This window comes from Macaca nemestrina, chromosome 10, assembly GCF_043159975.1.
Source record: "Macaca nemestrina isolate mMacNem1 chromosome 10, mMacNem.hap1, whole genome shotgun sequence".
NCBI lineage: Eukaryota > Metazoa > Chordata > Mammalia > Primates > Cercopithecidae > Macaca > Macaca nemestrina.
In genome coordinates, this window is record NC_092134.1 from 61,812,425 (window position 1) to 62,100,782 (window position 288,358).

A 288,358-nucleotide genomic window follows, 5' to 3' on the forward strand; every position below is an offset into this window, starting at 1 on the left:
AAGATGGATACTGTTGTGAGGACAGTGAACAGAGAGGTTTGCACTACCATTAAATTCCTTGTTCTCAAATTCACAGTGTTTAGAAGGTGCCTCCCAACTGTAGTTTGAATGATTTGCCTAGTGACATGCCATCTTCTGTTGAATATCAGTGTGTTTGAATGCAAAGGAGACCTTGCTTTTTATTTTGTTTTCAGTTTATATTTGGTTGTTTTAACCTTGGCAAGAAAAATGTTAATGACACACACACACCACCACAAGTCTGGTCTTAACAACTTGCACTTGAACTGTTAGAGGCAGAGCAGCAACCCCATGAAATACCAGGCAAACTTGTACATGTTTACATTTGTATAATGCTCACTAAAAATAGAACCATATTTTACCAGACAGGGCGATTTGGCTAGTAAGTGCTGTTAGATGGGGTCAAGAATGGAATCCATTTGTCTAGTGTCTTTCATTTAATCAAAAAGAAAGCTGGAGGCTTACTGGTTTTTCCCTAAAACCAAAAAAATGTGGGTGGAAGATAGTAATCCTGGAGGAATAGATATCTATCTACTCACTGTATGCATTTAACTTTATACAACTTTGAAAGCTTTTCGTGCTCTGATTTTTTGAAAACAGTTGTTAGGTGCTTAGTAAAATATTTCCAGTGTGTGCCTCCATAGTGTAACAGTTTTTAATGTTAACTGAAATGTCTCAGTAGTTTTTAGGAGACAGTCCTAAGCTTGAACTTTTGTTGCATTAACAGTTCCATCAGCAGTAACTGTTTTATCTGTCTCTTTTTTTTTTTAATGAGTTCTTTGCATTGGTGTATGTAGAATTCCACTCAGTGCATGCAGTCACAGGGTCCATCCATGGAGGCTGTACACTGACAACTCTAGGGATGGCCATTCACATGTTCTGCACAGTCATGTAGGAATAGGCCCTGTTTCCTCTTTGATCCATTGTCATATTGCTATTTAAAGGTATCTTATACAAATGATACTGCCTTAAAGATAAATTCTCATATCATCTTTTCTTCCTGTCAGTTTATAAACTCACTTTAACCTTCACATTAAAAAAAAAAAATCACACACACTGCTTAAGGGTGAGGTATATGTTCCTGTCATCCTTCCGTTATCAGTTTTACTTTTTTTTTTTTAAATGAAGTGCTTTCAGTACATGATAATTAAAGTATTAAGCAAATTTGGGTTAAAGTTTTTATGGTTATTGCAGAAACATGAGTATAAAAATATTTAACATACTGTGTGACTAAAGTCTTTCTTTTGGACAGAGAAAAGACTAGTCATTGAGAACTGCAGTCCCTTGTATCTGCCACCCCTGCTGGGGGACAAAACATGCTAACAAAAGAGGCCTTTTTAGGCTGTGGGATTTTATCTCTGATAAAGGAAATGGAGTGGTAGATTGTGATGTATTTTTATGTGTTTTTGTTCATTTTAGAGAACAGCCTAATATTTCTATTTGCCTTTTAACGGAAAGTGGACCTTGTAACGTTGTTTTTCACTCGATTATCTAAGGCGGTTTGCTTTCAATTAAAGGGTGTATAAACCTACATCATAAAGTAAGCAAGAATCTCCAGGTGCAACATCTAAGAGCTAAAGGCACTAAGCAGACAAGAAAAAAGTGATTAAGACTGACAACAAATGTAGAGGGACTTTATTGAAGATTGTAGTTCAAATATTTATTTTTCAAGGTTGTTGAAAAGGTAGGAACATGTGGCTAGAATACAAAGCAGGGCCAATATTCTTGGTTAAAGCTGTCATGTGTTCACAGATAAGTCCTAATTTCCTCAAGTCTGCTTTCATGTCTGTATGTTAACATTAATGTGAGGGAAGAATGGGGAAATACAATTTTAGTGACCTTTCAGGTTTCAGGATTATGCCTGCAGGTGTGTCATTGCCCTTCAGTGCATATTAACAGTAATTATACAGAACATTTTGAACAAGAGCTGGTCAAGAAAAGGCAAGCTTCTGATGAACATTTCTGATATTGTTTCTTTTTTGTTTAAAATTAGGACTATATCTTTCCAAGCTGTGATGCTTCTTAGTGTAGGTGGTAGAGTCAAACTGAAAAAGAGCTTTTTCTTTCTTTCGTCTTTTTTGGGGGTAGAGGAGTTTATTCCATATGCCACCAGAATGCCCCCTTTCTACAGGTGTTCCTCAGTTGCATGTTTCACTATTGGGGAGAGGGGCAGTGAACAGCTACCTCAGGACATGCTGTTCCATCCTGTCCTCATTCCCGTCTTCCACCATCATTCACATAACCTTCCTCACTACTTTTTCAGTACTACCTGATTTAGATTATGATACATGTGAAAAGATTTTTCAATTTTTTCTGACATCTTTGAGGTAGATAATGGAAACTTGCCTCTGTCTTCCACAAATGGTAAGATAGATATAGAGATTGTCTCCACTTCTCATTTGGTGACCTTCAAAAGAGGGACCCCACAATATGTTTTTCAGAAGCCTCATGAAGAGAATCAGGCATTTTTTCATTTCAGAATCCATTTGAGCTCTGTGCTAGGCATTCTCAATACAGAGAAGAGTAAAGGGATCCCCTTTTACGTTCTAACAGAAGAGGAACGTATGCCAAGGAAGCATCTCCAAAGGGTATCTATCCTAACTTGAGTTAGAAGTTGGGAAAGGCTTCCTGAATGGAAGTTAATCACTGAGCTAAGGGAAAAAATGGAGGAAAAGTTGAGACCAATAATAATTTCAAAAATCGTGTCACTTCTATCTGCACATTTGGAAACCTGTGCATTTTTAAAAAAACTTTCTGAAAAGCTTTAACTTTCCAAATTCATTCACAACTGAAAATTCATTAAACATGGTAACAGATGTGTAAAACTCCATAGCAGCCTAACTGTTCAGAAGAGAGTGCCTTTGGGGCACCCTGTGCTTCAAAACCCACATGAGCATGAGTGACTAGGAGTAATCCTATTAGAAGACCCAGTTTAAACAGCATTGATTTCCAAAGTCTGATTGTAATTGCAGCTGCTGCTACTAGCTTTTACTTTTTTCCCCTCTCTCTAACTTCTTGGGTAATGCATGAATAAAATGTCACTTGCAACATTTATTATCTACAACTTGCAGAGCACTATTTCAATTCCAGTCTACATGGTTTTCCATTACTTTTTTTTAAACCTTTCCTATTTGAGCCATTACGTTTTAAGAGTCATGGTTATTTTTCTGTTTATATAGAACTACCCAAAGTGGGCCGGGGGTGGTGGCTTACTTCTGTAATCCCAGCACTTTGGGAGTCCGAGGCGGGCAGATCACGAGGTTGATGGATCACGGGGTCAGGAGATAGAGACCATAGAGACCATCCTGGCTAACATGGTGAAACCCCGTCACCCCGTCTCTACTAAAAAATGTAAATTAGCTGGGCGTGGTGGCGGGCACCTGTAGTCTCAGCTACTCGGTAGGCTGAGGCGGGAGAATGGTGTGAACCTGGGAGGGGGAGCTTGCAGTGAGCTGAGATTGTGCCGCTGCACTCCAGCCTGGGCGACAGAGTGAGACTCCATCTCAAAAAAAAAAAAAAAGTGGCCCAAAGTGTCTTCACTGCTTTAAACTGGTTTTTCCATATGACCCAATACCAGAAATGTTTTCAACCAATGTAAAGCTAATTAAAGCCAGGAATAAAATGATTCAGTTGAGGAACAACAATAACCAAAAAAAAAAGTTTAAACTTAGAGGAATGTGTGCTTCCTAGTTTGATGGAACGCAGAAGTTCCAGAATATCTGAAGCCATTACTGCTCTTAAGTGGTGGGTGCTGTGATTGATCTGAATTTTCCCTCCAGTGTAAGAACAAAACAATACAAAACAGTGAATAGAACATTAAGAGTATGTGAGTTAATTGTATTTCAATTACCATAGAGTAACATGAATATTTTACTTTTACGCAAGACTATATAATAAATTTTCAAACTATAAACAAATACGACTTTTCAAGGGCTGTCTTCTATGAATTAAGTAAAATTTTAAATTTAAACATGAAAACTATTTGCATAGCCTTTCTTAAAAAGTATATACATTTGCCTTTTGGGAATCTGAAAATCTCAAGACTGATTATCAAGTCTGTTGAAATCAAAGGTAGGTTTACAATATTGTTTGGTCAATCAAGCAGCTTGATTGCAAAAGTTCTTACCTAGCGAAAGTAAGCCATATGAAAGAGAATGATAGCCAACAGTCTAAAGGAGCTGAATCAATTAGGAAGAGTGACAGACTGGTGAGCTGTTTGCATTAGTGGACATAATCAGGGCATATGCTGCCAAGGCCAAAACAAACACTCAACTTGGCACATCATACAGTGAAATTTATGAGATTGCCAGGAGATAGATTTGACATTTCATACTGTTTGAAATGGAGCTACAAAGAAATAGTTTCAGGAAATGGAGAAGTGTGAACCAATGTGAGTGATGAAAAAGTGTGTATCTAAAAGATCTGGGTATTAGATTCAGCTCTACCATAAACTAGCTATGTAATTGTGACAGGCCATTTCACTGCCCCCTGTCTCTTTTTCTGCATTAAAATGGGGAATGATGTGTACTTACCTCAGGGGTGTTGAGATCAAATAATAGGAATTACCCTTAAAAAAAAAATGAGAAGTATTTTGAGTTTAGAATCATGTTCCAAAATTTTGAAGCAGAGATGCTACAAAATAATAGTTTGCTTCCTCTGGACCTAATTTCATTTCTTCTTTTTTTTTTTTAATTTTTTTTTTGAGACAGGGTCTCTTACCCAGGTTGGAGTGCAATGGTGCAGTCATGGCTCACTGCAGCCCCGACCTCCTGGGCTCAAGTGATCCTCCCACCTCAGCCTCATGAGTAGCTGGGATCACAGGCACACACTACCATGCTTGGCTTTTTTCTTTCTTTTTTTTTTTTTTTTGTATTTTTTGTAGAGACAGGGTTTCACTGTATTGGCTAGGCTGGTCTTGAACTCCTGAGCTCAAGCAGTCTAACTGCCTAGGCCTCCCAAAGTATTGGGATTACAGGTGTGAGGCACCATGCCCAGCCCTGGACAGAATTTCCTTGCTGTCACTTGATGAAGAGCATATAACTCTACCAATGCTCAAGCATGAATTAGTTGCTGTTTGCAAGAGAGACAGCAGAAAATTGTAGTGTAGGCCAGGTACCATGGCTCAGGCCTGTAATACCTGCACTTCGGGAGGCCAAGACAGGAGGATTGCTTGAGAGCAGCCTGGGAAACAGCGAGACCATGTCTCAAAAAAAAAAAAGCTGCTGTCTAAATTCAGTGGCTCATTCCTGGCATTACCAAAATCAGTTAAGAGATGGTCTTGACTGGACATGGTGGCTCACGCCTGTAATCCCAGCACTTTGGGAGGGACTTAGCAGCTGCCCAGCACCTGCTAAGGCAGGCGGATCACGAGGTCCGGAGATCGAGACCATCCTGGCTAACGTGGTGAAACCCCGTCTCTACTAAAAATACAAAAAAGTTAGCCAACTTGGTGGCGGACGCCTGTAGTCCCAGCTACTCGGGAGGCTGAGGCAGGAGAATGGCGTGAACCCAGGAGGTGGAGCTTGCAGTGAGCCAAGATCGGGCCACTGCACTTCAGCCTGGACGACAGAGCAAGACTCTGTCTCAAAAAAAGAAAGAGATGGTCTTGAGACAGGCGTGGTGGCTCATGCCTGTAATCCTAGGACTTTGGGAAGCCAAGTTAAGACGATCTCAAGTTTAGGAGTTTGAGACCATCCTGGGCAATATAAAGAAACCCCATCTCTTTAAAAACAAGGTCTTTAGGTTTTAAAGTCAAAAGGAATCAAAATTTAGTCTGCTCCTGTTTTCCGTTCTCAGGATTCTCAGCATGTTGGCTGTATTCCCTTTGTGGTGAAATAGAGGATAAAAACTACCCCTTAATTCAGTACTCAGAATTTAAGTGTAGAGAGTATCTTAATAATCGAAGCCACTTTCCACACTTTTTTGTAGTTGCCTATAAAAGAACATGAGAGTGTTGACCAATTAAGTTTACTTATTTTGTAGGCAGCAGTCATAAAATGACCTAACCAGGCAAGAGGACTTGCATAGAGTTTGCATATAAGATAATCCTCCAGGAACATACTTTTAAGAGAAAAGAATTGCTGGGTTTTTTAAACCATAATTAGACCAAATTTGGCTGAAGCTCTGGCCCAGTGATGAAAAGAAAAATGAGAGAATGCAGAACAAGGGGTAATTGGTAGTGTTCACTTGGTGATTAGTACTGTTCTAAATAAAAGTAATATCTAATTTGGGGGTGGGGAGGAAAGGATGTGAGTCAAAATAGCCAGTAGTAAAATCCAAGGCTTACAATTCAATGTGAATGACGCTTTCTATATTAGGATTGACAGATGAAAATAGCAGTGGTTTAAAAGTTTAAGTAGGGTGGACCAAGGCTGACTGTATGATACTCCACTGTAACAGAGACCTAGGCACCTGTTTGTCCTGTGTGACCTCCTTTCCCAAAAGGGGTGCTACATATGGTTGTGTTAGTCATGTCCTGTGCAAGGACACATGGCCAAAGGCTGAACTAGCAGGGGATGAAATTAATTCCATGATCAACTCATCAAGCACCCTAAGGCACCGGTTGAGTCAGCATGGAGGAATGGTGGCCTTTTAAAAATCCACACAAAGGGATCATTAAGAACCCAAGCTCTATGGGGAGGGTTGGCGTTTTTCTAAATTGCACAACAGCACCACGTGGGCTGGTGGTCCTGATGATTCTAGATGGTTGCTCCACACCCAAGCTCTTTTGTTCACATTCATATTTAGCAGGAAGGAAAAATGAAGGGAAGCAAGACCCACCTCCTTTCTTAAGAGGACTCAGAAGCTGAACGTGCCACATTTGCTTTTGTCCAATTGTTCAGAACGTAGACACATGGCCACTGCAGGGAGGCTGGGCAATGTAGTCGTTATTTTGAGTAGCTCCGTGGACTGCATAAATTCAAGTATGAAAGGGAATACGTATCTGAGGAACAACTAAACGTGCCACACTACCATCAAGTGGAGTAAACAAACTATAGAGTGGAGTTAGTGGCTTCAACCCAGCTTGTTTGGAGGTCTAAAAAAGTTTTAAATAGTGAACCTGTAAAATCTCTTCTAGCTCTCTAATTCTACTCTGTAATCTTGAGTTTGGAAGAGGGAAGCTAAAAGCACATTTCCCAGACCTAGCTGGTCTGGAAATTTAATAAACGGTCATTTAATAACAACTAACACTTTGTTGAGATTTTAGTCTGTCACACCATTGTAAGTGCTCAAGGAATATTTATTTACATTTTCACAACAACCCTATGAGATATTGCTGTAATCTCCATTTTACAAATGTAAACTGAGTCATGAGAAATTAATTAACTCAGCCAGGTCACAAAGATAGTAAATGACAAACCCAGGAAGTTGACTTCCGAGTGCGTGCCCTTAATTTGCAACCTAAAAATCCCCTAGAGTAAAACTGGTCCACTGAGAAGCAATCCTGAGAACTTTGAGGGAATTATTGAGAAAGAGGCACTTTCTTTTTGTTACTAAGCTACACTAAGTTAGGAGAATGTAAGCCTGGAACAGTGGGTAGTTGCCTTGACACAGCACTGTTAGAGCCCACTGGAAGTCAGGCCCAAGAGGAAAGCAGAGCCAAGAGCTGAGGAAAGACATTCTTGGTAATAGCAGAATTTGTTGTGTCTGAAATCAGATAACGCTGAATTCTTCAGGCATTTAAATGTTTTCATTCTCATTGACTACCTCTTCTCCCCATTTGAAAAATTGACCTGGCTCTGCACAGTGTTTCACACCTATAGTTCCAGCTACTCAGGAGGCTAAGGTGGGAGGATCATTTGAGCCCAGTTCAAGGAGGCAGTGTGCCACGATCACATCTGTAAATAGCCACTGCACTCTAGCCTGGGTAACATAATGAGACTTTGTCTCTAAGAAAAATTTAAAAACTAAAAATTGAGCTTCTAAGACTCAGTATAGGTTCTTGTCCTCTGAAAACACTAAATTTAAACATTTGTGGGTGTATGCCTGCAGAATGTAACATCACTGATTAAGTCATTGGACAATCAGGACAAAAGATGGTGTAAGTTCTTAGAATTGTATGAATTGTGATCTAAGTTGAGAGGTATGGAAGTGAGAGAATTGCATATTTAGATATGTAGGGGGTAGGGCTGAGAAGTTTCAGGAGGGAAATAAATATAGCCATAGTACTTAAATTCTTTTTGGATTTTCCTTGGATTGAAAACTTGGCTGTATGATTAGGAGAAAGTTCACTTAACAATTCTTAAGTCAACATTTCTTCATTTTTAAGATGGGATTAGTACTAGTGCTTATTTCACCTGAAGTTGTCAGGATAAAATAAGAGCATACTAGTAAAGGGCTTAGCCATAAGAGATGTGTGATAGTAGAAGCTATTTGAGGATAGAAGGCTTGGAAATGTGGGTTAGGGCAGTGTTTCATAATAATAAGAAAAGGGTGGGCAGGTGCAGTGACTCATGCCTGTAATCTCAGCACTTTGGGAGGCTGAGGTGGGTGGACCACTTGAGATCAAGAGTTCGAGGCCAGCCTGACCAACGTGGTGAAACCTTGTCTCTACTAAAAATACAAAAATTGGCCGGGCATGGCGGCTTGCGCCTGTAGTCCCACCTACTCAGGAGGCTGAGGTGGGAGAATCGCTTGAACTCAAGAGGCAGAAATTGAAGTGAGCCGAGATTGTGCCACTATAGTCCAGCCTGAGTGACAGAGCAAGACTCTGTCAAAAAAAAAAAAAAAAAAAAAAGGAATAAAACGACTTATTAGTGGTGGTGGGGTCTCATTGCTTGATAAAACTTTTCACTAGAGGAAGAAGAACAAGTAGAGACCAAAAGTGGAATAATTGAGTTTGAACCGTTATTTGGTGAAAGAAAGTTCTAGTAAAGGTTTGGAAACTAGTATTGATGGATGGGATGGCACTTGCAAAGAGATGAAAAGAGAATATGGCTTTCTCAGTTGGAGATTCCCTGGTGTAGGGAATGTGCTAAAAAGATGACAGTGATCTAGGCCTTTGCTGCTCAGTGTAGTTCTGGATCTACAGCATCAGGGTCATCTGGAAGCTCGTTAGAAATGCAGAATCTCAGGCCCTACCCAGACCCACTGAATCAGAATCTGCATTTTAATAAGATCCCAAGGTGATCTCATGCGCATTAAAATTTGAGAAGCACTGCTCCAGGCTAGAGAGCAATGCATGGATTTCCATTGTTTAAAATGCAAAAGAATGAAGAAATGTGGTCCCAAATCACTGGGACATCTGTTTTAATATCTGTGATACAGTAGCAACAAGTTGCATAGTTTTCTTTAGGCTTACTGTTTCATTATGCAGTGTGTGCCTGCTAGGTTTCAGAAACACAAAACTAACCACTAATTTTCATCCTTATCAATGCTCTTTCCTCCAAAACTGATGCTAAGGAATACTTCTGGCTTCCCAAGTTTTAAATATTGAAGCGCTCTTGAAATTTAAGTGAACTATAACTCCTTGCTTACCCACAGTATTAGTTATCTATTGCTGCATAACTATCCCAAAACTTACCAACCTAAAATAACAAACATGTGTCACAGTATCTGTGCTTAGCTGAGTGATTTGGCTAAGGGTCACTTGTGAAGTTGAATCAAGCTATAGGCTGGGGCTTCAGTCAGTCATCTGAGGTTCCACTGGGGCTGAAGGATCTATTTCCAAGATTGCTCATACAGTTGTTTGCAGGCCTCAGTTTGTCACCATATAGATGTCTCCCTAGGCTGCTCGAGTGGTTTCATGGCAGGACAACTAGTTTTGCTCAAATTTAGTGTGCTGAGAGAGGAAAAAAACAGCAGCTTTGGTCTGATAACCTAATCCTGGAAATGACAAGTATTAATCCATTTTCACACTGCTATAAAGAACTGCCTGAGACAGGGTGATGTATAAAGGAAAGAGGTTTAATTGACTCACAGTTCAGCATGGTTGGGGAAGTGTCAGGAAACTTACAATCATGGCAGATGGAGAAGGGGAAGCAAGGCACCTTCTTCACAAGGCAACAGGAAGGAGAAGTGCTGAGCAAAGGAGAAAGAGCCCCTTATAAAAACATCAGATCTTGTGAAAACTCACTCTCATGAGAACAGCGTGGAGGAAATGGCCCCCGTGATTCAATTACCTCTACCTGGTCTCCTCCTTGACATGGAATTATGGGGATTACGATTCAAGATGAGATTTGGGTGGGGACACAAAACCTAACCATATCAACATACTATCACTTCTGCCTATGCTGTTAGTCACACAGATCAAACCTACCTAATACAGTATGGGAGGGGATTACACAATGGTGTGAACACCAGTGAATGAAGATCACTGGGAGGTTGTCTTGGAGCCTGGCTACTACAGTGATGGGAAAAGCACTTTGCTTTGTGCAACCAGACTCATCAATAGCTCCAGGTGCAGCTTATACAGCTGGGAGCCTCTTTAGTCTCTATGGAGAGGACGGAGTGAAACAATGAGTGACTTGCAGATCTCACACCCATATTCACATTACTTCTAGGGCTGCTGATCCAATCAGAAATGGATTTTAATCTTGCTTGGATGGGGGAAATAGGGGAGTATGAAAGCAAAGAACACCTATTTGGTTGAGACTGCCTTTACATTTCAAAAAAATTTAATGCAGAGTAGTCTCATCAGTTCTTTAATTCATAATTGTATCAACATTGGGGAAGGATGTTTTGCTGGAGAGTGGTCAGACTAACTCTTTGAAACAGGTCATATCTACTAGGCATACTGACTTTCCCATGTCAAAACTTGGATTTTTGTTTTTGTTTTTGTTTTTTTTGGTCTAGAGCCAAAGAAGCAATGAGTGATGTGTATAACCAAATGTTGGGATAACTCCTTTTATCAATAGGCTTGCATCCATTTCTCTTTACCTGATGCTTCTTAATCAGCTCTGTGCAGCTTTACTCTCTGCAATTCTCCATACTTAACCATGCACATAACCAGCCCAACACACTGTACATCCTACGGTCCATAAACTCTTAAAATTAGAAAAATAAATTGTATAGAAGAGTTGTCAATCTCCACTGAAATTTGGCTGGGATAGATCGCTCCAGTCATACATTAAAAATATTTAAAATTTCCTTCTATTACAAAGGTATTCAGAGAAAAATCTCTGAATATTCCAGAGATTGCAGAGTGTAAAATCAGCTAAACAATCTTTATCTAATTATTGTAACAAAACAACATACCAGGAATTCTTATTTTGCCATTGGGAAATAAAGTTATGTTGGCAAATAATATTATGTTAATCTGAGGCAATGACATTTGGTCCACTTTAGATCAAAGGCCCCTCTGTACCCCAGAGGGCCAATTCTGCTCTTGTTAGGACAAAAGGCTTGGGTAAAAAGTACAAGTATTTCTTTTTCTTTTTTGTGGGTCACCTTCTTGTTGTTGCTTCCAATAAACCTCTCAGTGGTTAGCAAGTTTTAACCAGAATATCAAGCAAGATCATTTTCTTACTATGAAATGGAGATTTAAAATTTGATAAGTTAGGTAAGTATCAGGTATACAGGAACAGCATATTACTCCAATGAAAATACAACCTTTTGCATAATTAATATATCTCCATGACACATATTACTGTTTTTTAATTTTTACAGTTAATTGGTGTCTTAGTTCATTCAAGATGCTATACCAAAAATACCATAAACTAGGTGACTTATAAACAACATTTATTTCTCACAGTTCTGGAGGTTGGGAATTCCAAGATCTATGAGCTGGCAGAGTTGGTGTCTGCTGAGGGCCCATTCTTCATAGATGGTACCTTCTATCTGTGTTCTCATATGGTGGAAAGGCTATTTGGGGCCTCTTTTCTTCTATCTGTGTTCTCATATGGTGGAAAGGCTATTTGGGGCCTCTTTTCTTCTATCTGTGTTCTCATATGGTGGAAGGGCTGTCTATCTGGGGTCTCTTTTACTAGAGGACTCATCCCATTGATGAGGGTTCTGCCGTCATGACCTAATCATGTCCCTAAAGGCCTTACCTCCTAATTCCATGACCTCAGGGATAAGGATATAACACATGAATTTTGGAGGGACACAAACATGCAGACAATAGCAATTGGAAAGTGAACTTTGCTGACAGACACAGTATAATATGATTGTATCAACTCCATTTTACTGATGAGCACTTTGAAGAAAGGGAACTAAAGAAAATTGCCAGGATCACACAACTTTTGAAAGTTGGAGTTGGGATTGGAATCCAGGTGTATTGGTTCATTTTATGTTGCTATAACAGAACACCATAGGCTGGGTAATTTATAAACAATGTAAGTTTATTGGGCTTATGGTTCTGGAGGCTGGGAAGTTCAAGATTGAGGGGCCGCATCTAGTAAGGACTTTCTTTCTGTGTCATCCCATGGCAGAAGGCAGAAGGGCAAGAAAGCACAAGAGTGTGAGAGAGAGCCCAGAAGAGGGCCAAAGTCATCCTTGTATTAGGAATCCACTCCCTTGATGGACAGCATTTATCTCTTCATGAGGGAAGAGCCCTCATGATTTAATCACCACTTAAAGATCCTACCTCTTGGGAGGGGAACAAGGGTTAAAAAACTAACTATTGGGTATTCTCCTCAGTACCTGGGTGATGGGATCAATTATCCCCCAAACCTCAGCATCACACAATATAACACAGGTCACAAACCTGCACATGTCCCCCCTAAATCCAAAAAGAAAGTTGACATTATTTTTAAAAATACATATATTTATGAGGAAAAATGTAATGTTTTGCTACATGTTTACAATGTAGAATGACCAAATCAGGCTAATTAATAAAATAGCCTTATCACAGTCTATCTTTTTTCCTTTTTTTTTTGAGACAGAGTCTCGCTTTGTTGCCCAGGCTGGAGTGCAGTGGCACGGTCTCGGCTCACTGCAAGCTCCGCCTCCTGGGCTCACGCCATTCTCCTGCCTCAGCCTCCTGAGTAGCTGGGACTACAGGCGTCCGCCACCATGCCCAGAGAATTTTTTGTATTTTTAGTGGAGACGGGGTTTCACCATGTTAGCCAGGATGGTCTCGATCTCCTGACCTCGTGATCTGCCGGCCTTAGCCTCCCAAAGTGCTGGGATTACAAGCGTGAGCCACCGCGCCCGGCCCACAGTCTATCTTTAAATAATACACTGCAACACCCATATTATAAGAACCCTATAGCAGCATATTTGCATTTTTTCTTTGTCATCATTTGCACTATTATTATTAAATATTTTACTTTTACATCTATTCTAAACCTCAAAATACACTCTTAATATTTTTGCTTTAAATAATTATCTCTTTGCCAGATTTGTTGAATTATAATTGGTATACAGAAAACTGCACATAATTAATATATACAATTAGGCGAGTTAGTAGACATTACCATCACTGCAATCCAGATAATAAACAAATCTGTCATCTCATAAAAGAAAAAAAAATCTTGACTCTTAACATTTGCATTGGGGATTAAATTTCCAAAACATAAACCTTGGAGGACATTCAAACCATAGCACCAGGCTACTTGGATTCAAAGTCTGAATGCTCAGTCACTGTATTATATTACCCCTGAAGGTACCCACTCAATGAATGTTTACAGAATAGTTACATTTTTCTAAATGTGTGCTACATAAATTTTTTATAGACAAATTTTTTAAAAATACAAAAGGATATTTATCCAATTCTATAAATATTTCCCCTAGTCAATGCTTTAGCCAACATTTTTACTCATTTTTTAAAAATATGAAATGAAATGTCATGCCTCCACTACTCCCCTTTACCCTGGACTCAGGATAACCACTTTTTCTTTTCATTTCCTATTCTCCCATGCCCTAGGAATGATAGCTCAATTCTCTCTTAAGGTCTACTCCTGTAGTCAGTACAGTGGTTCTTCAACTTAAACCTGCATCAGAATCACCTGGAGGCCATATGAAAACAGATTGCTGGACTCTACTTCCAGAATTTCTGATGCAGTAAGACTGGAGTGATGCCTGTCATTTCTAACAAGTGTGCATTTCTAACAAGTTCCCAGGGACCATACTTTGAAAATCACTGGTGTAGCTGTTAAAAGAAATGTCTTTGAGACCTGTCTCCCCTATTTACTACGTAAATGATCTTAGGCAAGTTAACAAATCTTTGTGCTATTGCTTAATCTACAAAATGGCAGTGATAACAAGACACATCTCATAGGCTTGTATCCTAATTAAGTGACATATTGTGCATAAAGCACCCCACATACCACCTGACATGGATCAAGTCCTTATAATAACTATTATGACAGGCTGGCTTTTCTAGATAAGCATCCACTTAAAATATATTTAATAATAAAATAATAGTTATTAGCAGTAAAAAGGTATTCCTCATTCTTTTTGTTTGTTTTTGAGACAGCCTTGCTCTGTCACCAGGCTGAAATGCAGTGGCATGATCGTGGCTTACTGCACCCTCAACTTCTTGGGCTCAAGAGATCCTCCTACCTCAGCCTTCTGAGTAGCTGGGACTATAGGCGTGTACCACCACGCCCAGCTAATTTTTACGAATTTTTGGTAGAGATGTGGGTCTCATGTTGCCCAGGCTGGTCTTGATCTCCTCCTGCCTTCGCCTCTCAAAGTGCTGGGATTACAGCATGAGCCACCACGCCGAGTTTATATGCCTCATTCTTGATACTTCCTTCTCTGTAGAGGGAGCTCCATTAATGTCACTATCCCGGCCTTTTGGTATATTCATTCACTGTCTTCTCCCAGGGGAGCAGGAATGATAGATTTTATTGGAGCATTTGGGAAAGGAATCTGGCCTGCTTGGGTAAGCCCCTTCCTCTTTTTTTAAAAAATTTTGGAACGAGGTTGTCCACTTGGATCTAAGTTCTGCAGCTCCAGAATTATAGGGCGTCTTGCCTCCCAGTGGGGAGGCTATGGCCATCCAATGCTGCCAGCGACTGGGAAAAGAATATGACTAGCTCTGGAGAGCGCATTGCTGAGATATTTAAGGCACACTCTAAATATTAAGCTTATGATTAAGAAATGTGGCAGATTGATACGTATCTGCCTTATTATTTTTTCTTGTTTCTCACTGTTTAGAACTCAGGCCAAGGGAAAGGATGCTATTTGTCAGAACCTTTCAAATCCAGTACGAGGTCTGAATCTTCAGCTATGTGGTATTTTTGTCTTGATAGATTATTGAGGTTTACAGAGGCTGTGTCCACAGATGAGTGTATGTTTTCATATAGACTACCCTGGTCTTTAGCAAGTCTAAGATATTCGAAAGCTGAGAAAAAACAGGGTCTTTTGGGAACATGACATTGCAGAGCCTTCTAGAGACCAAATCTCCTGCTCCTCCTGGTCCCGGGAAGATATCTCCAGAAGCTGGGAAACAGCTTTGTGAAGGTGGAATAAAACTGCCCTGTCTGCAGTTGAGATCCTCCTCTGAGAGGACAGCCACATTTCTGGCTTATCACAGTCCCACAGGGTAAGCCTCATAGATTACACTGAAAGAACAAAATGTAATGAAATCTAGGGGAGAAATCACACTCACTCCCTGATGTTTCCTTCCATAGGAGGGAGCACTATTAGAGTAACACCCCGGCAGCATGCCAGCCTCTTACTGATTTTTCCATAGGGAGGATAAGTGACATATCTTATTAGAATTTAGAACTCTATTTTTTCTTCCTTCTGTTACTGTCCCCAACAAGGTTACATTTGGCTCTGTTCTCCCATGGTGTTATTTTATAGAAGCACACTTCTGTGTGGGAAGGTGTGTGGTGGTCTGATGTTCTCTGTGTCTCAGTGGACAGATCTGCCGAATTCTCACATTAAGTATTAGGAAACCTAGATGCCGGTGGATAAAAACCCTGCTGTCTTTGTCCCATTTTTAATAGGTTTGGGGCAAAGGCGGTTCTGTTTATTTTGCCATTCCAAACTCTAGACAATGGCTACACCTGTATTGAGCATGTATGATATACTAAACACTTTGATATTAATAATTCCTCAGTAGGGAGTAAATGAGCTGTGAGGAAATAAGCCATTATTATTATTCCCATTTTATAAACAAAGAAATGACCACTTGGAGGAATTAAGTAACATGCCTAAGGTTACCCAGGTGGTAAATGCTGGTGCTGGCACTCAAGCCTAGGGGTGTCTGATCCCAGAACCCTTGCAGTTATTTCTACCACTCTCTTTGTCCAAATTTCTTACTTGAAAACAGAAAGGAAGTTTTTAAAAATAGAGTTTTAGGTTGTGAACCCCGAAAATCTGAGACAGATCTCAGTTAATTTAGAAAGTTTATTTTGCCAAGGTTGAGGACATATGCCCATGGCACAGCCTCAGGAGGTCCTGATGACATGTGCCCAAGGTGGTCAGGGCACAGTTTGGTTTTATGCATTTTAGGGAGACATGAGACATCTCAATCAACATATGTAAGATGTACATTGGTTCCATCCCGAAATGTGGGACAACTCAAGCAGGGAGGGGGCTTCCAGGTCACAGGTAAGTGAGAGACAAATGGTTGCACTCTTTCAAGTTTCTGATTATCCTTTCCAGAGGAGGCAATTAGATATGCATTTCTCTCAGTGAGCAGAGGGATGACTTTGAGTAGAATGGGATGCAGGTTTGCCCTAAGCAGTTCCCAAATTGACTTTTCCCTTTAGCTTAGTGATTTTGGGGTACCAAGATTTCCAAGATGTATTTATTTATGTATTTATTATTTACTTATTTTCCTTTCACAACGTAAAACAAAAATTCCATCTGTATGTACTGTATGTATTATATGTAAATGCCTACTTTGTTTTGGATGTTGCATAAATATATCTAATGTAATGAACAGAGCAAGTGACCATAGCAAATGAGGGATAGAATGATGATTCACGGAAGGGTCAGTGATGTCCTGCTGTATGTCCCCTGTGGCAATGGAAACTGTAACTAAGCTGGGGAAGAAAGGCTTAAAAGATTTTGCCCAGACGTTTAGGAAAGACAATACAGCTATACTAACAAACGTTTTGGACAGTTGGGGGTGGGCATTTTAGTTGGAGAGTGGTTTTTTTGTGAGGGATAATAACAACTACAAAAAGTTCTTCAAACTGGTTCAAATATAAAAGGGGTTCATTGAAAGAATACAACAGGCATATTCCCAGACACCTAAAATTAGGACCAAAAACCATGACCAAGCCACCCAGGGAATGGAACTGTCTAGACACTTTATCATTCCTAGAGCTGCTTGGCATCTTCTACTCCTTTTTGCTTGCTACCCCAGTCTTTTGTTTTTCTCACCATAGTGGCCATTTCTACTTCTCAAAACTTAAATTTACACATAATTTTGGCTTCTCATGGTGTCATTGCCAGCCAAAATTCTGTTTGATCTTTCAGTTCAAGCATCTTCCCTTCATGATCTGACTGAGTGTAGCAGTGAGGACGACCAGACGTCACTCTTGTCGCCATCTTGGTCTTGGTGGGTTTTAGCCGGCTTCTTTACTGCAAGCTCTTTTAGCAGCAAGGTCTTTATGACCTGTATTTTGTGCCAACCTCCCATCTCCTCTGTGACTTAGAATGCCTTAACCATCAGGGAATGCAACCCAGTAGATTTCAGCCTCATTTTACCCAGCTCCTTATTCGAGACGGAATTGCTCTGGTTCAAACATCTTCGACAGTTGCAGTGAGTCGAGATCACACCACTGCACTCCATCCTGGGTGAGGGAGTAAGACCCTGTCTCAAAATAAATAAATAAATAAGAAGTGGAAGGCTTTAACCCAGCCCTGGGATAGAGTGTTTCTATTGTCCCCTTCACCTTATGGATTTCTCACCAGTGTGGTGACCCAGTTTTTCTTTGTCTTTGCTTCAAACACTTCTGTTGCTTCCAGTTGATCATCTCTATTCTGTATTTTTTTTCTTGTAGAGATAGAGTTTTGCCATGTTGCCCAGTGCCCATGCTGGTCTCGAGCTCCTGGGCTCAAACTCCTGGGCTCAAGTGCTTCTCCAGCCTTGGCCTCCCAAAGTGCTGAGACTACAGGTGTGAGCCACCCCACCCAGCCTAATCATCTAAATTCTGTAACTTTTCTCTATGGCATAACTTTATTTGCTGGTACTTGTTACCTCAGCCCATTTCCCCAACACTTCCCCTACAAGGTTTTCCCTGAGGGCATGCACTTACTACTAATCATCTTGCCTCAATTTGAATCTTCTGCTTCTCTAAAAGGGAAAGAATCTGGTTGTTCATTGTCCTTGTGGGACAGAGCCCTGGGGGCTGGGCCATCCGGAGGTTCAAGGACCAAGACAGATTTTCCTCACTAAGGGAGGCAGATTGGGGATACTAATCCAGCCCATGCTCTCATATTTGCCGTTGTTTTCCAGCCACAAACCCTAACACATCCTCTGTGGATGCAGCATCATGACAGTTTACAAATACCATGGCAACGCCAGGGTTACCCTATATGGTCTAAAAAGGGGAGGCATTAATAATACACCCCTTGTTTAGCATATCATCAAGCAATAACCATAAAAATGGGCAACTAGCAGCCATTAGGGCTGCTCTGTCCATGGAGTAGCCATTCTTTTATTTCTTTTTTTCTTTTTGAAATGGAGTCTCGCTCTGTCGCCCAACCTGGAGTGCAGTGGCCCCATCTCGGCTCACTGCAACTCCACCTCCCGTGTTCAAGCTATTCTCCTGCCTCAGCCTCCTGAGTAGCTGGAATTACAGGCACATGCCACAACACCCGGCTAGTTTTTTGTATTTTTAGTAGAGACGAGGTTTCACCATGTTGACCAGGCTGGTCTCGAACTCCCGACGTCAGGTGATCCTCCTGCCTTGGCCTCCCAAAGTGCTGGAATTACAGGCGTGAGCCACCGCGCCCGGCCAGATTCCTGTTTTTCTTGTTTCCACGTGTGTCCTACCAGTAACTCTCTACTCTCCATCATGACTTATGATCAAAAGAGGCTAACTAACCACAGTCATTGAATATTTCATCTCAGTAATCTAATACTTACAGGCTTGGATCAAAAATGATACGAAGAAAGAAGGAAGGCAGGCAGCAAATAGAGTGACGGGTAGACATCTGAGGACTGTCAGCAGCTAAAGAGACAATCTGATGTGTGATGTCTTAACTTTGCCATCTATTGCTGTTTGGTGATGGTATTTCTGTGATTTGGGGCTGTGGCTCTGGCTTACTAGACTTTTATCTGTACTTCTCACTACCTGGAGAGAGAGAGAGCAGTAGAAAGAACAGACATCAAACCTGCTAGAACCTTAAAGAGTTGATATTGTTTCATCAGTAGTTTGAGGGCAAAGATCAGACTCACTCAGGAACCAAAACAATGAAGGGACTTTTCTAGTGCTGCACAGCAGGTCTGTAACAAGTGGGCTTAAATCTCACGTCTTTATCCTTCACCATGCTGAGTGGACTGACGAACGCCCACCCACTTGTGACAACTATACCCTCTGGTTTCAGGATGTTGATATAAGGTCTCACTGCCTTCCTCAGCAATCTTCTGAATCTGGCATTCCTTCTGAGAAGACTAACAAGCACTCATCCAAAACGTTGGTCATCGGAAAGTGAGCTGTAATTTGATCTAACTTCTCACTCAGTATGGTAGTTTTTTTTGGTATACAAGAGACCTGATGGAATCTTTCTTAGGTAAGCCAAATCTGTCTCTCTGAATCGTTCACCAGTTGGTTCTTGTTCTCTTAAAGAGTAAGTCAGCTTACTCTATGACTGTTTTTCAGTTCTATTAAGTGAAACTTGGGTTTTAGTCCTAGTTCCTCATCTGTGACCTTCGAAAGTCACTTATTCTTCTGACTCTATATTTTCATTGGCAAAATGACAAGTCCTGCTTTGCTCATTCCATAAGGCTGTCAAAAAAGGGAGAAAAGACAGGATCCATTTATTAAATACGTACTATTCAATACTTTTCAGGTAGTGTGATGATAACTTTATATACACTGAGTTATTAGTATTTCCAATGCTATGAGACTGGTGGTATGATGCCCATTTTTTTTTTTTTTGAGGCGGAGTCTTCACTCTGTCGCCCAGGCTGGAGTGCAGTGGCACCATCTCGGCTCACTGCAAGCTCCGCCTCCTGGGTTCGTGCCATTCTCCTGCCTCAGCCTCCCGAGTAGCTGGGACTACAGGCGCCCGCCACCGCGCCCGGCTAATTTTTTGTATTTTAGTAGAGACGGGGTTTCACCGTGTTAGCCAGGATGGTCTCGATCTCCTGACCTCGTGATCCGCCCGCCTCGGCCTCCCAAAGTGCAGGGATTACAGGCGTGAGCCACCGCGCCCGGCCGATGCCCATATTTTTGAGGAGAAATTTGAGGCTGAAAAAAAATTAAATACCTTGTCCAAGGATTACACAGATGGTAACAGAAGTAGGATTTGAACCCAGGCCTGTCTGGCAGTTGAGTTTAATCATTTTACTATTTGGCCTACTATAGGCTGGTACTTAGAAAAGCACTTAGTAAATTTCAATTATTCAAAGATTTTAAATATTTTCCTTTAGCCTGCTTTTCTCCAGGTGATACATTCTCCATTTTTTAGGCTATTATTTGATAGGATATCATTTCCCTATTCCACTCACTGTTTCATTCACTGTTCTCATGGAGTAGCATGTTTTCAACATTCCTGTAAAGTACAATCTCTAGAGTGGAAAGTCATGTCCACAATGGGTATGAAACTGTATTCCATGATGCTTCTCCAGCCTATCACATGCATTTTCTGCCTGTTTCTGAAGTTTTATCATCCTACCCGATAGGCTTCAGGAACTTGTGTGAGATGAATGAGTCAGTGTAGAATCTGAGTTCAACATCTTTAGAAATGTTCATAAGGACATTGAAATGGGGATATGGCTACACAGCCCCTCCTCACTTCACTTGCAAGGAAAAGCAACCATAACCTAATCGTAGTTAAGGGTCTCTGTGGCCTGAGACAGAAAATGGTTAGTGTTTAGTGGCCTGTAGGAAGACAGTCTCTTTTATCTGCATAGTGGAACTATAAAATCAAATCTCCAGTACTGAAGAGCATGAATGGAACTAGTAGGGTCACAGCAATCCCGTCTATTTGTCTAGGACTTCTTTCTCATCAGATGGGCCCCTGAACTAAATGTGGTAAGATTAACAAAGAAGTAGGACAATGTTATTTTTTCATATGTTAAAGTTTTTCTGGTTCTAAATGAACAGGGTGTGGCTACTTTTGTTTCCTTTTACTACTTCATTTTTCTATTTTTAGCCAAAACTAAATGAGTAGATGTTTTTTATTTCATATAAGAATGATTTTCTCTTCAGTAAGAGTTGAACAAAAATTTGTGTGATAACAGCCACCTAATATTTTTTTTATTAAAATGTCCTTCAAAATAGTTTGTCATGGGTGACATATGAAGAGAGGGACTACAGATGATGAGTTTTTTGATGTAACTGGTTAAACTCAAAAGCAAAGGTAGCTCCATCGTGAGCATAAGGTCTTAGCTTAAAAGGTGGCTTTCCAGAGAGGCCTTTCTAAAGCAGCACACTAATCATTCCCAACAGACTATTTAAAATAGCTTCATTTCCTTCATTTGTGTTACTATCAGATATTTCCATGGTTATATTTGTTTATTGTCTATCTCCCCTCCACTGGAATGCGAATTCCAGACCTTGTTTTTTGTTATCCCCAATGCACAGAATACTGCACATAATGGTGCACAGTATTTGTTGAATAAATGAACCTGTTTTTGGAAACAAAATTGTTACTCCCTTACTTTAAGCTAGTTCACAGTTTATGGTTTTTACAAATTTGCTCCATGGTTTGTTCTTTACTGTTGTTCAATCTGTCCCCTTCTCACTGTAGATTTATTTATTTGTGGATGTAATTCAAGTTCTTTCTGATTATGCTATATTAGAGTGAAGAATATTTATCAGATGTCAGTGTTTTGTGTAAGGTGTATTATGAATAGTGTTTTGTCAATAAAATAATAAAGCCTGTGGATTTATCTAAAGAAATAAGTTGCAGTGAATTTAAGTATCTGTTTTTTTTTTTTTTTTTTTAATTAATTACTGTCTTGTGTTTTCTTGAGTGGGAGACAAAGGGGCTGCCAGGACTTGTTCCTGACTTTGGGCAAGTATATTAAAAATATTAAAAAGAAAGAATGAGATGCATTGCTCTAGAGGCAACTTTTATATCTGCTGCCTGGGCTAAGAGGTGTGAGAGTAGCGGGAGTGAGCTCTTGTTTCTGCTGAAGATAAGCCAAGCCAAGCCAAGCCAAGCATGGACTGCACAAGAGAGGATCCCATTGGATACCTCTTAACTAGGTTTGGGCATGTGGTTAAGTCTGATGGGTAGGTGGAAAACTCAGTGCCAGGTGCCCTGTGGGTGCTCCGTAAACATGTTAATTTTAGCAATAATACTGTGCCTCTTACCAGTACTTGATGGTTTCATTTTGCAATCCATGCAAGGAGGGTGGGAATCACCACTGGAGTTGGTAAGGTCTGGCACAGATGTCTAGAAAAATAATTTCATTTCTCATGTTTTTGGGGATGGGGACTGAAGGGGAACAGTGCGTTTCTTTGTGCCCTGGGAATTGCATGTCCTCATGTTTTGGCCTTGACATAATCATCAAATGAATTATTTAAGGTTGATTTGTTATTCATATATTTCTTTCTAATTGTGAGGTTTTTTTCTTACATTGCAAAAGAGGTTTGAGACCAAAAAAAGTTCTAGCTTATAAAATCCAAACTATCATAAGCTTCACAACAGTCAGGACAAAATGGCATTATCAATCATAAACAATTCAGGAGTTGGTAATGATATTTTGATTTGTTTTGTGAAATATTGATTTTTTAAGATAAGTCCCATATATTTAGAGTATTAAGAACAAATATTAATACTTAAATAGCAAAGGTACTTATACTCCAAAACTTAAAAACATTTAGGAGACTATATATCTGCCTGTGGGCTCAATAAATAGACTTGAAAATATTTTGTTTTATAGTCACATTTTATTACAAATTTATTTTTTACCCAATAGAAAAGCAAATTTAGAATCTATTTACAAGTACTATATATTTACATATATACAGTTCATGAATTTAAAGAAAATGGACAGAGAAATGCAATATATATGGAAGAATATGCCACTGTACAAGGTTTATTATCATTATCATGGTCCTTAATGTTACTGAACCTTTACTATAGTAATAAATACAGTTCTATATTTACACATCTTATAAAACATCTCATAAATGTATTTTTTCAAATCCAAGTTAAAACATCTGATCAAAATAAACATGCTTATATAAAAATAAATCTACCTAACAACCATTTGGTTTGGATGTATTGAAGCTAATATAGGATAATAGAAGGTAAGAATTAATACTTTGACTTTTCTTATTTAATAACTTGCTTCTTAAAATACCTAACACAGTATTAATATTGAATAAGCAGAGAAGTAATGTTCCTGACACAAGTGGGTTATCCAGAGAGAAAACAGCTAAAACCAAGCTAAATAAACAGGATAATATGTTACTGAGTCTCTTGAGTCCAAAGTGGTGTCAGATATTGGGTTTGCCAGAGCTGCTAGAGAGGCATGTGTGAGAAGCTGTATCAGTGGACTTAATTTACGTCATGTGCACATTTGATCATTAAGATACACATCGGTTTGAATCAACTGATAAAACCTCTTGCAAAAATTATTTACTAACCCAGGAAAAAAAAAAAAACAACAAATTGCTTACTGTCTTTTCCAGGTATGTTCATTGCTGGCAGTGGAATTCCCTTCTGAGCTTGGGGCACCAAGGAGTTAAAAGCAAATCAGATAAGACATACATCACCTGTGCATGATTGCCTTAGTAACAATTTAAGAATTTCGGTCAATTTTCCTTTCAAAATATTTGTAAGCAGTTTTATTCCATGAGGGTGGAACCATCTAGTGCTGATATATAAAACCTGGTATCTCTAAAAATGATCTCAATATGAGTGAGTTAACAATACCTTACATTATCCATCCAAGGGATTGGTGCCTTGGAAGGATCCTTTCTGAGGAAAGGCAAAGGAGGGCTCAGACATCTTCACATGGTCATTAGAATGAAATCCTATGGATCACAGCCTCTACCTAGTAATGCAGTTCATTGAAAACCCTTATTTTCCTAGTTCCCCCAACAACCTCTTGAGTTTGTGGGTTTAAATAAACCCATTTTTGGAAAGTAAGTGGGTTCTCCCTCCTCCCAAAATGATTACATTGGTGAGTTTAAAGAGAATGCAATTCAAATCATGGAGAATCTTTTCTAAAGGAAATTTCAATCCGCTTTTTTGATCTGGGCTCACTTAAATAGTGTGACCAATCTATCCCTTAGCTGAACAAATTATAGAAGCAGCATTTAGACTTATATTCACTCTCAAGTATCAATAGGTTTTCAGCCTTTTCTCACTAACTGAGAGATGCTTTTTTGGTTTTTAAACCGAGTTTCACCTCAGCTCTTATTAGTTACTGCTCTGATATACTCAATCTCACATTTTCAGGTTCTCAACTTTTGAAAACATTTTCTTTCACATATTAATTAGAGACATGGGACAAATGCCACAGAGGAAAGATGGCAGCTCTCAGTCACTGGATAAGCTGGTGATGGCACGGAACTGGGAGGCAGGTCATAAGCAATGCTGGAGCTGGTAAAGGTTACCAAGGCTTGGGTCGAGTCACAGGACTGTTTTTCGACATCATCAGAGTTAATTGACATCAGGCTTGGGTGTTTTGATCTTGTCCAGAAGTAGGTTTGCTTTCCCAGGCTCACCAGATCCTCCTTAAAGTGAGGATTGAAGAGGATGTAGAGAAGGGGATTGAGACATGCAGGAAGTGGGACTATCACCAGAAGGATAAACTTAATTACTTCAGGACTGATAAATGTGAGGTTTAGTAAAGAGGAGAAGGACAAGAAAGCCACGGGGCAGTATAGGATGCAGTTGGTGAAGAGCAACAGGGCAATGTGCTTCACCATAGAGCAGTCCCAAATATTCTCCAGGTCTCCCTTGTCCAAATTGCAGTAGAGCTTGGTGTAGGCAATGGTCATCATGAGGAAGCAAAGGGAATTGAGCAAGATGAGAGCGACCATGTAGCCCGTGGTGCTGGGCTCCCCAAAGGGCAAAGGCAGGCAGAGAGGGGAGGCGCCATACTCGCTGCCACCCAGCAGGGGAACTGCGGCCATGGTCAAGGCCAGCAGGGCGCAGAGCAAAATGATTACTTTCAGGCTAGAAAAGGGAGCTTTCGTTTCAAATTTTGCAGAACATTTCACAGAGAACCCACGCTCCAGGGCTGCCAGAGTAAGCAGGAAAACAGATGATTCCGAAGCAAAAATGGACAAAAAACCAATGACTTGGCAACCGACCCCATTCTCCCACCAGGCACCATGTCGTGCAAAGCTGCCAAAAGTGAATGCATCCACACCAGCCAGCACAGCACTGGAGACTCCCGTGAGCATGTTCACCACTGCGATGACCCCAATTAACAGTTTAATGGGGGAAATGTACAGAGGAGATCTGAAAACTGTTGAAGTCACCAAAGCATTACAAGTAAGTGCCAGAACTGCTATGGTCCACACTCCAATTCTGATCAGCCAGCCATCAAGCAGGTGTTCACAGGGTTTGAAGGGGCCTAGAAGTCCAAGGAAGGAAAAGATTGAGTATCAAATTAGGGTTTACAACTTTTGCTGAATTACCCTTTTGTCTCTTTATTTAGGAGGCCAAGAGATAGTGGTCAAAAACAGCCTGATAACACACAGTGCCCATGTGCATGCTCCACTATCTCAAGCCACTGTCACCCTGGATCTTCTGCAGCACTAGCTGGGTGAGTACACCAGGTGCTCCTGTTCCAGGGTATTGATGGAGAAATGAGAATGGAGAATTTTGATCACTTGATTGAAGTCCCTAAGATACAGCTGTGTTGGCGCCAGGTAAAAAGCCAGATCTCCTGGACTTTTCATTACATAACTTTTCAGAATATTTCCACAAGTTTCCATAGGCAGACAAGGAGAATCCCAGGGGAATACTCCATAATATTATGAACGTGCGTTTCATGAAAATATCATCTTAGTTTTAGATTAAAATTTGAGGTTAGGGAGCAAGGAACAATCTATTCATTAAAAATAAAATATCAACTCTTCCTAGTTGTCTTTTTTCAACTGGCTCATCCTGTTTTTTGGAATGGGACAAACTATTAAGTGAATTCAACTTCACTTTCCTCCCCTCCCTTCCCATCTCTTCCCCTCCCCTTCCTCTTTCCTTTCCTTTCTTCCCTTCCCCCCTCCTCCTCCTCCTCCTCCTCCTTCCTTCCTTCCTTCCTTCCTTCCTATCTGTACAAACTATTATTTGCTTTTACCAAATAGTTATTTATAAGAAGAACCTAAGTCACTTTCAAAAGTCGGTGATTACACAAAACAAGATTATAGCATACTATTTCAGGGTAAATTGCTAATATCATTTTAAAAATTACATATACCTCTAACAGCATACTTGATTCTTTAGTTTACATTAAGTTAAATCAAAAGTCCTCCCACCTCAATCCTATTGGCAAGTGAAAACTCCAGGGAATGAACATTTGTATTTGACAGGCCACTATGGGGAGGGTTACTGATGAGCTGCATAGCTGGCACAGATTTGGCTTTTAAAGTATAGCTGCATTGTTTTTCATGGACTCAGAATCACTGGTGCATACTGCTGTTAAGGAAGTTTTGATGCCTTTCTCACCTGGGGAAGGTGAACACTGCACTGAATGAAGGGCTTTCAGGTCTTCCTCAAAGTCAAGCAGGAAATCTTCAAGGTCACGTTCATCTGCAGGCACAAGAAGTCCTGGAATGATTAGTTCTGCCTCTCTTTTCTTTTCTTTTTTTTTTTTTTTTTTTTTTTGAGACGGAGTCTGGCTCTGTCGCCCGGGCTGGAGTGCAGTGGCCGGTTCTCAGCTCACTGCAAGCTCCGCCCCCCGGGTTTATGCCATTCTCCTGCCTCAGCCTCCCGAGTAGCTGGGACTACAGGCCTCGCCCGGCTAGTTTTTTTTTTTTTTTTTTGTATTTTTTAGTAGAGACGGGGTTTCACCGTGTTCGCCAGGATGGTCTCGATCTCCTGACCTCGTGATCCGCCCGTCTCGGCCTCCCAAAGTGCTGGGATTACAGGCTTGAGCCACCGCGCCCGGCCTCTGCCTCTCTTTTCAAGGGACCAAATCCCAGAGTGGAGAGTCCTGGGTTATTCTGGAGACATGAACTGTCACAAATTCCTTGTGCTCTAGCTTTCTTGCAAGTCCCTTATAAAGTTGCCTTTGGATGTTCGACTCAAGCTGCTGTGACATACTATTCTAGTACAACTGAGGATGAGGGAGAGTGACCCAAGACTCCGGGTATAACATCTAAACTTTCCCATTCTGCTCTTGTTCCCTGCAGCTCATGATGTTCCCACATTGAAGAGCTAAATTAGAGGAGGCTATGGGCCTCTTCATTCAGAGCAGAAACCACTTTATCCAAATTTCTAACACTACAATAGCTATAGTGCAAATGTTCTAGGCTATGTTCTCTGAACACCAGAGGGAGAATCAGATACAGTAAGTTTCAATCTTCCCTGGGGAATTCTGCATAACGGAGGACAAATCAAGTAACTACTTGGTGCTTGGTTTAGCTATCCATGAAATAGGAGTTTTGTGATCTAACATATTTCCCCAAAGACACAGATTTAATTGGTCTCATGTGGGAATTGGGGACCAATATTTTTTAAAAGTTGCTATGTGATTCTAATATGTGGTCCAGGGTTGAGAATCACTGCTTTTGAAAATAAACTCCATGAATGACCGTCTCTCTCTGTTGTTCATTGTGTGCTTTCAAGGCCTAGAACAGTGCCTGGCACAAAGTAGGCTCTCTAATAACTTTTTGCTTGTGTTTTTATTTTTTGAGTGAACATTTTTGAGAGACATTAGAGTGGGTGAGGCAGGAGGAGCAAAAACTGAAGCAAGAACAAGAACAAGACGCATGCTGTGGCCTAAAACAAAAAAGGCAAGGACCAAGATATCAGTTCCTTAAACAGATACGCAGACAGGAAAACCTGGTAAGGTTATCTGCCGACAGACTGAATCATACTTGCTTTGGAATCAACAAACCATTAAGGCCCAAAGGGTGAGAAGCCATCCTTCTGTTTAGTCTGTTTAGACTTTGTGCAAACTCGCAGGGTTGGCAGGGAAGGCAGGGGGTGGTGCCCAAAGCGCCTCCTCATTACCACAGGTGTGGTTTGAGAGGCATTGTTGTCTGTTTAGGTAACGTCTTAATTCAAGGAAAGCCAAGCTTTACAGACATTATCTCATTTCACCTTCCGGACAGATACCCCGGGGTGGGGTAGGGGAGGAGAATGATTTAGAATCAGTTGGACAAAAAGTAGGATTCTTAAGCCCTTCTGCTGAAATACGAAGGAATCTAAAATGTTTATATCTTTCACTCCTTCCAGGCCATAAGAATGAAAATGGATTTTGTCTTCTGGAGAAAAAGGTTCTGAAGTGTGTATGAAAAAGGCATCCTCCGAAATAGCACCCTTTAAAAAGCTGATGGAAACACCATGTCAGTAATCACCCCTGAGGACAGTATATGCTAAGCGGGAATCTAATTATAAATATAAATATAAGAATTCACCTACAGAACAGATGAAATTTTAGAATGAATCCTGAGCGAGTTTTCTCTTTCTCAGGTAGTCTTTAAAAAGTGGGATTTATTCATAATTTGCTGAGGTACAAGGACTTGTCTGAAGTTCAGATAATCTGTTTGATAATTATTTTTTTCTTTTTTTTTTGAGATAGTCTTGTTCTGTTGCCCAGGCTGGAGTGCAGTGGCGCAATCTCAGCTCAGCTTGCTTTGGAATCAACCTGCCTCCCGGGTTGAAGCGATTCTCATGCCTCAGCCTCCCAAGTACCTGGGATTACTGGTATGCGCCACCATGCCTGGCTAATTTTTTTGTGTTTTTGGTAGAGATAGGGTTTCGCCATGTTGGCCAGGCTGGTCTCAAGCTCCTGACCTCAAGTGATCCATCTGCCTTGGCCTCCCAAAGTGTTGAGGATTACAGGTGTGAGCCACCACGCCCGGCCTGTTTGATGACTTTTCATCGAATGTAATTCATTTTCATGTGTTCCATCAAACACAACACAATTTCATTACCATGGCATAGCAAGTCCTACCTTGAACCTGAAACATTCCAGCATCTTTCTTATGAAGGTCGTCCATACTGCTGTTGTCACCTTTATTCCATTGATTAGAAATCTTATAGGCATTCTCACACACTCCAAATGCACAGCACTGGTATGCATAAGGCATTTCTATAATCCTTTAAATGAACAAAACCCAAACAAAAAACACTTAAAGAAACGGATAATTAAATATAGTATTCATCTTCTTTCACCCAATTATTCTACCTTTGGATTTTAGCCTAAATAAACAATCAAAAATATAAGTTATGGGCATAAAGGTGTTCATTACAGTGCTATTTATAAAAACAATGAAGTTATTAAAAATGATCACTATGAAATCTTAATTGCTGAAGCTGAGGGATGCAACTTCCATTACTCAAATGATGGAAAATTTCCAAAATAAAAAGGTTAAAAAAATGACTGCTAGGAAAAATTGTAGCAACATGAAAAACTGCTTATGGCAGAATAAGTGACTAAAATATGACATCTATTTCTATGCACATTTTGAGTCTAACAATTAAAAATGCACTGGAAACAAAGCTTGGAAGGAAGTAACTTAAAAATGTTATTTGGGGGGCATTTTCAAGATTTTTGTTCTTGGATGCTTAACAGAGACTTGGAAGGGTAGACTTTTGGGGAAGTGGGGCTGGTTAATGAGTACAAAAATAGGAAGAATAAATAACACCTACTATTCAATAGCACAACAGGGTGACTGTAGTCAATAATAATTTAATTGGGCATTTTAAAATAGTGTAATTGGATTGTTTGTACCTCAAAGGATAAATGCTTGAGGGGATGGATACCCCATTTTCCATGATGTGCTTATTACATATTGCATGCCTGTATCAAAACATTTCATATGCCCCATAAATATATACACCAACTATGTAACCATAAAAAATAAAAACATTAAAAATTTTAAAAAGATTTTTGTTCTCTCTTATAATTTCCCAACTCTCTTTTGGGGTTTTATTATTTTCGTAATTTTAAAAGTATGTAAAAACTACCGTGGGTTAAAAAATACACAATCTTTCAAGATACCTCTTTGTCAATAATAAGCATAACCAATTTTAAGCAGCATTACGTCCTCAAACAAATATTAATTTAGTACATTTTATTAGATACATACAAGCTAAATTAAAAATCGTAAACAAGAGTAGAATAATGTTATAATGTTATTTAATGACATGCCCTAGTTTATATATATCCCACGGATCAATGGTTTTCAAACTCCTCCAATGAACTCTGATTCTGGGAGGCATCTTTGAGAAGGAAAGGAAATATGGTCAGGAGGACACATTTTCCCACTGCAGGGCTTGTCCTAACAATGCTCCAGGGTTAGGAGACTTGAGGGCATGAAATGCAATTCAAAAGGGTCTCACGACCTCGTAAATTTAGAACACCACTATAATACATCTATTATTTCACATGACCACAAATGCATCTTATTAGTTTTAATGACAAACTCACTTGAGTTCTGGAAAGTTTTCAGATGATATCAAGCTCTGTAAGGCATGATTTCCTGTTAATTTTAAGTGAGTTAAACCATGTAACCCAGTTACAGGAAAAGACGACAGGAGGTTGGACGATAGGTCCCTGCAAAACATCAAATAACAATTGGCTTTTAGTCTATGTTAGCATAAAACATTTATGTTAAAAAAAACAACAACCTAAAGATCGTTAAACTACTCAATAAAAACTTCTAAGCAGCGTCCTTACTCTTAACGGTAAAAGTAACCATTTTGGTTTAGCTAGGGATAACTTTTCTATTCACAGTCAGGATTGCAGGGGAGAAAAGGTTTTAATTGTATTCAAATTGTTCTATATTCAGCTTCATTTTGTCAGGTGGGGACGTCTAAAATCAAGGGGAAGGTGTTATATTTAATTTGAAAAGTGATGCTGACTAGATTAGAAGTGAGAAGTAAAAAGTGTAGGGGGTGTATTTACTCCCGTTCCTCTTCTAACTTCTGTCTAACCAATTTCTTCTTTCTTTATTAGATAACAGATGGGGAGAGGAAGGAGCAAGAGATGGGAAGTTGGAGCAGGGAAGGGACGGGAAGGTTCTCTATCAGTCAAAATGGCATAAAATAAAATGGAAGCCCTTCAGACCTGAACTGACATCTTATTCCATTCCACCTGATTACTCAGCAAGAATAAAAAACTTTGGCTGAATAATGAGAACCAGGTGTCACCCAGATCAATTATCCACTTAAGGGCCCATGTGGCCCTGGAGGAGCAGAACTCCTCCTTGGCTCTGACAAGCTCTAGGCACGGAGAACACAGAGGGCAGGTCATCTGCGCATTTCCAGCTTCTTCAACAAAACCAACTTTTAAAATTAACTAGATGGTCCCCAATTATTAAGAGACATGGCATAAACAAGTTATGGAATACTCACAGCTTTATTAGGGATGGCAAAGTGGAAAATGCATTGGGGTGAATAATAGCAATTTTGTTCCAAGCCAAATTCCTATTTTGAAAAAAGGCAAATGAGAGAATTAAATAGAATCAAGAACATGTGAAGTTTTATCATAGGCATTCAGTCTTCTACCAAAATTAATTTAATTTCCCTTCAGATCAGAAACAATTAACTTATCAAACTGCCCTTCAGATTAAGATGTTAGTGGTATAAAATGACTAATGAGAGAACTTTAAATCAAGCTTGTTAAAACCAATTAAGGAAACATCATTCAGGTGGATATTTTGGTTTTTACTCTTGCTAAAAGGTTAACTTTAATATGGTTGTAAAATTTTATTAGGGCCTTTCTAAAATGAGTGGTTGTAGCAGTGTGGGAAGGGACAGAAACTTCTGAGTCTCTTCTTCTGACAAGTAAGTTTTAAATTACAAAATGTCCTTGGATGGGTAATGAAACTCAAAAAAATGTGGGCACATCACTCATATATGTTAGGCCTTGAGAGAAACACAAAGATGCTTTCAAGAAAATTTCCAGGAAGGATACTGACAAGTAAATTATTAGCCAGGATATGAATAAAATAGGGGCCAACATATGTTAGAAATAAAATTCTTTGATAGTAAAGAAAAAGTACAGTTTATGGGGAAATAAAATTCACTTCCCATGTACACGTAATGAACTGCAGATAATTAAGTAGGAATAAAATCTTTTACAAAAACTTCTGTAGATAATTTATCAGGAATAAGAACTACATTTTTAAAAAGGAAGGATGAATTTAAGATTTTTAATTTTTGTAAATGACTAACAATGGTAACTAAGATGTAAGCATTTGAGAGAACTGAAAGTAAACAAAGTCAACTTTTCTCAAGTGTAGAAAAGTTGATGATATTGGGCTCCAGGGTTACCTTAATAAATGGTATGCACAAAATATTTACATTCTCATTTGAAAGGTTCCTTAGGGACCTGTCCTCCTTTCCTGGAGGAAACTGGAAGTCTTTTCCTTGATCCCAGAACAGAAGAAAATTGCAGCTAACAAGGGGAGGAAATGTATGGAAGGCAGAAAAGCTACAAATGGCGGCTGGGCTTTGGGTAATTGAGTGAGAAGACTGTCTTCTGTTGAGCTGCTCAAGAAATACGTGTCACTGAGGTGAGCAAGTAATACCATCTGTCAGAGTCTTTTTGGCAGCTTTAAGTAGATCACGGTGCCCTGGGAGAGCTTCACAGAGCAGAATATCTGGAATGTAGGCCAAGTCCTGCCATGGTGCTTAGAGTGATTTGACTGGGGTTTAAGTAAATATGTGAGAATTTATATGTTCAAAGGCCTGTAATTCCTTTTCAATTCATGAGCCTGTGTGCTGGAATCCTCCCAGCAGCCCCAGAGGAGTCATTTTCTGCTTTCCTGCCCTGCTCTGTGCCTGGGGCTGATTCTGCAGGCTGCATCCCCAGAGCTCCCTAATGGCCTCAGTTGTATTCTCAGGAGAAGCCCCAGGAGGAAAGGGAGGTCAGGGCCCTCATGGTCTTCTCTTCCCTGTTTTGGAACCATCTCTCTCACGGCAGCTACAGACTTCTCAAGGGCTGCAACACTTCTCCATGCTTAAGCTCTTTCTGTGTCCTGGAAACATCATTTCCTCCCTGTGACTCTAGCCCCAGATGTTACTGGTTGCTGCACACCTATCCTTTGCTTGTTCCCTGCCAGCACCTATGTAAGTGTCTTTTCATTTGAACTGTCTTTTTAAAAAATTTAATTTAATTTTAAGTTCCAGGATACACATGCAGGACATGCAGGTTTGTTACATAGGTAAACATATGCCATGCTAGGTTTGCTGCACCTATTAACCCATCACCTAGGTATTAAGCCCTGCATGCATTAGCTATTTATCCGGATGCTTTCCCTCCCCCTGCCACCCTGATAGGCCCTGGTGTGTGGTATCCCACTCCCTGTGCCCATGTGCTCTTATTGTTCAGCTCTCACTTATAAGTGAGAACATGCAGTGTCTGGTTTTCTGTTCCTGTGTTAGTTTGCTGAGAATAACGGCTTCTAGCTCCACCCGTGTCCCTGCAAAGGACATGATCTTATCCCTTTTTATTGCTGCATAGTATTCTGTGATGTATATGTACCACATTTTCTTTATCCAGTCTATCATTGGTGGGCATTTGGGTTGATTCTATGTTTTTGCTATTGTGAATAGTGCTGCAATGAACATATGTGTGCATGTATCTTTATAACAGAATGACACATACACACACACACACACACACACACACACACACATATATTTTCTGAGACGGAGTCTCACTCTGTCACCCAGGTTGCAGGGCAGTGGTGCGATTTCAGCTCACTGCAACCCCTGCCTCCCAGGTTCAAGCGTTTCTACTGCCTCAGCCTCCTGAGTAGCTGGGATTACAGGCACCCATCACTATGCCCAGCTAATTTTTTTGTATTTTTAGTAGAGACAGGGTTTCACCACGTTGGCCACACTGATCTCGAACTCCTGACCTCAAGTGTTCCGCCCACTTCAGGCTCCCAAAGTGCCGGGAATACAAGTGTGAACCATTGCACCCAGCATTATGATTTATATTTTTGGGGGTATATACCCAGTAATGGGATTGCTGGGTCAAATGGTATTTCTGCATTTCAACCATCTTAAATGATTTCTATTTCGTGCTAGAACCCTCAAAGGCTATATACTTATTTCATAATAATAATGTTGCATAGTTACAATGTGCCAGGTACATTTATGAGTTTTTTTTTTTTTTAACAGGTTTTAATCTCATAACCCTCACCACAACCCTAAGAGGTAGGTATTATCATTTACCTTCATTATACTCATGAGGAAACAAAGACACTGTGTGATAAGTCACTTGAGTAATAAATTACAGAGTAATCTCAGGAGCTGTGATTCAAACCCAGGCACACTGACTTCACAGTCCCTGATCTTGTGCTCAGAACATGTTTAAATGCTTAATAATGAAAAAGCCACTGCACTAGACCCTGGGCTAGAAGTTTTACTGAAATTTGAATTTATGGGAACATAAAAAAGTTCTTATTGTTTTCAGGTATGGCATAGTCTACCTGATGACAGTGCTAAGTCTTAAGTTCTATAGTAGAGAATGTGCAAAGTGCATCAGAGTGAAGTGGGCCCAAAGATAGAAGATCTTGTTCTTGTGAAATGGGCAGGCGGAAAGTCACAGGTGGCGAGGGATCCTATAGGCAATGGGAATAGGAGAAACAGTGGCTCATATTTCAGGGACCTGGAGTGTGTTGAGGAGCGATCACACTGTACCAGGAGGCTGGAATCAGATTTTGAAGAGTGTTGCTGGGAAGTTTGGTCTGATCTTGAAGACAACAGGGAAAATAATTAGAAAGTTTTTGAAGCAAGAAAATAACATGATTAGATATTTATTTAAGAAAGAATAAGATGAATGGGTAGAGAGATGATAGAAGGACTGGTTGGGAGGACGACGGTGATCCAAATGAATCATTAAGGGCCTGTGGTAGAGGAGTGGAGAGGATGAATTGATGAATGATTGAATGTGAGGTCACAGGGGAAGGAGGAATTCAGGGGGATTCAGATATTTATTCTTCAGAGTCTGTGTCACATTCTTTTGGTATCTTTAGAGATCGCCTTTTTTTTTTTTTTGACAGAGTCTCGCTCCGTCACAGGCTGGAGTGCAATGGCGTGATCTCGGCTCACTGCAACCTCCACCGGCTGGGTTCAAGCAATTCTCCTGCCTCAGCCTCCTGAGTAGCTGGGACTACAGGCGCATGCCACCATGCCCGGCTAATTTTTTGTATTTTTAGTACAGATGGGGTTTCACCATGTTGGCCAGGCTGGTCTCGAGCTCTTGACTTCGTGATCCACCTGACTTTTAATATAGAACTGACTTTTGGGGCAGCCAGAAATCAAACTGGGTGAATAAGACAGATCATAAAAGTATTTTCCTTTTGCACCTCTTTGTTTTTTAAAAGTAAAACATTACATAAGTAAATTTCAACCAAAAGTAAGAGAAGGGCAACACAACGAAATTCAGAACAAGATGTTATTCTGGTAAACTTTTGGGAGAAAGTGACTCTTAAAAGTAAATTTAAAGTCTTTTGAGGAATAGTATTATTTTACCAAACGTATAGTCTCTTAAGGACAAAAAACAACTTTAGAAGTCAACAAAAGAGAAAGGTTTTTAACAAACATACTATAGTTTAAACATTACCTATCATCACCATTCATCAAAATCATGTTGAAATCCAGTTTCAGTATTGAAAGTTTTAACTGTTATTTCACAAAATAATCTGCTAGTAAGTTAAAAAAACTTAATATATAACATTTCAATCATAAAATGGAATTAAATACAAGTATTTACAAATCTTAGTTGCCTGAGCAACAGAAGTGTTTCCTAGAACAGCTGTGTTCAAACCTTAGTGTACTTGTTAAAATGCAGATTCCCAGTTCCCACTCCAGAGATTCTAACTCATGAGGCAGATAAGGGTCTGGAGTCTGTATTTTTTAGTCTCCTCCAGGTGATTATTAAGCACTTTGAGACACACGTTGAAAAACTGCTTAACCAGGAAAAAAAAGCAGGCAGATAGAATTATGTGATTATCCCATTTTTGCATGTAAAATGTTTCCTGTTGATTCCAGGTTGTGGACAGAAAACAGAGTAGGCTAGTCAACAGCTTAGCCTCCTTCTTCTTCATTAAAACTTCCTGCCTGCTGACTGGTAGAGAGCATAATTGCAAACTTACTAGTTTTAGATTTATTCTTGGAAATTACTAGAAGCAAAATACTTGCTGTTTCATAGCAAATATACGCACAAAAGTCCAACCAGAATAGCACACAATGAAAATAAAGCATTAGGGGAAGGCCATGCTCTGTGCTGGGGAACGCACTGGGAGGTGATACTCACAGAGATCGGAGGCTAAGCAATTGCTGGAAAGTGTCAACTTTAATTTCGTAGATTTCATTATGTCTTAGGTCACTGAAATGACAGGGTTCCAAAGATTGATTTCAAAGTTACTGGTTTCAAAGATTACAGACTTCAGATAACTTTTATAGAGGGACTACCTGCCCTCAATCAAAGGAACACATGAAGTGTATCTATCAAGTGACTGATTTTTGTTTGTTTAAAAAAGAACATTACCATTTACACACTCAAGTATTGTCTGTTTCAAAGGAGCTAGTTTGCTTGGAAGGACGTAAAACCATATTCCAAACATGCAATCATCATTCAAAACACTGGAGGACTCTTCTCGTGCTGCCTTCTGAGTCTTTCTTGGATTCTTTGAGGGTCTTCAGGAGGGTAGATTCTTTGCCTTTTACAGATAGATTTGCTTTGTTTTTTTTCCCTTAAGCACCCAAAGGCATTGAGAGAAAAACTAAGTGTGAAGGGATAGATGGTTAATATTGTTCTGATCAAAACTGAAGTGTGACTATAAAACAAGGCTGTCCGCATGCGGTGGCTCACGCCTGTAATCCCAGCACTTTGGGAGGCCGAGGTGGGCAGGTCACGAGGTCAGGAGTTTGAGACCAGCCTGGCCAACATGTGAAACCTCGTCTCTACTAAAAATGCAAAAAATTAGCCGGGCATGGTGGCGGGTGCCTGTAATCACAGCTACTCGGGAGGCTGAGGCAGGAGAATCACTTGAACCCACGAGGTGGAGGTGGCAGTGAGCCGAGGTCACGCCATTGCACTCCAGCCTGGGTGACAGAGCAAGACTCTGTCTCAAGAAAAATCGAAATCAAAAACAAAACAACAAGGCTGATGTTTTGTAGCAGAGTCAATATTAAGAGAGGAATTCTAAAGGGTTTCATGCATAAGTAGCATCTGTAGCACCTTAAATATGACAAATATGGCCTTCCCCTAAAGTTGACTATTGTGAAACAAACACACCAACAAACCCAAGTCCCCACATATTAAAAAATAACACCACTCGGCCGGGCGCGGTGGCTCAAGCCTGTAATCCCAGCACTTTGGGAGGTCGAGGCAGGTGGATCACGAGGTCAGGAGATCGAGACTATCCTGGCTAACATGGTGAAACCCCGTCTCTACTAAAAATACAAAAAACTAGCCGGGCGTGGTGGCGGGCGCCTGTAGTCTCAGCTACTTGGGAGGCTGAGGCCAGAGAATGGCGTGAACCCGGGAGGCGGAGCTTGCAGTGAGCCGAGATCACGCCACGGCACTCCAGCCTGGGAGACACAGCGAGACTCCGTCTCAAAAAAAAAAAAAACAAAAAACAAAAAACAAAAAAAAACACCACTCATTAGATATGTAAGTTTGATTGTACTTCTAAAATAAGAAAAATTTCAAAGCCCAAACATACCCAATTCACTAGTACCCTGAGTTAGGGGGAGAAAAAAGCAGATATATAATAAATGTTTTACTGATATTATGCTACAGTTCATGAAAAAAATAATATTATCTATGTTTCCCAACTTTCTAACCACCCTGCACAGTCACACCTTGTGTGTGTAAGAAGGAAAAGGATCACATGTCTCCCCGGTGAACTACAGGGTAAATGAACCAATGACCCTGAGAAATGCAAGTTTTGATTCTTGAGTTTTGCTAGATGACTTAGAGACTTCTAGACTTACATTTTCTGAAGCTTTTGGCAGACTGAAAAACTGGGTAAATCTTCTAATAGGTTGTAAGACAGATCTCTGAAAAACAGAAGGTGCAAAAAGGGGAAATCTGTTACAAATAAATCATAAAGAAACATGCTTTGCTCTCTTTTTCCCTCCAAGATGTTCTATTTCCCAAAGGCAGACTCTGATCATTTTCACAGCACTGACATGGAGCAGGTAGTCACAGGCATTATTGGATTAACCAGTAGATTCAAATGTTGACTGAAACGTAACTGTTAGACTTCTTTAATTGCTTTAAATAATTTACTTAATGAATTCATTTATATTCTATTAGTACTTCTCTATAATGCTCTAGCTATTATCTTACTGCAATGAGTACAAATTAAATTAAATAATTGTTCCTCTGTCTCTAAGAGCTGCTACGTTTTCTACAGCTAAGATAAATCATTGTTGTTTCTTTTCTAATCAACTCTTTAAAAAAAACCTAACAATTCAAAACAGCAGGAGCTTTGAAATCAATCACTACAAGAAGGAGGCGGGGGAATGGAATCTAAGAAAATCTTCAGCCAAAATTCAACAAATTACAGAATAACAAAAACATCTGGACATATTTATAGTATAATATAACTAATCTAAAGCAAGCCATCATAATTTGCAGAAAGTTTGAAAGAAAAGAAAGTTGGTAGATAACGTAACATAGATATACAAGAATAATTTTGTTTCATGTTTTAAAAGTTATCAGCTAATCAACTAACACATTTTCATGCCTGATTCTAATTCTTAAAACCAAATCACCACTATGCAATGGGAAAATCATGCTTTTTCTAAGAGGCTTTAAATTATTCTTATAATTGATCACTTTATCCTACACTTATTGAATAAATGGGATTTATAAAGGAATGAAGTCCATTTACTCCGCATAAATAGTACAAATGAAGCTGCCTGTAAACCCAAATTTGTAACTTTCTGAAGGTTTGAAAGATACGCCCCCACCCAATACCTCCAAAACCTCACACCTATGCACAAATATACCTGATTATTAATATGGTATGTATTTTTGAAAAGTAGTGAATATAATAAAATGGGCACACATATTATCAAAGCTGATAATTGGTTTACTCATCTCTGCAGGCTGCGAAGGGGATAATCCTTCATCATCTACCTCTTAATAGAGGGAACATAAGACCTTCTACATAAAGGCATAGTGTTGCCTTCTACCTAATGATTTTCATGGCTAACACTGACCAAGCACTTTAAAAAAATTATTACTTTTTAAAATTCTGGGGTACATGTGCAGGATGTACAGGTTTGTTACATGAGTAAACGTGTGCCATAGTGGTCTGCTGCACCTATCAGCCCATCACCTAGGTATTAAGCCCAGGATGCATTAGCTTTTTTCCTTAATGCTTTCCCCCTTCCACCCTCCCCCAGCAAGGCCCAGTAAGTGTGGTTTCCCTCCCTGTGTCCATCTGTTCTCATTGTTTAGCTCCCACTTACAAGTGAGAACTTGCCATGTTTGGTTTTCTGTTCCTGCATTAGTTTGCTGAGAATAATGGCTTTCAGTTTCATCCATGTCCCCGCAAAGGCCATGATCTGATTCTTTCTTATGGCCGCATAGTATTCCATGGTGTATATGTAGCACATTTTCTTTATCCAGGCTATCATTGGTGGGCATTTGGGTTGATTCCACATCTTTGCTACTGATGAATAGTGCTTCAATGAACATACATGTGCATGTATCTTTATAATATAATGATTTCTATTCCTTTGGGTATATACCCAGTCATGGGATTGCTGGGTCAAATGGTATTTCCAGTTCTAAATATTTAAGGAATTGCCACACTGTTTTCCACAATGGTTGGAAATTATATTCCTACCAACAATGTAAAAGCATTCCTATGTCTCTGCAACCTCACCAGCATTTGTTGTTTCTTGACTTTTTAATAATTGCCATTCTGACTGGTGTGAGATGGTATCTCATTGTGGTTTTGATTTGCATTTCTCTAATGATCAGTGATGTTGAACTATTTTTCATATGTTTGTTGGCTGCACGTATGTCTTTTTTTGAGAAGTATCTGTTCATATCCTTGGCCCACTTTTTAATGGGGTTGTTTTTTTCTTGTAAATTTGCTTAAGTTCTTTGTAGATTCTGGATATCAGCCCCTTGTCAGATGGATAAATGGCAAAAATTTTCTCCCATTCTGTCAGTTGTCTGTTCGCTCTGATGACAGTTTCATTTGCTGTGCAGAAGCTCTTCCGATTAATTAGACCCCATTCGTCAATTTTTGCTTTTGTTGCAATTGCTTTAGGCGATTTCATCATAAAGACTTGGCTCATGCCTATGTCCTGAATGGTATTGACTAGATTTTCTTCTAGGGTTTTTATAGTTTTGAGTTTTACATTTAAGTCTTAATCCACCTTGAGTTAATTTTTGTATAAAGTGTAAGGAAGGGATCCAGTTTCAATTTTCTGCATATGGCTAGCCAGTTCTCTCAGCACCATTTATTAAACAGAGAATGCTTTGTCCATTGCCAAGCACTTCTTATATAAAGGTACCATGTTTATAGCTTTATTTGTATTATCTGGTTTAATCCCTGTGGCCACGTTATGAGGGAGGCACTATGATTCTAATCATACGATATGAAATGACTTGCCTAAGTTGACCCAGCTAATAAGTGGGGAATGTTTCACATAGCCTATAGAATGGGCTAAATAATTCCCATGCACCTGATGCAAAACTAGGCATGTACAGTGAAATTTCCTCAAGTAACAAGTACTCACTGGATGACTTAGCCGAAGCGGGAGAGCTCTCAGATCTGTATCTCCAGGAGAACATACAGCACCTTGTACTAGGGGTGAGGCTCCTGGGTTCTAGTCTCAACTTCAGCTAATTCTACTTGGTTTATACACTGGCTAAGCATTGGCATCTTTCTCAGGTCTCCTAAATGAGAAGACACCATTTTGCAGGGTCATTGGGAAGAAGAAATGATTATTATAGGTGGAAGTGCTTTGAAAATGACAAGATCTACCATGAATGTTATGTGTATTCCTGACGGCTTTTCAAGTTCCAACTTGAGGAAAGAATAATGGTTCCAAGGAAGTGAGAAATATAATAAAAGCTAACACTGACTGAGAGTTACGGTGTCCCAGGTACTGCTGTAACTGTTTGACATGTAGTAATTTAATCAGTCCTCATGAGAACCCTCTGAAGGAAGTGGCTACATCTCCTTTTTATAAACTGGGAAACTGAGCTGCAGGAGGAATAATAATGTGCTCAAGATCCCATGCTGGCATATAGAGTCTGGATTTGAACCAGAAAAGCTGGCTCCATAGCCTTTGCTTTTAAAGTCATTTTGCCAGTGAGCCTCCATTCATGCAATTCTAGACCTGAGTGGTTACCACTCTTGGTGTGACATAGCAGAGACAGATGCAGTTTAAACACTGGCTCCTTACTTACTAGCTCTAGTGTGTAAAATCCTAATCATATAACTGAGACAGTTTTCTGGAGAAATGGGGATGATTATACCTGCTCTGGGTGTGGTAGGCAGAATTCTAACATGGTCCCCCAAATTTCTACCACCTGATATATACACACTTCCTCTCAGTTATTCAATCAAACTGGTTGTATTTGAATTCAAACTCACTTCTTTCTTGCCTTGTGACTTTAACATTTAACTTCTCTAATTCTGTTTTCTTATCTGTAGCTGCACTTCATGGGGTGGGGTGGGGAAGAAAGATTTGCTCTATACTCCCCTCCTTCAGATGTGAATCACTGACTCTAAGGCTACCAAGTGGTGTCACTGCACCCATTGAGCAACTGGAGTCTGAAGTGACAGACTGGGGCTGGGGAAAGGCAGAATCACAGCAGCAGCCATTCCCGTTCATCTACTTAACATTCCGAGTGCTGCTAAGTAAAGCTTATGGTGAATTTACAGGCGCTCAACTGCCACAGGTGCCTTCTATGTGAGTGCAGTGCCATGGCAAAAGATTAAGAGTCCTTTTATTAAGTCCCTACAATGCTTGAGGGGACAATAATTGTGTCGAGTGGAAGTTGAGGGAGAAGGCTGAAAACGGAAGGTCAAAACAAGGCTCCTTGAAGCCATGTAAACTACTTGTTTTCATAACACATGGGAAAGGCAGAGGAAAAAAGTCCCAAGTCAATAGAAATAACATATGCAAGCTGTTTAACCATTACAGGAAACATTAGAACATGGCACTGACAACTATATTGGAAGAATGTTTGATCACCTTTATCAAGGATTGTGTGGATCTGATATCTCAATGTTTGATTTTGGCATCCATACTGGGTGGTTGATCCATTATGTTATTTTGTTCTGCTCTGCAAAGCCTTTAGAGGGGGAAATAAAGTGATTTGGCCTGTTCTTGTCTTTTCTGAAAGAAAACATGTGCCAACTGAAAGTCTAGTGGGAGCTTGTTTGGGACTTAGAAAACAAAGGTACATTACCATTGTTACCAGGATCATGTCAGAGAGCCTGGACCAAAGAGGGCAAAGGAGGCCTGACCTCCTGCAGACCTGCAAGGAAAGAATTTTCTCCTCTCTTAAAGAGATTATTGAAATCATGTCTGCCATTTCACCCCTAAATGGAAGTTGCCTGTTTACACAACATTATTGCCTTACTGATACGCACAGCACTTGGAGATTAGGTAACTGATTGCAGACGGTTTGAGGAAGAGATGAGATCTGTGCTCCAGTTAAAGTCCTGTTAAAACACAAACCAGACATAATTCTTTCATTCGGGCATCACACAGTGACATATTTTGACTCACTGATGTTAAGACTGATCAAGCTCTAGCGGCAGTGTATGTATGTTCTGGGCGAAGTCAAGAGTCTACTCAGTACTTACAGACTCTCCAGGTTTGCAGTTCCAGTTAAATCAGGAAATTCAGTTATTTGTGAGGCACCATTCAGAGTCCTAGAAGGAGGAGTATATGAGTATTACTGGCAGAAGATTCTAGACAGGGGTAATTTTTATTGCCATTTTCAAAGGACTTCAACCTATAATACTCATCTGGCTTTTCACAGCAACCCTGTAAAGGGTAAGTGATCCGTAAGAGACATAGAAACTTACAGTGTTCTTAGTTCAGGTAAATGTTGAAAAGCAGATCTCCCAACAAACTGGATGGGATTGTCATAGAAATGTCTAAAAGAAAGCCAAACAGCAATTAATATCTTAGTATAACATTTGAAAGATGAATATCTGTTCAAAATTTGAACAAATACATTAAATGTACTTATGTAATTTTTGATTATACTGTATTACATAACATTCCCAATTCCTTGGTTTCAGGCAAACCTCAAAAGTGTTTTGACTCACAGTATGAGACTTCTGGTAGGGAATCTGTACTATATAAAATTGAAGATTTCTGACAGCAAAGGAGATATGAATGATAGTTACTAAGGGGAAAAGCAAGTAAACTGAACACTTAACAGTTTCCCTCCAACATCTGTAGAATATCCACTGAGTGGCAAAAAGGTAATTCAAAGTACTGGCCATGAGATCATTAATTAATGAAAGATGAAGTCTATCTATCAGTATCTACTGAAGGTTATTATATCTGCTGGTCACCATAACATACACAAGAGACTCATTAAATTATTGGAGAGGAAATGAGCTATTCTGGCATATGTCTATTAGAATTTTCTTGAATTAATTATTGTTTTAAAAGGTAAGATATTATTAGAGCTTAAAAAATATTTTGTTTTACAGATGTTTTCACTGTAGTGGTATTTGAACTGCCTTGTCAATGGAGTGCCATATACTCTTTAGCTGAGTCTTTCTTCTAGTCCAACTAAACTCTACAAATATTCATTGTCTACCATGTTTAAAGTATGAGGGTAGGTATGTGAGGATTTAAATATTGATTTATTAAAAAGCTGTCACTGGGTAACTACTTTGGGCCTGGCATTACACTAGATGCTGGGGGTTTGCAGAAGAATGATAAGATGTTCCTGCGGTAAAGGAGCCTGGATTCAGCTGGGATAAAGCAAATGAATAACAGCATATCACTTTCTATTTAACAAAGCTCTTGCATATATATATATATAAGCTCTTGCATATATATATACACACACATATGTGTGTATATATATATTTAACAAAGTCCTTGCATGTATGCACATACGTGTGTGTGTGTATATATATGCAAAAGCTTATATATATATGCAAGAGCTTTGTTAAATAGAAAGTGTATATATATATGCAAAAGCATATATATATATATGCTCAATTGATCCATGCAACAACTTTATAAGAGTCATAGTGTAGATACTATTTTCTTCACTTTTGGAGGAGAAAATTGAGGCTCAGATACCTTGGCAAGCTCATTACCTCCCAGAGCCTCAATTTTCTAATTTGTTAAGCTGAGATAATAATGCTTAGTGGTACGGTTTGCATAAGAATTAAAAGAGCTAATGCATGTGTAACATTTGAAACAGAACCTGGGATACAGTTGTTACCCAACAAACCTAAATCCTCTTCTGTCCTCCTACCCACTGAGCTCTTCTTTTCTCTTGGGATGAATCAGTAAGAGAAAGAGCTAGAGTTGGAATTTGGACCTTATGATGAAAAAATGGAGCTTTCCTCTTACTATCTTATTAGCTCTTAGCTATACCATGTACTTGTATGCATATAATTGTGTTCACATACATGTACATATATATATACACACACGCACTATATATGTGTGTGTATATATACACACACACACACACTATATATATGTGTATATATATACACACACACACTGGGCAGGTATGAATATACATGTTTGTGTGCATAAGGCAGAAGTATCATAAACACACAGAAGGAGTTTTAGGGTTCTCAGGAGGGAACTCTCTCATATGTTCGGGAGAGATTATAAAAAACTTCAAGAAATGGCATTTGAAATGGGCCCTGAAAGACAGAATTTCAAGACGCATAGTGAGGGAATGGGATTGTAGGAGCAAAGGCAATAAGAAAAGAGCTTTGTTCCATGAACGTAACTTAGTCAGTCTGGTTTATGATTTAGGGTGATTGAGAAGAGCTTTGGGGAACTGGTTGAGAAGGTTGGCTTAGGCAATGTGTAGCCTTAGGCTGTGAATGTTAGGGTGAGGAGTTTGAATTAGTGTAAATAGGCATCCTGAACACACGTTTCACAGCAGGAGCAACAAGATGGTTGCTGTGCTTCAAGGAAGATGACCCCGCCAACAGTGAAGGGAGGGAGGCCAGCCTCATGCAGACTGGTGAAAATCTAGATGTCATGGCTGGCAGAGAGGCTGGTGCAGTGGAGGTCTGGAGGTATGGATAGGACGGGGACTACAGAGGTGGAAATGAGGAGTGGGTAGCCAACTGGACCTGGAAAGCATTCACAGAAATGCAGGCTTTGAAGAGATGGAAACAGATGCAGAAGCAAAGAGAGGACAGTTTCAGGGAGAAAGTGGCTACTACTGTCAAATAGTGGATAGGAGCTCTAATACTTATGGTAGGGGGCTGGGGGGTGCTCTGCTAGTTCCTCGGGGAGTATTAGCATATCAAAAGAGTGATGAAAAACCAGTACTGTGGCTGCAGAAGGAGGAGCAAAGGCAATGTCATTTGCCAACCTCTTAATATGCAAATACTCTCTAATGAGGGCTAATGTTTATTGTCAATACACTTTAAAACTCTTAGTTTGGCAAAATATTGCCAGAACATTTCAGAAACAATGAATAGTTTTTTTCTTCCAGTTGTCAGGGCTAATTGGGACTCCTGCTCATTTGTGACAAATAACACATGGTTCCAGAAAGCCCGTCAATCCAGTTGGCACAGGACCAACATCTGCCGAGAAGTGCCCCTAGAGTCATGTTTAACAGTTGTCCTTACTCTCCTCCTCTATATTCAGGCTTCTCATTCACAGCCTCAGGTTTGATGGTGTCCCAAACCTGCCTTGGAGAGGAGCCTTTTGTCTAAGAGCCAGCCTCATACTCATAACTATATATCATCATTCTTCTGTATTAAATGTGAAACATAACGTTAGTTATACTTTGTAGTTGTAACTCTATTTTATTATTTTGTTTGAGACAGGGCTCTGTTGCCCATGGTGGACTTCAGAGGCGTGATCATAGCTCACTGTAACCTCCAACTCTTGGGCTCAAGTGATCCTCCTGCACTGGCCTCCCAAAGTGTTAGAATTACAGGCATGAGTCACAGTACCTGGCCTATTTTATTCTTTTATGGCATATAAATCCTCATATACACCTTTCTAAAACATTATTTATCTTTCTAGATTTACATCCCAGTTTGTATAAATGTGATGTTTGGGCATAATAATGAATGAAGATAGAGGCTTAGCACAAAACAGTATAAACCTCCTACCATCAATTTAGGCTGGAGTCTATTGCTGTAAAAGACATCTATTTGTATATAATAATTTATATTTCTAGTATACTCGGGTTTAAGTTCAGAATGACTATGCAGACTTGACATTAATGCTTTAAAAATCGGTTTTATTCCTTGGAAAATAGAGGTAATAAAAAGCGTTATACAAGATTATTTTAAAGATACCTAGCACATCTGGAGATACAAATCATAATGTGATCTTTAAAAAAATCTTTTATATTATTTCAATGTTCAGCTAGAACCTGGCAAAATGCATGCGTATATACCTTTCTGTATGAGCTCTTAGATTGACTGAGACGAAACTCAAGCAAATATAGAATATTCATTGTATTTAAAAGTATAATATATGCTATATTTCAGGATGGAGAAACCAAAAAACATTATAGTCACTTACATTGTAATAAGAGAAGGGTTGCCTACAAATGCTTTCTCAGGTATTGACCTGATATTGTTGCTATGAAATCCTCTAGAAAGAGAAAAAAACATTATAAAAAATCATGTGTGGAGTAAAATTATTTAATAGAATCCCCCACCCTGACCACAGTGGCAATAATCAGAACCTTTAGTAACCAGAGGACAACGTTAAATTCCTCTATGCATCTTGAAACTTAGGTGCCGTTATTTACTCTCTAGGGGATAAAAAAAGTCATGTGCTGTCATCTTAAAGGAGAAATAAAGAATCTGAAAATAATAACTGCACTTCATGAAAACTCACAATCTAATGTTATAAGAAGAAAACCTGTTAATATCCAACAGAGCATCATTGTATAAAAGCAGGAGAGAGTGGAAACCATTTTTGGAGAGATTATGATCACTCCTCCTGACCCCATTTGAAGCTAGAAGAGAAAATTGACTTAAGCTGCAGTGAAGTAAAGATTTAAGTAGTCTCCTTATAAGGACAAAATTTTCTGACTTGAAGAAAGGTGCCCTGGCTCAGTGAGTCTGTAGTTATAAGCTGATTGTCATCTGTTGTTGATGTTGTCTGAATGGCAGAGAAGCAGATTCAAGGATCTTTGGAGCTTATTTGGGCCTGTGGCTGTATGAGGTGACCCTATGCCACGAAGCCCAGCTAAGCCACACATGGGGTTTCCTGAGTCAGAACACCCTAAGGGTTTTTCTTATAAACAAGCTCCTCTGTGTCTCCTTTAGCTGTAGGTCTTATTTCTCACTGCTAGGGAAATGAGGTTCTATGTTTATTTTCCTTTCCAAGTGTTAGAACATTACTCACATAGGTTATTTATCTTTTTAGATACAAAAAAGCTAATTAAATTTTATCATCTAAAAGGCAGTATATGCAACCCAGTGGCTGAAAGTCAGCTTTTCTTTAGTAAAATTATGGGGCTTTAGAATTCATTAAACATTTACAAATGAAATACAGTTGACCCTTGCACAAAATGGGTTTAAACTGCATGGATCCACTTTTTGTTGTTGTTGTTGAGACAGAATCTTGCTCTGTCTCCCAGGCTGGAGTGCAGCCGCGCAATCTTGACTCACTGCAATCCCCGCCCCTCTGGTTCAGAGCAATTCTCGTGCCTCAGCCTCCCAAGAAGCTGGGATTACAGGCATGTGCCACCAGGCCCGGCAAATTTTTGTATTTTTAGTAGAGACGGGGTTTCACCATGTTGGCCAGGCTGGTCTCGAACACCTGGCCTCAAGTAACCTGCCTGCCTTGGCCTCCCAAAGTGCTGGGATTACAGGCATGACCACTGCCTGCGTGGCTCCACTTATACGTGGGTTTTCTTCAGCCTCTGCCACCCCTGAGATAACAAGACAAACATCTCCTCTTCCTCCTCAGCCTCCTCAATGTGAAGATGACAGGGATGAAGACCTTTATGATGATACACTTCCACGTAATAAATAGTAAATACATTTTCTCTTCCTTAGGATTTTTTAAATAACATTTTCTTTTCTCTAGCTTACTTTTATAAGAATACAGTACAGAATACATATACAAAATATGTGTTAATGGACTGTTTATGTTATTGGTAAGGCGTCTGGCCAACATTAGGCTATTAGTAGTCAAGTTTTTAAGGAGTCAAAAGTTTTACGTGGGTTTTCTACTGTGCAAGGGTTGGTGTCCCTAACCCCGAGTTGTTCAAGGGTCAGCTGCAATGTATGTGAATGCATCTCATACTTTACTAGGCACAGACAGTTTGATTCATCTATTTCTAGACTTATGCAACCCAGAAATGTTCAAGTTCTCAGAAATGCTCAGCAACTAAATTCCATTTTAGTTCTATACTAAAAATCTACAAATATATAAAGTATATAAATGTTGGGAGAGTATGTATGGCTTAGAAAAAGAGAAAAGAATATGACTTACAGAAATATATGTATTTCTTTTATATATATGTTAGAGAAACCCAGCATAAATAAAAAATATTACCTGGTATTTGCTAGAGATAGAATCAATTAAAATATATTTCAAGAGTACTTTATCATTATTTATATAAAGTTAAAATTTTCTAGCAAATCATATTATGTAAAACAATCACATGTATTTTTAAATAAATTCACAAAAGGATAAAGTTCTCCCATTAAAATTGTCCTAAATACTTACAGTTCTTTAAGGTTGGAGAGTGTTCTAATTGCAGTGGGGAATTCATCAAGGTTATTGTAATTTAAATCTCTGAAAATGAGTAAACAGTATTTTCAGTTTTTTATTTAAAACTTCATATATACTCTACAAGGAAAGTTAACATGCTATTCCAATGAGCCCATATGACTAATGGAAGTTCTCGTTGCTTTTGTTGATGGAAAGAGATTTTCTTGGCTTGTTGACTACCAACATTCTGTAAGTATCTGCATTAAAATGGTCGTTTGACTAATCATAAGAAATTTGAGAGTCAAGGCTCAATGGTACTGGGGCGTCTCAAAAAGAAAGAGAGTGTGCCGGAGCATTAGCTTCTAAGTAGGAAAGATTCGTCTTTGACCAGGTGTTGATGGCTGCCTGATGGAGCTCTTCAACTGAACCCGGCTCACTAATTGGCCAGGGTGAATTTGCACTCCTCAGGGCTCCTGGATCACATCCCTTTTCTTGGTCCCTCCTTCACTCCCTTGTGACATGACATCTTGCAGGGCTGCTTTGTCTTTGACTTTCACAGGGTTCCCACATCCCTCCCAGCCTGAAGTCCGGGATGCATCTTACTTCTGGAGAAGTTTCTGTGAGACAGGGTACTCTCAGAAAGGAATTTTGTCTAGAATTTCTTCAGTGTCGTAAATGATTCAGAAATAGGATGTTTTCTTTGATCTGTGCAGCAAAGTTCTATGTTATTCCTCATGACCAGAGATGAAGTGGTCAAATTATCTCAAATCATTAGTTTCTGTATCTGTTATAGCACAATTGGCTTTTCAATTTCATTACTCACAAGTGCTTTACAGACTTACTCTACCTTCTATCTAGATCTTTGTATGAAAAAGTAATTGCCTCCTGGTCTCTGGGAATGGCAGATTTCCCAGATGACGCAGAAAAACCTTTTGGTCAGGCAATCACATGTGGTTAGATTCTCCTCTGTGGAGAATTGCTATTTAATTTTAAGAGAGAGATAATCTGACTGAGTTAAACATGAATCAAGGTTCCTACTTGTCTGGCACAAACCATCCTTAAGCTATACTGCAGGCAGGAAACGCGTGTCTTTTGTAGACATAAATTTTCTTCCTGTTTGTAAATCTCTCCAGATGCTCTGTTTTGATTAAACAAGGATTGGGCCCTTATAAATTACTTGGATTTCTAGTGAGGGAAAGGAAGAGGCTGGAAATAACCAAATTGCTTATCCTCTGTAGCCCTGGGCGTGGTAGGGGAAGGAGAGACAATAAGACTCACATGAACTTTTCCCTGACATGTTTTGCTCTATGTTATTTACATGCAATCCTGGGTCCTTACCCCAAAGATTGAGGGAGGGGAAAAAAAAGACTATTTATGGAAATACCCATCAAAGCCCATCTTGTTTTTCATTCCTGTTATTGTTCAAAAGGGCTGGAAGGTGATTTCCATTGGTGAGATTTCTGAGCCCAGCCCTGTGTAGATAAGAGTTCTAATTTTTCCTAGCAGCTGATGGGAACTGCTTGTCTATGCCATTAAGTTGATGTAAAGGTCCTGCCTGGACGAGTTCATCTTTGCCACCTAAGAGGAAACACAGGGTGACTTAACCCTGGAAAGAGCTGTTAGCGCTCATAGGCTAGAAGAAGAATACCATCAACACAGGGTCCCTCAGGAAATTAGTAACCCAGATCTGGTTAGAAGCTAAATTGATCATGAACAAATTGCTAAGCTCTGTATGCAGATGAACAGTGGGCCCCAAGGGCACAGGAGAAGTGGTCTTTGGTCTTTGCATTTTGCGGTTCTGGTCAGAGCCAGCATTGCAGATTCAGTGACCTGTGTGGTTTATTGCATTTGAGTATTAAAAATGTGAGGGTAGGGATGGTGACATGGCTGCAACCACCCTCCTCTCCCAGCACACTCAGGACCCTCCCTGCCTGTCACCTCACTCTCAATCCACCTTTCTCAACAGGGCAATGAAGAGCGTCTCCTCCCCCGGGAAAAGCCTGGGTCCCTGCTGTGGCCCACAAGAACCTCTACCTTGGCTCTGTGAGAGTGTCTAGGATATGGTCAGCTGACTGGACTCTATTTTTACTATAGGTACCAATTAAGAACTGAACTTTTGACTTATTCTTTGGAAGTAGTACATAGTAGTAAACATGGATTTCAGAATCAGACTAGAGGAGGAAGCAAATCTCAGTTCTGCTACTGACTAGATATGTAATAACTTTACCTCGCTAGAGCCTAAAATGGGATACTGTAAGAAGTAATTAAAACAATGTATGCCAAATGCTAAGTGCAATATTTGATTATAGATATACTCAATAAATAGTAGCTATTATTACTTTTCACCTTTTTTTCTTTTTTTTTGAGACAAGGTCTTGCTCTGTCACCCAGGTTGGAGTACAGTGGCATGATCACAGCTCACTGCAGCCTCAAATTCCTGGGCTCAAGCGATCCTCCCGCATTGGCCTCCCAAGTGTTAGGATTACAGGCACGAGCCACCATGCCCCGTCCCTTTTTCATCTTTTGAATTGCTTTAGCATGAGCTGTCACTGTTTCCTAATGAGATGCCTGTTCATCTGAGATGGAAGACGCAGGCATTGGCCTGGCCTGCATCCTCTCATTCAGCAGGGAGTACCAGACTCATGAACAGTGAGCCTGAGTGATCCTTGACAGAGACTACACGTTTCTAAGCAAATAGTCACTGCGCAGTAGAGAACATCTCATTTAATCTATAATGATTCTAACTAATTTATCACTCTCATTAGATTAAAATAAAATCCCAGTTTTATTGTTCAGCCCTGTGAGGGTTGTGTGTGTAAGATAATGCCACTGTAAATATCTGTTGAAAGCTTAGGCAATTAACCAAACCAAACAAAGTCTGGCTTTAAGGCTATTTTGATTCTTTCAGAATATTCATGAAAATACTGAAAAAAGGGAAACAAATAAAAGGTCAACTCACAAAGTCTCCAGGCTGTGGAGCCCATCAAAGCATTTCTTTCCCAGGGAGTGGATTCTATTGTTATGGAGATGTCTGCAGTAGAACATTACAGATAGTTAGGAAGACACATTGCACAGAGCACACTTACCATTTTGATAGCTTAAATCCAAAGAAATGTACACTGAAGAATGCACTAATTATAAGAAGCTAACTTAAAAAATGGCTATATGCTGCATTCACTCATACCACAGATGATTCTATACCACAGAATTTAAAAAACAGTCACAGTTTTTTACCTTTTAGCTTTGGGACATCAGGGTATGTATAATAATATGAGCAACACAATTGGTATAAGTAAGTTTGGGTTTCAAGGCTTTCAAAAAAATTTTTTAAGTTCAGGGGTGCATGTGCAGGTTTGTTATGCAGGTAAACTTGTGTAATGGGGGTCTATTGTAAAGATTATTTCATCATCCAGGTATTAAGCCTAGTACCCACTAGTTATTTTCCTGATCTTCTCCCTCCTCCCACCTTCCACCCTCTGATAGGTCCCAGTGTGTGTTGTTCTGCTCTGTGTCCATGTGTGCTCCCATCATTTAACTCCCACTTCTAAGTGAGAACATTCAGTATTTGGTTTTCTGTTCCTGCGTTAGTTTGCTAAGGGTAACGGCCTCCATCCATGTTCCTGCAAAGGACATGATCTTGTTCTTTTTTATGGCTGCATAGTATTCCATGGTGTATATGTACCACATTTTCTCTTATCCAGTCTATCACTGATGGGCATTTAGGTTGATTCCATGTCTTTGCTATTGTGAAGAGTGCTGCAGTGAACATACACATGCATGTGTCTTTATAATAGAATGATTTCTATTCCTTTGGGTATATACCCAGTAATGGGATTGCTGGGTCAAATGGTATTTCTGTCTTTAGGTCTTTGAGGAGTTGCCACACTGTCTTCCACAATGGTTGAACTAATTTACATTCTCAAGGTATATTTCTAAGCATAGTTTGTTCAGCATGGCTTTGGGATATAGGATGTTAAGCAGTGATACTGACCATCATTGACACCTGGAGGATAGATGTAGCAAGCACATTTTCCAATAAAGCTGAAAGCATATAATGGCTACCTTCCCAGGGCAGGGGCACAGGTTAACAGGAAACAACAATTTCAGTCACAGGCAATGGTGATCAGATTTTTCTGCTACCCAAGGAGATTAGTTATCTTGACACAGTATTAGTGTATATAATTGTCATCTTTGGCTCAAATGGTAAGTCAGTTAGGTCAGAGCCAGTGAGAACAGCTGTGCACAACTGAAAACTGGACCAACTCTCAAAAGGCTTTTAGAAAATGGGCTTAAGGAGGACAAGGTTTAAAAGTGTAGCTGGATCTGTATAAATCCATTTCCTCTAGTGGAGGAAAAGAAATTAAAGCATATATCCAGCTTCTGGTGGGTCAGTAGCATCATCTTTATATGTGAAATTCAGTGTAGAAATTTCTAATATCACAAAATTTCTTTTCCTTCTATGCTAAGATTTTTGTTCTAATAAATAAATTTTCATTTTAGGTGAGATTTATGTAACATTCATTGAGGATCTTCTACATGCAGCATATGAGGAAGGAGATTGAGGGGAACCTAAAAAGATAAATAAGATATTGTCCAGCCCTCAAAGGAGTATATACTACAGTGCAAGGGACAGACATGTCATCAGGTGGAATGATTGAAGGAAGCGGTGGGTCAGTGGGTGGGCATGAAACAAAGAGAGAAATAGTGAGACAAAGCCTTCCTCGATGATTGGTAATTATATTATACATGTGAGGGTCATATTGCTACATTTTTAAAGAAGACTGATTATTTTTCAAACTATTACTTCTTTGAGAATCATTTTTTGATTCACTAAAATAATGAAATCTAGACATACGGGGGGAAAAGCTGTGCAAATGCATAACATGCTGTCAATTAAACCACCTTTGCAAAAATACAACGGTGAGAAAAATATGACAATGAAAGAGATCTAACCTAACCGACTCCATCTTGCCTTTAACCTCCAAGCTGCCCTTGTCTATTCCTGGGCGTAGGCTGAACTAACTTTGGGAGGAATTTAGTTTATAGTTTAACTTTGAAACAAAATGATAACAGCCTGTTTCCAAAACAAACTCTCTCCTTGCCTGGGGACCAGACTGCCTTTGTAAAAGTAACAAATTAGCCACAGATTAGAAATTATGGTTTAGGAGTCATGTAGCCAGAGGCCACAAGACTCCTAACCTCTGAGTTGTTCCTATGGATAACATCGCTATTGTTTAAAACTTAAGATTGGTGTTCAAGATATTTTTCAGACCGTGCATTCTGATAGATCAGATGGAACCACCCAGATGGGTAAACTGGCCCATCTGGTCTTAAGGCCCTCACCCAGGACTGACTCAGAGCAAGAGGACAACTTCAACCCCCTATGATTTCATCCCTGACCCAACAAATCAGCATTCCCCATTCCCTAGCTCCCTGCTAGCCAAACTATCTTTGAAAAAATTCTTGCCTCTGAATTTTCAGGGAGGTTGATTTGAGTAATAATAAAACTCTAGTCTTCCATTGAGCTGGCTGTATGTGTGTTAAACTTTTATTTTTATTTTTATTTTTTTTTGAGACAGAGTCTCACTCTCTTCTCCAGGCTGGAGTGCAGTGGCACAATCTTGGCTCACTGCAACCTCGGCCTCTTGGGTTCAAGTGATCCTCCTGCCTCAGCCTCCCTAATAGCTGGGATTACAAGCGTGTGCCACCATGCCCAGCTAATTTTTGTATTTTTAGTAGAGGTGGGGTTTCACCATGTTGGCCAGGCTGGCCTTGAGCTCCTGACCTCAAGTGATCCACCCATCTTGGCCTGGCAAAGTGCTGGGATTACTGGCGTGAGCCACCATGCCGGCCTTGTGTGTTACTCTTTATTGCAATTCTCTTGCCTTAATAAATCGCCTCTATTTGGGCAGTGGGCAAAATGAACTCATTGAGCAGTTACATCATTTGTTCTCATTTCTCTTTCCTTGGTAAGGGTTCAGAAAGTTCTTATTAGAGAATAAGAAGAGCATCTTTCCATTTGACCTGAATTATCAATCATTTTTAAAAATAAGGAATTTTTATTAACTTAGGTTACTGTACTAACTGTACAGTGCGGTGACTCCTTGTGCAATATGTAATGGGCTCCTCTAAGGCAGAGGTCATATTTCATTATCTTTGTATGCCCTGCGGTGCTTGGCACCTAGCAGGTGCTTGATAAGTATTGTTTAAGTCATTTACACAATTGGAGCATTTATAAGTCATTTTGGGGAGGGGCTCAGGAGGTTTTCCTCCCTTAAAATGTCCCCATTTAAGCTTTGAAGAGCCAGCATTTTAAGGCCAAGGTCTTCCAGTGACATTAGAAACTGTTAAAAGAGAGAGCAAAATCAATAAAACTTACAGAACTACCAAGCTGGAGAGGTTTCCAAAGGCATAGTCTGGTATGTGGTGTATTTTGTTCAGGGCCAAGGTCATGGCTTGCAATGCTGATAAACTTCTAAAAGCCTGGACGGGGATTTCTGTTAAAGCGTTGTCATCCAACCACAGGTGCCTCAGGGAATGCAGGCCACTGAAACAGCTTGGGGGCACATAGCTGATGTGGTTAGCATCCAGACGCCTGTGGAAGAAAGAAAGCAAGAGTGGAAAAAAGAGCAAAGCCCAAGCCGAAGGTCAACTTTGCAGGAAAACCCTCCCCATGCATGACGAACAAGAGTGGAACAGGGCCTGGGGTCCCCGGGAGCCCTGACATCCGGAGCGTTTTCTTCTCCAGATGAGCTCTCCTTCTCATTCATGTGTAGACTGTTGCTTCCTAGGTCCTCCGGCTCTAAAATTCCATGGTGCTATGATTCTCTTCCAGGCTTGTAGGTAATGTTCTTTCATGGATGGAAGCGGCCTCCCCTGAGGTATGGAGTTTCAGTGTGATGATCTTTTAGTTTCTTTCTGACACTAGCATAGAGATACCCTTCTCTTCCTCCCACCCTAAGCCAAAAGAATGTCTTTGCTTTCCCTGGCCGTTTTGAACACACTAAATATACTAGTCTAATAGGTTGTTCAGTAAGCTCTGGGAAAAGATTATTTCATTTCAGTATTTGAAGGAACTGAGTTTTTTTGTTTTTGTTTTTGTTTTTGAGAAGAAGTCTCTCGCTCTTGTTGCCCAGCGTGGAGTACAATGGCGCGATCTCGGCTCACTGCAACCTCCATCTCCCGGGTTCAAGCGATTCTCCTGCCTTAGCCTTTCGAGTAGCTGGGACTACAGGCGCCTGCCACCACGCCCAGCTAATTTTTGCATTTTTCGTAGAGACAGGGTTTCACCATGATGACCAGGCTGGTCTCGAACTCCTGACCTCATGCGATTCACCCACCTTGGCCTCCCAAAGTGCTGGGATTACAGGTGTGAGCCACCGCACCCTGCCGAGTAATTTTTTTTAATTTTTAATTTTTTATTTTACTTTAAGTTCTGGGATACATGTGCAGAACGTGCAGGTTTGTTACATGGTTATACATGTGCCGTGGTGGTTTGTTGCACCTATCAACACATCATCTAGGTTTTAAGCCCCGCATGCATTAGGTATTTGTCCTAATGCTCTCCCTCCCCTTGACCCCCACCTGCCGACAGGCCCCGGTTTGTGACGTTCCCCTCTCTGTGTGCATGTGTTCTCACTGGAACTGAGTAAGTTTTCATAGGCTGCTAGAGACACGCCTCAGGGAAAACAGAGAGGGGGCCCCTCCCTTTTTCTTAGGACAGCACCGAAAAGCCTGAAAACTGCTGGCTTTCTTGCTTATCCTAACCATTTGTGTGAAGAAGATGTTTGTTTTTCTGGCATTCTAAAGGAATAATAAAATTAACAACTTTTCAGCTTTTGCTTCCTTTTCCTACACTCCATTTTCATCTGTTTTAAAATGGGGAAATACATCTAAAAATAAGTCTGGTTAATGAGCTGTTGCCACCTCAAAGCCAGCAGAGGGAGTGCAATACATTTATTTTGCCCCAATCCAACATAAACAGTGGCTATAATGTAAAGGTCCTAACTTTTCGTATGGAAGTGACAAAACTCACATCATTTGCAATTTTCTGTAAGATGTACGAATACTAAAACCACCATCACTCAAACTATGCTTCCAATAGCCCTCACTTGTTTTTTTTCCCAATCTGCTTTTAAGACCCACACATTTGCATTTTCAAAGATAGGATTAAAAAAAGAAGAGCTGTATTTTAGTGGCCCATGTATTAGGTAGGATTAGAAAATCACAAGTGGATTCTGAAAAATGTTTTCGGAAGCATTTAAGACTAAACAGATGCAGGAAGCACACCAGGATCACAAAATAATCTCCAGCAAACCAAAATTAAACAATTTAGAAATGAAATTCTTTGTTGGGAGGAAGCTCATTTCTATGGAAAGCAGCTTCCTCACTTTTGGTTCACTATGCCACTTCAATCATCTTCTGATTCCTACTTCTACGGACTGAATGGGAAGGAACAAGCAATGCCTCAAAGGCCCTCCCTGAGCCACATTTTGGTAATAGCTGAGATAAGGTCACTTGGAGCAAATTTTAAGAGTTGGGTGTCATAGTCCATTTACAACTAAATTTCCAATAGAACAACTATCATTGTAGGCAACAGAAACGCAGCTTTCAAACATCTTAAGGTTTTGTCAACAAATGGAGCCAGAAATGTTTAGAAAACTCAACACCATCTCTCCTTCCTTTCTCTAGCAACAACGTGCTTGGCTTATGCTCACATAAGGTATAATTTCATCAGGAGATAAAGAGGTGATTGCTTTTGTTTGACTAGAAGTAAAGCACACATGTAAGCTCTCCTTAACTATTGCACTGATTAAAGGATAGAGACTTAATAATTTCAGCTTCTACGTTCATGCTGATATGTTGACTGATCATTGCCAGTCGTTTATGCATTGAAAGTATGAGTGGTGGCTGGGCCCGGTGGCTCACACCTGTAATCCCAGCACTTTGAAAAGCTGAGGCGGGCAGATCACCTGAGGTCAGGAGTTCCAGACCAGCCTGGCCAACATGGCGAAACCCCATCTCTATCGAAAATACAAAAAATAGCTGGGCGTGGCAACGCACACCTGTAGTTCCAGCTACTTGGGAGGCTGAGGCAGGAGAATCACTTGAATCCAGGAGGCAGAGGCTGCAGTGAGCCGAGATCATGCCTGGCCAACAGAGTGAGACTCTGTCTTAAAAAAAAAAAAAAAAAAGAGTGGTTTCTAAAAGTCTTGGACTGGGCATAGTGGTTCATGCCTGTAATCCCAGAACTTTGGGAGGCCAAGGTCAGGGGTTCAAGACCAGCCTAGCCAACATGGTGAAACCCCATCTCTACTAAAAATACAAAAATTAGGCTGGTGTGGTGGTGCATGCTTGTAATCCCAGCTACTTGGGAGGCTGAAGCACAAGAATTGCTTGAACTCAGGAGGCAGAGGTTGCAGTGAGCCAAGATCTCGCCACTGTATTCCAACCTGGGCAACAGAAAACAAAATAAAAATAAAAAAGTCTTGAAAATGACAAACCTTAAAGTTCATTGCAAACGTTGGGATGCATTTATGGAAAAGGCTCTTTCAGCATGAAGTCATAGGATTGTCTTCTTCAGTATTTTCTGTTGCTACCAAAGTTTCTGCTGTATCTTGAAGTGACCCAGGTATTAGTTCCCAATGTTAATATAGCCGTTTCTCTGGACAGATATTTTTTATGAATCACGTTTCTTTTCCCCCCAGAAAAAAGGATGTAATCTGGCCTCCACACTATCATCTTATACCAATTTGCTATCTGAAATGAAATGAGTAAGACAGGAGAATTCTTCAGAGATCAAACACTCTAAATACTAATATTCCCAGATGTAATGCTCAACAGCGTAGACCTTCAGATGTTCCGAGTGAAGCATCAACACATCTCTCTACTAAACAGTTTCTTCATATAAGTAGCTCTTGATAAATGATACTCCTTCTAAATGCAGTGTTGTAGAGTTCATATCCACCTGACCTCAGTGGTCTAAATCTAGTTCAGGTATATTGTTCACACTCAAAGGCATTATCTGATTTGATTTCCTCCTCCAGCTTTGTTAAGGAATAATTGACAAATAAAAATTGCATATATTTATGGTGTACAATGTGATGTTTTGATATATGTATATATTGTAAAATGATTAAATCAAGCTAATTAACATATCCATCACCTCACATACTTAACATTTTTTTGTGGTGAGAACATTTAAGATCTAATCTATTAGCAATTTTCAAGTATAAAATACATTATTATTAACTGTAGTCATCATGCCATACAATGGATCTTCAGAAGTTATTCATCCTGTCTAACTGAAGCTTTGTACCCTTTCTCCAACATCTCCCCACTCAACCACTCCCACTCCCAGCCCCTGGCAACCACTATTCTACACTCTGCTTCTATATCTGATTTACTCTTAAGAGAAGATCCCAAGGGTAAACAGGAGCAGAGAATTAATTATCCAGTCACTCATACAGGTGGTTCTTTCACAACAAGGTTAAGACTGTGGACAAAGCAGCTGACAGGGCAGAAGCTGTGTCCATTCAGTAAGTAAACAAAGAGTTCATATTATGTCAATCTGGTCTTTTCAGGCAACTGAACATTCTCTATTCATATATTTGAAAAATGCAATATTTTAGCAGTTGGGTATAAGATAACATCACTATCCAGTACAAGAAGACATATACATACAAAATATGGTTCCATAATAGACTTACTGTCAGTAGCAACAAAAATAACTACATTATATAGTTCTGCTTTTAAGTATTTCTTTGTTATTTCCATTTTATGCAAGTCACAGAGGGTGTGTGTGTAGGCACCTTAGAATCCATAAATTAGTGCAGAGATTTGGAATGGGAAGTTCCAGGTTCCAGCCAATTCTAGAAGCTGTATGACCTTGGCCAAATCAACAGACGTCAGCTTTCACATCTGTAAAACGGGGATAACTCCTCTCTGTCTTATAGGGTTGCTTTATGATTAAGGAAATAACACAACAGGACTTTGTAAATATAAAGTACCTTAATGATTTTAAATATTATTATATGAAGCTGGTTAGCACTTTGTATTGTTGTCTTTTGACCATTGACACCATTCAGAAAAATAAAGGTAAATTCAAATTTTGTTTAAGCAAAAGTGGCTAAAATGAGTGCTGGATTGTCACTGAATTTCAGTTCTGTGAAATGCAGGCTATTTCTTTCAACCCTCATAATAGAAATAATTTAGAGGTGCTTGCATTTAGACTTATAGAAGTCACCCTTATTTTTTCAGCTTTTACTATTATTGCTACGCGTGTGTATACAGACACACACACACACACACAATGCAACAAGGCAAATAGTTTTGTTTCTGACACATCATCAATTACAGTATCTGCATTCTGAAGGTCAAAGAAGTGGTGACATTTTCAGAGAAAGTTTCTAGCAACGATCTTGGCATCTTGGCCATTTAAGCATCCACTGAAATTGTGACAGAAGCAGCCCCAAACCTGTCTGCAGTTATGCGCAGCAAAGTAAAACACTTTCAATAACGAGTGGCCTTGTCTTCATTCAAATAAAAGCTCTTAATTATGATCTTGAAATGCCATCTGAAAAGTGATCACTATATGGGAAATATAGTGATTTTATGTTCCTTTTGGGGGAGGTCTGTTACATATAGTTTATAGTATATAGTATGTATAATTTATAGGTAAAACAAAAATTTTCCCTACATCTTATGCCATCTACAACCACCTACATAATGGGCATGTGGTAAACTGGAAAGTGCACTGAATTAGGAGACTTGAGACACAGATTTAGGTCAAGACACTGTCATTTAATTCCAAGATTTGAGGGCATATTGATGTCTCTCTCTGTGGGCCAATGTTCACATGTATAAGGCAGAATCACATGTCACAGAATTGCTTTGGGAATTAAATGAGAAAATATAAATGTGTTTTGTCAACAGTAAGCATTCTACTGTTTAATGACAGGCTTTATTATTTGAGGAAAACCTTCAAATTTAGGAAGTGGTATCATTTTTTTCCCTCTAAAAGTTTATTTTATTCTTCCTGAAGTTTCTTAACCCTTTATCATTTCACATCTGTCTATGGGAGATTGCCATTTTCTTGCCATATGGGCTGGTGATTCTCTATTTACCATACATTCTTTAATCAGTACGCTACACTGCATGTTTTAATCAGTATTATAGTAAAGTTTCCATTACAGAGAAAAGAGGATGCACATCTTCTGTGTTAGGCCAGCAATAGAATAGCTGGTGTCCAAAAGGCTAAAATGGCTGAGAAAAAATATTACAACACCTGGTGCAAGAACAGAGTTTTATTAAGTATGAGTCTTTGCAATGTTACTTAGAGGGCTACAACTGATGAGGAGGGGTCATGGCATGACTTTTGGGTGTGTGTTGAAATCACTCCTTCTCCGGAGGGAGGGCTTGAGGTTGAAGACTCCACAACTACTGACAAGGCTCTGCTGCTCAAGCTGCTTGGCCAAGGGGACTGTCTCTTATGGACCCAGTTGTTGCCTCCCCACCACTGAACCTGGTCAAGAGGCCTCAATAACTGTGAGTATCCAAAGTTAAGTGGAGTCTCGATGACATCACTCCCAGATTTCTGGGCTACCTGTTTGTGAGAAATGACTCATCCTCTCCCAGCAGTCTTCAAGGTTTGCATAAAAGTGTTTCTCTGAAATGAGGGTGTTGTAGGCTTTCTGACTGGAGGCGCTAATAATACATGTGCTGTAGAAAGGTCACTCTAATAGCCGTGTGTAGGAGGGCCTGGTGGGAAAGTACATGAACAAGACAGTGGCAGTCATCAGGGTGAGAAAGATGAGTACCTGAAGGAAGTGTGGAAATGGCGAGGAAGGGCCTACTATGAGGGATGTTAAATATGTGGGCCTGGTAGAACTTGGTGACTCCCCAGATGTGGCCAGTGAGGAAGGTGAGGAATCTATGGTGAATCAGCATTCTGGCCTGGGCAACTGGATAGATGGAGGCCATGCAAGAACAGAGATGAATGTTACCCAGTATTAGGTAAAATAAAAATAAAACATAACTCCATGCTCACTGTGAATGTGGTTCTGTCATATCAATGTGTTCTACGTGGCAAAGAGCTGGAAGGTAACAGGCAAACTGTTAATATATATATATTTTTTGAGACTGAGTCTCACTCTGTCACCCAGGCTAGAGTGCAGTGGCCCAATCTTGGCTCACTGCAACCTCCACCTTCTGGGTTCAAGCAATTCTCCTGCCTCAGCCTCCTGAGTAGCTGGTATTACAGGTGCATGCCACCACACACAGCTATTTTTTTTTTGTATTTTTAGTAGAGACGGGGTTTCCCCCTGTTTGCCAGGCTGGTCTTGAACTCCTGACCTCTGGTGATCTGCCTACCTCAGCCTCCCAAAGTGCTAGGCCTCAAACAATTAATCTTTTATGTTCAGGCAACCCCACCTGCCCCCGCCACCAAATAAAATAAGCTCATTTTCTTTGTGTTTGAAGTTTTCTTCCTAATATTTCTATGTAAAAATGGTTAATTATGTAAATTTTCTCTTTTACAAGGAACATTTTGCCAAGCTACTCCATACTCCCTGATGAAACTTTCCATTTATAAATGGTGTTATTGTGAAGATTAGAGAATGAGATCATTATTGCTATTGTTGTTCCAGAAAATGGCCCTTTATACATATCTCATATATGACACCTTGTCAATGTATCACACAAACTTATGTATTTGTTTAAGAATGTCTTTGATGAGCCATTAACTACAATAAGTAAAGTGTTAGTCAAAAGATAAGCCATTGATCTTGGTTAATTCCATATCTGAGATGACTGTAAAAATGTCAATTATTAACATGGATGACTTGGAGGAAAAAAAAAGCCAAAAGTGTGAAGAATGTTGCAGCTGCATAATACAGTTTATAGGGATTCTTGTAATAAACAGAGTTATGAAGCAATGCATTTTTATGACTGATATTGCTATTTTATATTTGGATGAGCATTGACTTATTTTTTGAGACAGGGTCTCACTCTGTCACTCACGCTGGAGTGCAGTGGCAGGATCTCAGCTCACTGAAACCTCTGCCTCCTGGGTTCAAGTGATTCTTCCACCTCAGCCTCCCGAGCAGAGCAGCTGGGACCACAGGTGTGCACCACCATGCCCAGCTAATTTTTTGTATTTTTTGGTAGAGATGGGATTTCACCATGTTGGCCAGGTTGGTCTCAAACTCCTGATCTCAAGTGATCCTCCCGCCTCAGCCTCCGAAAGTGCTAGGACTACAGGTGTGAGCCACTGTGCCCGGCTGGATGAGCATTATAAAATTATTTATTTTTATTTTTTTACTTTTGTAGAGATGGAGTCTTGCCATGTTGCCTAGGCTGGTCTTGAACTACTGGGCTTAAGCAATCCTCCTGCCTCGGCTTCCCAAAGTTCTGGGTTTACAAGTGTGAGTCACGGCTCTCAGCCTGGATGAGCATTTTTAAAAAATAAGTTTTAAAGAAGTGACCAACCCTCTTAAACAGTATATTGTACATTTTGTGAGACCACTTTGAACAAGTCATGATAGCCAAAAAACCACAGCAATTTAGTTCATTTATAAATTTTAAGAAATGAAAGCATTCTTGATTATTATTTTACTTTTTCAATAAAGTAAAAATCGTGTAGTTCTGTATCTGCATATATTACAGTTTAACAAAGTACATACATTTTTTGTTGTGAGAAAATTTACTGCATTGAAATTTTATTGCCCTGGAATCAGTGGATCATTGGAGCTAAATTTGTCACAGAATTATTATGATACTATCGGGCTATTATTTAATCTATATGTACTCTTACATCTTGAATCCATAATGATTTATATTAATTCTTCACAATAACACCAGAGTCACTTTTGTTGTGGTGGTGGTTGTTTTTTTTTTAATATTTATGGAGACCATAATGTGTGATTCCAAATTAATATCTAGGGAGATATTAAGCCTATCTAGGAAGATATTAAATAACATGATAGCTTATATGGGAAATTTGTGCTTTTGTCTTTCTAATCACCATCTTATGTACTGGTAAACTTAAGGTGGACAGTAGGAAGAAAAATTATTGCTTTAGACTTACCTCTGAAATGGTTAACAAAAACAAAACAAAACAATTTCCCCCTCTCCAGCTTGGGGAGAGATAAAAGTCTACAGGTTCATTGAAATGCAGTAATTTAGAGACTAATCAGCTGTCTTGACTAGGAGCCAGATGAAGTGTCTAAAGGAACCAAACCTCTGTCTCTCTGGCATCTTTGAGGAGTGCAAGACTCCAATAAGGAATATATTTTAAAGTCAAATTACATTAAAAGTTGCTTGGTGAGCTCAGAGATCACCACTGCTGTGAATACTGTAGCAAGGAGATGATCTACAGCCAATGTAATGTGAGCAATAACTTCTTCAGTTTTATTTTTCTTCGTAGAAAACGAAGGCCCTTTTTCTATCAGGGGCACCATTAGTCTTCCAGGTATCACCAGGGTTGAAATCTAGGGGTCATTTTTGAATCTTCCATTGCCTTCCAAACAATCATTCACCAAGTTCTTTCCATTTATCTTCATCTCCGAGACTTTCCATTTCCACTGTCTAGTTAATTCTCTTATCTCTTCACACCTGCATTACTGCAACAGCCTCTGAGCTGGTCCTTTTGCCTTTGATCTCTTATCTCTTCAATTAATCCTGTAGGCTGCTGCCAGATTAATCTCCCTAAAGTTACACTCTAAATAATCCCCCTGTTAGAAATCTACAGTTCTTCCACATTATCATTCCTTTTAAACCCTAACTTTCTGTTCTGATATTCAAAGCTCTCGTCTTACCTTATCTGGCCAAACTTTTATCTCATTTCTCTGTCCCAGTCAAGTCTCTTTCCTGGCTCTTTCCCACAGTACTTCTGGGCCTTGTGTTCATGAGCATCCCCTACTCACTGCCTATCTGAATCTCATTAACCTTCCAAGACTTAATATCATGGTTCTTTCCTGCGTCTTACTCTTGGAATGGGGAATCCTCAGCTGAGACAATGGGAAAACTAATTCTGGCAGATAGATCAACTCTAAAATCTCTGCAGGAACCACTGGGTCCAACTCCCAGCCCAAGAAAGGCATGTGGGAAAGCCAGGGTATAGAGGTAAGAGTTTGGACCCAGGGAGATGAATGAATGCAGGTTACAGTTAAACTAGGGGAGATGAACTGACTTTGAGTGGCTGTCTAGCCTCTGGCCATATCACCCTGAATGTGCCCAGTCTCGTCTGAGTAGCCATCTAGATCAACACTTAGAGTTTGAGGTTTCAGTTCAGTTCGATAAGTACATCCTAGTGCTTTCTTTGTCATAGGTACTCGACCAGGTGCTGAAGATCTAGCAGTAAACCAGGGAGGCATGGTCCCAATCATTACGGAGCATGTTTTCTAAAGGGTAGTCAGACAAATCAATCATTATAATAAAGTGTTAGGTGAAGAGAAATGCATGGTTGGGGGGCCTAAACTAGATTTTACTTGTTTTTTCTTTCAGTCCAGATCTGGATTTCAAACTATGTGGCATCTCTACTTAGTTGTTCCTCCTTAAACACAAGCGCTCAAGACCAAACTCATTATCCCAGAACCACATACTCCCCAAATATGTATAGCCATCTCCCAGTGTGTCTTGTCCAGTGACTGGCTTCAGTAAGCACATGGCTGTATAAACCAGAAACTTAGAAATTATTCTCCACACCTCTTTCTGCTTCATTCTTCATAGCCAATTCATTATCAAACACTGGTAATTTCATCTCCTAGATATTTCTCAAATCCATCTCCCTTTCTTCATCTCCACTGTCCCTACCCTGATGAAGTTCTCCTTTCTCTCCTAGACTATTGCAGTGACACAAGTCTGAGTACCCCCACCTGCCAGCCTTAAAACTCTCCAAAGGATTCCCATTGCTTTTACAATAAAGACTGAGATCCTTGACATGTCCCAAATGTCTTTCAAAGGGTCTGGCCTCCACCTGCCTCACTAGATATGCTCTTCTTGCAAGTCTCTCCACCTCACGCTGCCTCAGCTGCACTGACCTTCTGTTTCTTGATATACCAGGTTTCCCCCACCACTGTAAGGAGTTACACACATAGTTCCTTCTGTCTGGAATGCTCTTCTTTCTTGTCTTTGTCTAATCAGACCTTACCTTTGCATTAGTGGCAGGATGCCTTTCACTTTCTCACCTACGGTTTCCTCTTCAGAAAAGTGGAGACAGTTTCTACCTCACAGGTAGTGAGGGACCAGACAACTAAATGCACAGAGAAACAGTCGAAAAGGCTGACTGGCTCACGCTTTGATACTGTTGCCTTCCCTTCTTTTATTTTTTTCTTTCCGTTTTGCAACATTCCAACTTCCCTTTCTTTTTATAAACATTCACAATTATATGTCTACAGGTAATGTGTTTCTGTCAAGCCTTTCCTTCTTCTCATCAGTGCCCATTTTCTGCAGAGGATTCTCTGAGAGAGGGAAGATAATGTGGTGGTGAAATGGGCAGATTCTGGAATCTGGTGGCAAAACAGGGCTCTTATCCCAGACTCACCTCTAGCCTGACTCCGTTAGAAACCATGTGACCTTGGGAAGATCAGCTGACCTCTCTGCTCTCTTTGCTTCCTCAGTACTAAGGAAGGAATAATCTCAGCACCTACTTCATGAGGTTTCTGTGAGGACAAAATGTGATGATGCAAGTAAAACTGTTTAATAAATATGGGAGGCTGCTGCTTTGATAACTATGGATGTGTATTCAATTCCACATTCTGATTTTTGTCTTTGCAATATTCCCATTCTCTGCTGCTTTCCTTATGTGCTTTCCTCTCCTCACAACTGATCACAGACCCTGTTTATCCTGAAAAGGCAGAAAGACTCTGCCTCATTTATATGGCTGTCATCTCTGTAGCCAAGAGTCCAATCTACTTTCCAAAGTTAACCTTCATTTTACATCACAAGCTTTAAACAAATTTATTTTACTTTTCATTCCATAACACCCATGTTCTCTTTATTTCTCTGATAGGACGGCCATGTATGCAATTTATCACGGGACTGGCAGGTAACCTGATATAAGAATCTTTCATGCATGGCTATTGCATAAGTATTCGCTTTTCCCTCCTTATATGATTCTGTGGACAATGCTCCAATTTTAGCTCTCTCTTCTTGTAAACATTATGTAGAAAGAGCTTTTCCTGTTAAAATAATTCTCCCCTAATGTTTAAATTGGAGAAGAATCAGGGCAAAACTTTGCCTCCTCCCAAGAATTCACTGGGTGCTGATCTGCATATGGTTCTGTGAAGTGAACGCTTCACTGTGCAATAGACAAATGCTTTGGCCTCTAGAACTTCTAAGTCCACCTCCATCCCAATACGTACCTAACATCCTGGCACTTTTGTGAAGAAAGCAAAACAAACTAAAATCATGGTTCATTTTTATTGTGTAGGTTTGTGATTTCTGTTTCTGGAGACTATTTTAGTGGAAGGAATGTCACCAATACTAAAACCACTTTTTTTTTTTTTTTTTTTTAACCCCTTTGATCCTTTAATCTTACTCTTTTGGCTACCTCATCTTCCTTTGTTTTGGTCTGCTTACACTTCCTTGTCTTCTGTTTCTTCCTTCCCATTCTACATCCCATGTCTGAAAGCAATTAGGCTCCTGGATGCTAATGGGAGAAAACTGCTCCTGGTCCTAGGCTTGTCTTACTTTCTGCTCAGCACTGTGAGCCCCATCTCTTCCTCCTACCTATTCCTCTCACTTAGTTTCTCTCTCTTTTTTGACTACTGTAAGGAAAAGACTACCATGCAGAGTCTGATGAAGTTATTGACATTTTATAGAGTCCTGGGGTGGGTTCTATAGCCCTGAAGATGATATCATAATAAGATGTGCCAGGCAGGAATTATACATTGTTCTTGGGTTTTAAAATACAGTCATATTCTGAAGATGAATATTAGTTAATTGGAGAATAGAGACAATAATAAAGATATGTTTAATTCTTCTTTCACTTCCTATTTACCAACCTATTACCTTTGCGATTATGCACATTCCACAGTTAGCTTCACTTGTGCACACTTGGAATAAAAACCAACATGCATTAAATAATACTCTGGTTATCTGGACAAACATGAATACGCAACTCTCTCTGATCATCCTGAACTTCACTAGTGACAGTGAGTTGCTTAAAATTCATTAATGATGATCACAAATGAAGCAATGATTTTTCTTTATAGATTGATTTCTTAACTATTAACATAAAAGTGTGAGGGTACGGGAGGGTTAAGTTTTGAGTTTCCATCAAATCACTGTAATCTGATGCTAGTCCTCAAATGTCTATACTGCCAAAAGTTTTTTGGTAAAATACAGCTTACTGTGAATTCTGATTACATTTCCTATTCCCTTCCAAAAAACAGAAAGGAAATTAGGTTATATTTGATTACATTACAAAAAATCTAATTGGTGTCTGGGCAGTCATTGCCATGTCAGAAGCCAAATGTACATGCTGTACAGGGGCAGGCTCTGGGCTTCTGGGCTCTGGCTTGTGGGCCTGTACTCTTATTCCTTAGCCCAGCAGTTTGTTAGCATCAGAAGAGTTAAAAGAACACAAGTGTCCTGGGCACTGTGACTCACTCCCAGCACTTTGGGAGGCCAAGACAGGCGGATTACTTGAGGTCAGGTGTTCGAGACCAGCCTGGCCAACATAGTGAAACCCTGTCTCTACAAAAATACAAAAAATTAGCCAGCCGTGGTGGCAGGTGCCTCCAATCCCAGCTACTTAGGAGACTGAGGCAGGAGAATCGCTTGAACCTGGGAGGTGGAGGTTGCAGTGAGCTGAGATCGCACCACTGTACTCCAGCCTGGGTGACAGAGTGAGACTCCATCTCAAAAAACAAAACAAAACAAAAAAACCACAAGTGTACCTATGTGTTTCCATTATGAACAAAACAAAGCATCTTTTGTATATGTGTAATAAATGGAAAATTAACATTCCTTGAAACATGAGCACAATTGGTTTCTTCCTCACAGCAATGTTACCAATTTCAATATATCAAATTTCCTAAACTTTATTCAAGGAAACCAAGTGTATATGGGTGGAGCAAAGAATGCAAATGATCTATGTCAGTCGTTTTCAACCATTTTTGATTTGTGGACCACTTTGTTAGTGTTCTAGAACACCAACAATTTTAATTTCTCAAATGCATTTTGCATACGAATCACCTAGGATTTTGTTAAAATGAAGATTTTTATTAAGTAAGACAGAGCTGAGACCCAATGTTCTGCATTTCTCAGGTGGTGTGATGCTGCTGGCCCACAGAACAAATCTGAATAGCAGGGTGATAGAGCATGCGGCCTCTTAACTTTATCTCCCCGGGTTATCAGTGGAATGCATAGGCATGCAAGCTGTTTTCAATTAAACACAAACGCGACAATGCCTGACTTTTATATTTTAAGTATATTATTAGCTCATAGTAGAATGCAAAGTATGGATTTTGTTATTATTTCAGGTATTTCTTTTCTTTTTTCTCAGAGGCAGGGTCTTGCTCTACTGCCCAGGCTGGAGTGCAGTGGCAGGATCATAGCTCACTGCCGCCTCAAATTCCTGGGCTCAAGTGATCCTCCCACCTCAGCCTCCACCATGACTGGTGGGACTACAGTCATGCATGTGACACCCAGCCAATTGTATTTATTTACTTAATTATTTTTAGAGACAGCATCTCGCTACATTGCTCGAGCTTGTAATTTCAGGTTGGAAAAGAGTTCAGGAGAATACTTTGCAGATCATCTGAGGGAATGCTCCAGGTCAGGTCAATAGTTTTCCTAATTTTCACTTAGGAAATACTTAACTATGCAATTAAGCCAGTTAGAAAACACTAGTGCATGCATGAGTCCTGTCCTCAGAGATTCTTTTTGTTTGTTTGTTTTTGTTTGAGATATGGTCTTGCTCTCTCCCCCAGGCTGGAATGCAGTGGCATGATCAGGGCTCACTGTACCCTTGAGTTCTTGTTGTGCTCAAGTGATCCTCCCACCTCAGCCTCATGTGTAGCTGGGATTACAGGTGCAGGCCACCATGCCCAGCTAACTTTTTAATTTTTTATAGAGAGACAGGGGTCTCACTATGTTGTCCAGGCTGGTCTCAAACTCCTGGGTTCAAGTGATCCTCCCACCTCAGCCTCCCAAAATGCTGAGATTATAGGCATGAGCCGCCATACCTGGCCAGAGATTCTGATTTTAATTGTTCTAGGCTGCAGCCTAGGCGTCAGGTCTTTCCAGATGAATCTTATTTGTAGCCAGTGTTCAGAGGGCCCACTGTAGAAGTTATTCATTTGGTGCAAAAGTAAATGTGGTTTTTGCCATTACTCTTTATACAAGGCTAGGCATGTAGAAAGACAGTGAGCACACAGCCCCTATCAAGTGTAGAGTGCTTCTTAAAGAGTGAATGTATAATCCAAGAAATATAATAATGTGGAGAAAAATAAAGTGAATTCAAGAGAGTGAAAAGAAAAAAAAGAGAAGCCATGTAGAAAAAAAGTCTAAGTGAAGATCTAAGGGTTGACTCCAGTCCAAGAAGAGATGGCAATGGAGTGGAGGCTTCCCAGATGTTGGCAGTGTGGATGAGGCAGAGTCCTACCCTCATCATTACTTCATTGATATGGAAGCACAGAGGCTAACATATGGCCTGGAAAATGAATGGAGAATGGATAAGGAATGCATGTTTGTAATGACCAGTAAACTCAAACTAATGTTTTTATTTTTATAAGTGCTTAAAGGAAGAAAGAGAAGCTACAATTAAATACTTTAAAACCAGGACAACAATAGAACTTTAAAGGGGCACAATGTGCCCTAAACCTCCAAACTGGCCTGGTGTATGTATAGGTGGGGTACTCCTTTTGTTGGTACAATATGGTGTCTGCAGGGTTGGTGGTTCAGCCTATGTTTATCCTTCTCTTCTCTTCTCTTCTCTTCTCCTCTCTTCTCTTTCTTTGCTTTGGGGTCTTGCTCTGTAGCTCAGGCTGGAGTGCAGTGGCATGATCATAGCTCACTGTAAACTGTAACCTCAAACTCTTGGACCAAGTCATCCTCCTGCTTCAGCCTCCCAACTAGCTGGGATCGCAGGCACATGTCACCACACCCAGCTAAGTTTTTAAATTTTTATTTTGTAGAGATGGTGGGGGGCATCTCACTATGTTGCCCAAGCTGGTGTCAAACTCCTGGCTTCAAGTAATCCTCCCACTTTAATCGACCAAAGTATCATGCTTTTTTTTTTTTTTTTTTTTTTTTGACAACTCTTAAGTCTTGTATCAGAGCAGCACAAAAAATATCAGTGAGAAAAAGTGGTCCACCGGCACACATTACCAACATTCAGCACTCACACTGGTCTGTCTGTGCTCTGGACAAAGAGGCCCCTGACAAACATTGCATAACTCAGCTGATACAATCCAATGTGAACTGGGGGCCGAGGATCTATCTAGATCCTTTAGTTTGGATGTGGTCACTGTCAAACCAGAAAGTTAACCCTTGACCTTTTCACAGGGAACACATATTTATAAAGTTTCAAAACGTTATTCTTTTTGCAAACCAGAAACCAAATGTAGAGACACCTGGTGAACAGTAAATACCTAGACTGTAAGAAACTAAATCTGAACACCTTTATCAGAGAGGCACCACCAGTTCTAGCGAACAAAAGATTCATGGTTTTCTCTTTCTCAAAGAGTTCACTTCTGCTTGTGTTCTGTTTGTGATCTTCTTTCAGCTGATAGTGGCTTTTGGTTACAAACTCTTATCCTTCTATCTACTGCCTGCCTGGCAGCTGTTTAAAGTTCCTATTGGCTACCGCCATTATCTCCGTTTCAATTTAGCCACTAGATCCCTGTACCCTTACACAGATGCCCCAACTTGAGGCTGTTTTGCTTCTCCAGCTGTTTCTTCTTTCCTTCAGGTAAAGGCTTGTGCAACAAAGGAGAAGTGATACTGTCATGACATTAAGGAGCTCCAGAAAATACAACAGACCTATCCCATACCACAAAGGGGCCCTTGTGGGCTTGTTTATCTATAGGCTGGTGAAAACCTAGGAAGTCACTTTGTTTGACTGGAGTAAAAGGCTTAAAATGATCTCGAGCACAGATTTTCTTTCATTAAAAAAAAAAAAAAAGATCAAAGGACGAAAGTATCATCTTCAAATCTCACAGTCCTCCCTCTATGTTACCTCAGTAAAAGGCATTAAGCAAACTATATGTAATTATTAACCAAAGGATTCTTTACAACAATTTTCAGCTGGAGTCCACAATGTTTATCAATATTTATTTGCCCTTTTAATGCATTTATCTTCCTCATCACGAACTACAACCCAGTATTTTGTTTGGCAGATGTGTACCTCCAGTGTAAGTAAAATTAGAGCATATATCACACATGTGTGATATATTGGAAATCATGCAATATATTGTAAACACACATTCTAATGGGAGGAAGATTTACTGACAAAACAGTAGTAGTATAGACTTGCCAAGTAATCACTATAATCAACTGCTTACAATACAAGCTCCAAAACATTTAACTGGTGAGAATGTTCTTTTGTGAGTAATTTTATTTATTCAGAAGTTTTCAATCAGTGTGTGTAGGGGGGTAGGAAACTCCTGACGGAAAAGTTGTGGATTCAGAGTAGGGAACACCAGCACCTCTGTGAGTCCATGTGTCTGTGTGTGGTGTGTGAGTCTAAGGCATGTTTGTATCTGTGGGATTGTTTATGGCTACGTCTGCACATCTGTGTTCTGTGATGGGGAAGCTTCAGAATATACCTGTAGATCTTAGGCTCCTGACTTGAGGATCCCTAATGTATTATATAGGCAGTACTAAAAAAAGTAAGCCTTTATTTGACTCAAAAAAACTTGATTACAAGACAACTCAATCTAAAAACAGAATCAATCAAAGATGTCAAAATGTCTAGATTACAGCATCTATTTTTTATTATTTATTTATTTTTTAAATTATACTTTAAGTTCTAGGGTACATGTGCACAACATGCAGGTTTTGTTACATATGTATACACGTGCCATGTTGGTGGGCTGCACCCATTAACTCATCATTTACATTAGGTATATCTCCTAATACAGCATCTATTTTTTTAAGTAAAAGGAAAGCATTATTTCTTATTTGAATTCAGAAGCAAGAATATTACAGGGGAATGTAGGACAGGATCTTGGATGTAGTGCTTTGGACTGGAGGTGCTGAAATTAAATGTCCACCCTAAAACCCCAAACTTGAACACTGGTTCCTCCGATACATATTGCTCAATGAGACAATGAAGAGTTGTTGCTCTAATAGGCTCTCATTCACAATTTATTTAGGTATGACTCCCAGCCAAGGAACATACTAAAATGGCCAACTGAACATTTCAATGCTTTTCCCAAATTGATCTTAAATATATTTTGCAATGTCTACTATACTTACAGGGATTGAAGGCTTCGCAAATTCTGCAGAGCTTCTGTGGGTACCTGTCTTAGCTGATTATTCTGCAGCATACTGTATGTTAAAAGAAATAAAGAAAAATGTTAAAAAAAAATGAACAATAACAGGCCATAACAGGGCCAGGCACTGTTCCAGGTGTCAGAAAAACAACAGAGCATCAGACAAAGTCTTATCTTTTGGGGAGCTTAAATTCCTGTGAAGAGTGAAGATAATTAAAGATGAACAAATGAGTGTATTAATATAACATGAGACAAGTGATAAGTACTATGAATAAAAAACAAAACTATGAATTTGGGATAGATGGTATCAGGGGTGAGATTTTTATTTTAAAGGTGGTCAGGGAAGGCCTCTCTGAAAGGTGATATTTAACTGGAGACCAGAAGGAAGACAGTTAGAAAATCCTTGTGAACATTTGGGAAGTTACTAAGGAAAAGGGAAGAGTAAGTACAAGGGCTGGAGGCTGGAGGGAGCTTGCTTGACTTGTTAAAGGAGCGGCAAAGGACCAACTGTGTCTGAGGAATGAGGGAGGACTTGAGGCTGGGAGAGAGAGAGCCTGAGACCATTTCATGGAGGGCTTCCCGGCCAACATAAGGCCTTATTTTATGTGTGATGAGAAACCACTGTTGAAGGGCATATGTACGAAAATGACATGCTCTTATGTATGTTTTTAAAGGATCATCCTGCTGCTTGTATAGATTACACCAAATGGAAATAAGGATAACGGTAGGATGCTAAAATTGCCTACCTTCTCTGCATGGCTGTATTTTGATATAAGCTAAATTCTTTTTGTGAAGTATTTGTGTTTCTGCACTTGCACTTGAAAAACTTGAACAGTTTTTCAGACTATGGGGAATGACAGAATGGAAACACCTGGGCGCTATGAAATAAAAATATATCATTGCTAATGAGGAAATAGTAGGGAAACAAATTCCCACGAGATTCCTTATAGTTTGCTACCTTATTCATAAATGTTTATAACACAAGCATTTTGCAGCACATTTTTTTTTTTCTCCCAGTATTTGTAGTCCCTGTAAGCCTGAGGCAGAAGACTATTTTAGGAAAGCAGAAATTTGAAAGAAATATTTCTACTTATTAAGTTGTAAACTTGCGTTTGTATTTCAGAAACCATCTGCCTGGTTCTTTCATCTCTACCAAGGAAGTTTCTGTTTACTACCTGACTAGCTGGAATTCCACCCAGGTGTGTCTAACTCCAAAGGCTGGTGTGTTTTCCAGCGCACCAGGCAGCATTCTCGAGGCATATGTGCTGACTGTGCAGATTCTCAGATTGCGTATGAACGGTATGGTTACGAACATGGATTCTCAAATCTGACCACCTCTTCTCCGCCACTAGAGATGGGAAAACCACCGAGTCTCTCCATGCCTCAGTGATTAGTAAATAACACCTACCTTGCAGGGCTCATTGTGATGATTCAATGAGTGAAGGTTCATAGAACAATGCTTGCTACATGAGAAGCATTCAGTAAAAATTGGCCCTTTTAATGTACGTTAACAGGCCCTTTCTCGAAACGAATAATTTTTGTACTGGATTTGACAATTTAATGAGCCAGAGAAAAAGAAAACTCTGTGCCAGTGGTTGTCAAACTTTAGGGTTCATCAAAAGTCATTGGAAGGTTAAAACAGAATGCTGGGCCCCACCCCAAAGTTTCTGGTTTAGTAGGTCTGAGTAAGGGCCCGGAGATTCACGCTGGTAATAAGCTCTCAGGTGATGCCAACACTGCTGAGCAGGGCACCACCCACTGAGAACCACCCCATGCTGTGCTAAATATGTATGTATGTATGTATTTATTTATTTTGAGACGGAATCTCACTCTGTCGCCAGACTGGAGTACAGTGGCACCATCTCGGCTCACTGCAACCTCCACCTCCTGAGTTCAAGCGATTTTTTTGCCTCAGCCTCCCCAGTAGCTGGGACTACAGGCACGCGTCACCGCGCCCGGCTAATTTTTGTATTTGTAGTAGAGATGGGGTTTCACCATGTTGGCCAGGCTAGTCTCAAACTTCTGACCTCAAGTGATCCTCCCACCTCAACCTCCCAAGGTTCTGGGATTCTGTAATCCGAGTTGTGAGCCACTGCACCCAGCCTATTTATTTATTATTTTAGAAAAGAAGGATAGGAGAGTCTCGCTTTGTTGCCCAGGACTGGACTCGAACTCCTGAGCTCAAGGGATTCCCCTGCTTCAGCCTCTAGAGTAGCCTGGACTATGGGTGTGAGTTCCTATACCCAGTTATCTAAATATTTCTAATAGGATATTTTCACTTGGGGAAGTAGGAGTGGTTGCATGTACCTGTAGTCCTACTTACTCTGGACAAAACGAGACCCTGTCTCAAAAAAAGAAAAAAAAAATCTTCATTTGACCTTGAGGAAGAACTGCATTGGGCTTGGAGATAAGACCTAAGCTTTTAGTCTTGGCAAGGAAACTTATTTAACCTCCTGACCTTTGGTCTTTTATCTGTATAACGGGAATAAAATCATCTGGTTGAAAAGGTGTTGGAGGATTAAAATATGAAAGTATAGTACTTTTATATATATAAATACGTGCTCATATACAAATAAGACTTGAAAAATATTTGGAGATCATAAAAATTATGCCTTTCTCACCATGCCTGAGATTGTTTTCTAAGGAACGTAATTACGTCATTTGTATTCCAATAGTTCTACTCAACTAATTTCATTATGTTAAACTTGGATTCAATTAAAATTTCATAAGCCAAGAGTCTCAAATGTATTGGTTCCTTAGGAATAAAGTTGAGTTTTAGGAAGATCCCTACACTTCACTTACCAGTTAGGGAATTAGGAGAATTGAAACTCGAATTCTATGTTTTGCATAATTTACCTGAATATTAAAAGTTTGGATTTCTGTGTTATTTTATTTGTATATTTTTATTTTTTATTTTTTTGAGACGGAGTCTCGCGCTGTCACCCAGGCTGGAGTGCAGTGGCCGGATCTCAGCTCACTGCAAGCTCCACCTCCCGGGTTCACGCCATTCTCCTGCCTCCGCCTCCCGAGTAGCTGGGACTACAGGCGTCCACCACCTCGGCCGGCTAGTTTTTTTTTTGTATTTTTTAGTAGAGACGGGGTTTCACCGTGTTAACCAGGATGGTCTCGATCTCCTGACCTCGTGATCCGCCCGTCTCGGCCTCCCAAAGTGCTGGGATTACAGGCTTGAGCCACCGCGCCCGGCCTGCTGTGTTATTTTATTGTTATTTTACATTTTTGTCATTTTACATTTTCCCAAGCAGTTTCAATCCATCATCCAATTTTAAGTTCACAAAAATGTTTTCTAGGTATTGCTTTACTTTTGTGATACATTTAAATGATAAGATAAAGATAATAGAATTAATTGATGTCTAAACTGTTTATTAATAAATAATATATTACTGGTACAAAGTAAGTATTGCATTGTCCTTTGCTTTACTAACCAAACAGTGAAACTCTTAAAGTATGATTTCCCTAAAATATCTGAAAAATTGAGGTGGAAGATAGGAGACTTTCAGATAGCTTTTCGTCATTGAATAGTGGAAAACTTTCTCTGCTGCTTTATGTATCTTCCTTCAGAGAATGGAACTTAAATGAACTTTAGTAATGATAACTTTTTTTTGTGGGGTTGGGGGACAGGGTCTCACTCTGTTGCCCACATGGGAGTCCAGTGGTGCAATCTCTGCTCACCGCAACCTCCGCCTCCCAGGTTCAAGTGATTCTCCTGCCTCAGCCTCCCGAGTAGCTGGGATTAGAGGCGTGTGCCACTACCGCCTGCTAATTTTTATATTTTTAGTAGAGATGGGGTTTCACCATGTTGGCCAGGCTTGTTTTGAGCTCCTGACCTCAAATGATCCACCCACCTCGGCCTCCCAAAGTGCTGGGATTACAGGCGTGAGCCACAGCGCCTGGCCAATGATAACTTTTAAAGCTACCCTCAAGCTACCTCCCAATGACTTAAATTTTCAACCATGTCTACCAGTAAAACACCAAGAATATAACTTAAAAAAAAATTTAAGCCCTGATCACTCCCTAAATAAGGAACTTTTGTTTAATTACTTTCAAATGACAAAACAAAAGCAAGTTACCTTTATTATATCATTATAAGTCTCCAGTGGGTTAATTAGAAAACTCTGTTTTTGTTTAAGATCTTCCAATGGGAGACAAAACAATTATAAGGTTTATAGTGCTAGGGGGTGCAATGAAAACAAAACATTTACACATGGCTGCTGATTTCTTTTGAAAATACTCCTTACTGAATACATGCAATATAAACATACTGAATATAGGTGTAGGCATGTAAAACTTCATTTTTATCATTCACAGATGATTAGGAAAAGAAAATGAAACACTTTCTCTAGAGACAAAAGATGACTTCTATATTTTCTTAATTTCTTTGTCCCAGGAGCTTTAAAATTAATCACTGTTTCATACAGCATTCCCATGCTACTCTATATAATTTTTTGGTCCCTCCCCCACTGTTTTTTTTTTTTTTTTTTTTTTTGCCAACAGGACTAAGTAAGAACAGGTACAGTGACAGAGAGGGAGATTAAATAACCTGCTGAATGGGAACTTGGTTACAACGGATGGCTCAATTCTTAGGTATTCCCTTGGCCTATTTGTCCTCTGTGTGGATATAAAGTAACCATCAAGGCTCTATTCTGGGTCTACATGAGAATGGGGGAATTCTGGCTCATTGTGACTTTTCTATGGCTAGTTTTACCCATCACCTCCATGTGGTTTTGGTTTTGGTCTTGGGTGGCAGAAGGATGAGCCATTCTTTCATGGAATGACTTACACTAGAAAATGAACCTTTGCTGAGGACAGCCTGGTTCAGAATTCCACGGACTGGATATTTTGCCATATAGAACCAATTACTTATTATTTTTATTAGGGCCAATATTTACAGGAAAAATAACTTTAAATATTAGGGATGTTTTAGCATTCACAGTAATAAGATTTCAGATGTAAAACAGACCTAGCCAAGGATGGCTGCTGCTGTCTTCATTCTCCATCTTAATAGATTGGATCAAGATTATTTTTCTCTTCTTTGTCCATGCATCCTCTTTACCATCCTTATTTAGGTCAGGGCCCAGACAAATATTACTCTCACATTATCTTCCTCCCCATATCACAATACCATCAGTTATTTCTTTTCTCCAGCCACTTTTGAACTTTATAAAACGGTTAAGAGAGTTTTCATGAGAGTAGGGACAGGTCTATCTTGTTCAGCATTTTACCTGTAGCACTGTGGTTCTCAAGTATATTGGATTCAATGTTCCCTTTAATAACAAACATTTTGTAATGCCACTTCTATTATACTTAAGTAAAATTCATAGAATGGTAGCCTATTTACACACATTATTTCAAAGAAAAATGTCAATATAGTTTATTGATGTGCCCTAAATGTATTATAAAGAAGAAATATAAGAAAAGTAATTTATAGTAAGATGATATAAATGTCATTATATACATGATGCTCATATGCAACTACCTCAGGAAACATTTTAATGAATGAATCAGATGCCTGCCTCTACTTTTTTTTTTTTTTTTTTTGAGACAGAGTCTCACTCTGTTGCCCAGGCTGGAGTACAGTAGTATTATCTTGGCTCAGTGCAGCCTCTGCCTCCCGGGTTCAAGAGATTCTTGTGCCTCAGCCTCCCAAGTAGCTGGGATTACAGGGGTGCACCATGACACCTAGCTAATTTTTGTATTTTTAGTAGAGATGAGGTTTCACCATGTTGGCCAGGATGGTCTTAAACTCCTGACCTCAGGTGATCTGTCCGTCTCAGCCTTCCAAAGTGCTGGGATTACAGCCGTTTGCCTCTACTTTTAATAAATAAGTTTGGGTGTGAGAAAAATAATGTGATCAGAAGCCATTCTGCATGAGAATGGGAACATGAGAGTAGAGGTCAAGATGGATACTAGAATAAAAACTAGTTGAGACACTGATATGGTTTGGCTCTGTGTCCCCACCCAAATTTCATGTCAAATTGTAATCCTTACAGGTTAGGGGAGGGACCTGGTAGGAGGTGATTGGACCATGGTGGGGGGGTTTCTGCCATGCTATTCTCATGACAGTGAATGAGTTTTCACGAGATCTGATGGTTTAAGAATGTGTGGCAGATCTCCCCTGGCTCTCTCCCTGCTGATGCAATGTAGGACATGCCTTGCGGCTTCGGCCATGATTGTAAGTTTACTGAGGCCTCCCCAGCCATGCAGAACTATGAGCCAATTAAAGCTCTTTTCTTTATAAATCACCCTGTCTCAGGTAGTTCTTTATAGCAGTGTGAAAATGGACTAATACAGATATGTAATGACAGATCATAACTTATATAAGGGAAAGAAGGAAATAATCTTTATTAAAATAAATATAATATGCCAAGTCAAATTACAAATGTCATGGTGGAAAAAATCAGGAAGTGTGACACTCACAATTGAGCATGAATATTCTCCCAAATGAGTGTTCCTTACAGATGAATAGTGTCAAAATAATTTTCTATGTTTTAGGGCAAGATAGTGTGGAAATATCACAGAGAATATTTATCCTGTCTCAAAATTCCATAACATTCTGAAGCAAGCATTCATTCCCCAGTACTTTAAAAGGCCCTGAAAATCCCTCCACAGGCAACAGAGAATTGAGGCTAAATTGGAAAAAGAAATAGTCACAAAACTGCCTTCTCAGAAGTTGGGTGGTAGACTTTGCTAGGTAGTAAAAGAGTAAGATTAAAAAAGCAATAAGCCTGCCGCCCTCAGATAAATAAGTCATTATATAATTATCACAACATAAATTTCACATGATTGTGCTCTAAAAACCTTAAAAGGCAATAATACAAAATATTTATAAAGCAAACTTTGTTGATGAAATTCAATGAGATCCTGTGTTTCTTGTTACTCTGGTAATTTAACAATAGTTATTTTAAAGAGGTTGCACATTTCCATGGTTCCATATTTTTAATTTGTTTTGTGGCTTTTGAGGTAATTCTTCTACTGCGTTATTTTATTTATATATTTTTTGAGACAGGTCTTGTTCTGTCACCTAGGCTACAGTGTAGTGGTACAATCTTGGCTCACTGTAGCCCCAACCTCCTGGGTTCATGAAATCCTCCCACATCAGCCTCCTGAGTAGCTGGGACCACAGGCATTCACCACCATGCCAGGCTAATTTTTGTATTTTTTGTGGAGATGGGGTTTTGTCATGCTGCCCAGGCTGGTCTTGAACTCCCGAGCTCAAGTAATTCAGTCTCCTCTGCCTCCCAAAGCGTTGAGATTATATAGGCGTGAGCCACCGTGCCCAGCTACTAACACAATTTTAAACTAAATGTGTGGTTAGAAATCTTAAAATATCAGGAATAGACAGGATGTATAAACTAGTTACTTATTTAATTATCTTGAGAGAAAATGTTTATTCCATTTAATTTTTCCTGTGCAAATTATTAAGCATATGCAGAACTTCTGATAAAACATTTCAATACAATTACACATTAAAGTATTATTGATTTATAGTTGGTATGGAGGGACAGTCAGAAGCCAGAATAAGGGAGAATTCTTTATGCTGGGCTGTGCAGCACATTGCAGGACAGCTTACTACATGCCAATCATCTGGACAACCAAAGATGCTCCCACAAATTTCCAAAACACTCTGTAACAGGCAGAACCAACATTGCTGAGAAAAATTGTTTTAATGCTGTTATGGTTTGAATGTTTTTGTCCCCTCCAAAAATTCATGTTGAAACTTAATTCCCAATGCAACAGTGTTGGGAGGTGGGGCCCTTTGGGAGGTGTTGGGTAGAGCCTTTGGGAGGTGTTGGGTAGAGCCTTTGGGAGATGTTTTAATTAAATTAGCAGAAAAATAAGAAATGGTGATCTCAATGAATTTCTTAAAAGTTTGCTTTATAAATATTTTGTATTATTGCCTTAAAAATGTTTGGAGTACAATCATATGAAATAGATTAATTCCATTGTAAAAAGCCTTGTTGGAAGAAGTTTATTCCCTTTTTGCCTTTCCACCTTCTGCCACAGGAGGACACAGCATTCCTACCCTCCAGAGGATTTGGCCCTCAAGATGCCATCTTGGAAGCAGAGAGCGGCCCTCACCAGATGCCAGCACCTTGATCTTGGACTTCCCAGCCTCCAGAACTATGAGAAATAAACTTCTCTTCTTTATAAATTACCCAGTTTGTGGTATGCTGTTATCATAGTACAAACAATCTAATACAAAAACCAAAATACTTTTAAAAATATTTGACAATTTGAGTCCATTCATTGAATATTAGTCTTTAGATCAGCAAAGTAAAGAGAAGAGTGAACACAATTTCTGGCAAGATTTTTTTCCTCTTGAACTCTCCTCACACTGACAGGGACCCAGCTACAGTACAAAGTCTGAACATGGCCTTTCCTCGCTTACGTACATCTTTTCCTTGACTCCTCATCATGCCTAGGATATAATAATGTCCACTTTTTTTGACTTAACATATGGGATCCCTGCAACTGGGACTCCTGTCTTTGCGAGCTCTTCTCCAAATGCTCTGTAGCGTCTCCTGAATGCTCAAGTACTAACCTGCTTGGAGCTACTGTTCATCCCAGGTCTTTCTTGACTCTGTGTTGCTGTACATATTGTCCCCTCAGTCGGCTATCTTATTTGAGTGGCTAATTTCTAGTTGTGCTTCAAGATTCAGCTCCTGGGTCATCTCTGGGAAAGCCTCTCTCCCAGGAAGCCAAATCTGAGCCATCGGATGGGACGACATCAACTCCCCAACCTCTGTAGTTTCACAGTACCCTGCACAGGTATCTGGACACACTTTCCACAAAAATCAGAAGTGATCTCTGTTTTTATGTCTTTGTCCCACTATCTTGGTCCCACAGTCTGTCACTAGATTATAAACTCTTCAAGGGCATGAACAATATTTATTGATCTTTATATTTCTAGTAATAATTTGTTTAACGCTAATTTGAGCATGACATGCACTAGGCTTTGCTGAACCCTTGATTGTACAGGAGACAGGAAACATTGGTTAGTAGGCGTGGATAAAAGAGAGGGTCTAAATATCATTTTTTTTCTGATGGAAAGGGTACATTTTAACAGTTAGCTTGAGAAATAACCTATGCTTTTCATTTTTGAATCAGATCAATCCAGTGCTCTCTAGAGTGTTCAGGTAAAATACACCTTAAGAAGCAGCAAAGTGTGTGCAGGAGCATTCTGGGTAAAAAGACTGTTTGTAAGTAAAAGAACATATCAGACATGAAGGCACAACTTTTTTGTTTAATACACAATAGATATTCTATTAATAAACATATAGCATTGGGTCAATATCATACAAAATGAAGAAAAGGTTGAAAAGTCCAGAACTCCCTTATTCTCTCTAGATCATCAGCCTGAGTCATTAATTCAACAAATATTTATTAAATGTCTACTATAAGTAAGGAAGTGTCATAGGAGCTGAGGATATACCAGTGACCAAGACAGATGATATCTCTAATTTCATGGATCTTTAGGGCATTGTGGGAAACAAACATTCACTAGTAATGCACTGGTGAATGCAATTAGAAATATATAATGGTATAATTATTAATATAAAATATAAAAATGTTATGACAGAAAAATTAGTATGACTTCATAGTAATTAGTATAATTCATATTTAAGAATGCAAAGATTTAAAATTATAATTATATGTAATTATAACTAGTTTATATATAATTCATATATATCCATATTAATTTATACATATTCACTTTACATATTTATAATTAAAGTATAATTATGATGTCTGGAGACACACACACTAGCTTATATATTCAATATACACTTTGTTAAGTGAATTAAAATAATTGATTCTAGTAAAATTTATTTTGAAAGTATCCCAAATACTTAGTGGTACATAGCTCGACATGGGAAAAAAAAATCACTTTAGTTCTTATCTAAACTTGACTCTCACGATACATTTTGAATGGTTCCAGATATTTTTTGGGGGTTTGTGAAACTACATACAACTCAGAATTTTACCACAAAAGGAATTACTGTTAGGGTTTGGCAACATTACAACTTAAAAACATCTCTTCTTAGTAGCAAAAAAAGAAAAAGAAAAGAAAAAAATTCAGACAGAGGAAGGGAAACCAAACCTAATCTCCTAAGGTGATCAAATAATGGTTCTGCTGTTGAATTTCACTTTTAACGAAATATTAAATTGAATTAAACTGTTTTTTTAACCTATGTGTCTTTTAGGCCACTGAAATGCAATTTTCAATAAGCAGAAATATATCAAAGTTAATAACTTTTACGTCAAAGAAAGAAAATCAGGATTTTTTTCTGAGATAAACTTTTCCTTGCATTAACTATTTTATCTACATAAGTGCCTCTTTCTTCTACACAGAACAAACTAAAAGAAAATTAAACAATGGGTACCAGAAGAAGGAAGTATTCAATAATAATGAGTTTTCTGGAAAACAAATTGAGAAATTGGACATTAAATAATGAGAAACCTCATATATTTACAATTTTCAATGAATTAACAAATAAACAACTGCTCAGTGTATCTGCTATACACTAGGTTTTGCCCTATCTATTCACAGGTGGAACACAAACTTGGTTTTTGTAGCTGATGCTTATTCACCGCCCTTTGAAACCAGTTCGAAGCTGTGGTCTCATTATGTCAGCATCACAGTGATTTATTCACCCTGTCATCAAAATGCTTTTGAAGACATGCACCCCAATTTCATAACACAAAAGGAAAGGGAAATACTCTTAAAAGTCTGAGTTGATAAGGTAGTTATTTAAAGGCAAAAATTTAAGATATTAAAATTAGAAATGGAGAGATGAATTTTTTTTCACATACAAATTTAGCCAAGTATGATATGGCTCTATGGTACCAATGAAGTAAACTTGAATTTAGATGAATTATCCCATGGATTTCAATAGTTTATTAGAGAAAATCAACTTTTACAAGTTAATTAGCAGCCATTTGACACTAAAATCAGAAATATATCCAACAACACTCAGTTTACTTACAGAACTTTAAGACTGTAAAGGCCGGTGAATGCTCCCTTGGGAATGTATGTCAGAGCGTTTCCCGCAAGACGTCTGTGGGTTTCAATGGAGAGGAGAGAGAGTGAGCATACCTCTTCATGTGGAAGGCATTTAATTGTTAAAAAAAAATGCAATACAACTACGTTTAAACCACAAGTATCAAAAGCAACTGTCAAGAACTTTGTTTTGTTATATTTTGCAAAAAAATCTATAAATTTCTAATTAAAATGTTGGCAGAAGTGCCTAAAAAGAAATGTAATAAATTACCTACTTCACAATAAACCATTTAATAGCTTATACCATATGTGCATATATATAAAACTGTCCTTTAAACAAATTTTTAAGCAAATGCTAACACCATATGATAATTTGCAAAAAATTGTAATGTCAAAATGTGACTGTCACATGAGTTTTACAACTATTCTTTGTAAGCATAAAATAGATTAGATAAACATTAGAATCTTTCTGTTGCAACTATACCTCAAAATACCCAACTTTCTTATTAAATTTGTCAAATAAGAGTGTAGACTATCACAATCACTTTTTTCTAAACTCCACCAGCAAAGGACAGAGTAGCTTAAATTTAACATGATTTGGTAGAGCAATACTTAAATTGAAAACAAAGAGATATTAGCATGAAGGACATTAACATGGGTTATTTAATGGAAAATTCTGACATTATTAAATGGTAAAATTTTAGAAGGTTACTTTATAATATTTTTCTACGTAGGAGATAGCCACAGTGAAAAACTGTGCAAAAGATCAATAAGATGTGGTACCCGAAACATGTGAGTCAGTATTTTTTCTGCAGCCACATCAAAGCCGTAACATCATATGTTAAAGAACAAAATGGAAAATGCAAAAACAACAATGTGACTCCAAAGAGCACAGTATTTTGAGGAGCTGATCATACAGAATGGTGAGTAGAACTGGGACTCAATATACCTCTGCCCTTTTTTCTTTTTTCTCTTTTTTAGAAATGGTTTATTGCCAAGGCTGGCCTTGAACTCCTAGGCTCAAGTAATCCTCCTGCCTCAGCCTCCTGAGTAGCTGGAACTATAGGGGTGTGCTATAGTACCCAGCCCCCTCCTTTTTTTGATGGAGATGGGGATTTAGGGATAAGGATTCGGTTGGTCCAATTGACCAGTGCTTATATCTGAAGGACCTAACAGCCTCAAATGTATATCTTCAATACTATCTTTAAAGGAGAGAGTATTCAGTCAGAGATCCACTGACTGAACTGAAATAAGCCATTTCTCATACAACTTTAAATATATGTCCCATTGCCACTTCACACCACTGGTAATATACTATAAATGAATATTTAAAGAAATGCTACACTTATCATATGAATAGAACTTCAGAGTAGTATTTGTGGTATGTGTATTTAAAGCATTATTTATACAATGCAAATGAAATAAAATTAAAATACAACACACTTTAAAAAATTATGCTTAAAAACATTAACAACATAAGAAGGTCCTAGGATCTCTCCCAGAGGCTTTGCTTATCCTGCATCTGCAGCACTAACTTGCTTTGTGCTGTTGAATTGAAGTTAGTTAATATTGCTGAGCCTTGCTGTCCCATTAATTACACGAAATGTTAAGATAAAATGGCTTCTTGGGTCCCTTCCAGATCCAAACCTCCATGATTTCCCTACCTGGTCTTGTGGTCATTTGTGTTTGTCCCTGTTTTTCCTTTTCTTAACAGATACAATCTTTTAAAAGACTTGGATAGCTCTTATATTGTATTCCTCCTACCTATCTCATGGTACCTAAAGAAGTGTTTTTTCAAGTGATAAATAATTTAGTGGCCCGCTCTAAAATTAAGAAAAAGAATAGAGTAGACAAACAGCAGAATGAATGGACTGAAGTATTGTTTTATAAAAGCCTTTGTTTCCAAATATATTTGTGAAAATCGATTGAGGGGAGGAAATTTGTTTCTTCCTATACATGGTCAGAAAGGTTTGAGAGCTGCTAGCCTAACCATGGTGTAGGCACTTAATAAATATGTGTTATTAACATGTAATTCAGCATAATATTTGACCAGGGTAACTTAAGAGATGTTTTATTTCTTTATTTCCTATAAAACTGTCTTATCAGAAAACCCTCTTTAGACACTAACTCTGACCTTCCATCTTGTCTCCCCATATTCAGTCTCGACCTACTCCCACCCACTCCATATTCACTGATGGTCTTTATAAAGACAACTCTGACCATATTACTGCCCTATTCAAAAACTCTCTGTCAGTTTCCATGCCAGGTAAATAGAAATGAAAAGTCCTCAGACTCTTTTCCGAGAATTCCCTGATCCCTACTGGATACTGAACCAGACCACGAGGTTTGCTTTTTTTAGACATGCCCTCCACATTCCCCCCCTTGCCCTTTGTTCCACCTAAAATGCTCTCCTTTCACTCCCTGTTTTTCAAAGCAACCTCAGTGCTACCAAAAGACTTCAAAGTAGAGAGATTGCCCATGAGTTTGGAAAGCATTTGGAAAGCTCAGTTTCTGATGGTCCATCTCTCTATTTTGAACTCCTTTGGTAGCACTTTGTGTCTTGCTATAGATTTTATAATATACCTTGTGTTATAGTGTGTACTTGTCTTATGACACATGAAAGACTGGGAACTCCTTGAACCTGGGTATTCTCTTGGTATCCGTATAGGGCCTTGAATACTTTCTGAAAGTAGGTTGCCCCAGTAGTGCCTAACTAACCAGTTGAGTAGAGACTACTGACTGTCCCCCAGTATCCATTCTCCCCTGGTAGAATAATTCCCCCACCCAGAATTTTAGCAGATTACATGGCCACCCAGCTACAGTCTGATTTTCCAGTTTTCCTTGCATCTAAACCTGATTATGTGACTACATTCAACTGTGATCAAAAGTGATATGTGAAACACCTGTATCACCTCCTTAAATAGACATTGCTTGTTCTTAATTTCTTCAATTTCCCCTTCCTGCAGAAGGGGTACTGGTGAGACACCATCAACAATTCTGGTTTGGAGAACATTCCACAGAAGGCAAAACAAGAACAACAAAAAACCAGAAGGAACCCGGGCTCCTGGATGACCCTGTGGAACTGAGCTGTCCCAAAGCTCTGAAGTCTGTTTTGGGTGAATAATCGAATCAGGACGGACCCCTGTGGTATCCTCCGAGAGTCAAGGACTGAAGGATTATTTAGCTGTCTGGGCTGGTAAACCTCCGTTGCAGGAAAGAAAGGTATGGTATCATACTTGCCTAGATATTGGCCCCAATGCATCATGTTTGCAAAGCTGTTTCAATCTACAATATTCTCCGTCTCTCTGCTTTATTTGCCTTTCATCTTCCTATTGTTAGCTGGCAGTTGGTGCACCTGAACTATCACAGACATCGCATGTTGCTATTTTCCTAAAAGTCAGTCTAAGTTGGGAAGAAATGTTATTCTTTCAAGCTATCTTTTTTTCTGGTCTTGGCTATGCATATTTTTATTGTGGTAAAATATATATGAAATAATATTTACCATTTTAAACATTTGTATGTGTAGATTCAGTAACATTTAAAAATTTTTCCTCCCACACTAGCTTGCCTGTCTAGAGATTTTTTAATATTATACTTTAAGTTCTGGGGTACATGTGCACAATGTGCAGGTTTGTTACATAGGTATATATGTGCCATGTTGGTTTGCTGCACCCATCAACTCATCATTTAGGTATTTCTCCTAAAGCTGTCCCTCCCCCAGTCCCCCATGCCCCGACAGGCCCCATATGTGATGTTCCCCTCCCTGTGTCCATGTGTTCTCATTGTTCAATTCCCACTTATGAGTGAGAACATGCGGTGTTTGGTTTTCTCTTCTTGTGTTACTTTGCTGAGAATGATGGTTTCCACTTTCATCTATGTCCCTGCAAAGGACATAAACTCATCCTTTGTCATGGCTGCATAGTATTCCAATTCAGTAGCATTATATATATTCGCAATGTTGTCTAACCATTACCACTATCTACACCCAAATTTTTGATTATCCCAAACAAAATCTCCATACCTGATTAGCGATATCCCTCCATTCCCCTTATTTCCAGCCCCTGGTAATTTCTATTCTACATCCTGTCTCTATGAACTTGCTTTTTCTAGGTATCTCATATTAGTGAGATATATATATCTCACTAATCATATAATGTTTCTTTTTGTATCTGACTTATCATATAATGTTTTCTTTTTGTATCTGACTTATTTCACTAAGCATAATATTTTCAGTGTCCAACCGTGTTATATCATATATCAAAATTGCATTCCTTTTTGTGATAGAATAAGGTACCATTGTATGTATATACTGCATTTTATTTATCCCTTCATCTGTTAATTGAAAGTTGTATTATTTCCATCTTTTTGCTCTTGTGAACAGTGATGCTACGAATATTAGTGTACAAATATCTGAGTCCCTGGATTCCATTCCTTTGAGTATATATCTAGTGGAATTCTTGGGTCAAATGGTGGTTCTATGCATAACCATTGGAAAAATGATTACACTTTTATATATTCCTACTAATAATGCATCAGGGTTATAATTCCTCTACATCTGAAGCTATCTTTTTTATATCCCACAGTATTTATTGAGGGCCTGCTCTGTGCTGGTGCCACTTTATTATGTTTTTAAATATTTATTTATTTATTATTATTATTTTTTTGAAATAGGGTCTCACTCTGTCACCCAGGCTGGAGTGCAGTAGCTCAAACTTGGCTCACTGCAACCTTGCCTCCCAAGCTCAAGCAATCTTCCCGCCTCAGCCCCACAAGTAGCTGGCACTACAGGCATGTGACACCATGCCCGGCTAATTTTTGTTTTTTTTTTTTTTTTTTGGTAGAGACAGGGTTTTGCCATGTTGTCCAGGCTGGTCTCGAATTCCTGGACTCAAGCGATTCACTGCCTCAGCCTCCCAAAGTGTTAGGATTACAGGCGTGAGCCACAGTGCCCAGCTTTGTGTTAGTACCTCTTTAGGTGACAGTGATACAGCAGTGAATACCAGGATAAAGCCCCCGACCTCATGGAGCTGGTATTCTAATGTGACAAGATAGTTATTAAATAAAAAGTCAAGTGAATAATATAACATGAAAAATGCTCTGAAAAAAGCAAAATCAAACAAAGGGATAGAGAACAATGGGTGGTGGTTGTGGCGGTGATGGGCTATTATTTCAGATAAGATGGTCCGAAAAATCTCTGCTGAGTAGGCATTTCAGTAGACGCCTGCACCATGCAGGTATTGATATAAAGACAACAAAATTCCTGAGGTAGAGTGTGCCTGGTGTGGTCCAGAAGCTGCAAGGAGGTGATCATGGCTGGAGTGGAATGACAGCAGGAGGATGGCAGGAGGTAAGGTTGGAGAGGTGTCCAGGCCCATCCCATAAAGGTCTTTGCAAGGATTTCAAATCAGAGAGTAGTGTGATCAGATCTGTGTTTTAGAAATGTCCTTCTGATGGGACCCTTTTGTATATATATTTATTTAACTTTTAAGTCCAGGGTACATATGCAGGTTTGTTATATAGGTAAACTTGTGTCATGGGGGTTTGTTGTACAGATTATTTCATCACCCAGGTATCAAGCCTAGTACCCATTAGTTATTTTTCCTGATCCTTTGCCTCCTCCCATCCTCTGATAGGCCCCAGTGTGTGTTGTTCCTCTCTATGTGTCCATGTGTTCTCATCATTTAGCTTCCACTTGTAAGTAAGAGTATGTGGTACCTGGTTTTCTGTTCCTGTGTTAGTTTGCTAAGGATAATGGCCTCCATCCAACTCCATCCATGTTTCTGCAAAGGACGTGATCTTGTTCTTTTTTATGGCTGAATAATATTCCATGGTGTACAGGTACCACATTTTCTTTATCCAGTCTACCACTGATGGGGATTTAGGTTGATTTCATGTCTTTGGTACAGTGAATAGTGCTGCAATGAGCATATGCATTCATGTGTCTTTATAATAGAATGATTTACATTCCTTTGGGTATATACCCAGTAATGTATTGCTGGGTTGAATGGTAGTTCTGTTTTTAGGTCTTTGAGGAATAGCCACACTGTCTTCACAATGGTTGAGCTAATTTTCACTCCCACCAACACTGTATAAACATTCCTTTTTCTCCATGATCTTGCCAGCATCTGTTATTTTTTGACTTTTTAATTATAGGCATTCTGACTGGTGTGAGATGGTATCTCATTGTGGTTTTGATTTGCATTTCTCTAATTATCAGTAATGCTGAGCTTTTTTTTTTTTTTTCTCATATACTTGTTGGCTGCATGTATGTCTTCTTTTTAAAAGTGTCTGCCCACTTTTTACTTTCTTTGTTTTTTTCTTGTAAATATTTTTAAGTTTCTTATAGATACTGGATATTAGATCTTTGTTAGATGCATAGTTTGCCAACATTTTCAATGGGACCCTTTTAAAGCGGAGAAGAGACCAGGGGCTCAAGAGTGGAAGCACAAGAGGGACTAAAATCTTCAGATGGGAGATGGTGGGATAGTGTAGCAGTGGCAGAGGTGGCATGAAGTGGTGGGATTTGGTGTGGAAGAAAAATCCAACCTGATGAGCCACTAGGGTCGAGGTGTAATGTAGGCAGTCAAAGGGGAGCAACGTTTTGTACTTACAGTTACATTATATATAATCCACATGCATTTGATTAGTTATCCAAAGTGCTATGTATAATACTGAAGCAAATGAAATGGGCATGATGTGATATAAAAAAGTTGCTTTTTGAATTAAGACAGATTCAGGTTTGGTTGACCATCACAGACAGCTTAATTGATCAGACTCAACTGACTCATAACTTATTTTGGTCAAAATGCCCCTAACTATCCTGCTCACAGTCAGGACTTCAACAGTGCATTTGTGAGCTCTAAAACATAGCCTTCAACTAGGTGTTTATCAGCTTTCACTGCTGTGACAGTATCATCAAATAGCTGGATGGTTTTTGAAATAGTGACTTTGGAAATGAAAAGAAGAAAGTAAAAACTTTATTTTTTTTAAACTAGTTTAAATTATTGTTAGGGTGAATGCCTTTCTGTTACATTTCCTGAAACTCATTTCACACAAATAGGTTTTCATTTTTGGGCAGGGACTTTCGGTCCCCTGAGTCTATATTCGGAACTAACCTGTGGAACCACTGACCTGTGATATCAGGGCGGTCTGTCTTAAAGCAAAGGAATTTATGATCTGCTATTAGCTCTTTACCGGGCTGGTGGCAGATCTGTCTCATTGACAAAAACAGCAATTTAAGGAAATTATTCCCCTTTTATTTCTTTACCATGTGGGGTGGCTTTAGTACTTTTAAAACCAAAATGCATGCAAACATAGGAATAAAACAGGCTTTCAAATGTGTTCACAATACACAAATAGGAAGAAACACACACATCTTTCTTGTGATGATTTGAACTAACAGTTTGCTAAGCAATTATTTTCCAACCCTAGAGAGCAACATAACATTTGGTCAGAAGTTTTGTTTTTGTTTTTTTTTTTTTAAAACGCTGTCTCTAAAATTATCATTTCATGGGAATATTTTTTTCATCATCTTCACTTCTGTAATAAGATATAACTTGATTTAAAAAAAACTTGTCTTTCTACATAAAATATTTTTAAAAGTTTTTATCCCTTAAGTCATTGCTCCAAATATGACTCATATTGTCCCACCATTGTTAGTTTTACTGACTTAATTGCTATTAAAAGAAAAACGCCATTAAGTTACAATAGACAATAGACACATTCCTATTTCAATAAATCAAACAGGTAGATGTTTTGGTGCTGTAAAAACCATCTACAGTATTTTGGAGAATGTACAATTTTCTTTGAATTGCTAAAGTAATTTGAATCTTTAAAAGATTTTATTTTATATTTTGTAGCTACCTTTTGTAAAATGGAGGGATGAGAGCAAAGCAATCATACGTAGGTCTAATTTTTCCTCTCTAGACATAGGGAGAGGTATGTGTACAAGATCGGGGGAGTACTGAGGATGGAAGGGGGCATTTGACCTTGCGTTTGAGACCCTTGAAATTATTGTGCAGGAAACCATGCTCCAACATGGGTCCACTTGGCTGAGTAGCATTTTCAGAGCTAAGTGAGAAGGACTGGCTAGATCTACTAGGCCTCCTGGGTCAGTTCTTGCACAAATTTCTTCTTGACTTCTAATTTAGTTATTTTTTTTTCTTTCCCTTTTTGATTTTCTTCCTTCTCACCATTAACTTGCTGTGAGACAACACAAGTTACTTAACTTCCCTGGGCCTCATTTCCCTTACATTAAAAGAAATGAAAGGGTTCTTTCATGAAGGTCTTTGTCTACCCTCAATTTTAAAAAAATTACACTTGCATTTCCTACTGTTATTTTTTCCTCCCTCATTCTCTTCTTCCTCCCTTTTTCTTCTTCCTGTTTATTGTAAGATTACTTCATTATAACATGTCATTAACATTGTAAAAAGCACTTTCCCATAATTTATATAATTTAGTAGGTCAGGGATTATTATCGTCCACCTTTTGTAGACGAAGACACCAAAGCTCCGAAAGGTTTTATGTAAAGTGAAAAACATTGTCACTTTCCTTATTTATTTAAAGGTAGTCTGGTCTTCTTATGGAGCATGGAAGCTATGTAATAGCAGTGCTACTTAAATAATTGGAGTAGAATTAACTTGAACATCATAATTCTTGTGATTTAAAAGAAAACGTTTCATCAGACTACTTAGTAAATTCATGCTGGCTCCTAGAAATTGTCGCTTTATTTTCCAACTTTTACAAAGCACACGAGAGTGAAAGGGCATACACTCTATAAATGTTAAATTAATTTCTTCTAGAAATTTGATGAGGGCTATAAGGCTTAATGGTAATAATTTCCCCCCTTTTTCCATTCTAAAGATCTGGATGGTACTTGCCTATTTCTAGTTTTCTGGTACTGTTTTCCTTCTCTGTGATTTTCCAATATTGATTTCAGCAGTTCTGTGACTATTTCTGAATTTTCCCACTCTTTGGAGTTCTAATTTACCTGAATAATTAATTGCTGTTAAACTATCATTTAAATGTAAAATTTCTGAAAAGTCTTTTATTATTTTATAAAGTATCAAAATATTCTCATTTGGAAAAAAATTGTCCTAAATAAAGTTAGCCAAAACTATGATAATATAATTAGGGACTCTCAAAAGATACATAAGTGATGAAACCAGGATAATAATAGTCAATTAAAATTGATATTCATGATTCAATTCAATTAATTGATTTGCTTTTGTTACTTTTAGGGCCAACTACATTTATAGGTTTGGCTTTGGTTTATCCATACAGGAGCCAAGTATCTGAGTCATATGAAGAATTAGAAATATGATGAAACTTATAGTAAGATGTAATTTGCCTCAACTTGCAGTAATGCATGACAGCAATAATTGACTAAGCCCACCATGGTAGGTGTTGTTTTATGAGGTGCCCCTGCTGGTCAGATGGGAACAGATACATAAGAACTTAACCTTCTTGTGTTCATCTTTGGTAAGATTTGCAGAAGCCAATTCAGTGCCTTGGATACAAGAATCATGACATTTCATCAACGAATTTTCTTCCCATTTGAGAAAAAAATGTCTTTCCCAATACTCCTTGAAAAATTGCAATTTTCAAAAACTGTATCCACCCCCTTCCATTGTTCTAGCCAATGCCTCAAGTGCTGCCGTCATTGTGTCAAGCATATCCAATTTGTGAAATCCAGCCAAAAGACTTCCTTTCTTAAACTGTGTATTCATGAACTGTGCATTTTGCTTTCATTATTTGATATAATAAAAAATATTCAGATTTCAAGGTTCAAGGGCTAAGAATTGTTAAGGACTAAGACCACTGGACTGAGTAAATGAACTCTTTCAAGTCATTAAGGAGATCCTTTAATGTGCATAGGGCCCTGTGGTTTCTTTAACCAGACTAAGAGAGTTCAATTTCAATTCCTTTATGGAATCTTCCTTAACCATCTCAGTTAACAGTCAGCTCTCCTATAAGATGTGTTCTATAAAATCTAAACCTATAAAGGTTGATTTTCTATCCTCTACCTTTTCTTTTAAAGTTTTTTTTTTGTTGTTGTTTTTTAAGATCCTGGACTTAAGGATCCTCCCGACTCAGCCTCTCTCATAGCTGGGACTACAGCTACGCACCACAGTGCTTAGCTCATTTTCTACCCTTTTATAAGCAGTCTATCTGATCATAGACTCCTAAACTCAAGAGTCTTATTTCATGCACGGAGCAGGGAGCTCAACTGATATTTATTGATCGTTTGATCTTGTTTCCAAAGGCAGCTGGCCATACTGCTGCAGTTGCTTCAGGTCTGGCATAACTATTCCAAGATAGCTAGTCATTATAGAAGCAGATTAGAAACAGCTGAGGAATATTCATTCTTTGTTACATATCAAACTTAAATTCAGCAATTTCTTAGAGCACTTTTAATATGCCACATATAGTGCTTTTGGGCATATAAATAGTAGCTACTATTTATCAAACAGTTCATAAATGCTAGGGCACAATATTCAGTACTTTATGAGCATGGTGCTATTTGTTTATAACAATCACATTCAACAATTGGCATCATCTCCATTTACAAATAGCAGAATGAGCCAAAGAGAGGTTATTTGCTCACACTGTGTAGAAAAGTTCATAGAAGAAAATTTGGTTCAAATATAGGATTTTGACCCCAAATTTGGGGTTTGTAATTATTACTCTGGTTAAAGGAAGGTTGGTCTGAAGCTTAGGTTGGTTAGGAGCAACCCTGACCCAAAACAGGAAAATGCGGGGACACAATGGTTGTATCACTTGAGGCATTGGCTATCAGAAAACCATTGCCCATTGCTTTTTATTTAAATTCCTCTGACTGCCTTTCAGATTCAGCACAATCTTACTACTCTTACCGCTATGACTGGTCATCTCTTCTTCCTCTTCCTAGGCTCTCTTTTAGTCTTCATCTTCCAACCATAGATGTTCCTCAAGTTTCTGTCCTCACACCTTTTCTTTTTTTCTGCTCTGCTTAGTGGTACTCAAATTTTAGTGTGCATTGCCATCACCTTAGAAGCCATAAAAAATTCAGATCCCCAAGGCCCCAATCCTGACCCAGGGAACCAGACATTCTGGGAGAAGGACTTGGAAATCTGCATTTTTTAATAAGCAGTTCCAGTGATTTTATTGTAGATTGAAAAACTACACCAGGAAACACAGACCTCTCTCAAAGTTCTCTCTCAAGGTTCTCATCCACCCAGCACCTTCAACCATCACCTCTTCGTAAACTGCTCTCCAATCATTATCTCTAGAACAGACCCATCATGCTTCACACTTACATTCCAACAATGTTACTGACATTCCCATTTAGATGTCCTGCCGCCCCCTTACCCTTAGTATATCCAGAACTGGGCATCCTCTTGCCTCCAAAATCAGTTCTTCCCTTGAATTCCCTGTTTCTGTCCCTCACCAGGCTCCTGACACTTGATTTCATAACCCTATTCAGAGTCATCTCTCATCTTTAGACCTCCCCTTTAGTCCCTGTGTTCAACCAACTGATGAGTCCCTGACTGTCTTCGTCTGTTAGGGTGCTTTCATATATTCCAGTGGTTCTCAGCCCACCTGTAGAGCTTTGAAAAAATGATGTCTGGGTCCCCACTGAGATCTATTAAATCGGAATCTCTGGGGACAATCCCTGGTCATTAGTAGCTTTAAAAACTGTGCTAGGTGATTCTAATGCATATTCAAGGATGGGAAACTTTAAAGTAGTTCTCTCTGTTTAATATTTGTAAGATCACCTGAAGACCTTCATGGTCTCCATCCCCAGAAACAATGATTAATTCATTAATTGTTGAGAGAATTAGGACAGGTGATTTGTTAACAGATTTTAACAGGTACCCAGGCTAGGCGCGGTGGCTCACGCATGTAATCCCAGCAGTTTGGGAGGCCAAGGCAGGCGGATCCTTGAGGTCAGGGGTTTGAGACCAGCCTGGTCAACATGGTGAAACCTCATCTCTACTAAAATACAAAAATTAGCTGGGCACGGTGGTAGGTGCCTGTAATCCCAGCTACTCGGGAGGCTGAGGCAGGAGAATTGCTTGAACCCAGGAGGTGGAAGTAACAATGAGCTGACATTGTGCCACTGCACTGCAGCCTGGGTGACAGAGTGAGACTCCGTCTAAAAAACAAACAAACAAATAAAACAAACAAAAAACGAGTTACCCAAATGAGACAATGAGAACCCGAACTAGGTGGTGACAAAATCGACTGAACAAACGGGAAAGACACGGTGGAATTATGAGCTTTAAGACTTGAAAATTGGCTGAATATAGGAGGTAAGAGAAGAAAATGACAGAAAATGACTGACAGGGCAGGCACAAGTCTGGATACTAAGAATGCTGGTGGCAAGCAGGCAAGGTAGAAGAAAATGCTTGTGGGAGGCTGGGCAGGTGACACATGATTGAATCTGGTTCTGCACATGTTGAGTTTTGAAGTATTGGAAGATACTTGGTGGAGGTGTCACTTAAGTAGTTGGGGATTTTCAAAATGTGGTAGCTAAACCAGCAGTATTGACATCACCTGGAAGTGGCTTATAAATGCAAATTCTTGACTTTCTCCTCCCAATCCCCAGCCTGCTGAAGAAATTCTGTGGTGGGGTCCAGAGATGTGTGGTTTTACAAGCACTACAGGTGATCCTGATGTCACTAGATTTCGAGAGTCACTAGCCTGGAGTAGTGGTCCTCAAGCTTTACCATGCATCAGAATCACCTGGAGAGCTTGTTAAAGGCAGTTTTCTGAGTTTAATCCCCAGAGCTCCTGATTTACCAAGTTGGGGTGGGGGCACATGAATTTGTATTTCTCAAAAGCAAGCTCATATAAAGAGCAAGTTTAGATAAAGAATAAATAACAAGGTGGTGCCAGTGCACCACTGTCCAGGGACAATATGTTGAGAACCATTGGCCTAGCAATCAAAGGCAAAAGAGATCTGGTCTGGAAACAGATTTGGGGGTCATCTATATACAGAAAGTCATGAGTTTCTTGACCAGACACCTATTGTAGCCTCCTACTGGGTCCTTTGGCTTCCATAATTCCCCAATCTATTTTGCAGGCAGAAATCAGAGAAATCTTTTAGGTTCATAAATCCTATTGGTTCACTAGCTGCACACAATCCTCCAATGGCTTCCCATTGCTCTTATTTGAATTCCATACATGGCTTAACTGGCCCTGCACGATCTGGTCTTTTCCTTCCTCGCCAACTGCATCCACATCATTTCCTTCTCTCTTACTCTGCGCCAGCCATACTGATTTTTTTTACAGATCCACAAACACATCATGTTCTTCCCACCTAAGGCCTCTGCTCACACTGTTCTCCTGCTTAAAACACTGTATCTCAGCTCTAGGGTTCCAATCCCTCCTTCACCTTCTCATCTCAGTTTAGACATCACCTTCTTAGAGAGACCTTCCCTCCTTCTCACCCCTTGTTATTTGTTCGCTATCTATACCATGTTTGTGTTATTCACTGCTCTTGTCACAATTAGCAAACATCATATGCAATTGTGTCCTTGCTTATTATCTGTCTCCACCACTCAATTGACAACTTCCTGAGGGCAGGGGCTTGCTGAATGAATGAATGAAACAAACACAGCAAGTCCTATTTGCTCTTATGTTCTCAGTGGTTTCATAAATGTGTGCTGAATGGAGGAAGTATAGAGAAAGGAGACAATAAAGTTAAGTGGAAAAATATGCAGGATGTCTACATTTTATAGGGTGTGGGGGAGAATGGAATGCTAAGGAGAAAAAGGAGGCAGAGAGGTAGGGCACTTTCAAAACAGTGGCTTAATTGTCATAACAAAAGATATACACTACAAACATATATATATATATATATATATATATATATATATATATATACAGCAACAGATATCTAAATGTCTATATCTAGCTGGATGGATAGCCATTTGGAAGACTACCTATACAAAATAAGTGCCATGAAATAACACTTGAGTTTCAAGGAGGCAGTGTTTATAATCAATGGTCAGATCTATGAAGTCAGGAGACGATCACTGTGAGAAGGCCAAGGGCCTGAAGATTATTCATGGGCATGAAGGCGTTTTCATTTTATGAACACAACTCAATATGTGGATTATAGTTTACCAAAGTTCTTTGATCATTGTTTCATTTAATCCTCAGTAAAAAAAAAAAAAATCTCAAAAGACAGGCAGGACAGCTATACAGACGCTATTTTCAGTAACATGCTGGGGAAGTAGAAGTAACAAGCCTAGATTATGCTTTCAGAAAGTTTAGTGATCTCTCATTACAAATTTCATCTGTAATAATAGATATCTACTATTTATGTAGAGATTCTTCATGTCCAACCATAATATGAGCAAACAGTTCCAGGGAACAATAGTAACTTAAAAACAGACCTCCCTAGAGCTTCTCATGTTTCTTTTCTAAATCGAGTATTTGATTCCAATAGCACTAGAATCTGGGAAGATTTTTTAAAATGCTACTTGGAAATAAAGGCTTTTAACTTGGACAATTTTAAATGGTAACAATTCGTTCCCCCCTCCTTATTTAGTCAGACTGCCAAGCTAAGTTTAATGTAACTTGTAGATGCCAGCAATAGTCACCATCTGCTATTAGCTCCTAACATCTCTACCACATTCTGATGGATCAAATGTAGGATCTTTTATTTGTCCACATAGCAAGCGTTAACGGAAGTTCCTAGAACTGAGTAAATAGGAGGAGAGATACTGTTGGAAGGAAATACAATGATTTCTCAGGTTATTAAAATAGTAAAGAACTATCTGCAATCGTTGCCTATATCCATTAAAGCTCAGAATTGGAAACAGTTTTTCAAGTCCAGGATCCCTGAGATTCCTGCAAAATCAGGCTCATGAAATAAGAACATAGGGGGTTAAAATCTTTTGGAAGGTGTTTTCATTTTCCTAATACAACTCTATATACAGAATATAGTTTACCAACATTCTTTCATCATCCTTTCATTTGATTCTTGGAAACACCTTAAAAGGCAGGCAGCACCATTCTCTTCTGAGGCTTAGTGAGCATTAAGTGGATTATCAGCTAGTAAGTGGCAGAGCCAGGATGGGAATCCTGGGCTTCTGGATCTAGATTCTGTGCTCTTCTTTCTATGCAGCACAGCTTCCCTAATTTAGACCTGCTTTTCTTTCTTTCTTTTTTGCAAAAGACTCCCCTTCTCTATGCACGGGCACATTGCCACCAGAAGGACAACTGGCCTGTGCATATCTGGTCACCTTGTAGAGTCACAAAAACAAAACAAAACAAAGCAAAACAAAACTAAACTAAACAAATACAAAATAAAATAAGACTGAAATGTGTCAAAAACTTGTGGCGTAGGTAACAAGTTTTCTAGACTGTCAGGAAGGAGAGAGGAAGACAATTTTCTGTGATAGCTGTTCTTCTTAAATACTTTCTGTAATTCGTCATTCAATCAAGAGTTACGATGCTTTTTTTTTTTTTTTTTTGAGACTGAGTCTCACTTTATCACCAGGCTGGAGTGCAGTGGCACCATCTTGGCTCACTGCAATCTCTGTCTCCCAGGTTCAAGCGATTCTACTGCCTCAGCCTCCTGAGTAGCTGGAACTACAGGTGTGCGCCACAACGCCCAGCTAATGTTTGTATTTTTAGTAGAGATGGGGTTTCACCATATTGGTCAGGATGGTCTCGATCTCTTGACCTCGTGATCCACCCACCTCAGTCTCCCAAAGTGCTGGGATTACAGGTGTGAGCCACCGCACCCGGCTGAGTTACGTGCATTTTTAAACATTAAGTCAGTGGATACCTCTAGCGCTTTATTGATTCTTACAGGATTTTGAACTGTGACACTTTTGTTAAGGCTTAGCCATGGATGAGAGGTGAACCAGGGCTATCTACACAGTTTATAATATAGTTAAAGGAATTAAATGAGGGAAATGATGTATCAGGTAATTAGAGCTAAGGGGAAGAGTGGTAATGTAGCTTTATTAATAGTGATTTATTTTTATTTTTTATTTTTTCAGACAGAGTCTTGCTCTGATGCCAGACTGGAGTGCAATGGCCCAATCTTGGCTCACTGCAAGCTTCGCCTCCTGGGTTCAAGCGATTCCCCTGCCTCAGCCTCCTGAGTAACTGGGACTACAGGTGCCTGCCACTACACCCAGCTAATTTTTTTTTTTTTTGTATTTTAGTAGAGGTGGGTTTCACCATGTTGGCCAGGATGGTCTCAATCTCCTGACCTTGTGATCCGCCCGCCTCGGCCTCCCAAAGTGCTGGGATTATAGGCGTGAACCACCGCGCCCGGTTGATAGTGATTTTTAAAGACTGAGTTTTATGGTGGGGGGGGGTTCTTAATATTATTGATAGTATCAGCGGCAGTTTCATATTTAATGTATAAAGAGATAAAACACAAAAATGAGCTGAATAAGCTGAATGAAAGACTTAACACTTTCATACAGTGTCCTAATTGTCATAACACACACACACACACACACACACACACACACACACACACACACAGAAAGAGAGACAGAGAGTTAACATCTCTATCTAGCTGTATGGGTGGTTGTTTATTAGTTCAAGTAAAATATATGCTATATAAACATGGTGCTTAAGTATATGTACTTACATGTACAAAATACAATCTAAGACTCTTTTGGACCTATTGAACAATGCTAGATTGGTGAAATTCTACACCTGAAAGTTCTGATGATACTTTTTTCATAGATAGTATATAATAGTCATAGATTAATAACCTGAATATCCAATCTCTTCCTTCTGGGAAGACAGCTCTTTATTGCTTTTTTTCTCATTCCCAGACACATGCACAGACATGTATATACACACTGATCATTACACAACTCAGTTTAGAGAGCATTTAAAAGTATTCCACTATGCAAACTACTGTGAAATCACAGTGCTAGGTGCTACTGGAGAAAAGAAAAGCACAAATAAACCATGCACAATTCCAAACCTCCCTCCGCTTTCTAAGCATGGCTTTGAAAGTTATTTTGAATCTTAGCTTTGACCTAGGTTTGAATCTTAGCTCTGATACATACCAACTCCATTATGTTGGGCAAGTTCCTTATTTTCTGTGTATTTAAGTTTTCTTATCTGTTAACTGGGAATAATAATATCTACCTTTATGGAGTTATAATTCACTGAAATGATGTGTGTAAAGCACTTTCAACAGTGATTGGCACAGAGTAAGCTATTATTGTTGTTATTACACTTATATTATATTTTTGAATATCATATAGCCTAAAAGAGAATATAGACTTAAGCATATGTCTACCAGAAACAATCAACAGCATAATAAAAATGTTCTGTTAAAGGATTTTTTGTTTTAAACAAAAAATCATAGAACCTCCCCAAACCCCTAAATTTAGCTTTGGGAACAAAGGAATAAATCAAGAAGAGTTGATCATTTTTCCAGGTTTTGTAAATACTAACTTCTTTTGCCGCTAAATGAATAACGATGTCTTTAAGACATCAGTTAGGTGCAGCACAGAATTATATATGGAAAAGCAGTCTTGATTTTAAATTCAGCAAGTCAGCCGGCTTAGCAGAAAGAATTCCAGAACAGAATGAGGCAATGGAATGAATAGTCTCTAAAGTGTCTCCTTTATTTCTGAAATTCTGTGATTCTATGGTCAAGATACTTGATGAAGTTTCCAGAGAGATAAAAATAAGACAATGCAGAAAAGTATTAGTAGTAGCATTTTCAAACGGTAGTTCTCTCCCCAAACACCATTGCTTTTTTTGTGATTTTTTTTCAACTATCTTTTTAAAAGCTGGCCTTGCAACAGAATTAATATTCACCTCATGAAGAAAGAGGAGTTATTTTGAATGAGTTGGGCCACTGAAGGAGGAAATCTATTAAACAAAGTCCTTGGGGAAGTGAATTATTTATTGATTCAGCTTGTGGTCTAAAGCTGAGGTGTGTGTTGGGGGAGAAGGGAAGCATTTTGCCATAGGATATTATAAGGGAATTAAAGGGAAAAGGTTAGGAAGGGCATACCTTAGAAATATGGTGGGTAAGCAGGGCTAACTATTGTATATTAATTGTGGCAGTATAGAGAGAACAAGACAGATATAATTTTTTTAAATTCTGATGTTTGGAAATTATTTAAAATAATGTTTAAAAGTGTTGACTAATGTCAATGAAAATCTGTTACTTTTTTCTTAGGCAGTTAACATGTATAAGAAACTCCTTTTACATATTTTGCTTTCTCATTAGTTCATTCATTAAAAATTTACAGATTATTTATTATGTACCAGCCATGACTAAGACAGACATTGTTCCAGCTCCTATGAAGGTTAAATCCTAGCGATGGAAATGTCCTGAGACAAAAGAGAAGATGGAAAAAAAAAAAAAAAAAAAAAGGCCAGGACCTAGAGTGAAAATCCATTCCCTGAATGATAAAAACTTGCTGTACAATCTGGAAATCTAAGATTCCCTACCATAACCCTTGATATCAATTTGATCACATGCAACTGATTTCAGTAGTAAAACAATAGCATTTCATAAAACATAATGCCGTCAACAATAAATATAGATAAAACTCCAGAGGGGAGAAATTTCAATATGTTATCCTCTTATTCTCTTGAGAAAATGATTAATGTAGTGTCATTTGGTTATGATGAAACATTCTTTCCACCTCCCATGGTGGATTCTGGGGTGCATTAATAATTTAAATTACCCCCCAAATTAGACTCTGACTTCAGGATTTATAAAGAAAATATTTTCAGAAGAGGTCGTTACCTAAACAATTCCTTTAATCAACAGTCAGAGGACTGACTCAACTGATGGTGCCAAACGTTCTACACCAGGGCTGTGATGGGGTATCCCCTCCTTATCCCCATCATTCAAAAGTGTAAGAGGGTCAAGTGAATTTTTAAATGCAGATTTTTGATTTATACAGTTCTTTTTCATCTTGTGAAAAGTGGTTACTAGACTTAATCAAAATTCCTCTGTGCATCATTAACTAATTTTAGCTTCCTCCTTTTTTAGTTTTTATTTTTAGTGTTTGGAAGAGCCCAGTTTTAAATCTTCTGTGGATTTCACATTTTTCTACTGAAGCCTTGGGGGAAGCTACATTTAAAAGTAGGGAAATAGTAATTAAAAGTGATTAGGACAAGAAGTTTTGGTGCTATACAAATGTGGACTCAATTCTCCCCGTCACAAGCCGAACCAAGCAGCAGTTTTTGGTTTTGATTATAGCTTTACTTGCGATTTTAATAAACATGAACCAGTATTCAAACTTTTAATATCCTGCTGCTTAACTATTTCCAAAGAGCTATCCAGTTCTTTTAAACAGGCTTTGTTTTAAAATTTTAATTTGTTTGGCTCAGTCTCACCTTAGAAAGTTGTAGCCTTATGGTAAACTCTTTCATAAGTTGATTTCCAGAATCATAAGCAATTCTATTTTTGCCCCCTCCCAACTAAGTGTTTCCTCATGTTTTGAAACTGTTGGTGCTGACAGGTTTTCTGCCTTGTTTTATCTGGTTCCCACAGTAAGTATGAGAGACAAACACAAGAATGTGCCCAGTGTTGACTGGATGCATCAAGACTACAGTGATACTTACAACTCCTCCAGGAACCGGAGGCTGGGCAGGGGATTCGGGAGCAGCTGACTGATGTTGTTCATACTGAGGTCTCTGGAGGGGAAAATAGACAGCGTGTGAGGAGCAGCGAATGCCACCACAAGGAAATCCAGCTGTTCAATTCACACATTTCCAAACAATACAGTAAAATGAACTCATTCCTCTGCTTGACAAATGAATCGCTATTCTACATCTTAAATATATTCCTTTTCTCCAACATTCCCGGCAACATCATGGGCTCTCTATCAAATTAGAGACCATAGGAGGAACTTACATGAAATCCAAAATGATTTAGGCCATTCATGGGCATAGTTGTTATTCTTTATGTTTAAAATTATGTGAGTGGACAGCAAAGGAAACAGACATAACTCAACTCTAGACATAACTCAACTTTGTGTCTTGCTTTAAATTGTGTGACAAAGAGAAATGTCTTCATCACGCAACTCTAGAAGTCCTGTTTTTCTCTGGGACTTCAAGCACCTTGTAAAAACAAATGTTTTGATTCAAAGAAACTTAAAAACAACAACAACAACAAAACAAGACAAAAAGCCTATTCCCTCCTTCTAACATGTTCCTTTTGCAGGTTCTCAGATTGCATTAAATAAGTGAAATGAACCATAAAACGAGGGTGTAAGGTGATCCCGCTCTGTAGCACACTTCCTGCTGGGCCTGCACAGTAGTTCCTGGCACAGGAAACAACAAGCCACTTTAGGCAGAACTCAATCAATTTTTGTTTTAAACGAAACTCCATGTAATTACATTTTATTCTTCCCCCCCCTCCTATTCCTTTACTGTCTCTTACATAGCCCCACAGCATCATGGGTATATGCCCTCTGTATCTCAGAGGCCAAAAGACTGACAGCTGGACAGATTCTAATCAAGACCAACTCAGATTTTATGTAGTCAGCTAAAGGTCACTTAAGAAATGACTTGTTGCACGAACCTGAAGATTCAGAACTTATGGCATTGTATTCTCAGACCAGGCCTGCATTAAAATTTATCTTGAGAAAAGATCATGAAGTTCTTTTCAACCTGAATTATTGCTTTTATTAAAGTGGACACATGCATTGCACCTAATCAGCTGATTCCATTCGCAACATTTTGGTTCCTTAATCAAATATTGACTTTACATCAGTGACGCTAAGAATTGAGGAATCATTCACTCTTCGCCTTTAAAAAGTCACAATAATGTGCAAAGAAGATAAAATATTTTATTAATTGTTTCAGAGTATGGTACCACCCCGAAATTGCTATTAATTTTATTATCTGTTAGTGAACAATAAATAAGGAAGCCAAGTAAATGATATGTTCTTAAGCTAAAACTAGACAATGCCATAAGTATAGACTACAAATTTTTGTATTGTCCATACTCAGAAGTCTGGATTTTTCTGGCATTGTCTAGATAAAGAAGTCAAGTAATTGATAAACAATTTCATTTTTTTCCCAAATATTCCTGTGAAATAGCACAGTCACTAAGTTCACTGAACAGGCATGTTTTAAACTGATCAATGCAGTTTCTGGATTCCTCACATTGATTATAGAATCTCTGCAAAGACTTGATATTTCTCAGGAATATTCACTTTTTAAAATTTGATATCCTACTTATTTCCTAAAAGGATCAAAGTGGTTTGATTTTGGGCCATGTCTATTGGTAACACAGATCAAACCAGTCTTGACATCAAGACATATGGTGTGGAGAGCATAGATTTTCTCTCATATTTTTCTATGTGATGTGGAAATCACTTTAGAACAAATGTTGATCTTGTCTATCTGCAGAAAGCTCTAAATAGAACATGGTCATTTACATATTAAGGTGATTCATAAGCACTCCACATTATTTTTAATATTTGTTACCCTATTTCAAGTACTTGGAAGTGAGGCTTATGTAAGCATTCACTCTCTGGTTCCCAGCTGAACACTTCTTATTTGCGGAGGACACTAGGGCAGCAGAGAAAGTTCAGGCAAGCCTGAGAAGAGCCTCTTGGGTGGGACCTTAGACTTTCCCATTCACTAGCTGCATAATCTTGGGAAAACCAACCTCATTATGCAGCCTTCCTTATTTTTAAACAAGGGTGTCTCTATATGAATAGCTTGAAACCCTATGATTAGCCATTTCCGATCAGAGGGGGGTGACTTAATTATTTTCTCAAAAAGGAAAGTACTTGGCTGGGCATGGTGGCTCATGCATATAATCCCAGCACTTTGGGAGGCTGAGGCAGGTGGATCACCTGAGGTCAGGAGTTTGAGACCAGCCTGGCTAACATGGTGAGACCCCATCTCTACTAAAAATACAAAAATTAGCTGGGCATGGTGGGGGGCACCTGTAATCCTAAGCTACTTGGGAGGCTGAGGCAAGAGAATCACTTGAACCCAGGAGGCAGAGGTTGCAGTGAGCTGAGGTTGTACCATTGCACTCCAGCCTGGGCAGCAAGAGCGAAACTCCGTCTCCAACCAACCCCTTACCACCTGTTTTCTAATACAGGCTGTTTTCTTTTAAAAAGCCTCTAGCAGTTTATATAAACTTGTAGCAGAAATAACTTTTTTTTTTTTTTGAGATGGAGTCTCACTCTGTCGCCCAGGCTGGAGTGCAGTGGCCGGATCTCAGCTCACTGCAAGCTGCGCCTCCCGGGTTCATGCCATTCTCCTGCCTCAGCCTCCCGAGTAGCTGGCACTATAGGCGCCCGCCACCTCGCCTGCCTAGTTTTTTGTATTTTTTTTTAGTAGAGACGGGGTTTCACCGTGTTAGCCAGGATGGTCTCGATCTCCTGACCTTGTGATCCGCCCATCTCAGCCTCCCAAAGTGCTGGGATTACAAGCTTGAGCCACCGCGCCCGGCCGAAAATAACTTTTAATAGCAATGATCTAAGACCAAATGAAATAGGCCTCTAAAATAAAATTCAAAATGGGCAAGGTAAAAATTAATTTGCCTGCATTTACTCTTTTCCCTTCTATGTGCACTTTTGCATTGATGTTAAAATGTAATTATGGTTCTCCAGCTTAGTGTATTCCAAACATGGTGAAAGATGAAATTTTTAAAATTTCTAATTCGCTGTGGACTTACACTACTATAAACTATAATAAAAACTGATTACTAAAAAGGTGAAATAAAAATACAAAGATATACAAAATACAAGACTCAATATTTTATTATGTGATTTAACAGAAATAGTTAAATAACTACAAAAGTTTCCAGACTTTACTCTGAAATTCTTATCTGTTGTGGATCAGTTAAAACAGCAGTGGCTTGGGGTGAGTCCTTCTCTTTGGCAAGTGATGCTCCTCTTGCCTTCATATCAAGAATGGTGAGGCTTAAATTACTTTTAGCCTGCTCATCTTTGACTTAACAATGATAGAATCAGAGAATGTTTGGCTGCTAGAGAGGACTGAAACTCACCAGGTGAGAATGCTCATTATAGATGAGGAAAATGAGGCTCAGTGAGGTGAGGTGGCCTCTAAGTTTCAGTGCAATATTTAGGGGGAAAGCCCAGGCCTAGAATCTAGGTCTAGACCTTAGGGTTTTTGGTTTTGTTTTGCTTTTGCTTTCTTTATTTTTGTGTACCGCCTTTCTAATTTTTGCAAAATATCTTCATTCTGACCCTCAAATTATTTTTAAACTGTTCCTTTTATTTTTCTATAGCATTTGGTCTTTTTGACTCCTGGTACACATATAACCTTAGCAGAAAATGAGAGGTCTTAAAATAATTTCCAAGCCTGTGCATTATTTACACTTTAAGTTATTATTTTAAAATGCTCTGTTTTTTTTAAAACACATCTTGCCCATGATTCAGTTTCATAAAAATCAATGAAGCCACATAATGAATTTCTTGATGTTTTGTCAAGATGTAGAAATTAATTTTGAAGAAGTGGTCACTATGTAAAAGGATTTTGTAAGAAATGGATGATTGATTTCTGCTGTGACAAGATGGTCAAATAACTTAAACCATTCTGCTCTGTCTCTGATCCACCTCTTATCTATGCTATACTACTGATCACATCTAGAAATCTAGAATAGAGATTGCAAATTCCATGAGAGCAGTTGTTATATATAGGAACCACCCCAGGAGCTTTAAAAAATGTTGATGTCTGGACTGGCACAGTGGCTCACACCTGTAATCCCAGCACTTTGGGAGGCTGAGGTGGGAAGATTGCTTAAGGTCAAGAGTTTGAGACCAGTCTGGGCAATATAGGGAGACCTTGTCTCTACAAAAAAGAAAAAAGAAAAAAAAAATGAGCTAGATGTGGTGGTGTGTTCCTGTAGTCCCAGCTACTTAGGAGGCTGAGGTGGGAGGATCACCTGAGCCTGGGAGGTTGAGGCTGCAGTGAGCCATGATCCCACCACTGTATTTCAGTCTGGGCAACAGAGTGAGCCTCTGTCTTAAAAAATGCTGATATCTAGGTTCTATCCCCAGGATTTTGGAGTTAATTGATCCACTGTGGGCACTGGAGTTTTTAAAAGCTTTTCGGGTGATTCGAATGCTCAGCCAGGACTGAAAACAACTGCCTGGAGTAACCCTAAATTTTCAGGCCAGTTCTCTGACTTCTGCAACTCACTTGAAATTGAGGAAGCTTACGATGATGAAAGGTACTGTTTCTTATGAGTTCCTATGGGTTGCATCCCAGCAGACAGTATCTTTCCCTTAAAAATGTTTTTGTTACTTGCAGCTCTATTTCTTTTTCATTTGACAGATGTTAAATGAGCATTAACGTGGTCAGGTTTTATTCTAGGAACACAGTGGAGAATATATCTGAGTCATCTTTAACTTTTCCCTTTCCCACCATCCTATGTCCATAAGCCCCCGGTGTTAATTGCACTACAGAGTTCGCTGGATCTGGACCCTCTTCTTTCTTCTTGGCTGCCTTTAGTTAGGCCAAAGGCAGTACTGCTGAAAACCGTTCTGCTCTCCATGTTTACTGTGTCTCCTCATTCTGGGTCATCTTCTACACCATGGCCAGAGCAGTCACCCTGAGAAGTCTGTCTGCTCATCACTCTACACAGAGCCACTGCTAGCCAAAAAGAAAGGCAGCCCCTCAGGTAGATGAATTAAAAGAGGACTCCCTCTCCTGAGGGGTTGAAGAATTAAAGAAAATATCCTCTTCCTCCTGAGGTAACAGCTACAGAGCAAGCAGGGTGAATGGCTTGGCAAGCAGAGCTCAGCCTGGAGTTTAGACCCCATGAAGGAGCCTCTGTGCATGATACAACCTGTCCAACCGTAGCCATACAGCACAGTGCTATCTGAGAACTGCTGGCTCCTGCCTCTGGGAGGAAATGACGCCCAAACTCCATAGGCTCTTCAAAATCTGGCTTAATGTGGGTTTCCATCTTGATCTCATGCCACTTTCCTCCATGCAATGTGTGATCTAGTTACATGGAAATTCTTACCGTTTCCCTTTGCATGTGTCTTTACACGTGTGGTTCTCTTCCCTGGAATGCATTATCCTCTCCATTTCCAAATTACCACTCCCCCATGTCTCTTCCGAGGCCATTCAAGATCTAGTTCAACAGACCCTTGTCATTCTGACACAACCTCTTATCTTTCCATCTTCATTGTTCTCTATTTCAACCTCCAGTCCTTTGATACTTCCTGTATCAAAACTCATCTTAGCCCCAAAACCTAGGCTGTTGATCTCCTGGATCACCATGTCACCAACACTCTCAACTCCCTAGCCCCTGTCTTTTGTTTTACTTTCCTGGAAAAACCTCAGCTCTGGAAAAACACCACAATTCCTTTATCTTCTCTGTTATTATCCCAGGATACTGAGTGCTACCAGAAAAAAAACAAAAAAACAAAAAAAAAACCTCATAAATGTGCAGATCTGTGACTATAAATTCATGGTCTTTGTGTGTTTGTAACACCAGTGCCCAATTCTGTGCTTTGCTGTTGCTCAGCTTACTCCCATGGGAACTGCTGCCTTGAACCTCTTCATCAATGACCACCCCCATCATGCTCATGGGGCACCTGTCCTCTTACTTCATGGAAATAACTGGGATTCTTTGGACCACCAACGATATTCTTTGTCCCCTGCTTACCACACCTATACCTTCCTCCTTATTAGCCTTCCTTATGGATCCCTTCCCCTTTAGCATACTACAGCACATTACTGTGTGCTATGGACTGAATGTTTGTGTTCCCCCAAATTCATATGCTAAACCCTGAATCCCTAAGGTGGTAATATTTGGAGATGGTGCCTTTGGGAGGTAATTAGGTGATGAAAGGGGAGCCCCCATGATGAGATTAGTGTCCTTATAAGAGACATGAGAGAGCTCCGCTGTCTGCCATTTAAGGATACAATGTGTGTGAAGCAGACGTGCTAACAACTACACTATAGAACCATGTTAAGGATACAGTGTGAAGTTGGCCAACTGAAAACTGAGGGAGCTGACCCCCAGAGGACACTGGATCTGCTGGTACCTTAATCTTGGACTTCCCAGCCTCTAGAACTGTGAGATATATGTTTTTGTTGTTTAAACCACCCAGTTTATGCTAATTTGTTGTAGCAGCCTGGACAAATGGCTATACTGCCTCTAAGAGCATGAGGTATAGAACTGTTCTGAAATAAAATGCTCTTGGGAGCAAACTCTCTTTGTGTTTTGCTCACCTTTCACAATGTTTGTTTTTGCTTGTAATTAAGCTTCCCTCTTCAGTTGATCCTATTTGTTTCCTTTCCTAGGGATTCCTCAAAGATTCTCATTCATTGAAAGGTGCCCTTCTACCCCCATGCCCAAGTGCTACTAACTGCTGCTTCTCCTCCTCTTTTTCCTTCTGCTCCCCCCTTCTTTTCTCCTTCTTCTCGTTCTTATTCTAAAGTATCTTTCCTATCATTTCTATGGATTTGTTGTGAGGGAGATGACTAAAGTAGATACTTTGTTCATCATCTTAAAATTCAGCCTTAGTTGAGATTTGGTATTTGAATCAGTGAATAAGGAAGCCCTTTCTTATAGTGTTACTATTTTAAAAAATTAAGGAAACAAACAAACAAAAAAATCGATGCTCTTTCTTTAATCTCACCACAGTGGAAGACAAATATTTACTTCTTTAGCAGCACAGTGTAATTCCTATTTCTTCTAAGTACAATCATTTTAAATTTGTCTTTGGAGATCCAGTGGCATTTAGCTCTCTGCCAGATACCTTTGATAACAATGGATCCAGGCTGGAGCCATTCCAGCACTTTTTAATCGATCACTTTTCAAATATACTTCTAGAGATAATATACTTCTTTTTTTGTTTGTTTGTTTTTTGTTTTGTTTTGTTTTTTTTTTGAGACGGAGTCTCGCTCTGTCGCCCAGGCCGGAGTGCAGTGGCGCGATCTCGGCTCACTGCAAGCTCCGCCTCCTGGGTTCACGCCATTCTCCTGCCTCAGCCTCCCGAGTAGCTGGGTCTACAGGCGCCCACAACCGCGCCCGGCTAATTTTTTGTATTTTTAGTAGAGACGGGGTTTCACCGTGGTCTCGATCTCCTGACCTTGTGATCCGCCCGCCTCGGCCTCCCAAAGTGCTGGGATTACAGGCGTGAGCCACCGCGCCCGGCCTGAGATAATATACTTCTTGTGAATCTCGAAAGGCAAGATGCAGGCTTGAGTAGCATTTTATTATAGTATGAATAGTATTATTTCCAGGTACCTTAAAAATGTTATTATTTTTAACTCCAAAACACTGTATCCTTAAGAATATTTTTTTATTGAGTATAACATATACAGGAAAATGCATAAATTCTGTGTCCAACCTGATAAATTTTCCTTCCTCCTTCCTTCCTTCCTTCCTTCCTTCCTTCCTTCCTTCCTTCCTTCCTTCCTTCCTTCCTTCCTTCCTTCCTTCCTTCCTTCCTTCCTTCCTTCTTCCTCCTTTCCTCCCTTCCTCACTTCCTCACTTCCTCTCTTTCTCTCTTTCTTTCTTCTTTCAACCAAGGTTTAACTCTGTCACCCAGGCTGTAGTGCACTGGCATGATCATGGCTTACTGCAGCCTCAACCTCCAGGGTCCAAGTTTTCCTCCCACCTCAGCCTCCCGAGTAGCTGGAACCACAGGTTTGCACTACCATACTTGGCTATTTATTTATTTATTTATTTATTTTTGTAGAGATGAGGTCTCACTGTGTTGCCCAGGCTGGTCTTGAACTCCTTGGCTCAGTTGATTCTCCCACCTTGGCCTCCCAAAGTACTGGAATTACAGGCATGCCACCGCGCCTGGCCCCTGATGAATTTTCACAATATGAACACACCTTATGAACTAGCACAAATCAATAAATAGAATATTGACATCACCTCAGAACCCCCTCATGTTCCCTTCTATTCACTGCTCCTCACCAAAAGTAACCGTTCTGCTGACATCTAACACTTTACATTAGTTTTGCTTGTTTTTAATCTTTCTATAAATGTAATCACTTATAGACATTTTTGTGTCTAGCTTCTTCACTCATTATATTGGTTAGATTTATCCTTATGTTGCACCTAGCAATCCTTTATTCCTTCTTTTTTTTTTTTTTTTTTGAGACGGAGTCTGGCTTTGTCGCCCTCGGCTCACTGCAAGCTCCGCCTCCCGGGTTCACGCCATTCTCTTGCCTCAGCCTCCGAGTAGCTGGGACTACAGGCGCCCGCCACCACGCCCGGCTAGTTTTTTTGTATTTTTAGTAGAGATGGGGTTTCACTGTATTAGCCAGGATGGTCTCTTATCTCCTGACCTCGTGATCCGCCTGCCTCGGCCTCCCAAAGTGCTGGGATTACAGGCGTGAGCCACCGCACCCGGCCCTTTATTCCTTCTTAATGCAATATAGTGTTTCATTTTATCATTACACCACAATTTATGTACCCACTCAACTGTTGATGGAGATTTGGATTGTTTTCAGTTTATGACTGTTATGAACAGTACTGCTATATTCTTATACAAATTTATTGAACATTCATAAGTGTACGTATTAGGTACATATCTAGGAGTAGAACTGCTGGGTATTGGTATATGCATATGTCTGCTTTAATAGATACTGCCACATAGTTTTCTAAAGTGGTTATATCAATTTATACTCCCGCAAGTAGTCTATAAGAATATCAATTATTTCATATCCAATAGTTTCCATTTGTTGTCACCAAAATTGGTATCATTTTTTTTTTCTCTCTCTCTCTCTTTGTTGAGACGGAGTCTCTCTCTGTTGCCCAGACTGGAGTGCAGTGGCGTGATCTCAGCTTACTGCAACCTCTGCCTCCCAGTTTCATGCCATTCTCCTGCCTCAGCCTCCCAAGTAGCTGGTATCACAGGCACGTGCCACCACGCCCAGCTAATTTTTTGTGTTTTTGATAGAGACTGGGTTTCACCATGTTAGCCAGGATGGTCTCGATCTCCTGACCTTGTGATCTGCCAGCCTCAGCCTCCCAAAATTACAGGCGTGAGCCACCGTGCCTGTCCTTTTTCTCTTTTTTATTTTAGTTATTTTGGCATGTACAGCGATATCACATTGTGGTTATAATTTGCATTTTCCTCATGTTTCATAGAGCTGAGCATCCTTTCATCTGACTTTGACCATCAGGATACCCTTTTCTGCAAAGTGCCAGCAGAACATTTTATCTTATTTGATGACCTTTGAATTAGAAGTAAAACATACTTGCTGTAACAAGTGAAACTATACACTGATTTGTAAGGAAAAGGCTGGTAAACTTTCTTTTTCTAATATTACTCTCTTTTTCTAATATTATTTCTCCTCGGGTTTCAAAGGAATTCTTTTGAAAGAGTTAATAGTGTAATAGTTGAAAGTGTGTATTCTGTAGATATTTTGCCTTAGTTTGAGTCCTGGCCTTGATATTTCTGAGCTAAGTAACCTTGAGCAAATTATTTAACATCTTTGTACCTCAGTTCCCTCATCTGCATCATCTGTGAAATAGAGATAATAGTATCTACTTCAGAAAATTGTTATGAGAAATATTAAAGAAAAATTAAAATGGAGACCAGGCCTGAAAACTTTCTGAGCAAATAAAACCAGTTAGGGCTTAAAAGTAACCTTCATCTAGCTTAAATTGCAAATATAGGTGGAACCTGACTGGGGTCACACTGCAGATATAAGCTAAACTTAACTGGGGTCATTTCTGGTAAATGCTTATGTTGAACAGAAATTAAACTTAACTCTAGTTAATCAGAAGCAGCCAACTAAGATATAATTATGTGACTAAGAACTTCCCAAAAAAGTACCCCCCCAAAAAGATAACTGTAAGTCAATCAGATTTCTTTGTTTTACTTTTGCATCTCCCATAAATGCTTGCCTCTGATGTTCTGCATTGGAATGCAAAACCTCTGTTGGTCTGGTGTTCACTAACTCATGAATTACTTCTTACGCAAATAAACTCTAAAATTCTACTGTGCTTTAGATTTTCTTTATGTTTGGTGTCAGAAGTGGGATTCAACGGAGACACCCCACCCACCCTTGGACCATGCCACTGGGTGTATCAAGAGACCAGGCAAAAGGTACCTGCTGAGTCCATGGAGCTCACTGCTTTCTCACTGCATCTGGAGGTCCTGGTTAAGTCCCTCTCATATTTCAAGCTCCACAATTTGCATCCTGAGTGCTCCAAGTTTATCTGAATCATTTTATTCCCTTTTGGACCCAGAGATCAAATCTGAGTGCTTGACATAAACTAGACTGGGTCCAGTCTAGTGCACTAGTGCACAGAATAGATCTGGAATCCAGATTGGGATCTGGAGGTTAAACTGGGTATTCAATAGGAACTAGACTGAGTTTGTAGTTGGAAGCCTCAGGTAGATAGAATTTTAAAAAGACAGGATATTATGGGTTTGTCAATATCTAAGGAGTCTGGGACTTCTTTACTGGGAACGCCATCAAATTTTATATTTAGAAATTATAGACCCCAAACTTGTGCCTTTCTAGAAAAATGGGTATGCCTACAAGAAATAATTAGAAGTTGTAGTGGCCGCAATCGGGAAATTTTAATATAGACAAAATTGTTCATTTATGGGACATAATGGAAAAGAATGGATCCTAAATACTGCAGAAACAATGGTACGCAGTTTTTGATTGGTATACAGAGGCTTACAAAGAACTAGCTGATCCAAAATTGCCTCTCTAAAAGACTCTGTACTAAAGCCAGGCTCAGTGGTTCATGCCTGTAATCTCAACTCTTTGGGAGGCCTAAGTGGGAGGATTGCTTGAGCCTAGGAGTTCAAGACCAGCCTGGGCAACATAGTGAGACCTAGTCTCTCCAAAAAAAAAAAAAAAAAAAAAAAAAATTAGCTGGCCCATGCCTGTGGTCTCAGCCACTCAATAGGCTGAGATGGGAGGATCACTTGAGCCTAGAAGGTCAACGCTTCAGTGAGTTGTGATGGCACCACTGTACTCCAGCTTAGGTGACAGAGCATGACCCTGTCTCCAAAAAAAAAAAAAAAAAGCAAGCTTATTTACTAAAATAAATAAGACAACTGAAAAGCTTAAGCAATAAATTGAGGGCAAAAGTAAGGAAATTATGTAGTAACTGATGTGACTTTTTTTCCTGCCTTCATTCTCTACCTAATTATTCTAAATCCACAAATTCCTTTGTGAAACCATCTCTTTCTCCTAAACCTACTAATCCTTTTGCTGAATTACGTTTTTATCTGGAGAACAAAGAGAGAAAGGAAGTTAAGTAAATGCCTCATAAAGTTAGGCCCTCAGAATACCCAGGTTTGGTTCTTATAAATAATTTTACTCCTTGGTCAAAAACTGAACTCAAGAGCCATAGCAAAATATTTTCCAAATTGCAAAGAAAATCCACAAAAATGTTCTGAGGAATTGAGAATCCTCATAGGAGTCTATGACCCTGGATTTCCTGATTTATATCAGTTTATATACATAATATTAAGACACAGAGATGTACACAAATGGATAAAAAGAGCAGGATGGGATAAGCCTGAGGAAAGGACTGCTGACTCTTCAATAGTTACTTCTAGGGATGGTAAAAATGATGCCAGAAAAACAGCTGAAAAACTGCTGGAAATAATCCCTATTGTCTTCCCACAAAAGATTGGTCCATTATTCAACTATGTATACAAAGAAAAAGAAAGAAATTAGTTTCTGATTACAAGCTAGATTTGTTAAATATTCTGGTCTTAAAATACAGCAGGGAAAATTTCCTGCTGAAACTAAAATAGCTCCTACAGCCTTATTCATCCATGGACTCTGACCAAAGCTTGGTGACCTGATTAAAAAATGAAAGATTGGATGGGAAGTTACTGATACAGCTGAATTAGTCATCATGGTTGAACATTTTTGGAGAACTTTAGAACAAGAAAAAGGTGAAACACTGAAAGAAAAAATATCAAAGGCTTCTATGTTTACAGCTGCAACAGCTACAGGGACAAAGTCCAAGAGGGCCTCTTCATTCATATCATAACTCAAAATCAAGAGGTCCTGAACAAAGAAACTGTGTACCTTAAGATGTCTGCCATCATTAGAAACAGTCAGGCCATTGGAAAAAAAGGTTGTCCACTCTAGTATTAGTCTCTAACTTCCTCTGTTAGAGAAAATTCCCAACGCTTTGACTCTCAAGACAATAATTAACATGAATGGGGTTCTGAGGGATTCTCTGGTAAGTTACTTCCTATAACACCCTTATGTTTTTAAGGAAACTCAGATCAAGATCAATGGGGAGTCATGTATACACAGTGTTGGTGGATAATGGAACCACCTTATCGACTTTAAACCCCATCCTAATAAACCAACAAATATATTGGAGTAAAAATATATTTCTGTGGTGGGGGTTTCAAATCTAGTTCAGAGAATTCCTATGACTAAACCAGCTGAAATGCTGAACTAGTTTCAGAGAAGCATACCTTTTTACTATGTGACACCTCTCCAGTAAAGGTATTGGGATGAGATTTGCTTTCTAACCTGAGAAGACACATAAAGCTCTCTTCAGAAGGAGAAATAACCCTAGAAGTCTCTGATCCTCCTGAACCTAAACTGCTTTGTTCTTACAAGTGGGGGTTGATAACATTGAAAGCCAAACTTATACCAACTCCAAGCTTTCCGGAGTTCCCCAATATCTGTGGGCTGCCTCCTCCACTGACAGAAAAAAATTGCAAGTCCCGAACCTATAAATATCCAACTAGACCATTCTAAGCCATTGCCTAAATTTCTCCATTTACCTCTAAAGTTAGAGGCAATCCAAGAACTTTCACCAATTGTAGAGGAGTTGATAAAACAAATACTTGTAATTTCTTGTACTAGTCTCTATAATACTCTAATTCTGTTAGCTAAAAGAGCTAATGGATGAGGTTGGAGATTTGTTCAAGACTTGTGTGCAACAAATAAAATTATAATTCCAAAATTTCCTGTAGTTCCAAATCCCAACACTTTGTTATCTAGTGTGCCTACAGCTGCCAAATGATTCACAGTGATAGATCTCTGCTCTGTCTTCTTTAGCATTCCACTTGATAAGAAGAGCCAATACTTGTTCGCCTTTATTTGGAAAAACCAGCAATACACCTGGACTGTAATGCCACAGGGGTCCACTGATGCCTCATGTTATTTTTTTCAGGCATTACACCAAGACCTGTCAATCTCACAATTTCCTAGAAATTCTACTGTATTTAACATGTAGATAATTTATAGTTATGTTCTTCTACCAAATAAAACTCCGTCATAGATTCAACTTCTTTCTTACAACCATTACCTTACAAGGGACATAAAGCCTCCATGGGAAAACTTTATTCTCTAAAGAAAAAGGTCTATTAAGACATGATTTGACTGAAAAGAGAATTTTCCTGTCACCTGAAAAAAAAGTCAATCCAAGGTTTCCCTAGACTCGTGACTAAGAGATAATTAAAAGGATTCCTTGTACTTTGGGGATACTATAAAACTTGGGTCCTCTACCTTTTTCTGTTGGCATCCCCCTTATATAAACTTACAAAAAATCTGTCTTAAAGTCTGTATTAGTTCATTTTCACACTGCTTTGAAGAAATACCCAAGACTGGGTAATTTATAAAGATAAAGAGGTTTAATGAACTCACAGTTCCATATGGCTGAGAAGGCCTCACAATCATAGCAAAAGGCAAACGAGGAGCAAAAGCATGTCTTACATGGTGGCAGGCAACAGAGCATGTGCAAGGGAACTGCCCTTTATAAAACCGTCAGATCTCTTATTCACTATCATGAGAACAGCATTGGAAAAACCAACCCCCATCATTCAATTAACCTCCTACCAGGTCCCTTTCATGACATGTGGGGATTGTGGGAGCTACAATTCAAGATGAGATTTGGGTAGGGACACAGCCAAACCATATCAAAGTCTTTGCTATGGGAAGGTAGTCATGAACAAACTTCCCATCAGATAAAACTGGCCTTACAACAGCCTTCAGCTTTAAGGTTCCTGAATTATACAAAATGTTTTACATTGTTTGTTTACAGACATGATGATCAGGCCTTGGGAGTCCTGGCTCAGGAACAAGGGGAAAGACAGTGACTGCTTATTAGAGTCTCCAGTTAGATCTAGTGGCCAGAGCATATTCAAGTTGTCTGAAAATAGTGGCAGCAGCAGCTACATTAGAAGAAACCTCATCTGACCTAGTATCAGGAAATGAAACTGTACCTACGAGTCCCACATACAGTTATAAGTTCATTAGATTCCAGTCAGACCCAAGCAGACTAACATCTTATGACATCTTTCTCCTGTAACCTCCAAATCTCTATCTCGAATGTTGTAATCTCTGCTTAGCCCTGTCACTTCGCTACCTCTTCCTAATGATGGAGAAAACCATAAATGTGTGAGTGTGGTATCACAACTATTGACCCCTCACATTGATTTATGGGACATTCTGTTAGATAATCCTGAATTAATACTTTTTGTTAATGGGTCTTATGCCAAAAAATATACAAAGGAGATACCAAACAGAATATGCTGTTTGGTATATACTCAATATGAACTAACAGAAAAGGGAACTCTTTCACAGTTTAAGTTAGCACAACCTGCAACATTATATTCTCTTACTAGGGCTTGTCATGTAGCCAAAAACAAGTTACTATTTGATTTTTATGTTTTTTTTTGTTGTTTGTTTGTTTTCAGGCTGGTTCTCAATCTGTTGCCCAGGCTGGAGGATAGTGTTGTGATCACCAGAGCCTCAATATCCTGGGCTCAAGTGATGCTCTCACCTCAGCCTAAGTAGCAGGGACAGCAGGCATGTGCCACCATTCCTATAGTCCCAGCTACTTGGGAGGCTGAGGTGGGAGGATGATGACCTTTCCATGACCTAGCTAATTTTCTTCTCCTTCTCCTTCTCCTTCTCTTTCTTTTCTGTAGAGATGGGGTCTCACTATGTTGCCCAGGCTGGTCTCAAAGTCCTGGGCTCAAAGGATCCTCCTACCTCAGTATCCCAAAGCGCTGGGACTACAGGTGTGAGCCACCATGCCTGGCCTAAGTTAACATTTATACAGACAATAGATACACTTTTGTAGTGGTCCATGATTTTGGAGTGTTATTGAAACAAAGAGTATTTCTCATTTCTAGTGGAAACCCCATCAAGAAAGGTCATAGGTAGATTAATTTCTTTCAGCTATTCTACTGCCCTGATAGGTTGCTATTATTAAAACTGAAGCTCATATTCATAAAACTAAACCTAAATGTTAATGGAAGGGATTAGCAGATTTTCACACCAAGTTGACTAGCACTGAAATTGTTAAAATATGCAATCTGTATGAACTCCATAAAGTCAACTCAAATCAAATTACTTATGATCATTCGTTCAATAAACAATGCTGTGCACCTGAATTGGAACAACAAAAATGTTGTCTAAAAGGATGCAAACTTAATGCTAAATGAGGACTTGCCAAGAGCCTGGATAGCTGCCTAGTCTTTCCTGAGGCCCTGAAAATGCCACTCTTAAAAGTCCTGTACTCCATTATTCATCATTGTATGGATAAAATGGTTCAAATTGTTAAAAAGTACGGGTGGGATGGTTGTTCTAAAACAACAGAAATGGTGTATAACCATTGTGTGGCTTGTCAAACCAGTAATCCCAGAAAGACTCTTAAAGATTCACGTGGTATATTTCCATCACCTGCTGGGCCATTTAAATATCTACAAATGGATTGCATTCAATTGCCACCCTTAGTGGGATAACAATATATTCTTGTGATAGTGTGTCTGTTTTTAGAATGGATTAAGGCTTTCCCTTGTAGAAAAGCTGATGTCACAACAGTAACAAAAATTTTATTTAAAATCATTTTTCTTCTGTAGGCATCCCCGGACAGATTTCCGGAGATAGGGGAACTCACTTTACTGGACAGGTTATGAAACAATTAAATAAGATTTTACAAAGCCAATGGCATTACCATTGCCCTTATCATCCTCAGTCCTTTCAAAATGTTACAAGGATGAATGGCATCTTGAAACTAAAATTAGCTAAATTAATAAAGTTTATTGGATTAATTTGGCCAAAAGTTTCACCACTGGCCTTAATGGCAATTAGATCAACCCCAATGGGAAATTACAAATTGGCCCCTTATAAAAAGGAGTCCTGTGTCTTTGAAAATAGAGCCTCATGTATCTCCTGGACTTATTTGCTAATATAACTCAATACTGCAAAACATTGATGCATTATGCCAAAGTATATTTTCACCAGGTGAAGAAAGCTTTCCATAACCCATCTGCTGATGATCAAGCCTTCCATGACCTAGAACCTGGAAACTGAGTCTTTTGAAAATTACACCCGAGAAAAACTGCCCTTGAGCCTCATTGACGGGGACCATACTATTTCTTCTTACTACTCACACTGCAGTTAAACTTCAAAGTCTTGAAACTTAGGTCATGTCTCTCAACTAAAGAAACCCTCCCTTAGACTTTTGGGCTTGTCAACCTATAGGTGACTTAAGTAGATGGCATCACACAGTAGACAGCTTCCCCAAGATCACAAAACAAGACTTCATTTGACTATTTTCCATTGGCTAAAGACTCGTTTTTGTTTTACATTTAACACAAAATGTCCAAACTTGTATTCTTACTTAGTTGGGGACTTCCACTCCTCAAACTGAACATCCTCTAAAGTCTATTGTTCAAAGTATAGTTCACTAACCAAAGCAATTGCTGCCTATATAGTCATCTGGATGAATAGGAAAAACCACAGTTAATATTAAAACTTGCTCCCACACATACCTGGGTGAGCAATTCAGGAAGCTGGCTTTCTAAAAAAGCTTGGTAACCACCTCTTGGCAGGTCAGTTCATATTCATAATAGACTAATTTGGAATTAGAAGGAAGCTATTAAAGAAAAAGGGATGGTGTATAACTACTGTTGATTTTATTACTGGTAATTTATCCTTATGCATAGAAAACCTTCATGGAATTGTGTTCTATCTAGGGAGTATTCTAGACTCCCTCTGTAATCAAACTCTTTGGTTTGACACAGATTATGAAGACTGGACCTCTACGTATAATAACACAGATACAACAGCAAAACACGACCACGATATCCTTGACCATACCATTAGAAAATTCAGCCAGGTGCAGTGACTAACACAATCCCTCAGAGGCTAAGGTGGGAGGATCTCTTGAGGCCAAGAGTTAGAGATGAGCCTGGGCAACAAAGTGAGACCTCGTACAGAAATAATTTTAAAATGAGCTGGGTGTGGTGGCATGGGCCTATAGCTCCAGCCACTTGGGAGGCTGAGGTGGGAGGATTGCTTGAGCCCAGGAGTTTGAGGCTGCAGTGAGCTATGATTATGCCACTACACTCCAGCCTAAGTGACAGAGTGAGACCCTGTCTCAAAACAAAGCAAAACAAACAAAAATCACTAAAAGTAGTGTTCAGTGAAAACACCGAAGACAAATGAAATTCCTCTATGGTTTCACTGTATAAAATTAATAGTTTTGTTTATTGAATAGAGCAATATTTGAGACATGTTTGAAAAGAAAGCCAATCATCTTGTTTAGTGATGGTATGCATGGGTTACTATATCACATTTATAAAATTATTTTTGTTCCTACTCTAATTTAAACCATAACCATTCAACCTGGTAATGTACAAATGTAGATATGACAAAAAATAACCATGACATTTATATTACTCCCAACTGGTGAGTCATGAGATCCCCTTTGACTTTTTCTCTCAATAATGCTGGGCTGTTCATCTTGTGTGACAACAAAATATATAAAGGTTTTCCACCTAAGTGGTCTGGATACTGTGGTTTGGGCGATCTCTTACCCAAAATGACCAGATACGACTCTTTAAATGCTAGTGAAATCCTTAACTTAGGGTCATTTGTACATGAAGTGATCCCTCATAAAAGAGCCCTCTGTGGTCTTCCAAACCCGAGCATACAAAGGGGTTTTCAAATTTCATTCTCTTGTAAGAGCCCCTCTTTTTAAATTCTCAGCTAGAAGTCTCTGAATTGAAAAAAATCACTTATTAGTATTTCAACAACTCTTTTAAGAAGTTTTAATGATACTTTAAATTCTCTTCAAGGAGTACAATCTGAGATAAATAATTTAACCTCAGTGGCACTCCAAAAGAAACAGGTTCTTGATCTTTTTAGCTGCTCAACGCAGAGCACAACACGATTGTGCCCTACATGGCAAAACAAAGTTGTTTTCATGTTGACAAATCAGATATTGTTGCCCAAAATGTAAAGAATATTAACAAACAAATCCAGGTTTTACATCAGATAAGCACTGCCTCCTCCATTGATCTACTCAGTTGGTAAAATCATGGCTCCTGGAATTTTTGCTCAGAGGAATTTTTCAACCTTTGATTTTTATTTCTTTATAGTCGTGATGTTGACTCCCCTGGTGCATTTTATCCTCTCACAGGTTTTTAATATATTTTCAACAGTCACTCACATGTCGAATGATTGCTGTCAGGCTCGGACAACTCGAGGACGCTGACTATGTACTTCCTGATGGCAGCGATGTGACTCTAATGATGATAACAACATCTACCTCACTTTATATCCCAATAACTGTGTCAACAGCAGTAACTGAGAGTAACAGTATGCTATTTGGACACACTTTCAGCTTGTTGAAAGGATTACCAAAAAGGGAGGATTATTGAAGTAAAATTAAAATAGAGATAACACCTGAAAAATTGTTGAACAAACAAAACCAGCTAGATGTTGGAAAAAAACAGCCTTAATCGGCCAGGTGTGCTGGTTCATGCCTGTAATCCCAGCACTTAGAGAGGCCAAGGCGGATGGATCATGAGGTCAGGAGTTTGAGACCAGCCTGGCCAACACAGTGAAACCCCGTCTCTACTAAAAATATAAAAAATTAGCTGAGTATGGTGGCAGACACCTATAATCCCAGCTACTCGGGAGGCTGAGGCAGGAGAATCGCTTGAACCCAGGAGGCACAGGTTGCAGTGAGCCGAGATCGCGCCACTGCACTCCAGCCTGGCAACAGAGTGACACTTCCTCTCAAGAAAAAAAATAAAAAAAAGATAATTGTGTAAACATAAGCCAATTAGATTTCTTTTTTGTTTTTGAGACAGGGTCTTGCTCTGTTGCCCAGGCTGCAGTGCAGTGGCACAATCATGCTTCACAGCAGCCTCACCCTCTCTGGATTGAGCAATCCTTCTGCCTCAGCCTCTCCAGTAGCTGGGAGTGCTGGTGAGTGCCACCACACATGGCTAATTTTTACTGTATTGTGTTTTATTTTTTTGCAGAGATGGGGGTCTCAATATGTTGCCCAGTCTAGTCTTGAACTTGTAACCTCAAGTGATCCTCCTGCTTCAGTCTCCCAAAGTCCTGGGATTACAGGCATAAGCCACTGTACCTAGCCCCAGATTTCTTTATTTTATTTCCTCATTTTTTTTTTTTTTTTATTTATTAAATGCTTGCTTCTGATGTTCTGACATTGGAACACTAACTTTCTGGTGGTCTGGTATTCCTCAATTCATAAATTACTTCTTACACAAATAAACTCTTCAAAATTTTATTGTGCTTCAGATTTTTCTTTAACAGAAATAATTGAGCTAATATATGTAAAGTACTTAAAACAGTATCTGGCACATTATAAACACTATATATTTGCTATTATTATCATTATAATAACACACACTTTCTCTCTCTTTCTCTTTTTTACGTGAGATATTTACTGTCAGTCATAGAATCCCTTAATGTTTTTACAAATTATAACTCTTGCCTATACAGCTGTATCAAGAGTACAGTAATGCTAGCATATTGATGTTCATAGTTATCTTGAAAAAATGCTTTTAAATTATGGGATCATTCTAAAAAATGTTTAGAGCTAGCTGCCTTAGGTTTTACTGGTCCCTTATTAAATGGTTATATTAAAACTGTGTTAATTTTTTAGTGGGAACTTCAAAAAGAGAGACTTAAACCAAAGCTCATTTGAAAATTTTTACATTATCATTCTAATCTCCATAGACAGAAATAGTTAATGTGACTGGGCATTCCTCTGCCCTATTTATATTATGTCAACAACAAAATGATAGATGTAGATGTAGTTATTTGTGGAGAGGTCACTTTCCTAGGAACCATGTGTACTCAGCTCACATCCCAAAATAGAGAAGGAAGCAAGCAATCAACACAACAAAACCAAAGCAAAACATACACAGAAAACAATAACAATGACAGCAAACCAAACCCTTTGTGAACATCCAGAATCAAAAGCCTGTAACCTAAGGCACAGAGGAAAAGACCCCACTCAGAGGGAAGTATTCCTTGTTCAAGCACTCTTGGTGTTTGCTTGTTTTGGTTTTAAATCCGTAGTAGTGAATTACCAATAGGAGGTGGACTCAACAAGGCTGGCAATAACGTGGGAAAACAGATTTACAAGCTAAAATAATAATAATGATATCAGCCCTGTAGCTGTTTGATCGTTTAGCATAACAGTTCTACATATCTCAAAAACTCTCAAGGGCAACCAGTTTCTTTCCCCCAAGATAGTGTAGCACTTTATAAACTCAAAAGGACTGTACTGTTATTAAAATCATCGGAAAAGCTTAAGTATCCAGGAATACCCTAAGGTTCTATTTCTCCTGCCTCTGTTTTTTCTCGCTACATGTTTTTCTTGGGAAATCTTATTTAGCCATGTGAAATCAATAATCACGAGAAATTATGAACAATTTCTAGCCTTGAACTTTCATCTGAGCTACAGATTCTTACCTGTTCCCGAAGGAACTTCTCCAGTTGGTTAACTGACCCGTTACCTAACTCATCTCAAATTAAACTCATTATTTTCTCTTTTTTCTCAAAACCAGCTTTTCCCTTTCTGTTTTCTCATTTTGATTAATACGTCCCCATTCTCTCTATTGATCAAGCTAGAAACCTCTGGTTTACATCACCCTGTCATTCATCCCCACTCTCATCTAAATGGCCATCAGTCCTATTGATTATATCTCTGAAATGTTTCCCGAGTAGTCATAACTGATGTTATTTATGCTAAGCACTTCACACACGCATGTACACACACACACACACACACACACACACACACACACACACACAACCTAATTAATCTACAGACAACAGTCCATTACAAGTAAAGAAACAGAGGCATGTAGAACTTAAGTAGCTTTCCCAAGGTGAGACGGCAGTAGGCAGCAAAGCCAGAGTCTGAACCCAGTTAGTGCGACTCCAAGGCTTGTGAGGCCAGCTCCTTTGCTGCTATGCTGTACATTGAAATCCATGATCTAATTTCCACTTCTTTGCTGCTGCAGTTTAAAATTCAGGTTCTTATCTTTGTGTGATCATTTTCACTCTTAAGAAGTACCGCACACATGAGGAGGTACCCCAGAAAAACTCTCCTCTCCACTTTTCTGGTTTCTCGTGCCTTTGTGCCATTTCTGGCTTTCCTCTTTGACAGTCCGTTTGGAGTGACTCTTTATTCAGTCCCCTTCTCTGAAAAATCTACTCTACTTCCACCCAGCCTTTGGATCTCATTTTTTGGGTCCTTTTTGACTCCATCAGTTCATCTCTCTCCCAGCCCCAGATTCCACAACTCCAGTTGGAATCCTGAGTTTCCCACTTTTCTGAGAGAAGACACGCAATAGCAGTGGGCTCTTAATGAACTTCTCCGCCTCAGTCTTTCCCCCTTTGCAATCCATCTGGAGTTAATTTTTTTCTTTAAGGATAAAGGCATTAATATTTTATATTGTGCTTCCTTTTTTTCTTATAACAGTAACTTATTTGTCTGGAACTTTACAGTTTACAAAGCACTTTGATGCCCACAAATTTTCCCAAATTTGTCTTAGGGGTGGAGTAATGTCAGAACCCAATTTACACTATTTTCCCAAGGAGCTGCTTTGAAATCTGGAGAAGAAATATTGTTTCTGTGTGTGATATATGAAGATGGATATTTGCAGAGTCCTAACGAAGACTGTGCTATAATTCATAGCACGAGTGTTCACTAGAGTAATATATTCTCCTCTTCTTTATGCATAAAAATATCAAACAACTGGTTTTGGAAGTAGGACAGAATTTCCCAACCTTGACACTATTGATATTTTGAGCTGGATGGTTCTTTGTTATGGGGCTGTCCTGTACAGTGTGGGGGGTTTAGCAGCCTCCCTGACTTTGCCCACTAAGTGCCAGTAATACCCACCCTCTTTCCAGTTGTGACAACAAATACTTTTCTAGGCTTTTATGGGGTGAATTGTGTTCCCTCAAAATTTGTATGTTGAAGTTCTAACCCCTACTAACTCAGAATGTGACTTTTATTTTTTTGTAGATAGTGTCTTTAAGTTTAAATAAGGTCATTAGTGTGGGCTCTAATTTTATATGGCTGTAGTCCTTATAAAGAGAAAATTTGGACATAGACAGGTGGAGGAAAGGCCACATGGAGACACAGAGAGAAGACAGCCATCTACAAGCTAAAGAGAGAGGCTTCTTAGGAAACCAACCCTGCCAACACCTTAATCTTGGAATTCCAGCCTTCAGAGCTGTGACAAAATAAATAAATTTTAGTTGTTTAAGCCACCCAGTCTGTGGTACTTTGTTATGGCAGTCCCAGGAAACTAATACATTGCCAAATAAATGTCCCCTAAGGTCAAATCACAGTTGGTTGAGAATCACTGGACTGGTACATATGAATTTCACACAGAAAAGTATTAGTTTTGCCTTTTTGATGAAAGAAAAAGTAAATTTCTAATGACTTTTTTTTTTCCTTCAAAAGAGGGAATCTGAAGTACCTTCCCTGTCCACTTTCTTTTATACCATAAATCTCTTCTAGCAGATAATTTCGTTACTTTATAATTGGACCATGAAAAGAAAAAACAAAAAGCAGACCAAAAGGTTAAAATGATGCAGTGCATCTAGGAGATGATTCTGGTGTTGTGTCATTGAGTGTGTTATGTCTGTTAAATAATTCTGAGCTGTGGCTGCACCTAATGGTTCCATAATAATTATACAGAAAATACCCCTAAGGCAACATTTCAAAAAAAATTTTCCAAAAGTTTTAATTAAAAGAACGAGGTCTATTTCATTTCTCTCAGACAGAAACTCCCACTGTTGTCCCTACCTTGTGCAATAATCAGTAAACAGAAATATCTTGCAGTTAACATGGTGTGACCCTGGGACCCTCTCATGCCAACAGGACGAAATATTCCTTTCCCCACCCACTTTTCATCTAATATCCTGAAGTACATGCAAAGGTTCTGAGTATAAATCATTTTACTATAAAGGCACATGCACACATATGTTTATTGCCGCACTATTCACAATAGCAAAGCCTTGGAACCAACCCAAATGCCCATCAATCATAAACTAGATAAAGAAAATGTGGCACATATACACCATGGAATACTGTGCAGCCATAAAAAAGAATGAGTTCATGTCTTTTTTTTTTAATATACTTTAAATTCTAGGGTACATGTGCACAACATGCAAGTTTGTTACAAATGTATACATGTGCCATGTTGGTGTGCTGCACCCATTAACTCGTCATTTATATTACGTATATCTCCTAATGCTATCCCTCCCTCCTCCCCCAACCCCCCGGCAGACCCTGGTGTGTGATGTTCCCCTTTCTGTGTCCAAGTGTTCTCATTGTTCAATTCCCACCTATGAGTGACAACATGCGGCATTTGGTTTTCTGTTCTTGCGATAGTTTGCTGAGAATGATGGTTTCCAGCTGCATCCATGTCCCTACAAAGGACATGAACTCATACTTTTTTATGGCTGCATAGTATTCCATGGTGTATATGTGCCACATTTTCTTAATCCAGCAGGCCTGCCCTACAAGAGCTCCTGAAGGAAGCACTAAACATGTAAAGGAACAACCAGTACCAGCCACTGCAAAAACATGCCAAAATGTAAAGATCATTGATGCTAGGAAGAAACTGCATCAACGAACGAGCAAAATAACTAGCTAACATCATAATGGCACGATCAAATTCACACATAACAATATTAACCTTAAATGTAAATGGGCTAAATGCTCCAATTAAAAGACACAGACTGGCAAATTGGATAAAGAGACAAGACCCATCAGTGTGCTGTATTCAGGAGACCCATCTCATGTGCAGAGACACACATAGGCTCAAAATAAAGGGACAGAGGAAGATCTACCAAGCAAATGGAAATCAAGAAAAGGCAGGGGTTGCAATCCTAGTCTCTGATAAAACAGACTTTAACCCAACAAAGATCAAAAGAGACAAAGAAGGCCATTACATAATGGTAAAAGGATCAATTCAACAAGAATAGCTAACTATCCTAAATATATATGCACCCAATACAGGAGCACCCAGATTCATAAAGCAAGTCCTTAGAGACTTACAAAGAGACTTAGACTCCCACACAATAATAATGGGAGACTTTAACACTCCACTGTCAACATTAGACAGATCAATGAGACAGGGAGTTCATGTCTTTTTCAGGGACATGGATGAAGCTAGAAACCATCATTCTCAGCAAACTAATGCAGGAACAGAAAAACAAACACTGCCTGTTCTCACTTATAAGTGGGAATTGAACAAAGAGAACACATGGACACAGGGAGGGGAACATTACACACGGGGGCCTGTCAGGGGGTTGAGGGGTAACTGAGGGAGAGCATTAGGACAAATACCTAATGCATGCGGGGCTTAAAACCTAAATGATGGGTTGATAGGTGCAGCAAACCACCATGGCACATGTACACCTATGTAACAAACCTGCACGTTCTGCACATGTATCCTGGAACTTACAGTATAATAAATGAAAAAGAAAAAAGGTCAATTTGATCTTTCATCCCATTCCATTTCATGGGTTCAAAAAGCTGTTGCTGTTTGCTCATGATCTGAAGAATGGAGCCTGAATGTTGTTCTCTAGCTATCGTATGAGGAAAGATAAAATGAGTTACTGATTTAGGAAAGAGAACAGGTTCTCAAATGACAGTTTTGCCACCATATTGTTGTTAGACCTTGGTCACTTTTAGGCTTTTGTGGACTTAACACCCTAATATACTGTAACACCTATTTCATGCCACCATGTGAGGATTAAAAGAGATAATGTAGGCAAATGCCCTTAGAGCACCATCTGATACTTGGAAGGATCTCATCAGCTGTTGGTTGAAGTTTCCATGGTCCAGTCCTGATCCATTGGATTAGGCTTATTTGTCTGTAAACCCTTCCATAGAGTCTATATTCCAGTCAAACCAGACTGCCTTTTATTCTCCCAATGGGTCCGGAGGTTTCCCCCTTCGGATTGACACAAGAAGTACATTTCCAGTAAACTTTCTCTTCAAGAGAAGGGATCTGGAGAAAGATTGTCCTATGGGCTTCTGCACCCAGGCTTTGCTGGGGTTGTGCAGACTTGAGACACTACAGGTCAAGTATCTGGTACAAGGTCCTGTCCAGAGGAAGCATTCACCATCTCTCTCTAGTCACACTTTCCGGCCTGCCTGCTTACATCTCATTTGTTCCTTTTTTTTTTTTTTTTGAAACAGAGTCTCATTCTGTCATCCAGGCTGGAGTGCAGTGGCATGATGTTGGCTCACTGCAACCTCCACCTCCCGGTTCAAGCACGTCTGCCTCAGCCTCCTGAGCAGCTGGGATTACAGGCACATGCCACCACATCCGGGTAATTTTTGTATTTTTAGTAGAGATGGGGTTTTGTCATGTTGGCCAGGCTGGTCTTGAACTCCTGACCTCAAGTGATCTGCCTGCCTTAGTATCCCAAAGTGCTGGGATTATAGGCGTGAGCCACAGCACCCAGCCTCCTTCCTCATTCTTAAGTGCTTGGCCACTTCCTGCTTCCACTCCTGCCCCCTCCATAAGTTGTTCTATATGGCAGCCAAACAGATTTCCAAAACAGAACTAGATAATTCCCTGGCACTACCTAAAATTCTCCAATGGATTCCTGTGCTTTTTAAAAATGATATGCAAATGCCTAAGCGTGGTTGACAGGGCCCTGAATGCTTGACCAGTGCCTAACTCTCCATCCTCATCCTGAGCCACTGGTCCCTCCATTCCTCCATCTACCTTTGTTATTATACCCACCACTGTGAAATTCCTCCTACACCCCAAGCCCTTTCCTTTCTCAGGGATTTTTCTGTACATTTACTTCTGCTCATAATGCTCATCTGCATCCCACTGTCCCTTCCAATGGCTGGCTCCTCTTCATTCTTAAATATCTTTCCCCCCCACAGACAAGTCCTCTTGATCTTCCAATATAGAATATATCCTTTCAAAGAATATGTCCTTTCCTTGATCATCTGCCTGCCTCTCCCTGCCTCCCTCCTCTCCATTCTTTTCACTTAGAATAGTTTGTGGTTACATCTTTCTTTACTTAGTGCCTTATTTTCTTGAATGCCATAAGGGGAAGGGGGTGCTGAATCACCAGCTTCTAACAGCATTTGGCACGTGGTTGAAACACAGTAAATACTCCTGTTGGTTGATCAGCTGAATGAATGCTGCATCCTCTGGCACTATTCCCTTCCTTTCTTACTCTAGGAGGCTTATTTTTGATAAATATGTTTTCTGTGGGTCTAGGAGGATAGTACAGCAAGCAGGTTAAGGATGTTAAAGATTACTGTATCTACCTTGTGTTTCCTTTAAACAGTTAGCTAAAATACACTTCTAAAAATTACCATAAATGCTTATCTATTTATCAAGGAGACATTACTGAACAACTCATAGAAAAAATAAAAGGAAGTCAATAAAACGTATTAACTTTTGAGTTAATTTCCAGTTGAATGTAGAAGATGTAGAAACGTGATTGTATTTTAAAATGAAATTGAGAGGACACAGATTCTACTCTGATTTGCAACTGAATAGTATGTGAGCCTGCACAGACACATAAGCTTATTCCTAAAGTGAAAATGTCGTTCATGAAATAGAAGAATCTTCACTTTCTTACCTTAGTGATACGGAGAATGTGAATGTAATGTTTATAAAGCGTGTTCCGAGCTTCTGTGAAGTGCCCACAATATAATTAATGAGTTCTTGTTACTTTTGCAATGCTTTCAAGCATTTTAAACCCAAAACACAGGAGTAAAAACAGAAATGTAATTCTCCAAAAGAACAAAATATTACAAGATAGGCCCTGAATTGTATTTGGTGACCTACGTGTTTGTTTTAAACATTCCCTTTCTTAAACTAAAATAATCCCATAGATACTGATGTGCATTAGAGAAATGAGAGACAAAAAAATTTCCCCATGCCATACCTGGCACTTTAAAATTATGCTATGGGAATAATTTTCTAGCTAAAGTTTGTCTTTACTTCAATCTGGGACTTATTGACCAACACAGAAAAGATATCATTCAATTTCAAGTAAACAGTTTTCCCATTCAATTTAACCAAGGTTCCAGTAGAGGGAGCAGAGTCAACAATTAGAGAAGGGAGATCTTTAAAACTCAGATACCAGTGAAAAGACCAAATGCTGAATTAATTTGAGAAATACGTAAGACTTCATTTTCGCTCCCAATAATGTGGCTTATTTATTTGCCTTCCAAAAGCATAAAGTTGGTCATCTGTCTTTCCTTAACATTTACCATAGAACATTCATTCATACGCTGACAAGTGTCTCAAGAGCCAATAAGTCACCGATGCACTTTCAAAAACAACCGAAGGTATAATAATTCACTGTTATTGGTTAATAAGTTACAAAGTGTAAGAAAATATAAAAATAAGTATAAAATTTAAAGTCTTTTTAGAACAAGTCTGACTACATATACAGTCAGAAATTTAAAATGTCAATGTAAGTTATATCCAATGTAAAATCAGTTATTAACTAAGAAAAGATGCAAGAGAAAAAAATGAGGATATCTCAAAAAGAAGAAGACCTATGCTTATATCTTTATAACGAACCTGTTAAAGTAACTGAGGTATGGGTGGGAACTCAAGAAGCACATATTGATGATTACACTAAAGGAGCCACAGAGGCAAGGAGTTGTATCCACCATGAAAAAGTGAGTTTGCAAATATTACTATAAATGAAACAGTAAGAAGTGGAGAGCTAATACTCATGGAAATTTACCACTAGTTGACACACAGCCAACTCCAGCTGCCCTAGAGTTGGGGCATGCACAGCTTGTGTGGCTGTGTTAGTGCCACTTACTATGTCCCTGGAAGTTAGTGTCATGAAAGGAGACCATCATTAAAAAGAAAAATTTCCAAGGCAATTAGTAGACTACATTATCAGCAGTAAAATAAGGATTTTATCAATTCATACAAAAGTGTGTAGTTTTAAATCTGTTTAATGAGTATGAAGCTTTTTATTCTTTTATTTTACTTCTTTAAAATTTTATTCTAGGTTAAAATTATATATATGTACAACATATATTACATTATTAAATATATATATATATAATATATATATTCATGCTTTTTAGAAGAACTACAAGCCTTATAATGAAGAAAGAAAAAAGCCATTGGGTCCCTCTCCCACCCTTTCCACTCCTGATTCCCATTTCCCAGAGGCATCCATTTGTACCGTTTGGTGTGGATTCTCATAGGGGTCACTGTCTTCAGATTGTAAATCATCAGTCTTCTACCAGGGTTATTGTTTGTGGTGAGAAAACGGGTGGTGAGGAGGCAGTTGCCTGGCTGTGTGAGCTAAGGGATGTGTTTAACTGCTTATTATTAAGACTTTCAGTGGATCTTCCTATTTTTGCCAGTACTCTGACCTTCCAAAGTACCCTTTTTAGGATTTTATGGCAGGAATTGGCTTGCTTCTTGACTTATTCCATGTCATTTTCTCCTAAGACATTTCACAAATTTGTTAATGTATTCTGTCTACTGTAATTTCTTTCCGGTTTTCTGTATCTTTGTAGGTTTATGCTTTTTAAGTTACTTTTCTGTCACTTGAGATGAACATTTGTTTAATCTGCTATATTTTTCTTAAGTTGGGGCCACATACCAGTTATGCAAATATCTGCTTCTTTAGGTATAACGTTTTATTTTTCTAATCCATGCCAACCTGATTAAAAATAGCCACAACATATTCTCTCCATAACTTTGCTTGTAGTCACACTTAGGAACTTAGTTCCCAAAAGATTTACTTCCCAAAATCATGCTGAAAGTTCCAGCCTTGGCTGGGATGACTCATCTCCCTGCCAAGAACTAGTTCTTTTGACCATAGTGTGGTGTCTGCTGTTTACCTCCTCTCCTGCCCTGACTTGGCTGTGGTGATGTGTCAAGATGCCATCAATGATCCACCAGTCAGCTATTTTAGATGCTTAACTTTGGCATTTTATATCTGAGACCAAAAAGTATTCAGAGCTCCACTGGTACCACCATCATCCATGCTACCACCATGGCAAATCCCACTGCCCTTGACCCAGACTTCTCCAGTTAGGCACAGTTCCTTTTAGATACTTTCTAGAAGTAGATGGACACTCCATATAGATGGATCATTCCTCAGTCAGGCTTGAACCCCAGTGTAGACACATGTTGGGGACAAGTTAATCAATTTACTCAGAATGATCTCACTGACAAGTTTGTATGCTTATGAAGAACATGTCCTTAACTACTGCATGTCAAGAAAACTGTCAATGCATTTTCCATTAGCTGGGAAGAGCTTCTTGAAGGAGATGGGATTTCGGTAGCTCTTTTTCAGTATCAAATGAAGAATAGTAAGGTGAGGTTGGTATTCAGAGGAAGTGGTTGGTGTTCCAGTGAACCACTGGAACTGGTGGGTTTGGGTGAATTTACTGTCCACCTATTAATCTGGCTGACTGGATAGTGTCCTAATATTCCCTCATATGTGAGCCCCATTGAACCTTCTGCTCAAAGAGGACAACCTTTCTAAACAGAGGAACCCTGTGTGCCAATCCCCAACGTATCAGTGATTTTTCTATCCTGTTAGAATCTCCAAGCTAACTCTCAAGGTTCGTCCAAGGAGGAAAGGATGTATAGAATAAAGGTCTTCATTTTCTAAGTAAGATAAAAATGGTAAAAGTTTCGTTGTCCTCTCAGATTTAATGTAAAACCTATCTTCCCGTAAAAATCTCTCCCAGATCTTAGCTGCTTAGGAATTAATCTCTTCTTCCACTAAACTCTCTGAGAATTTTCTTTTTACTTATATCGAACCGTTAATCACAACCTTTCTTTTGTCAGGGTTCCAAGAGGCCCTGACACTTAAACTGAGTCTTGAAAAGAAATATCAGCTATGATAAGGGGATGAGTGAGAGAAGGAAAAGCATTTCGGGTAGGAGAACAGCATGTACAAGAGCATCACGGCGTAAGAGAGCAGGCTGTTCTGCAGAAACTACAACAGGTTGGCATAGTTGAATGGAAGTGCCTGTGTTGCAACATGACCCATTAGGAGGCCTGAAAAGCATCAACAGCCAAGACCAGATCAAACTGGCCTCAAATGTCACGTTGAGAAGTTCAGACTATCCTGGAGGCTCTGGGAGCCACTCTAGGACTTTAAGCAGGGAAATGACATCATCTTTGGATTTAGTAAATCTCTTGGGTGGCAGTTATTTTTCTTTTGTTTTAAATTAAAGACGTATAAAGGGAACAATGTTTTAATTTTGGAGACTGTATAGTATGTTTTAGTTTATTTTCCTTCTTTCTTGACAGTGAGCATTTTTTGTCATTTTTGTGTTATTATCCCATATTAATTTTGAATTAGACACATTAACAGGCTTAAATTAGAACAATTCTTCACACGTTCTTTCATTTGTGGTCAAGCAATCTTCCTAGATGCATTTTTGGGAGACTTACACGTCTGCCAGCTTCAGACTGGCTGTGAGAATCCTCTTGAACCCTACTTGCAATTCCAATTAGTCATAGATCAAACCATTAATGTGGACAGATGAAAGCAGAAGCCCTCATGCTTTATTTCCTAATATCATCTGTCTTTGCTTTGAAAAGCACACCAACGGAATCTTCCGCATCTGTATACCCTAAAGGCAATTTAATCTCCCTTGGCCAACATTAAAGCTTTAAAGTAACTCTACGCTATTATGTATTTTCCCTCCTTTTCCAAGTTCAAGATTATATAATTTACTTTTTATCAGACTCATTCTAGAAGACGATCAGTTGCCACATGTTTATAGTTTTGAACATTATCTAAAAGAAGCCCTACAAGCTTAAAATTAAGTAAACTGATTTTTCCACATACGGTCATGTGAAATTGAACACAGGCAAGGACATAATCTAGAGAGTATTAACATATGTTGCTTTGTAATATATTTACTAATGGTAGTATTTTAAAGGATTGGGAAAGTAAACCATCCGTTTATAAACTTTAATTACCAAAATAACTTCTCCCCACTTACTGGGTTGATTTTAAAATAGATTTTTCTGTAGGTGTGGGTCTCCCACCTTAAAGCTTATCCTTTAAAGTACCAAGACATTTTCAATGTTAAAAATTGGTATAGGAATATTTTAGTAATTTATTCTATAGTTTACCATCTTAAAAAGAATTTTAATTTCTCTTATCATTCATGGTCACCATCTTATAAACACCAGTACCTGCTTGGGAGCAACTTTTGAAACTAATGAGTGAAATCTGTGGGATTCTTTGTTCACACACCAAATGGTGATAGATAGCTTTGTTTTATCTTTTGGTTCTAATTTCTGAATTCTCTTTTGCTGTTTTTTGGGTTATTAGTTGATACGTCCTGCACTTATCAATGAAAAGCAAAAGGGATTTTTTTTGTATTTAGTTTTTAAATAATTGAAATATATATTCAACATACATTCAAAAGCCAAATAAGAAAGCTTATCTGGATTATATGTAAAAGAAAACAAATAGGATGTGAAAGAGATCCCAGGGCTAACTTTTGAAGAGATTTTAGTGTATAAGATTTGTACAGTAATATTTGACACTCAGCATCCTATTTCAACTCTTGGATCTGTTTTAAGAGGCTGAAGTTGCAAGAAGACTGACCTCTGGGAAAGCGAGGTGTTGTTACTTAGCTGCTTGGTAGGATGGTAAACTGACTCTAACTTTTCAATGATTGCAAATGAATACAGAGTGTATTACTTCAGGATCTGAGGATATATAGATAACTGTTCTGTAATTTCATTTGTTTTATATATCATAATAAAACACTAGTAATCTGGTAAATTGAATAATCATATCCTTAAAATTAAGGATGGCTTAAATTATCACTCCAAATTTATCCTTCTTTTTAAACCAAATTCTAAATTTTGTATTTATATTTATTTACTTATTTATTTAATAAAAACATTTTGTAGACACAGGGTCTCACTATGTTGCCCAGGTTGGTCTTGAACTCCTGAGTTCAAGTGAACCTCCCACCTCGGCCTCCTGAAGTGCTGGGATTACAGGCATGAACCATTATGCCTGGACTTAAATTTTTTTTTTTTTCAATGAATAAAACAGACAGGGCTGTGGAAATTAACCAAAACTCCATTCATTTTTCAGTTTCTTTCTGAAAACTCAGCTTGTCATATTAATTCATTTAAAGTCCTGCCATTCATCATTCAACAAATTAATAAAGAACATTTTTTAAAGTGTTGAAAAGATGTTAATTTATAAACCTATGACACAATTTCCTCCCAAATCATAATTCATTCACTTATTTATTCACTCAACCAACATTTCTATAAATGTTGATTGTTAGAATCTTCTGTGTGCCAGATCCATGATGTGCCGGGAATGCAAGATCCTGTAAGACACGGCCACTGTTAAAATCTTTCAGACTAGATTGTAGTCTCTTTGAGGGTGGAGACTTAGCAAGAATCAAATACTAAAATCTGATTATGTTCATATATGAATTATTGATAGCATAGTATATGTGAACTGAAACTTCTATCACTCTATTCATTGAATACTCACTCTTGGGGAGAGAGAATTTAACCTAAAGCCATAAAGTTTGCTCCCAGATGTTCCAAGTGAATTCTGCTATCCACTTAGGATTAGGTTTGCATTGTCCTTTTTGATCATAGAATGTGCTTTATACAATCAACTTGTGCTGTGGTATGCATATGCCATGTGTAACACATATTTTGCTACTGACTAGAGTGATGGAAGTCAGATGTTAGAAACTGTTGTTTAGCCAGTATTCTTAACAGTGTTACAATGCCAGTGTTGAGAGACAAGGACCACACCCTTGTGGTACGGATCTCCCAGCCCTATCCTTTCTCAGGTTATGTTTGTTTAACAACATTCTTGAAACAAAGGCTTTGCCTATTTTTCATTTCAAAAGAATATTTCTTCTTGTAAAATCTCACACAAGATAGGAGGACATGTTGTGGTTGTTTGATGTGGAAGATATGTTTGAATAAGGACAGCTTTGTGAAACCTATTATATCCACCGGGGCAGCTCTCCCTTGAAGTGATTTCCCTATTTACTGGGTAGGTATCTGTGGGCATACTTGCTTCAGGGACAGCCTGGTGTCCTGGAAAGAACACTGACCTGGAGGTCAGACGGCTTCTGTTCTGCCATGTATGAAGCATGGAAACTTGAGCAAGTTACCTTGTGCATCAGTTTCCTTGTTTATAAAATGGAGATAATAATAGTTATCTCATAGGGCTATTCTAAGGTTTAAATGGCATTATAATGTTTGTATATGAATGCATTTTGTCATGAATTGTGCATGATATATACAATTAGTATATAAGTAGTAATAAGCATACTTATTAACTAAAAATGTTATATATGCTGCAGGCATATCACTATGTTTAAAAAAGTTTCAATAGGTTTTTGAGGAACAGGTGGTGTGTGGTTACATGAATAAATTCTTTAGTGGTGATTTCTGAGATTTTGGTGCACCCATCACCCAAGCAGTGAACACTGTACCCAATGTGTCGTCTTTTATCCCTCACCTCCCTTCCACCCTTTTCCCTGAGTCCCCAAAGTTCATTTTATCATTCGAAAGCATGTCACCTTTTTTGAAAGCACTAAGACAAAGACAAGCATATGAGAATATGTTGTTTTTCCCCTCATGATTCAGAATATACTACATACTCTTTTAGTAATAATGATAGCTAATATTTATTGAGTTCCATTATGGCACAGGCACTGTGCTTGGCACAATCAGTCTCCATAACGATCCTTTGTGGTGGGTGCTGTTATTACTCCTGTTTTATAGGAAGGAAACTGAGTCACAGAGAAGCTAAATATCCTGCCCATGATCACTAGCTGGTAAATTGTGGAGGATTCAAAACAAACTTGCTTAGAGCCCTCACTCTTAAAAACAAAACAAAACAGCTGTGTTGAGCTATAATTCATATACCATGCAACTCACCTAAAGTATTACAATTCAGTGATTTTTAGTACATCCACGTAGTTCTCCAACCATCACCAAAATCTAACTTCAGACATTTTCATCACCCAGAAATCCCATGTCCATTAGTAGTCACTAACCAGTCCAATATCCTCCTACTCCTCAGCTCTAAGCAACATAATATGCCTTCTGTCTCTAGTTCTGTCAGAATAGATTTGCCTATTCTGGACATTTTGTACAAATAGACTCACACACAAGGCTCATTCATATTATATCAAGTATCGGTACTTAATTTCTTTTAATTGTTGAATAATATTCCATTGTGTAGATATACCACACTGTATTTATCCATTCAGTTGGTGGACATTTGGGTTATTTCAATGTTTTGATAGAGCCTTCATTCTTACCCATTATGGTTGACTTCATTATTTATCAATCATTTACTATTATTAAAACGTTTTGATTATTAGGTAGCTCTGATCATTTACCTTCCTGATAAAAATAATTTTTAATTCATTAAACACTTACTGAACAAATACTGTGTACCTGAACAATATTCCTGTCCTCGTGGGGCGGGGGAGACAAACAAATAGTTATGAATGTGGTAAGCGCTCTAATAAAGATGTAACCAAAATGCTGCAGGAGCTCAGTGGAGGGGACCATACTTCAGACAAGGGGAACACGGGTAAGATGGGGCAGAAAAGCACCATTGAGGGGTGGCCTAGAGCCAAATCTAGGGATGAAGAGGGATCATCTAGGTGGAGTAGAGTGAGGAAGACCATCTTGGCCTCATGTGCAGGGACAGCACATGTTCTGTCAGAGATGGTTTGTTATAAGGTGTCCATGAGGCAGTGCAGAAAGTTGAGCCTGCCTGGAGATGGGTTGGGAGTAAGATTATAGCAAGATTTATAGGCTGCGTTTGGATTTTATCTCATACTTTAGTGTTTCCCGAACTCACTATTTAGCTATATAAGGACAGTAACTTAAATATGATTCTATATACATTTGTGTATGTGTGTGTATACACACCCACCTACATGCATAAAGACATATATGTGTGTATGTAGACATATCTATAGACCTATGGATATATATTATTGGATTCAAATTACCTAGGGAAGTTAAATAAAAGTAGAAAAGATCTATCATTACCTATAAATAGAAAACCAGTATCATTTGTCATACATGCAAGGAAACTGTTAAAGTGTATACAATGAAAACCAAACAATGTTAATAAATTCTAGTTAGATTCCTAGTTAGCTCTTGCCAAGTCAAACTGAGCCTGAAGCCTGTTCTCCCTTTGATAAAAAGGGAATTTAGTGAGAGCAACAGAGGTGTGGAAGACAAACTAACCCTCGCTAAGACTTTCTCATTGATGAAGCCAGAAGGGCTGAAGGGAAATTGAAAAGCGAGCAACTTTCCCTTCAGGTGATAAGATGTTTTAGATTTCATGACGCAGTACCAACTAAGATCATTTTGAATACCGCTGGTGGTATGGGTACCCCCAGGAGGCACCGAAGGTTTTTTAGCAGAGGTAGAAATGTCGCCCTGGTGGTGGCCTGGGAATGAATTAGAGGACAGTCAGCCCATAAGGGGCCACTTCAATAATCCAGGTGAGAAGGGAGGACAAGAATGGGCCCTGCACACTGGAATGTGTGTTGTGCGATGGTACTCTGCCTAGAGGTGAGCCTTCATTAGGTTCCGGCTTTGAAAAGAAAGAGCCCAAGGGACCACAAGACTTCCTAGGTGTTGGCGGGTGGGGCAGCGGGGAGGCAGTGGGATTTAAGGCACTTGTGTAAAAACCTTTCCTTCCTTCATGGCACTGGGCCTTTCATTGTTACCAAGGCAGTTAAGTGGGGGCATTTCTTCCAGGGTTCGGGGGAGGTGTGGCCGACTGAAGTGGGCCGAGAAGCGGCTCTAAGCCTTCATGCGTTTATCCTTTCAGCTTCCACTTCACTGGATTTTCTCAGTTTCTCCGCTTTGACCTCAACCCCATCTCCTGGCCCTCTTGGCTTCTTTGTGTCAGTGTCGCTTTCTGTCAGATCACTGTCAGCGGCCTAGGGAAATGGGCAAACAAGGCCAGAGCGTGCTGCTCCTGAACCGCACTGATTCCCACTCCCAGCGCCCACGCGGAGGCAGGCAATTGGAGTGACAGGCCCGCCCAGCACACAGTGACTCATCTCAGCCTCTAGGATCAGGCCAGGGGACGCCAGGAGTTTGCCCTGTTTATGAAATCACCTCCAGATTCCACTGAAGTTAGTAGCAGAAGGCAATGACAAAGTGTGAAGTGAGGCAATTCTAATCCACAGTATGACTGGGTAATATTTTAAAATTGCATTCAGATTTTTACCCTATGAAGAAACGTTTTAAATATAATCTCTTTGAAAGTGGGTTACTTTTCAGGCTGAATAAATTTACCTGGTCAAAAACCAAAGGCAAAATGCACAGAGAATGAATGTAGAAGGAAAACGATGCCCACAGTCATTCTGGAAGTAGAAAATAATCTCCACATTAAAACTAAACATAAATTTAAACTAAACTAAAACGTAAAAATTGAACGAAGTCTAAACACCTTTAGAAAGCATCAGTTCTCTTTTTGAACAATGTGACATCACACTTTTAATATTTAGGGGGGCTATTTACAGCTCCTATATTAATACAAAGGTAATTGAGAAAGATATTCTCTACATACATAATTGTTTTGCAAGAGTTTATTTAATTCTCACTGACAAACAAAATTATGAGTACTTTCTGAACCCAGAAATATATTACTCCTTTTCTGAGCCCCGTGTTTTAGGAATTTAGCAAAGATGTGGAAAAACAGGCAGGAAAGAGAAAACTCAACAACATGTCCACGCAACAAAAAAAAAAAAAAAAAAAAAAAAAGAGGCTACCACAGAGATCCTTCAAAGTTGTCTTCTGTAGTGGGAGGATTTCCTTTAAATCCTTTTCAAAAGCATATGGCTGGCTTTGAAAGCTTAAATGGCATTTGTCAACCATCAGTAAATCTTTAAAATTGTTTCTGCAAATAGGCCAACTCAGAGTTTCGGCTTTTCCCATTAATCTTTAGGTAGGACCACTGAAGACTTTTTCAGAGCCTAGATAATGCCTTGATTAAAAGGCTCATTCAAGAGGGAAGGCTTTAGCATTCACCTTGGGTACATAGTCATTTCTCCAGGGTATTCACGGGCTGTTATTTCAACTCTGCAATTGTGCCCCAAACAAGACATTTTTTGCCACAAAGCTTTGGGTAGAGAGACATTCTTTAGTGAATTACTGAAACTTTGCCCTTCTATGTGTCACAGCTTGTTATTTTTTATCAAGAGAAATCAGTGCAAATAGGAGACTCAGACTGACAACTTTACAACTGTTGCCTTTAAAAGCAGACAACATTTTATTTTATTTTTCCAAATGCCCCGGTAGTCTTGCTAAAATTACATGTACCTGTCTGGGTACTGTCTTGCCTACCAGTTTGTCACTTACAGCACAGTTTCTGGCCATCAAAATAAATATAGAAACAAATTAAATAGATGAAGGCTAGAGCATTAAAAATATTCAATTACCCTTTTAAACTCTCACAATGTTTAGTGAAATTTAATCGGCTTATCCCACATTAATATGACATAATGTTCCTTAGCCTATGTAATATTTTTAAAAGCATTTCTCTCAACTTTGTGAGAATTAATAAGGAATCAGATAGGCTCTGTGAAATTCTTAGATGGAATGTGTTTTGCAAGTTTAGACAATAAAATACTTCGGATTTTCATGAGGTTAACATACACCCATCTCTAGAACTTATAGCATTCCTATGGAAATGACATGAAAAGAACAAGTAGTTTCTAGGCAGAATATTCAGAATTATGGCAACTAAAATTACTATTGCTTGCAACCTGCCAAATTGGCATCGTTTGTCCACTGAAAATATTAGTTTTGATCTCTACCATCATTCTAAGATATTTTTGATATTACTAATTATTACTGAAGTTACGTGTAGCTAATACTTTCCTTAGCAAACACTGCTATCTGGCAAACAAACAAACAGACAAATGAAACAACTTTGATTTCCCCAAGAAAGATAGTGATAATCAGAAACAGAGGAAATGACAACCAGCCATTCCTGATGCATATGTTAAAAATGACAGCAAAGAGGAAGTGCCTACTATCTTCAGTACTGGGTTCCTGGCATTTATTATGCCCCCAGTTCTTCAGTCCAAATCCCCTCCAAAGGCACTTTCTCATCAGTGAAATCTTGAACAAGTCTCTCTCAAATGTACAATTATCTTCACTACCTTATAAAGTAACTTTAAAACTTCTGCCTTCTGGAAGCAAATTAGAATGGCCATGAAAGCTGAAATTCTCTTGGAGTCCTGGGGAAAGTATAGGCTTTGGAATCAGACAGATCTCTTTTCAAATCCCCTCGCTCCACTATTTATTGGGTTTGTGACCTTGGAAAATTCCTTAACTTCTCTGATTTCTTTATTTATGGAATAGAAACAAACCCCACCGGTTTGATGTCAGGAGTAAATAAGTTAACATATGGGAAGTCTGGCAGATTATAAATGATGACTATTTTTGTTAAAAAAAAAAAAAAAAAAAAAAAAGCCTGGTCCACATTATTTGCCTTTTTGCCTTCCTCACCTTCCAAGCATTCAGACCCTACCTTACATAACTATCTTGGTAACTCTCATTATCACTGAAGATTCACTACAACTTTAAAGTCAGATGCATTCTTCCTATTTCCAAGGAGGACATGTTACCAATTTCACAAAATAAATAACTCCCGAAAGAGCCATCGTTATGTTCCTATCTCCTCAATTTCCTTAAATTTAGGAAACCTGAAAATGACAACCAGACCTTAGATACCAAAGGAAACCATTTAATTTTTCAATTCTTTATAATTTTCCAGCTCTTCCTTAGCTACTACTCATAAAAAAAAAGCCATGGAAGACAGAGGAAATTATTATCACATGTATTATAGGATCAATTTTTTTTTGGCAGGGAATCCAACTGCAAAATAGTATGATCGTGAAGAATCATGGATGCAGAACATTCTTTTTATCCCCCAAATAAGTGAATTTTTTATTTAGTCTGCTACATTTACTTTCCATTTCTTCATCTTCTTCCCATTCAATTTAAATAAGTCAATGCAAGGTGACTTCTTTACATGATATTCTCAACTTTACACCATCTAATATTTTACCAAGCCAGGAAAGAACTATATGTTTAGTAAAAGCACCTTAAGTGTTTGAACTCCATTTAATAAAATAAAATCTTTACTAAAATGAAATGATGGAATGTTAAGCCCTTTCAGAGTTGATGATACAGAAGAAACATAATTTCATAATCCTCCTTGCTCCTTTGATTTGCCTCTTGATTCAGAAAGAAGGATTACGCCAGTATATTTTGTCCTTATTCTAAAAATACAAACAAACAAAAAAACCTGTTCTATTCAATGGATAATCCTCATAGCTGTCTGACCAAATGCTGTAATTCATGACTTTCTACTTCTACATAAAGGCACAGGAATCACTGAAGTACACCAGCCATCTAGTTGGTGGCACCTTGCCAGTCCTCCCAGGTGCAGTGCTGGATAAAAAATGATCTCATTCTATTGAGTTCTAACAGTGTGCTAGACATTGTGCAATGGAAAGGAGTATGGAACAGGTGCAATTGCTGCCTTTTAAGAGTTCACAGTTGAAGACCAACAAAATACAGTGGCTGCTGTTGTTTCACCGAATTATTTTTATTTAGACTTTTCTGAGTGGTTAGGAAGTGGCCATTTGATAATTTCTGTGCTTTGGATTACCAGAGACTGCTTGTTATCTCATTTCCAGTTATGTTACCTGAAAAAGGAGTCCTGAGGTAAGTTTCTGATAGAGGAATTGAAAAACGTCCTTCTGCCAGGTGTTAAATAGCAGGAGTTTACCTGATGGACATGGAGACTATAAATGCAGGAAGAGAGGAAGTTTATGCAGCTGGATGGGAGATGGAGTTGGGCTAGTATGGTAGTATTCCGAGGCTGCTGTGTAATTCCCTGAGGAATCCTAGTACTAGGAAACTGAGTTTTGTTTAAAGCACAGAGGGAGGAAAGCCAAGGATCATAAACATTCTTTGGAGCAGTAGAAATGCACACACATACGATAAAGACAGGAAAGGAACTGACTAGAAAGTTAAAGGAGCCTATGAAACAGGAAAGCAGGAAAATGGAAAAGAAAGAGAAAGTCTGAAATAATTTTCAGGATCCCACTGAGGGTTGGCCATTTTCAGAGTAGTACCACCTTACTGTGGTGAGCCCACTTTCATGATTCTCCTAAGAATGATGGCAGTCTTGCCTGTTCACTCCCTCTTCCCAACTAAATCCTTTCAGACCAGTTTTAGGAGACGTTACGGTATGCTGCCCAGTAACCCCCGCTTCAGGACTGAGTCACTCATTCCTGCAGCTGGAGCTCCAGCTGAGCTGCCTTGGTGAATGATTAAAGAGAGCCTCCTTGCCCAAGGTCATACTTCGAGGAGGGACTAGGGAGGGGGATGCCTGCATCCAATAACTGGTCAGTCTGAAGGTATGAAGGGACATTTCTGAAGGGCCACTCCATGCCAGAGCTCCCTGTAGTATTGATGGAGGATCTTGTGACCTCATCTCAGTTTAACTTCTCCCTCTGCCCAATCCTGCCTTCTTCAGTCCTCCATCTCTCTGCAGGTTTGATCCTGAAGGTATACCCCAGGAGATTCTTTACTCAAATCTCCAACCCCAAGTCTGCTTCCCAGGAAAACTTTTTTAACCTACACCCCTGTTTTCTGAACATAAAAATCTCATGCCAACTTTGAATGTTCAAAGACATTTTAAATTAAATATCACTATTAAAATCAAAACAACTATGATATTGAATGTATTTATTCAAACAACAGATGTATCCTCTAGCCGGCTGAAACTCTCTTTAATACAGACTTATGATTATTTCCCTTCTGTCTACTCTAGGGCCATCATTGTAGCTTATGTGATAAAATTCTGATTTTTCTTAACTGAGTTCATTTTTTTTGTCTCTTTCAATCCATCTTCTAGATCAACCTGGGGCCCTATGTCCCCTCTATTTGTGTTTAACCCTTCTTGAAAGTCATCATTCTCCTAAAACACTTATTTAGTGTATTTCATGTCATGTATTTCTGAATATGTCAGATACCCCTAACCAGACTGTATACTTCACTTGTAGTTCAAAGTTGATTCTGGGCACTGCTCCTGGGTCTGTGATAAATATGTGGACATACAAAGATTCATCCCTCCCTCCCTCCTGTCCTCCTTTCTTCCTCTTATTCAACAAATATTTACTCAGCACTTACTATGTGGTAGGCATGGTATTAGGCTCAAGGGATTCAACAGTGAACAAGACAGATATAGTTCCTGTCTTTTTAGAGTCTTCCTTTGAGATATTTTTCATGGAGATGAACATTAAGCTGATCATAATGCAAGTAATTATTTAATTACATTTGTAAATATTGTGAAGGAAAATAAAAGGTATTTTGATACAACATACATGATTTAAGGAATCTTTTATAAACTGACATTTAAGTCCACCCTACAATAACATATTTTTGTAGAGGTTTCTATATTCCTTTGGCCAAAAATTAACACTTCAAAAATTTATCAGTTAACCTCTCAGACAGTATTTTTTTTGCCTATACTGACAAAGGCCTTCTTTTAAACTTTTGGTTTAAAAGTCAGGTAGGATCAAGACCTTTTACATGGTCATTTGATGTACTAGAGATTATGTATATACACACATACATATGTGTACATATACATATATTATAATTTATATGTGCTAAAATATATTCCAATAACCTGTAGATAAACAATAAATGCAAGAGAGCCATTTGTTGCAGAGATGCTAATCTTTACAAGTATACAAGTAGAATGATCAATTACCTTGTGTTAATATTTTCTTTACTACTATCGTAAATTGGTCTCAAAGCTACTTAGTCAAGTAGGGATTTGGAGAGACGGATTTAAATAATCATCATTGTCATCATAATGGTTGACATTTATTGATTGTTTGCTATCTGCTAGGTGCTGTACTGAGTATTTTGTTGAACCAATCTCATTTTATCCTCTACAGTGCGTACTATCACTGTCACATTTTATAGATATGGACACTGAGATTTAGAGAGACTTAGTAATTTGTTCAAAGTGACACATCAAGTAAGTGACAAAGCTAAGATCTCAACCCAAATGTTTCTAATGCTAGAGCCTAGGTAAACCTCTTGACTGAAGCTAAGAGAATACACAGTCTGAGTCTACTTTGGGTCACTTCCTAAAGCTGTGGAGGTCTGCACTGCACAATTCCTTGAGTTGTGCAATCCAGCAATCTTAATCACCTGTGTCAATGTTCAAGAACAGATGCTCAGGTTTTTCTGGAGGTGGTACCCAGGAATGTGAACTTTTTTTTTTTTTGAGACAGAGTCTTACTCTGTCCCCCAGGCTGGAGTGCAGTGGCATGATCTCGGTTCAGTGCAAGCTCTGCCTCCCGGGTTCGCGCCATTCTCCTACCTCAGACTCCCGAGTAGCTGGGACTACAGGCGCCCACCACCATGCCTGGCTAATTTTTTGTATTTTTAGTAGAGACAGGATTTCACCATGTTAGCCAGATGGTCTCGATCTCCTGACCTCGTGATTTGCCCGCCTTGGCCTCCCAAAGTGCTGGGATTACAGGCGTGAGCCACTGCATCCGGCCTAGGAATGTGAACTTTAAAAAAATCCTCATGAATGATTCTGATTTTTGCCCCAGTTGTAAACTACTGGGCTGGAGTATAAATGCACTCAAATATTTATAGAATTTTACTTAATCTATTGTAAAGTGACTAAATGTGCTAAAACCATAAGACTAAATTTTTAATAAAATAGAATCACAGTTGAAGTTTTTAAAGTATGACTTTGCTTTTTGCTGATTTTATACTAACTTGTGAAGGCATTAGCCTAGTTAGTGATACAATTAATATTAAAAATTCAAGCCCCTTAATGCCCTATCCATATATGATATGACTACTTTGGTTTGGGTTTTCCCTGAAGAGCAGTTGGCAGGTGAGAGAACTAAGACTATCTGGGATGTATTAATGAAGTGTTTTGAAGCCTTGGATGAAGATGTTGGATTTGAAGCACTGGACAGTGTTGCAGCATGATGGGTCCTTAAGTGAGGTGTGGCACAGTCAAAGCTGGTAAGAGAAAGATGGAATTAGTCAGAGTGCAAAGCTTACGCCAGTGGGACCATGAGAAGAGTGAGGAGAAAATTGTGGTGGTCCAAATGAGACTTGCCTGACATGAATGCACCATAAAAGATGATTGGCATCTATTGGATGAGACGATTACTCCCAGCCATTGATGAGGAGATGGTACTTGAGAAGAGCTTGCAGGAAGGACTTTTACCCATGGGAGAAACTGGTGAGAGCAGAGACGGGAGAGGAAAGTAGAAGCAGGTTAGAAAAATGGAGCCCAGTCCAATTTTCCTGAACATATAGAAAACTTGGAAAGAGAGTATGGAAAAATAAGGCCAGAAAGGTCAAATCTTAGCATTTTATAGCTAGGAGGAGCTTTAGCTTTAAATTAACCTAGGATTTCCATCTGCTAATGAAGACACTAGAGAAGGAGATATTAAATGACAGCCATTCAGAGGCCTAGTTGACAGTGGAAACTCTCTCCAGACTCTCAGTCCTGCATGAGTCTGGCTGTTGGAGCACAGCTGGGTATGATTTGAGCTGACTGTAGAGATCCTGCATGCAGGGCTACGGATTTGGAGTTTTCCCATCCCTGGGCATTGGTGGAGCTTTCTGAGCCGGGAAGTGACATGATCAGCATTCAGTTTAGAAAGACTGATTTGGCAGTGGTACATGCATGAGATGAGAGGGAGGTTAGGAGGCTGAGCAGGTATGTGCCAAGCACAGTTAACAGGGTCTATTAACCCATTTTACAGATAATGAAACTGAGCTTTGGACCATGGCCAAATTCACACCCGGCAGATTCCAAAACTTGTGCATTTAAGGCTGGATTCTTAGAGTACTCACCCCACTTCAGATGGGACAAGGGGATGGTCATCAGGGTGCAATGCTAGAGAGTGGTCCAGGATGATTAAGGACTAAGAAAAGGCCATTTGGACTAGACAGTAGGAGGTCATTGGTGGCATTTAAGAGAGAGTGATTTAAGTTGAATGGTGGAGGTGGCAGGCTGATTTCAAAAGGGATGAAAGAGTGACTGGGTGGTAATGAAATGGTGGCAATGAATATGGCCTTCTCTTTCAAGAATGTAGGTAGAGAGGGGAAGGAGACAGAATGGAAACAATTTGAGGAAATTGAAGAGCATAGGAAAGACGCTTTGATTTTTGAAGTGAGGAATCTATCATTCCCCCAATAGAAAATATGTATATAACACTTATATGTGCCAAATGCTCTGCTAGTGGGGAACATGATAATAAATAGACTAAAAGGGGGAAATAGAGGATACTATGGTGATATCTTTAAATGGAAATCCCTTTATCAAGTAAAATGCCAAGTTACCAAATTTAATACAATATGGAATGATACTAACCTTTAGATTTCAAATGTCTAGAAGAGAATTAACTGATATTATCTCCATTTGTGTCCTCCATAGCACCTTAAATAATTCATTCACAATAAAAATTTGCTGAATGAATAAACTATTGGTCCCAGGAGATAAAAGGGAATGGAATGACAGATTATAGATTCGTGATAACTTTGGAAAAGAGGCAAACATGTCCCTTCTGAGATATGAGGAAAGGGGGCAGGGCAGACACATAGGTCATCAGAAGCCTGGAGAGCTAGATAAAGCTAAACTGTGGTTTCCGGCTGCTATGCTTACTACCAGAAAAGGTGCAAGACAGACTATAACCCCCAAATGTAGATGCTGTGGCAAGGAGAATGGATAAGGAGCAATTCCTGGGAAGATCTGTCATGGTTCTGTTCTCAGCAGAGCAATGATTTCTGAAAGCCTTTTGAAGTGGGTAGGATTGAGTTTCAAGATAACGGCCTAGTTGAGTGTTATGCAGAAACCATTCATTCATTCACTTATTTTGTAAGGGTAGGGTTGAGTAAAGATGTGGAGAAGTAAGAAAACTATCCCTGTTTTACAATAGGAAATGGAAGCGCTGTGTAAGGCAGGATGAAATGGAAGTCACTATGTAGGAGAGGAGGAAGAATGGGGATGGATGATTCCTGAGAAAATAAGCAAGTCACAGAGGAATCCCAATCTGATTCTGCCTCCACTTTTCCACCGGTTCAGGGACACATAATGCCTGTGGGTTAAACATGACATTAATTTGCAAGTTAAGCATCCCTTACTGTATATAAAGTTAATCCAGGGAGATGCATGCACTAAAATGAGCACTGGATGAATTCTCATTTAGCAGAAGATATAACAGATAGCAGAAGACAAAACAGATCAGGAAGAGTTAAATGGTACCTGCCAGTCATATCGTTAATCAATGACAGAGTGAGATGAAAACCCTGCGCCTCAGACGCTTAGCGTGCTGTGAAGGAAAACTCGAAGAAGGACCTTAGGCTTTATTTGGCAGGCAGAAGTCATGATTGGAACTGAGAAGTTTACTCAACTTCTCCCCACTAAACTTTTTGTGTCTTCCCATGAGTCCTTGTGACTCTTAGGATCCTTTTTGTATTTCTCTCTTCATCATTTTCTCATTTCCAGTCACTGTTGTCTCATGTTCAGCAAATCTGAAACTTTCCTTCCACATGCTTTCACACTCCTGTGCCTGCGCTGATGTGGGTCCTGACTTCTAGAGGGTATGCCCCATCCATATGGTCAAAACCTCCCCATTCTTCAAGAGCAGGGCAAGCATGACCCTCTCTGTGAAGTATTTTCAACTCCAAGTGGAGTGAATGATTTTCTTCTCTCTGCTTCCACAGGACATTATATCAACCTCTGTTAGTAACAATAGCTAACCTTACCTTGTCTTTACTACCTGCCAGGCACTATTCTAAGTGGTCTGCAAACAAACCCTTGGAAACAGCTCTAGCCCAAACATTCTATTTCACAGATGAGAAAAACGGAAGCCCCAGAGGAGTAATAATTATTTAGAACAATAACAATAATTATAAATTATTATAATTTATAGGAGTAATAATTATTATAAATGGTCAGTACAAATAATTTGTCCAAGCAAATAAGAGGTAGTGCCAGGATTCCAATACCAAGTGATTACCCCAGAGGAAGGCTCCTAACCACTACACTACTTTTGTTTTCTTGACTGTCTTCCTCAATTAAATTGTGAACTCCAGAGAGCAGAGGCTGTTCCTTAATTCATCTTTGTTTCTTGGGCCTAGTCTAGAACTGGCCTGATAGGAGGTGAGGAACAAATATCAGTTGAATAGTTGAATTAATAAATTTAGATTTGGCCAGCTCCCCCTTGTGAACAAAAACTGGGAGAGTTTACCGTGAATGAGAGAAGAATAGAGGGGAATCATGCTTTCTACTTCCAGTGGGGAGTACGGCTCAGTATATGGACCTGGCCCTCAGCTCCTTGCTCCTCCATCAAATGCAGGGGAAATGTACAGGCTCGTATATCATGATTATCACCTTCTCCTTATGTTATTATTAGGGGTGCAAATAAATGAGTTCATAATTGTATTTCAGAAGAATTGAAAATGAATGAGAGATGCCCAGTAAAACTATAAGCCAGTAAAGCAGAAGGTACACTGATGAAATCAGAACACAACTGCAGAGTGCCTTGCCTTACGAGAGGGCTCCTAGTAATGAGAGGTCAGATCTCACAGGAGGATTCTGCCTCTTAGGTACTGCATTCAGGCCTCCTTTGGTATAGGGTCATTACTGGTCTTACTAGGTTATGCTACATATTATAAGTGCAGAAAGCACAGAGGAGAATTCAGCCAGTGCTCAGACTTAAATGGGAAAGTCTAGAATACTCCTTCCCTCTCCTTTCCTTGGCTAACTCTAACTCATCCTCCAAGTTTCAGATTAAATGTCATTTCCCAAGGGAAGTGTTCCCTGACCACCAAGACCAAGCAGGTTCTCTTTTAGTGCACTCCTGTTTGCCATCAGAGACCTTTCATCTGAATAATTTATATTTAAATATGCATTTAAAAAATGTCTGCTGCCATACAAAGGCAAGGATTGTGTACATCTTGTACACTGTTATACCCTCAGCATCTAGCACAAGGTGGGCAGTTGATAAATATTAATTGTGTGAATAAATGGATAAATGAACAAATAAATTTGCAGGCACACGAAGCTGACACTCTGAAAGATCTCTTCCACAGTCATAGACTGACTTCTTACTCATAGTCGCCATCTTTTCTAGACTTTATAAAAACTAGCAAGAAAGTAAAAACAGACTTATTTACATTTTTAAACACTGCTTAAGGACTTTTAAAACAGTGAAAGAAGAATTAAAATGTTTGTTGACTGCAGCTTTCCAAAAAATAGAAAAAATCAGAAAACTAAATCCAATTATTTTAAGTAATTTTAAAAATAAGGTAGAATATTGGTCTTTAAATCATATTTTCTAGTTTCCTTTAGAATTATTCCACAATAATAGTTTCTCTATAACCTTGAAGCTTGTTGAGCTCCAACCTCACAGAGGCCCTTTTAAAAGATCTACTCATTTTATAAGGAACATTAAATCTGACTGGAAATACACACTTTGGTATCTAAGAACCCTAGCACAGGAGATTAGTAGCCAAAAAAGCAATTAAGTTTACAGTAGGGTTACAGATATCGTATCTACTACAAGAGTTTGAAAAGGGAAGTAATGCAGAGGTCATATCAACAAGAAAAAAAGTAACACTAAATAGTAGATTTTATTTAAGAAACAAAATCCCATATTCCAAAATCTTTCCTTCTCATCTAATGACTACATATGTTTGGGAGCTTAGAAAAAAACAAGACAGGAGGAGGCGGCACTACTGAAGTTGGTAACTGGCACAAAAACCATGAACCAGGCTGTGAAACTGAAGCATCTGTGGTGTCAGGTTCCTGATTAACTTTTTCAATTTGATCTTAGATCCCATTCTAGTATGTCAAGGATTGTAGGATCCCAAGTTGGCTGGGTCTGTGTGCATGAGAGAAGCAGCAACAGCTTAGGGTTCAAATAAACGCAGGCAACTGCCTCCAACAACTCACGTGTGAAAGACTGAGCTTCAGGGAAAAACCAACAACGCTTTAGGACCAGACAATAATTGCACCTTTTTACATGAAGGTAAAGGTGTTCCCACAAAACAGCGGGACTATATGACACAGACACCAGTTATAAGTCACTTTTGGTAACCTTGTTTAGTTACATAGCACTATGTAAATCCCTGGATTTACAATGGTTGTGTAGCCCATGAAACTATCTTTAGATGAAGTTCCTCTTCTGTGTCAGTATCCTATTTTGAATGAACAATGCTCTTAGATGAGCAGAAAAGATGTATTTAGCTCCCACCATTACACTTTCTGATCCCCTTTACTTTAGCTCTTTTGAAATAACATGAAAGCTTTGGCTTGCTAATTACTTCTAACCGGCTCATAGAAAAATTAGTTTATCTTCCTGATCAAAGCAAATTAGGCAGATCATGGTTGATTAGAATGCAACAGTAAAATCTCCATACTTTCTCTTCCATCCCCTTTCTCTCAGAAATAGGGTCTGTGTCAAATATGTAGGTATTTCCCACGGCCAGGCCGGACTCTGTTTCCAACAGGGACTGCAGCTTGGACAATGGTTCTTACACAGACACTAAAGTTCTTTAGTTCAGTCATTGTGTTCGAAAAGAACTAGTAACCCCTTAGCTAGCATTTGATGAAACATCTAGATTTACATATTTCCTTAATTGCATTTTTGAATGTGAGTGAGATTTATCTGACCAAAGTTAAATGCCTCCTTTATTCCCCTACCATAGGCAAAATTCAACTCCACGCTCTTAAAAAAAAAGTGAAATGGGGGTGTATGGAATCTTATTCAATTTCCATCTGAACAAATTTTAGGGTTTCAATAAAGTGGGACGAGGGAGTTACGTTACCCAAGACAGGAAAGATATATCTTTACCTTTCAAAGTGGAAATGTCAGCTTCTAAAGCTTTGGCTTGCTCAGCTCTTTCAAAAAGGCTTTTTTGATTTTAAATGAATGCTATTCCTTGTTGCCGAATTCCCCAAATTGGTTGCTAAAAAGCTCTGAAATGATGGTCCTTAATAATTTCCAGCTAAAATGTCTGTTATGTGATTGTAAAAACCGGAAAGCTAGGTTTTATTTTCTTTATTTATTTACTATAAATTAACAGTAAATCTTGCATTTAGCTCCATTTAAACCTCCCTCTGCAGCTGCCCATTTGAAAAATAAAATGGTTGCCTTCTTTCACTTCAGTGGGTACAATACAAAACATCCATTGAGCTTTCCCTTTATTGCAGCTGCCAATGCCCAGCCGACTTTTAACAAACCAACCAAGCGGAATCACAATGCAGCTGCAACATTTTATGGTATTTCTGTTGGTTCTCTTTTGAGACTGAAGGTGTTAATTAGGAATCAAAGAACACAACCCTGCCAGCTTTCTTTCACAAACCATACCCTGGTCACTGCAGTTTTCAGAAGAAAAATAAATCTAATAAAGGGATAAAAATGTTGTTTGTCACACCAGTAAAGTGTACTTAAGACCCTTTGATCAAAAGCTTTTTATGTAGTCTTGTCAGATGGGCTGGAAATATTGTATTTTTTCCTTTTCTCCCCCGTCTTCATGTGGACTTATCTAAATTTTGAATTTAATGTAAGACTGGAATATAAAAGTATAAGCAGTCATGTGTGGGAATGCTTTGTAGGTGATAACTGGTCTCATAGAGTAGAATAATTTTGCTTCTTAGAAAATTTCTCATAGTCAATGTTCCATCATGTGAAACTAGGTCTTCTATCAGTATATTATAATATTCTAACCATAAATTTTTATGCTTACAGTTTACAAATACATCTGTCAATACTCTATTTACTGCGATTATTTATTACATAAATCTCTCAGTGTTTTAGGGGATCTTTTTATACACAGAATTGAGTAGTTTCATAAGCATAAAAACCATATCTATTGCACATATATACACAATTTATCAAATGGTTTGTCATTTTTGTATAATTTTTTGTGTATGTTGAGTATCATACACCTAAACAACAGCATGAAGTCATTACCTTTAATCTTTAGTCAAAGTTAAAAGCTTAAAGTAAGTTTATGAAGTTAGCACTACTGGGAATTAGTCAAGCCTGCTAGCTTTCTCAGCACGAGGTTTTGCTGCTAGGTGCACAAATCATGCCAAAATCCATTAATCCTTCTAGAGAGAGGCAGAAAGAAGGTCTGCTTGTTGATTTAATGTTAATGAAATGAATGGGCTCCTGAGGCTACCTACAGAGGCTCTCTAAACTGTAAAACAAATAAAGTCATTTTAAGTAATGCTCGTGGCAGGAGAGTAAACAATGCTTCCAGATTTGCTGCACAAAATGGGAGTGGGTGTGGGTCTGTGGAAACCTCCCATTTTCTACAATCCTGCTACACCTGCCCTATTGGAAAACACACAAATGTCAAGCTGATAGACTCCTAGAATGACTGAATTAGGAGAGACCTCAGAACATGTGTTCACCTCTCTTATTTTACAGATGCAAAAATTGAGACAGGGAGGATATGCATCTTGCCAGAGATTCTGTGGCCGATTAGTGGGGTAGCTGGGCCCAGATCAGTGGTTCTCAAACTTGGTCGCATTTTGAATTTGCCTTGGGGAGTTAAAGTACATTCTGATGCCTAGCTCCTTCCCTCAGAAACTGTGATTTAGTTAGTTTGGTGTGGGATCTGGGCTTTGAGATGGTTAAATTAGCTCCCAGTTGGAACTAATGTGCTGGCAAGTTTCAGAACTACAGACCTGGACTTCTAATCTAGTGTACTACTTTCCTGCACTTTTTTGTTGTTTTGTTTTTTGTTTGCTTTTTTTCCCCTGCACCGTAGTGATACTCCCAGTTCCCAGGAGTATTCCAGTTGCTTTATCCTGTAGATTAGATATATATTTTGAGATTTTGAGGGTATTTCCACAATGAGTGGTTTTTTTTTCTTATTCCTTTGTGTATATGCACAGATGTGGCCGTGGGGTATGTGTGTGTGTGTGTGTGCGTGTGCATGTGTGTGTGTGCCTTGTGGATATCTCGAAGGATTGTACTCTACCCATGGGGTGAGCCAGCTCCACAGTAGAGCCAGTAGCCAAGCTCTGTGCTATGCTTGGCAGGTTGTCCTCTTGCCTCACTCTTCTCTCTGTCTTGCGCTTCACCTCTCCTTTGAGTTCCTTTGGGTATTGTTTTATTTCTTTCTAATTTGCCACAGTCTCGTCTCCTCTGGGCTGCCACTTTCCTCCTACCCTCTCCTCTCCACTTGAAGGATTTCCCTTTGAGAGAGATGCTCTGACTCTTCACTGAAAATTGTTTGACTTTTGCTGCCTTCTGCTTCCCTTGGTTTGGTGATTATTTATGCTGTTTGATAAAGGTGGGCTGACAGAGTCTACTTCTCCAATCTGTACTGCTGGATGATATGTAGTAGATGTCTGACAATTTCTTCCATGTTGGATTTAGAGTGGTGAAATAAATCAGCTTCCTGGTTTATTAATTCAGTAGGCACTCGGGAATTCCAGAATCATCTTTCTACATGTAGTAAGATACAAGGAAATTTCCCTTGTTTTTTCAGAACTGCTCTCTTGATTTCATCAGTTATGGGAAAAGTCAGCTTTCCCCTTTTGCAGAAGGGTACAGAACATCCGCAGAGACAGTAATACAGGCTCATCCAATAGGATTAAAAGACTCTCTGCTCCAAGAACTGCTCACCTATCTCTCTTCTCCCCTGAGAATCATGGGCCTTATTCCAGAGGCTTCCTGCTTGAAACACAAGTCCAAGTGGTACTTTGACCCCCTATTTAACTTTGAATCCCCTCTCCTACACAAGTTCACATCATTGATTCCTATTATTCTCAGGGAATGATATTAGCCTCATCACCATCACTGACTGAAAGATCCTTCCCGCAATTATGTTGAACCAACTGCTTCTTTGTCAAAGATGAGTACTGAAGTTCCTCATGAAAATTACATTATTTCGAATGTATTTTCAGGTAGACACAAGCCCGTTCCTTAAATCAGTTTTTGTTCTTAAAGTAGAACTATTTTTTCAGTTAATATAAAAAAAAAAAGAAACACATTTTTGTTGTGTTGAAATCTTGGGTTTTCCTGAATGTATTTTTGGCTCTGAAGGAAGGTTGAATTCCCAACTTTCTCTCAGTCCCCTCAAATCCATCATCTCTTGCCTGCCACTGTAGCGAATCAACGGCTGATACTGGAGCTTCTAAGAGCAGAAGAAGCTAGCAAGCTGAATTTTTCTTTCACAGTCAGGAAAAGTCATGAGGGTGGATGAGATTTAAAAAAAAAAAAAGGAAAGGATAAAAGCACTTCAAGCCCAGGACTACAAATTCTGGGTCATTCATTAAATTGTATCTGAGGAGTAGAGTCCTAACATTGTGCCATCAGCCTACTCTCTGTGACAAAGTGTTCACTCAGCCCTCATCTATCCAGGGGATTTGTGCAGTGTCTTCAAAATGCTACACACTCATGTGCAAATATGAAACTTCATTTAAAACACATAATCTTTTGTCGATTTGATACCAAGGATCAGAAACAAAAGTTAGAATATTTTTATTTATAACAGTTGCTGGGTGATGCCAAATTCATTTGAAGATGCCCTTTCTTTCTCCTCTAGTTCTTTACCTAGTAGGTGCCTTTCTGCTGTTCTTTTCTTGTTTTTAACATTAATAAATCTTATTTAATGAAAATTACATTTAAACTTTTAAACATTCAGGACAATTAATTTAGCTAATTTAGGGAATAACAGTAAGAGACAGCATGGTATACTTGAAAAGCATGGGTTTAGTAACTGTAACTGGGTTTAGTAACTGTACCATCATCAACAGAAATAATTGCACCTAACATTTAATGCATCCTACACAAGTGAGGTGCCATGTAAAGTGCTTTATGTGCATTATCTCACCAGTCTTCACAACAACTTAGTCAGGTAGATGTCATTATTATTGCCATCTTACAAATGAGAAAACTGAGGCATTGGGTAACTTGTCAAGGTCACTGAAGATAAGGCTGCGATAGTCATCAAGAAATGTTCTCATTTCTAACATCAAGAGATGTTCTCATATTGATAGTGATAACTATTTTACTGTTTGTTATGAGGGTCAAATGAGGAACTATGGGTAAAAGCATCAACAGCACTTTTTGAATTTTTTTCCCTCTGTCTTGGGATATTCCAAACAATCAGTCTGCCAAATTTAGAGGAAATAATCTCTCTGTCATCACATTATAAGATTACATCAGAAATTATATCAAGTAGTCTCACTCCGTTGCACGTTTGGCAGCTAGAAAATGGCATCTTATGTCTTAGGCATGTGGACAGCTTGAGTTTTACATAGAGTTTAGGGGAACAGAAGAGTACCCTCCAGAGAGAAAACTGTGCTGACTGTCCTTTAAGTGTGCCTGGGCTATGTGCCCCTTTGAAGTTGCCCAGATGCAGACATGCATGGACACCAGGTGTTTTAAAATGTAGGTGTTAATATTATTCAGGTGTGACGAGGCCAACAGATCAGGAGATGACTGCCATTGAAAAGGGAGTTTGTTACTCACAGTTCCCAAGAGGAGAGGACTCACCATTCCATGCAGAGCCACACAGGAAAGCTCTGGGCTCAGTCTGGAGATAGAAGGAGCAGAAGAAAAGCATGGGCAGGTCCTTTATTGTGGTTTCCATGGGAAGGAATGGACAAGGCAGGGTAAGCAGGTTTAGGATCGGCTAGTTGAATAATTTCAGTGTGCTGTGGGGTGTAGGGGCTATCTCAATTTATTGAAACCTGAGCTTGGGGTGAGTAGACCAGGAGAATATTGACCTAGAGTGTAAGAGCCCTGAAAGAGCCTGGGAAAGGGAGTGGTTGGGGGTGGGGTGTGGCCTTTGGATTGGTTGGTTTGCATATGAAAGGTGCACTCCAGAGAAAATCATTTGCTATCTCCAGGAATTCCTTAGCCCTAGGAGGGGCAGTCTCTCTAGGAGCAGCAAGGCTCCAAGATGTCGAAGCACCATAAAATAGAGAAAATGAGAAACGTGATAAATGTACAAGAATTCTGTGTTCTGATCCAATTTTCAAGGGGTATATAGTCCAGTACTGGAAACGGACAAGTAGATGAAATATGGTGATCAAGTGTGGTGAGCGCTGTGATCAAAATGGGCTCAGAATGGTGTGGGAGCATCAAAGACAGGTTTCTAAAATGTGGGGTTACAGAAAGCTTCCCAGAGGAGGTAACATTTGAGCTGAGTATGGGAAGACTAACAGAGGTTAACAAAAGAAGAAAGGCAATCCCAGCACAGGGCAACACATGTGAACACCTGGAGGCATGAAATAGGGAAATTGTAAGATGCAGTTTGAAATGGCTGGAGAGAAGAGAGTTTGGGGTGTTAAATTCAGACTAAAGCTACCCCTTTACATATTCTAAGTTTGGCCTAAAGGTTTCTCCATACATAGTAAGCTGCAACCTAACTGGATGTGAAAACAGACTGTAACCTGCTCTTGACCCAAGCACCAAGTTTTGTTCAATCAAAGATGGCTAATTATTCAATCTCTGTTCAAATAAGGCCAACACCAAGCTGTAATCAATCCATCTGTTTCTGCACCTCACTTCCATTCACTGTTCTTCACTTTCCCTCTTCTGTCCATAAATCTTCTTCAAACCACATGGCAGCGCCAGATTCTCTCTGAACCTATTCTGGTTTGGGGGCTGCCCAATTTGTTCTTTGCTCAATTAAACTCTGTTAAGTTTAATTTGTCTAAGGTTTTTCTTTTAACAGGGAGCTAGCGAGGGGGAATTGGCAGCAGGGGTTGCAGGTTAGGGATGAGGCAAAAAAAAGTTGAGTTTGTGGGCTAAACTGAGGTGTTAAAAGTTGTTATGAAATCACAGGACACCATTGAAGGATTGAATATAGGTAAGACATGACCAGAGGTGCATCTTGAAGAGACTAGCAAGATAGTAGGGAGTGTGTGTGTGTGTGTTGGGGGTCTATGTAGACCATGACAGGAAACTGCTACAGTTATCCAGGAAAAAAGTGAGTAGACCCTGGACTAGTGCAATTTCACTGCTAGAAGAGAAAGAGAACAGTTACAAGGGACATTAAGGCAACCAAAATTTGATAAAATTAAGGTCATAAATGAAATTTTAATTACAATAATCAGAGATTTAACTACTATGAACAGAGGCTGGACCTGGTGGCTACTGCCTATAATCCCAACACTTTGGAAGGCTGAGGTGGATAATTACTTGAGGCCAAGAGTTCGAGACCAGCCTGGGCAACATAGCCATACTCCCATCTTTACCAAAAACAGAAAAAAGAAGTAAATGACAACTATGAACAGACATTTGGGGGATTAATTATGCTTAATTATTTTTCAAGCTAAATCTGAGTGTTCCTTTTTGCTCTGCAGATTTTTAGGTGATATGGAGATACTGCATCTGTATTTACAATGGACCAAAATAAGATGATACTGTTAAAATTCAGGTACACATCTAGATATGGACATACATAATATGTGTGAACAACAGGATATTTGGCAACATCTGGAAAAAGTAACTGGGAGTTTTTGAGTTCATTGGAGTATTTGACATTGAAATATAAAGGTGACCAAGAAGTAGTACTGGGCCAGGGTTTTCAGGAGATCTGGAGTGTAATTCTGTCTTTGCTAGCTGTGTGATTTTTGGAATGTCATTAACCCCTTATGAACACAAATTTCATCATCTGTGAAATAAAGACGTTGGATTAGGTAAATTCCAAGGTTCTTTCCATTCTAAATTCCCTGGGTAGCCATGGCTTTTGACTCACTGAAATCCTTTGTAACCCATCTAAGTGATTTTAATTCTGTTTATTTGGGCAATTCGGGTAATGTTCTAGCAATCACGATTAAATTTCAGTCTTGCATTGTGTAATGTGATCTTAGATATACAGCTTAGTCATTCTGGTAATTTGTGGATAAAAGATTATCCTTTTAGTTCTTCACAGTAGAACTTACTCTAAATGTAGTTAGGTATTAGTTCAAACTCTAAATTAGGTTTATTATAATTAACATAAATCTCCCCAAATTTGCTTTCCTTCACAATATACAATTAAGTATATTCTGAGATGTTCCTACAGCTAAGGCAAAGAGGGTTTCAAGTTACTATGTAGTAGTCATTCAGGACCAGAACATATCTACCTAACACTTATGACTATAAGACTCTGGGGAAGTAGATGTTTTCCTACAAGGCCAGCAGCTGGAAGGTGGAAGGTGGACACTTGCTGTCAGTTAATCATGCTGCTAAACCTTTTGAGATCTTCAAATAAGATATGCTCACAACATGGGAGAATCTGGTTTAACTAGGATTTCCTTTTGCTACCCGAGCTTGAAGACTCAATAAAAAAAGATCTTGAACTTCCTCCTGTACTATATTGCACTGAGTCCCAGAGAACAACAGCTGCTGAAGAATAGGGACTGTGCATGAGCTAAGATCTTCCACCATAGGAACAGTAATGTAGCTTTTCCAAGTTAAAATCAGATTCCCCAATTTTGGTGACTGGAATTGATACTTAAATCACAAGGACTCTTCTTTCTAAACTTCCCTTCATCTTCTAGTTTGAAGCCCTTGGTGGGGAAAGTGTCTGAGATAAGGACAAGGCATCCTTTCAGTTCTCTGATACTATCTTGAAGCGAGGGATGAAGAAAGGTAAAGAGAGACACAGGAGAAGTGTATCCCCTGGGAACAGGTGTCTAGTGGAGTCCAGTAACTCACAGTCTTTGAGTTCTGTCAGCACTGTCCCTTGGGTAGCAAATTTCTTCCGTTAGCCCTTCTACCTCTCTTGCCATTGTTTTTCTAGGCTTTTCTCTATGGTACAGTTAACACTGTAACAATGATAGAGTAGGCTTATTGCCAAATGCAGGCATGTCTGCTAAGGGTCCCTTCAGGACAGAAAGTACAAAGACAAAGAGGAAGATTCTTTATTCTCCGTCTTTACTAGAAGACTCCAAATTCACTTTGTAGATTCACTCAACAAATACTGTGAAATAAATGTTTATTGTGAAAACGTCAATATATATACAAAATAGTTCATTAAGGAATATAACATCTTCTATGGAAATTTTTATTTGGTTTTCATAATCAAATAATAATCACCACATATGTAAAAAACTGAAAGGTTATATTTTGTGCTGATAGATTTAAAGACCAATTGATTATGTAACAGAGTTCCTTCAAGTAAGTGCCTCATGAGAAAATTTATAACCTAAAACCTTCAAGCACCATGTGGTGTTTTGTGCATCGAACCAATAAACTCATTAAAATAACATTGCATAAACCCAAACACAACACATTGAAAGTTCTAACACAGCCCACATTAACCAACCAACTTTAAAATAATATCCTTGTTATGTACTAAGGTTAAAAATTCAGCAAATTCTTTATATTTTTTCCACTTGAGATCATGTGTGGTTTTCTACTTTCCTGAGAAGTACACTTTTGTGGCTTTTTTGATCAAAGAAAGGTTATTTTTACAAATCGACATCTTTTGTAGAGGTCTCTGCTCCACTTAATCAAGGTTTCAAGAAAAAAGGAGAACAAAAGTATTTACCAGTGTTTTAGTGAAACTTAAAAATTCTAAGGTTATTTTCTCAGTGTAGGCTTTGAAAAGAAGGCACGCATGTAAGCTTAGTCACCACAGTTGTGTGTGTGTGTGTGTGTGTGTGTGTGTGTGTGTTTGTGTGTGTGAGGGAGACAAGGAGGAGGAAGGGGGAAATAAAGGAATTTGGCTGCACATTGAGGAACAGTTTGAAACACTTGGCTTCTAGTTGTGAAAGATGAGCAACATGGAAAAAAGGACGGGCTAACAAGGAACCACTTGAGGAAAGCTTAATCTCGCCTGGCAGGCTGAGGAGGGAGGTCAGCTCCATGCACGCGTTCTCAGCTGGAGTTGGGCTCCCTTTGCCAGGACGATTGTCTTCTGCATTTCAGTTTCTGAACTGAACTGAAGGTGCCTTCAAGCAGCCAGTTCCACAGTCTCTCCCTTGTAAAGGGTCGGCCCTCCACGGCTATGCCCTGCCAACGTTTGTATCATTTCTGCCAAGCAAGTGCACAAAGGGAATTGTTTCTTGTTGGTGTGTGTATTAGTGTGTGCATGAGACACTTTCTTCCCCCTTGGCCATCACAATCCTTGTTTGAAGAAGAAGCAAACACTCCTTCTGAAGGCAAGAAGGATAAAACAAGTATGTGGAAAATGTGCATATATAAAAAATAGGATATTTGAAAATTAGAGATTGTTGAATAATTTTAAATTATTAAGTCAGTAAAAAGCTGGAGTATGAGAGTACTATTTTAAAACATTCTAGATACTGTACCCCAAACATATCCTAATTTTTCTAAACATCAGTACTGTTTTTTCTGTTGACTTTGTAATGCAATAAATGATTAATGTATATCAGGTTAATAAGCTGAATTAAAGGACTGAGGAAATTAGATGCATAGTTCCGAAAAGGTTTTTCATTGTTTGAAGGAGGGAACTTTTCTATGACTTATCCAGATTTCTAATTGACACATAAATCTGTATCACTAATTGTCTAATGGTTAAACCATGCATAGTTTAAAAATATGTTGGGGAATTTGATAAAACTTTGAAACAATTTTCTATTCTGAATCAAATGAATAACATTATGATACCTTTGAGACAACAATTTATCTCATTTCATCCATTTTAAAGGTGAATACAAGCTCAAATAGAATTTGTCTGTTAAGAAAGTTCATGTCCATTTGAACTGAGAAATAGTTCCAAAGAATGCAGCTACTTCATTTGATACATAGATCTGGTTATAGGAAAAAAGTTTCATTCTTGCCTAGGTGGTTACTAATCTATTGATCACTCTTCACAATACTCTGGCAGCTACCACAACTTATCTCTGATTTGGAGACAAGAAAAATTGTTTCTGTGGTAGTAAGAAAATGGATATATAAAATTATGTCTACTAAACTTATAATATTGGCCCTAAACTATGTAACGTAATGCTAACATTATTGGAAAATTGAAAACTGCATTTTGCTCTGGAATTCCCTGAAAAAATATTTCTGGTATTAGGGCTTCATACATTGTGTTCCTGAAAAGAAAAATGGGCTGAAATATTTCAGCACCAATTAAAATGATTACAAGGCATAAGTATAAATTGGAAAGCTGGTTTTCTTGGGTTGCTGTAAATTGGCCCTGAAGATAACTTCAAAGGAAGTCCAAAAATATTTTGAGCAATGGAAATACTTGAAATAAGCTTACAGTAAGCTTACCTATTAAGAGGTACTATTATCACTCCTAAGTTGTCACAAGTTGCCCCACCACAAGAAGGACATTGACTGAGCAAAGCATGTAGTACCTTTGTGGGGTCTATGACTCAGTAAAGTATTTAGTGCCAGATACTTAGGAAACACAATACAACTATCAGTTATTATGACTATTGCTATTAAAAAAATAAAGTAATTTCTACATGTAAATCTTGGCATGTGTTAAAATAAACAACTCATTGCATCATTTAAACTGAACACAATTCAGCTGTATTTCAAATGGGGCTGGACAGTAATTGTGGCCAGCGGCCTTGTGTTATTTGTACTTGCGGACTAGTAGTTCTCACCTGTCTTTCTCTGACTCCTATTAGCCACTGGGATTTCAGCAGCTGGTTCAGCCAATTCTACTCAATTCAACATTACCGGTATTTACTGAACTCCCTTAAGAGCCAGGCATTGGAATGGGCGCTTGGGATATAAAATGGAAAATGTCCTACCCTGGAGGAGCTCACTGCCAAATAAGAAGAATAAACCCTGAAGGAGAGAGCCTATCATGAAACCCTGGGGTGTTATTCCATCTGACTTTCAGGAAGTTGTTTATATGGTCAGGTCAGGAGTTGGTTCCTTTGCATACTCTCCAAGTAAATCTCAGCGTCTCCAATTCCAGACTTAAACATTAAAAAGAGAAGTAATACTTGAGGGTATACAGAAGCACTTCTGCTTAGGAAACATCTTTTAAATAGTTTTCCACTAATGCTAATGCCCTGTTGAGAGCCTTTTAGCATTACCACTAGATATATTATTCCATTTCTTGAAATCAAATGACTAATGTTTTTCTCCCTTCCAATTTCAAGCCAGGCATTCCCATTGGGCTTAATCCATTTAACAGAAAAATGCCACAGATTTTAAGAACGGACCTGCTTCCCACCATATAGCTTATGGAGAACAAAATCAATTTTGAATTATGAGAATTTAATCAAAAATTCCACATTATAGACTGTGAAATGTCTCCTTTTGTCATAGATAGAGATCCACAGGTGAAACTGGGCATATAGTTGGTTATTTACAATGGTTAAATAAAAGCGTGGATTAAAGCTGACAGATCTGGGAATAAAAGAGTTGTAGTGGGCTAGAACTCATGGGCAGATTTAACAAGTGAAATTCCACCAAGATACATAAAAAATAGCAACAGGACTAGATATTCAGCTCATTTTGCTTTATATGTAATATACCAGTTGTGGCTTTAGTGCCAGTCTGATTCATCTCTCTACTACAAACTGAGACTCTATAAAGGAAAATATTGCAACTGGAGTAAGGAAGTTGAATCTTATAGGAAGGAATTTGTCTTCTCATGAAGACTTCAATTTGCCAGAAGTATCTATTGGGGAAGTGTTTACAAGAAAATGTGCCATTTAGCCTTATTCTAAATTTGCGTAATAACTGAACCAAACAAAAACATTACTTCACAAAATTGCTCATTGGACAACCCACTACTGTTTTTCATTTCTATCTTATGGCATGTGATTTAGATTATTCAGAAACATACTTAAATTTGTAGCTAAAATGACTTAAATGCATGAATTTGATAGAAGAAATATAAAAAAATGCTTTGCTGTAAAATTATAAATATTCTATAATGTCTTTAATTTTGATAGCTTTATTGGGTTGTTTGGTCTGATATTTCTATGCCTTTGACAGATACATATTTTGAAAACTGAAAACAATAAAATAGTTCAGATATAATACTTAACTCTCAGAAATCATAGACCAGTTTTGTGTTTCTGAACTTCTTTAAACACATCCAAGTGTGACTGGTCTATTATCAAAACATGATGTTATTTACACAGGCTATTTCTTGATTCCGATCTTCTAACTCATTTATGATTGCTACCTTTTGTTGCCACATCAGAACTCCTTTACTTCAAGGAAAATGCATAACGAAGACAGAAAAAACCTGAAGATCATGTTTATTATATGTAAAAATTCATTCTTGTCACACCAACTCTGCCATGCATATGTTAAATACATTCAGTAAAATATTTATTTTAAATTTATGCTACAAAATTGTTTGAATGAGCTCACTACTTTAAAAAATTACTTAGGCTAATTATCAATTAGTTTTAATAATTCATCCCATAACAAAAACATTATGGAAAAAATCCCCAGGAATCCTGGAGAAAAAGAAAGAACTTCATTAAAATGAAGAAAATTTACTGACATCATTATGTTTTAAACAATTCTAAAAGTACATTTTAGAGCAAACTGTATAATGTTTGTAATTGATCTAAACGTTAAGGCTGTTATAAGAGTTACTATTTTTGTAATCATTTCTAAAGTACATTTTCTTTTATTTAAGATAAGAAGAGAAGCAGAACTATATTAAATCATTTTCAGAGAAGATTCTAAAAAGGATCTTTCATTTTGAAACTGCATCTTAAATACTTAAAACACATTTATGATATTAAGGTAGTGCCTAATTAACTAATTGTGACTTTTGTTCTGTTCTTATTAACATCAGTTTTACTAGTTATGTGTAAAATTAAATTTTGTTTCAAAGTTACATATGAAAAAGTAACCAAACTACATAATTAAAAAAAAATCTTTTCTCTTGGTTCCTTTGGTTTATATAACATAAATTTGCTTATGGATGAAATGTGAATGCCTTTAAGCAACAGCAAAGAAAAACTCAGTTTCCTTTTTAAAATAAAATAGCTGTTCTGGACCAATAAAGAAAAGTATATTTATTATGTTAGGATATTCATTAGGATTTAGTTTTCTATCTGAATGTCACACTAACTAGATGACAGACACATCAAAGTAGCAGAGAGGAGTTTACTTTTAAGATCCTACTAACAAAAATGTCCACATTTGATGCATTAAAGTAGCTTACCTATACTAAGATTAGATGCTAGAACTACTTTATTTAGAACAGATCACAACTGGTAGATAGAGATGTATTAAATGTTGTAAACAACTTTGTCTGCTTTTATATCTCAACCTTGGTGTGTTCCTTATTTTCTGCTAAATAAACTTTGTTAGCCCCTGTTAGTAAAATTAGAGCCCATAACCACTTTCTGGGGGGCAGGGGGAGAGAAGAGATGAAGATCGAGATTTTTCCAGTGTTTCCACTCTGTTCACTGGTCGAGTTAAAGACCTACTGTGGAAGGCAGCTCAGTAAGAAAAGAGAGTCAATATTAATATTTGGACTGGCTTAAAATTTTGCTTTTCTGGGAAAAAAAAAGATGACAAAATGGCACATAAATAATGCTTGCATTCTATGAAGATATGTAGGAAACTTTCTTTATCTACAAGTCTGACTAGCTGGCTATCAGATTGTGGTAAATGTGTACAGCTACTTGCCAAATGTGTACAGCTGGAACTTGCCATCGTCAATCTGTTCGAAGAAAAGTAAATGCTTGCTCTTTTTTTGAGGGGGATTAGGAGATAACATTTTGACTAAATAAATGATGATAACCTCTTACAAATAATAAAAGATAGGAGTTCTGGCTTTTCACCACATCAGTCTTTGTACACTGCAACTTTCTCATTAAGGATTAATTTCTACTGGGCCCCAGTGGAGTGGAGCTATAACTTCATGTTCCCTTTCAACATCAAAGGGAAGTTATTCTTTCAAATAAGAAAATCAGTAGAACACACACTCGTTTACTTGAATATGAGTAAATAAAAATTCCTCTTTTATGTTTTGGCTGCACAAGTGAAGACAGAAATGGTCAGAGAATACTAGGTGTAACCAAAACAGGGCATCATCTACTCTTAAGGTCTGCACAGCATTCCTGTGGTTGTAAAAAACCAAAAAACCCCCCAAACCCTCAACACCTGCTCAAAGGGCATCCCATGGGCCCTGGCATTTTTTAGTACATAAGGACACCAAATTATGAAATCACACATCATAAAGAACACCACATTGGTTATTTACTTCAGGACTGACTTCTATATTCAGCACTCATATTCCTTGAACTGTGTTGCATTAGAAATAAGTATTTAACATTTACTGTATCACTTTTTACAGACACTCTGACTTTAATATTTCATAGGGCACTGGGAAAATGTCTTCTTAGGCCACTGTACAGGCTGTCATCAAATAACATGATAATAATATGGCACTTAATTTCCTAATAGTATCTTAACTTCAAGAGGTTATCTATAATATAGATAGATGGTTCTATCTATAGATACATAGGGAACATTGGCAGTAGGTGGCAGCAAGTTCTCCTGAGCACATGGAGGACACAGTCAAATGCATTTGAGGTATGTGGGAAATGGTTTAAAGCAGAATTTTATGCCAACTTTTAGTAACGGAAGCCTAACAAATGTTTGTTCTTTCAAGTGAGAGAAGAAAGCAATCTGGAACTATTCATAAGCTTATTTTCTGTATTCTTAAACATATTTTATAATGAATATATGATTTAAATAGTAGGTTAAGTGTTTGGGGGTACTGCACACCTCCCTTGCATACAGTCAAACTTCAGCGTGATGGGAAAGAAGAGTTATAGACTGCTAGGCAAAATTGCCAAACTGGTCTCAGAAATTCACTGCATTGGAGAGCGCGGAATCCTTGCAACACTGACTTCAGCAGTTAAACCAGAGAGGCTGGGGATGAGTATTCTGCTTTGTAGTAAAGACAGCTGTTCAGGAGGAGGAAATGGGAATTCTGAGAGCATGATCATTTAGGAGAGCAGATTTCCATTCCTGGAACAATATCACTACCACATGTATGAGTGCAATTGAGGGGAAACCTGGTGGGGAAAATAGTTTTAACATTCTTTCAGGTAAAAAAGAAAAAGCAGTCAAAATAGTTTCATGGTAGAGGAGGAGGCGACCTGCCATCTACCAATCCTAAAATCTAGCAGGATGGCACCTTTCTTTAAAGACAATATTAAAGCAAGTAAGAGACTTTTTTTCTTCCTCACTGTCTCCAGAAAAAGAATCACTACCTAGTGGAAAATGTTGTGCAAGCCTCTTCATGTTTCTTCTCTCCAGAAAACAACTAAACAGATGGAAGAACTGGTTCACAAACATCCCAGCTCTCCCCTGCCAAGGTACATCAGAGACGCCGAAAACTGGGATTGCCTGGGCTTGGGGTGGGCTCGCTGCAGTGTCTGGAACTAAAACCTAGATGTTTCACCTTGTGGTAAGGAGCACCTGTTTCCCAGAGTGGCCTAGATCCTGGTCTCTGCTGGAAGGAATGAAGCCCCAGATGCTTTGCACGGGGGTAGGGAGAGTGGTCGCCTTGGTCTCCGAGAATAGGGTTCCTCCTGGGTCACCGCGTTCACCCAACCACCTGTTACCTTCGGGCCTGCGTTTTCCACAGACAAAATTATGCTATGAGCCGCTGCCTCAGGGCTTTGGAAGTTGCAGTGGGGGAGAGAAGGGGTGGGAGAAAACCCCAGGGATGATAGAGAGCTTCAGGTCTCCCTTTGGGTGTCGGAGCCGCTGTTTACCAGCCCAACAGCCTTCAGCCCACTTCCCCTTTCCTCCCCCGGGGGAAGAGATGGTTAAAGATTACACAGCAGCCGCGGGTACTTCAAAGGGCGGCGCGGGCAGCCAAAGGTAAAGATAACGTTCTGGCAGCTCTAATCGGGGTTTGTGGTTGCCACATTTTAATCACGCCGTTAAAAAAAGAAAGAAAATAAAAAGAAAGGAGGGAGGGAAGGAAGGAAGAAGGGAGGAAGAAAGGGAGGAAAAGAGGAAAAAAAGAAAAAGGTTACATCACGTCACCGTGCAAGGGATGCAGACTAAAAACCCTTTGGAGTTGGGCAAGTTGTTTCTCCTTTGGGGCAACTTTCTACAGACTATCTTTTCGTGGAATGCGACTAGACGCAGAGAGGCGGTTGGGACGGTAACCAGATGGCAGCCTGCCTTTGGGTACCAGGTTCTGGGTCACAAATGCCCACTCCACACGCAAATGCCTGCATTTGCAGGAATTCACCCAGCGATGTTTCTAGAGCTGTACTGGGAAGCTGCGGCGTAGCAGCGCTTTCCCGGGTTGCGCTTGAAGCCATTTCTCTGCGGGCCCAGAAAGTGCCGGCACGCTACTCCCCGAGACACGTGCATTTCTCTGGGGGCCCTAACAGTCCCGGCCAGGATGCCTTTGACAAACTCGCCCGCCCCCGCCCCCACCCCCAGAACAGGCTGGCGCCGAGGAGACTCCAGCCTCGCCTTGGACGAATCTTCCTTCTCCTCTTAGCCTGTCTCCCGGAGTGACGTGGGGAAGCACTTACAGGTAGGAGGTGAAGACGCTGAGGTTGGAAGGCAGCTCCGAGAGCCCCAGGTCGGAGCAGTCCACTCTGAGCAACATCCTGCCGTCTGGCTCGCAATGACAGTGTGTGGGGCAGCCCCGCAGCAGCGCACCAGACCTGGGCGAGCTGCTCCCGGCCGCCAGCTGCAGCAGCACAGGCAAGGACAGGAGCACACCGAGCCGGGAGGTGTCCATGGTGCCCGAAGTAGGGGGCCACGAGCCGGACGCGGGCGGAGGGCAGCACCGGACTGCTACGGGCCGTGGCGCGCCGGGCGCCACTCGGTGGGCTTCTGCAACTCAGCGGGAGTCTGCAGCACCAAACGCAGCGTTCCTGCCCCGCCGGCGTGGGCGGCTAGGAGAAGCGCGGCGGGGACTGAGGTGCCGGTTGCCGCCACGCCGGCCTTCGGAGCAGCCCTGGCTGCAGCGGCGACAGTGGCGGTGCGCCTTGCTGCTGCTCGCGGCCTGAGCGGTGTGGAGCAGCATCTCTGCTTGCACGCTCGTTTTTTAAAGCGCTCCAGCCCGAATTGCGCGCCCAGTGACGTCAGCGCAGCCTAGCTTCCCAGGCACCCCCTGCCCGGCCCCACTTTCCCTCCACTTGTCCCCTCCCTTCTTTCCCAAGTCCTGGGCTGGGAGGCAGCAGGCAGCCCGCGGTGCTGGCGAGTTCTCGGCGCTCCCACTGAGCCTCCGCGGGGAGGATTCAGCGCTCAGCGCCGCGCGCCCGAATAAGGGATCCCCACCTTTACCCCTTCATGAGTCTTGGAGACCCAGATCTGAGAGTCGAGAGGGACCTGCTTCCGAGAGACCTAAACGGACGCACAAGGACTGGAGGATGCAGCACGTTTCCCCCGAGCCCGCTTCAAATAATGGATGAGATACTTGGAGTGATTAAACAGAACAAAACAAAACAAAAACACAAAAACTGAAATTCGATGCAGAGAAATAGTTACGTTATCAGGGTAAGGAGGCAGGCGTCCCCGGCGAATGATAGGTGGCCTTTTTGATCCTTACGTCTGCCGCACGGTCTGGCTCGCTTTTGCCCTAAAATCAAAGTGCTAGGCTAATCGCTAAATAAATACAGCTCCTGCGCGAGCACTCCACTGCTGCCTTCCTTACTTTTGCGGGGTGAGGAAGTCGAAGTGACTAATTGTTTTTAAAAGTGGTTTAGAATACCTTAGAAGTCACTTTTAGTAAATCGATGCCAGACAGACAGATGGCTGTTTGCTAACGTCCGGGGACTTTTCATCTTAAGTGTCAAAGGATTCTCTGAACTGAGAGCAGTCCCACCTACGTGAGTGACACTGGGCTCTGAGAACCGCTGCGGAGCGCCAGGGGGAAAATGCATGTTCTTGCTTCAAAAAGTGTCCTATAGTGAATCTGCAGGAGAAAGGAGGAAAAGGATTCAGGGCTTTCTTGGAGAGAAGCCCTCAGTGAGGTACAAAATAGCCCTCGCCAGACCTGAGTGAGTTGCTGAAAGAGGTGTATTCCAAGCCTGCCACACCAATTCACAAAAATACAATTTTCACTCTGGGGCACAATGCCTCATAGCATCATGAAGGCAGGAAACCCTTTTGATTTTCCAAGTCCTTTTAAATCTTCCTCCACTTAGACTGCCCAACCAAATTTCCCATATAAACGTCTAAATTTTAGAGTTGGGAAGATTTGTTTCTCTGTGCAGTGTATGTGCCTTCCTTCATTTACGTCCAAAGCTCGCTGTTTGTTCACCTAAAATATCTAATTTCTTGACTACAATCTGTAGTCTAAACATCTTCCTTTCTTGAGTGAAAAAACAAACAAACAAACAAACAAACAAACAAAAAACTTGACAGTGCTAAGTGCCACTGAAAATTGTGAGTTACCTCTGGTTTCTGCACAGTCAGTACAGAGAGCCGGCGTCTCTGGGCATCCTGTTCCTTCACTTTTCCCTATGTATACCACATTCATTGCTGTTTTGTGCTTATTCTCACGTTATTCTTGCTTCCCTTAGCCACTCTTTCCACATTTAAAGAATGCCTACCCTGTGTCTTTCTTCCTTTTTTAAAGATTTTTAAAAAATTTCAATAGCTTTTGGAGTAAAAGTGGGTTTTGGTTACATGGATGAATTATATAGTGGTGAATTTTGAGATTTTAGTGCGCTCATCACCCAAGTAGTGTATGTTGTACACAATATGTAGTTTTTAATACCACACCCTTCTCCTACCTTCCCGTTTTGGGGTCTCCAAAGTCCATTATAACACTCTGTATGCTTTTGCATATTCATTGCTTGGCTCACATTTATAAGTGGGAAAATATGGTATTTGGTTTTCCATTCTTGAGTTACTTTACTTAGAATAATGACCTTCAGCTCCCTTCAAGTTGCTACAAAAGACTTTATTTTATGCCTTTTTATGGCTGAGTACTATTCCATGCTGTTTGTATACCACATTTTCTTTATCCACTCACTGGTTGATGGGCACTTATGTTAGTTCCGTATCTTTGCAATTGTGAACTGAGACACAATAAACTTACGTGTGCATGTGTTTTCTTCATGTAATAATGTCTTTTCCTTTCAATAGTGATATGATTTGGCTCTGTGTCCCCGCCCAAATCTCATGTCGAATTGTAATCTCCAGCGTTGCAGGAGGGGCCTGGTGGGAGGTGATTGAATCATGGGGGTGGATTTCTCCCTTGCCATTCTCCTGATAGTGAGTTATCATGAGATCTGGTTGTTTAAAAATGTGTTGCATTCCACCTTTGCCCTCTCTCTCTCCTGCTTTCCCATGTGAAGACATGCCTGCTTCTCCTTCTTCTTCCACCATGATTGTAAGTTTCCTGAGGCCTCCCTAGCCTTGCTTCCTGTACAACCTGTGGAACCATGAGCCATTTAAACCTCTGTTCTTTATAAATTACCCATTCTCAGGGAGTTCTTTATAGTAATGTGAGAATGGACTAATACAGAAAATTGGTACCAGGAGTGGGGCATTGCTATAAAGATATCTGAAAATGTGGAAGCAATTTTGGAACTTGGTAATAGGCAGAGTTTGGAACAGTTTGAAGGGCTCATAAGAAGACAGGAAGAAGAGAGAAAGTTTGAAACTTCTTAGAGACTTGTTAAATTGTTGTGACCAAAATGCTGATAGTGACATGGACACTGAAGTCCAGGCTGAAGTGGTCTCAGATGGAGATGAAGAACTTATTGGGAACTGGAGCAAAGGTCACTTTTGTTATTCATTAGCAAAGAGGTTGTAGGCATTGTGCCCCTGCCCTAGAGATCTTGGAACTTTGAACTTGAGAGGGGTGATTTAGGATATCTGGCAGAAGAAATTTCTAAGCAGCAAAGCATTCAACATGTGACCTGGGTGCTTCTAACAGCATAAGCTTATATTTGTGAATAAAGAGATGATCTGAAACTGAAACTTATATTTAAAAGGAAAACAGAGTGTAAAAGTTTGGAAAATTTGCAGCCCTGTCAAGTGGTAGAAAAGAAAAACCCATTTTCTCAGGAGGAATTCAAGCTGGGCCTAGGAAGGAAGAATGATTTTGCAGGCTGGGCCCAGGGTCTGGGTGTCCCACTTCCCTGAGGCCTACTGCCCTGAACAACCTCAAGACACTGCTCCCTGCATCCCAGCCAGTCCGGTTCTAGCCATGACTAAAAGGGCCCCAGATATATCTGAGGCAGGCTGCTCCAGAGGGTGTAAACCATGAGCCTTGGCAGCTTTCACTTGGTGATAAGCCTGTGGATGTGAAGAGGGCAAGAGTTGAGGCTTGGGAGCTTCCACCTAGATTTCAGAGGATATATGGAAATGCCTGGATGTCCAGGCAGTTGTCTGCCTCAGGGGTGGAGCCCTCATGAAGAACCTCTACTAGGGAAGTGCAGAGGGGAAATGTGGGACTGGAGCCCCCACATAGAGTCCCCACTAGGGCACTGCTTGGTGGAGCTGTGAGAAGAGGGCCACCATCCTCCAGACCCCAGAATGGTAGATCCACTGACAGCTTGCACCATGTGTCTGGAAAAGCCTCAGGCACTCAAAACCAGCCCATGAAAGCAGTCACCACAGAAACTGTTACCTGCAGAGCCACAGGGGCAGTGCTGTCTGAGGCCTTGGGAGCCCACCCCTTGCATCAGTGTTGCCTGGATGTGAGACATGGAGTCAAAGGAAATTATTTTGGAGCTTTAAGATTTAATGACTGCCCTGTTGGGTTTTGGACTTTCATGGGGCATACATCCCTTTTGTTTTGGGAAATTTCTCCCTTTTAGAATGTGAACATTTACCCAGTGCCTGTACTCCCATTGTATCTTGGAAGTAACTAACTTGTTTTTGATTTTATAGGCTCATACACCAAAGGGTACAGGTACAGGGCTCTTTCGGACTGTGGACATTTGAGTTAATGCTGAAATGAGTTAAGACTTTGGGGGACTGTTGACAAAGCATGATTGTGTTTTGAAATGTGAAAAGGACATGAGATTTAGGAGGGGTGAGGGATGGAATGATATGGTTTAGTTCTGTGTCCCTACCCAAATCTCCTGTTGAATTGTAATCCCCAGTGTTGCAGGAGGAACCTGGTGGGATGTGATTCAATCATGGGGCAGACTTCTCCCTTACTGTTCTCATGATAGTTCTCATAAGATCTGGTTGTTTAAAAGTGTGTAACACTTCCCCCTTCACCCTCTCTCTCTCCTGCTCCCCCATGTGAAGAGGTATCTGCTTCCTCTTCACCCTCTGCCATGATTATAAGGTTTCTGAGGTCTCCCCCACTATGCTTCCTGAATAGCCTGTGGAACCATGAGCCAAGTAAACTTCTTTTTTAAAAAAATAAATTACGCAGTGTCAGGTAGTTCTTAATAGCAATGAAAGAACAGACTAATACAGGTAGATACCAAATATTGGGATTGCTGAACTGAATGGTAGATCTACTTTTAGCTCTTTAAGGAATCTCCATACTGTTTTCCGGAGGCTGTACTAGTCTACATTCTCATCAGCAGTGTATAAGTATTCCCCCTTTACCACATCCATGCCAATGTCTATTGTTTTGTGACTTTTTAATAATGGCCATTCTTGCAGGAAAATGCAAGTTGAAACCACAATGATGTTTAACTTTTTTTTCATGTGTTTGTTGGCCATTTGTTTATTTTCTTTTGAGAAATGTCTATTCATGTCTTTAGCTCACCTTTTGATGGGATTATTTTTTTTTCTTGCTGATTTGTTTGAGTTTTTTTTTTTTTTTGTCAATTCTGGATACTAGTCCTTTGTCAAATGTATAGTTTGCAAAATATTTTCTCCCATTCTGTGGGTTGTCTGTTTACTTTGCTGATTATTTCTTTTGCTGTGCAGAAGCCTTTTTTTTTTTTTTTTTTTTTGAGATGGAGTCTGGCTCTGTCACCCAGGCTGGACTGCAGTGGTGTGATCTCGGCTCACTACAAGCTCCGCCTTCTGGGTTCACGCCATTCTCCTGCCTCAGCCTCCCGAGTAGCTGGGACTACAGGTGCCTACAACCACGCCCGGCTAATTTTTTGTATTTTTAGTAGAGACGGGGTTTCACTGTGTTATCCAGGATGGTCTTGATCTCCTGATCTCGTGATCCACCCACCTCAGCCTCCCAAAGTGCTGAGATTACAGGTGTGAACCACCGCGCCCGGCCGAAGCTTTTTAATTTGATTAGGTCCCATTATTTGTTTTTGTTTTGTTGCATTTGCTTTTGGAGTTTTAGTCATGAATTCTTTGTTAGGCCAATGTCCAGAAGAGTTTTCCCAATGTTATCATCTAGAAGTTTTATGGTTTTTTGTCCTAGATTTAAGTCTTTGATCCATCTTGAGTTGATTTTTGTACGAGGTGAGAGATAGAGATCCAGTTTTATTCTTCTACATGTGGCTTGCCAGTTTTCCCAGCACCATTTATTAAATAGAATGTCCTTTTCATTTCTGTTTTTGTATGTTTTGTTGAAGATCAACTGGCTTTAAGTATTTGGCTTTATTTCCGGGTTCTCTATTGTTTCCCATTGAGCTAGGTGCCTACTTTTATAGTAATACATGCTGTTTTGGTAACTACAGCATTGTAATATAACGAAGTCCAGTAATGTGATGTCTCCAGATTTGTTCTTTTTGCTTAGGATTGCTTTAGCTAGCTGGGTTCATTTTTGGTTTCCCGTGAATTTTAGGATTATTTTTTCTAATTCTTTGAAAAATGATGTTGGTATTTTGATAGGAATTGCATTCAATCTGTAGATTGCTTTGTGCAGTATGGTCATTTTCACAATATTGATTCTTCCAATCCATGAGCATGGGATATGTTTCCATTAATTTGTGTCACCTATGATTTCTTTCAATAGTGTTTTGTAGTTTTCCTTGTAGAGATCTTCACCCCCTTGGTAAAGTATATTCCTAGGGATTTTGTTTTTGTTTCTGTTTGCAGCTTCTGTAAAAGAGATTGTGTTTTTGATTTGTTTGTTGGCTTGGTCATTGTTGGTATATAGCGGGGCTACTGATTTGTGTACATTGATTTTGTAACCTGAGACTTTACCGAATTTGTTGATTAAATCTAGGATTATTTTAGAGGAGTCTTTAGGGTTTTCTAGGTATACCAACATATCATCAGTGAACAGTGATAGTTTGACTTTCTCTTTTCCCATTTAGAGGTCCTTGATTTCTTTTTCTTGCATTATTGCTCTGGCTAGGACTCCCAGTACTGTGTTGAATGAAAGCGGACATCTTTGTCTTATTCTAGTTCTTGGGGGAATGCTTTCAACATTTCCTATTCAGTATGATGTTGCCTGTGGGTTTGTCATATATGGCTTTTATTAATTTGAGGTAAGTCCCTTCAATGCTTGTTTGTTGAAGTTTTTTTTTTTTTAATTTTTTTTATTTATCAAAAAGGGATGCTGGGTTTTACCAAATGCTTTTTTTGTATCTATTGAGGTGATCATATGGTTTTTGTTTTTAATTCTGTTTATGTGGTGTATCACATTTATTGACTCAAGTATGTTAAACCAGTGATCCCAGCCTTTCGGGGAAAGTGGGGGATGGGGGAATAGTTTCATGATGAAACTTTTCCACCTCATAAGGAGTGTGCAATTTAGATCTCTTGCCATGCACAGTTCACAATATGATTCACGCTCCTATGAAAATCTAATGTTGTTGCTGACCTGACAGGAGGTGGAGCTCAGTGGTAATGCTCACTTGCCCACCACACACCTCCTGCTGTGTGACTCAGTTCCTAATAGATCATGGACCAGTACCAGGGCATGGCCCAGTAGTTCATACTGCATCCCTAGTATGAAACCCACTTGATCATGGTGTGTTTTATTTTTGATGTGCCATTGAATTTGGTTAGTTAGTATTTTGTTGAGGATTATTTGCATGTTGGTTCATCAGGGATATTGGTCTGTAATTTTCTTTTTTTGTTATGTCCTTTCCTGGTTATGTATTTCTCTAAGTGTGTCTTTTACCTCCAGAAACTGTGATTGTTTTTTCTTTATGATATCTACGTCTCTGGAGAATTTTTCATCCATATCCTGCATGTAAAAATTGTTCTTTAAGTTGGCTTTCACCTTTCCCTGGTATCTCCTTGAGTAGCATAATAATCAACCTTCTGAATTCCTTATCTGGTAATTCAGAGATTTCTTCTTGGTTTGGATCCACTGCTAGGGAGCTAGTGTGATCTTTTGGGGCTGTTATAGAACCTTGTTTTGTCATATTACCAGAATTACTTTTCTGGTTCCTTCTCATTTGTGTAGACTATTTCTTCTAATTATGTTTGAATTTGTGATTTCACTGTGTATTTTTAAAAATTCTTTTTTTTCCTCCTTAAGGATGTGACTTTAATGTTTATAGTTTATTGCAGCTTAATTTGGCTCTTCGTGCTTTCAGGAGTGAAGCCTCTGTATGAGTTCCTTGGTTATAGAAAATCTTGGTATGATGACTTTCTCAGTTTCTGGTTGTAGTAGCAATATGCTTAATGTGTGAGCAAGTTCACAGTCTGATATAGGATTGGAATGGTAGACGTTTCTTGAAGCTTATCTCATTCCCCTGTGGCATACACTTTTTTATTTATTTACTTTCCCTATTATTTTATTTACTAGATTGAATAGTTCAGGCGTCATGCCAATAGGGGTATGGTGTCCATGGGTGATAACAGGATATGGCTAAAGCACGTGGTTAAATACAATACCAAATGGTGGGCAGGGGTGGCTGGGGAAGCTCTCAGTGAAATGCACTGAGGCCTTATCAGAGGGAAGGACGGCACCCACCCCTACCCTTGCCAGGCCAGCAGGAAAGCCATCTACCTCTCAAACACCCCTGAGCCAGTCTTCTGGCTATTCTGATCAGATAGACACCTCTTTTTATGTACAAGCCTGTTGATGTTCCAAGTAGAGAGGAATTGTGACTTTACTTCTCACGCAAGCCTGTACCTGGGGAGTGCCCCTCCTGTGGGGAAGGAGTCACCCTGAAGTGTTCCAGAGAGGCTTTCTATGGGTATGCACATGCTGAGCTCCCATGGGAAAAGCCCTAGCTGTGTCTGCAGTGATGGATGAGAGGGAGAAGACGTCCCCTACTCTAAGACCCTTCATAAGCATCGGAGTTGCCTGACTTTTGGAGTAGGGCCTAAGACTTTGTCTGCTGAGCCTAGCACTGCAACTGTGCCTCTTCTGAAAGAGATTTCCCACCAAGGGAAAGATCGAGGACTTAAGGCCTACTCTCTGGGTTCCTTTGTCCCACTGGGTATTCCCTTGATGTGGTACATTCCCCCTTCTCCTATGAGTAGGAATCCCTGAGAGCCAGACTATTTGTAAATGCTACTGCTCCTCTGGGTCTAGCCACCCAGTGTGACTGTGATGCTCCAGGCTGGTGCTGGGGAATATCTGCAAGAGATCCAGAGATGTCACCTGTCCTCAAGTCTTCCAGCAGCAGATACCAGCTCTAGCTCTGATGGGGGTGCCAGCGGAGTGATGTAGACTCTGTAAGATTCCTCGGCTATGGATAATCTTAGTGTGTTGGCTTTTCCAATGCTGACTATAGTACCAATGAACAGGTCATATGGACAGACGCAGGGCCTCCTGGTTAACCAGGGTGATGCAGACAATGGTGATAGCTGAGGTCACACACAAGTTTTCTCCTTCCTGGGTAAAGAGTTATTCTTTCTACCTGCCTTCCTTTTTAAATAATAAAAAAAAACCCATCCCAACCATACCCCTACATTACTTATGTTGTGAAGGCAGCTCAAGACTTATTCTTTCTGTGACACATCCCATGAGCATAGTCTGCATTAATCACCAATCAGCAGATATTTAAACAACTACAACTGCGATGCAGCAGTGTCCTGGTGGAGCTTGCAGTCTATAGGGCATGACACTCTAAACAGGAATCCCAAGGCTGATGAGTCTCATGGAAATGTATTTATAAGTATCACATGGTTTAAAGCTAAAGTTTTTTTGAATGCATATTTATTTTGTTTTTCCAACTTAACCACTTTGGAGGCAGGGTCTAGACAATTTGTCTCTTTACCTGTAGGACTCATATTATGGACTCACAGTAGTGACTACTTAACAAACATTTGTTGACTGATTGACTCATCCACATAGGCATCCAAATATGGTTGTGCTCACCATCTGTTTAAGGACATTAAACAACACTTTCTTTGATTTCAAAGTTCCTAAAAGAAGCATAACACTTTGGTTGTGGAATGAATCAGGCAGAACTGTGTTTGAATCCAGGTTTTGCCAGTTTCAGATTGTTTGATCACAGGTACAGAATGAGCTTAAGTGTCAGTTACCTTTTCTGTAAATGGGGAATATTATTAAAACAACCTAGGTTGTTGTTAATGTTAAAATATCTAGAAATTGGCCTAGACCAGAGTAGATTTTCAATGTGTGTCAGTGTCTTCTCTCTTCTTTTCAGTAATTTAAGTTCGTTAACAAATTTATGTACAGCAGAGAGATTTTTAACTCAATAAGTAGGGAAGACAGTTCTGCTGGATGAGGTTAGGCATAGTAAAAATCTGTTGCTTTTCTTTCTTTCTTTTTTTTTGGATACCCAACATTTCTCTCCTCTCCTTTTGGCAAAAGCGCCCTTTGGGAAACTTTCCCCCACACCTTAGGACTCTAAGTCATATGACCCATCTCCCTGTCTCTGGTGTAGGAATATAACCAAAGCAGAAAAAAATCTGAATTTGGCTGGGGGATTGTCCTAGACCCTGGGATGAGAGGGTTTTCTCTGGCTTCATGAGCTCTAAGGACAAGCAAACCTGAAGCTTATGGGGACTGCTGTCCTGCTTCGTGAAGAAAGTTCACTGGAAATGGAATATTAGCATTAAAAAGGAGAGAAGCAAAATCCTGAGGTCATCTTCTAAACAACTAAATCTAAAGCCACTTCTGCTCCATCACCTCTTCATTGGATAAACCAATTAATTTTGTTTTATTTTGTTCTTGGAACTGGTGAGTGAAAATTCATCTGTGATCACTTACAATCAAGCATATTAAGTAAAAACTCAAAGCACAAGAAACGTGAACATTTGAGAGTGGCCTGATGAATCTTCAAGGTCTTGTAAACCTTATTTCATAGAAAATCATATGGATGGAAACTAGGAATGGTTCAGCTGCTGCTGATTTTGTGGCCTGAATGAATGCATGTTAATCACTTTATCTTAGCTAATAAAGAAATAAGGATAAAAATACAGCAAACCAAATTCCTTTCACACGAAAATTAAGTTTCAGCAAGGCTGTTGAGCAGTGGTCTCTGTTTGGTGACAAATGCCATTTAATTGATAAGATCAGGTTCTTAAATTGCATGACAATGACCAACAACATTGACTCAGCCCTTTACACAGACACGTGTTCTTCTTGTTGGGTCTTCATAAGAGGTAGGTACGATTCTTACCCTACATTTAAGGATAAAAAATGCAAGTGTTTTCCTAATGATGGCCAGAAAGTTTGTGATGGACACCGAATTCTAACCAAGCCTTTTGACTTTAAGTCCTGGATCCTTTTCCAAATCCCTTGGGAATTCTAGTCACATAGAGACTTAAACTGGATAGAATATGGGTTTATTATTATTTTATTGAGAAAGAAATTCACTTGTTTTTATAAAGAAAAATGTGATCTTTGTGAACAGCAGTAGAACCAGTTGGAACAAAGAATGGCAGTTTATTATGTGAACAGTAGGGCCAAGTTATATGTTAAGCCTTCTTTCACCTGAAACATGTATATTTCTGGCTTCTTTCAATCAGTTACTCACAGGAATGCATCCTGGTGAGACATCAGAGAAAAAGCATCACGACTCTTACATGTAAGGCGAGTAGGCTAATGTGATATTTATTTAGTATTTTGTTTGGGAGAGATGTTCTTATTTATAATTTTGGAATGTATTTCTGTGTTATTAAGCTGTGGTATAATGGACTATCTCTAGCCAGGATAGAAACCACTCTTTATTCTTTTGACTCTTATATTGTAAGTTCTTAAAATTGACTCTGGTGAAGTGTATTCTGCTACGTGTCTACTTTCTGGGCTTGCTAAACGGATGTTTTCCTAATTCTTTAATCTTTGATAAAAGTCCACAACTAAAAACATTCACATACACCACAAGAATTATTAATAAGCTTAGTTGAAGCATGCCAGGGTAATTTTAGTTAACAGGTAAGTCAATATTTTTTTTTACAAGTATAGTGAAATAGTGTTTACACAACTGGTGGGCTATTATGGACTTATTTAACTTGTTTGAAAGAGTATACAGCCCATTATTTGCCCTGCTCATTTTACATTCATGATATAATCAGGCTTATGTGGAATTTCTTAACTTCCTTTCACCAACAAAATCTAATTAATTGAGAAGGGAGGAGGGGGATTGAGGAATAAAGATGTATTTTCTTTCAGGATTATTTATTTTGCGAGAAAGCATTAGTTCAGCTAATTCATTACTTTGAAATAGCCAATTATGTAAAATCAATCGGATCTGTCCTTGATTTTATCCAACATAAAGGAAACCTTTAAATATATCCACATGTTCACAACATTCGAAAAGAAAGGACAGTGGTATATGATATTATCAATTCTTTAACTTGGTTTGATCCCTTGTCTAATTCCATGTATGATAATGAACATGCTCCTACTGGTATGCAGCCTGCTTCCTGAGAACATGTGTCCAATCAAACTCATATGTAAACCAGGGGTAGGTTTTCTTTTCAAACCAGGAATAAAATTAATGAGAAAAAATAACAAAATATTTGAAATTGCATGATCTTCCTGCTCATCTGTGTACTTTATTTAATTCTGCCAAATATTGCCTTCATTTCCAGAAGTGGATACTTCCATATGCCCAATCTGATGGATCTTTTTCTGGTCTTGTTAGAACTTCACTTTTAGGATTTTTAAGCATCTATCATGTCCATGTGTTCATATTTAAATGGCAGGGCACAGAGAAAGCTTGGGCTGTGCTCCAAAATGATGAAGTGCTAACAGGTTCCTTTTTTGCAAAGCTGCTTCCCCCAAATCCTGCAACTAGAGTATGTATAGACCCATAATCTTTCATCTGCAGTTTTGAAATCCTAAGAGTTCTGAAAAGGGAAAGGTTTTTTGGAAACATATTTGGTGGCATCATTTAAACTGAACTGATGTGAATCTATTTATAAGCTTTCTCTCATGTCATGTAAATATTCATTGAAGTTGCCGCAGAAATATAGATGTGTTTGATTGTAGGGTATTTCCCCAAACCCCACTGAAGATTTTATGTAATATATAGGATATCACTCTTAAAATATTCTATTTCTAAAATCCTCCAAAATTCTGAATTCTATAACATCTGTCACCCTGATGTTTTTGGCTAAGGAATTATAGATCTGTAAACATCACCCAACCATGGAATATCTATCCAATAAACTATTTTTTGAAGAAAAAGAAGACAGAAAAGCAATAGAACTCATTGTATGACGAAAAGGTGGAAAGTGTCATTGAGAGGAAAACCTAGAGAGGGAAGAAAGGAAGTAGCCAGCTCAGGTGAGATGAGCAGCCATTACTGGGCACAGTCCCCTTTGCAGAGTACAGGGCAGAACTTCCTGTATTCCCACTCTTGACAAATATTTGTGAAAAGGCTAGTATAAAGCATTCTGTATGTTAGGACTTAATTCTATCAAACACTAGGGAATAAATAACAGTGGGTAAGCATATTTCAGAATAGAGAAAATCAGAGGTATTGAGCAGAAATAGTAAAAGGAGATGGAATGATAAAGCTCACCTAGAAGAACAAATTTTGTGGATTTTATTCCAAGGACATGCAGGATTTATAAAGTAAAGTAAACATGTAAAAAGCATGCTATTTACCAAAATATGTTTTATTTTGATAAGTGTGGTATATTTTAATTGAGTATGTATAGTAGCATTTCACTTGCAATTACGATCTCATAAAGCAGGGTAAAATATATTGCACAAACATTGTGGCTCTAGTCAATGAATCATAGTAAAACATTGTCCAGATTATTGCAATTAAAATTTACAGAAACCTTTTGTTGAGTGTTACTAGGTTTGTGGATTAATAAAATGACCCTGCTTGTTTTCATTGTTCTTTAATAAGAAATAATATTTTGATTTTAAGTTTCATTGATTATTTTTCTTTTGCATAGATTTTAGATGGGCACTTTGCCAAAGTAAATCTCATTGCTGTTTTTAAAAAAGTTGAAATACATTTTTAAATAGATGATCCCTTTTGTTTTCTTACCAAGCTTTATTTGTTTTTGCTCATATCTTTTCTGTTTTTCTCACTCATATTTTCTCCCTATCTTACCCTCAGGATTGCTGGAAATGGGTGGGATGGGGTATGGGTCATTGGCTCGGTCACCTAGTAGAAGGGGAGTTTGGCATAATAACACAATATAGCCTTTGGATTCCCACAAGCCAGGATTCAAATCTCTACTCAGTCATTTATAAGCTATGATACTTGGACAGACTTATCTCTGAGTTTCTTCATCTGCAAGATGAGGATAATTGTACCAAGTTTGCAGAACTGTTAGTAGAATGAAAGCTAATGTGTGTTACAGGGCTTTGCGTGAAGTAACACTTATTATATAATAGCAATAAGGGACTTTTCATTCTTTTCCTAAGGGCTTTTCCCCTTAAGAAAGTCTTTTCAGCTCTTTAGAAATGGGAGGACAGAAACAGGCAAATAGATCATTTCTCCTTCCTCTCTTCCTTCCTTGCTTCCTTTCTTCTTTCCTAATGACATGAGTACTTTGACCATTTATCATGATTTCATGAAAGCAGAGTATGTCACACAAAATTTTGGGGCCAACTCTCTTGGGAACATTTGTTAGTGAAACATTCTTACTGAGTTACATTTAACAGGCCACAATTTCCAGTTTTAGTGAAGCCTCAGTTCCCAATCTTAACCAGAATGAGTTTATTCAAAGACATTGATTGCCCGTCCAAACAGATGCCAAGCACTGGGAATGTGGGAATAAATACATATGGAACCTGCTTTCAAACAATTCACTGCCGAGTTGAGAAGAGACATGAAAAACAAATAATTAAAATGTTGCACAATAACCAGGATGAAAACATATCCTATGAGGGTAAAAAGGAGGGGAAACTAACTCTGCTTCAGATAAAGGTTTCATAGAAAAGGTGCTGTTTAGAGTGAGTTCCTGAAAGATGAGCAGGAGTTTGTTAAGTGATGAGGAATAGTAATGCATTCCTAGGAGTTGGATGGAGACAAAATACAATTTTTAGATAATGATTAGCATGGCTGTAGCTTAGGGCAAACATGTGTGAGTCTTGGGAGACTGGCATGAGGTGAACCTGAAAAGATATACTAAGGCAGAGGGGTTGTTAATATGGTGCTGTATGCTGTGTTATTAAGCTTGGACTTGGTTCTGGGTGCAACAGGGGGCCAGGACATCCTTAAGCAGGGGAGTGGCATAGTCTTATTTTATCTCTGAGAAAATAGAACTCTGGTGTCCACATCGGGAATCTGTGGGAGAAGTCAGAGATGAGTGGTAGAAGCAGGAGTCAGGACGTATTACTGATTTGATCAAGAGGCGAGAAATGCTGTAATCAATATGTAACAGTAGATATGAGAGGAGGCATGTGTTAGATTTCAGAGCTATTTCAGGGGCAGAATTGGCAGTATTAGGTGATTATGGTACACACAGGGCACAGAATGGCTGTAATGTCTCCATTGCCTTTAGCCTGGGAAGTTGGGTAGGCTGTGACTATTTCCTGCAAAATAATTACGATTTTTGAGTCCTTATTTGTGCCAGGTGCTATGTTAAGTACCTTAAATACATGTTTCCCCATTTATGTCTCTCAAGAACCCTGTAGGATGAATATAATCATCCTCTTTTTATAAAGAGAAAACGAGGCTCAGAAAAATCAAATAACTTTCCAAAGTCACTCTGCCAATAAATGGCACAGTTAACATTGAATGTGTGGTCTCTGCTTGACTCAAGCCACGTTTTTAAGCCCTGGAAGGAGAGCAGGCTTTGAAAAGAAGATAATCAATCTAGCTTTGGACATGTCAAGTTTGCAGTTGAGAAGAGTTTCTAAAATAATGAAAGGTGCTGACTATAACATGTGCCTTTGCAGCTTCAAATCTTTCTTGACATGGATTCTTAGATTTGTGCCAGACATAAATTCTTGATCACAGACTTGATGCAATTGTCTCTATATTCGTGTTTTTCTCTCCCCATGGTAGACCAGTTTTGGCTCTAAAATCCCAAAACTCAGGAGCTGTGTCAGTATCCTAACAACTTGTGATGGCAAATATTTTTGGCAGGTGATTTCCAAGGTTCTTTATTCTACTTAAGCCGTTTCCAGTCACATTATGACTGAAATTTGATGCATTTTGAAGGCAGAAATGTCTTTTTTTCCTTTTTTGGATGGTACCAAGAGCCATATATCACACTAGTATTTTTAAAAATGTTTCTTTTTATTTATTTATTTATTTATTTATTTATTTTTTATTTATTTATTTTATTTTTTTTTTGAGACAGAGTCTCGCTTAGTTGCCCAGGCTGGAGTGCAATGGCGCGATCTCGGCTCACTGCAAGCTCCGCCTCCCGGGTTTACGCCATTCTCCTGCCTCAGCCTCCCGAGTAGCTGGGACTACAGGCGCCCGCCGCCTCGCCCGGCTAATTTTTTGCATTTTTAGTAGAGACGGGGTTTCACCGTGTTAGCCAGGATGGTCTCGATCTCCTGACCTCGTGATCCGCCCGCCTCGGCCTCCCAAAGTGCTGGGATTACAGGCGTGAGCCACCGCGCCCGGCCATGTTTCTTTTTATAAAAACCTTTTATAAACTGGCTTTTTCTTATTTTTTGTATCATCAGATCATAGTACAGTCTCTGAAGGTATTCTATAAATGTTTGTTTGATGAGTCAGTTACAAGAGGAATACAAGCTAGTTGTAGAAACATTGGAAAGTAAGCAAGTATAGAACAAAATGAAAATCATCTGCAATATACCACTCGAAGATAATTACTGTTAATATTTTTCTTCTGTTTTCTTTCAATCTTTTAGTGTCTTATATATTTTTACCTAATTGTGATAATTTTTCACTTATAATGGGAAAAATATTTTTCCTTATCATCAAATGTCTTTGTAAACACGTTTTTATGTCTTCGTGAGCTATTATTCTCCCCATACTATATATAAGTAAGTTGATGCTCAGAGAACTTGAGGAAATTGAGGCTCAGAGAACTTGAAAGACATTCCTGAATATATAGTAAATTTGCTCTGTCCTATACATTATGAGACTTCTCAATCTGGTGAGGAAGATTCAACGTTTAGGCAAATAACCACACTAGGGTGTAGCGTACGGGAAATTCATTAGGAACAGTTCAAAGAGTTATAGGATTTTGTAGGCAAGGGGAAGTACATCCTACTGATGGAATCAGGGAAGGTTTTATGGAGCAGGCTGCATTGAGATGGGTCTTACATGATTGGCAACAATTTGACGTTGGAGAAAGACATTTAGGAGCAGGGGAGAGTGTCAGCAAGAGGATGATGGCAGAAAAGCTTAGAATCCATTGAAAATTTAAACTAATACAATGTGGTTAACTCTTGGACTTTTGGAGAAGATTGCATTAAAGTTCACATGCTTTGTAGATAAATGGGAAATTTGATCAGAACCCTGTCTTAGAAGGATTCTTCTGGCAGCAGGGTCTGGGACTGATTGAAGGGAGAAGGTGACCAAGAAACCATTGATTGTGCGCATACTTATGGATTCAGCACATGCTATTACATGCTGGCTATGCCAGCTAGAAGAATACAATAATGAAAATTTCCAAGTGGGCTGGTTAGAAGAAAGGTGGTGCTATTAAAAACGAGGATATTTCAGGAAGGAGGGTCCAGATTTGTGTGTTGAATTTGAGTGGTTTGGACTCAGCTGGGTATTCAGGTGCATTAGAAAGAGGGCAAGGATAGATGTCCTCGCATTTGGGAATTTTGGTTAGTGAAGTGGTCATGATTGGCATTGATATTGAGAGGTGATGGATGTAGTTGTGAGAACTGATGAAATATCAGAGGAAGAGGTTATAGATAAATATCCAACATTTATTGAGCACTAAATATGTATCAGGCACTGTTCGAAGCACTTTACAAGTACTAGCTCATTCAATACTCATGACCCCATGAGTGAGGTATTATTAACATCTACATTTTATAGATACCCTATCTTATACATGAGGAATATAAGGCCTAAGATCACACAGCTAGAGAGTTTTAAATTTGGGATTTAACCTCAGGCAGGCTGACTCTAAACCCATGTTGATAACGCCTATTTTATGCCGCTTCCCTGACAGAAGAGAGAAAGAACACCAACCTGAGAAATATCAATAATAAGGGGACAGACCAGGAAGAGGAGTTTGCAGGACCAAAGAGGAGTAGTTAGAAAAGGGTATTAGAAAGAAGCCCAGGGAGGCTGTGGACAGGAGGACAGGTAGATGGTGTCAAATACTACAGGTATTTTCTCAATTGAAAGGTATATCAATGTTGGTATGAAGCAGGCATGTAACAACATAGTATCAAATTAAGCACACGCCTGAGGGAATAGATACAAATGACTTATAATTATTGTTTCAGTAGTTTAATTAATAAACTGGTAATTCTAAAACTACCTTCCTCAAGACTATTCTCTTAATGCAATTCGTTAACAATCTATTGACCAGTACTACAGATTTAAACTATGCTAGGTACAGAGAGTGCTAGAAAAGGGACATTTATTTATTCATTGACTAAATATTTACAGAGAACTTACTCTGGGCTAGGCACTGTGTTTCATGCTGAAGATACACTGACTAGGAAAACAGAAATGGTTCCTGACCTTCTGGAGCTTATGGTCTAGTGGGAGTGGCAGGCCTTCATAATACACACACACACACACACACACACACACACACACACACACACACACACAAAGTATGTATTTACCAACTGTACTAAGTTTCACGAAGGATCTTTTTTGGAAACAAAATTTACCAATGAGAAAATAAAGTGGTAAGCATAAATGAGCCACATTCCTTAGAATGGTTTTTATTCTGCTTATCTGTTTAGCAATTCTTCTTTTCATAGATAGATAAAGTAAAGTTATTCTGAACACTAATAAAATTATTCTTTCTCAATTAGTGGGAAGCAGTTTTACTTTTCACCTGCCTTTTTTCTTTAGGCGTTTTTCTCTCCATTTTTCCTTTACTTGTGAGGTTGTATAATTGTGGCAACAGCTTGTTGGTTGAGGTTTATTCTTGTGCAAGCAAAGAAAATGAATCAAGAAATCATATTGATAAATGGGGGTGGAGCCCATCAGGGGTTTTGGCATCTTAATTTCAAGGCTGCTTTGAGTGTTGTAGAAGATGTGTGTCATCTCCAACATATAGGCAGGTTGCTATATTAATTAGCTCAACTTCCTTAAATACTTATTAAGTGGAAGCCTTTTCAGAGCAAAATCAATGTTTTCTATAGAACGTTAAAAAAAAAAATCCCTTGAGTGAGCACTCCAGTGCCAAGTCACTGTGGACATTCAATCGGTAACAACACAAATGTGGATTTCTAATGTTTGTTTATACTGTTGATTTGTCCATATATGAAATTGATGGCAGTAGTGGCCCATTTGGAGCAGCCGCTGTGGGGATGCCAGCTGCAGCAGGGGGCAGCGTGGCTGAGGCTGCACACTCCACAGAGCTGGCAGGGGTCGGGAACAGGTGGGAGCCTGCCCCTTACCAAGTTAAAGTGGTGGGAGCCCTGTGTTCCTGGGCACATCTTAGGCAACCAGCTACAGCTTTGGACCTGGTCATCCCTGAACTCTCAGGCACCTGGGAAGCCCCCCTGCCCCTGTAGGCTTGGATGTGCCTGCTCCCACTCTGTGGCCTCTCCCCACTCCTGGTGCCTGCTCTGATTTCTGGGCAAAGTTGAAGCTGAGCCTGGGTGCTGTCACGACCCAGCCAGGTGTGCACATGTTTGGGTGGCACTGACACACCAGCCCCCTGCCACGTTGGCCCCCTTCTGAAGATTTGGGCACCAATGAGCGCAGGGAGGGAGGTCAGGGCAACTGAGAACTGCTCAACATGGGCCTGCAGGTGCCCCTTGTTGTGAGTAGCTCGGGGCATGGTGGACAGCATGTAGATGAGGGCAGGCAGGCATCTGGGCAGAAAAGGGTGGGTCCCTAGTGAAACTACACCTTCAAGCCAGACTGCCTGAAGCCTGGGGCTGGGCTGCCAGTTCTTCTGGGCCTGCTCATGGCCACCCATGGACCAATCAGCATGTAATTCCTCCCTTCCGAGACCATAAAAATCCCAGACTCAGCTAGACTCAAACAGAAGTCAAGATGACTTGCCTATGGAAAGGAGCTACCCACTGTGGGTGTCCTGAGAGCTGTTCCATTGCTCAGTGAAACTCTTCTCTGCCTTCCTTGCCCTCCAGTTGTCTGTGTATCTTGTTCTTTCTGGACATGGGACAAGAACTCAGGACCTACTGCATGACAGGACTGAAATAGCTGTAACACAACAGGCCTGAAAGACACTCCCACATGCCACATGCCATATTGCAGGTGACGAGAAAAACAGAAGAATGGTGGCCTTTTGGGGATCCCAGACCTAGGGGTTCCCTGAGCCAAAGCTGTGACACCCTCTTTAGGGCTCTGTGGTTCCTGGCATCTCCAAGCTTCTGGGTGCCACAGTGTTCCACCCATCCAGACACGAGTGACCGCAGTGGATGTGTGCAGTACATCTGGTCTAGCCAGAGCCTTGCACGGAGCCAGCACCTGTGCTGGTGCCTGGAGCTGCCTGCCCCACCACAACAGCCAGTGTGACTGTCTGTGTGCAGTGGCCGGACCCTGTGTTCACTTGCCCACACACTTCTCGCCGCTCTGTGCCTGGTTTACCTTTAGCAAGTGTGGGATCTGGGCCAGTACTTTTATTTAAAAAGTTTTTAGAGACTGGGTCTCACTGTGTTTCTCAGACTGGACTCAAACTCCTGGGCTCAAGCAATCCACCTCAGCCTTCTGAATAGCTGGAACTGCAGGTGGGTGCTACTGCACCTGGCTTAGAACTGACTATTATGTGTGCTATACTAGATTTTGTTTCATAGGCACATTAAAGTATTGTTTAAATTTAAAATTGACCTGCTTAAGTACCAGAAGCCTTAAGGCTTTAACAATATTTAGAGGTCAATTAACATCTATTTTTGGCTTTCCTTCATCATTGCCACTTATTCAACAAGTAATTATTGAGTGCCTGCTATGGCAAGATCCTCTTGGTTCTGGAGAAATAGCAAGCAAACAAAAACAGATAAAAATCTCTGCCCTTTACATTCTACAGTAAGTTTACATGCTAGAGAGGCAGATAATAAATAGAATAAAATTAATAAAATATAACATATTCTAAAATCTAAAATATATAGAATGTCAGGTGGTAATTGGCTTAGAAAAAACAGTGATGGGAAGGTAAGAAGTGTGAGGTCAGGGAGGGTGAATTTCTGTTTTAAGTAGAATGGCCAGGGGAGGGCTCACTGAGATGTGATGTCAGATAAAAGACCTAAAGAAAATCAGAGAGTGGGCTGTGCAGGCATCCATGGGGAGGAGCTTTCCAGACCGAAGAAACAGCAAATACAAAGACCCTGCACTGGCTGGAGCAGGCTGTCATGTTTGATGGGCAGTTGGAGACCAGTGTGGCTGGAGTGCACTGAGAAGCAATGAGGACTTCAGGATGGTCTCTGACTGGCTATTAATAGCAAGGACTTTGGATTCCACTTTGAGTGTGATGGAGAGCCACTGGAGGGTTTGAGTAGAGGAGTGATGTGATTTAATTTATACTTAAAGGAATGTTTTTGTCAGTTGGGTGGGGAATAGATGAGTTATGAAGAGGGGTGAAGGAAAAGGCAAGGATATCTTAGCCCAGGTGACGGCTTGAACTAGGGTGATAATGGTGGAAGTGAAACCAGTGCCTGGATTAGGGGTTGGATTTGGGATATGTCCTGAAAATAGATTGGACAGAATTTGCTGATGGATTGGATTTGAAGTTTGTGAGAGGGAGAGAATAATCAAGGAAGGAAGAATTCAAGGTTTTTGGCCTGATCAACAGAAAGGATGAAGCTGTCATTAACTGAGACATGGAAGACTGTGGGAAGAAAAAGTTTGGAAGAAAAGGAGGCAGGAATTGAATGTGTTAATTTAGAGAGCATATTATGTCTGAATGCAAACACTGAATATGTAATAGAATCTATGTGTATGGTGTTCAGAGGAGGACTCCAGGATGGGTATCAAAATTTGGTAATTGTTAGAATGTACATAGTATTAAAAGCCACAACACTTGTTGAGATCACTAACGGGTACAGGTAGAATAGGGAAGAGGTCCAGGTACTGAACCTGAAGTGCTCTGAAAGCTAGCCTATAAAAGGTCAACTGCAGAGGCTGATGCATAGAACCATTACCAGCAAAGATTAGGGAGACGTGGGCACTGAGAGTAGAGGAAAATTAGAAGACAGCAGTATCTGGAAGCTATGAAATAAACTATCTCAAGCAAGAAGGAGTGATCAATAGTAAATCATACTCATAATTAATTTAAAATGAAGAGGGAGAATGTCTATAGGGTTTAGCGTTGTAGAAGTCTTTAATAACCCTTAGAAAGAGTTATTTTTGAGACAAGGTCTTGCTCTGTCACCCAGACTGGAGTGCAGTGGCATGATCGTGGCTCACTGCAACCTCAACCTCCTGGTTTCAAGGGGTCCTTCCACTCAGCCTCCCACGAAGCTGGGATTACAGGTGCATGCCACCACACTTGGTTAATTGTGATGGAGACTGGGTCTACTTGGAATGAATTCACTTATTCTGTTTGAAAATACCTGAAAGAAACACCCCAAAATATTCTCTAAGCAAAAGACCTAAAACATATTTTCAGATATTGAGACAACAACAATAATATCAATGACAACTGACATTTATTCTGTACCTATTTGTGCCAGGGACTATGTTAAAGTGCTTTACAAGTACAATTTTATTTGACTCTTCACAATAAACCTATGAATTAGGTTCAATTATCTCCATTTCATAAATGAAGAAATTGATGTTTACAGACTTTTAAGTGTGTAAAGTCACATAATGAGTAAGTGATGGAGTTGAAATACTGGAAATATTTTCATAATGCTTTTACACTGAACGATTATTTTGTTTCCAGGGTATATTGATTGCCTTTGGAAATAAATAGTCTCATGCTTTGAAACGAAAGTGGCATTTTTCACATTCCATTTATTTCACGTCCCTTTATTTTCCTGATATCTAGCACTCCTACAATATTGAAAAGCTATAACCAGTTCCTTTATAGTTGTTTGTATGGTGTTTTTTGATGCAGAGAACTACATAACATGTTTCAATTTATTAAATTAGATTAATTTGTTCAATCAAGTTAAATGTTATTAAGGAAAATGCCATTTTCTAGAACGATTTCTATTTTTAATAGAAATTTATTTTGAGGAACTTTATTACATTTTTGGAAATATATTCTTAAAATAATTACATTGAAAACCCATTGAACATTTAACATACTCATTTCATGTTCACAACTTTTCTGTGTGGTGGACCTTATTATTATCTACATTTTACACACGGGGAACTGGAGGTTTAGAGAAGTTGAGTAAATTGCCTGAAGTCACAGAGCTTGTAGGTGGTTGCGTAAGTATTGACCCCATGTCCTCTGAAATTACATTCCATGCTTTTTCCACTACAACATGCATGTAAATTTAGTTAATTCCAATGCTGAGCCTGAAATATTATATCTTTACTCATCTGTGTTAAATTGATTACCCTCATTTGATGCACTATTGTAACTCTAACAGCTGGAGCGACAGGGGCCCAGAGTTTTAGGAAAGCACATATATATTTTTAGATTAGGCATGTGTTCTCAGGGAAGCATGCAAGTAGTTTATTATTTTTTTCTTTTTTAGGATTGATGCTACATAACCTGAGAGAGGGAAAAGCAGCATTACTGTTGCTTGGCTATGCTCTTCATAGTTGCTGATTCTTTTTTGAGGATGTAGCTAGGATTGGTGTTAGCAGGGAAATGGAATGAACACAGACTCTGCCATGAATTCTGGAGCCTGCCCTGAAATAGGCTGGGGACTGTGTCATTGATTTTCTAGAATGACTTCCACAATTTCCCAGCCCTCCTGAATCTCACATTCAATTCACAAAAAATGTTGATTTTCTTACACTAGCATGCCCTTCTCACATTTGCTTTTGAGCCTCTGATCAAGCTTCTACTCTATGGCCAGAATGGTTTATTAGAAATGCAACTATGATAACCCAGGTTTGGGTTCAAAATTCTTCAGTGGCTCCCCATTACATTTAATATAGAATATCAATCCCTTAACATGGCCTACAGGGTCTGACCTGGTCTGGCCCCTCCCTAATCTTCAACCTCAGCCAGCACCATTTTTCATTACAGCCCCCAGGCTTTCTTGAAGTTCCTTTAGTCTTTTCCTTCCTCAAGGCTCATGGAATACTATTTCCCCTGCCTAGAATATTATCTTCTCCATTTTTGGGGGTAAGTGCTACCTCCTCAAAGACCTTCCCTGACCACCCAATCTAAATTAGGTCCCCTCAGCCCCTGTTATAATTTCTCTTATTATTTTCCACCTTTCCTTCAAAGTATTTATTACAATTTGGTATTACATTTTATTTGTACATTTACTCTATATCAAGACCCCTCCCCATATAAATGTAAGTCACACAAGGGCACTTTCTATATCTGCTTTTTTTTTCACTACTGCCTGGTAACATAATAGACATTCAATAACATTTATAGGATAAATGGATGCCCTTTCATAAGCTGTTTTATCAACCTGGGCTATAACAAAAATAGCCAATGTGTATTTTGCAGTAATATTCTAAGCACTGTAATGACATCACAAATTGGTTGATTCTGGAGCAGGGACAAAGCTGGGAGATGCATGTATGTAATGATTAGGTTTTAGGGGAGGATGTTAAGTCTTTGTTTTGCTGCATTTTATTGATGGCCTAAAAAGCAAGTGATAGGGAAAGAGAACAAAAGGATTTGATCAAATGTCAAAGTCTATCACATTATTTCTAGATATTCTTATGGAGAATATTGTGCAATCAAGAAGCTGTGATGTATAAGCAGATCAATATGAACTTGTTTTAAAGAGATGAATATTCACATCAACTTTTCAACCCTTTTGATAAGTAGAAATAAGTAGGGACAAAACTCAACTGTCCCTAATTTTCTTTAAATTTGAAAATAGTCTTACTGTCCTCACAGGATGCGGGATTGGGAGCAGCGATTGGTTAACAATATCATTTTAGCTCCCTCTGCTGGTGGTGAATGATGCTTTTAGCAGAGGGCTGATGAAAAGTGCAACTGTTGCTAAAGATAGGGATGAAACACCTTTGCTGTTGCTGCTAGGCTCCTGTTGGTCAAGGTAGGAAGCAAACATGCTCTTTTTAAAGCAATTTTTAACAGCTTTATTGATATATACTTTATATACGATAAGATTCACTTGTTTAAAGTGTACAATTCAATAGTTGTTACTATGTTTACAGAGTTGCACAACCATCACCATAATCTAATTTTAGAACATTTTCATCGCCCCAAAAGAAACCTTCTATCCATTGGCTACAGCTCTCTTTCTTTAGCCCTACCTCCTCTGCCACTAACTCCTGGAAACTACTAAATTACTTTCTGTCTCCATAGACTTAACTATTTTGGACCCATTTGATAAATGGGTTCATACAATATATGTTTATTTGTGTCTGCCTATTTCACTTAGCATACTGTTTCTAAGGTTTATCCATGTCGTGGATCAATATTTCATTACTTTTTATTGACAAATAGTATTCAGTTATATGAACATACCGCATTTTGTTTATTCATTATTTGATGGGCAATGAGATTGTTTCTGCTTTTAGGCTATTATGAATAAAGAAGCTATAAACATTAGTGCCTAAGTTTTTAGGTAGACATATATTTCAATTATCTTGAGTAGACAGATACCTAGGAATGGAATTGCTGGGTCCTATCTATATTGAACATTTAGAGGAACTGCCAATTTTTTTCTGAAGTGGTTATACTGTATTACATTCTCATACACGTGCTCTTTTGGATAGGTTTACAAAGTAGTGCCTAAGAGAAAGACAGCTTAAATTTATTGTGTCTTTTGTAATTTATTCTTTAAAAATTTTTTAAATTTTATTTCAGTAGTTTTTGGGTAACAGGTGATTTTTGGTTACATGAATACGTTATTTAGTGGTAATTTCTGAGATTTTGTTGTACCCATCACCTGAGCAGTATACACTGTACCCAATGTGTAGTCTTTTATCCCTCACCCTCTTCCACTGTTTCCTCCAAGTTTCCAAAGTCCATTATGTCATTCCTATGCCTTTGTGTCCTCATAGCTTAGCTCCAACTTGTAAGTGAGAACATATGATATTTGGTTTTCCATCCCTGAGCTACTTCACTTAGACTAATGGTCTCCAATTCCTTTCATTGCTGTGAATTCGATTATTTCATTCCTTTTTATTCCATGGTGTATATATACCACATTTTCTTCTTTCACTCATTGATTGATGGGGATTTAGGCTGATTCCATATTCTAGCAATTGTGAATTATACCGCTATAAACATGCAAGTGTCTTTTTCATGTAATGACTTCTTTTCCTCTGGGTAGATACCCAGTACTGGGACTGCTGGAACAAACGGTAGTTCTACTTTTAGTTTTTTAAGGAATCTCCATGCTGTTTTCCACAGTGGTTGTTCTAGTGTACATTCCCGCCAGCAATGTAAAAGTGTCACCACATCCATGCCAGCATCTATTATTTTTTGGTATTTAAACAATGGCCATTCTCTCAGAGGTAAGGTGGTATCTCACTGTGGTTTTAATTTGCATTTCCCTGATAATTAATGATGTTGAGTATTTTTCATATGTTGACTGTATATCTATTGTCTATTCATGTCCTTTGCCTACTTTTTGATGGGATTATTTGTTTTTTTTTCTTGCATATTTGTTTGAGCTCCTTATAGATTCTGGATATTAGTTCTTTGTTGGATGCATAGTTTGTGAATATTTTCTCCCATTCTGTGAGCTGTTTACTCTGCTGATTATTTCTTTTGCTGGGCAGAAGCCTTTTAGTTTAATTAGGCCCCATCTATTTTTTTTTTTTTTTGGTGCATTTGTTTTTGGGTTCCTCGTCATAAACTCTTTGCCTAAGCAGATGTCTAGAAGAGTTTTCCCAATGTTATCTTCTTGAATTTTTATGGTTTCAGGCCTTAGATTTAAGTCTTTGATCCATCTTGAGATGATTTTTGTATAAGGTGAGAGATGAGGATCCCGTTTCATTCTTCTATGTGTGACTTGCCAGTTATCCCAGCACCATTTGTTCAATAGGGTGTCCTTTCCCCACTTTATGTTTTTGTTTGCTTTGTTGAAGATCAGTTGGCCCTAAGTATTTGGCTTTATTTCTGGGTTCTCTATTCTGTTCCATTGGTCTAAGTGTATTTTTATACCAGTACCATGCTGTTTTGGTAATGATAGCCTTTTAATATAGTTTGAAGTTGAGTAATGTGATGCCTCCAGATTTCTTCTTTTTGCTTAGCCTTGCTTTGACCATGCAGGCTCTTTTTCGGTTCTATATGAATTTTATGTTTGTTTTTCTTCTCGTTCTGTGAAGAATGATGATGGTACTTTGATGGGAATTGCATTGAATCTGTAGCAATTTTGACCATACTGCCAAAAGCAATATACTGCTTTGATGATACAAAGCAGTATCATCAAAGCAGTATATTGCTTTTGGCAGTATGGTCATTTTCACAATATTGATTCTACCCATCCACGAGCATGGGATGTATTCCCATTTGTTTGTGTCATCGATAATATCTTTCAGCAGTGTTTTGTAATTTTCCTTGTAGAGATTTTTCACCGGGTTCTGTATATTCCTACGCATTTTATTTTATTTTTTTTCAAGTGTTGTAAAAGGAGTTGAGTTCTTGATTTGATTCTCAGCTTGGTTCTTGTTGGTGCATAGCAGTGCCACTGATTTGTGTACATTGATTTTGTATCCTGAAATTTTACTGAATTTATCAGATTTAGGAGCTTTTTGGATGAGTCTTTAGGGTTTTCTAGGTATGTGATCATAACAACCGTGAACAGTGACAGTTTTACTTCCTCTTTACCAGTTTGATGATTTTTATTTCTTTCTCTTGTCTAATTGCTCTGGCTAGGACTTCCAGTACTATGTTGAATAGAAGTGGTGAATTGGGTCATTCTTGTCTTGTTCCAGTTCTCAGGGGCAATGCTTTCAACTTTTCCCCATTTAGTTCAGTTTTCAGTCCAGCTGTGAAACCATCTGGTCCTGGACTTTCTTTTTGTTGGCAATTTAAAAAATTACTGTTTCAGTCTTGCTACTTATTATTTGTGTGTTAAGAGTTTCTGTTTCTTCCTGATTTAATCTAGGAGGGTGATGCATTTCCAAGAATTTAGCCATCTTCTCTGTGTTTTCTAGTTTGTGTGCATAAAGGTATTCATAGTAGCCTTGAATGATCTTTTGTATTTCTAGGGTATTGATTGTAATATCTCTCATTTTGTTTCTAATTGAGCTTATTTGGATCTTCTTTCTCTTTTCTTAATCTTGCTAATGGTCTATCAATTTTGTTTATCTTTTCAAAGAACCAGCTTTTTGTTTCATTTTTCTTTTGTATTTTTTTTTTTTTTTTGAGACGGAGTCTGGCTCTGTCGCCCGGGCTGGAGTGCAGTGGCCGGATCTCAGCTCACTGCAAGCTCCGCCCCCCGGGTTCACGCCATTCTCCTGCCTCAGCCTCCCGAGTAGCTGGGACTACAGGCGCCCGCCGCCTCGCCCGGCTAGTTTTTTGTATTTTTTAGTAGAGACGGGGTTTCACCGTGTTAGCCAGGATGGTCTCGATCTCCTGACCTAGTGATCCGCCCGTCTCAGCCTCCCAAAGTGCTGGGATTACAGGCTTGAGCCACCGCGCCCGGCCTGTATTTTTTTTAAGTGTTAATTTCATTTAGTTCTGCTCTGATCTTTTGTTATTTTTTTTCTTCTGCTGGGTTTGGGTTTGATTTGTTTTTGTTTAGTTCGTTGAGGTGTGACTTTAGATTGTCTATTTCTGCCCTTTCAGACTTTCCGTTGTAGACATTTAATGCCCTGAACTTTCTTTGTAGCACCGCTTTTGCTGTGTGCCAGAGGTTTTGATGTTATGTCACTATTATCATTCAGTTCAAAGAATTTTTAAATTTCCATCTTGATTTCATTGTTGACCCAAAGATCATTCAAGAACAGATTTAATTTCCATGTATTTGTATAATTTTGAGAGTTCTATTTGGAATTAATTTCCAGTTTTATTCCATCGTGGTCTGAGAGGATACTTGATGTAATTTTAACTTTCTTAAATTTACTGAGACTTGTGACCTATCATATGGTCTATCTTGGAGAATGTTCCATGTGCTGATGAAAGAATGTATATTCTGCAGTTGTTGGGTAGAATATTTTATAAATATCTGTTATGTCCATTTGTTCTAGGATATAGTTTAAGTTCACTGTTTCTTTGTTGACTTTCTGTCTTGATTACCTGTCTAGTACTGTCAGTGCAGTACTGAAGTCCCCAATATTATTGTGTTCCTGTCTATCTTATTTCTTAGGTTTAGTCATAACTGTTTTTATCAAATTGGGAGCTCCAGTACTAGGTGCATGTATATGTAGGTTTGTGAAACATTTTCCTTTCGGACTAATCCTTTTATCATTAAATAATGTCCCTCATGATTTTTTTTTTTTTTTTTTTTTTTTACCTGTTGTTGCTTTAAAGTCTGTCTTGTCTGAAACAAGAGTAGGTACTCTTGCTCATTTTTGGTTTCCATTTGCGTGGAATATCTTTTTCCTTAAGTTTATGAGAGTCCTTTTATGTTAGGTGAAACTCTTGAAGACAGCAGATACTTGGTGGGTGGATTTTTATTCATTCTGCCATTATGTATCTTTTCAGTGGAGCATTTAGTTCATTTACCTTCCCTCTTGGTCTTGCTGACTTCAAGAATGAAGCCATGGACCGTCAGGGTATTACAGTTCTTAAAGATGGTGTGTCTAGAGTTTGTTCCTTCAGATGTTCAAATGTGTCTGGAGCTTCTTCCTTCTGGTGAGTTCGTGGTCTCGCTGACCTCAGGGGTGAAGCTACAGACCTTTGCGGTGAGCCTTATAGCTCATAAAGGTGGCGTGGACCCACAGAGTGAGCAGTAGTAAGATTTATTGCAAAGACCAAAAGAACAAAGAGTCCAGAGCATGGAACAGGACCCCACTAGGATGCCCCTAGCTGGCTTGCTTGGGCAGCCTGCTTTTATTCCCTTATCTGGCCCAACCCACATCCTGCTGATTGGTCCATTTTACAGAGAGCTGATTGGTTCATTTTATGGAGAGCTGATTGGTCCATTTTGACAGAGTGCTGATTGGTGCATTTACAATCCCTGCGCTAGACACACAGTGCTACACAGAAAAGTCCTCCAAGTCCCCAGTAGGTTACCTAGATACAGAATACCAATTGGTGTATTTACAAACCTTGAGACACGGGGTGCTGATTGGTGCATTTACAATCCTCTAGCTAGACATAACAGTTCTCCAGGTCCCCACTAGACTCAGGAGCCTAGCTAGCTTCACCTAGAGGATCCCAGGCCAGGGCCGCGGGAGGAGCTGTCTGCCAGTTCCACAGGGTGCACCTGCACTCCAAAGCCCTTGGGCGTCCATGGGACCAGGCGCCGCGGCGCGCAGGGGGCGGCGCTCGTAGGGGAGGCTGGGCCGCGCAGAAGCCCATGGGGGCGGGGAGAGGCTCAGGCCTGGCGGGCTGCAGGTCCTGAGCCCTGCCCGAGGGGAGGCAGCTGAGGCCCTGCGAGAATTCGGAGTGCAGCGCTGGCCGGCCGGCACTGCTGAGGGACCCTGCGCAACCTCTGCAGCTGCTGGCCCCTGTGCTAAGCCTCTCACTGCCCAGGGGCGGGGTGGGGGTGGGGGGGGGTGTGTGGGTCGCCTGCCACTCTGAGTGCGGGCCCGCTGAGCCCACGCCTACCCGGAACTCCCGCTGCCCAGCGAGCCCCGCGCCAGCAGCCCCGTTCCGCTCGCGTCTCTCCCTCCACACCTTTCTGCAAGCAGAGGGAGCTGGCTCAGGCCTCAGCCCGCCCAGAGAGGGGCTCCCACAGTGCCCTGGCGGGCTGAAGGGCACCTCAAGCACTGCCAGAGTGGATGCCGAGGCAGAGGAGGTGCCGAGAGCGAGGGCTTCTAGCACGTTGTCACCTCTCATCAGGATTAGTATTGAGATGTGAGGTACTATTTTATTCGTCATGTTAGTTGTTGCCTTAATACCTCGTTTTTCTTTTTCGTTGTGTTGTTTTATGGGCCCTGTGAGATTTATGCTTTAAGGAGGTTTTACTTTGGTGTATTTCAGGGTTTCATTTCACTGTTGAGAACTGTTTTATAGCATTTCTTGCAGTGCTGACTTGATCGTGGCAAATTCAGTGTTTGTCTGAAAAAGACTTTCTCTCTCCTTCATTTATGAAGCTTAGTTTTGCTGTATAGAAAATTCTTGGCTGACAATTGTTTTGCTTCAGGAGGATAATCATGGAATCCCAGTGCCTTCTGACTTGTAAAGTTTCTGCTGAGAAATCTGTTAATCTGATAGGTTTTTCTTTATAGGTTATCGGATGCTTTATAGGTTATCGGATGCTTTTGTCTCACAGCTCTTAAACTTCTTTCCTTTGCATTGACTTTAGAAAAATCTGATGACTATGTGCCTAGGTGATGATGTTTTTGCAATGAATTTCCCAGGTGTTCTTTGAGCTTCTTGTATTTGGAAGCAAGGCCAGGGAAGTTTCCCTCAATTATTGGTTCAAATAAGTTTTTCAAAGTTTTAGATTTCTCTTCTTCCTCAGGAACATCAATTATTCTTAGGTTTGGCTGTTGGACATAATTTCAAAGTTCTTGGAGGCTTGGTTCATTAAATTTTTTTTCTTTGTCTGTCTGATTGGGTTAATTTGAAAGCCTTTTCTTTAAGCTCTGAAGTTTTCCCTTCTACTTGTTATAGTCTATTGTTGAAACTTCCCAGTGCATTTTGTATTTCTCTAAGTGTGTCTTTCACTTCCAGATGTTGTGATTGTTTTTTCTTTATGATATCTGTTTCTCTGGATAATTTTTCATACATATCTTGTTTTTAAAAAAAATTCTTTAAGTTGGTTTGCACTGTTCTCTAGTATCTCCTTGAGTAACTTAATAATCAAGCTTTTGAATTCTTTATCTGGCAATTCAGAGATTTCTTCTTGGTTTGAATCCATTGGTGGGGAGCTAGTGTGATCTTTTTGGGGTGTTATAGAACGCCAAAATAGTATTACCGTAATAGTATTACCGGAATTACTATTTTGGTTTCTTCTCATTTGGGTAGAATATTTCAATGGAAAGATCTAGAACACAAGGCCTGCTGTTCAGATTCTTTTGTCCCATGGGGTGATCCTTTGATGTGATGCTCTTCCACTTCCCTTAGGGATGGGAGTTCCCCAGAGCTGAACTGCAATGGTTGTTATTGCTTTTCTGGATCTATCACCCAGTGCGGCTACCAGGCTCTGAGCTGGTGCTGGGGAATATCTGCCAAGAGTCCTGTGATGTGACCAGTCTTCAGGTTTCCCAGCCATGGATACCAGCACTTGCCAGTTTTTCAACTGTCTCATGGAATATGCAGTGGTGTTCTGCTTCTGTCAATGCATCTGTGAACTATTTTGGTTTTCCTGGTTCATTTTTGCAGTGGTTCTTCGAGCAAAAGTTAATGGTGTGAGTCTCCATGCATTGTTCTGTTTGTCCAGGTGAGAGCTGCACGTTAACCCTGTTTTCTATCTGCCATCTTGTCCCTCTACATATTCTTATCATTTATTCTTTTATATTACTTGTGTATTTTCGTATTTTCTCATTTGCTTTAAAAGTTTTTCCTTGGCTGGGCGCGGTGGCTCACACCTGTAATCCCAGCACTTTGGGAGGTCGAGGCAAGTGGATCATGAGGTCAGGAGATTGAGACCATCCTGGCTAACACGGTGAAACCCCGTATCTGCTAAAAATAGTAAAAAATTAGCCAGGTGTATTGGCGGGCGCCTGTAGTCCCAGCTACTGGGGAGGCTGAGGCAGGAGAATGCCGTGAACCTGGGAGGCAGAGCTTGCAGTGAGCCGAGATCGCGCCAGTGCACTCCCGCCTGGGCGACAGAGTGAGACACTGTCTCAGAAAACAAAAATGTTTTTGTTCAATCTATCTATTCTTCTCCATTACCACTGGGAAATATCTCTCTCTTTCTCAGAAATGGGGTTTCACTTTGTTGTCTAGGCTTGACTCAAACTCCTACCCTCAAGGGATTCTTCCACCTCAGCCTCCTGAGTGGCTGGGACTACAGGTGTAGTCATTGTACCTGGCTCCAGTTTCTTTAGTTTTCTTCTCTGTGAAGATGTACAGTGAGATGATTTCCAGGCTCTCACTCAGCTTAAATATACTAGGGTGGGATGAAAAACCTAAGTATTGTGCTGATTTCTAGTTTCCTCAGTGAGATTGCTGTAAAACTCCTTTTGGAGAAGAATATCATCCAATTTAGAGTATTGGATCTGGAAACAGACTATTTGGGTTAAGATCCTTGACCTATCATTTTCTGATTGCATAACACTGAGAAAGGAATTAATTTTTCCAGCTTTATTGTTTATAACTGACAAGAGTTATATATAAATAAATATAGTGTACAATGTGATGTTTTATGTATACATTAGAAATGATAATCACAAGCTAATTAATGTGTCTATCACCCACGTAATTATCTTTTTTTTTGGTGGTGAGAGCATTTAAGATCAACTTCTTAGCAAATTTCTAGCATGTAACACAGTACTATTGACTATAATTACCATGCTTTGTGTTAGATCTTCATAACTTATTCATCCTGCCTAACTGAAGCTTTGTACCCTTTGGTTAACACTTCCCTATTTCCCCACTTCACAGTCTCCGGCAACCACAATTCTACTGTCTGCTTCTGTGAATGTCATTTTTAAAGACTGCATATAAGTTGAGATAATGCAGTATTTGTCTCTCTGTACCTGGCTTCTTTCACTTAACAAATGTGCTCCAAGTTCATCCATGTTGTCGCGAATGACAGGATTTCCTTCTTTTAAAAGGCTGAATAATATTCCATTGTGTTTATATATATATATGTAATAAATATATTCACAATGACATATTATATACACATATATTTTTCATTATCCATTCATCTGTCCATGGACACCTAGATTGAGTCTATATCTTGGCTATTGAGAATAATGCTACAGTGGACATGGGAGTGCAGATATCTCTTCAAGATCCTAGTTTCAGTTATAGTGGATATATACTCAGAAGTGTGGTTGCTGGATTACTTGCTAGTTCTATTTTTAATGTCTGAATATAGTTTCATATTGTTTTCTATAATGTCTATACCAATTTACATTTTCACCAACAGTGTGCAGGGTTCCCTTTTCTCCACATCCTTGCCAATGTTTGTTATCTTTTGTCCTTTTGATATTAGTCATTGTAATAAGTATGAGGTGATATCTCAGTCTGGTTTCAATCAGCATTTCCCTGATGATTAGTGATGTTGCACATTTTTAAAAATATGTATGTTGACTATTTGTATGTCTTCTTTTAAAAAATGTCTGTTCAGGTATTTTGCTTATTTCTCAATAAGGTTTTTAATTTTTTACTATTGAGTTGTTTTGAATTCCTTAAATTTTGATATTAACCCCTTATCAGATATATAGTGTGCAAATATTTTCTCCCATTCTGTGAGTTGTCTGTTCACTCTGTTAATCATTTCCTTTGTTGCACAAAGGCTTTTTAGTTAGATGCAATACCACTTGTCTATTTTTGCATTTTGTGCCTATGTTTTTGGGATCATATAAAAATTATTGCCCACACCAGTGTCAAGAAGCTTTTCCCCTGTGTGTTCTTTCTTGTAGTTTTACAGTTTCAGGTCTTACATTTAAGTCTTTAATCCATTGGCGTTGGTTATTGTATATCGTATGAGAAACTAATTTCATTCTTCTGCATATAGATATCTAGCTTTGCCAACACCATTTATTGAAGAGATTGTCCTTTCCCTGCATGTGTTTTTCATACTTTTTATCAAAGATCAGGTAGATTTTGTGGAAACCAGGTAGTGTGATGACTCCAGCTTTCTTTACTTGTTCAAGGTTGCTATGGCTATTCAGGGTCTTTTGTAGTTCCATATGAATTTTAGAATTGTTTTTCCTATTTCTGTAAAATGCCATTGGAATTTTCATAGGAAGTGTACTAAATTTGTGAATTGCTTTGGGTAGTAAAGACATTTTAACAATATTAATTCTTCCAACCAGTGAACATGAGATATCTTTCCATTTATTTGTTTTCTTCAATTTCTTTCATCCCTGTTCTACAGTTTTCAATGTACAGATCTTTCAGCTTCTGGTTACATTTATTCCTAAGTGTTTTTAATTTTTTCTGATACTATCATATAATTTTTATTTTATTTTTTTCCAGATCGTTTGTTCATAGTGTATAGAAATGCCACTGACTTTTTAATGTTGATTTTGTATTCAGGGACTTTATTGAATTTACTTATTGGTTCTAATAGTTTTTATTTAATGTAGTGTTAAGGGTTTTCTACATATAAGATTATGTTATCTGTAAACAGGAACAATTGAACATCTTCCTTTTTGGTGTGGATGCCTTTTTTTCTCTTGCCTAATTGCTCTGGCTAGAACTCCCAGTATGTGGAATGGAAGTGGCAAGAATGGGCATCCTTGTCTTCTTTTTTATTTATTTTATTTATTTTATTTTGAGACGGAGTCTTACTCTGTCACCCAGGCTGGAGTGTAGTGCCATGATCTTGGCTCACTGCAAGCTCTGCGTCCCAGGTTCACACCATTCTCCTGCCTCAGTCTCCTGAGTAGCGGGGACTACAGGTGCCTGCCACCACGCCCAGCTAATTTTTATTTTTATTTTTTGTATTTTTAGTAGAGATGGAGTTTCACCATGTTAGCCAGGATGGTCTCAATCTCCTGACCTCGTGATCTACCCGCCTGGGCCTCCCAAAGTACTGGGATTACAGGCGTGAGCCACCATGCCCAGCCCCTTGTTTTGTTCTTGATCACAGAAAAAAAGTTTTTAACTTTACACTGTTGAGTATTATGTTAGTTAAGGGCTTGTCATATATGTTTTTTTGTTGTGTTGAGGTACATTTCTTCTATACCTAATTTATTGAGTTTTTATCTTGAGAAAATGTTGAATTTCATTGTTTTTGTACATCTGTTGAGATGATTATATAATTTTTACTGTTCATTCTGTTCATGTGGTGTATCATATTTACTGATTTGCATGTGTCAAACCATCCTTGCATCCCAGGTATAAATCACTCATGATTATGGTGAATAATCCTTTTAATGTGCTGTTGAATTCAGTTTGTTAGTATTTTGCCATTATGTTCATCAGTGATATTGGCCTGTAATTTTTTTTTTTTCAATATCAGGGTAATGCTGACCTTGTAAAATGAGTTTGAAAGTGTTCTCTCCTCTTCAATATTCTGAGTTTGAGAAGGATCAACGTTAGTTTTCCTTCAAATGTTTGATAGAATTCACCAATAAATTCATTAGGTCCTTGGGTTTTCTTTGCTGGGAGGTCTTCAATTATTGATTTAGTCTTCTTAATTGCTATTATTGTGATCATATTTCCTATTTCTTCATATTTCAGCCTTGATAGTTTGTATAGTTTTAGGAATTTATCCTTTTTTTTTTTTTTTTTGAGATGGAGTCTCTCTCTGTCACCCAGGTTGGAGTGCAGTGGCGTGATCTCAGATCACTGCAAGCTCAAATTTATCCATTTTTTTAGTATTCAATTTGTTGGCATGTAATTGTTCATAGCAGTCTCCTTGATCCGTTGTATTTCTGGGTTATCAGTCGTAATGTTTTCTCTCTCATTTACAATTTTAATTATTCGAGTCTTTTATTTTCCTTCTTACTTATTCTAGGTAAAAATTTGTCAATTTTGTTTGTTCTTTCAAAAAAACCAAATCTTGGTTTTATTGATCTTTTTATTGTTTTTCTAGTGCCTGTTTCATTTATTTCTGCTCTGTTTTCATTATTTCCCTTCTTCTGCTAACTTTGGGCTTAGTTTGCTCTTTTTCTAGTTCCCTGAGGTATAAATTTAAGTTGTTGATTTGAGGTTTTTCTTTTTTCTTACTGTAAGCATTTATTGTTGTAAACTTTCCTCTTTGAACTGCTTTGGCTGTATTCCGTAAGTTTTGTTATGTTGTGATTTCCATTTTCATTTGTATCAAGATATTTTTTTTTTAGTTTCTTTTTTGATCACTTGGTTGTTCATCAGTGTGTTGCTTGATTTCCACATATTTATGAAGATTCCATTTTTCTCCCTTTATCGATTGGTCAGAAATGGTGCTCAATATAATCTCAATCTTCTTAAATTTCCGAAGACTTGTTTTATTGCCTAACATATGATCTGGCCTGGAGAATGTTTCATGTGTGCTTGAGACTAATATATATTCTGCTGCTGTTGGAGAGAATGTTCTGTATATGTCTTTTAAGTCCATTTGGTCTACAGTGTTGTCAAAGTTTGCTGTTTCCTTATTGATTTTCTGTGTGGATCATCTATTCATCATTAAAAGTAGGACGCTGAAGTTTCCTATTATTATTGTATTGCTTTCTATGTCTTTTCTCTATTCTCTTAATATTTGCCTTATATATTTAGGTTCTCAAATACTGAGTGCATATACATATACAATCATTATATTGTCTTAATGAATTAACACCTTAATCATTTTATAATGGCTTTCTTTGTCTTTTGTGACAGTTTTTTTTTACTTCATCTATTTTGTCTGATATAACTACCCTGATCTCTTTTGCTTACCATTCACATTGAGTATCTTCTTTTTTCCATCTCTTCACTTTCAGACTGTGAGTCCTTAAAACTAAAATGAGTCTCTTGTAGGCAGCATATTGTTAGATCTTGATTTTGTTTATCCATTTCATTACTCGAAGTCTTTGATAGGAGAATTTAATCCATTTATATAAATAAATTATTAATAGGTATGGATTTACTATTGCCATATTATTGATTGTTATCTGACAATTTTGTTGTTCCTTTGTTCTTTTCTTCTTCTCTTGCTGTCTTCCTTTGTGATTTGATAATTTTTTAATAGTGGTATGCTTTGATTTCATTCTCTGTCTCTTTTGTATCTACTACATGTATTTATTTTTGTGGTTACCATAAGGCTTACATAAAATATCTTATAATAGTCTGTTTTAAGCTGATAATAACTTGACTGTATACAAAACCTCTACACTTTAACTTCTCACCCACATTTTATCTTTATTTATGCTAGAAATACATGATTGAATTTTGTTTATTGCTTATTCACTTACAAATTGTTGTAGCTATAGGTATTTTTAATATTTTATCTTTTAACTTTTATACTAGAGTTAACGGTGATTTATGAACCACCATTACAATATTAGAGTATCTAAATTTGATGATTTTTTTACATTTACAGTGAGTTTTATACATTCATAGGTTTTCATGTTGTTTGCATTCTTTAATTTCAATTTGAAGAAATCCCTTTAGCATTTCTTTTAAACAGTTCTAGTGATGTTTCATAAATCCCTTAGACTTTCTTCAGCCTTTTTCTTTTATTTTGTATTTGTTCCTCAGACTGAATAATTTTAAATGACTTGTCTTTTAGCTTGCTAAATATTTCTATGCTTGATTGAGTTTGCTGTTGAAACTCTTTATGGCTTTTGTTTTCTTCAATTCAGTCATGGTATTCTTCAAATCCAGAATTTATGTTTGCTTCTTTTTTATTGTTTCTATCTATTTAACCTCTCATTTTCTTCATGTATTATTTTCTTAATGTTGTTCAGTTTTCTATCTGGGTTTTCTTGTAGCTCACTGAGTTTCTTTTAGATGATTATTTTGAATTCTTTGTCAGGTGATTTGTAGATCCCCATTTCTTTAAGGTCAGTTATTGGTGACTAATTTTGTTCTTTTGGTGGTGTCATGTTTTCCTGATTATTCATGATCGTTTTGGTCTTATGTTAATGTTTGAAGAAGCAGGCACCTCTTCCAGTCTTTACAGATTGGCAAGCCTTTCACCAGTAAGCTGTTTAAGAGATTCTGGGCAGGTTGGCTAGCGGGGTTTATGGGAAGCTTGCTTCTTGAATCCTTAGGCAGCGACCCTGGTACTTGGGTGAGTAGGTGGGTGAGCCTAGTGCTTGTAATGTTGGGCCTGGAATCTGAGTCCACTGGAGTGTGCCTAGATCATGGATCCACTAGAGCCTGGGGCTGTGGGCGCTGGCATGAAGCTGTGGTGGGCCTAAAGCCTGAGTCCACAGGTGCCATCTTCATTCCTGAAGCTATAGAAGCTGGTGTGGAGCTTGAGCTACATGGGATAGCTGGGTAGGCCTGAAACCTGGGACCACAGGGTTTAGCTTGGAGCCTAGGGCTGCAGGCAATAGCTGAGAGCCTGAGGTATGGTGGTTAGTCTGGTGCTGGGAAAGACCTGGAGCCTGGGGCCAGAGGGGTTGGCCTGGCCTAGCATTGGGCCTGGATACTGAGTCTGTGGGTAGGGACTGGAGATACAAGGTGTGGGGATTGGCTTGGCATGGGGGCTCATGGGGTGGGCCTTCTGCTGGCTCTGTGGTGAAGCTGTGGTATTCATTTCATAGTCCTTTTCCCGTGCAGAGGGTATCACTTTTCATCCTACCCTCTTCAATGCATATTTTTTTGTTTATGTGCCCTACTCAGGTTCTGTAGTCTCTCACTTGGATTCATTAGCTCTTATAAAGATATTTTGGTACATAGATAATTGTTCAAATTGATGTTTTTAGGAGCAGGCGTGTGCTGGAAAGCCTTATTCCACCATCTTGCTGATGTCACTCTGGTAAGGACTTAGTGTTTTAAGTCTCATATGTAAAATGAGAATAATAAAGGTAGTAATCTAATGGGATTGTTATAAAGGCTAAATGAGGCAAAGTGTTTTGCACAGTGCCAGGTGTATATATAGGGAGCTCTTTGTAAATGTTGGCTGTTGTTATGAGTCTACCTCATTCCTTGTTAGCTCTCTGAACCTGGCAGGGGAACAATGAATAATTCTGTAGTTGTTGAGATAGCTCCTGAAAGAAGATGGGTTCCTCACTAACACAGGGGCCTTTTTAGAAAGCGGAAAGAGAAAAAGAAAAGACAATCAAAATGACTGCTATTATATCTGTGTCTACATATACAGAATACTGCATCTATATCTCTATCTTCAGAAGCAAAGTGCTGACCCCTGCTAAAAAAGTTTGTGGTATTAAAAGGCTGAATAATAAGATGAGATAAAAGTTTTGAACTTTTAAATTTATCTCCTCTAAAGCTTTTTTTTAATGCATTTTCCCTATTTAAAATATTATAAAAGCCATGATGCCTACATAAAATTCTCATATATGTATACACCCGAAGTCTCCATAAGTAGATGTATATGGACACATTCTGAGTAGACATATACTGACACATTGATAACTTAACAATTCACGGACCCAGTGTTAAAAAGCACTACATTGGACATGAAGGATTATTTACGTAGTTCTCCCTTTATGCCTTCTGAAGTTTTTTGTTTTTACTTTAAAAAAATGCTACTTCCATTCTTCTCAGAAAGCTTGAAACAATGAATATAAATCACTATGCTGTCACCATTAAAATGGCCAATTACTTTTTCTTCACAGTTTAGAAAATATTATACTAATAGAATTTAGGAGAAAATTAGTTTTAAGATGTGGTACAACAGAAGCAGAAAATGATACTCAGAGAAAAATGCCATGTATAAAGACTCTCAAGCTCAACTGTGAGCACTTTGGAACTGTGTTTATGAAAGCCCTGAGAATTTTGTACAGGGAAGGTCAGAGAGTGTGATGGTCCTTCCTCTAGCTGGAATGGGTGGGATGGACAGCACTGAGGGGAGCTCTGTGGTCTCTTCTGAAATTTTTAGGAATGGTGGGATCTGTGAATGGTCCAAAATCTTCTCCCGGATTTGGAGCTCTGTCAAACTCTTTGTGACTATGAAGACAGAGTAGGTGGAGAGAACCTAGTGCCTTGAGGTTCATTCCTTATTGGCTGAGGAGTTTCTATGTCATCTGTAGTACTTGCTGCAGTGTGGGGTGAGGTCAGATAAAGAATGATGTGGAATGAACAGAGATCTCTCCTTCTGTTCTGCCCTTCTCCTGGACTACTATTTCATTAACTGCTCTATTCCTTTCTGTTGGCTTCCCACATCCCCAAATTCTCAGCCCCGTGCTTACGATGTTGAGTCCTACTCTTCCTACACCTAGGAGCTCCAATTGGATTCAATGTCTAGTGTTTACTCCACAGATGTGAAGTTTCAGCTCTTCATTCTTTCATCCATAAATTTAAAATGAAAGTGAACTCTAAGAAGCTGAATCTCTAATATGGAAGTTGATTGAAAATGTTGTATGGTCATTTATAAATTAATTTTTTATGGCTATATTTACTCTTGGGAAATTTGAAAATTATTAACTGCAAATCCAATATGCTACTGTGAATAAAATGATAACCAAAAATTGTATTTTATTATTTCATGAGGGCTATTTGGATCTGTAATGCAAGAGGCATTTCAAAGTTTGGACTGTGCTTAAAAAAAGTTGCCAAGTATGTTAAATTGTACATTTAGTTTTCAACGTGGAGGAACAAATCCCAGATTCAATAATTCAGTGAACTAACACAGTTCTTCAGAGCTTTAAGTGTTTTGCAATTAAGACACTAATTGCTGTTCATTGGCTGATTCTTTCCCCTGGAAAGCTTTGTTCCTCTGCAAAAATGTAAAGTCTTACTATTGATCTGTACTCGCAAAACCCTGTTGATTTAAGCAGGACTGTCTGAGGTGAGAACAAGAGCAAAACCAAGAGACTCAATTTACTCAGCTTGGGTTTCAGGAAACATATCTAATAGCAGACAGTTCCTGTTTTCATTGTTTTCCATTTAAGTCCCTGCAAAATCAGATTGTCTTCAAATAGATGCTGCTGCCATTGGTATAAGACTCAGTTTCATATCCCTAAAGAAATAAAGAGTTTTGTAAAAATTCACTCTACCTTGGCCTCATGTATAATGGGCCTAAGTCAAGCCGAAAGGATCAAGATGGATATCGTGCAAAAGCAGTGATAGAATGACAGCATCAAAGATGTAAAACACATACTCTTTAGACTCTTTAATGTAGCCCTCAATCACCAAGGAATAATTGCAGGTGGATGGAGGTGAAAAGGAATTTCCTTTGAGAGCAATTCCATTTTGTCTGTTTTGGAAGCATAATACGGGTTGGTGTTAAAGACTTCTGAGGAAAGAAAGCAGGGGATGTAGTTTGAGAAAACTGCTACCTATGATTGGTCTCATTGTTTGGAAAGGTCTTGGGCTTGGCTGTTTTCCTGGAGTTTTGCCTTGAAAGAGATGAACTCTGACCAATCATTAATAATGCTAATAATAATAATAATACTGACTAATGTTTATTGAGCGCATAGTACGTGTTACAGGTAGGTTATACACTAAGCATTATATATACATATGTATATATTATATATATAATATATATGAAATCTAAGTTAGTATAGCAACAGTTCATAATGGTTTGAATTAATGCTTTCATCCTCAATGGCTGCAGAGTGTGATGGTTAAAAGAAGCTGTAGGATTTTATTTCTTCTTCCAGCTCTATTTAACTATGTGACCTTAAGTAAGTTTCTCTCTGAATCCTGGTTTATTAATCTGTATAATGGCATAATAAGGCCTATCTCATTGAGTTTTGTGAGGATTAAATAATGCTATCCACTGGCAGAGACAGATGAATCACCTTGCAGTACAGTATGATTAGTAGGATATATTTTAGGGTGCTGGGAGCACTTGCAGGAGGACTTCCTGTTCTCATGGGACTTTGGGAATGCAGGACTTTCTGGAGGAGATGCCCTTTAAGTGGTAGCTTGAGTTATTGATGGGAGTAAGTCCTGAGAAAGTGAGGGAAGAGTGTTCCTATTTGAAGGAGTAGAGTATTCTTGGAGAATTGCATTTTGCTGCACAACTGTGAAGGGAGTGTGGGCAGGTTGAGAGATGATGCCAAAGAACTCAACAAACCCAGCTCATAAAGTGTTTTGGATGGCATTTTGGGATTTTGGACTTTCTCCTGAGACCAGAGAGGGGGTAATGAAGAGTTTTAAGTAGGAGAGTGACATGATTAGATTTGTTTTTTGTGACATTCACTCTCTTTGAGATTAAATGTACTAAAACAGAGACCCTTCCCTGACCCCATCTTTGAGCAAACTCATGAACCCTCTTTGGTTTGTGGACTGTCATCAAGTGAGCTAACAGGTATTTTACTCCAGCTGCACTGACTTCTGTTATAGCATTTTCTTGCTCTGAATTGTTTCCTTATCTGAGATAAATGACATTGTTCAGAGGATAGTAAAATAGCATATCTGCTCACAGACATGGCTAGACCAAATGAATAATTTTTTTCTTCAGTTACTTTATTGTTTGTTTGTGGATTATATACTTACTATATTAAATGCAGCTAAAATTTAATTTTAGAATGACTTTCAACTGCTTTCTTCTGAATTGAAACCGTTTACTGAGAGTTGACATGTACTTAGGCAAAGCAAACCATTTTCTAATCACAGTAGAGTAAAACAATAGTAAAGAACATTTGTAGATATTCTGCCTTTTCTTGTTTCCAATCTGGAAGCTTGTTACTCGAGCAAAACACTCAATAAAATCCAATTGGTTGTGTGATTTTTGTGTGTGTGTGTGTGTGGGGATTGTCTGTGCTTCTGGTCACTTTGAATAGAAAATTGATTTTAGTTTATGATTACAATCTTATATTCCCAGAAGATTCCAAGAATATTATTTTTTAAAATAAATTGAAGAATAATGTATTTCTAGATCATGTTATATTGATTACCAATTACTGTTTTATAAAATATTTATGAAAATGTCAACCATACATAGTTAGATATAACAAAAATAAGTCACATTGGACAAAAATATTTCTGCTTTGGATTTCTGGTGAAGCAGGCATTAAACATGTTGAAATTCATTGAGAACTTGATATGTTCTATATTTGTGGTAAAATCAGAAAGTTGCTAACATAACCACAAATACTAATCTATGCATAGTATCCAAAGGGTAGATAATTATAGTTTAACATTAAGAGAAATTAACTGTCAGAGGACTATGATAAAACTTTTACTGGAAAATTTTAGAATTTCTTAAGAAAGAAAAATATGTATAATGGAAATCAAATATATTTTCTTTGAGTTGTTCACAAAGTGACTTAGCACTTTTGGAGCATTTAATGTTTTATTAACACTGTTAAATCCCATCTGGTGTTTGTAAAGTCTTTTACTATCCCCTGCTGGGACAGGCAGACATTGGTTTGCATGACTGTGTGTTCCCAAAATATTTTTTAAAAGTATCTAGTGGATTTATACCAACTGTAGCAGGATGATAGAAAACCACATTTCCATTATAATACCTTTAAGAATGGAGACAAATGTCATCAGGTCACAAAAGATCCATTAGTTTTATACTGTGTGACATTTGAGGGGAAATGTGAATGATTAGTGGTTTTAAAAAGTTGTTTGGAATTCAACATCCTGTGTCAATATTACTTGAAAAATATTTATAGGTTCTGAGTCAGTGAGACGCAATTTTTTCTCCATGGAATTCATTCTAGAATGTGTGGAATACTGCCTTGAACCTTAGTCACTCCAATAAATTCTCTGGAATTATCTTTATTGTCAATAAACAGGTTGTTTTGCCTCCTTGAGTGATTTTTATTGTATTGTGAGAGCCTTATATCTCTGAAAATCAAAAATATCTTTGTGTAGAGAGAAAATAATTTAATTCAGCAAGAATTTATTGACTAAATTCTATGCTCAATGCCTTCTATGATGGGCATTGGGAAAAATGAAAAAGAATTGATATGATCTTTATCTTCAAAGAACTTATAGTGTAGCTGGAGAGGTAGATTTAAAAACCCAAGGAATCTAAGTTTCAAAAATAAAATATAATAAAGATTTTTATACTGATATTGAGAAAGGAGTGATCAAACTTGATTGGTGTATGAAGAGAAGTGCCATAGTGAAAGTAAAACAGGCCTTGAAGGATAAAGATAATTATAATTTAAAGGAGATAGACATCAGTATATGTAAAGTGAATAGAGATTAGTATATGTAAAGTGAATAGAGATCAGTGTATGAAAGTGAATAGTAAATTTTACAATGTATAATATTCTAAGATAAAGTCATGGAGAAGTCAAAATATAGTAGAAAGAATTTGTGGATGAATACCTGAATTTTAATCTTGATTTGGGAATTAACAGTGTATACTTAGGCATTTATCAATTACTTATAATGTCCCAGACACTGTTTTAAGTGCTGGAATCACAGTGCTATATGTGACAGGCAAGGTATCTTATAGCATACATTTTTGTGGGAGGAGACGGAAAGAAAGAAATGCAAAAACTTTTTTTTTCTCTTAAAAAAGAGAAGTTAGCAGGTAGTAATTAGTACTGTGGAGAAATAAAACTGGGTGATACTATAGGGTGTGGTGAAGGGGGACTGCTTTAGGTTGTCAAGAGAAAAGAGCCATCTAAGGGGGTGACATGGCAGCTGAGAACTGAATGACCACAAACTTCTGTGTGAAGATCTGTGTGAATATAATTCCAGAGCGGGAGCCATAAAGTAGGAACAAGCTTAGCGTGTTCCAGGAACAGAAATAAGTTCTGATTATTGGAGAGAGGAAAGATAAGAGCATGAAGTTAGGGTTCTTGGCGGATCATCCAGAGTTTTGTATGCAGGGTAAAATAATTTGAATTATATTGTAAGTATGGCGGGGAATCATGGAAGCGTTTAAGTCAGTTTTTTTTATGATTTATGTTTTACAAAAATCATTCTGGCTGCTGGGCTTAGAGAATGGAGAGGGCAAGTATAAAAGCAGAGAGATGAATTAGGAGGCTATTGCAGTAGCCCAGGTAATAATAATAGTTGTTTGGACTGGTAGGAGCGGTGGAGATAAAGACGTGTCTAAGTGTTAAGGATGACACTTAGATTTATAGCTTGAGCATTTGAAGCGTGGTGGTGACATTAACTGAATGGGGAAGACTGGGAGATTAGGAGGTTAGGAGGGAAGGCCTCTTGAGATAATTAAATCTGTTTTCCAGTTGCAAAATGGCAGTGATGATACCTGTTTTAGAGGATCAATGTTGTAAGAATTAAATGAAATGAAGTCACTGGCTTCATAAAGTGTCTGGCATATAATAAGGGCTCAGTAATTGTCAGTTACCTTTTCTGTATAAAATAACAATTCTAAATAGTTTCCAAAAAGATGGAGTTAGGAATATAGGGCCCATTTTTCATGACTCCAGACTTCAAAATGTAGTCTTTAAAAAACTACCATTTCATATGCTTTATACAGGACGGGCTATTGTATGCCTTGTATTAGCTGTGTTTGCAGCCAGGAAATGTTCTGTTCCAGCAATGACTCCTGGAAGAAAATATGAACGGAGTCATGAGTGTGGCAGGTGAGATCCTACATTATGAAGCCCAGTGGGGGCAGATTGTGAGTTGTTTTTTGTAGACCTGCAAGAATATTCCCTTCTAAAGACATGCTTGTGATGGTTGAATTAGACCGTTTCGTGATGCCCAAAGGCCCTAATTCAACCTTAAATTACAGCAAGACACTCATGTCACCTTATTAGATGGTTCTGAGACTTGGGCCTGCAACATAATCATTTCTTCAGTATTTTCTGTGTGCCTTTTTCTTTTCTTTTTTTTTTTTTTGAGACTGAGTCTCGCTCTGTCGCCCAGGCTGAAGTGCGGTGGCACAATCTTGGCTCACTGCAAGCTTCGCCTCCCGGGTTCATACCATTCTCCTGCCTCAGCCACCTGAGTAGCTGGGACTACAGGTGCCTACCACCATGCCTGGCTATTTTTTTGTGTTTTTAGTAGAGACGGAGTTTCACCGTGTTAGCCAGGATGGTCTCAATCTCCTGACCTCATGATCTGCCTGCCTCGGCCTCCCAAAGGGCTGGGATTACAGGCGTGAGCCACCACTCCCGGCCCTGTGTGCCATATTTAACAGAAGATAGCAAGACAAGCTGATCACAGCTGACATCCTGGATACTCACCATCTTCTCACTTCACAGCCACACTAACTGAAAGGAAATAGTTTTACTTAGGACCATAAATTGCCTCCACCTTTCAATCCCATAAGGCAATCTCATATGTGGTGACAGCAAACAGTGAGAGCTGAAGGGATTTTTTAAAGGCTTGCTATAGAATTTCAGGCATTGTAGCCTGGTTAGAAATAACTGAGAGACAGTTTCTACCCTTAGACCACTTTAACATCCGGCAACTGATCTGTATCTTTCAGTACTTGAAGTGGAAGAGGGAGAACCACAAATTATGATGCGGCATCTAAGAATAGTTAATTAGTGCATGGATTGTGTTTTCAAACTGGAAAACAGTGGGCAATACTCTGAAGTTAAGAGGTGAAATATGGAGGCATTAATTCATTTCTCTGACTATAACTTATGAGTACTTAATATGTGCTCTGCTCTGTTTTAGGAGCTGGGAAAACATCAGTAAACGAAACAAGTTTGTGCCACCACAAAGCTTATCTTCTAGTGCAAGATACAAATAATAAAAAGTTAACAAATGTGTAATATAATATAAGGTAATAATAAATGCTTTAAGAAAAAATAAGCAGGATGAAGTGATAGAATGATAGGTGTTCTAATTTAGACAAAATTGAGACTGCTTCTTTGATAGGTGACAGATAGTTGAGCAGAGACCTGAGTGAAGCGATAGAACCACTTATTGGAATACTGGGAGGTGAAATCTGTTCAGCAGAGGAAACTGCATAGACAAAAAGCCCTAAGTTGGGAGAAAGCATGGCTTTTTCAAGTAGCAGCAAGGAGGCAAGTGTACAGTGGAATGAACAGGACATGTAATTGGAAAGTAGAGCCAAGGATCATATTAAGATGGGCTTGTAAACTAAGGTAAGGGGTTTGGATTTTATTTTGAATGTGATGAAAAGCCGCTGGAGACTTTGAACACAGAAATAACACAATGTAGCAAGTTTCGGGCTGTAACAGACAAGATTGGAAGCAGAGTATTTGTTATGAGGCAGTTGTAGTAGTTAGCAAAGTGAAGGTTTATGAAGAAAACGATCAAAGTAGTAGCTGTGTAGTTGGTGAGAAGTGATGGCATTTGGAATGTATTTTGAAGGTAAATTCAGAATTTGCTAATGATTTGGGTGTAGAATATGAAAGACATCTAAAGAGACAGCAGGTTTTGGGTCTAAGCTGTAGGGTCAATAGTATGCCATTAACTTACATATCTACAGACTCAAGAAGAGATGGCAGGAGGTAAACTGGAGGGAAGGCAGAATGACAGCCAAATAACTCTTATCAGGGCTGGACTGAAAGCAGGAAGTGGGTGAAGGTAGTCTGATGGGTTGGCTATGGAGTAAGTACATTAACCTGGTTTCATCATTTGCCTACATTTTTTTCACATATCAATATCTAATTACTGATGTTTCAGTAAGATGTGAACTCACTGATGTTTTGCTTTCACAGTGGTTCTTCCAATACCTTTTCATTATAATCTTAGCAGTCGTGTTAATCCATTAACTGCCTACAAAAAGTGGTTAATTGTTGCCATGTCTGGAAACTATGTCAAAGAAGCAGTTGGTTTCTTGGTTTCCTCTGCATTGGAGTGTGATCTGTGGTGACTTTTATGGATTGGGAAGAGAAGTGAAATAAATTATATGATGAATGAGCATTGGACTGGGAGTCAGGCTTACTGAGTTTCAGACAGCCCCAACTCTGACAACTATGTGACCCGGGATAGGGGTTAGGACATTGAACCTCTAAGGGCCTTGGTCTTCTCATCTCCCTAGTTAGTGGCTTAGATAATCTATATAATAGAATAATCCTTAGTACACTAAACTGTAGCCTGTGGTAAGACTGCACATTCTAATCTAAAATATTTATTTATAATAGTCAGGTTTATTAGTAGGACGGCAATGGTTGAAAATAATAGTAGAAAACATACATGGAAAGCAGCGTTAAAAGTGAGAATAATTTATTATAACAAAAAAAGATTCTGAGTTAAAGTGGCTCTAGGTTTGATTAGTATTTATTTCCTTATAGGATTATTATGAAGCTTATCCTATGAAATAATGAAGTTATCTCCACTTTACAGGTGTGTTAAGTGACAAGCAAAAAGGTTAATTCATTTTTTTTCAGTCACGAAGCGAGCAAGAAGTACAGCAAGGTTTTATTTACATGGGCTGCCTTACTCCTAACCATGCTTTTAACTGCCGGGCTCTACCGCCTCTTTTGGTCACGAAATCAGGACACTTTTAATGACCTTGTTTTCTTTGTCTCCTGATATCAAGATAAGTGGGAAACCATGTATATACTTGAAAAATAATAATCACCAGATTGACTACCCAGTACCAGGCTGTGTTAAAAGAGCTGATTCATGATCTTACAAGAGAAGGGTTGCTATTTTTAACATGCAGTGATAGCCTTTGACCACTAGAGGACACTTTGTAGACAACATCTTTTAGGAGGCAGCAACTGCCTTCACTAGCCTTAGCTCTTTAGTCAGTACCATGTTTTATGCCTCAGAAAAGAGGGTCCTCTGGCTATTGCTCAAAGTCTGCATCATAAGCTCCTCATGGCCATTTGGGGGTTCTAGCTTTGTCTCAGAGTGGCTCCCACGTTGAAGCTATCTTCCAAATTCTGTAAGTAATACAGGCTAGGTATTATATTTTCTACTTATGCTAAATGTACTCAACTCTCCATTGGCACATCTGTTTCGGGTAAACACCTATGTTCTAAATTAAATTAAAATAAATTATTATTTTTATTCGGTATTCCTATGATCCTGATCCTGATTTATCATAATCATTTAACTATTAGAAAAAAATTCTAGGATTTGCTAATGTTTTTTGTAAGTCTAGGCTTGTCCATGTTGATATCACCTGATAAACATTTTTTTGGGTGAGGGCACAGGGTCTTGCTCTGTCACCCAGACTGGAGTGCAGTGGCATGATCACAGCTCACTGCAGGCTTGACCTGTCTGGCTCAAGCCATCTTCCCACCTCAGCTTCCCAAGTAGCTGGGACTACAGGTGCATGCCACCATGCCCAGCTAATTAAAAAAAAATTTTTTTTTGTAGAGACAGGGTCTCACTATGTTTCTCACTATGGGTCAAACTCCTTGGCTTATGCAATCCTCCTGCCTTGGCCTCCCAAAGTGCTAAGATTATAGGCATGAACCACCATGCCTGGCCAAGTTGGTACACTTTCTAAAAGCAGATCTTTCTGTCTCTCTGTCCCTCTCTCTCTCTGTCTCTTTTTTTTTTTCAATGAAGTCTCCAATGCATATGGGTACTTACAATGCCACCTAATGATGAAGTTGATTAATATTTGTAGTTGTAATTAAGCAAGACAAGTGAGAAACACAAGGTTTTTCCAAGTAATAAGCTTAAGTCCATTTACAGATTCACAAATATACTAGTCATATTAATAGGGTAGTAGTGAAAGACAGAGTGACCATGAAACTCTTGGTGGTGCATTCCAGTTCATGGAGATGTGTGGTTCCCTGAGGGTTTCAGGTATTTGTACTAGTACTAACCTTAGTTTTTAAAATAAATTATCTATTTTTAAGCTCCTATTGCTAAACATTTTTAAAATCATAGTTTTGTATTAGAGTTCTTGAAGATATGGTATCTGTGAAATTATTAATTGAGATTACTTGTGACAATAGCACAGTTTTTAATATATTTATAATTTATAAAATCTATAGAAACCTATTGCAGTAGTTTTTATTATTTATTTATCTATTTATTTATTTAAATCTTGAGACAGAGTCTCACTCTGTCACCCAGACTGGAGTGCAGTGGCATGATTTTGGCTCATAGCAACCTCTGCCTCCCGGGCTCAAGCGATCCTCCCACCTCAGTCTCCTGAGTAGCTGAGACTACAGGTTCATGCCACCATGCCCAGTTAATTTTTGTAGAAACAGGGTCTTGCTATATTGCCCAGGCTGGTCTTGAACTCCTGTGCTCAAGCGATCCACCTGCTTTGGCCTCCCAAAGTGCTGGGATCACAGGCGTGAGCAACTGGACCTGATCTGCAGTAGATCTTATATTTTTTCATTTAAATTTAGGCATTACATGGGATATTATTAGTCTCTCTCTTTTTTTTTTAACAGAAGCCCAAACCTTTGATTAAACCTATTTTTGACCTCTTATTAGTGGCTTTGCAAGTCACCTTGTGTCTTCCTTCTATCAGATTCTTTCCTTAAAGATTGTTGGTTTAAAGTAAACATGAGCATTTGGGGGAACTTCCTGTTGTAAATACTTCACTTTTGCAGTTGTTCAGTAGGACAGTGGGCTTGCTATTTGTGTAAGAGCGGAGCGTACCTAGGCACAATGTAGGGTAATGTAATGTTGCCCACAGTGAGGCACAGGACCATAAAGGGATGGAAAATGATTCTTCAGTCTGTTTGACAGGCTTTTAGACTTTAAATAGCATTAAATCAGACAGTGCATAAGTCATTCTTTTGAATATATATAAAGAAGTTTGCTGCATATTTTGGAGTCAAGCCATTATAGAAGTGAGGGCATGAAACAGCAAGTATAGTGATTTTCTGCTCTGTTCACAGAGGTATACTGCTTGCATCCACCCAAAAGAAGAAATACATTTATCATTCCATGAAATACACTGAAAACTCTTTATAGAGTGGAATTAATTATAAAGTGACTTAATTAAAATGCCATTGATATGGTTTTGCTGTGTCTCCACCTAAGTCTCATCTTGAATTGTAACTTCCACAATTCCCACGTGTCATGGGAGGAACCTGGTGGGAGGTGATTGAATTCTAGGGGTGGGTTTTTCCTGTGCTTTTCTAATGATAGTGAATGAGCCTCACAAGATTGGATGGTTTTAGAAACGGGAGTTTCCCTGCACAGGCTCTCTTTTGCCTGCCACCATCTGTGTAAGACATGACTTGCTCCTCCTTGCCTTCCACCATGATTGTGAGACCTCCCCAGCCATATGGAACTGTAAGTCTATTAAACCTCTTTCTTTTGTAAATTGCCCAGTCTCTGGTATGTCTTTATCAGCAGCATGAGAACAGACAAATACAGCCATTAAGTAGGGTGTCAAGACCATCCAGTGGGAAAAGGTCAGTCTTATTAACAAATGGTGTTGAAAAAACTGTGTATCTACATGAAAAATAATAAACACGGACTTTTACCTTACACTATAAAAAGTAACTCAGAATGGATCAGAGACTAAACATAACAGCTAAAACTATGAAATTCTTAGAAGAAAACATAGAGAAATATTTATGATATTGGGTTTGGCAATTATTTATTGGCTATGACACTAAAGTCACAGGCAATAAAAGAAAAAATTAGTTGGATTTTATTAAAATAAGAAACTTTTGAGCATCAAAGGACACTCTCAATGGAGTGAAAAGTCAACCCAAAGAATAGGAGAAAATATTTACAAATCATCCATCTAATAAGGAATGAATATCCAGAATATATTAACTCCTAAAACTTAACAACAGAAAAAAAAAACCAGGTTAAAAAATGGGAAAAGGACTTTTCTCCAAAGAAGATATACAAAGGGTCAATAAGTACATGAAAAGATATTTAACATCACTGATCATTAGGTGAATGCAAGTCAAAACCACAATAATACTTCATTTCCATTAGGATGCCTATTATAAAAAAACAAACAAAAAATCACAACACAAAAATGTGCATGATCAGAATATGGAGAAATTGGAATCATTGTGCATTGTTGATAGGAATGTTGAGTGGCGCAGTTGCTATTGAAAACAATATGAAAATTCTTCAAAAAATTAAACATATAATTACCATATGATCCTGAAATTTCACTTCTAGGAATTTACCCAAAAGAAATGAAAACAGGGACTGGAATAGATATTTGTACCTGCATCTTCATAGCAGCATTATTAACAATAGCCAAAAGGTGGAAGCAACCCAAGTGTCCATTCATGGATAAATGGATAAAGAAATAGTGATCTATACATCCAATAGAATATTATTCAGCCTTAAAAAGAAAGGCACTTCTGACAACACGCTGCAACATGGATGGACCCTGAAGACATTGTGCTAACTGAAATAAGCCAGTTACAAAAGGACACATATTGTATGATCTTATTTATGTGAGGTTCCTAGAGTAGTCAAATTCGTAAAGACAGAAAGTAGAATAGTGACTGCCAGGGGCTGAGGAGAGTAGGGAATGGGGAGTTAGTGCTTAATGGGTACAAAATTTCAGCCTGGGAACATGAAAAGTTCTGGAGATGATAGATAGTGGTGATGGTTATATAATAATGTGAATGTCACTGAACTGTATGCTTAAAAATGGTTAAGATGGTAAATTTTGTGTTATGCATATTTTACTACAATACAAACATTAAAAAAATGTCATAAGTATATACTTAGTGCCTGCCCCATTTTTAGTCCTGAACTAGGAGGGGAAAGACATTTTCTTTTTTTTTTTTTGAGACGGAGTCTCGCTCTGTTGCCCAGGCTGGAGTACAGTGGTGCAATCTCCACTCACTGCAAGCTCCGCCTCCCGGGTTCACGCCATTCTCCTGCCTCAGCCTCCCGAGTAGCTGGGACTACAGGCGCCCGCCACCACGCCCGGCTAATTTTTTTTTGTATTTTTTTAGTAGAGACGGGGTTTCACCGTGTTAGCCAAGATGGTCTTGATCTCGTGACCTCGTGATCCGCCCATCTCGGCCTCCCAAAGTGCTGGGATTACAGGCTTGAGCCACCGTGCACAGCCAAGACATTTTCATAGGCCATGCAAGATCTGGCTCTGCCCTCGAGGAGCTTAGTGAAAGTTCCTATATCTGTGTCATAGTTGCTAAGGTAGTATGTCAGCTTTATTTATGTCACAATCATTTATGGGGTGCTTGAGTGCCTGCTATGATCCAGGTGATATTTTGACTCTTAGATAGTTTTGATTCTTGTGGGAGAAGAGAGAGAATCAACAAAATAAGAAAAATATACTATGTTGAGAGATGATTAGGGCCATGAAAAATAAAGAAAAGTAAAGTTGGAAAGGAGACTAAAGAGTGCTAGGGGCTGGAGTTGGGAACATTCAGTTCTAAATAAGAAGGCAAAAGAAAAATCTTGTTTAGAAGATAGTATTTGAGGAAAGATATGGAGGAGCTGAGAAAAACAGATAGGAATATCTGAGAGAGGCTGAGCATAGTGGCTCACGCCTATAATTCCAGCACTTTGGGAGGCTGAGACAGGCTGATCACTTGAGGTCAGGAGTTTGAGACCAGCCTGGCCAACATGGTGAAACCCTGTCTCTAGTAAAAATACAGAAATTTAGTTGAGCTTGATGGCGGGTGCCTGTAATCTCAGCTACTTGGGAGGCCAAGGCGGGAGGATCGCTTCAGGCCAGGAGTTTCAGACTAGCCTGGACAACATGGTGAAAGCTCGTCTCTACTAAAAACACAAAAATTAGCAGGATGTGATGGCCCCACCTGTAGTCCCAGACACTCGGGAGGCTGAGGTAGGAGAATCTCTTGATCCTGGGAGGTAGGGGTTGCAGTGAGCTGAGATGGCGCCACTGCCGTCCATCATGGGCAACAGAGTGAGACTCCATCTCAAAAAAAAAAAAAGAAAAGAAATATCTGAGAGAAAAATATTTTAGACAGATGGACCCCTAAAGGGCAAAGGTCTCAAGGTGTAAAGGGTAAAGGAACCTGAAGTACACAGGCGGGCTGCAGTGAGGTAGGGGAAAGTGGAGTGCAGAGGATGAAGTGTCAGGGAGGTATTGTGTGGCGGGTGAAGAATAGACTGAGTCCTGAGCAGGGGCTATAAGGTGTTTGGTTTTTTGGTCTGAGTGGAAAGAAAGGCACCTACTGGACTGAAGTGTTTAACGAAATAACTGATGTCATCTGACTTATGTTTCAGTAGGATCCCTGCAGCTGTTAGATTGAAAATAAACTGTAGATGGGTATATTCATTTCCTGTTGCTGATGTAATAAATTACAACAAATTTACTAGTTTAAAACAGTACAAATTTATGATCTTAAAGTTCATAGCTCAGAAGTTTTTATGGGCTAAAATCAAGGTGTCTGCCGATTGCATTTCTTCTGGAGGCTCTAAGGGATAATATCATTTAATGTCTTGTCTTTTCCAGCTTCCAAGGGCCAACTATATTTTTTGGCCTCTGGCTTCTTTCTCTATCTTCAAATCTCTCCCTGTCTCTGTCTCTCGCCGCTCTCTCTTTCTCTCTCTCTCTCTCTCTCTCACACACACACACACACACACACACGCACACACTTATAAAGACTCTGATAATTACATTAGACCTACCAGGATGATCCAAGATAATCTCCCTATCTCAAGGTTCTTGACTCAATCACATCTGCAAAGTCCCTTTTGTCATGTAATACAACATATTCATAGGTTTCAGGGATTAGGACATAAACATCTTTGGGAAGCATTATTTTGCCTACCACAGTCTACCCTCAGGCTCCCAAAGTTTCTCATCTGTCCCACATTCAAAATGCATTCACCTGGTTCCAGTATCCCCAAACGTCTCAACCCATTTCAGCAGCAATTCAAAATTTAAATAAATTTATCAACTCAAAATCCCCCAATCTCATAATATAATCAGCTATGGGTGAGGCTTTAATCCATCCTGAGATATAATAATTACTCTTTATCTGTTAACCTGTAAAACTTAAGAAACAAGTTAGTTTCTCCCAAAATACAATGGTGATGGTACAGGCATAGGATAAAAGTTATAGAAGTTCCCATTTAAAAAGGGAAAATGTGGAAGGAAAAAGGAGTCACCATTTCCAAGAAAAATAGAAATCCAGGTGGGCAAACATTATGCTTTTTAGATCTGGGGATGATCCTCTGTGGTTTTTGGCTCCACCCTCTGGGTTTGTGGCTCCGTCTTTCTTTTTCAGGAAGGGTAGCATGAGCACACAACTGGGTAGTTTGATCAGTTTGGTTTTCTGCCTGCAGAATTTTGGGAGTCAGCAGTGTTCTTTTATTTAGTGCTGCTCTGTTTGTTTTTTGTCCAAACTGGTCCAAATTGGTTCTGCTGGTGTAAAATTCTCGATGGATTTACTCCATTAGACAAGAGGCTTTCCATAGGTTTTTCCTAAATAACCTCATCCCAATTTTCGATTTTTGCTTAGATGGTTGGGAGGCTCTGAGTCACAGCTTAATCTTTTCAAAGAGACTTCTGTGTGACTAATTACACCACCGTTTGACCCTTCCAAGGCAATAGCAATATATATTCTACACATATTAATACTTACTTGAGGGATGACTAATATACAATAAAATTAATAATTTTTAAGTGAAAAACATAATGGATTTTAACATATGTATGCATCCCTGTAACCATCACCCAGATCAAATAATAGAACATTTTAATTCTCCCCAAATTCCTTTGTGTGTTTTTAGTCAATACCCTCAGTGACTCCCCAGAGAAAATGATTATTCTGATATCTATCACCATAGATTGGGTTGGCCAGTTCTTGAACCTCACATAAATGGAATTACACTGTATATAGTCTTTTGCCTCTGGCTTCTTTGACTCAAAGTATTTTGGACACTTTTACAAGTATCTGTGTGTGTGTATGAATGTGTGCACCCCTTTTCATTGCCAAACAGTATTCCATTGCCTATATTTTGAAGGTGGAGCCTTTGAAAGAGTTTCTAATGCATTGCATATAGGATGTTTCTAACACATTGCAATAGGATGTGATAGAGAAGAGTTAAAGATGATGCCAAGATTTTTGGCCCGAATAGCTAGAAGTTACCATTAATTGAGCTGGGGAAGACTATGAGAGAAACAGCTTGTGGGAGAGAGGGGGAGGTTAAAATACAAGGATCTTAATTTTAGACATGTAAATCTTGAGATGTAGATTAGATATCCAAATGGAGATATTGAGTAAGTAGTTAGATATATGAGTGTGGAGTTTAGGAGAGGTGTCCAGACTAAATTTGGGCATTATCAGCATTTTGATGGTCTTTCAAGTAATGACAGTTGAGGTGATGGAGCATATGTAGAAGTCCAAAGACGGAGCCCTGCAACACTTTAATGAAGTGCTGAGAGATGGGGAAGTTGAGCAGGAACCAGCAAAACAGTCTAAGAAGGAGCAATTGGTAAAGTAGGAGGAAAACCAGTTGTATATGCTATTCTGGAAACCATACTAAAGTTCTCTGTAACATTATGATAATGCTAAATATTTATTATTTATTTTAATATGAAAATCATTTTTGTGGCTCTTAAAAGATTATGAACAGCTTCTGTAATATTTTCCAAGGATACAAGTAGTGAACTGTTGGCTATTACGAAAGTGGTCACAAATTGTATCACTAATAATTTTGAAATGACCGAATATCTAGTAATCAATATTCTTTTATGATAACTGCTTATTTTGGACTTAAATTTAGTGTTTTGGGATTTGTTAGTCCTCAAAACAGAGCTTCTCTCATAAGAAAATTGGCCATGTAAGCTTCACAGGAAACAGATTATAAAACTAGAGACCCAAGAAAAATATCTCAAATCCATACAGCATCGAATGGGGGTTTTTAAAAAATCTTGTATTTCCACACAAACCATCAGGTCACATCTACTTTGAGAGAGAGTAAGACATTTCTCTTTAGTTATCATCTAAAATTAGGCTTTAACAAGAATAAAAATTAGGCTTTAACAGGAATAAGCTCAAAAGATGCACTGAATAAGCCAGGGCTAGTCTAATTTCCACCCAAATATCCTCTAACAGTCAGCTAAGTGACACCACATTTGTTCTGACTTTCAAGTAGTGATTGTCAACCCTGCTCATATCCTGCATTTGTTTGCTGGCTTTGGTTTTCTAATGAGAAAAAATGACTCCTGGAACTAGACTGCTACCATGAAAACTGTGTTTGATGTGACTATAAGCAACCATAGACCCTTATATTACTTGTGATATGTTTATGGAACTTCTGATGCTAATAATGAGAATACCATGTGTGCTAGTCTGATAGTATGAAACTGGAAATATCCTGTAAATGGAAAATAATACTCCATGTCATACTCTCCATCTTAAACGTTTTTCAGATTTCCTTGAGTTATTTAACATAATAGTCCTGTGTGACCCCCACGCATTCAGAGAGGAAATGATATAGGAAAGGACTCTCAGCAGATTGACTGATGAGTTGTTAATGATGGTAGGTTAACCTATTCTAATGGAAGATTTGTCAACAGCATCTCAAATGGCTGATCACATGGTATTGTGGTCTTAGTTACAGTTCCTGGTTGGGTTGGTTGGCAAATGCTTGTTACTTTAAACTGACTTTTGGAGGTGCGTCAAATAGGGCACTAAATTTACTGGAAGAGCTTTCCCTCCTATTTTTGAATATGATTAGAAGTCACCTTTTAATTTATTGAGGAGGGTGAAGTTGTGGCCAAATAATCAAAGATTTGAGCAGTAAACTAAGCAGCATCGAATTCAGGTATGATTTTAGGTGTCTTATTGTTTGATACATTTTTCCCTTAGTTTTCTCTGTGTGTGTGTGTGTGTGTGTGTGTGTGTGTGTGTGTGTGTGTGTGTCCTGAAGAGTAGCTCTACAGATGTGGACAGGTGTTTTCTTTCATGCAAATTTTAAATACCAAATAAAGAATTAACAATTTTTTTCTTTTAACTCTGGAGATGTGAGAAATCAAATGCATCAGAAAAAACCCACTATGAGTGCTGATTAGATGAATTGATACTATGGTGTAGGTTTTGTACTTTTATAAGTTTAAGATGCCTGGCCCAGTGTGGAGGTTCAAAAATATTTATTGAATTTAATTGGAGAATTGAATTGGGCTGGCCTAGAAATCTGACCATTATTAATTAATTTCTTTTTGCTAGTTTGTTTATTGATTAGCTAATACATACATTTGTTTTATAGTTAATGCCTGCTAGCAATAGAGTGTGCTATGTTTTCTAGGAAATATAAGTCATAAAACCTGAGACTTGATTTAAAAGGTTTTATAATTTCAAGTGGGAGGTGACATATATGCAAAGAACCAGGAAATATAGTAGAAAATTATAACAATGGGAAAATATATTCCGAGTTCCAACTTACCAGTTTATAGACTTTTGGAACCCAGAACTATGGTAAACTCAAGGTCTCCTGTGAATATTTATTTATTTTTGCATATTTACCTATTATAAGCTCTTTGGTAGTGATGTAATAGGAATTTTTAGATAATGAGATAACTTATTTTAAAATTTCACTCCTGTGATACAGAGGCTATAGTTTCTATAGTGAAATGGACATGAAATTGAGTGAAATTGACATGAAATCTGTAACAGACTGGTCAATGTTGTCTATTGTTTTGTAGTAATTGAGGGTCTCTGAATTAGCTCTGTCTACTTTCTCCTATAGGTAATTTATATTTTAAACAGTTTTTAATATTGAATAATTAAAGCATGGTAATATGGTTTTATTGTTTTTTATTTTAGAATTTTTCTTAAATTTTATGCTGTAAATGTAACTTTTCAAAATTAAAATGTACAACTAAACAGGTGGTTGCTACTGTCATCCTAACTGCCTTTGCATAATGTTCCTAAGGTTTTGATATAATAGAATCATAAAAGCAATAACGAGTTCATATTTTGTTTTAAAACATCCAATTTTGCTACCAAATATAAAAAGGATCTTATAATAAATATGGCATATGCATATTTCTATTAATGCTCAACTTTCACTATATTGAACTTTTAAAACCTGTTACTCGGATGATTTAATTCTATCAACCAGATAGCATTACTAATATTCTCTCCCCTCTTCTGGATTTTCTCCCACTTTTTGCCTAAGAGAAGCTTATACATTGAAACTATAGTCTCATACTTTTCTCCTTATTTAGTCTACTATGTAAATTAGAACTCAAGTGACCTGTTAGTCTTAGGTTTGACATTTACAAAAAACAAAGGTTATATTCAAAACACTTAATAGTTGGGAATTTGTGGTCACCAGCCAAGCTGTAGTCTATTATGTAAATTAGAACTCGAGTGACCTGTTAATCTTAGGTTTGACATTTACAAAAAACAGGGGTTATATTCAAAACACTTAATTGGGAATTTGTGGTCACCAGACAAGCGGTCCTCAAGTCCTTCTGCTAGTTGCATGTTAGCCTTTCAGTTGCTGGATCATGGAGTAGGCAATGGGTTCCAGGGGAGAAGCTGGAAAAATGGTCCTGGGGCACTGGCAGTAACTATTTACCAGCTTGTATAGAAGGATCTTAACATCCTGACATCTCATAACAATGTGTCACTGTATACCCACTGAATATAGCCCTGTCTATGAATTTAATTTCTCTTTCCTCATCTGTACAATGAGTAAAAAATAATAGTCATCATTAGCTTTACCTGGCTCAGAGTTTTTGAAGAGACTAAAAAAAAAAGTTTGTGAAACACTAACATGATAGCTTTGTTAGGCATTGTTGTAAATTTTATCATGATCAGATCATATAATTCTCACAAAACCTTTTTTTTTTTTTTTTTCTGAGACAGAGTCTCGCTTTGTCACCCAGGCTGGAGTGCAGTGGCACAATCTCGGCTCACTGCAACCTTCGCCTACTGGTTCAAGTGATTCTTCTGCTTCAGCCTCCTGAATAGCTGGGACTACAGGCGTGTGCCACCACGCCTGGCTAATTTTTTGTGTTTTTAGTAGAAACCGAGTTTCACCACGTTAACCAGGCTGGTCTCAATCTCCTGACCTCATGATCCACCTGCCTTGGCCTACCAAAGTGCTGAGATTACAGGCGTGAGCCCCTGCACCAGGCCTCTCACAGAACCTTTTAAGGTAAGTGTTATTATTCCTATTACAACAACCCTATGAATCAACATAGGGTTGACTGCACATTTTACTGAAGCAGAAAGTGAACTCAGTGAGATTCAATAATTTGCCTACAATTGCTAGCTAGTTTGTTCTTAAGCAGAGATAGAATTCAAACACTGATGTTTCCTTAATATATGAATGTGAAAACTTAATCTATAATAGTAAAAATGAGCTACATTTGTTACCTTATATTGCAGTGGTACAGAACCTGTGTATCCATAGTTCAAATCATAAATTATTTTAATCTCTTGTCAGACGGCTACTAATAATACTGTTGCACTCTATTCCCTGGGCCAAAATTTGGCAAAGAGGAATGAGAAAACCCGGGAGGTAAAAGCACAATTAAAACTATTTTAAGTTGTGAAAATATGTTCAGACTTTTAGTTTAGTTTGGAGCTTAGTATTATATTGGCAAGAAATTCTGTCTCTCAAAATGAGGTTTTCAATTTCTTTATTAATAAACACACCATTAAACATTGTATTGCCTCAGTGGTAGATATGGTAATAATGTTCAAACATCATACTTAATGGAGAAACATTAGAAGTGTTCCCTTTAATGTCAGTAACAAAAAAGAATGCCTGCTATGATCCCTTCTTTTCTACAAAGGACTGGATGTCCTGGCCAATGAAATATGAGAAGTAAAAGAAATAAGGGATAAAGCTATAAGGAAGGATACAAAACTGTCAGTATGTGTAGATGATTTAAGTACATAGAAAACTCAAGAGAATAAACAGACAAATGACTAAAGCTAAAAAGAGTTCGGTATGCTTGCTGAGCACAAATCAGTAAGTAGTAATAAATAGAATTATTTTACACCAACAGCCAATTAAAAATATAATAGACCTAAGATACTGTTTACAATAGCATATATATATATACACACATACATATATATGTTTGTGTGTGTATGTGTGTGTGTGTATATATATATATATATATATATATATATATATACAGGCCTAAAATGTGAAAATTATTTTGGAAGACATTTTAAAGCATTATTAAGGAACATAAAAAAAGACCTGATTAGGTAGAAATACCACAGTTATGGAAGGAAGATTTAACATAAAGATATAAATTCTTCCTAAATTAAAGCATAAATTTAATGCAACTAAAATAAAAAATCCAACCGAAGTGAATTGGTCACACACAAATCCACAAATAGCTAAAATGGTTCATAAAAAGAAAAGAGAGGTTGGGAAATATCTTACCAGATATTAAGATATATTACTAAGCTCTAGTAATTCAGTGTGATACTGACACTAAAAATGCCAAATAGACAATAGAATAGAATCTAAAATAGAATAGGAGTTAAAACAAATTCATGTGTGTACAGGAACTTGGTGAATATATCATTGAGAAAATGATAGATTATTTAAAAAACATTATTGTGAAAACTGGCTAAACAGTTGGAGAAAATACAGGCCCCAAATTCATACCACATACAAAAATGATCCCCCATTGTAATGAAGATCTCAAAGTAAGAGACAAAACTATAAAGCTATGATAAAAAATGTTAGAGAATGTCTTTGTAACAATACAGTGGGAAAGCATTTCTTAAATAAGGTAAAGCCCAGAGCATACAGAAAAAAAAATTGATGAAAGTGAAGTAAAAAATAAGGACTTCTGTTTTGTGTAGGACACTATAGACATACGGGGAGAAGATATTTGGGGTGTGAACAATCAATAAAAGATTAAAATATAAAGAAATCCTACAAACTCACAATTAAAAATCCCAGCAATCACATAGAAGAATGAGCAAAGAATTTAAAGGGACAATTCAAAGGAGAAAAGTAAAATGACTAAAAGGCATAATGAAAAGAAGCTCAATTCAGGTAATTGCAAACTAAAACTTTAACCTAAGAATGGCAACAATTAAAAACTTGGATAATATCAAGTATTATCAAGTCTATGGGAATCGGCAACTCTTCATTTACCGGATGGAGTATACACTGGTGCATCCAGTCTGGAGACCAGCTGGGGAGTACGTGGGGAAACTGTATATGTGCAAATGCATGGATCCAGCAGTTCTACAGCTGGGCATATTCCCCGGAGAAAATATTGCACGGGGAAGAAGAAGACATGGATGAGAATAAACCTTTCTGTATTGTTTGTGATAGAAGTTTCTAAACTTATTGAACATTAACTTCTTTTACTCTTATAATATCTAAATTGGATTGGTATTCTGTGACACATATGTTGGGAAACGGTGATTTAAAAGAATAGCTTTTAAATTAAGGACATGGCTAGGTAGGATGCCAATGCGTCCAAGTGCCTTCCTGCATCACTATCAAACAAAAGGAGCTTGTTGGCATAATATGACCTATTTCATATGAAATATTTCACTCTTAGTAAAAGTACTCAAGACTTGTGCTGCATTTAAACTATGGAAAGATACCAAACAAATTGAGACTTGAAAAAATAGAAATGGAGTGTTTGTGAAACCATTTTTATTTTTTTTTTTTTTTAAATTTATTTATTATTATTATACTTTAAGTTGTAGGGTACATGTGCATAACATGCAGGTTTGTTACATATGTATACTTGTGCCATGTTGCTGTGCTGCACCCATCAACGCGTCATTTACATCAGGTATAACTCCCAATGCAATCCCTCCCCCCTCCCCCCTCCCCATGATAGGCCCCGGTGTGTGATGTTCCCCTTCCTGAGTCCGAGTGATCTCATTGTTCAGTTCCCACCTATGAGTGAGAACATGCGGTGTTTGGTTTTCTGTTCTTGTGATAGTTTGCTAAGAATGATGGATTCCAGCTGCATCCATGTCCCTACAAAGGACTCAAACTCATCCTTTTTTATGGCTGCATAGTATTCCATGGTGTATATGTGCCACATTTTCTTAATCCAATCTGTCACTGATGGACATTTGGGTTGATTCCAAGTCTTTGCTATTGTGAATAGTGCTGCAATAAACATACGTGTGCATGTGTCTTTATAGCAGCATAATTTATAATCCTTTGGGTATATACCCAGTAATGGGATGGCTGGGTCATATGGTACATCTAGTTCTAGATCCTTGAGGAATCGCCATACTGTTTTCCATAATGGCTGAACTAGTTTACAGTCCCACCAACAGTGTAAAAGTGTTCCTATTTCTCCACATCCTCTCCAGCACCTGTTGTTTCCTGACTTTTTAATGATCGCCATTCTAACTGGTGTGAGATGGTATCTCATTGTGGTTTTGATTTGCATTTCTCTGATGTCCAGTGATGATGAGCATTTTTTCATGTGTCTGTTGGCTGTATGAATGTCTTCTTTTGAGAGGTGTCTGTTCATATCCTTTGCCCACTTTTTGATGGGGTTGTTTGTTTTTTTCTTGTAAATTTGTTGGAGTTCTTTGTAGGTTCTGGATATTAGCCCTTTGTCAGATGAGTAGATTGCAAAAATTTTCTCCCATTCTGTAGGTTGCCTGTTCACTCTGATGGTAGTGTCTTTTGCTGTGCAGAAGCTCTTTAGTTTAATTAGATCCCATTTGTCAATTTTGGCTTTTGCTGCCGTTGCTTTTGGTGTTTTAGACATGAAGTCTTTGCCCATGCCTATGTCCTGAATGGTACTACCTAGGTTTTCCTCTAGGATTTTTATGGTATTAGGTCTAACATTTAAGTCTCTAATCCATCTTGAATTAATTTTCGTATAAGGAGTAAGGAAAGGATCCAGTTTCAGCTTTCTACTTATGGCTAGCCAATTTTCCCAGCACCATTTATTAAATAGGGAATCCTTTCCCCATTTCTTGTTTCTCTCAGGTTTGTCAAAGATCAGATGGCTGTAGATGTGTGGTATTATTTCTGAGGACTCTGTTCTGTTCCATTGGTCTATATCTCTGTTTTGGTACCAGTACCATGCTGTTTTGGTTACTGTAGCCTTGTAGTATAGTTTGAAGTCAGGTAGCGTGATGCCTCCAGCTTTGTTCTTTTGACTTAGGATTGTCTTGGAGATGCGGGCTCTTTTTTGGTTCCATATGAACTTTAAAGTAGTTTTTTCCAATTCTGTGAAGAAACTCATTGGTAGCTTGATGGGGATGGCATTGAATCTATAAATTAGCTTGGGCAGTATGGCCATTTTCACGATATTGATTCTTCCTATCCATGAGCATGGTATGTTCTTCCATTTGTTTGTGTCCTCTTTGATTTCACTGAGCAGTGGTTTGTAGTTCTCCTTGAAGAGGTCCTTTACATCCCTTGTCAGTTGGATTCCTAGGTATTTTATTCTCTTTGAAGCAATTGTGAATGGAAGTTCATTCCTGATTTGGCTCTCTGTTTGTCTGTTACTGGTGTATAAGAATGCTTGTGATTTTTGCACATTAATTTTGTATCCTGAGACTTTGCTGAAGTTGCTTATCAGCTTAAGGAGATTTTGGGCTGAGACAATGGGGTTTTCTAAATATACAATCATGTCATCTGCAAACAGGGACAATTTGACTTCTTCTTTTCCTAACTGAATACCCTTGATTTCTTTCTCTTGCCTGATTGCCCTAGCCAGAACTTCCAACACTATGTTGAATAGGAGTGGTGAGAGAGGGCATCCCTGTCTTGTGCCAGTTTTCAAAGGGAATTTTTCCAGTTTTTGCCCATTCAGTATGATATTGGCTGTGGGTTTGTCATAAATAGCTCTTATGATTTTGAGGTACGTTCCATCAATACCGAATTTATTGAGCGTTTTTAGCATGAAGGGCTGTTGAATTTTGTCAAAAGCCTTTTCTGCATCAATTGAGATAATCATGTGGTTCTTGTCTTTGGTTCTGTTTATATGCTGGATTATGTTTATTGATTTGCGAATGTTGAACCAGCCTTGCATCCCAGGGATGAAGCCCACTTGATCATGGTGGATAAGCTTTTTGATGTGTTGCTGAATCCGGTTTGCCAGTATTTTATTGAGGATTTTTGCATCGATGTTCATCAGGGATATTGGTCTAAAATTCTCTTTTTTTGTTGTGTCTCTGCCAGGCTTTGGTATCAGGATGATGTTGGCCTCATAAAATGAGTTAGGGAGGATTCCCTCTTTTTCTATTGATTGGAATAGTTTCAGAAGGAATGGTACCAACTCCTCCTTGTACCTCTGGTAGAATTCAGCTGTGAATCCATCTGGTCCTGGACTTTTTTGGGTTGGTAGGCTATTAATTGTTGCCTCAATTTCAGAGCCTGCTATTGGTCTATTCAGGGATTCAACTTCTTCCTGGTTTAGTCTTGGAAGAGTGTAAGTGTCCAGGAAATTATCCATTTCTTCTAGATTTTCCAGTTTATTTGCGTAGAGGTGTTTATAGTATTCTCTGATGGTAGTTTGTATTTCTGTGGGGTCGGTGGTGATATCCCCTTTATCATTTTTAATTGCGTCGATTTGATTCTTCTCTCTTTTCTTCTTTATTAGTCTGGCTAGTGGTCTGTCAATTTTGTTGATCTTTTCAAAAAACCAACTCCTGGATTCATTGATTTTTTGGAGGGTTTTTTGTGTCTCTATCTCCTTCAGTTCTGCTCTGATCTTAGTTATTTCTTGCCTTCTGCTAGCTTTCGAATGTGTTTGCTCTTGCTTCTCTAGTTCTTTTAATTGCGATGTTAGAGTGTCAATTTTAGATCTTTCCTGCTTTCTCTTGTGGGCAGTTAGTGCTATAAATTTCCCTCTACACACTGCTTTAAATGTGTCCCAGAGATTCTGGTATGTTGTATCTTTGTTCTCATTGGTTTCAAAGAACATCTTTATTTCTGCTTTCATTTCGTTATGTACCCAGTAGTCATTCAGGAGCAGGTTGTTCAGTTTCCATGTAGTTGAGCGGTTTTGATTGAGTTTCTTGGTCCTGAGTTCTAGTTTGATTGCACTGTGGTCTGAGAGACAGTTTGTTATAATTTCTGTTCTTGTACATTTGCTGAGGAGTGCTTTACTTCCAATTACGTGGTCAATTTTGGAGTAAGTATGATGTGGTGCTGAGAAGAATGTATATTCTGTTGACTTGGGGTGGAGAGTTCTATAGATGTCTATTAGGTCTGCTTGCTGCAGAGATGAGTTCAATTCCTGGATATCCTTGTTAACTTTCTGTCTCGTTGATCTGTCTAATGTTGACAGTGGAGTGTTGAAGTCTCCCATTATTATTGTATGGGAGTCTAAGTCTCTTTGTAAGTCTCTAAGGACTTGCTTTATGAATCTGGGTGCTCCTGTATTGGGTGCATATATATTTAGGATAGTTAGCTCTTCCTGTTGAATTGATCCCTTTACCATTATGTAATGGCCTTCTTTGTCTCTTTTGATCTTTGATGGTTTAAAGTCTGTTTTATCAGAGACTAGTATTGCAACCCCTGCTTTTTTTTGTTCTCCATTTGCTTGGTAAATCTTCCTCCATCCCTTTATTTTGAGCCTATGTATGTCTCTGCGTGTGAGATGGGTCTCCTGAATACAGCAGACTGATGGGTCTTGACTCTTTATCCAGTTTGCCAGTCTGTGTCTTTTAATTGGAACATTTAGTCCATTTACATTTAAGGTTAAGATTGTTATGTGTGAACTTGATCCTGCCATTATGATATTAACTGGTTATTTTGCTCGTTAGTTGATGCAGTTTCTTCCTAGCCTCGATGGTCTTTACATTTTGGCATGTTTTTGCAATGGCTGGTACCGGTTGTTCCTTTCCATGTTTAGTGCTTCCTTCAGGATCTCTTGTAAGGCAGGCCTAGTGGTGACAAAATCTCTAAGCATTTGCTTATCTGTAAAAGATTTTATTTCTCCTTCACTTATGAAACTTAGTTTGGCTGGATATGAAATTCTGGGTTTAAAATTCTTTTCTTTAAGAACGTTGAATATTGGCCCCCACTCTCTTCTGGCTTGGAGAGTTTCTGCTGAGAGATCTGCTGTTAGTCTGATGGGCTTCCCTTTGTGGGTAACCCGACCTTTCTCTCTGGCTGCCCTTAAGATTTTTTCCTTCATTTCAACTTTGGTGAATCTGGCAATTATGTGTCTTGGAGTTGCCCTTCTCGAGGAGTATCTTTGTGGCGTTCTCTGTATTTCCTGGATTTGAATATTGGCCTGCCCTACTAGGTTGGGGAAGTTCTCCTGGATGATATCCTGAAGAGTGTTTTCCAACTTGGTTCCATTTTCCCCCTCACTTTCAGGCACCCCAATCAGACGTAGATTTGGTCTTTTTACATAATCCCATACTTCTTGCAGGCTTTGTTCATTTCTTTTTCTTCTTTTTTCTTTTGGTTTCTCTTCTCGCTTCATTTCATTCATTTGATCCTCAATCGCTGATACTCTTTCTTCCAGTTGATCGAGTCGGTTACTGAAGCTTGTGCATTTGTCACGTATTTCTCGTGTCATGGTTTTCATCTCTTTCATTTCGTTTATGACCTTCTCTGCATTAATTACTCTAGCCATCAATTCTTCCACTTTTTTTTCAAGATTTTTAGTTTCTTTGCGCTGGGTACGTAATTCCTCCTTTAGCTCTGAGAAATTTGATGGACTGAAGCCTTCTTCTCTCATCTCGTCAAAGTCATTCTCCGTCCAGCTTTGATCCGTTGCTGGCGAAGAGCTGCGCTCCTTTGCCGGGGGAGATGCGCTCTTATTTTTTGAATTTCCAGCTTTTCTGCCCTGCTTTTTCCCCATCTTTGTGGTTTTATCTGCCTCTGGTCTTTGATGATGGTGATGTACTGATGGGGTTTTGGTGTAGGTGTCCTTCCTGTTTGATAGTTTTCCTTCTAACAGTCAGGACCCTCAGCTGTAGGTCTGTTGGAGATTGCTTGAGGTCCACTCCAGACCCTGTTAGCCTGGGTATCAGCAGCAGAGGCTGCAGAAGATAGAATATTTCTGAACAGCGAGTGTACCTGTCTGATTCTTGCTTTGGAAGCTTCCTCTCAGGGGTGTACTCCTCCCTGTGAGGTGTGGGGTGTCAGACTGCCCCTAGTGGGGGATGTCTCCCAGTTAGGCTACTCAGGGGTCAGGGACCCACTTGAGCAGGGAGTCTGTCCCTTCTCAGATCTCAACCTCCATGTTGGGAGATCCACTGCTCTCTTCAAAGCTGTCAGACAGAGTCGTTTGCGTCTGCAGAGGTGTCTGCTAAGTTTGTTTAGTTTACTGTGCCCTGTCCCCTGAGGTGGAGTCTACAGAGACAGGCAGGTTTCCTTAAGCTGCTGTGAGCTCCACCCAGTTCGAGCTTCCCAGCAGCTTTGTTTACCTACTTAAGCCTCAGCAATGGCGGGCGCCCCTCCCCCAGCCTCGCTGCTGCCTTGCCGGTAGATCACAGACTGCTGTGCTAGCAATGAGGGAGGCTCCGTGGGCGTGGGACCCTCCCGGCCAGGTGTGGGATATGATCTCCTGGTGTGCCTGTTTGCTTAAAGCGCAGTATTGGGGTGGGAGTTACCCGATTTTCCAGGTGTTGTGTGTCTCAGTTCCCCTGGCTAGGAAAAGGGACTCCCTTCCCCCTTGCGCTTCCCAGGTGAGGCAATGCCTCGCCCTGCTTCCGCTCTCGCTGGTCGGGCTGCAGCAGCTGACCAGCACCGATCGTCCGGCACTCCCCAGTGAGATGAACCCAGTACCTCAGTTGAAAATGCAGAAATCACCGGTCTTCTGTGGCGCTCGCGCTGGGAGTTGGAGACTGGAGCTGCTCCTATTCGGCCATCTTGCTCCGCCCCCGAAACCATTTTTGTATACATCATTTAACATTGTGTTATGCAGGATCTTAGTTAATATACCTCTACAAATCAAGATTATGGCCAGGCATGGTGGTACATGCCTGTAGTTCCAGCTACTTGGGAGGCTGAGGTAAGACAATCACTTAAGGCCAGGAGTTTGAGACCAGCCTGGGCAATATGGTGAGATCTTATATTAAAAAAAAAAAGATGATGCACCAATTACATATTAGTAGTATTTCTGGAAATGAAATTGCCTATGATATTTATCTTTTCTTTACACTTTTCTGTATCATGTAATTACTTAAAAACTAGTATTTACTAATTTTTTTTTTAGGCGGAGTTTCACTCTGTCACATAGGCTGCAGTGCAGTGGTGTGATCTCAGCTCACTGCAACCTCCGCCTCCTGGTTTTAAGCAATTCTCCTGCCTCAGCCTCCTGAGTAGCTGGGACTTACAGGTATGTGCCACCACACCCGGCTAATTTTTATTTTTTAATAGGGATAGGGTTTTACCATGTTGGCCAGGCTGGTCTCGAACTCCTGACCTCAGGTGATCCATCTGCCTCGGCCTCCCAAAGTGCTGGGATTACAGGCATGAGCCACCACAGCTGGCCGTATTTACTAATTTTTAATCAGAAACATAATGAAACTATTTTCCTTTTGAAAATAAATATGAATTTATCAATGACAAGAATGAAATAGTAACTACTTTCATATTCCATATAAGTTGAGAAATGCATTCCACTTTTAATTCCTTCTTTGTTCTCTCACTTTTGAGTTTTTGCCAGAAGAATCTGGGGTTTTAGTTCTGAAATATTGTTAACACATTTTGTTAGAATCCTTTATTTTAAGATCTATTTTTTACATTTGAACAGTTTTATTATAAAATTAATTACAATTAGGCAGTACATTGTTTTACTACATTAATTGCCATTTTGGGATCTATTTCTAGTATCTTTAAAAAACACCAATTTGTATTCTCTTTCATAGTTTTTTGAATATACTGAACTCATTTGGGTAGTTCTCACTTGGAGTATCTCAGGTGTTTACAGTCAGATAGAGGCTGAGGCTGGAGTCATTGAAGGCTCCATTGGGCTAGATGTCTGAGGTGCTCCATGCTCCTCTACGTGTCCTCTTCCTCTAGCAGAACCACTTGCCCTTCTTAAACACACCCCACAGCTCAAACGGAAGCAAAACAGAAACTACCTGGCCAATTAAGTGGTATGCCTAGTCTGAGCAGAGCTTTTTGTTTGCAGGGTGGCATTGGCCAAAGCAGTCACAGCTTCAACCCAGATTCAAGAGGATGAAATAGACTTTTCATGGAGGAGTAGCAAGGCCACATGACTGAAGAGCTTGTGGGAGGGGAGGTAATGTTGCAGCTACATTTGGCAACCTGTCACAATTGTTCACTCATTTTGTTGTTGTTGTCGTTATGCTTTTTCTATCTGTTGGTTCAAATCTCAGTTGGCTATGCTACCCAAAACAGAAAGGTACTGGTATAAAAATAGATACATAGATCAATAGAACAGAATAGAGAACCCAGAAATAAAGCCATCTACTTACAACCAACTGACCTTCAGCAAAGTCAACAAAAGTACGCAACAGGGAAAGGACACCCTGTTCAATAAGTGGTGCTCGGAAAACCAGTAGTCATATGGAGAGGAATGAAACTGGACCCCATCTCTCACCATATACAAAAATTAACTCTAGATCAATCAAAGATGTAAACATAAGACCCAAAACTATAAAAAGTTTGAAGTCCTTCTTATAGTAATTATTTTACAGAAGTAACATGCTTCTTGAATCTTTAGCAGATTGTTTTGCCCTTAGATGTGAGTGATCATTTGAACGAATACAGAATCCCTGGATTGCAATCTTTGTTTCTAAAACCATTTAGAGTTGTAGAGGAGACCTCTGTTTCTGAACATTTTCTATTTGCATATTGTATTCTCTCTTCCCGTCATACACCATTTTCTCTTCTATTTTAGATATATGTAGTTTTCTTTTTCCCAACTCCTTCAAATTCAACAATTTCAGCAGTAAATGTCTAGGTTTGGGTTTTCCTTCTACATGTATTTGGCCTGGTACTGACTCAGGTGGGCTGAAAAAATAAGACTTCTTAGCTAAAAGGAAAATCTATTCTATAATTTCTAATGATTATTGCTTTATCTTTGTATGCTCTATTTCTATATTGAGCTTCTACCATAAGTAAATTATATTTCTTAAATTTGTTCTTCATAGCTCCTGTTTTTTGTTTTGCATTTTTCAACAAGTACACTGATTCAGTTTTCTATATAACCTAGTATAAAATTTTATGTCTCTATAGTAATAAAGATTTTGATATAAAATAATATTTATGGTACTTTGGATTATTCTTCTTTTATAGTTTCACTGTAGTTTCAATTCTTGCCAAGAATGGAGATAAAAGATTCTGTAATCCTTCTTCCCATTTATTTCAGTAAGTCTGTTTGAAGGGAAATTTTTATCTAGTGCTTCAGATTGATCCTTATCTTTTTTCATAAGTCTTTTCATAAATTTAGTGACTTTGCCTGTGAATTTTCACACTGAGGATACAGGGGTTGATGTCTATCTAGCATTTGGAATGATCAATTTTACAAATTATGTGGGTTGTCATTCAAGCCTTTCAGATCCAAACAACAGAAAAATAAAACATTTGTTATCTTTGCCAGTTAAAAGGCTAGTGGGCTGAAGGAAGTAGGTGTGGCTCTTTCTTTCCTTCAGATCTTGGCTCAAGTGCCATTTTTTCAAGAGGCTTTCCTTGACCTTTGTATCTAAACTGACCTACCCCAACTTTTCTCTATTTTAAGGGTTGGCAAACTATGGCCCACAGGCCTAAATCTGGTCCATTGTCCTTTTTTTTTTTTTTTTTTTTTAAAGTGTTATTGAATCACAGCCACACCCATTCATTTATGTGTTGCCTCTAGTTGCTTTTTTTGTGTTATAACAGCAGAGTTGAGTAGTTTGTAACAGAGTCCATATGGCCCAAAAAACCCGAACTATTTTCTGTATACCTCTTTGCAGGAAAAAATTTGATGACCTCTGTTCTATCTCGTCATCCCGTTTGTTCCCTTAATGCCACATATCACACATTGTAATTATCTACTACATTTTTTTGGTTGTTTCTTATTAAAACCTCACATAGATGGAAGCTTCATGAGGTCTGGTACTTAGTCTATCTGGCTCACTACTGTGTCCCAAATAGCCAGCACAGTATCTGGAATATAGTAGACACTTAATAAATGTTTGCTGAATAAATAAATGAATTAAATAAATGTTAAAATGTTATATTATTCTATTCATTTCACTGGGAATCTGGGAGCAGGATGGGGTGAATTAAATGTATTTTGGTTCAGTTAACATTTTAATGAATTAGTTAACTGTGGTAAGAACATTTAGCATGAGATCTACTCTCTTTAAAAATTTTAAAGTGCATAATGCAGTGTTAACCATAGGTGTAATGCTATACAGCAGATCGCTAGAACTTATTCATCTCTCATTACTAAAACTTCATTCCCGTTAAACAGCAGCTCCCTGTTTCCCCCTCCTCCTAGTCCCAGGCACCCACAGTTCCACTCTCTATTTCTATGAGTTTGACTATTTAGATTCCTCATATACGTGAAATCATGCAGTACTTTTTCTTATGCGACTGGCTTATTTCACTTCAGTTAATATGTTACATTGGAAGAAGGTAACAAGAATATTTAGGATATGAGTCAAACAGAAGAGTTAGAAAGGAAAGGTGAGGTGAAATTGCCTAAGGGATGTGAGGAAACCAGTAGAGTGGTGTCTTAAAATCAAGGGCAGAAGGGTTTCAAGGGCAGGGTGTGAGGAATTTTGTCAGATGTTGTAGAGAGATAACAAATTTTGAAAGTTCTGAAAAGTGTCCCCTGGATTTAGCCATGAAGGGACTATTGTGCCATTAGTAAGGGCTCTTTCAGTGGGGTGGATGGGGCTGTGTTAGTTTCCTAGAGAAGACATAACAAAGTACTACATACATGGTGGCTTAAAACAACGGAAAGTTATTCTCTCACAGTTCTGGAGGCCAGAGGTCCAGAATCGAGGTGTCAGCAGGACCATGCTCTCTGCTTTCGGGTAGATGTCCCCCTTGCCTCTCTCCTGGTTTCTGGTGTCTGCTTGCAATCTGTGATCTTTCTTGTCTTACAAATGCATCACTGCAATCTCTGCCTCCATTGCCGCATAGCATTCTCTGTGTGTGTGTGTGTCTCTGTGTCCCTTTTCTGTGTCACATGGCCTTCTTTTAAGGACAAAGGTTATTTGATGTAGGGCCCATTCTTATCTAGTATAGCCTCATCTTAACATGATTACATTGGCAAAGACACTATTTCCAAATAAGGTCACATTTACAGGTATGAAGGGTTAGGACTTCAACATATCTTTTTTGGGGGGACACAGTTCAACCCACAACAGGGGCATACGTCAGATTTCAACAGGCTTAGGAGCAAATGCAGCAAGAAGGTGAAGACAGTGAGAACAAAGTCTTCATAAAACCTGGTGGAAAAGGGGAAAGAAGCAGAGCAGTAGCTACTACACAGGATTTAGAAAGATGTTTGAACAGATTAAAGAAAGACCCAATAGGGAGGTGGAAGTAGAAGATAGAGGGAAGAGGAAATGTGAACAGAAAGAGCATGAGAAGGCAGGAGAGGACTGTGGTAGAGACTGTTACTTGTTCACTAATGTTCATTCTTCCACTCACCACTTCTCTTAATATTTAGCTGGGCTTATCATTTTCTATAATAGAGAATGCATTATTTTGTCTCCCCTGCAGCTAGCTAGTCCTTGGGATTAGATTCTAGTCAATGGGAGGAACGTAGATGCATTGTGTGTGGACTGGATTGCACACATGTTGGCTGTAACTTCAGTAGTAATCTTAAACCATGGGGTAGAAACCATATGTTCCGATTAGTGGAGACCCAAGTCAGAAGTCATACCTTTGATCATTGTGGAGTCATCATGTTAGCCCTAATTTAATTATATAGGATCCTAATTTTTGCAAAAAAGAAACAAATTTTTATCCTGTTTAAGCCACTACCATTTTGTGTTTTCTTTCACTTTTAGTTTAACATGATTATGACAGAAACATAGGTAGATGTCAGGACACAGGACATGGTGTGGAAGGTTCAATTTAGGTGGAGGATAACCTAATTTAGTGAGGCAAGAGGGAAGAATGAAATTATGGTTGCAGCTACAGATATACTGATAAGTAGTCAGTGAGAAGTTTAGAGAATTGTTTTAAGGCACTGATTTTTAAAAGTAGAGTTAGTTATTGAGAATAACAGAAGAGGTTTTAGTGGAGCATGTCTGAGGTGAGTCGTGAAGATTTAACAAAAAATTATTGTGGGGCATGAGAGAGAGCGAGCTGAAAACAAAGGGCTTGGGATTGGCATTTTGGTTAGAAACAACACAATTATAATGGTCGAGTAAATACATCCTGTGGTGCTCTATGGAATGGAATAACATTCTCAGTTCTTAGAGGTATCCATTAATCAATTATTAGACTTCTGCATTATTGGAATAAAGAAGGGAAAAGGGAGTTTTGCAGCAATACTTTAGTCATATTTTATTAGACCTTTCCTATGTGATAGATGGGCTATGTGAATGTGCCAACATGCAGTAACACAGACTTCACTCCCACTGTAAAAGAAGCTAGTTTGGAAAGTTTGATCCTTGAAGACAGCTCTTAAACACAATGGCCATGTATGGAAAGGTTGGTGGGTACCACTTCTGAACATGTTGAGAAGTCAAAAAATTCCCTAACATTTCAGAGGTTACACCATAATTGGCATCTTTAAGACAAAAGGCAACAATTTTAATTGGGCAGCTAACTCTTCACTGTTGATGTTTGATTCTGCCTAGTGTTATTAGGGCTGTTATACAATAGCACACAGAAAGAGAGTGCAACAACCTCTACTTCAGACTTGTTTTTTTTAAACTTAAATAAGCCTTTATTAGACTAATATTTTGTTTTGAGTTTATTACTCTGGTAAAAAAATCATATCATTTAGAGATAAAATGAAACATATGAACAAATAGTATCATAATGAAATTTGTTACTGGTTTAATACTTAGCAGTTTTGAAGATACATTCAGAATATATGTTATCTAATTTAATCTACAAACAACCCTGTAAGGTAGGTTAACTATACCTACCTTATTTCCAAATGAGAGCATTGAGGCTCAGAGAGGTTAATGATTTTTGCAGAATACAAAACAAGCAAACATTGGAATTTAATTTTGACTCCAGGGTCCAGTGAGTGCATTATGCTGTGTTCATCTTCAATATGATGATTACTTACAATAAGTAAGTAATCTGGACAGCTCCACTGTGAAGTAGGCAAGGTTTTCATTTTCCATGAAAGTTCTCCAAGTGTCTGAGACTTTTTCAAATTATTATTTAAAACTTCAATTTGTGGTTTGTGGTTGTTAGTTCAAGGCAACATATCCACCTAAAATGGAACTTCTCTTCTCTTGCATTGGCTCCATTTTTTAATGCCTATAAATCTTAAACTCTTGAAGATTGTCTTTGGAGGCACTGTTGAATGAATAAAATATATCACGTTCCTGTTGGCCTCTAGAGGTCACAAATGCAACAGAATCTTGCTCTCTTCTCTTCAAGCATGTTTTAGACAACCCACAAACCACTATGGTTTTGATGGATGTGTGTGGTCACCATAATTCTTATGATTCTAATGATTACATTATAAAAATAAGGTTGCTTATGAATATGTCCAGAACATTACTTTCTTAACCAGAATGTTCAGAGTATCCATAGCCTTGGATAACAGGAAAAGGCAGTATAAAGATGTTTTTGTAATCTCTGGAAACTGTTCTTTAAGAATGTAGAAAGTGATGCCATATTATTCTGAGAAGCCAAGTTAGGATTATTTCTGTTGCATTTCAAAGCTGGTTAATCAGTGTACCAATGATAAACTTAAAAATACTTACTTTATAAGTGTAAGCAATAACAAATCTTTAACAAACACTTTGTTATGTTTTTATGTATAAAAATAAGAGGGAAAAGTATTGTTACTTTGCTATCTATGTGAAATAGTTAATTCACATTGGTTAAATATTTTCTAAGAAGTAGTAAGTTTGTGGTTAGGAGTACTTTGATTTTTTAAAAATATTTAGAGCTGTGGCATTTTCCTAATAAAAATCCCTACCACTTACTGGTCATTTATAACCCACCAGGCATCATACTAAGCACTCTCTAGATATATTATCCCATTTATTTTCACAACAACTGTATGCAGACTTTTAAAAGTTTGTGCTTTTTATTTATTTTTTCTTAGTAGTATTTCCAACTCTGTGATACACACACACACACACACACATATATGTACACACACACACACACACACATATATATATATATATATAGAGAGAGAGAGATCTGGAGACAATAAGCACAGCCATTTCAAATTTGAGTGACTACTTTAAATGAAAATACAGTCATATGTTGCTTAACTATAGAGATATGTTCTGAAAAATGTGTTTTTAGGTGATTTTGTCATTGTGCAAACATCTAGACTCAATCCTAGATGGCACAGCCTACTACACACCTAGGCTATATGGTAGAACCTATTGCTCCTAGTCTACACAGCAATACAGGATGTTATGTACTAAATACCATAGGCAATTGTAACACAGTAGTAATTATTCGTGAGCTACACATATCTAAACATAGAAATGATACAGTAAAAACAAGTTATAAAAGGTAAAAAATGGTACATCTGTATAGGGCACTTACCATGAATGGAGCTTGTAGGACTGGAAGTTGCTCTGGGTGAGTCCATGAGTGAGTGGTGAGTGAATGTGAGGGCCTAGGACCTTACTGGACACTACTGTAGACTTCATAAACACTGTGCATTTAGACTACACTAAATTTATAAATATTTTTCTTCAGTAATAAATTAATCTTAGCTTACAATAACTTTTCTACTTTATAAACTTCTTAATTTTAAAAAACTTTTTAACTATTTCGTAATAAAACAGCTTAAAAGACAAACATATTGGACAGCTGAACAAAAATACTTTCTTTCACATACTTATTCCGTAAGTATTTTCCCATTAATTTTAAAAAAAAATTTTCTCCTTTTAAAACTTTCTTGTGTTAAAAATGAAGACACAAACACACACGTTACCTAAGGCCTATACAGGGTCTGGATAATCAATATCACTATCTTCCACCTCCACATCTTGTCCCACTGGAAGATCTTCAGAGACAGTAACAGGCATGGGGCTGTCATCCCCTAGGAAAACATATGCTTTCTCCTGGAATGCCTCCTGAAGGACCCGCCTGAGGCTGTTTTACAGGTAACTTTAAAAAATACATATGGCCAGCGCGGTGGCTCACACCTGTAATCCCAGCACTTTGGGAGGCCGAGGTGGGTGGATCATGAGGTCAGGAGATCGAGACCAGCCTGGACAATATGGTGAAACCCCATCTCTGCTAAAAATACAAAAAAATTAGCTGCATGTGGTGACGCGAGCCTATAGTCCCAGCTACCCAGGAGGCTGAGGCAGGAGAATCGCTTGAACCTGGGAGGCAGAAGTTGCAGTGAGTTGAGATCATGTCACTGCACTCCAGCCTGGGCAACAGAGTGAGACTCCGTCTTAAAAAAAAAAATATATATATATATACACACACACACACACACACACACATATATACACACACATACACATATATATGTAGAAGGAGTACTCTCTAAAATAATAAGTATAATGTATTAAATACATAAACCAGTAGCATAATTATTTATTATTATTAAATATTATGTACAGTACATACTTGTAAGTGTCATACTTTTATACAACTGGCAGACAAGTAGGTTTGTTTACAACAGCATCACCACAAATACATGAGTAATGCATTGTGCTACAACATTATAACAACTTTGATGTCACCAGGCAATTGGAATGTTTCAGCTCTATTTTAATCTTATGGTAATCTTATGGGACCATCACCATATATGCAGCCTGTCGTTGACTTAAATGTCATTATGCTGTCCATGACTGTGTTTAAAATGAAAATATATGTCAATCAAATATGTTCACAATCATGTTCACAGTGATAAACACTTAAAAGATTTTCACGTCTTTCTTTTGTTACATTTGTTGGCCGCATAAATGTCTTCTTTTGAAAAGTGTCTGTTCATATCTTTCATCCACTTTTTGATGGGGTTGTTTTTTTTTTTTTTCTTGCACATTTGTTTAAGTTCCTTGTAGATTCTGGATATTAGCTCTTTGTCAGGTGGATAGATTGCAAAAACTTTCTCCCATTCTGTGGGTTGCCTGTTCACTCTGATGATAGTTTCTTCTGCTGTGCTGAAGCTCTTTAGTTTAATTAGATCCCATTTGTCAATTTTGGCTTTTGTTGCAATTGCTTTCGATGTTTTAGCCATGAAGTCTTTGCCCATGTCTATGTCCTGAATGGTATTGCCTAGGTTTTCTTCTAGGGTTTTTATGGTTTTAGGTCTTACGTTTAAGTCTTTATCAAACACAATGAGATACCATCTCACGCCAGTTAGAATGGCGATCATTAAAAAGTCAGGAAACAACAGATGCTGGAGAGGATGTGGAGAAATAGGAACGCTTTTACACTGTTGGTGGAAGTGTAAATTAGTTCAACCATTTTGAAGACAGTGTGGCAATTCCTCAAAGATCTAGAACTAGAAATACCATTTGACCCAGCCATCCCATTACTGGGTATATACCCAAAGGATTATAAATCATTCTACTGTAAAGACGCATGCACACATGTTTATTGCGGCACTATTCACAATAGCAAAGACTTGGAACCAACCCAAATGCCCATCAACAATAGACTGGATAAAGAAAATGTGGCACATATACACCATGGGATACTATGTAGCCATAAAAAAGAATGAGTTCATGTCCTTTGCAAGGACGTGGATGAAACTGGAAACCATCATTCTCAGCAAACTTACACAGGAACAGAAAACCAAAGACCACATTGTCTCACTCACAAGTGGGGGTTGAACAGTGAGAACATATGGGCACAGGGAGGGGAACATCACACACTGGGGCCTGTTGGGGAGTGGGGGGCTAGGGGAGGGATAACATTAGGAGAAATACCTAATGTAGATGATGGGTTGATGAGTGCAGCAAACCACCATGGCACACGTATACCTGTGTAATGAACCTGCACGTTTTGCACATGTATGCCAAAACTTAAAGTATATATATATATATAAAAAATCCCAGGTCAACACAGGTGGTTAATAAAATGTATAGCTACTGCTGCTTATATCCTTATCCTATATTTTGCTGAATTTGTCTTGCCTAGAGATTACTTCATACACTTCATAATATATTGCCAACTGGGAAACAGTTACTCATGGTGTCATTTTTATAGAATGAACGAAAGTTAAGATTCAATGAGATGTACAAATATTGTCAGGGGAACTGACATGAATTTTGGTTCTGGAAACTGGGTTTGAATAACTGACAACGTACAGTTAAAATGAGAGTGTGAATACCAAGAGATGAAATAGAAAAGATGAATAGCACCACCATATCAATGATTTTATACCAGACCCACAATAAAGCTAGGTTTGCTTTGAAACCAGCACCTTTGTTTTGTTTGGTTTGGTTTTAAAGAGTAGGTGGTCCCTAAAAGACAGTATGCCTTTGATAATTGTTTCAAAATGTTTGATGCAGCCTCAATATTTGAATAGGTATCTCATAACACCATGTTGTATGCCTTAAATACAAACAATACATTTCTTTAAGTCTATTTCATGTTCACATAAGAGTTCAACGTGCATGTTCCTGCCAGGTGATTTTGATTTTTTAATAAAAAGTTGCCCTGATTTGCAAAATGCAGTTAAAGCCTCTAAAACGGAGGACTAAATCTTGCCAAGTCTAATATCCTAAAAACCGAGTGATATTATCTATCTGTCTACCTTTGTTTGCCTTTTCTTTTTTCCTTTCTTTCTTTCTTTTTTTCCCTGTATGCTAATTTATAAAAACAAGCTTGAAAAACAGAGTAAGATCTGAATATAAACTGCATTTAAGTTCTTGGGAGTAAATAACTTCTCTTACATCTAGATGAATTTTTATGTAATCTAGAGTTATCTCAAACTCACACCCTCTAATAAAATTTATGTTCTCTCTCAAATCTTTATCATTTGCTGGTCACCTCTAGTTCCATTAAAAGTATCATCACTCACTCGGTTCCCCTTCTTGGATACCTTTGAAGCACAGTTTTTATCATAAATCTACTTCATAATTATTCCACATGTAGATCTAGTGTCATATGGAATAATCTCTTTCATTCCCAGTACCAGCCTCACCCTCTGCCACCCTTGCCCTGACAGTTTATGCTTGACTATGGATAGTCCAGGCACTTTTATGGTTTGGGGGTCTCAAATAAAAAATTCTGCAGCAGATGTTTAAAGTATCTTCTTTTAATTATTCCCTAGAATCTCGGTTTATATTAATTTAAAAAAAATCAGCTTCTCCCTCCGCCCACCTCGGAAATCTTCTGTTGTCTTTGTTTCTTGAAGAGCAGTATATGTCCTGGAATGGGGTTGATGCTTCATGAATGCTTGTTTAAGCGCTAAATAAGCCACCAAGTGTGTGAACTTACTCATGTGCCAAAATGGCTTCACACAAGGTGGTTTCAACTATAAAGTAGCTCCAAAAAACACAATGTAAGAATAAGTTGTTTAAATTAATGACTATGAGAGATTCTAGCTTCACAAACATGTATCTTTGTAGGAAGTCTAAGGTTTGAGAAATATTAGTGTAGACCAAGTTTTTCTAACAATCAGAGTCACCAATTAGATCTGCAATCAGGTTATTTTTTGATATGGTAGAAAAAAAACCTCATCAATTCCTCCACCCCTTTAAAAAAAAATCTATGCCAAGAATGATCAAGTAGATGTCTTCCAGAGATTTGTGTTCTACCCTCCACAGTGTGGAGTTGTTGCTAGGAAGCAGTTGTCCAGCTAGTCCTCCCAGTTGTAGGTGTGACTGTGTCATTAGTTATCACCAGTGGGTAAAGGAGAAAGAGCTACTTTATGTTTAAGGAGGATAAGGAGTGGCATGCCTTTTCAACTCTATCTTTGCTCATCCGCCAGTTGACATGAGGGGACTGTGGGGCTACCAATAAGTTGCAAACAAGCTGGAAAGAGCCTGTATCCCTGCATCAACATACAGAGAAAAGTCATTTTCCAACCAGGAACACACACACTGAATTATTATGTGAACATGAAATAGACTTAAAAAATTTATTGTTTGTATTTAAGGTATACAACATGATGTTATGAGATACATATATATAGTACAATGATTACTATAGTGAAACAAAGTAACATATTAATAATCTCACATAGTTATCCATTTTTCCCTCCTGTGGCAAGAGCAGCTATAATCTACTCATTTAGCACAAATCCTAAATATAATATACTATTATTAACTATGGTCCACATGTTATACACTAGATTTTTAGACTTGTTCATCCTACATATCTGCTACTTTGTATTCTTTGACCTACATCTCCCTATTTTCTCTCCCTGTACAGATTCTGGTAAACATGGTTTTATTCTCTATTTCTGTATATTTGTTTTTTTCCCTTATATTCCACATATTAATGAGATCATGCAATATTTTTTCCTTCTGTGTCTGCCTTATTTTACTTAGCATAATGTCTTCTGGGTTCATTCATTCTTTGGCAAATGGCAGGATCTCCCCTTTTGTAAAGGCTGAATAATATTTAATAACACACACACACACACACATCATAGTTTCTATATACGTTCATCTGTCTATAGACACATAGGTTATTTCCATATCTTGGTTATTGTAATGTTGTAGTGAATGTGGTAGTAGAGCTATCTTCCTGAAACAGACTTTTATTGTGTTAGGTCACAGAAATTTTGGGGTATATTTGTTACAGCTGCTAATATTTTCCTAACTAGTACACCATCTGGTTCTTATGTATCTATATTAACTCTGTAATAATATTGCATGCTCCTCACCATCTGGCAATGTATCTCATAAATTTTTGTTTCCACTATAACACTTAATATAGGGTAAGTACATTCTTCTCATTTCATAAGAATCTATGTTTATAAAATTCTGTAAATCAGATAATTGAAAGTTCTTTTGAGGGAAGCCATTTATGAAATATCTCTTACTGTCTTCTTAACACATAGAGCAGTGGTTTGGTGATAGTCATTGGATTTTGATTTTTTAATTAATAGACTTTATTTTCTGGTCCTGGCATGGTGGCTCATGCTTATAATCCCAGCACTTTGGGAGGCCAAGGCAGGCAGATCGCTTGAGCCCAGGAGTTCGAGACTAGCCTGGGCAACATGGCAAAAACCCTGTCTCTGCAACCAAACCAAACCAAACCAAACACCCTCAAATAGTTAGCTTGCTGTGGTGGAATGCTCCTGTAGTCCCAGCTACTTGGGAGGCTGAGGTGAGAGGATCACTTGGGCCCAGGAAGTTGAAGATGCAGTTAGCTGAGATTGTGCCACTGCACTTTAGCCTGGGCAACAGAGTGAGACCATGTCTCAAAAAACCAAAAAAACAAAAAAACTTAATTTTCTTGAGTACTTTTAGATTTACAGAAAAATCAAGCAGAAAGTGCAAAGAATTCCCATGTACCCTGTCTTTCCATCCCTTTCACCTATAGTTTTCCCTATTATAACATCACACATTAGTATGACGTTTGTTATGACCAATGAGCTGATATTGACACATTAGTAAGTCCAAGCTTACATTAAGTTTCACTCTTTGTGTTGCATATTCTATGGGTTTTGAACGAATGTATAATGATGTATATCCATCATTAGAGTATCATACAGAATAGTTATATCTTCCTAAAAATTCCCTGTGCTCCACCTGTTTATCTGCCCTGTGCATGTCATTTTTAAGCAGAGCTATACTGTATATACTAATTTTGCATCCTGGTTTTTCCAGTTAATATTACATAATAAGTATTTTTTCATGGCAGTACAAATTTTCTCCCTTTTTTGCTTTTATTGTTTTTAATGAACACAATAATTGGACATACTTATAGGTACAGTGTGATAGTTTGATACTTATATATATGTAATAATCAAATCAGGGCAAATAGCATATCCATCACCTCAAGCATTTATTGTTTCTTCATGTTGGTAACATTCAAAATCTACTCTTCTTGTTATTTGAAAATATACAGTAAATTGTTTTTAATTATAGTCACTCTATAGTGGTACAGAATGCTAGAACTTATTCCTCTTACCTAGCTGTGCTTTTGTATATATTGACTACCTTTGGCTATTTATCTCCTCCCCTCTATACTTCCCTGCCTCTAGTAGCCATTATTCCATTTTCTAATTCTGTGAGATCAACTTTTCTTAGCTTACTCATGTGAGTGAGAATGAGGTATTTATTTTTCTGTGCCTGGTGTGTTTCACTTAACATAATATCGTTCATGCTCATCCATGCTGTTACAAATGTCAGAATTTCATTTTTTTAAGACTAAATAATATTTGTGTGTGTGTGTGTGTGTATGTGTATGTGCATGTGGTATATTCTTCATACATTCATCTGTTTGTCAGTCACTTAGATTGATTCTGTATCTTTGCTACTGTGAATAGTGCTGCAATAAACATGGGATTGAACATATCTCTTTAACATACTGATTTCTTTTCCTTTGGATATATACCCAGTAGTGGGATTGCTGGATCATATGGTAGTTCTACTTTCAGTTTTTGAGAAACCTACGTATTGTTTTGCATAATGGGTATACTAATTAACATTCCCACTGACAGCGTATGAGTTCTTCTTTCTCTGTATTCTTGCCAGTGTTTGATATTTTTTGTCTCTTTGATAAGAGCCACTCAAATTGGGATGAGATGATATCTCATTGTAGTTTTGATTTGCGTTTTCCTTATGATGACAGATACTGAGTATTTTTTCATATACATGTTTGTCATTTGTATGTCTTCTTTTGAGAGATGTCGATTTAGCTCATATGCCCATTTTAGGAATCGGATTATTTGATTTTTTTGTTGTCGTTGAATTGTTTCAATCTCTTGTATATTCTTGATATTAATTCTCTGTTGGATGAATAATTTGTAAATATTTTCTGTTCAGGTTTTGTATTTCTTCCCGATTCAATAATTGTAGGTTATATGTGTCCAGGAAGTTAACCATTTCTACTAGGTTTTCTAATTTGTTGTAGTATAGTTGTTTGTAATATTCCCTAATAATCCCTCCTATTTTTGTGGTATCTGTAGAAATTTCTTCTTTTCATTTCTGATTTTATGTATTTGGATCTTTTTTTTCTTGGTTAGCCTAGCTAATGGTTTGCCAATTTTGTTTATCTTTTCAGAAAAACACAGCTTTTTATTTCATTGATTTTTTTGTCTCAATTTTGTTTCTGTACTGATATTTATTTTTTTTCCATTAATTGTAGGTCTGGTTTTTTTTTCTGTTTTTTTTTTTTTTTGCTTTTCTAGTTCCTTGAGATGCATTGTTAGGTTGTTTAGTTAAAATCTGTCTAATAGAATGATTTTGAATAATTTATAATAGAATGATAATATAAACTATCATATTACAAAGATACATGCAAGTTTATGTTCTTTGCAGCACTATTCACAATAGCAAAGACATGGAATCAACCCAGATGCCCATTAATGATAGACTGGATAAAGAAAAATGTGGTACATATATACCACGGAATACTATTCAGCCATAAAAAGGAATGAGATCATGTCCTTTGCAGGGACATGGATGGAGTTGGAAGCTATTATCCTCATCTAACTAGTGCAGGAACATAAAACCAAACACCACATGTTCTCATTTAGAAGTGGGAGCTGAACAATGAGAACACATGTACACAGGGAGGGAAAAACACACACTGGGGGCTATTGGGGTCATTGGGGGAAGGAGAGCATCCGGATAAATAGCTAATGCATGTGGGACTTAATACCTACGTGATAGGTTGACAGATGCAGCAAACCACCATGGCACACGTTTACCTAAATAACAAACCTGCATGTCCTATACATGTATCCTGGAACTTAAAATAAAATAAAATTTAAAATTTAAAAAAATCTTTCTACTTTTTTTTTTTTTTTTTGAGACGGAGTCTCGCTCTGTCAAATGTTGGTTTTTATTGCTATGTACTTCCTTCTTAAAACTGCTTTTGCTGTATTCCATAGGTTTTAGTATGCTGTGTTTCTATTTTCACTTGTTTCAAATAATTTTTAATTTATTTCTTAATTTTTTTCATGACCCATTGATCCATATTGTTTTGCATAATGGCTATACTAATTAACATTCCCACCAACAGTGTATAACTGTGTATCCTTCCGGTCATTCAGTAGTACATGGTTTAATTTCCATGTATTTGTACAATTTCAGAAGTTCCTATTGTTATTGTTTTCTAATGTTATTCCATTGTGGTTAGAAAAGATACTTAGTATGATTTCAATTCTTTCAGATTTGTTGAGACTTGTTTTGTGACCTAGCTTGTGGTCTTTCCCAGAGAATGTTTCATGTGCTGATGAAAAGAATATGTGTTCTGCAGCTGTTAGAAAAATGTTCAGTAAATGTTTGATAGGTCCATTTAGTTTAAAGTGCAGTTTAAATTCAATGTTTCTCTGTTGATTTTCTGCCTGGATGATTTGTTCAATGCTGAGAGGAGGGGTATTGAAGTCCCCAACTATTATTGTGTTAGAGTCGATCTCTCTCTTTGGTTCTAATATTTGCCTTATACGTCTGTGTGCTCCAGTGTTGGGTGCATTTATATACATAATTGTTATATCCTTTGCTGAATTGATAACTTTATCATTATATAATGATCTTTTCGGCCTCTTTTTGCTATCTTTGACGTAAAATGTATTTTATCTAACATAAGTATAGCTACTCCAGCTTGCTTTGATATTCATTTGTATGGAATATCTTTTTCCATTTCTTCACTCTCCGTCTATGTGTGTCTCTACAGGTGGAATGTTTCTCTAGGCAGTATATAGTTGAGTTGTTTTTTAAATCCATTCATTCAGTCCATATCTTTTAAGTGGGGAAATTTAATTCATTTTATTCAAGGTTATTATTGACAAGTAAGGACCTACTCCTGTCATTTTGTTAGTAGCTTTCTGTTTTTTTTTCTTTTTTTTGGTATAGCTTTTGTGTCTTTTTCCTCTTATTTTGTATCATTGCAGTTTGGTGGTTTTCTGTAGTGATAAGATTTGATTCTTTTTCTTCTTTTGTGTCTGCTGTACTAGTGAATTTTATACTTTCGTGTGTTTTCATGATAGTGATTATCATCTCTTTGCTTCTAGACATAAGCCTTGAACATTTCTTATAAATTGGTCTAGTGGTGATGAGAGATGATTTCTATCAGTTTTTGCTTATCTGGGAAAGACATTATTTCTCCCTCATTTCTGAAAGATAGTGTTGCTAGGTATAGTATTCTTGGCTGGATTTTTTTTTTCCTTCAGCACTTTGAGTATATCACTTCATTATTTCTTGGCCTGTAAGGTTTCTGTGGAGAAATCTGGTGTTAGTCTAATGGAGATTCCCTTATATGTGACTTGATGCTTTTTGCTTGCTACTTATAGAATTCTCTTTTTTTCTTTGACTTTTGACAATTTTACTGTAAGCCTTGGGAGGACCTTTTTGGGTTGAATCTGTTTGGGAATCTGTTTGAATCTATTTGAGCTTCCTGGATCTAGATACTGGTATCATTCTCCAGACTTGGGAAGGTTTCAGGTATTTCATTAAATCAGTTTTTTATGCCTTTTCACTTCTTTTCTCCTTCTGGTAATGCCATAATACAGAATTTTGTTTGCTTAATGGTGTCCCATTTGTCTTGTAGGCGTTCCTCACCCTTTCATTTTTATTTCTTGGACTGGGTAATTTCTAATGACTTATATTCAAGTTCAGAGATTGTTTATTCTGTTTAATCATGTCTGCTGTTGAAGTTCTCTATTGTTGTATTGTTTTTTAAAATTTTATTCCTATTGAATTCTTTATCTGCAGGATTTCTGTTTCATTCTTTTCTGTGATTTCTATCTCTTTGTTGAGTTTCTCATTCACATCATAAATCATCTTCCTGATTTTATTGAATTGTCTATCTGTATTTTCTTATATCTCATTTAGTTCCCTTAAGATTATTCTTTTTAATTCTGTATCTGGAAATTTACTAATTTCCTTTTTATTGGGGTTCGCTCTTCCTTATTGGGGTCTATTATGGAATTATGTTCATTTAGTGGTGTCATATTTTTTGCTTTTTCATGTTTCTTTTGTCCCTGCATTGATGTTTGTATCTGACACCTCTTCCAAAATTTCTATAGTGGCTTTCATAGAGAAAGGCTTTCATCTGCAACTAGGTTTTAGTGTGATAGTTAGGAAGGGTGTAGGCACTCTTGTTTCCAAATGAGTGCAGTCTTCATGCAGCTTCTTCAGCTGTGTTCAACATTAGCAATAATTCTGGGCACCCTGGTCACCTATGCTGTAGAAGTTTGTGGCAGTGGCATAGTTTGTTAATGTCCTCAGTGTCAAGGGCTTTTGAGATCCTCTTATTTTCATATTCTCCACCTCCCCTGAGGAGCCTTAGGCAAGGGGATCCTTCTTGGTGTTAGGTCTGACATGGCCTATAAGCAGCTGCATGGCATAGGTTTCCAGGTACAGGAGCTCAGAGTTGCTGTGGAGCTGGGGTCCTAGTCTCAGGATCTTGTAAACCTCTTGTGGCACCTGAGTCTTGGGGTACCAAATTGCTTACTGTAGTAGAGTTGAATGTAGAATTGGGGTACAGAATTGCTTTCTGTAGCAGAGTTGCCCACAGAACCAGCATCTGTGACTCTGAGGCACTGCCTAGTAGCTTGGGCTTGTGGGGGCTGGTTGTAGCTATGATTCTACCCCTGGGGGGCCAAGGCACAGCACTGGCCCAACTTTGGGGAAGAAGGAGTATTCTGGAGGTTTGAGCATGGGGAACAGAGTACAGGTGCAATTTGGGAACCTTAGCCTGTAGGGTTCTGTGACAACTCATGTCCTAGCAGATAAGTCACCTTGTAGTAGTGACTCTAGACTCTGGGATGATGGGGCTCAGCACTATCCCAGACTCTGTTAGGCCAAGTACAGTGGCAGCAAGTATCGCGGAATGGCAGATAGCTGTTGAGAGGGTTCTGCAGGGGTTGGAGGGGAAGGACAGTACAGTGATGACTCCGCTGTCCAACGAGAGGGGTGTCTCAGCAGCTCAGACTCTAGGGAGGTAGTCCAGCTCCAGGGAAGCAGGGTAATTAGAGTTTTTTGGCCAGTAGCAATATATGGTGGGGTGTCTCATCTTAGCCATTGTCCTGTTTTCCTGGGATAAGTGTACTACATCAGCTCAGCCCTCGGATGTGCGGCTGATTAGCTCAGCAAGGGCACCAATTTTCCCAGGACAGTGTGCTGCTTTGGCTCAGGTCATGCGGTGTGACTCTTCTCAGTGATCCAAGCACCATTTACTGGGATGCAGGGCATTGCTGCAAGTAAGGTACCAGGGAGGCAAAATTGCTCTGAGCAGCCAAGGTGCTATTTTTCCAGAAGTCTGCATACCACTTCAGCTTTGGCCTGAGTAGATGGGAGTAGGAGTAGGTGAAGCAGCTCCATCTCTACTTGGCCCCACAGGGAAGTGTGTAACAGCTGCTTTCAGCTCAGGTTAGGGATGTTGGGCCACTAGGCTGGAGTGGCTCAGTGGTGGCTTAGGCTCAGGGACGAAGTGGCTACTCTCCCCTAGCACAAGACACTCCAGCTGTAGTTCCATGTCCAAAATAGCATAGCACTATAGCTGTGCTGACCATGGGGTGGGGCACAGTGTCAGCTCCTTCTCTGCGGGGAACGCAGCTATGTGAACTCCAGGCAGCTCCCTTATCTGGGCTTAGTGCTTGTGAGGACTGCAGGGGACCCCAGTGGTAATGTCTGCAGGTGTCCAGGGTGTTGACGGGAGTTGCTGAAATCCTCTTGCTTACCTCCTTGAGAGGGGGAGAAGTTCCTCCTGGTTCCCAGCTGATTCTTGTTGGGAGATGGGGTTGTGAGGTCCTGGTGTTTTCTGCTGTTTCCTGTGTGGCCATCCTGGGATTTTGTGCTCACCAGGGTTCTGTTACTCCTCTGATGCATGTGGTAGGACTTGAGGTTTCTAGTCAGCCATCTTGCTGATGTCACTCTATTGCTTTCTTCATTTTTTTTTTTTTTGTTAAAAAATGTAATTTTGAACTATATTGAAGAATTTTCAGCTTAATCTTTGACTTTCTAAAACAGTTCTTGCAGGCCTTACTTCATATCTCCCAATGTAGAAGTAACTAGCCTCTCCTTTATGTTTGTAAAGACATTTGTTTTAGTAACTGTAGCCTTGTATTGCTCTTACTTACTTGTATATCTGTCTCCTTCCACTGTGCCATAAGCTCTTTGAAATCGGGAACCATGTCATATGCATTTTTAAAATCTCAAAAGCCAAAAAATTCAATAAGATAAGTTTTGGCCCAAAGCGTGCACTGTCTTTTACTTACTAGTAAGTAAAGAATAGATGCTTTGGTTCTTAGCTTTGTGTATTGCTCTTTCTAAACTAAAGCCTCTGAAGCAAACTATCATTTGTTATCAAGAGGAAAATGTCAAAAAAATCAAAGCATTGCCATATGTGAATCTCGAAAGTAAGAATGTTTTAAAACAAAAGTGCTAAGCTTCAGAGGTACTATTTCTAGAAATGTACTCATAAATAAAAGAAGGTGAGCAAGACAGTCGTATACTAAAACAACCTGCTAGTATAGTATGTATTAACTCTCAATATTTTAATTTATTTTTCCTTTTAGGGTTTTTAGAGAGGGAGAATGTTAAAATAGAAAGAATGTGGCTAGATGGTGAGTCTTGGTTCTGACTACATATTATTGGGTAAATCAGTCATTGAATTTTTCTGGGCATGAGTCAGCTTCTTATCTGCAAAATAGGATTGCTGTATCATGCATTCTAATTTAATGATTTCATAACTCATTTTGAAAATAGGATGATTAAAAGAATCAAGTTCATTAAAAATGTTTTATTAAATAATTGTATTCAGATATATTAATTTTAAAAGGCTTATTGCGTTTTAAATGTTCACAATTTTAATCTTGTGATTTACTTTCCATTCTCATTTTTCATTTACTAATATTTTAAATAATGTAATTTTAAAATTTATTTTGATTTGATTAAAAAATACATAAAAGTACAAAGAAGAAAGTATAAGTACTTAAAGCTTCCTCATCCAAAGAAAGAAACCACTGTTCATATTTTGCCATAGATCATTCCAGTGTTTATATTGTATACATTTTAAAAATCAGGATTATGCTATATGTAAATATTTTCTTTCTTTTATTCTTTTTTTGATATTAACATTATCTTCAGAGCATTTTCCTTTGTCATTGATTTGATATTCCTTTGTGTGGAATATCCAGAATTTATTTAATCGTTTTCTTTTTACAGTGTAGTTATTAGTTATTTCTACATTTCTAGTTAGAAAAAAAAAGGTGGGGGTATAGACTTCATTCTCATCATCTCTTATTTATAAAGGCTGCTTATGGACTATAATGAAGTGTACTTCAAGTAGAAAACATAAAATTCTATACTCTTAAATTAGTTTGCTATGCATGAGAAATCAGGTTGACGTTTGCCATCATCTAATAACTTACATGTACTCTCAATTTAGAGTTCCTTAATTATTAGTAAAGCAAGATAAACTAGAAAAATCAAGTAGCATGAGGAGAGCACATTTATGAATCAGAAAATGTTTCTAGAAACCTTCTTAATTAAGTGATTAGAATGGTTTATGTTCTGTTTTTAAAGTAGTTATTAATCCAAGTGCTACAGAGTCAGGCTAAGTAATGATAAATCCATTTATATAATTTTGTTTTAATAGCACATAGCCATTATATTTAGTCACAAATATCTTTATATTACTTGCTAAATAATTATGGATAATGATGGATAAAAGGAGTCATCTGTAAATGTTTGTGATCATATTTCCTGCAAATGAAGATTTTACTATTTAAATTAAAAAACTATAAATTTCCAAATATTGTTTTGGAAAAAAAGGCCTCATGAGTGAAAAGTTATTAGTACACATTATTTAAAAAGGTTGAATACTCTGGGGAACCAGTGTCGTGGTTTGATGAAAGGGCGTGGATCCAGACCTTGGAAAGTCAGCTTTCTAATGTTAGGCTTTTAACTATTTAGATTTTGTTCATAAGTTATTAAATCTACTTATGCTTCAGGTTCTGGCAAGCGATTTGAGAGCATAACATGAAAGTCTCATTTAGGTCTAAAATTTTACAGATCTGTAATTCTCTTTTTCTAAGTTGAATAAACAGAAACAGGTGGTTTCAGAAAAAAAATGGGTTAAGAAATATGATACATTGATTGCAAAAATGGCCCTTATTCTCCTTCCCTCTCTGTATTTATGCCCATTGTATTTTGACTTTGAACTTCTTCCCATCAAGAGGCAGAGTCTGTTTCCCTACCCCTGGAATCTGAGTTGGCCTTAGAACTTGCTTTAGTCAATAGAATGCGCAGAAGTAAAGCTGTGCCCAGTTGATAGGCCTCTGGGGGCCTTTTGTGCCTTTGCTTCCTTTCACTAAACTTTGCCAGTCCCTTGAGAATCAGTCTGTTGGAGGATGAGAGACCACAATAGCAGTGCTGAGACAGCCCTTTTGTTGCAGCCAAAGCTTTAAAGCTAGCCGAGATCAGCAATGTTAACCCAACCAGGCTTGCTCCTGACCAAAGCAGCACGAGTGAGCCTAGCTGGAACCAACAGAACCATCCAATCACCAGCAGAACCTTGAACGAAATAAATGCTTATGTAGTTGTTCATTATGCAGCATCATTGTGGCAAATAGATAGCTGATACATAAACCTTTAGAGTACTTTGACATATATTGAATTTGCCCCTACCCTTTTAAAAAAGTTTTTTTTTTTTTTTAGATTTTTAGTTGACAAGTAATAGTTGTATGTATTTACTACCCTTCCTCTTGAGTATTCAGGTGGGGTTGTTATTTTCATCTACCAGTACAATATCACAGCTGAAGGCATTTGATTCTGAGGGCATTACCTAAGCAATGTGTTTGTGATTGAAGTGGTCATTTCTTTCCATCTCTGTCACATCAGAGATGCTCCTTACATATTTCCTATCTTGTTGGATCTAGTACTACAACTCTCCCAGGTTGCCAACCAGAAAAAATCTTAGAGGCATACTTAATATTTCTTCTTCTCCATTGCTTCCCTGCCCTTTCTGCACTGTGACTGTCTTACTTGAAGTCTTAGTATCCTACTTCAGAAAAGTTACATTCATTAACTTCCTAGTTGATCTCTCAGTATAAGCTCCCCCAGAAGCTAAGTGTGGGAAACTGGTGAAAATAAGAGCATAGGGTCTCAAACGTTTCATAGAAAAAATAAATCAATCTTGTTGGAAACTTGATTTAACTATCAAAAGTACCCATTAGCTGTGGACAATATAAAGCAGAGGTCATAGTTTGTTTTTTCTTTTTCAACTTTTATTTAAGAATCAGGAGGTACATGTGCAGAATTATTACAAAGGGATATTGCATGATGCTGAGGTTTGGGGTATGACCGAACCTGTCACCCTTGTAGTGAGCATAGTACCCAATAGGTCATTTTTTAGCCCTTACCCTTCTCCCTCTCCCCCACCTCTGGTAGTCCCCAGTGTCTGTTGTTCCCGTCTTTATATCTGTGTGTGTCCAATGATTAGCTCCCACTTACAAGTGAGAACATGCAGTATTTGGTTTTCTGTTCTGTGTTAGTTCACTTAACGATAATGACTTCCAGTTGCATCCATGCGGTACAAAGGACATGATTTTATTCTTTTTTATGGTTGCATGGTATTCCATTGTGTATACATATCACATTTTCTTTATGCAGTGCTTATTATTGATGGGTACCTTAGTTGATTCCATGTCTTTGCTATTGTGAATAGTGTTGTGATGAATATATGGGTGTAGATGTATTAGTAGAAAGATTTCTTTTCCTTTGGATATATTCCCAGTGCTGGGATCACGGGTTCAAATGGTTGTTCAACTCTTAGTTATTTGAGAAATCTCCAAACTGCTCTCCATAGTGGCTGAACTAATTTACATTCCCACCAACAGTGTATATGTCTCCCCTTTTCTCCACAGCCTTGCCAACTTCTGTTATTTTTTGACTTTGAACAAAAACCATTCTGGCTGGTGTAAGATGGTATCTCATTATGGTTTTGATTTGCATTTCTCTGATGATTAGTGATCATGAGCATTTTTCATATGTTTGTTGGCTGCCGGCATGCCTTCCTTTGAGAAGAGTCCATTTATATCCTTTGCCCACTTTTTAGTGCGGTTATTTGTGTTTTGCTTGTTGATTTGTTAAAGTTCCTCACAGATTCTGTATATTAGACCTTTGTTGGATAATATTTTCTCCCATTCTGTAAATTATCTGTTTACTCTGTTGATAGCTTCTTTTGCTGTGCAGAAGCTCTTAGTTTAATTAAATCCTGCTTGTCAAGTTTTGTTTTCGTTGCAACTACTTTTGAGGTCTTAGCCATAAATTCTTTGCCAAGACCAATATTGAGAAGAATATTTCCTAGGTTTTCTTCTAGGATTTTTATAGTTGGAAGCTTTACATTTAAGTCTTTAACCCAAAAACTGGGCATGATGGCTCATGCCTGTAATCCCAGCACTTTGGGGGGCTGAAGCGGGTGGGTCACTTGAGGTCAGGAGTTCGAGACCAGCCTGGCCAACATGGTGAAACCCCGTCTCTACTAACAATACAAAAATTAGCGGGACATGGTGGCATGTGCCTGTAATCTCAGCTACTTGGGAGGCTGAGGCAGGAGAATCGCTTGAACCTGGGTGGGGGAGGTTGCAGTGAGCTGGGGCACCACTGCATTCCAGCCTGGGCAACAGAGTGAGACTCCATCTCAAAATAAAAATAATAATAATTAATAATAAGTCTTTAACCCATCTTGAGTTGATTTTTGTATATGGTGATGGATAGGGGTGTGGTTTCATTCTTCTGTACATGGAGAGCCAGTTATCCCAGCACCATTTGTTGAATAGGTAATCTTTTCCCTATTGCTTATTTTTGCTGAGTTTGTAAAAGATCAGATGGTTGTAGGTGTGTGCCTTTATTTCTGTGTTCTCTGTTCTGTTCCATTGGTCTATATGTCTGTTTTTGTACCAGTACCATGCTGTTTGGGTTATTGTAGTCTTGTATATAGTTTGAAGTTGGGTAATGTAATGCCTTTAGTTGTTTTTGCTTAGGATTGTTTTGGCCATTCAGGCTCCTTTTATTTGAGTTTTATATGAATTTTAGAATAGTATTTTTAGTTCTATGAAAAATGACATTGGTAGCTTGATAGGAGTCTGCAGATTGTTTTGGGCAGTATGGCCATTTTAACCCTATTGATTCTTCCAATCAGTGAGCATAGAATGTTTTTCCATTTATTTGTGTCATCTCTGATTCCTTCCAGCAGTGCTTTGTAGTTGTCCTCGTAGGGATCTTTCACCTCCTTTGTTAGATATTTTATTCAGTCTGCAATAACAGAAAAATATTTAAAATCTCAGCAGTAAAGAGAAACCAGCCATTACCACATGTATACCATTTGCTTCATTAAAATATTGTTTCCTTCAGTGAACTTAACCACTTGTTGGGAAATTGTATGAACAAATTAATCAATCATGGCACTGAAATTGCCTACTAAAACTGTTTATTTAGTTTGTTTTAATTTTTTTAGAGATAGGGTCTTACTGTGTCACCTAGGCTGGAGTATAGTAGTATGATCATAGCTCTCTGAAGTCTTGAACTCCTGAGCTCAAGAGATCCTCCTGCCTTAGTGTCCTAAGTAGCTGAGATTGCAGGCACATACATGTCTGGCAAATTTTTAAATTTTTTATAGAATATGAACACAGTCAGATTCTGTTTCTTCATCAAAAAGCATTGCTGGAAGTTGTCAGATATATTTCAATACCGAACTCCCCTTCAATGGCTAGGAGATGAGAGAGCAGCAGAGATGGGAAAAAAAGCTTTATAAAATTCTTCTGAAATTCTGCCCCCTTTCTTCATAATGCTCATGTTTCTCATGCTGAGAGTAATTGTGCACTTTGGGTGTTTAGAGAGTAAATGCTTTTAGGGGAATATTTTCTGGCTGACTTGATCAATCTTATATCTAAACTGAGCTTTTTCTTAAGATCATTTTAACTTTTTTCTCTCAAAATTATCTTGCTCAGATGGAGATCTGTTTTTCTCTCCAATAATTTGGGTGTCTGTTTCAGAAGCCCTATTAGTATCCCATGGTGTCTGAATGAGGTAGGCTGTCACCGTTGAGCACTTTTGGAGCTATCTCTATCTGGACTCATGCTGGAAATGCATCTGAATTTTTTTCCATGTCGTCATTATAGTTAAAAACTGGGACTGAAACACTGGTCACATTCCCATTATTGTGAAGTTGCAATTCCACTCACAAGGCCTGCAGGCTCTCCTCCTGCAGCTCAGGTTTTCCTCTGTGATGTGACACTGGAGTGCTGCTGTGGCAATTGTGGTTCACATAAACTGAGCTGTGCTCAAGGCTGTGCCTCAGTGGCAGATGATAGAGGTCAAGAGAGGACACTAGCAACAAGGAAAAAGCAAGCAGGAGTGCTGTAGCCAGTGCCATAGAGTGCAGAGCCACTGTTCTAAAATGTAAATAGCCAAAAGGATAGAACTCTTTACAACCATTTTTGTAGCAGAATGAAAGCCTAGTACCTGGCTTCAAGCTGCTAAACTACCTCCTGTTATGAAGATGTGAAAAGTTTTTTTGTTGTTGAAAATAAACAATTAGCATACACAGCCTCTTCAATCTCCATGTGAATTTAGGATGAACTATGTATGACATGGTGCTGTAAATTCTTCTACTTGTGGACTAATTTTGGTGACCATCTTTCTGTCTGCAGTCTTAAGCAGAATGACTATGATGCATGTCACATTCAAGTTTGATTGTGTAATAAAGCAGTTTTCTTTCTGTTCTATTATTGTAGAGTTTTTCTGGGGCTGGAGAAAATTTTTCTTTTAATTATTTTTTCCAAACACTGTCTATAATTACCAGACATGATATAAACACATAAGGTGCCAACCAGAATTTACTGTAGAGGGGACTTTCCCTCTCAGACTTCCAGTCAACTCACACTTGTGCAACACAGTGCATGCTGTCCCCTAAATATGCAGGCAGAGTTGTGTTTCTGCCTGTTTGGTATCTATAGTCCTCTACAGTCACTTCTAGAGAGGCTGGACCAAATTTCTACCAACTTCACCAGGCAACAATCAATCATTTTATCTCCCTCAGTGATTCTTATTCAGACCTGAAACTGATTCAGAGACCATGGGGACCACAAACCTAATCAGAGTAACATGTATTCATTGAGTATACATGTAGACATGAGAATCTCCACTTTCCCCTTTTTTCTCTTGGTAAAATATTCACAAATGTGCAGGTAAGACCTGCTGCTACTCCAGCCATTCAGGCCCTAAATCAGCACCTCCACATTTTGTAACCAGGTCTCGAGATTTGGGAAATAGAAAATTTTTATCTGAAAAATGCACGTACTTTTGGTTATCAAACTCAGACATTGAAATGAAAGTGCAGTTATGTCGTTCCCCCCTTTAAATTATGTATTCATCTCTTGAAACTGTTCACTATTGCCACAAATAGATATATATTAAACTAATAATGCCACACTGGACACTATCTCATACCCTAAACCGTAATGATATATATCTAATCAATAACCAGTGTTATTTATTTAAGTAAATAAAAATTTCTGACAAACAACTCCATCAGCCCACTCTCTGTCCCTTTGTTTTTGTCTTTACAACTCCTCTTGCAACTGCTATTAGTCAAAGTGTCGATTCCAGGCAACTTGAGTCTTTGCCCCCAGGTTATAATCCTTAAACTTGACCCAAATAAATTGTCTACTTATATATAAAAAAATTTGTAGAAATGGGGTCTCACTCTATTTTCCAGGCTGTTCTCAAATTCCTGGCTTCAAGTGGTCCTTCTTTCTCAGCCTTCTAGTTTTTGGGATTATAGGCATGAGCCACCACTTCTGGCCTCTAGTTGTTGTTTTTAAATAATGTGTTTGTTTATCATCTTAGTACCTGGCATATCAAGACACTCAGTAAATATTTGTTGTTGTTTAGCTTCCTTTTAATCATTATTGCTTATTGTCTGAATTTCTCAAGTATGATGGAATGACATAATGCTGCATTGAATTCCATAATTTACGTTCCATAAGTATTTTCACATACTTATGTTTGTAATCAAGGCATGAGGTGTTTACACTGATAAATGGTTTCTCTTTACATCGGAACTAGAAACAGTCACTGTATTTTATGGCTTCATGAAAAGTACACTTCTGTGTATGCACATCAGCCTTTATTTTCAAAGACTGGAAGAGCTACAGAATGAAAGGCGGTTTGTGATTGTTAAGACAGATGATGGGCTTATAGCAGGAGTAAAAAAGATTTTGTGGCTGACACCTGATTTTAGGTGAAGATCAAAAAGATGAAAAGAAAATCTACCTACTGATGAGAAAAGGCATCTGGGGCCTTTCTGATTATCATTAGAGCTTTGACCAGATGTAGCAGTCTTACTGGGAAAGAGTCCTCTGTTGTGGGGTTCCAGAATCTGAGATGCCATCAGGACCAGCTGGAGAGCACCCCAATCAAAACCAACAGATTCTCCAGGCTGACCCTGTCATGGGGTCTAGTTGTCTGTAGTCTTAAAAACTGACCTGGTGATTCTAATATCTGGGGTTGAATGTAGAATACAATATATACAATCTTTTTCTTCCTTTCTTTCGCCCTCCCCCCCGCCTTTTTTTCCCCTGAATACTGCTCATTTCCCTATTTATAAAGCATCTGGATAAAGATTTTTGAACTAAAGATGTTTAAATGTACATTAGAAAAAGGGGTGGAAGTCAAGTAAATTTTTATGCCCTGAAAATGGAAAATTTTTTTTTTTTTTGGTTAAGAAATTATATAGGCCACTGGTTATGATAAATTTTTATTATAAACCTTTAGAACCAACACTTCTATATTTAACCAGAAAAAAATCATTTATTTTGGGTGATCATAATTTTGATTTCCTTTATTTTGGCATCTGGGCATATTTTTAATAACAATAGATGTGAAAATGCCTTTGCAAAAGTATTATGTTATCATTTCAAAAGGTTTATTTGCAGTGCCATGTTGTTTATTTTGTACTGAAAGTTAAAAACTCCCTTTTTAGCCAGCGAGCTATCAGTTGTGACAGTTGACTGAAAAGGGAGAGTTCTTGAAAGGGAAGAAAACTTATGAATCCTTTCTGGGAATACTTGGTCAGAAAACAAATTCTAAAGACTCAGTAATTTCTCTAGGGATAGAGGGGTGTTTTGTTTTGTTTGACAGTGTTTTGTCAAAACATTGGCTGCCTTCATTAAAAAAAAATCAACTGCCGAAGTTCCTGCTAAAACCACTGAGAGCTGTCAAGAATCAACCAGATGGCAGCTTACCTGCCCTGATGAAACTGAAAAATTAAAACAACATGTGAGTGGGAACATGCGCGTAAGAAACAGCTTTTAAACATGCCTATTTCTACCTGACCACTTTTAAAAGGAGTAAATATATGCAGGGCCACAGCTTAAGTTTAGTGCATCTTCTAATGATGTTTTGAAACAAGAATAAATTCCCTAACGATAACCCAGTGGAAAAATTTAAGAATAAAAGATAGACTTTGATCTTTGGCATGAAGCTGAGTTTCAGTTATTCAGCAAATGCTTCTCTAATGACAACCTACTTTATGCCACACTGACAGGTATGGACTATTATGTAGTTGCTATTACGATTGATATAGAACAGTATTGTGTTTTGAAATTTATTTTTATTCATTTAGTTAATACATTTTAATATTCTTTGTATGATAGGTGCAAGAGGTGCAAGAACAGATAGTTTCCTGCCGTCATTAACCCTTCAGTTTAGGTCAAGGGCAGCAAACTCTGGCCCATGGGCCAAATCTGGCCTGTCACCTGTTTTAGTAAATAAAGTTTTACTGGGGCACAGCCGTGTTCACTTGTTTACATGTTGTCTAAGGTTGCTTTCACATTGCAATGACAGAGTGAGTAGTTGGGACAAAGATTGTGTGGTCCTCAAAGCCTAAAATACTTACTGTCTGATCCTTTACAGGAAAAATTCGCAGACTCTGATCTAAGTTCATTCTGAGGTTATATGTCTAAGATGGAGAAATTAAAGAACAGACACAAAACAGCAAGCCCATACACTTAAAAAAATCACCATGTCATACATATAGTAAATACTAAAAAATACTTGGATAGAAAATATCTCTTGCTGACTGGCTCATTTATTTACAAAATCATATTAGTAAGTCTAAGGGTATGTGCTTGATCCTCGAGTGGTACAGTAGTCTTCTCTCTAGTGATTACAATGTAGTCTATAAACACAGACAGCCAACAGTGCTGTGGCCTTATGCTCCAAATTCGTGGTGTTCATTATACGGGGAACAGGTTGAAGGAATGTGACATAATACAAAATTTTCAGCATGACAGAACAGTAACTTAAAGTATATCCCTTCTAATGGGCTCATAGTGTCTTTTTTGGGTTAGACTGAGAAAGAAGTGTTGGGAAAGAGTGATCACAGATAAGAAAGAGACTACAACCAAAATGGCAGCACCTCTAAGGTGGTCTTTGTGCCCAATGTGGGTGGCTGATGTCCCAGCCAGATCACTATCCCCTTGGAAGCTGTTGTAGTTGAGAAAATTCAAGATTCGCATCTTATGTGATAGAATTTAGGGACAGAGGTGAATGCCACAGTGCCAGTTCTGTGTTACTAAACTGCTAGTTTAAGAATCTCCAGAATTGTCCCTATAACTTTCGAGCCATGTGGGGAAGACTTCCTTCTGACTGTGGGCTGTGACATAGAGGGATCTCCAGGGAAAATGTGGGACTTTATGTGAATTCCTTATCTACCTAAGACGATAAATCCATCACGATCTTTACGCTACCATGTGGAAGCCCACCAACTCTGTAAGGACGTAGAGGAGGAGAGTAGGTTTTTATTATAACTTTCGACTAGCGGAAGGATGCCGGGGTTCTCCAAGCCTCCTGAAATAGGGGCTAAAGAGATTCTTGTCATCTTTACATCACCGATAGAGGCTAAGCTTACTGCATGTGCACAGTGCCTAACAATTGTTTGCAAAGTGACTGGGAAAAGTGGCCTCAGTGGCAATGCATTGGGTTGAAAGAGAAAGTGAGAATGAACAACTCTTAACTTCATTAAATTATCAAAGGATGCAATATCTCATTTTCTTCAATTAAATTAGTTTCACTTGTTCATAATTTGCTTTATAATATCATACTTGGTAAAACATACACATTATCTGGCTTTTAATATATAGGGATGACCAATTCAAGTAATAAACTTCATTTAACCCAGGAAAAATCAATACAAGTAAAAAGCAGAGAGAGAGAGAGAGAGAGAGAGAGAGAAATAATATCCCAGTAATGCAAATTTATTTAAAATGATGAAGCTTAGTGGATTGGACAGACTATCTGGTTTCAAGACTTTGGCCTTCTATCTGAGCATCATGAGCTTGTTGCTGTATCACTCTAAATTAGCTTCTTGCCTTTGCTTTGTCTTGAATTTTTTTTTTCTTAACTAAACCAAACATCCCACTTGACTAAATATATAATTCTATTTTCTTCTACTTAAAAAAAGAAACTAGAGTTTTGGGAAATTCAGTTTCTTTCCTAGAAAATATCTCTATAATAATATCAGTCCTATTTAACAGATAGTTGTGAACTACAAATGTGGGCTGATGTATATAAACATGAAAAGCCGTCACCTCCCGACCCCTTCTTCTTACAATCTTATTCTTAGTGGTGGTTCCTTCTAGTTCTTATGTCCTTCAGCTGTCTAATTTGGTTGAGTAGACAACTAGGGAGGTCTCAGCTTTTCATCCCTGCTAGGATCAGGGGGAAGGACATTTTTTTGTGATACTATTTTCCTTTTTTATCCTTTTTAAATAAAATAGAAATTTTTATAATACTTAACTAGGTTTCCCATGAGGATTGAATAACACCATGCATATAAAACACTTAGCGGCAAGTCATGCACTTAGTATTAAATAAATTATAGGTATTATAATTCAAAGTCTGAAATAAAATGTGGCAAACATTTTCTTACATAGTGATTGTGAAGTGAGGGGTGTGATCCTTGCCAGAAGTCAGAGTTTATGGGTTTGAATCTCAATATGAGGTTTAAAATATTTAATTCAGGGGAATCCAGACTGATTTTCCATGCAGGGATAATTTCTGTTTCTCTAAAGCGTCAGATTCTCTGGCTATGTTAGGCTGCTTTGTCCTGGGTATCAGAGATGAGTGAAAAGGAAGTGGAAAGCCATCATCTTCCTAGGAGAGTGTGGCCTCCTGTGTCGTAACTATTTAAGACGGTTTTTATGTTACATCCAGGATCAGATAAGAGGCATGATGATAAAAGACCAGGAGAAACTAAGGATTGCTATTGTAAAATGTATGTGTATTGTGAATTCAAATAAAGATCTATATAAAGGTGATATGACATAGGTTGGGGAGAGGAAAATTATTCACTTAGTCACTACCATTCTATTTGATGACAGTGGAGTTGGGTGAGTGGTACTATTAGGGAGCTTTCTATTAAAAATAAGAATGAGGATGTACAGTTGAGCATGATGGAATACTTATTGTGTTATGTGCTTCATAAGTAGGTTATCTCATGTGAACCTCACAACAGCCACATGAGACGGCTATTGTTACTCCACCTCAGAGATGAATAATTGCGAGAGGATAAGCAATTCATCTGAGACCATAGGGCAAGTAAATTGCAGGTTTGGGATTAAAATTCAGCGTTTAGACCTCTGAGGTCCATGTCCTTTTATTTATTTATTTATTTATTTATTTATTTATTTTTAATTATAAAATATTGCCTTCCTTTAAAATAGGATGTTTAGATAAAAAGAAGGAAACACAGATAAAGAAAATCCAGATGCTAAATACTTGAAGTTATGAGATTGAGAAATAGCCTTGAAGAAAAACTCAAAACTTCAGGCCCCAAGAAAGTGAAAGTGGAGGCTGAGCCGTATTAACCAAAGTTGAAATGGGTGACTGGGAAGTCAGCCAGAGCCACTGTGCCTTCTACCCTTCTTCCTACTGCATTTGACATGTCTCCGCTTTAAAGTGACGTGATTGGGAGACAGCATAATGTGGTGGAAGAAGCCCAGGTTCAATAGCCTTCGGCTGAAATCTCAGCTTTGTAATTGTTGGCTCTGTGACATTAGGCAAATCACTCAGTCTTTTTTAATCTGTCAAATAATCTCTGAAAAGAAAAACTATCCAAACAAACAACCTAGTATAATTATAATACTAATTACTTGTAATCTGGAAAAAACCCTGCTTCTCACAGTTAAATTAATTCCCCCCCCCCCACTTCTACCCCCAGTATTATCTTTTGTTCAGGGAAACAGACTGTGAGATGGGAATTACGGTGCAGGACATTTAGTGGGGAGTGCTCTTCAGGAACACCTGTAAAGGACAAGGGAAGTGGGGTGGATGGTGGGAGAAGATGACCTGGGATGCATTTGCAATCTAAGTCTCAGTTGATCCCACAGGTCATTCCGTAGCTGGAATTTGCTTTTCAGAAATGTCCTGAATTGCAGCTGTCTCTGGGGAAGGGACACGACTTTGATAGAGACACCCTCATTTTGCCAAGGGCCATTCCCTGAAAGGGATTCAGCTATGAGCTGTTAGCAGGCAGCACCCTTGGTGTCTGCGGGAATGAAGTGGGGCTCTGGACAGCACAACTCATCATCCTCCAAATCTTTATTGTCCTAGATATAGCTAGCTAAAATCATCCATTTGCATCCTCAACTGTCTCTTCCTTTCATTTCTTCCTTCTCCTATCCCAGTCCTTCAATGTAGGGGACTGAGGATTCACATTTGCTGAGGGTCTGTTGTGTACCTGGCACTGTGGTAGGTATGTCACATACATAATCTTATTTAACCCTTAAAACAGTTCTAAGAAGTAGGAGGAAAGTGAGGTTTATAGAGTAACTTGCCCAAACTGACAAGGTCCAGGACTGGGTGTGGAAGGCAAAGCAGTTTATGTACCCCTGCACATATGCTTACATCTCTTCACTGCCTCCACCAAATCTATTCTTCTTATAGTTTCTAATGTTGCTATTTCTAGTATTCCTTCAGTAGCTATCTCTAAAATATGCTATACCACAGAGCTTTTTGGAAATGTGTTTGTTTTATTTTAAAATGTCTATATTATCCCTTTAATATATTGTATTTAATTTGCAGACTTAAAATCTGGCAATCATCAAGGATATATAAATATTAAGGTGAAGACAAAATAATTCCATCATGTTCATAGGCAGCTTGCTAATTTAATTTTGAAAGCTTTATTAAAAATCCTTTTAGTATAATAAAAATATATCTTCAGATGGGGATCAGTTTTTCAGTACTCCACATAATGAGTCATCAAGTTCTATCCCCTCTTAACATTTTCTAGTGACTTGGTAATTCTTAAAAGCAAGAACACAATCAAAGAGGCTCATCTGATTATAGTCAATTGGGAAGAGATTTTTTGTTTTTTGTTTTAATGAGGATAACACAGTGATGTCAACTTAGTAACAGATAACAAGTATCTTCTGTGTTTGATTTTTTCCCCTGTGAGTTTTGACAATAGTTCCCAGCCCAAACTGATCACATTTTTCTTCTTCTTCTTCTTCTTCTTCTCCTCCTCCTCTTCCTCCCCCAACTTCTCTTCCTCCTCCTCCTCCTCCTCCTTCTGCTGCTGCTTCTGCTTCTTCCTCTTCCTCTTCCTCTCCTCCTTCTGCTTCTGCCGCTGCCTCCTCCTCCTCCTCTACCTCCTCCTTCTCCTTCTTCTTCTTCCTTCCTCCTTCCTCTCTTCCTCCTCCTCCTCCTTCTTTGTCTTCTTTTCTTTTAAAAGTGCCAAAAGAGGAAAATATTTCTTGGTCAAATTCTTTCTCTGTGTCCTACAGAGTTGTTGGCAGTTTACTGAATTTAAACCAATTTCCAGTTCTTTCCTTACTTCCACTAAAATCTGTAAGATATTTCCAAAAAATTTTTGTGTGTGAGTCCCACATATTATCTCTAAAATAATTACTGTGAATCAAATTTCCATATGAGTCACTTTTCCCCCTATTGTAAATAGTAATATAATTCATTAGTTTTTTTTTTAACCACTAAATTTCCACATCCTGGAATCTACTGATTTTCTATAGTAATCTGTCACATTGACAAATCTTGCTTATTATAAGGATACTTCTAAAGAATGTTGAAAAAATCATATTGCTTCCTTGCCTTCACAGAAGATGATTTTCCTATGTTTTATATTTCCTTAAAAAGTATGGATTTAAGAAACAAAATTCACCTCTCAAAGTCAAAGTCATGGTGTTCAACAGAGAAATGTGGTAAAGCACTGGGCAAAGTACATGACTAATATACCACTCTTTCCTTCCATTCTAGGATAAATGGTAGAAGTGAAGATTTGTTTCTGATCCTCAGTATTTGTCTTAATATTTGATTTGCTTTCTTAGGTAGTTCACCCTTGCTGCACAGACTCTGAGCTTTACTCGTGGACAGTCATTCTCATGGATCCTTCTCTACTAAAGTTTCCAAAAGGTTTAATTCATACAGATTGGCCTCCTCATATTATAGCAGTATAACTTCTGGAAGGCTTTCTTGGTTTTTAAAAAGTGCCATCTCCTTCTCCATTCTTTTATTTTGTTGCTAACCTATAGTATTTTTTCAATACCTTATTGGTTAAGCATTTTCCATCAATGCCTAAAAAAGAGAAAGTGTTTTTGAGTTTTGACCACCCTGATTAAGTAAAAACATTAAAGCACAAAAGGATTCAAAGTTTGTATGCTTTAAAGATCAAGTAATTAAGAAATACGCTTTGTTCTTAGTTTTACGTGTAGGAAAATGTTGAGGTTAATTATCTGGCCATGTGGGATAATTTGACTCGTAATCAGTAAATTTAAAAGATCTTTCATAACATAAAAAAGATCCAGCCCTGCCAAGGACAAATGACTGGCACTGAAATTCCGTTGTTAGCTTAAGTCATTGATATGTAAAACAAAAGAAAATTCTTTGGCAGAAAACAGAGGAATGTCCAGATGGTTTCTATCTATTTTCCCATTGATTGTATAATTAAAATCCCCTTTAATCATCAGAAAAATTGAGATAGAATGTTTGTAATAGAACAGTACTCTGTTTTAAAGAAATGCTTTTTTCGGCAGTAGGTTCACTAGTAGTGAAGTGTTTTGTGAATGTGCTCTATGGAGAAAAGGTATCCAGATAGCTCATTTGGGGATGTAAGTGCCTATTTGCAGCATTATGTTGGTTGTGCCAGATGAGACTAAATGCTAGCCCATTAAAATGAGTATGAATTAGCAATGATCACCTGCCTTCAGGTGGTATTTCCCTTTATCTGAAGCAGGATTTGTACCTTCAATGGTTTCATAGGTGGGCTAGTTCATTTATGAGGTTAATTACTAAGGAAAGCACCAATAAACTAATTAATAAATTTCTAATTCATATCCTCAGTGATTATGAGACAGAATTTGTTTAGCCAGGAAACTCAGACCTAGTTTTGCTAACCTTTTCATATCCTGTGAAATGATGCATCTGTTGATGTTGGTCAGTAGTAGAAATACATTCCCATGTGTTCCTGCTAAATTCTGTCCACTGATCACTAGGCAGTTATTGCTCTATACATATAGAAAGTGCATGTAAATCCATGGTTATAGTATTTTAAGTTGAATGACTACTTAGCACCTTGCATAACATTATCTATATCTATGTGTCCATATCTATATATCTATGTCTATCTCTATCTTTACCTGTATCTCCTTAATTTATAAATGGTGTCAGTGATGATTTTAAAATGAAAAACAGAAAAATAAACAAAAACAAAAATTCTAGTGCCTCATCTACAATCTCTGGGATATTTTTCTTATTTTTAATTCTTTTTACTTAATGGTTATTTTCTAGCACTATAGGAGGCTGAGGTGGGCGAATCACTTTAGTCCAGGAGTTCCAGACCAGCCTAGGCAACATGGCATACCCCATCTCTACAAAAAAATACAAAAAATTAGCTGGGCGTGGTGGCACATGCCTGTGGTCCCAGCTCCCTGGGAGACTGAGGTGGGAGGATTGCTTGAGCCCAGGAGGTGGAGATTGCAGTGAACTGAGATTGAGCCAGTACACTCTGGCCTGGGTGATAGAGAGAGACCTTGTGTCAAAAAAATATTATTTTCAAGGTCTTTACTTTGGGCTAAGGAGGTAATAGTGTCATGAGTTTTAGGATGCTGGTGAGACAAAAATGCAGAAACAGGGGATCTCTTTCCTAGTAATGGTGGATCCCGTACTCCTGAGAAAGAGTAACCCTTAGGGGAAAGAGTAGTGTTTAAGGAGAAAAAACAGGGAAGGATGTGGAGAGGATTTAGTTTTCTGTACCTCCTGGTAAGCCTATGTGGTTCCTGCTGGGCAGTGGCTCACAATCATGGAACCTAAAGATACAGGCAGGTAGGGCAGGAGGCGTTGGTCCTAATAATTGCTATGCTTATTAAGAACTTACTATAAATCATGTGTGGTTCTAAGGACTTCACATAGTTTTTCTTTTAACTCTTACAGTAGTACCTAGGGATGGGCACTATCATTATTCTCATCTTATGGATGAAAGACTTAGGTGAGTTAGGTAATTTGGAGGTCCAATCATTCAAATCCAGGTGATTTGACTTGAGAGGCAGCCTCTCTTGATCATTGCTCTGTTTCTAAGTATAAATAACGGCATAATCAAGCAGAGGTGCTTGTCACCATTCAAAATAGGTCATTGGAAGATCTGTGTCAATACCAGGGAACATCCCTGAAGCAGACATTAAGGAGGAGAATTGATGTCTACCATAGCCAGCCATTTCCTTTCTGCTCTCTAAGTCTTGGTGGTTCCAGAGGGAGTGATGTTACAGAAATGATAGGAAAGGGGATAGGTGGCACTCAGGGTTTGACCTATCTTGATTCTGCTTGTCAGTTACGAGAATGTTTCAATACCTGTTCTGTATTTCCAAACCAAGTTTTGTTTTTGTATAGGTTTTGTATGGTTTTGATTGGTGTGTCACTATATTTTTGGTTGGCTGATAAGTTAGATCCTGTGGTGATCCTGCAACATGACTTATTATTTAGTCCTCCAGTAATCCAAGGGGACAGATATTATTATCATATGGCATAAAACCTGTCACATATTCCCTCCTTCCACGTACTTTAACGTCACTAAGTCAGGATGTCTCTTGCAATTGATGTGTGTCTAGTTTAATTGGCAGCATGACTTTCCTTCTTAGTGGCACATAAAGTAATAGTGCAGCTTAAATATGATGGTGATTTGCCATGGAATATTATGCAGCCATAAAAAAGAACGAGATTATGTTCTTTGCGGGGGCATGGATGGAGTTGGAAGCCATTACCCTCAGCAAACTAATGCAGAAACAGAAAACCAAATACTGAATATTCTCATTTATAAGTGTAAGCTGAACGATGAAAACACATGGACACATGGGGGTGGGGAACAACACACACTGGGGCCTGTTGGTGGGGTTGGGGGAGGGAGAGCATCAGGAAGAATAGCTAATGGATGCTGGGCTTAATACCTGGGTGATGGGTTGATCTGTGCAGCAAACCACCATGACACACATTTACCTATGAAACAAACTTGCACATCCTGCACATACACATACCCCAGAACTTAAAAGTTGAAGAAAAAAATGATGGTGATTTGGATCCAATGAAATATCCTATCTATATTTCACAGAGGCAACTGAGGAGGTTAAATAATTTATTTTGTGTTACTTATCTAGAGACTTGTTGTGACATATAATGCCTAATTATCGAGAAAATCAGCTTTTATTTCATCCTAGTCACAGTTGGTCTACATTCTCCAACTTCCCCTGCAGTTAGGTTTGGCATGAGAACGAGTTCTGGACAATGGAATGCAGATGGATAACTGGACCCATAAAAATTATTGCTTTTCTCCTTTTCTCCACTCTTTCTTTTTCCCAGCCTGCCAGCTGGATACCAACTTCCATGGGAACCACATGTTGAAGATGGCTGGACTTCTGCAACGTGATTTATGAATGACTGTGTGGAACAGAGCTGCCTTTTCTTTCCTACTTTCTTTAGTCTACTGATTGACTTTACATGAGTGAGAGATAAACTTACACTGTATCAAGCCACTGAAATTTTGGGATTAATGTGTTGCAAATAGATTATGTTACTTTAATTAATACACTGGCAGAATTGAGATTCAAACTTTGTCATTCTAATTCTAAAACCTGTCTTCTTAACTAGCATTTCTCAGAGTTAACAAGTGTTATATTGAATAAAGGTTTCCATTCTATAAGAAGTTTCGGAAACAGTTAAGCAAGTTTCTTGATGTAAGTTTTCTTGGAGCCATTCCAGTATGCATTGTGAATCTCTTAAAATTGTCATATGCAGTTTTAATAGAGCTCTATGACATTGGTTATGCTTCAGACTTCCTTTAAAGATGCTGAGTCTTGTAAAAATGTGTTAGTTTGGATAGGGCCATATTATTAATCAAATCTTGTAAATACATTTGAAATTATACTTTTTTTTTATTATTATACTTTAAGTTCTAGGGTACATGTGCATAACGTGCAGGTTTGTTACATATGTATACTTGTGCCATGTTGGCGTGCTGCACCCATCAACTTGTCAGCACCCATCAACTCGTCATTTACATCAGGTATAACTCCCAGTGCAATCCCCCCCTCCCCCCTCCCCCCTCCCCATGATGGGCCCCAGTGTATGATGTTAAACCTCTCTAATCCTTTTTTAAAAACAATTTCAAATTTTATTTTAGATTTAGGGGATATATATGCAGGTTTGTTACCTGAGTATATTGCGTGATGCTGAGGTTTGGGGTACTGAGCATAGTATCCAACAGTTTTTCACCCCTTTCCCTCCTCCTTCTCTCCCTGCTCTAGTAGTCCTCAGTGTCTATTCTTCCCAACTTTATGCCTGAGAACCCACTGTTTAGCTCCCACTTGTAAGTGAGAACATACAGTATTTGGTTTTCTGTTCCTGGGTTAATTCACTGCATAGATATTATTTTCCTGCATTAATTTGCTTTTAGGATAATGGCCTCCAGCTGCATCCATGTTGTTGCAAAGGAGAGGATTTCATTCTTTTTATGGCTCCATAGTATTCCATGGTGTATGTGTACCACATTTTCTTTATTCAATCCACTGTTGATGGGTACTTGGGTTGATTTCATGTCTTTGTTATTGTGAATAGTACTGTGATTAACATTTGAGTTGATGTGTCTTTTCAGTGGAACAATTTGTTTTCTTTTGGATGTATAACCAGTAATGGGATTGCTGACCCAAATGGTAGATTCATTTTAAGTTCTTTGAGAAATCTTCAAACTGCTTTCCACAGTGGCTGAACTAATTTATATTCCCACCAACAGAGTATAAGTGTTCCTTTTCTCCCACAGCCTTGTAATCATCTATTGTTCTATGACTTTTTAATATGAGCCATTCTGACTGATGTGAGATAGTGTCTCATTGTGGTTTTGATTTGCATTTCTCTGATAATTAGTGATGTGGGGCATTTTTTCATATATTTGTTGGCTGCTTGTGTATCTTCTTTTGAGAAGTGTCTGTTCATGTCTTTTGCCCATTTTTAATGGGGTTATTTGTTTTTTGTTTGTTGATTTAAGTTCCTTATAAATGTTGGAAATTAGGCCTTTGTTGAATGCATAGTTTGTGATTTTTTCTCTATTTCCGTAGGCTGTCTGTTTACTCTCTTGATAGTTTCTTTTGCTGTGTAGAGCTCTTTAGTTTAATTAGGTCCCACTTGTCAATTTTTGTTTTTGTTGCAATTGCTTTTGAGGACTTAGTTATAAATTATGTCCCAAGGCTGATGTTCAGAGTGGGGTTTCATAACTTTTCTTCTAGAATTCTTAAAGTTTGAGGTTTTACATTTAAATCTTTAATCCATCTTGAGTTAATTTTATTATATGATAAAATATAAGGATTCAGTTTTATTCTTCTGCATATAACTAGCCAGCTATCCCAGAACCACTTACTGAATGGAGAGTTATTTTCCCATTGCTTATTTTTTGTAGAGTTTGTCAAAGATCAGTTGGTTGTAGGCATGCGGCTTTATTTCTGTGTTTTCTGTTCTGTTCCAATGATCTGTATGTCTGTTTTTGTACCAATACCATGCTGTTTTGTTTATTGTAGCCTTATATATAATTTTAAGTAAGGTAATGTGATGCCTCCAGCTTTGTTCTTTTTGTTTAGGGCTACTTTGGCTGTTCAGGCTCTTTTGGTTTATATGAATTTTAGAATAATTTTATATAGTTCTGTGAAAAATAATGTTGATAGCTTGCCAGAAATCTGTAGATTGTTTTTGGCAGTATGGCCATTTTAGCAATATTGATTCTTCTAATCCATCCATGGGCATGGAATGTTTTTCCATTTGTTTGTGTCATGTATTATGTCTTTCAGCAGTGTTTTATGGTTCTCTTTATAGAGATCTTTCACTTCCTTATCTACCTGTATTCCTAAGCATTATTTTTTTTGGAAGCTATTGTAAACAGGATTGCATTCTTGATTTGGCTCTCAACTTAAACATTATGAGTGTATGGAAATGCTACTGATTTTTATACACCGATTTTGTATCCTGAAATGTTACTGAAGTTGTTTAACAGTTCCAGAGGCCTTTTGGCAGAGTCTTTAGGGTTTTCTAAGTATAGAAACATATTATCAGTGAAGAGAGACAGTTTTGACTCTTCTTTTTCCTGTCTAAATGCCTTTTATTTCTTTCTCTTGCCTGGTTTCTTTGGCTAGCACTTGCGGTACTATGCTGAATAGGTGTGGTGAGAGCAGACATCCTTGTCTTTTTCCAGGTTTCAGGAAATGCTGCCAGTTTTTACTTAATCAGAATGATGTTTGTTGTGGGTTTGTCATAGGTGGCTCTCATTATTTTAAGGTATATTCCTTTAATGCCTAATTTCTTGAGGGTTTTTTAAAATCATGAAGCAATGTTGGATTTTACCAAAAGCTTTTTCTGCATCTATTGAGATGATCATATGGTTTTTATTTTTAATTCTGTTTATGTGGTGAATCATATTTATTGATATGCATGTGTTGAACCAGCCTTGCACCCCAGGAATGAAGCCTACTTGATCATGGTGAAGTAACTTTTTTGATGTGCTGCTGGATTTTGTTATTATTTCATTGAGGATTTTTTTGCCTATGTTAATCAAGGATATTGGTCTGTAGTTTTTTTTTATTATCGTGTCTTTGCCAGGTTTTAGTATCAAGGTGATGCTGGCTTCATAGGATGAGTTAGGGAGGAAACCCTCATCTTCAGTTTCTGGGAATAGTTTCAGAAGTATTGGTAACAATTTTTCTTTGTATGTCTGGTAGAATCTATCTGGTCCAGGGCTTTTTTTTTTTTTTTTTTTTTTTTTTTTTTTTTTTTTTTTAGTTAGTAGGTTTTTTTATTACTTACTCAGTAGTTTTGGAACTTGATTTCAGTCTGTTTGGGGTTTCAATTTCTTCCTGATTCAATCTTCGGAGATTGTGTATTTCTAGGAATTTATTCATTTCTTCTAGACTTTTTAGTTTGTGTGCATAGAGGTGTTCATTAGAGTCTCTGAGGAGCTTTTGTATTTCTGTGGGATTGGTTGTAATGCCATCTTTGTCATTTCTGATTGTGTTTATTTGGATCTTCTCTCTTTTTCTTTGTTAATCTATCTGGTAGTCTATTGATTTTGTTTATTCTTTCAAAGAACCAACTTTTAGTTTCATTGATTGTGTGGATTTTTGGGTCTCGATTTCATTCAACTCTGCTCTGATTTTAGTTATTTCTTTCCTTCTGCTAGCTTTGGGGTTAGTTTGTTCTTGTTTTTCTAGTTCTTTTAGGTTTGATGTTAGAATGTCAATTTAAGATCTTTCCAACTTTTTGAGATTGGCATTTAGTGCTATAAACTTTCTCCATAACATTGCCTTTGCTGCATCCCAGAGTTTTTGGTATATTGTGTCTCTGTTTTCATTTATTTCAAAAAGTCTTTTGATTTCTGCCTTAATTTTACTGTTTACTCATTTCCAAGTAGTTGTATTGAAACATCTCTAATATTAATGATTTTCTGGCATTATATTTTTCAGTCTAGTTGGTAAGTTTTCTATCTAGTCAAGGAACTTAATTACCACATACTGTGCAAGTTATTAAGCAATAATTATTAGTAAAACTCTTGAGAAAAGGGTCTGAAGTTTTCTTATTCACCACTGTGTTCCCAGCTCTCTGGCGCAGTGCCTATCACATAGTAGGCACTCAATAATTATATGCTGTTCTTATTAAAGAGATAGCTTGGTGAAATAAATGTTATAGGAGCTGTGAACCTTATATCTTCAATTACAAAATAAGGCAAATGATTTTTTATTTCACAGGATTTTGTGATAATCAAATGAAATAGTGTACATATGATGTAAGATATTTACAGTACTTAGTAAACCTATAATGTAAGATATTTGTATGACTACTAGAATGAAGCAGTATTCAATGGACTGTATTTAACACATATTTTTTCACAATTGTTAGGCTTTGGCATAGACGTTGTATTATGTATAGGTGATAAAGCTGAATCATGTGTCTCTTTCCTTAGAACACAAGGAAATTTGAAACTCAACAAATTTTTTGTGCTTAGCCTTGCTTAGCTCCCAGAGCTAGTCTGTTTTCTTGGGTATACCAGGTAGCCATATGGAAATGCATTCAGGAAATATTGAAAGGAGGATATAAAGAACTCCAGAAGTACCAGAAAAAAGATAGTTAAAAATCATGTAATGAGTAATCTCTTGGACTAACTGGGAAAAACAGAATTCAAATTTGTAAGTCCTTATTTTCCTTTCTGAATTTTGCTATGTCTGTTTGTCTTGGAATGAACAACAGATTAATAATCAAAACCAGACTAGTGTTTGAGTAAGTGTCCTTCACATCAACCCCTGATTTCCCTTTGGTTCTACACAAGAAAGCATTCATTACTTTCGTTGGTATAAGCTTCTCATTTTGAAAAGTACTTGGAGGAAATGTGTCCTGTGATACTGAGTATTCTCCCTGTTAATGTACTATGTATATTGGATGTGTTGTCAAGTTTATTTAGACCCTCTTTAAGTGTTAGTGGTGAAATTAGATTAGATTGCTTTCTTTCAAACATCTATCTTTCATCGCAGCAAGATGAGATGCTTTTATTGCCAACTGACAAGGACACATGTGTCAGTATTTTTAGGCCGCAATATATAGTGCTGTATCAAGGAAAGGAAGTAAAGCCCTTAGATTTTGGTAATGTACTGAATGGTCCAGGGAACAACTTACGCCCTTTTCCAAGAAACAATTCCAAAAACAAAATGTTTTCTCCTGAGCTTAAATGAAAAGCAGATACAACAAAGGCTTTAAACTGAAAAATAATAGATTCACTGGCATCAGGTACTGAAGGAGTTGCACATTATTTAGACTTCTCAAAAAGTTGGCTATGCCTGTTAGATGGGGGTCCAAAAATTCTCTGGAAATTATTGTCTGTGTTAACCATAAAACTACTAAACAGTTTATTATTGTCAAATTCACTTAAAATGAATAACCTTGATCTCTCAGTAATTCCCTTTAGGGAATAGCCTGTGGCAAGAGTATATTTTACATGTCCATTGTTAAGCATTTCAATAAATCAACATGATGCAGGAAAATCTGATATTTCTATGGAAATCTCTATGCTTTCATTGCTCTTTTCACATTATTAAGGCTAGTGAATCTTATGCTAAAGAATTTGGGACTGACATTTTTCAGTTTAAAGTATAGTTTATTAACACTGATGGAAAGTATGTTTCTTTCTGTGGAAATTCATTTTTCTTAGTGTGCATTATCTCTCCTCTTATTCTCCAAGTTTACCTTATACTCCTGTCAATTCAAACTAGTTCTATTATTCAATCACAGATATACCCCTCATATTTTCCATAAGAATGATGCAGGCATCAAATGTTTGGCTTATTTAATTTTTTGATGGAGTCTTATAAAAGCTATTGTTGAGATCATGTTGGGATTCTGTGGTATAGGTTTTAGCTATAGATAAATAGTCATCCTTGTTTGCCCATGACTGAGGGATTTCCTGGGACACGGGATAGTTCCATGCAAACTGGAACAGTTGGTCAGTTTAGTGAAATACCTAAATTAAAATTATATGAAAAATACTCCAGTAGCATTGATTATGAAATATATATCCCCAGAAGATCTTCATTTTTAAAAGGGTTTGTAATTCATTTTAGACTCATTCTTTGAAATAATGCTTATTAGTTCCTGATCATTGTTTAAAAAAGAGATAATTAATTTTATACCTCTGGCTTTTAAAAATTATAATTTATCCATTATGTACTTGGCCTAGACTAGTAGATTTTGCTGTGTTCAAAATGCATAATTTATTGTAGCCTTCCTATAGTCTTTCTTGGTTTTGATTTAATAAGACATAAGAAATTATAGACCAAAACTTCATAAATATAACTTTAATTGCTTTATTTTCCAGTTACCCATTTTCTATGTTGAAATATTTACTTTTAGAGGTCATTACATGTATTTCTACTTCTTTGTGAATTTGATTAATTATAAAGTTTCCTACGGATTGTTTTTGATGAGAATCAGACATTCAGGTTTTATATGTCTGAAAAATAAATCTCTTATCAACACTGCTCACTCCTTTTTATTATCCCAGAACTCTAGTTTGTAAAACAGGCTTGATATGTGTTGACTTTTTCTTGTAGATGACTCTGCTGTCTCTCGTGAAATGTTATAAAACTCCAAAGAGCTTGGACTGTCCTAAATTTTGAATATTTTGAGATATATTCTAGTAAGACATAGTACATGGGGCAAAGAATACCCATATTCTTTGGAGACTTTGAGCTTGGAGGATCAATCTTAGAAAATAACCTTCCTTTCTTCAACTTTGGTCTGAAGGGCGTTCCTTTCAGATTTGCAAAGAATCACTTTTATACTACAGGAGTAAAGTGGGTCATAATATTGAACACAAAAAGTTACATAAGCATATTAATTCACTGAGGTTATGGCTAATAACTGCAGTGTGTGAACACACCCAAGTGGCCCATTTACTCCTGCTGGTGCAACATGGAATGACAGTTGGTCAGCAAATGTGTTGAATGTCTATTTCATTCCAGAAGAAAGTGAAAGGAAATAGAAGATCTGGCTGGCCCACCTCTCTATCTCTTATGGAAATAGATATTCTAATATTATATGTCAGAAGATGCCAATGGGTGGCCATATTAAATAATAGAACTTGTACCTAGTTTTCTCCTTCTAGGTGTAGTGTGTGGGCTGTTTTGTCATACTTCATATTATCCAGGGGTTAATTAAAGACCTCTGAGGTCTTCTACTCATCTTCATTCTTTAACAATGAGCAGATCCTTATATAAAAAAGTAGTGAGTTAAACTACATGTCATGTCTAGTATTAGGTGAAATTATGCTTCCAAGAAGAGCTAAAAAAATGACTGCTGTTTCCTTTGTGCGTCTTTTGTAGAATACGTGTTTTGATATTTTAGTACTTGGTATAATTAGTATGTTTAATACTTATATAATATTATAATTCTTTTCCAATGGGAAAAGATACATTTTAATTACATCACAGATAGCTTTTCATGACATTAAATCTACAGAACTGGCTATAGATCTTCTATTCCTTGAGTCTGAAATAGATACATAGAGATAGATAGATAGATAGATAGGAAGATAGATAGATAGATAGATAGATAGATAGATAGATAGATAGATAGATAATCTCCTATAAGGGAGTAAAGCTGACTATTAGCTCTACCAATATGGCATGCTGCCTTTCCTTACTTTAATAATTCAGTTGTCTATTGAAGATACATACCTGATAGCTGCACAAGAAATGTTTTTTGTTTTTAACTTTTGAAGAGTAAATTTATGTTTTTTCTCTTAGGATGGTAATGGGAAAACCAGGGAATGTAAATTTTAATTCCTAATGACCACCTTATTTTAATAGTTAATAATTTCTCCTGGATCGCTAAGCAATATATATAGCAAGATTTGTATACCTTAAGAAGTGTAAATCGCACATTATCTTTATACGGAAATAGAACATCTTCTGGGTTTATCTCTTTCTCTAGCAAATTATACTTTAACCACATGTGCTGCTAAATTATTCATTTCCATCTGTCAGCAGTTTCTTTATGGAACCACTGAGGAAGCCTGAAATGGTTAATGGTTAGTTGTTCTCTAGGCAGTCATAAATATACAACGTGTGTGGCTGAGAACCCATGACCCAATGCCAGAGAAATTAGGTGTAAGGCCTGTGCAAAAGCAGGCTGAGGTCTCAAAAGGCCATAAATGAACGCTGCCTCTCCCTCTATGGCATCTTTCGTCAAGCATATCATTTCAAAGGAAACAGTAATAGTTCTTTAAAAAATGTATTAATATTTTTATGGGCAAATCATAATTGTATACATTTGTGGGGCACAATGTAATATTTTGACATGCATACAATGTGGAATGGTTAAATTTAATTAACATATTCATCACTTCAGTCACTTATTTTTTGTGATGAAACATTTGAAATTTGCTAAGTAATTTTGAAATTATGATATATTATTATTGACTATAATCACACTGCTGTGCAATAGATATCAAAACTTATTCCTCTTGGCCGGGCGTGGTGGCTTACGCCTGTAATCCCAGCACTTTGGGAGGCCGAGACGGGCGGATCACGAGGTCAGGAGATCAAGACCATTCTGCCTAACATGGTGAAACCCCATCTCGACTAAAAATACAAAAATTAGCCAGGCACGGTGGCTGGCGCCTGTAATCCCAGCTACTTGGAAGGTTGAGGCAGGAGAATGGCGTGAACCTGGGAGGCGGAGCTTGCAGTGAGTGGAGATCGCGCCACTGCAGTCCAGCCTGGGCAACAGAGCGAGACTCCGACTCAAAAAAAAAAAAAAAACTTATTCCTCTTGTACAAAGCGAAACTTTGTACCCTTTGATCAATGATTCTCCATTTCCCCCTCCCCACAACTCAGCCTCTGGTAACCATCATTCTACTCTACTTTCATGAGTTTGACTTTTTTTTTTTTTGTCTCAGTCTCTGAGTAGCTGGGATTACAGGTGTAAGCCATCACAACTGGCTAATTTTTGTATTTTTAGTGGAGACAGGGTTTTGCCATGTTGGCCAGGCTGGTTTTGAACTCCTGACCTCAGGTGATCCACCTGCCTCAGTCTCCCAAAGTGCTCGATCACAGACATGAGCCGCCATGCCTGGCCGAGTTTGACTTTTTAAGATGCTACATATAAGTGAGATCATGTGGTATTTGTCATTCTGTGTCTGCCTTATTTCATTTAACATAATGTCCTCCAGATTCATTCTTGTTATTGTAAGTGACAGAATTTCCTTCTTTTGTTAGGTTAAATAGTACTCCATTGTGTATATATACCACATTTTCTTGATATATATACACAATGTTGATGTTGATGGACACTTAAATTGGGAAATAATTCTTCACCAGACTTTAATACTGAAGCAAGTCAATCATCTGGTATCTGATGCCCAAAGAGAAGGTTTCTGGGTCTTTCCCCCTGCTTTATTCAAGTAAACAAAGTAAATACGAGAGGCCACTAAAAATCCCTGTTTTTCAGAATTTCTATTGAGGAAGAAAAGCTGAGGAATCTCACATCATGTGAAAAAAAAGAACTAGTGAAATACTGGAA

At 38.5% G+C, this 288,358-nt stretch overlaps 1 protein-coding gene and 1 long non-coding RNA gene across 3 annotated transcripts; both read right to left on the bottom strand.

The window, feature by feature from the left end:
• Positions 1-1,767: 1,767 nt before the first annotated feature.
• LOC105473368 (uncharacterized) lies at positions 1,768-6,936 on the bottom strand. Its single transcript, XR_982200.3, has 3 exons — positions 6,799-6,936; positions 4,551-4,585; positions 1,768-1,804 (listed from the first exon to the last, which is right to left on the bottom strand). It is a non-coding gene; the product is annotated as an uncharacterized lncRNA (long non-coding RNA).
• Positions 6,937-22,917: 15,981 nt separating this feature from the next.
• LOC105473374 (leucine rich repeat containing G protein-coupled receptor 5) lies at positions 22,918-170,778 on the bottom strand. 2 transcript variants are annotated; one of them, XM_011727160.3, is made up of 18 exons: positions 170,284-170,778; positions 104,077-104,148; positions 84,497-84,568; positions 73,474-73,545; positions 55,427-55,642; positions 52,007-52,078; positions 49,063-49,131; positions 46,897-46,968; positions 43,218-43,289; positions 42,993-43,061; positions 42,777-42,848; positions 38,137-38,202; positions 36,452-36,523; positions 31,534-31,605; positions 30,608-30,733; positions 29,129-29,274; positions 26,674-26,757; positions 22,918-25,582 (listed from the first exon to the last, which is right to left on the bottom strand). In XM_011727160.3, the coding sequence occupies exons 1-18, from the start codon at positions 170,493-170,495 to the stop codon at positions 24,495-24,497; spliced, it is 2,724 nt and encodes a 907-aa protein (XP_011725462.2). In that variant the 5' UTR covers positions 170,496-170,778; the 3' UTR covers positions 22,918-24,494. The 2 variants fall into 2 exon arrangements, with proteins under 2 accessions (XP_011725462.2, XP_011725463.1); XM_011727161.3 differs by lacking the exon at positions 36,452-36,523 and having other exon boundaries at positions 22,943-25,582; positions 170,284-170,757.
• Positions 170,779-288,358: the final 117,580 nt, after the last annotated feature.

Bases quoted from the DNA above. Each gene is read 5' to 3' on its own strand.
- LOC105473374 (XM_011727160.3), bottom strand. From the start codon at position 170,495: ATGGACACCTCCCGGCTCGGTGTGCTCCTGTCCTTGCCTGTGCTGCTG. The intron at 43,290-46,896 runs GTAAGTGACTAT...GCTTTCTTTTAG, and splicing joins AACCCTTCTCTTATTACAAT to ACATTTCTATGACAATCCCA. The intron at 36,524-38,136 runs GTAAGTCTAGAA...CTGTCATTTCAG, and splicing joins TGCCAAAAGCTTCAGAAAAT to TGACCTAAGACATAATGAAA.